The sequence below is a fragment of the Hylobates moloch genome, unplaced genomic scaffold (genome assembly GCF_009828535.3).
Source record: "Hylobates moloch isolate HMO894 unplaced genomic scaffold, HMol_V3 SCAFFOLD_20, whole genome shotgun sequence".
NCBI lineage: Eukaryota > Metazoa > Chordata > Mammalia > Primates > Hylobatidae > Hylobates > Hylobates moloch.
The window spans coordinates 17,371,675-17,645,348 of record NW_026652295.1 but is presented as its reverse complement, the minus strand read 5'-3'; the positions used below and the strand labels follow the sequence as shown (position 1 = coordinate 17,645,348).

The 273,674-nt window shown below is 41.7% G+C and overlaps 4 protein-coding genes and 1 non-coding gene across 10 annotated transcripts; 4 read left to right on the top strand and 1 right to left on the bottom strand.

Moving 5' to 3' along the window:
- The first annotated feature begins 53,398 nt into the window (after positions 1-53,398).
- LOC116460570 (U6 spliceosomal RNA) lies at positions 53,399-53,501 on the top strand. Its single transcript, XR_004245859.1, has one exon. It is a non-coding gene; the product is annotated as a U6 spliceosomal RNA (small nuclear RNA).
- Positions 53,502-96,027: 42,526 nt separating this feature from the next.
- Positions 96,028-135,131, top strand: DEK (DEK proto-oncogene). Its single transcript, XM_032141725.2, has 11 exons — positions 96,028-96,188; positions 96,579-96,729; positions 102,258-102,359; positions 102,605-102,714; positions 104,063-104,157; positions 104,666-104,786; positions 110,340-110,528; positions 122,701-122,836; positions 123,626-123,774; positions 133,087-133,155; positions 133,586-135,131. Exons 2-11 carry the CDS (start codon positions 96,588-96,590, stop codon positions 133,595-133,597), a joined length of 1,125 nt encoding a protein of 374 aa, XP_031997616.1. The 5' UTR covers positions 96,028-96,188; positions 96,579-96,587; the 3' UTR covers positions 133,598-135,131.
- Positions 135,132-135,459: 328 nt separating this feature from the next.
- KDM1B (lysine demethylase 1B) lies at positions 135,460-202,848 on the bottom strand. 5 transcript variants are annotated; one of them, XM_032141719.2, is made up of 22 exons: positions 202,695-202,848; positions 202,339-202,382; positions 197,756-197,855; positions 196,271-196,398; positions 194,807-194,896; positions 191,316-191,427; positions 186,195-186,311; positions 172,667-172,705; positions 170,479-170,689; positions 167,242-167,426; positions 161,402-161,578; positions 160,975-161,049; positions 157,716-157,853; positions 156,639-156,810; positions 152,358-152,485; positions 150,471-150,602; positions 149,796-149,870; positions 145,375-145,491; positions 144,172-144,297; positions 142,835-142,957; positions 141,383-141,535; positions 135,460-137,368 (listed from the first exon to the last, which is right to left on the bottom strand). In XM_032141719.2, the coding sequence occupies exons 3-22, from the start codon at positions 197,840-197,842 to the stop codon at positions 137,285-137,287; spliced, it is 2,469 nt and encodes an 822-aa protein (XP_031997610.1). In that variant the 5' UTR covers positions 197,843-197,855; positions 202,339-202,382; positions 202,695-202,848; the 3' UTR covers positions 135,460-137,284. The 5 variants fall into 5 exon arrangements, with proteins under 5 accessions (XP_031997610.1, XP_031997613.1, XP_031997612.1 ...); XM_032141722.2 differs by lacking the exon at positions 160,975-161,049; XM_032141721.2 differs by lacking the exons at positions 202,339-202,382; positions 202,695-202,848 and adding an exon at positions 201,889-202,209.
- Positions 202,849-202,990: 142 nt separating this feature from the next.
- On the top strand, positions 202,991-227,674 carry TPMT (thiopurine S-methyltransferase). Of its 2 annotated transcripts, none has more exons than XM_058432122.1 (9): positions 202,991-203,178; positions 208,993-209,176; positions 210,274-210,366; positions 214,509-214,641; positions 215,604-215,656; positions 216,291-216,365; positions 221,434-221,519; positions 223,147-223,191; positions 224,193-224,481. In XM_058432122.1, the coding sequence occupies exons 2-9, from the start codon at positions 209,037-209,039 to the stop codon at positions 224,351-224,353; spliced, it is 786 nt and encodes a 261-aa protein (XP_058288105.1). In that variant the 5' UTR covers positions 202,991-203,178; positions 208,993-209,036; the 3' UTR covers positions 224,354-224,481. The 2 variants fall into 2 exon arrangements, with proteins under 2 accessions (XP_058288105.1, XP_031996709.1); XM_032140818.2 differs by lacking the exon at positions 224,193-224,481 and adding an exon at positions 224,550-227,674 and having other exon boundaries at positions 202,993-203,178.
- Positions 227,675-232,726: 5,052 nt separating this feature from the next.
- Positions 232,727-234,920, top strand: NHLRC1 (NHL repeat containing E3 ubiquitin protein ligase 1). Its single transcript, XM_032140695.2, has one exon. The coding sequence runs from the start codon at positions 232,798-232,800 to the stop codon at positions 233,983-233,985; it is 1,188 nt and encodes a 395-aa protein (XP_031996586.1). The 5' UTR covers positions 232,727-232,797; the 3' UTR covers positions 233,986-234,920.
- Positions 234,921-273,674: the final 38,754 nt, after the last annotated feature.

Below are 273,674 nucleotides of genomic sequence, written 5' to 3'. Positions count from 1 at the left end.
GAAGGAAGGAAGGAAGGAAGGAAGGAAGGAAGGAAGGAAGGAAGGAAAAAAGAAAAAGAAAAGAGAAAAGAAAAGAATTAGCTGGGCTAAATTAGCTGGTGGCATGTTCCTGTAGTCCCAGCTATAATACTTAGGAGGCTGAGACAGGAGGATCACTTGAACCCAGGAGGTCAACACTATAGTGAGCCATGATGGTGCCACTGCACTCCAGCCTGGGTGACAAAGCAAGGCCCTGCCTTAAAAGTAAATAAAAATACAAATGAAGCAGAGTCAATCAGATTTTCTCTGCTAGGAATATGGATTTAGGGACAGCTCATCTCTGTGCCTGGTCAAAGCTGTGCAGCAGCCATATTCTGTCATCTACACACGTGGCAGAGAAAGCCACAGACAGAACATAAAGCAGATGTGCAAGACAGGAGGGAAGAGTCAGAGGAACAGAACTCTAGCTAAACAGCTCTCAGTTCCAGTTCCTCCTAGAAGCCAGCTGGAGTCCTATCTTTAGGTTCCTCAAGACACTCCTTGTCTTTAAAACAACTTTTCCTTTTTTAAAAAAGCTAGCTCAAATTTATTTCAGTTATTTGAAACTAGAAACACCTGGAGTAAAACCACATTACCAAAAATTAAAAGACGATTCTGCAATGAAAAGAGCATAGACTTTTGAATCTACCAATGCTGGGTTCAAATCATGGCCCCCCTGAATATCAGCTGTCTAGTCAAGAGTAAGGACATAAAACTCACTACTAGTTTCCTAGCCTGTCTGAGCCTTGGTTTCCTTATTAGAAAATGCAGATAATGAAACATCCCTGTCTGACAGCTTTGAAGAGAGTTGTACTTTTCCCAGCATGCAGTTTGAGATCTGAGAACAAACAGACTGCCTCCTCAAGTGGGTCCCTGACCCCGAGTAGCCTAAATGGGAGACACCTCCTAGTAGGGGCCAGCTGACACCACATACAGCTGGGTGCCCCTCTGAGACAAAGCTTCCAGAGGAAGAATCAGGCAGCAACATCTGCTGTTCTATATTTGCTGTTCTGCAGCCTCCGCAGGTGATACCCAGGCAAACAGGGTCTGGAGTCGACCTCCAGCAAAATCCAACAGACCTGACTGTTAGAAGGAAAACAAACAAACAGAAAGGACATCCACACCAAAACCCCATCTGTACGTCACGTCATCAAAGACCAAAGGTAGATAAAAGCACAAAGATGGGGAGAAACCAGAGAAGAAAAGCTGAAAATTCTAAAAATCAGAGCACCTCTTCTCCTCCAAAGGAACACAGCTCCTCACCAGCAATGGAACAATGCTGCACGGACAATGACTTTGATGAGTTGAGAGAAGAAGGCTTCAGACAATCAGTAATAACAAACTTCTCCGAGCTAAAGGAGGATGTTGAAACCCATCACAAAGAAGTAAAAACCTTGAAAAAAGATTACGCAAATGGCTAACTACAATAAACACTGTAGAGAAGTCCTTAAATTACCTGATGGCACTGAAAACCACGGCATGAGAACTACATGACGCATGTAAAAGCTTCTGTAGCTCATTTGATCAAGTGGAAGAAAGGGTATCAGTGATTGAAGAGCAAATAAATGAAATGAAGCAAGAAGAGAAGTTTAGAGAAAAAAGAGTAAAAAAAAATGAACAAAGTCTCCAGGAAATATGGGACTATGTGAAAAGACCAAATCTACATCTGATTGGTGTACCTGAAAGTGACAGGGAGAATGGAAACAAGTTGGAAAACACTCTTCAGGATATTATCCAGGAGAACTTCCCCAACCTAGCAAGGAAGGCCAATATTCAAATTCAGGAAATACAGAGAACACCAAAAAAATACTCCTCGAGAAGAGCAACTCCAAGACACATAATTGTCAGATTCACCAAAGTTAAAATGAAGGAAAAAATGTTAAGGGCAGCCAGAGTGAAAGGTTGGGCTACCCACAAAGGGAAGCCCATCACACTAACAGTGGATTTCTTGGCAGAAACCCTACAAGCCAGAAGAGAGTGAGGGCCAATATTCAACATTCTTAAAGAAAAGAATTTTCAACCCAGAGTTTCATATCCAGCCAAACTAAGCTTCATAAGTGAAGGAGAAATAGAGAAATAAAATCCTTTACAGACAAACAAATGCTGAAAGATTTTGTCACCACCAGGCCTGCCTTACAAGAGCTCCTGAAGGAAGCACTAAACATGGAAAGGAACAACCGGTACTAGCCACTGCAGACACATGCCAAATTGTAAAGACCATCAAGGCTAGGAAGAAACTGCATCAACTAACGAGCAAAATAACCAGCTAACATCATAATGACAGGATCAAATTCATACATAGCAATATTAACCTTAAATGTAAATGGGCTAAATGCTCCAATTAAAAGACACAGACTGGCAAATTGGATAAAGACTGGCAAATTGGATAAAGAGTCAAGACCCATCAGTGTGCTGTATTCAGGAGACCCATCTCACGTGCAGAGACACACATAGACTCAAAATAAAGGGATGGAGGAAGATCTACCAAGCAAATGGAAAACAAAAAAAAGCAGGGGTTGCAATCCTAGTCTCTGATAAAACAGACTTTAAACCAACAAAGATCAAAAGAGACAAAGAAGGCCATTACATAATGGTAAAGGGATCAATTCAACAAGAAGAGCTAACTATCCTAAATATATAAGCACCCAATACAGGAGCATGCACATTCATAAAGCAAGTCCTTAGAGACCAACAGAGAGACTTAGTCTCCCACACAATAATAATAGGAGACTTTAACACCCCACTGTCAACATTAGACAGATCTACGAGACAGAAAGTTAACAAAGATATCCAGGAATTGAACTCAGCTCTGCACCAAGAGGACCTAATAGACATCTACAGAACTCTCCACCCTAAATCAACAGAATATACATTCTTCTCAGCACCACATCACACCTATTCCAAAATTGACCACATAGTTGGAAGTAAAGCACTACTCAGCAAATGTAAAAGAATAGAAATTATAACAAACTCTCTCTCAGACCACAGTGCAATAAAACTAGAACTCAGGATTAAGAAACTCACTCAAAACCACTCAACTACGTGGAAACTGAACAACCTGCTCCTGAATGACTACTGGGTACATAATGAAATGAAGGCAGAAATAAAGATGTTCTTTGAAACCAATGAGAACAAACACACAACATACCAGTATCTCTGGGACACATTTAAAGCTGTGTGTAGAGGGAAATTTATAGCACTAAATGCCCACAAGAGAAAGCAGGAAAGATCTAAAATTGACACCCTAACATCACAATTAAAAGAACTAGAGAAGCAAGAGCAAACACATTCAAAAGCTAGCAGAAGGCAAGAATAACTAAGATCAGAGCAGAACTGAAGGAGATAGAGACACAAAAAACCCTTCAAAAAATCAATGAATCCCGGAGCTGGTTTTTTGAAAAGATCAATAAAATTGATAGACCGCTAGTAAGACTAATAAGGAAGAAAAGAGAGAAGAATCAAATAGACACAACAAAAAATGATAAAGGGGATATCACCACCGATCCCACAGAAATACAAACTACCATCAGAGAATACTATAAACACCTCTATGCAAATAAACTAGAAAACCTAGATGAAATGGATAAATTCCTGGACACATACACCCTCCCAAGACTAAACCAGGAAGAAGCTGAATCTCTGAATAGACCAATAACAGATTCTTAAATTGAGGCAATAATTAATAGCCTACCAACCAAAAAAAGTCCAGGACCAGACGGATTCACAGCTGAATTCTACCAGAGGTACAAAGAGGAGCTGGTACCATTCCTTCTGAAACTATTCCAATCAATAGAAAAAGAAGGACTCCTCCCTAATTCATTTTATGAGGCCAGCATCATCCCGATACCAAACCCTGACAGAGACACAACAAGAAAAGAGAATTTTAGACCAATATCCCTGATGAACATCAGTGCAAAAATCCTCAATAAAATACAGACAAACCAAATCCAGCAGCACATCAAAAAGCTTATCCACCACGATCAAGTTGGCTTCATTCCTGGGATGCAAAGCTGGTCCAACATACACAAATCAATAAATGTAATCCATCATATAAACAGAACCAAAGACAAAAACCACGTGATTATCTCAATAGATGCAGAAAAGGCCTTCAACAGAATTCAACAACACTTCATGCTAAAAACTCTCAATAAATTAGGTATTGATGGGACGTATCTCAAAATAATAAGAGCTATTTATGACAAAACCCACAGCCAATATACTGAATGGGCAAAAACTGGAAGCATTCCCTTTGAAAACTGGCACAAGAGAGTTTTCTCACCACTCCTATTCAACATAGTATTGGAAGTTCTGGCCAGGGCAATCAGCCAAGAGAAAGAAATAAAGGGTATTCAATTAGGAAAAGAGGAAGTCAAATTGTCCCTGTTTGCAGATGACATGATTGTATATTTAGAAAACCCCATCGTCTCCACCCAAAATCTCCTTCAGCTGATAAGCAATTTCAGCAAAGTCTCGAGATAAAAAAATCAATGTGCAAAAATCACAAGCATTCCTATATACCAATAACAGACAGAGAGCCAAATCATGAGTGAACTCCCATTCACAATTGCTTCAAAGAGAATAAAATACCTAGGAATCCAACTTACAAGGGATGTGAAGGACCTCTGCAAGAAGAACTACAAACCACCGCTCAACGAAATAAAAGAAGACACAAACAAATGGAAGAACATTCCATGCTCATGGATATGAAGAATCAATATTGTGAAAATGGCCATACTGCCCAAGGTAATTTATAGATTCAATGCCATCCCCATCAAGCTACCAATGACTTTCTTCACAGAATTGGAAAAAACTACTTTAAAGTTCATATGGAACCAAAAAAGAGCCCGCATTGCCAAGACAATCCTAAGCCAAAAGAACAAAGCTGGAGTCATCATGCTACCTGACTTCAAACTACACTACAAGGCTACAGTAACCAAAACAGCATGGTACTGGTACCACAACAGAGATATAGACCAATGGAACAGAACAGAGGCCTAAAAAATAATGCCACACATCTACAACCATCTGATCTTTGACAAACCTGACAAAAACAAGCAATGGGGAAAGGATTCCCTATTTAATAAATGGTGCTGGGAAAACTGGCTAGCCATACGTAGAAAGCTGAAACTGGATCCCTTCCTTACACCTTATACAAAAATTAATTCAAGATACATTAAAGACTTAAATGTTAGACCTAAAACCATAAAAACCCTAGAAGAAAACGTAGGCAATACCATTCAGGCCATAGGCATGGGCAAGGACTTCATGACTAAAACACCAAAAGCAACGGCAACAAAAGCCAAAATAGACAAACAGGATCTAATTAAACTAAAGAGCTTCTGCACAGCAAAAGAAACTACCATCAGAGTGAACAGGCAACCTACAGAATGGGAGAAAATTTTTACAATCTACCCCTGTGACAAAGGGCTAATATCCAGAATCTACAAAGAACTTAAACAAATTTACAAGAAAAAATCAAACAACCCCATCAAAAAGTGGGCAAAGGATATGAACAGACACTTCTCAAAGGAAGACATTTATGCAGCCAACAGACACATGAAAAAATGCTCATCATCACTGGCCATCAGAGAAATGCAAATCAAAACCACAATGAGATACCATCTCATGCCAGTTAGAATGTCGATCATTAAAAAGTCAGGAAACAACAGGTGCCAGAGAGGATGTGGAGAAACAGGAACACTTTTACACTGTTGGTGGGACTGTAAACTATTACAACCATTGTGGAAGACAGTGTGGCGATTCCTCAAGGATCTAGAACCAGAAATACCATTTGACCCAGCCATCCCATTACTGGGCATATACCCAAAAGATTATAAATCATGCTGCTATAAAGACACATGCACACGTATGTTTATTGAGGCACTATTCACAATAGCAAAGACTTGGAACCAACCCAAATGTCCATCAATGATAGACTGGATTAAGAAAATGTGGGACATATGCACCATGGAATACTATGCAGCCATGAAAAATGATGAGTTCATGTCCTTTGTAGGGACGTGAATGAAGCTAGAAACCATCATTCTGAGCAAACTATCGCAAGGACAGAAAACCAAACACCACATGTTCTCACTCATAGGTGGGAATTGAACAATGAGAATACTTGGAGACAGGGTGGGGAACATCACACGCTGGGGCCTGTCGTGGGGTCGGGGGAGGCGGGAGGGATAGCATTAGGAGATATACCTAATGTAAATGACGAGTTAACGGGTGCAGCACACCAACATGGCACATGTGCACATATGTAACAAACCTGCACGTTGTGCACATGTACCCTAGAACTTAAAGTATAATTTTTAAAAAAAGAAAGAAAATGCAGATAACAACTGTCATATACAGTTGCTGTGAAAATCATAAAAACATATGTACAGCATCTGGCACATAATAAACATGAAGTATAGCTTCTAGAACAATTCACTGGAGTAGTAATCATGGTGGCAGCAGTGGTATTGCTATGGCCATCTTGATAGGAGGGCTACATAAAAAAAAAAACAGAACTTATGAATACACAAAGATGTTTTTCTTAAATTTCTTACTTCACAAAATAACTCAACCCAAGTTTCCTTAGTGAGTTAACCTAGCACATTCAAAGTATGGTTTGACTTACAAATTTTTTTAATGTATCATCTGCAACAGATGACTTCTGCATTTTGGGGGAAAGTCCTAGGGAAATCTTGGTACAGGATCACTTCATCAGTTCATCTCCCTCCTCCATCAATGTATACATTAGAACAATGGTTCTAATTCTTGTGGCAATCATAACCCCCTTTGAGACCATGATCAAACCATGAGCTTTCATTTCAAAAGATTCACGTACATACATATGAAGTTTTGCACATTTTCTGGTGTGCATGGTCCTGCCGAACCACATCTCTGAATCCCCAAGAACTGAACAGTCTGATCTATTTCTTTTTTTGGTATTTCTTCACATTCTCCAAATCTCAGAATGTGCCCCTGGGTGTGGCCCACAGACAAGAAATAACCTGTCTTAACACCCCCACTGCCACTCAGACTAACATCCTGTGTTGCTAAAACACAGCATGGCAGGTCCCTGCTTGTCTGGGAGTAGGAACTGTGTATTCCCAAGGTAGTCTTTACGTATTTACTCTGCTTAACTCCAGCACTTACACTGCTGTATTTTAATCATTGGCTTACTCACACGTCTCTCATACAAAACTGAAGGAGGGCAGAAAATGTGTGTCTTTTCTAAGATTATGCTTCATATAGAAAGCATTCAATAAATATAATTATAAATAAGCATATAACATTTTGTAAATACAAACTATGATTTATAATTGTCTTTTACTCAATAAATAATACATTCGAGATAGCATGCAGGCAATAAAAGGGTTTTGGTCTACTTTAGAACATCCCTCAAAAATGTAACTCAGCTGGTCTTGGTCACTTATAATCCTAGCACTTTGAGAGCCTGAGGTGGGAGAATTGCTTGAGGGCAGGAGTTCAAGACTAGCCTGGGCAACATAATGAGACCTCCATATTTACAAAACATAAAAGGTTAGCCAGGCATGGTTGCGAGCAACTGTGATCCCAGCTACTAAAGAGGCTGAGGCAGGATCACTTGAGCCCAGGAGATTGAGGCTGCAATGAGCTATTTTCACACCACTCCACCCCATCCTGGGTAACACAGCAAGACCCTGTCTCAAAAATAAAAAAATAAAAATTAAAAAAAGCAATTCAACCTACAACAACCCAATCCAGGCTGAAGGAAGTTTCTGGATGGTCAATTCTAAAGAATTAAATTGTCTAGAAATGGAGTACTATACAATTACAACTTCTGTTCTTCTGTGATTCTGCTTAAGACATTTCTAAAATATACACAACCATACACACAAACATGTAACCACACACATATACACACCACAAATAAGTTCCAGATGTTCATGGGGTTGTCTTGCATCACAATCAACCAAAATATATTTGCTTACTGCCTTTTGTGTATGTGGAGCATAGTGGTGGAGACAAAAGCGAGAATTAGGGTGTAGAGGCATCTCAAGACACATGTACTGCCCTCAATCAGATTTTGAATGAACAAACCAAAATCATACAAACTTGAAACTAGTTACAAATAGATACCAAACCCTAGTCTCACCTCTATTTAATTACTGTCTTATTCTCTAGCAAGCAGACTCAGGGGAAAAAAAAATACTGCCTTAACTGATTGATGGATAATCTAGACACCACTTTCTTACCCAGACTTAGCCTTTTATTCATTCATTCAACAAATATTAAGTAAATTCTTATTATGTGCCAGTCATAGTGCTAGACCCTAAGGGATACCAAGGTAAACAAGAAAGCCAGGGTGCCTGGCTAAACAAAGGAAGAATTGCCCTTCTTTTCAGCAGGAAAGACAAATTTTTTAAAACCAATAATAATAAAGTATGATAGGTGGTGTGCTAAAGGCTGCACATGTGCTGTGAAAGCACTTTGCTAGAGCTCAAACTTAGTCTAATCTAGAGCACTGGTTTCAGAGCGTGGTTCCCAGATAGCAGCATCATTATTACCTGGTGACAGGGATTAACAAGCCCTCTAGGTGACTCTGATTCATACCGCATCAGAGAGCAGTTAAATTGGATCACTGATTTAAAAAAAAAAAAAAAAAAAAAACTTTCCCAGCTAATTCTAATTTGGAGCCAAGAGTTGACAACCACTGGCCCGCAAACTGACATTTAAGCTGACAGCTGGATGAGTAAGAATCAAAAAATAAAGAATTTCAACACAGAGATAACTGCATATTTAAAGGGCATTGGGCAGGTGAGTTTGAAGAGTTTAAAAAAATTCAATAGGGCTAGATTGTAGAAAGGTTGAGGAAGAGTGTTTTGAGACGCGGGTGAAGGGATTGGCCAGATAATGAAGAAGGAATTTGTAAATTTGAGAGTTGAACTAAGGGACCATGAGCAGCTTTTTTAGGCAACCTGACATTACCAGATCTGTATTTTTTTTAAATCATCATCCTGGCTGCAGTGAAGAAATCGGTTGAAGGGAAGCAAAATTTAATGCAAGTGCTTCCAGGTGAGAGCCTGTTACAGTACAGGTGACAGATGAGCAGATGGTAGCAATGAGTTTGGAGAGAAGTGAACAGCTTCGCACATTACTTATGAGAAAACTGCTCTCTTAAGCAATACGCAGGATGCTTCCCTTTTCAATGATTCGTGGGGAATCTGTAGAATGTTGAAGACGTGGGGGAACTCAACAGTTACTTCCTTGTTTCTGATCAAAGCAATTGGGTGGTTTTGGAGGAAAAAACCAAAATCCAGACTTAAGCATGTTGAATTTTAGATAAAATATATAGTGTAAATGTCTAGTAGGCTTTTTGACACCGAGTCTGTAAAAATACTGATTTAGAAATAGTCTGCTTATTTATGGTTATGGAAGCCATAAATGTGATTTAACCTATAAAGTAATGCAAGTTTGAGGTGAAGAAAGCTTAGAACCTATCCTCTTAGGAGCAATAATGAATAAAGGAGAAAGAAATAGGAAAGAATGTCTGTTTTTTTGAGATGGGGTTTTGCTCTGTTGCCCAGGTTAGAATGCAATGGCATGAAAATGGCTCACTGCCAGCCTCCACTTCCCAGGCTTAACAATCCTCCCACCTCAGCCCTCAGAGTAGGTGGGACTACAGGCGCATGCCACCACACCTGGCTAATTTATTTTGTAGAGACAGGGTCTCCCTATGCTGGCCAGGCTGGTCTCAAGCAATCCACCTGCCTTGGCCTCCCAAAGTGCTGGGATTACAGGCATGAGCCACCGTGCCCAGCCCCAAAAAAGCATTTTTTAAAGGAATGGCCAGAGCAGTAAGAGGAAAAGCAAGGGACCAAGTGAGTGTCATACGTGAAAGCCAAGTGAGGAGAAAGCTCTAAGAGGAAAAAAGAGGACCACAGAGTGGAACAGTGGTGAAAGTTCAAGCAAGAACAGACCAAAAGGGTCCGCTGGATTAGGGATGTTAGAGGTCAACACTGACAAGAGAAGTTTCAGAAAGTGGAAGAGATGAACACCAGCTAGGAAAGTGCTGAAAAGTGACCTGGAGATAAGAAAATGAAGATGACTAGTAGGCAACATGGTCAAGAAATTTGATTGTAAAGATTAGGAAATCAATGGGAACCTAAAGAAGGATGTGGAAATAAATGAATACTCTTTTTAATGAATATTTAAGAGCAAAATGAAAAGGCAGAGGGAGAGAAGATACTTGAGAGAGCTGGGAAAAATTACAGGACGAGGCCATTGAAAAAGAGGGAACGGATTGGACCATGAGTCCAAGAGTACAATTCTCACGACTTAACCTAAGGAACAATATTCCTTAGGTAAAAAACTCACAGGTGAGACTGGGAGTGGGGCACACACTCCTGTGTTCACTTTCTCTAAGTGTTTTCATAGGAGAGTGATGAAAAACTCTGGGATAATTGTAAACACTGTTGTCATACTTATCATGGGAGCTGCTGAGAATGAGTCTAATCTGGAGCTGTGGTGTAATGAGGAATATATTTGGTCTATGTCCCTGGGTCCTGGCACAGAACTCCAAACACTTTTGGAATTTCTTGAGTGATAATAGTTACAGGAGCATGCAAGCTCCTAGGTAGCTTCAGGATGGGGGCTGGTGGCCAGAAAGATCAAGTCTTATGTCTCAGAAAACCACCCCCCACCCCCAATCCCAGGCAAACTGGAACAACTGGTCACACTAAATCTGGCTCAAAATATAGCTTCTTTGAAATCAAGAGAGGCTGTGTCCACCTTAAGTTCTAAGTCTTAGAGTTTTCCCCTTACTCAGTAAAGCAGTAGTCCTTTTTATTCCTTTCATGGAACCAGTAAGAGGCAGTGCTAATGACACAATTCATTTGTTCTATTTCCAATCTCATTTTCTAAGAACCTGGAATGTCATGCAGTACATGTCCAGCTTATTGATGTGTTGAAATTTTTTGCCTTTTTAGGAAACTTAAGTTGTTATCCAATGCAAAGTACAAAACATAATTGAATTTGCAATGGAAAGAAAATATCGTATTCAGCCCTTAATCATTCAAAATTTTGTCTGTTTTGCAAACTGGATAGACTCCAAAGGAATAAATTATATGAGATGCATGAATACTCAAACATGAAAACAATTGTGTATTTTAGAGTAGACAACATAATCTAGATATATATCTATGGTTAGGCTACTAATAATAATGATTGTTGAAGGACAGGGAGGAACCAGAGCAATTTAAATAAAAGAACAGAATTAAATTGACATAGTGCAAAACAAGATGCTTTTATAGCAAACTGCACCACAAATTAGCAATCTCAAAAGGAGAAAATGTTATGTATGAAAGTTGGTGCTCTTCACAAGTTACATTTAAAACCTTTCAGAAGTAGTTGTTCATGTAAAATATTAATGAAGTGAGATCCCCGCGCCCCGTTCTTTCTCCATAGCCATAGACACACACAGTTCTGCAAACTCTCACACACATCAACAGTCATTTGAAATGATTTGGGTCTTCTTAATAGGAAATCATGCCAACATATCAAAGACACTGAAGCAAAGGCTGAATATCCATACTGCTGGAGCACACGGCAAGACTTCAGCGCCTGGGCCGCTTCCCAAGTTCTGCCCCTCACAGTGTGCCCCCACCACAGCCTACCCTCCGGCTCGCTGCCATTTCATCTGCCTTTCCCCATTAATACCATGTGCTAGTGCTATTCATGCATATCAGACATTGATCCATAAATCACAATCTTTATAGTATGCATTCTAAAATAAAATTAAAGGTTAGTATTCTAAGACTTTGAAAAAAAGGTTGGAACTAACAGAACACTATAAAACCTATAGGAAAGGGAGAAATCACTGTCAAGTAGACATAATTGATAGCCTGGGAAATCAGGTTGGGTTTTTATCCCCTCACTGATTCTCCCCAGCTACCCATGCATTAAATGTGCTCAGAGAAAATAAAAATCTAAAAGCCACCCTTGTTCTGCCTCAATCCAGCTCACCTACAGGTCAAATTTAAAGGCACATTTATTTAGCCCCCAGCTCTCTGCTGCTAAACTCATTGTAATCTCCGCTGATTACTTTGAGAAGTACCGTTCAATTTGGTGGAGGGAGGGAAGTGTGGAAGGCTGGAGTTCCACTTATTTCCTCAGAAGTAAAGCCAGAGAGTGCAGCCTTCAGGGAAAGTGTCATTATCTGGATGCTTTCTGAGTCTCAGAATCTGCTGATATCCACATTATCATTCCAATCTCAAAAATTACTTCAGGCCAGGCGCTGTGGCTCACACCTGTAATCCCAGCACTTTGGGAGGCCGAAGTGGGCAGATAACAAGGTCAAGAGATCGAGACCATCCTGGTCAACATGGTGAAACCCTGTCTCTACTAAAAATACAAAAATTAGCTGGGCGTGGTGGTGTGTGCCTGTAGTCCCAGCTAGTTGGGATGATGAGGCCAGAGAATCGCTTGAACCTGGGAGGCAGAGGTTGCAGGGAGCCAAGATCACACTACTGCACTCCAGCCTGGGTGACAGAGCAAGACTCCATCTCAAAAAAAAAAAAAAAAAAAAAAAAAATTACTTAAATACCTAAAACACAGATTGTTTGCAATAGTTCTCTTTTGGGTTATCCTGAGGACTGTTGCCTTTTCTAACAGAGCTACAGAAGTAGAACAAGTGTCATAGTGGTATCAGAAACCACAGTTCTTCAGAGTAGTTACTTGGAGGAGACAGTATCAGTTAGAAGAGGTGTTCTCAAACTCGGTCACACATTAGAATCACTTAGGGTGCTTTTTAGTAAGGACACTTGCCTAGTTACTAAGCCAAACCAAGGAAATCAGAATCTCTGGAAATGAGAGTCCAAGCAGTAGAATTTTAAAATATATTCCACAGATGATTTTAATGTAAACTCAAGGTTTATTAAGAATTAGGTTTGGCTGGGCTCCGTTGCCTATAATCTCAGCACTTTGGGAGGTCAAGGCAGGAGGATTGCTTGAGCTCAAGAGTTCAAGACCAGCCTGAGCAACATAGTGAGACCTCATTTCTACTAAAACTAAAATTTAAAAAAAAATTAGCCAGGCATGGTGGCACACACCTGTAGTCTCAGCTACTTAGGAGGCTGAGGTGGGAGGATCGCTTGAGCCAAGGAGATAGAGGTTGCAGTGAGCTTGATCATGCCACTGTACTTCAGCATGGGTGACAAAGCGAGACCCTGCCTCATTTGTTGATATAAAAAAAAAAAAAAAGGGCCGGGTGGTGGTCAGCCTGTAATCCGCGGGCGGATCACGAGGTCAGGAGATCCAGACCATCCTGGCTAACATGGTGAAACCCTATCTCTACTAAAAATACAAAAAATTAGCCGCGCATGGTGGCGGCCACCTGTAGTCCCAGCTATTCGGGAGGCTGAGGCAGGAGAATGGCGTGAACCCGGCAGGTGGAGCTTGCAGTGAGCCAAGATCGTGCCACTGCACTCCAACCTGAGCGACAGAGAGAGACTCTGTCTCAAAAAAAAAAAAAAAAAAAGAACAATGTCTTAAGATAGGAGGGATTTCTCTTTCATATTAAAAAAATTTTAGCGAGGCCCAGTGACTCATGCTTGTAACTCCAACCCTTTAACAAGCCAAGGCAGGAGAGTCACTTGAGCTCAGGAATTTGAGACCATCCTGAGCCACACAGCAACACCCCATCTCTACACACACACAAAAATACAAAAATTAGCTGGGCATGGTGGTGTGTGCCTGTAGTACTAGCTACTAGGGAGGCTGAGGTAGGAGGATCGCTTGAGCCCAGGAGTTCAAGGCTGCAGTGAGGTATCATTGCACCACTACACTTCAGCAGCCCAGGCAATAGAGTAGACCTTGTATCAAAAAATAAATAAATACAGCTTTTAAATAAATAAACTTTTCAAGTCCACACACAATCATGCATGCATTGCAGTTCCTTGAGTCACTCAGAATTTGAGCTTATTCTTTCTTCCTGCTCTGTGATCTCACGTCAGGCTTCTATTTTCAATATCACTTCACTGTCCAAGATGCCTGCTAGAATCCCAGCCATTACGTCTGAGACCAGCAGAAAGAAGAAAGGAGAAAGAAACAAAATGTCTACCCTTTCTTAAAGGGCCAAGTTCAATAGCCTTTCTGGAGCTTCCCACAACACTTTGACTTACATCAGCTTGACTGCAAAGGAGGCTGAGTATAGCCTTTAACTAAGCTAACGTTCTGTTGCTAAAGGAAAAGTTGAAAATGGAATTTGGAAAGGCAACTAGTAGTTCTTGCCACAGATTAAGAAATCAGCAGCTGGGCACAGTGGCTTACCCCCGTAATCCCAGCACTTTGAGAGGCTGAGGTGGGCAGATCACCCGAGATCAGGAGTTCGAGACCAGCCTGGCCAACACAGCAAAACACCGTCTCTACTAAAAATACAAAAATTAGCTGGGTATGGTGGCAGGCACCTGTAATCCCAGCTACTCAGGAGGCTGAGGTAGGAGAATCGCTTGAACCCAGGAGGTGGAGCTTGCAGTGAGCCAAGATCGTGCCACTGCACTCCAGCCTGGGAGACAGAGCGAGACTCCATCAGAAAGAAAGAAAAGAAAAGAAATCAGGAACATAGTTCAGGCTCTCTCCATTCAAACTTTCTCTCTGTGACTTGAATCAACCTCATTTTTTTATGTTGTCCCAAGCTGTTACCGGTCTTAGATGACGAGTGTATGACATCAAACCCAAAAAACTCGACACCATTACCTTCTGCCATGGCTGAATAAGCTAAAGACATTTAACCACATTTACTGGTGGAATCTGTTGTCCAAGAGGTCATAACAAACTTAGCTTCAGAAACTGGACTTATGATCCAGGGATATGCATTCAGTGCACAATAGTCATTCATTCCCTTTCTGGCGAGGTATGCATCAAGCCAGGAGGTCCCTTAAATAATCCTAAGCTAAAAACAGGGACGGAGATTCTTCTACCTCATACTGAGGGGCAGGTACGCAAAGAAGTAGTCACTGTTGCAATATAAATCACCCAATTTTCTTACATATATTTGACCCTGAGGTCATTCTTATAGATTCTCAGTGGTCAAGCAGCTAAAGTAAGATGCTTTTCAATAACAGGCAGAGCCATGTTGCATAGAACGTAGGTTACTACAAACTTCCTATTTAATGTCATATAACCTCTTTTATACAGCTTGCCCTGAAACTCTTCTCACTTCCCTCATACCCACTGGGTACCCAGTGGTCTTATGCTGCCCATAGCCAAGAGTCCTCAGTCATAGCATTCCCATTGCAAAGCGGCTGCTTTCCAAGTCCCCATCCCCAGATGCCTGTGTCTTAGACTGTCCTAGAGGGGTCAGACTTCTGCCTCACGGCAATAATGGTAGTGTCAGTAAGGCAAACCGAAGAACATAACCCAGGCCAGGCACAGTGGCTCACACCTGTAGTCCTAGTGCTTTAGGAGGCTGAGGCAGAAGGATCACTTGGGCCCAAGGGTTCAATACCAGCCTGGGCAATATAGTGAGATCTCGTCTCCACACAAAAACAAAAATCAAAATTAGCCAGGCATGGTAATGTACTCCTGTAGTACTAGCTACTTGGGAGGCTAGCAGGGGAAGGATCACTTGAGCCCAGAAGTTTGAGGCTGCATCCCAGCCTCAGTGACAAAGCAAGACCCTGTCTCAAAAAAAAAAAAAAAAATAACTAATGATTGCCCTTTCTTGTTAATGTTTTGCAAAAATGTGTATCTATCCGAGACTCCCTTGAGGAGTGTTATGGGCCTAATGGTGTTCCCCCAAAATTCACATGTTAAAGTCCTAACCCCCAGCACCTCAAAATATGACTGTATTTGAAGATATGGTCTTTAAAGAGGTAGTCTGTACCCCTGATATGATGAGAGGAGAAAGGCACTCTACTGCAGTATTCCTTCTAAAATCCTAGCACCCCGATCTAATCATGAGAAAAACATCCAACAAATTCCAAATCCCAATGGAAGGGCAGTCTAAAAATACTCTGAAAGTACTCCTCAAAATTAAAACGTCATCAAAGACAAGGAAAGTCTGAAAAACTTAGCCAAGATCAGCCTAAGGAAGGATGATGACTAAATAGAGTATGGTATCCTGGATGGGATCCTAGAACAGAAAATGATATTAGGTAAAAACTAACGAAGTGTGAATAAATCATGTACTTCAATTAAAAACCATTAAGTGTAGCAGAGGTGGTGGGTAATACTGAGAACAGGGGAGGCCATGAATGTGTGGGGACAAGGAGGATATGGAATATCCCATATGCTTTCCTCTCAATTTTGCTGTGAACCTAAAACTGCTCTGAATAAGTAGTCTTTAAAATTAAAAAAAAAAAATCCTTGTTGTTGTTTTTTGTTTGTTTGTTTGTTTTTAGCTCTGTCACCCAGGCTGGAGTGCGGTGGTGCAGTCAAAGTTCACTGCAGCCTCGACCTCCTGGGTTCAAGTGATCCTCCTGCCTCAGCCTCTCAAGTAACTGGGACCACAGCTGTGCACCGCCATGCCTGGCTTTTTTTTTTATATTATTATTTTTTATTTTAGAGATGGGGTTTTGCATGTTGCTCAGGCCAGTCTCAAACTTCTCAACTGAAGCGATCCTCCAACTTCAGCCTCCCATAGTCCTGGGATTATGGGTGTGAGCCACAGTACCCAGCCTGAAAAAAAGTTATAATAATTCATAGACAGATGTACCATATAGGATTTCAACAAGACTCTTTCTTCATCTGCAAAGACTCACAAACTGCTGAAGTCCAGGCTGGCTGAAAAGCAGCTTGAGGAAGCATGCTCATGCATCTGGGAACAAGGGGAGTTCACTGTAGTGCACGTACCAGAATGGAAATGAGCCCCCTGCTGTTATCTGAGGCAACTTGTAGTGGGTCTCAATGCTAAAATTAAAGTACACCCCACAAGAAGGGAGGTCACCTGAAGGCAGCCAACGGGCCACCCCTTTAGGGATATTCTCTTGATAAATTCACCTCTGCCCAGGGTCAGCTCTCAGCCTCACAAGCTCAGCAATGACTTCATCAGTGTCCTGACGTTAATCAAACTCATGGATGCTGACTCATACTAATAGAAATGAGTATGATATAGAAAAACAGGATGCCACATCATCAGGCAAACCCAACACGCTAGGCTTGCTGGAGTGGGATCTGAGAGTCTCCATTTCTAACAAGTTCCCAGGTGATGCCAGTGCTGCTGGCCCATGGACCACACTTTAAACAGCAAGGGTCTAGACAAGCTATATAGGAAGTCCAAGTATCAGAGTTTATTGGTGAGCGGAATACGAATTAGGTCTCAAGACAGGTTGATTATGTAACTATTTCATGCCATCAGGTTTTGGCTGCTTTATATATCCATTTCCATAATAGATATCAACCCACTACTAGCACTCAGTGGTGTCAGACCCTTGCTTTAACAGCCTTGAGAACACAGCTACTCTGTGCCGAACTACGCAACCTGTTCAGCCAGTCGTGTTCTGTGGTATGTTGATCAGGTTTCATCATCTGAACTGATACCTTCACATGGCCAGGAATATAAATAAAAAACCCCCATGTATTTCTGCCAGGGTGAATCAGAATATATTAAAAATGAAGCAACTACTAGAAACTCTATACCAATCAAAAGAGAGCAAGTAATGAAAGTAATGAATTTACCTACAGTACCTGAATGAAGACTTTTTTTTGAAACAAGAGTCTTGCTCTGTTGCTCAGGCTGGAGTGCAATGGCTGATCTCGGCTCACTGCAACCTCCACCTCCTGGTTTCAAGTGATTCTCCTGCCACAGCCTTCTGAGTAGCTGAGATTACAGCCACCTGCCACCACACCTGACTAATTTTTGTATTTTTAGTAGAGACAGGGTTTCACCATGTTGGCCAGGCTGGTCTCGAATTCCTGACTTCAAGTGATCTGCCTGCCTCGGCCTCCAAAAGTGCTGAGATTACAGGCATGAGCCACCGCACCTGACTTGAATAAAGAAATTTCTAACAGATTGGTTGAGAAGAAAAGGAAATACTGCAATGATTAGGTATCATTCATTCAGCTATTTTCACACATGCCTACTAAGGGAAACCACTATTCAGCAGGTAGCTCTCAAAGTCCTGCATGCAGAAGAATCATATGGAAAGTGTTTTGAATGCAAATTCCAGGGCCTTACTCCCTCTATTCCCACCCTCATTCTACCCCAACTACCAGGAGTCCAATTCAGCAGGCTGGGGCTTATAAATCTACATTTTTAACATGCACCCCCAACAGATTCTGAGAAATACTGACTTATATATGATTTTAGTGGTTTTCAACCCTGGCTCACATTAGATATAGCTGAGAAGCTCTTAAAAAAAAAAAAGTTCCCATGCCTATATGCCAAAACCCCAAAACAATAAAATCAGAACATCCAGCGCATGAGACCCAGGCAACAAGCATTTTCTTACGCTTCCCAGGCAACTTAGTGTTTCCAGGTGGTACTATTTGTGTGGGTTGTTAGACATCAGATTCCAAGGCCCCTCCCTGAAGTCTCTGATTCAGTAGGTCTGGGGCAAGGCCCTAGTCGGACTGTCTGACAAGTGCCCCAGGTGATGCTTATGATGGGGTTTGAGAAATGTATCTTACTCAACTGAGTCCGAAACACTGATCCCAGCAAAGCTGCTTCAAGGGATTTTTTTTTTTTTTTTTTTTTGAGACAACTCAAGGGATTTTTGACTCCAGTTTTGAAGCCCCTATTGCATGAATTTAGCTCCGATCTGACCTGGGTCTTCCCAAAGAGAGGGAACTCACCTCCCTTAATGCTGCATAGGAATGAAAGCCCACTGCTTTATACAGCATGGCCTCTGTGGTCCCACTTTTATTACTAATACAACAGGACATTTTTCCCAGATTTAACACTTAGTGCTACATACCAGGGATATGGTATTATAAGCACTTCATCTATTAACAATTTAATGTTCATAACAGTGCTATGATTAGGAACTATTCTTAGTGCTAACTCTACAGACTTTTTTAAAAACGGAGGCATAGGCTGGGCGCGGTGGCTCACGCTTGTAATCCCAGCACTTTGGGAGGCCGAGGCGGGCGGATCACGAGGTCAGGAGATCGAGACCACGGTGAAACCCCGTCTCTACGAAAAATACAAAAAAATTAGCTGGGCGTGGTGGCGGGCACCTGTAGTCCCAGCTACTCGGAGAGGCTGAGGCAGAATGGCGTGAACCCGGGAGGCGGAGCTTGCAGTGAGCCGAGATTGCGCCCCTGCACTCCAGCCTGGGCGACACAGCGAGACTCCGTCTCAAAAAAAAAAAAACGGAGGCATAGAGGCTAAGTAAATTGACTAAGTTTGCTTAGTCAAAGCCAAAGTTACCTAGAGAATGAATCTGAACTCAAACAGTGGAGGACCAAGGTCTGGTCTCTTAATTGTAACACTATCATGCTGCTCACTAAGCAAAAGTTGAAGAGCCTGTCCACACATCACTTGCTGCCAGAAACACACACACACACACACACACAGAGAGAGAGAGAGAGAGAGAGAGAAAGAGAGAATCAAGCAAGTTAGTGTTTATTACATCCCTACCATGTATACCAAGTGCTGGGCTTGGGGCTTTACATATATTATTTCACTTAATCTGCAAGTCAGATATAATCCCTATTGTCATCAACACACTATACTGCCTCACTCAGTGATGGAGAGAACCAAACTGTTTTGCATGGTGTAGAGCACCATGCAAAAAAGAAAAACAAAGCAGCCGAAGAAACCTTCCAAGTTGATTTGGAGACTGAAGAAACAGCTAGTTGTGGGGGTGCATGCTGGGGTAAGAGGAGGCCAGGCAGAGGGTGACTGCAGCTGGCTGTAAAAGGATTCTTGGAGGTGGTAGAGCTGTGGAGATCTTTGGCTCAAAGAAAAGACAGGGCTTCCTGAGGTGTCAGTGGAGGACAGGAGTTTCATTCAGACATACTGCTTCTCAGGGCAAATCTCAACAAGTCAGGACAAATGGCTGAGGTCCACCCACTTTAAGGAATGATAAGACATGATGCTGCCTTTAAAAAGAATCTGATGTCTCTAACTCATGCAGGGAAACACAACACAATTTCCTTGTCCTGCCTTAGGTTTCTTCCTGAGTAGTGGCACAGGGGGAGAAAGGAGCTGCAAACCCAATGCCTTACTCCAAGGACTTTAAGCATTTGGCCAGTGGCCTGAAGAGACTGTCTTTGGGAAAACAATGGTAAGTGGCTGTTAAACATCAGCTTTTTCCTATCTGCCTGCTTAGGGACATCACGTGATGCCAATCCCAAACAACCTATCTGTCTAAGAAGAGCCACAGTCTTCAGCCTCAAGGAAATTTGCCTGAGCTCCAGAGTTCTGGAGGTCCAGTGCTATTTGCCAGGCCCTGGGGCACACACTGAGGCCTTAGCAATACTGGACTCTATGCCCAATAGCTAAATAGAAAGAGTCTAAAAAAAAACAGGACTAGATGCACAAAGACAAATCCCAGAGAAGTGGAGAAGGAGTGAATCTTAGTCCATTCAGGCTGCTGTTACAGAATACCATAGACCGGGTAGCTTATAAACAACAAGTTTATTTCTTACAGTTCTGGAGGCTGGGAAGTCCAAGGTCAAGGCAGACTCAGTGTCTGGTGAGGGCCCAATTTCTGGCTCATAGGTACTGACTTCTTATGGTGTTTGCACAAGGCAGAAGACAGAAGCAGCAAGTTCTCTGGCGTCTCTTTTATAGAGATACAAATCCCATTCATGAGGACTCTGCTCCCATACTGTAATCAACTCCCAAAGGTCCCACCCTCAAATACCATTACCTTAGGGGTTAGGGTTTCAATAATAAGATTTTGAGTGTTCTGTTGTTGTTGTTGTTGTTGTTTTTTAGACAGCCTGTCACCCAGGCTGCAGTGCAGTGACATGATCTCAGCTCACTGCAACCTCCACCTCCCAGGTTCAAGAGATTCTCATTCCTCAGCCTCCTGAGTAACTGGGATTACAGGCATGCACCATCATGCCTGGCTAATTTTTGTATTTTTAGTAGATATGGGGTTTTGCCATGTTGACCAGGCTGGTCTCCAACTCCTGGCCTCAAGTGATCCACCAGCCTCGGCCTCTCAAAATGCTCAGATTACAGGCATGAGCCACTGCACCCGGCCAACAATAAGATTTTTGGAAGAACACAAAACTTCAGACGGTAGCAGGGATGTCTAGATGGGCTGGCAAAGAACCTGCAGCATCATGAGCCTTCTGGATTTTATAGCTCTGATCCTAGAATATAAGCCACTGGGTGTTGTTGTGTGGGTTATGGACAGCTTTGGGCCCAAGAGAATTAAGTGAAACTGGAAGGTATACAATTCTGGAGATGAATTCCACCCTTAACCAAAGCAGAGATAAAGATGCTAGGATTTCTACCAGACATGCGTTCCCTTACAAGGCCAAGAGCTAGTACGTTGGGTCAAGTGTGAATGACAGCATCACAGGAGTGAGGAGAGCAGATAAGGAGGTGATATGCAGTCATGCCTAAAAGAGGGTCCAGTGAACAAAAGGAAACACAGGCAGTGACCTTCACTGATGGCAATAAATAATAATATTTAAAATTGTCCTACGCTTCATTCTTTTGTATTGATTTCCTACCATGATTTATCTGCAAATTTGTAAAGCAAGCATTACCAAAAAAAGCCTGATTGGAGCTGATGGATGAGTTTATTGTTTTTCAAACCTTCCACTGTATGTTTTATTTTCCCTGGACATGTAGGGCCAAGTAGACCATGTATACTGGAAAAATCAGAACTAATGTTTCAAGTTTTTCTTTTTTTTTTTCACTTTCTTCATCCAAGAAATAATAGTAGACAGCATTTATAATTTAATACTGCTTCAAAGGGAATTGTACTTACATTTCCCACCTTTAGTGTAATCTACTTAAAATCCATACCTATTATTTCCCCTTCATATATTATAAAGTCATAATCTCCTTTATGTGCTAGGCTGAGGATGACTTCTCTGTTGGCAAACAACACAATACCTGCTTGCAACTCACTGAATGTTCAAAGCAAGAAACACCACCAAATGTTTAGTACATTCCCAGGCATATCTAATGAAAAACACATCTATTGTTTCTAAGAACTATTTGATGTACATCCATGAGCAACAAATCTGGCGAATTCTCAAAAAAAAAAAAAATGCTGTGGAAAACACCTATTGGCTTAAGGAAGTTAACCTTTCTCCCAAATTGGACAAATCCTCATGAGAGCAAATAGTACATGGTATTTAAAGACCTATTTGTCTATGTCTCTAGACAAATATGTCACAGGAGGGGAGACTGTGTCTACAGTTGGTTCACTACTGTGCCTAATATGCTGCATGGAACATAAATATTCAGTAAACATTTGTGAAAAGAATGGAAGTTGCCTAAGGTGAAAACCAAACTTACGTGCATTTGTGAAATATCCTTATCTAAAGCCATAAAAATAAAGGGAATTTAATGAGACACTCAAGCAAACACCCAGGTGTCTTTTCACATTCACATTCACCTGGCACTTACATACCTTGCTTAGTTGAAAGGACATAAGAGAGGCATCTCACTTAAAGACACTCATCTAAGAAACCCAGGAGTCGGCCGGGTGTGGTGGCTCATGCCTGTAACCCTAGCACTTTGGGGGGCCAAGGCAGGTGGATCACCTGAGGTCAGGAGTTCAAGACCAGCCTGGCCAACATGGTGAAACCCTATCTCCACTAAAAATACAAAAATTAGCCAGGCATGGTGGCAGATACCTGTAATCCCAGCTACTCAGGAGGCTGAGACAGGAGAATCGCTGGAACCTGGGAGATGGAGGTTGTAGTGGGCTGAGATCGTGCCACTGCACTCCAGCCTGGGTGACAGAGCAAGACCCCGTCTCAAAAAAAAAAAAAAAAAGAAAGAAAGAAACCCAGGAGAGTGGTGTCGGAGTTCCTACTGAGCATCACTGTGCCATCACATACTAGCCATGGTTTCCTAGGAAACGTCTTGGCCTTTCTAAGACTCATTTTCTCATCTGTATACTTTTATAATGAATGACTGAATCTCAGCCAACCACAACAGCCACGCTTTAGTCAATCGCAGGGAGCCAATTGACCAGACCATCTTCAACTAAGGCAAACGCTGAGCTGCAACCAATCCAGCAGTCTCAGTACCTCACTCCTGTTTTCTGTTCATAAATGCCACCTGACCATATTGTAGGCCAGAGTGCTCTGACCCTGTTCGGGTTTTGGGGGCTGCCCTATTCTCGAATCATCCATTGCTCAATTAAGCTCTGCTAAATTTAATTTGTCTAAAGTTTCCCTTTTAACATAACCTTCCTACATCTCCATTTCCTAATCCATAAAAAGTTGATCAATATAACAATGTTTAACCTTATAAATGTGTTGTGAGACTTCAAATCGATTTAAGTGAAGGTTAAATGAGTTTAAGTATGAGTAAAGCATTTCATTAACTGTTAAAATGTGATATATGTATTCTTTGTAAACTCTTGGGAGAGGTAATATGTTTTTCTCAAAGTGTTCCTCTCAAAGTTACCACCAAAATATATAGTAAAAACTAGCGAAATTTTAAAAATAGAAGAGGAAGTCAAATTTGATAGAAAGTCTGAACTTATATGTCACTTACAAATTAATTCTAGACTACTTGATCTTTGCATTTTTAAGCTTTATGAAGCAAATTTGTAACAAAACATACAGAAAATAGTGTAGTAGGCTGCCAGTGTGCAGAGTTTTAAGAATCTCCATAGAACAGTCTGGGCAACAAAGCGAGATCCTGTTTCTACAGAAAATTTTAAAAATCAGTCAGTCACGGTGGCATGAACCTGTAGTTCCAGCTGCTCAGAAGGCTAAGGCAGGAGGATCCCTTCGGCCCAGGAGTTCAAAGTTGCAGTGAGCTATGATTGCGCCACTGTACCCCGGCCTGGGTGACAGAGACCCCATCTCAAAAACAAAAAACTCCATAGAAAGGAAAAAAAGTTCTTAACATGGTACATTCTCTCTCGCTCACTTATTTTTTCCCCCTTTTTTTTTGAGATGGCATCTCAAAACCTCCATCTCCTGGGTTCAAGCAATTCTCCTGCCTCAGTCTCCTGAGTAGCTGGGATTACAGGCGTGCACCACCACGCCCAGCTAATTTTTGTATTTTTAGTAGAGATGGTGCTTCACCATGTTGGCCAGGCTGGTCTCGAACTCCTGACTTCAAGTGATCCGCCCGCCTCGGACTCCCAAAGTCCGAGGATTAAAACCTGCTAGATTACAGGTGTGAGCTACCGCGCCCAGCTAACATAGCACATTCTCTACTAGAGAAAAGCACAACATTCCTGAGAAGGCACCCAGAACAACTCAACAGAAACATTTTCTAAACTTTATGAAGAAGCAATAACTTGCTGGTGGAGAAGAAAAAAAAAAAACTGAAAAATCAAAACTCTCTTACTGCTTTTTCACTCCATGTCTGACAGTTTAAACAACTTCTTCCCTTTGAATATTAGAAGTTTACAATCTTCTAGAGACCAGACGTCTGAAGCGTGTGGAGTGACTGACAGTTGTTGCATAGTCATTCAATCCTTCCGATTTGCATTACAATTCGGAGAATGGCGGCGCAGAAGACTGCCTGGTCCAGCTCCCTCATTTTATAAAGAAACTGACAGGCAAATTAAATGGCTTTTGCACCTCTCACATTCATTCATGAAAAATAGATACCAGAGTCTAAGTGTTTCATTTAGTGTGGAAATTAAGGGGAAAAAACATTTCCCCCTTAGCCAAAAGGAATTAAGTACATAGATTAATGGGTTAATAAGCAGCCCAGATCATCTTCTCAGAGCCTTTAGCAGGGGCTTCTAAAGCTCCTTAATATTTTAATCGGGGTTTTTCATGTAAGGAGAAATAATAGTTCCCCCTTCCACCCCCAAGCCCTGCAAGTAGAAAAACCTAAGGCTTATCATCTTAACATATATTCAAGTTATAATCATGTGCCTCTTTTAGGGTAGTTTCTAGACCCTGTACATGTAAATGTAAGAGACTCATCCAAAATAATACTTTCTTGCCTTTATTATGAACACATGTAAAACCACCCCTTTATTTAAGGGTAAACATTGACCTCCTTTCAGGGAAAAGCTATTGCCTCCAAGTGAATGCCTCATCCCTTTAACCATCAAATTACTCTGTGGTCAGCATGACATAAACTGGAGGAGACGCCAATAAATCCAAAGGAGATAATTTAGGAATAATAAAACAACCTACATGAAGCAAATAATAAAACCAACATCCAGACTAGTGATCCTTAAGTGTCTGGATACCAATTCCAACTGAAAGAGTTTTCCTATTAACTCCAAGGGAACCCAGTTCTTGGCATCAACTATCCAGGCAGAAACTCACATACAGAATATAACTTCAGAGAAGTTTAAAATGGCTCTATACACCACAATTATACCTGCCAATTAATACAGCCTATAATACGCTAGTCATGCTAACATCTGTTATTCCACCTAAACTAAACAACCTTGCCTGGCTGTGCACAGTGGCTCACTCCTGTAATCCCAGCACTTTAGGAGGCCAAGGCAGGTGGATCACCTGATATCAGGAGTTTGAGACCAGCCTGGTCAACATGGTGAAACCCCATCTCTACTAAAAAATACAAAAATTAGCCAGGGGTGGTGGTGCATGCCTGTAATCCCAGCTACTCAGCAGGCTGAGGCAGGAGAATCGCTTGAACCCAGGAGGCAGAGGTTGCAGTGAGCCGAGATTGTGCCACCGCACTCCAGCCTGGGTTACAGAGAGACAGAGACTCTGTCTCAAAAAAATAAAAATAATAAAAAAATAAACAACCAATCCTGCCAATTAGAATCATCATTCCCATTTCTAAGGTGAGGAAACTGACTCTCATAGGGCTTGGTCAAGATCAGCCAGCAAATAAATTTCAGGAGCCAGATTTATATCCTGATCTAATGCTGAAGCCCGAATTTCCTCTGGAAATGCCATGGAACTTTTCCCCCATTAGCCTGAAATTCACACAATTAATTGCTTTCCTTAAACATCTTCAGGAAACATCTTCATTTTACATGAGACAGTGGCACACACTTTGGCTGATGCTTGTGCTCAGATTAACTCTTACCGCCATCCAGCAGAAAATTGGCTCCGTGGGAAGAGGCCAAGGGCAGGAATGCTTCACCTGCACTAAGAAAAGCAAGGAAAATTAAAGGATTTGGGGGGCAGGCTGGCTTATAACAGTATGGCAGTGATATCCAGATAGCAAGTCATCCCATCACAGGTATTACTTTCATACTGTGAACAAATAGAATGAATTATAGAGAAGTTCTATCTAAGCCACTATTAAAAGAGCTCTTGTGAAAATACATTTGGGAAAATTTACAAGTGAATGCAGTGACTATATCTAAGCATGTGGATATGAAGGGAGTCTAAGAATTTGATGATACTACTCCTTAAGAACAGTCTAAGGGACATTCAGAAATTCCTGGTTGATTTTACTAGTAACAGTGAGGCACTCATTCATTTAGCCGACACATATTATTCAAGCACATATTACATGCCTGTTTCTAATTTATTATTTATTTTTTTAGAGATAGAGTCTTGCTCTGTCTCCCAGACTGGAGTGCAGCAGCATGATTATAGCTCACTGTAACCTTGAACCCCTAGGCTCAACTGATCCTCTTGCCTCAACTTCTTGAGTAGCTAGCACTACAGGCATTACCACCACACCCAGCTTTTTATTTATTTAGTTTTGTAAAGATGGGGTCTTGCTATATTGCCCAGGCTGGTCTTGAGCTCCTAGCCTCAAGTGATCCTCCACCTTGACCTCCCAAAGTGCTAGGATTACAGATGTGAGTCACCGTGCCCAAAGCCTGTTTCTAGATATGATTTGCATCTACCCTGTCCTCAGGTTGCATCAGAGAAACCATGTCTTTATCTTTGGCCTAAGTGGTTCCTGGATGGCCTTTGGCAGGTAACCTTTTGCTATTTTGGTTCCAGCTGCGTAGAAGCTGGCCTGTGACTTCAAAGTTATGGGAAGCAGAGGTCTTACATGTGGTGTTATCTGACATCGTCTTAAGCTGTCTTTAGAACCAAGGAGGACCCATGAGGTTGGAACAAAGTTATTCTGGGGATGAAAGGAGCTAAGCTATGCCTCGCTTAATCAAAACAAGGCATCTGACGGGTGGGAGAAGCATCTGACATCCTTTGCCCAGAACACCAAATATCCCTTTATGGGAGCTTCTTGCTTCTGTTTTAAGAAAAAAAGAGAAGGTAACTGGGGTGTAAGCCTGTTGAAAAGAAAACGGATAGCTCACATGTTCAAAAATATGTATTTTAGATGTTTTCCAAAGATTCTGATTACATACGGGTTTTCCAGAAACACGTCATTATATAAAAGCAGGATTTGCTTACTTGAGTATAGGAGTACAAGGGAAGTTATTAGAGATGGCAAAGTTTATGTGGAAAATTATCCCAGAAGCAGTAGCCTACCTAGAAAATTTGACCTCATGTAAATTAATTTATAACACCATCCTTCTCTATATGACAAAATTATTTTTGTTATAATTGTAAAAGGAAATAATAGCAATGGGCACCATAAGTGGAATAACTTATTGCCATTTTCTTAAAAAGGATACTGAAGGATACAAAAGTAATCCTGTACGTCGATAGAGGCTGTGAATAAAGAAATACCCCATTGGCAGTTAAAGATTTGTTTTTTTTTTTCTTTTTGAGACAGGGTCTCACTCTTTCCCAGACTGGAGCACAGTGGTGTGATCATAGCTCATTGCAGCCTCAAAATCCTAAGCTCAATTGATCCTCCCCCTTCAGCCTCCCAACTAGCTAGGACTACAGGTACGAACCACCACGCCCAGCGAATTTTTTTATTTTTTATTTTTTGTAGATACAGGTTCTCACTTTGTTGCCCAAGCTGGTCTTGAACTCCTGGGCTCAAGCAAACCTCCCACCTCAGCCTCCCAAAGTGCTGGGATTACAAGGATGAGCTACTGCAGCTGGTCAAGATAAAGTATTAAATCCATTTGAACATTCTCGCCAGGCAATCCATGACATCTGAGCATGATTCCTGACTTATACCTGAGCTCTTCTTACTCCCTATTGTTACATTGGCTCTCTTAATTCCAGAAGCCTGAACCACACAGCTGATTATATCCCTGAGAACAGCAAATCCAACTATAAAGCCTCAAGAAACCTCACATCTGCTGGCAGCTGAATGCCACCATGTTGTTTGTCTGCAATGACAATTAAGAGTCTTGAATGATATCAAATGTGATGTATAATCTAGTGCTTAGCTAAGATTGGGGCCTGGAATCAAAAACAAGGCGGTAAAATGAGGCATCTCACAGACTTTGCCAACAGCCTTGTGAGCTCCAAATATTTGATATGACCCTGTTTTCTATATAGGATTTGATTCCATTAAATTTAATCCATTTCAATCCAACTAATGGATATGCCAGGCCCTGTGCTCTAGGGAGAATATGAATAAAATAATCCCTGTCTCAAATGCTCACAGTCCAGGAGGAAAAACATAGGAACTCCATGATAAAGGTAACAACAGACTAGTGGCCTGGGTACAAAGGCAACACAGAGAGAAAAGAGCTATCTGGAGGGTCAGGGATATTGACAAAGAGTGGGGTTTAAAGGAAAACCAGGAGTTCATCAGGCAGGAGGTGGGAGAACTGCCTCCAGCCTATCAACACCACTGAATATCACATCAATTTACCTTATCCATGGGTACATGTAATGCTGAAGACAATATCCATCATTCTTAGTTCAACTAGACAGCCACAAAGGAAGTTGTAATGTCTATTTCTCACTTTGCACACACATGACAAAATATTGATGAAAAATAACCCATTAGTGAGAACTTACTTTGTGTTAGACATCACAATAGGTATGTTATTCCCACAATAACCCCCTTAAACATTATATATTATCTTTATAGATGAAAAACTCTTAAATAGATCAAGGTCACCTGGCTAGTCATTGGCTCAGCCAGATTTTGTGGGCTGTCGTTTTGTCTTTCTTTTTATGTTTCTCATTTTATTTTTTTTATTTCAGTAGCTTTTGGGGTACAAGTGGTTTTGGCTACATGGATGAATTGTACAGTGGTGAAGTCTGAGATTTTAGTGTACCTGTCACCCGAGTAGTGTACATTGTACTCAATATCTAGTTTTTTATCCCTCACCCCACACCCGTTCTCCCCATTCTGGGTCTCCACTCTGTATGCCTTTGTGTGAACATGCCTTACTTCCCACATATAAACGAGAACATACAGTATTTGGTTTTCCATTCCTGAGTTACTTCACTTAGAATAATGGCCTCCAGCTCCATTCAAGTTGCTGCAAAAGACATTATTTCATTCTTTTTAAAGGCTGAGTAGTATCCCATGGTGTGTGTATATATATATATATATATATATATATATCTCATTTTCTTTATCCACTCATTGGTCATTGGGCACTTAGGTTGGTTCCACATCTTTGCAATTGTGAATCATGCTGCTGTAAATACATGCATACATGTGTCTTTTTCATATAATGACTTATTTTTCATTAGGTAGATACCCAGTAGTGGGATTGCTGGATCAGATGATACATCTACTTTTAGTTCTTTAAAAAATCTGAGGCCAGGCATGGTGGCTCACTCCTGTAATCCCAGCACTTTGGGAGGCTGAGGCAGGTGGATCACGAGGTCAGGTGATCGAGACCATCCTGGCTAACATGGTAAAACCCCGTCTCTACTAAAAATACAAAAAATTAGTCGAGCGTGGTGGTGGGCACCTGTAGTCCCAGCTACTTGGGAGGCTGAGGCAGGAGAATGGCATGAACCTAGGAGGTGGAGTTTGCAGTGAGCCGAGATCAGGCCACTGCACTACAGCCTGGGCGACAGAATAAGACTCCGTCTCAAAAAAAAAAAATCTGCATACTGTTTTCCATAGAGATTATACTAATTTACATTCCCACCAGCACTGTGTGTAAGTGTTCCCTTTTCACCACATCCACACCAACATCTACTGTTTTTCTGACTTGTTAATAATGCTCATCCAGATTTTGAATCAGATTTATCAAAAGCCAATGGTCTGGCTTTAATCACCACCCCAAACTTCCTCTTTATAAGTCAACTATATATCTAAACCAATCCCTTGTTTCTCTATTTAATATAAATCTTCAAGTTGACATAGCTCTCTCTCTGCTATGCTGTGGAGCTAGTGCTAAGTTTCCTTCTTACAACTGCTGATGCGAAAGCTCCTCCTTTCAGCATTTACCGAATCATAAACCAAATGTCAGACTTACATGGGGAAGTGGAAAGTCATTTGGTTTGCAGGACTTGGAGCTATGGTGGAGCTTTCTGTGGCTTGGGGACTCTTTGATTCCAAAGCCTACTTTTCTTTTTTTTGAGACAGAGTTTCACTCTTGTCGCCCAGGCTAGAGTGCAATGGCACAATCTCAGCTCACTGCAACCTCCGCCTCCCAGGTTCTAGTGATTCTCCAGCCAAAGGCCCCAATTTTCTAAGTAGCAAAAGGAAGAGAAACTCCACAGCTGAAGTGACTCAAGAAGGAACTTGAGATAATTTAATACTTCACATGCTTTATTACACTTAGAGTTTTTCTGATGTAAATACAGCAGAACTAAATGTACCCAACAGACTGAAACAACAACAACAACAACAAAAATGCCTTTCCAAAGCCCCACTGAAATGCTAAAAGGTCAGAGATGCAGAATCCCAACTCTGCCAACTCTTCCTGCTGAGCTGTTTAAGACTAACCCCTCATCTCCCACCCCTGGCTCTCTGCACTACTCATACAAGAAAACATTACATGGTGGTCCACTTAATTTCTCCCGATCATCAGAAACAGCCCCTAGACAACTAAATCTAGAATCTTTAAATGTGGCACAATTTCCTTGCTTTTTAAGGAAATTATATCAAATTACGGTTGGAGAAAAAAACTGGCTGAGCATTCTTTTAAAAGTTCAGAACAGTCTAAATTATGGGGTTGCACACACAAGGAGAAGGACGTTTTGTTTTAATCTGATTTTAAAGTGAATCAGTTGAGGCTGCTGCAAAGATGAACTATGTAATTAGAGGTAACTACTCAGTTAATACAACTACAGCAAAGAAATACAGTCAGAGTGAAGGGCAGAGACCAAAAAGACCTTTCTTCTGCTTTCTTCACTAGAGTTATTTTTCTCTCTAGTAACGGGAAAGGGAAATACAAATGCTATATTTGCATATTAGATGTGCCCAAAAATCACACTAAATAATTTTAATATTATACTTCTTACAAAATATTCACTTTATCACTTCTTGTAAAATAAATTTATCCTGGGAAAAGGAACTAATTGTTCCTTAAAGAGTTACTAAATGTACTTATTTACATTTAGCATGGTTTTCTCACACACAAACCAATCACACCCATAAGGCCTGCAACAAGAAGGGCTTAATACTTTCATAGGAACCATTATTTTTGGAATGTCCTGATTTTTAGAAATAATTTTCAAACAATGATGTCCTGTGCATTATTATTATTATTTTTTTTTCAGATGAAGTCTCACTCTGTCTCCCAAGCTGGAGTACCATGGCACAATCTCAGCTCACTGCAACCTCTGCCTCCCAGGTTCAAGCAATTCTCCTGTCTCAGCCTCAAGAAAGACTTTTTGTATTTTTCGTAGAGAGGGGGTTTCACCATGTTGGCCAGGCTGATCTTGAACTCCTGACCTCAGGTGATCCACCTGCCTCCTGCTCATTATTTTTAAAAGCTAGCTGAGCATGGTGGTTCACACCCATAATCCCAGCACTTTGGGAGGCAGAGGTGGGAGAATCTCTTGAGGCCAGGAGTTCAAGACCAGCCTGGGCAACACAGTAGGACCTCATCTCTACAAAAAAAAAAAAAAAATTAGGTGGGCTGGTGCTTTGCACCTGTAGTCTCAGCTACTCAGGAGGCTGAGGCAGGGGGATCACTTGAGCCTGGGTGGTCAAGGCTACGGTCTCTCTAAAAAAAAAAAAAAAAAAAAAAAAAAAAGGCCATGGTTAATCTAGTTACTATTCCCACTTAGTTTTAGGAATTGAAAAGAATTTCAAAGTTTACTAAAAAGCAGAGAAGTGATACAAACATCCAATTTGCACAAAAGAGTTATTATGTCTTACCAGTGGAAATCAGGCATAATTGGACAAGTTTTAGAAACAAAGAAACCAAAATGCCTGAGAGATTGAATTTAGAATGTTCCTCAAATGCTAGTGCTAATCACAAGCTAACATGAGTATCAGTTTCAAAATATAAAGAGAACATTTTTCAAGAAATTTTTTCACTGAAACTGAAACCCAAAAACAATGCTAGTCATCACAGTATGTGGTAAATGTAACTTTCAGGAACAAGTAACTGACGTGTTTAACAAGGAACCTGTTTTCAGCGTTGGTGAAAGCAAACCAGGTCTGCTGATGCATATCTAATCACCCAAGGAAGGCAACAAAACTAAAAAGATTCCATTGGTTCATTAACTATTAAAATGCAACACCAAAGACACAGCCCCTTTAAAGCCTTGACAACAAACATTAACTTAATACACATACAAATTATGCTCAAGACCAGCGAGTTTATAATACCAGCAGCAATGCTGCTATTCAAATCATAAACAGGCAATATTATTCCTACTGGGTTGAAAGAATGAAAAATAGCTTAAGGAGTGAATTTTCAAGTGCAAGTAAAATGTGGCAAGTTGGAACATGGAAAAACTGAAAGTAGTAAAGGTAATTCCGTTACCAGAAAGGGATATAAAAATAATCAGCTCATTCAATGAAAACATAACGCAGAATTAGGTCAGCAAAGCTGAAAACATAATACAGAATTAGGTCAGCAACACAGACCTAGAAGCCTCCTTCCTCTCTCCCGACTCCGCACATAATTCAGTCAATGCTGGCTGCTTTTTCAACAACCGATCCAAGGATAAAAAGCTAGGAAAGAACAACATTCAGGTGAAAGGAGGCCTCTCCTTCTATGAGTGTCAAATTATATAAACCTATGAGACAGCCTCTCAGAGTCAGGGCCATCATAACTTACAGCTGAATGGAACATAAACTGTCTCCACAAATAAATTCTGTTTTGCATTGCTTGACCCAGGGCCAGCCTTGGAAACTTCTTCCATGTCTATCACCAGAGACTCTGCCAAGGACAGAGGAAGGCTGCAAAATCTAGCTCTTGCCCATTCCCTTCAAAACTCCAGGTGAGCTAGAGCCCTTAAATGCGTTCAAGAACAGCGGCTGGGTGTGTTAAGGGCGCGTGTCCCATCTGGTCCTGGTTAAGACCAGGAAGAGCAGAGCTGGCTCCTCTGTCCTTCTTCCTTTTTTCTCTTTTCTACATCACACCCAGATGGCTGGAGCTGGTGGCCAGAGATGAGAACTTAGAGACATTTCTACCGCTAATTTCCCCACTTTCCCATTGCTTCCTTTAAAGGGACCATTCATGCATTTACCCTCGAATTGAAAATGGCCCACACTGTATTATGCAAAATATACTGCTAGTTGCCATGTCTCTCTCTCTCTCTCTGTCTCCACCTGATCCTTCATTCCTGCCTCACATGACCTAGGGACCAAAGACTCATGGTGTTCTCCCTGCCCAGGAACTGTTTAAGTGAAAATCTTTGGACTTGTTTCCTATTAGGGTGCTGTACTGAATTTGCACCTCCCATCTGAAGAACTAGGGGCTGCCCCAGGCCTGATTTTCTCCAGGACACCAAGGAGAGCACAAAGTCAGGCTCCCAGCACCAGAGTAACAGTCAGACAGGTATAAACTGGACCCGATCAGACAAGAGCCACATGGGTATCTGCAGTATAAACAAGGTTCCCGTGAGAGAGCCTTCCTGGTCACAGGTTGGAGAACTAGGCTTTAGGCCACCCTCCAGTATCCTGCGAAAGGCACACAGTGAACACCCATGCCCAGCTCCCCTTCACTTCCCATCAGGGCAGCATTGTTAGCTGCTCTGGTACTAGAACCAGAGCTGGGAGCTCTTAAAACACCAGCTTCTCCTTCTCTGTCCCATTCTCCCCGGATTCCTGGGGCTCACATTGTGTGGTATGAGCCTGTCATATACGTGCCCAAAATGGCATCCCTTCTTTACTCTCCACTCCAACTCTATAATTCCTGCTTCATTAGTTCAGCTGGGGTGGACAGAGCTGGAAAATGATCTGATATGCTAATTCACATTACAGTAATACTTAATAAAGTAAATAATTGACAGCATCTTCTCCCCACCTCAATTCCCCATGCACTCTCATTGTTAAATCAAACCAGTCTCCAAGTCTGTGTATTTTAGGCAGTATGAAGAAGGAATGGGGGATAGGTTTCGGGAATGGGAGGCTGGTTTTCTGTTGCCTGATCAATCACACCACTTGATGGCCTTGGAAGGAAGCACGATATTTCCTGAAGGGCAGGAGAAAGATATCCCATACCTACTGTCTCTCTCCCACTGCCACCCAAGGAGTGCAAGCCCGAACATGTCCTTCTATCTCCTCTCCGGTCTTCTAACATTAACCAAAAAATTAAGTTCTGACACATGCTTCAACATGGATGAACCTGGAGGACATTAGGCTACATGAAATAAGCCAGTCACAAAAGGACAAATACTGTATGATTCCCTTAACAAGGTACCTAGGGTAGTCAAATTCATTAGAGACAGAAAGTAGAATGGTGATTTCCAGAGGTTGGGGAGAGGAGGAAATGGAGAGTTGCTATTTATGATTATGAAAAAGTAATTCACAGGCTGGGCACGGAGGCTCTTGCCCGTAATCCCAGCACCTCTGGGAGGCTGAGGCAGGAGAGTTGCTTGAGCCCAGGAGTTCAAGACCAGCCTGGGCAACATAGTGGTACTCTGTCTCTACAAAAAATACAAAAATTAGCCAGGGACAGTGGCACACACCTGTCATCCCAGCTACTCAGGAGGCTGCAGTGACAGGATCGCTTGAGCCTAGGAGGCTGCAGTGAGCCAAGATAGTGCCACTGCACTCCAGCCTAGGAAACAGAGCGAGACCTTGTCTAAAAAAAAAAAGAAAGAAAGAAAAAGTAATTCACATTGTGAATTAATGTGAATTACTTATTGCCACTGAATTGCACACGTGAAACTGGTGAAATGGTCAATTTTATATTATGTATATTTTACCATAATAAAAAAATACAACAGAAGAAATGTTTAAATAAGGGGACAATCTCACCCGTTCCTCCCCAACCCCTACCTCTCCCATTCCTCACTGAAACCAGTTTTAGTCCTAGGACTTCAGCATCTATTCATATTCTCTGGTTCTACTAGGGATGGACACATTTTTCACCCCAGAGGAGCCTGGCTCCTGGAGCAGCCGCTGGAGGGACACAGAGAGAGCCTCCACCGTCTCCTGAGTTGGTCTTAGAGAACGAGTCTCCCAGGGAGCTGAAGCAATTTTTCCTCCTTGCATTTTTCTTGTTTTCTCCAAAAGTGGACCCCATTCCTCCCACTCTTGTTCCTCATGCTCCTCTATTCCATCCCCAGGCCAGACTCTCAAGAGTTGGATGACCGAGTGACCGTGAACTCCCAGTCACTATTTTCAGGTAAGCCATAGTGTAACATAGACAAATCCATTTCCAACCCTGAGTGGACTCCACTGGACTCTTGAGAGCTGGAATGGGATTCATTAAATAATTGGACCAGCCACTAGGAAAAGAATGCGAAGTGCAATTTTCCCTACTCCTTTCTCATATGCTTAGTATCTATGTAACATAATATGTATTCATTCATTCATAGAGATATTATTCACTAATTATTATCCATGCAACTGTGTTGCACAGTTGCACAGTACAACGGTTAACAGCACATTACCTACGCACAAGACGTGTGACCCTGGGCAGTCTTTTCAACACCGAGTGCCTCGGTTTCCTCATCTACAAAGTGTAAATAACAGTCGTGCCTATCTCATAGAATTGTATTAAAAAATTAAATGTGTCCTGCATAAAAGGTTTAGGAAAACGTACCTAGCACATCAACAGCATTCAAAGCAAGTTGTTATCTGAATCAGTTTCTCATACTAAATTTTCATTGCTAACAGTGTGTGACCTTTTTATCCCCAGTGTTTGACACTTTTGACAACTAAAGGGCACTTCTGAAGATTTTAATCTGAAGTAAAACACAAACAGTATTATCATAACCACTCCAGCATGGGAAGGGGGGAACACAAAAACATTTGTATTGCATTTTTGCATGTTCTAGGTATACCAATGTATAAACCGTCCACTGCTGAAATTTATAACGTCAATCTGATACAGTGTTTCCTTCTGTACATCAAAGCAGGATTTTTAACTATAAAGCGCCCTCTAGTGTTCCTATGCAAAAACTCCCGAGGTAATGTGCCATCCTTATAACTAGGGTCTTTTTCTGTCCTGGACAGCCCTGGTTCAGGGGTATTTTCCTGCTATTTTGTCTGGTTTAACATTTCCCTGGATTGTTTCACTTTAATGGAGAGTCACTATTAGTATTTGCACTAAAATAAGCTAGGATTGGTTTAGTAGCCCTTTATGTTTTCAGCTTCCACCATGGTCTTGTCTAGTATTGTATAAGACACAAGCCAAGATGTCACGTGCGGTTAAATCTGTGAGGCGGCTAGTGTTGACCCATTTCTATTTTCCCCAATCCTTTCCACATGCAGTGGAACTAACTTGTTTCCCTTTCAAAAACAGCAAGGCACTTGCTTACAAAAAAAATAAAAAATAAAAGACCCTCAGACAAGAGCCTCCAAGTTCTACTCTGTGTCCAAGGATAGAACTTATGGTGGCAAGAGAGCTCTCCAACAGCTGCTACTCTGAACCCTTGGGATTCACCGACTAGGTCTGCCATGGCCCATGCTCAGGTCTATAAAATGCACAGAACTGCCAAGGCACAGCTGGTGGGGTCCCTGAGATATGTGAGAAATCATAGGTTAGGGGTGTGAGGAATATGTACAGTGAAACGAGGCTGCAAGTACTGCCTTAGGACATAGAGAAGCCAATGTGACCAAAATGATTTGGTTATTTCTTCTGTGAGATGCATCTAAAAGTATTATGTTATTGTTTGGTGGTGCTTTTTTATTTTGCAAGAAATCTTTCAACAACAGTAAGCTCAAAAGGGAAAGTTTAGGCCAGGTGCAATCACTCACACCTGTGATGCCAGCACTTGCGAGGCCAAGGCAGGAGGACTATTTGACCCAAGGGGTTTGAGACCAGCCTCGGCAACATAGCAGAACCCCATCTCTATTTTTTAAGTAAATAAATAAAAGTGAAAGTTTACACTTCATAAAATATTAAGTGAGGAATTTTCTATCCTCAAGTAAGTTGATGAATGTAAAATTGCATAAAATGTCATCATTTGCCACTCTCCACACCCATGGAGGACAAAGTGATATTCAGAACCAAATGAAAACCCTAAAACACAAATCTGAAGGAGTTTTTTGTTTTTCTTTTCTTGGGTTGTTGTTGTTGTTTGAGACAGAGTCTTGCTCTGTCACTCAGGCTGGAGTGCAGTGGCGTGATCTCAGCTTGGTTCACTGCAACCTCCGCCTCCCAGGTTCAACTAATTCTCCTGCCTCAGCCTCCCAAGTAGCTGGGATTACAGGCACACACCACCATGCCCGGCTAATTTTTGTATTTTTAGTAGAGATGGGGTTTCACCATATTGGCCAGGCTGGTCTTGAACTCCTGACCTCAAGTGACCTGCCTGCCTTGGCCTCCCAAAGTGCTGGGATTACAGGTGTGGGCCTGAAGTGTTATAATCTACATCAAAAATTAGCAGTGGCCAGGTGCAGTGGGTCACACCTGCAATCCCAGCATTTTAAGAGTCTGAGGTGGGAGGATCACTTGAGGCCAGGAGTTCAGGACCAGCCTGGGCAACACAGCAAGACCTTATCTCTACAGAAAAAAAAAAAAAAAAATGCTAGCCAGGTGTAGTGATACACACCTGTAGTCCTAGCTACCTAGGAGGCTGACGTGGGAGGATCTCTTGAGCCCAGGAGTTTGAGGCTGCAGTGAGCTATGATTGTGCCATAGTACTCCAGCCTGGGCAACAAAGCAAGACTGTTTCTATTTTTAAAAGAAAAATAAAATTAGTAGCTATTTTGGGAACCCTGTACTTAAAGTTTACAAATTATTACATGCAGCTGTGTAAGGTGCTCACATGACATTTAGATCCAGTAATTATTCTCCTACACTGACTTTGCCAATTTTTATTTCATGCTTTTGTGTTCATGCACCAAAAGTGAAGCAAAAGCTATAATGTGTTAAGATTGATAGAAGAATTTTATAAAAATTTCACTGTTGCTAATTTTATATCAGCGTTACTAAGGCTTCACCTAGAAAGGTCAATTAAATTAATTCCAATAATGGTTTAATTTTTTTATCTAATTCATGGAATCAATGTAAAGCTTTTGGAATTGTAGTCTATTTAAGATGAAACATATCTGACATAATTATGAATCTTGCTATAAATTTAGTTTAAATTTTCAATATTTAAGGTAAAAGTATTTGTTTTTGCAGTAATAATCTATATAAACATTTTGGTGGAACATGATGTCATGGTAAAAACAATATCTTGGCTGGGTGCAGTGGCACACGCCTGTAATCCCAGCACTTTGGGAGGCCAAGGCAGGCGGATCATGAGGTCAGGAGTTCGAGACTGGCCTGGTAAACATGGCAAAACCCCACCTCTATTAAAAGTACAGAAAAAAATATTAGCTGGGTGCGGTGGTGCATGCCTGTAATCCCGGCTACTAGGGAGGCTGAGGCAGGAGAATTGCTTGAACCCAGGAGGCAGAAGTTGCAGTGAGCCGAGACCATGACATTGCACTCCAGCCTGGGCAACACAGCAAGACCCCTGTCTTGGGGGAAAAAAAAATCTTCTTAAATTAAGGCATCTAGGCCAGGCGCGGTGGCTCACGCCTGTAATCCCAGCACTTTGGGAGGCTGAGACGGGCGGATCACGAGGTCAGGATACTGAGACCATCCTGGCTAACACGGTGAAACCCCATCTCTACTAAAAATACAAAAAATTAGTTGGGCGTGTTGGCAGGCGCCTGTAGTCCCAGCTACTCAGGATGCTGAGGCAGGTGAATGGTGTGAACCCAAGAGGCGGAGCTTGCAGTGAGCCCGAGATCGTGCCAATGCACTCCAGCCTAGGAGAGAGCGAGACTTCGTCTCAAAAAAAAAAAAAAAAAAAAAAAATTAAGGCATCTAATTTTAAAGATGCAGAACTACAATTGGAGTTGGTTACAGTGTAAACAGTCATAATTTCTCCAAAGAAGTTGCACTATTGTATCAATTGCAATGAAACCATATTCGTAAAAATTTACAAATTTTGAAGATGCCAACTAATTAAACTACAAAATTTTTTAATAAAGTTGATAAGTTGATGCTGATTGCAAAACAAAAAAACAAAACACCTCAGCATGGCAGTACTGAACTTTATTTCCTTTCTGCTACCCATCATCCATTGGAACTATTTAGTAAATCAGCCTGTGTCTGACCAATGATATTGAACTTTTTCATAATTAGTCCTCTAGATTTAGGGTGTATTTTGTTCAATATCAGATAGAAACTTTAATCAAAGAATTCAAGGAGCATCCAAAAAACAAACTTCAGTTTTTCGGTAATTACAACTATTAAAAACCAAACTTACAAAGAGGAAGACACTGAAACATCCGATCTACAGCAACAGAGTTATAGGAAATAAATGAATTGCCCTCAGATCCTGTCCAAGATTTAGTTTTGAGATTCCATAATCGTTATTTGGAATATTTCCACATGTAGAGAGAAACTTTTACGTTGTCCATTGGAATGGAACAGAATTAAGAAGGCCTATGAATTTATGGCATCTCAGTTTAGGGAAACATCAGAATAATCATAAATGGAGATAATTTACGTGATGACCTCGGTCTTCCAAAAATATTTGTCAAAGCAAAGACAAGTACTCTGAATGGAAGCAAAAAGAACAGTAATCAGAAGGTATATTTCAGCCAATTATTTATACATTTTAACACAAAAAAATTAGAATTAAGAATACTTCCCATTGAGCAGAATTCACTCCATTTTTACCAGATAACTTAGCTCTTCCAGAGAGATTACATTTCTCAAGTAAAAGTGTTATGATTTACAGAGAAGTCAACCTCAATTTTATTCACATGCAGTATAACTTCAAAAAAGATCCAGATATTATGACAAGTTAAAAATAAGTCTATTTTAGAAAAAAAGCCACCAGGCATGGTGGCTCACACCTGTAATCCCAGCACTTTTGGAGGCCAAGGCGGGTGAATTACTTGGGGCCAGGAGTTCGAGACCAGTCTGACCAATATGGCAAAACCCTGTCTCTACTAAAAATACAAAAATTAGCTGGGTGTGGTGGCACATGCCTGTAATCCCAGCTACTCGGGAGGCTGAGGCATGAGAATCCTTTGGATCTTGCAGTGAGCCAAGATTGCGCCACTGTACTCCAGACTGAGTAACACAGCAAGAGTCTGTCTTGGGAAAAAAAAAAAGAAAAAAATGCATTCTTCCAAAAAATGCCAGTGTCAGAAAAATGATATGATATTTGAGACAGATAAGAGGAAAGGCCAGGTGCGGTGGCTCACGCCTGTAATCCCAGCACTTTGGGAGGCTGAGGCGGGTGGATCACCTGAGGTCAGGAGTTCCAGACCGGCTGGAGCAACATCAAGAAACCCCATCTCTACCAAAAATACAAAATTAGCCAGGCATGGTGGCACATGCCTGTAATCCCAGCTACTCGGGAGACTGAGGCGGGAGAATCACTTGAACCCGGGAGGCAGAGGTTGCTGTGGGCCAAGATTGTACCATTGCACTCCAGCCTGGGCAATAAGAGTGAAACTCTGTCTCCAAAAAAAAGACTAAGAAACTGATTAAGCATGTACTATGTAACAAAAATAATCATACCACTTATGTTATTTTCATCATTCTGATAAGACCAAAGATTTTTTTAATTTTGCTTTAATATACATAGATAGTTGTTACTTTTTAGAAAGAATTTCATTTTCGGCCCGGTGCAGTGGCTCACGCCTGTAATCCCAGCACTTTGGGAGGCTGAGGCGGGCGGATCACCTGAGGTGGGGAGTTCAAGACCAGCCCTACCAACAAGGAGCAACCCCGTCTCTACTAAAAATACAAAAAAATTAGCCGGGCATGGTGGCCCATGCTTGTAATCCCAGCTACTCGGGAGGCTGAGGCAGGAGAATCACTGGAATCACTGGAACCCGGGAGGTGGAGGTTGCGGTGAGCCAAGATTGAGCCATTGCACTCCAGCCTGGGCAACAAAAGCAAAACTGCATTTCAAAAAAAAAAAAATTAAAAAAAAATTGAAAGAATTTCATTTTCAAAAGTTTTTAAATAGAACTACTTTATTGGCCTATGCATATAATAAAACTAATTTATCAGCCAATATATAAATAATTTAGAAATTATATTCAAACATATGTAAATTATATTGTATGTATTATTTTAGTACCCTTTTTCATTTTCTAAGTGTACTGGTTTGGAAAATAAATTACCCTAATAAGAGCTACCAGGCAGGGCATGGTGGCTCACACCTGTAATCTCAGCATTTTGGGAGGCCAAGACGGGCGGATCACTTGAGATACGGAGTTCAAGACCAGCCTGGCCAACATGGTGAAACCCCGTCTTTACTAAAAATACCAAAGTTAACCAGGCATGGTGGCATGCGCCTATAGTCCCAGCTACTCAGGAGGCTGAGGCAGGAAAATCACTTGAACCAGGGAGGTGGAGGTTGCGGGGAGCCAAGATCGCACCACTGCGCTCCAGCCTGTGCAACAGAGCAAAACTCTGTCTCAAAAAAAAAAAAAAAAAAAAGAGCTACCATTTCTTAAGAGCTTACTATTTATGAGGCACTGTGCTTGAATCAATTTACTCTCTACAACCACTCTGAAAGGTCATTATTAGCATCTTCATTTCACAGAAAACTCCGCCTGATGATAGTAAGTGCAGAACAAGAATGTGTCTCCAGTCTCAGCCCATACTCCCCCACTCACCATCTTCTACTGCATCTTTCCCTACATCAACAGGACACACTACTGGCCCACCAAAGGTGAAATGCACTTCCAGTTAAGAACCACAAATTTGGCCCAGCGCGGTGGCTCACGCCTGTAATCCCAGCACTTTGGGAGGCCAGAGGCGGACGGATCACGAGGTCAGGAGATAGAGACCATCCTGGCTAACACAGTGAAACCCCGTCTCTACTAAAAATACAAAAAATTAGCCAGGCGTGGTGGCAGGCGACTGTAGTCCCAGCTACTCAGGAGGCTGAGGCAGGAGAATGGCACGAACCCGGGAAGCGGAGCTTGCAGTGAGCCGAGATCGCGCCACTGCACTCCAGCCTGGGCGACAGAGTGAGACTCCATCTCAAAAAAAAATAATAAATAAATAAATAAATAAAATTAAAAAAAAGAACTATGAATTCAAGTCCATCATGACCTCTGACCCCATCGCCCATGTGGCCAATGCTGTACATTTTCAGGACAGCTAGCACATTTTGGAGGGCAGACTATAGCTATGTGAAAATAAATAAAATTTAAAAGCTGCCAGAACCCAGAAAACACCTTGAGAGAGATGTGACTGTGATCTGAGTCGCATAGCATGTAGTTGTAACTTCTGCTTCTTAAATTAAATCAAGTCTCTTCCTCATTGTTCTTGTTCTGTAAATGACCAGGAAGGACCAGAGACAAGACTTCTTCCTCTTCCAATCACTGATCTTTGTTCCAGAATAACTGCCTCTTTTATTGTCCTTCACCTAATTCAACCCAGATGACGCAAAATCTTCAGCATGGAATGTTAAATATACCTTTCTTGAAAGAAAAAGACAACCTCAATTCATCAGATCATCGCAACTATGCATTAATCCTTATATAGAAAGATCATGAAATTCTGTTAAGCTTCCTTAAACTATGTCTGTATAAAGGGTCCCAAGATTCTACACTTCAGAACGCTGGCTTCCATTCTTTGGAATATGTGCATCCTGGGTGGTTGAGTGGTCATCTCAAAGTTTGCACTTGAATAAACTCTCTTTAAACTCTAACCCTTTTGGTCATTTTAGGTTGACAGCTCTAAACCCAAGCAATGAATGACCCTCATACCTAAGAGAGTCACCCCATGTCTTTCAAACTACATGTGTCTTTTGTATGTGTAATCTCCAGTTCTGGAAAATCTTCTTTTGTTGTTGTTTTAAATGGTATCTTAGACACTCAAGGGGCAGACCATAATGTATAGCTGTTGTATTAATGTGAATTAAATGGTATTTGACCTCAGACCTTAGCATCACTAAAATTACAAATTATTTGTCTCTGGCTATCCTATAATATAGACTAAGCTATGAAATGTAACAATAAAAGTATAAGTTTTGTGCTATATTTAGCACTTGGTACATATTCCTCTCTGTCTTTAAGTGTCACTATTGAGACTATGAACTCCTTTTTTTTTTTTTTTTTTTTTTTTTTGAGATGGAGTGTCGCTCTTTTGCCCAGGCTGGAGTGCAGTGGCATGATCTTGGCTCACTGCAAGCTCCGCCTCCCCGGTTCAAGCAACTCTTCTGCCTCCCAAGTAGCTGGGACTACAGGTGTGTGCCACCATGCCAGGCTAATTTTTGTATTTTTGGTAGAGACAGGGTTTCACCATGTTAACCAGGATGGTCTCAATCTCCTGACCCTGTGATCCACCCACCTCAGCCTCCCAAAGTGCTGGGATTACAGGCATGATCCACCACACCTGGCCTTTTTTTTTTTTTTTTTTTTTTTTTGACAGGGTCTCACTCTGTCACCCAGGCTGGAGTGCGGTGGCATGATCATGATCATAGCTCACTGCAGCCTCGAACTCCTGGGCTCAAGGGATCCTCCCACCTCAGCCTCCTAAGTAGCTGGGACTACAGTTACGCACTACCATGCCCAGCTAATTTTTGTATTTTTTGTGGAATGGGGTTTCACCATGTTGCCCAGGCTGGTCTCAGACTTCTGGGCTCAAGAAATCCACCTGCCTCGGCCTTCCACATGCTGGGATTACAGGTGTGAACCACTGTACAGGTAAACTCTTAAAACACCATTGTGTTTAACCTAGGTACTTATTTTTCCAATACTTTCATCGTATTTTAATTGTTTCAGTTACGTCTTATATGTACAAAATGTTTCCCTTCAAAAAGAAAGACATTATTTGGTAGACAATTAGCAATATATGCTAGCAGATAGTGAAAATATATAAAGTACCTGTTAAGTAGATTACTCCCAAGGATGTATCTACCTAGGATAATAGATAAAAATGTTACCTAGGCTGGGTGAGGTGGCTCACGCCTGTAATCCCAGCACTTTGGGAGACCGAGGCAGGTGGATCACCTGAGGTCGGGAGTTCAAGAGCAGCCTGACCAAAGTGGCGAAACCCCGCCTCTACTGAAAATATAAAAATTAGCTTGGCGTGGTGGTGCGTGCCTGCAGTCCCAGCTACTTGGGAGGCTGAGGCAGGAGAATTGCTTGAACCTCGGAGGCGGAGGTTGCAGTGAGCCGAGATCGCGCCATTGCACTACTGCCTGGGCAACAAAGTGAGATTCTGTCTCGAAAATAAATAAATAAATAAAATGTCACCTAATAAAACTGATACAATAAATGTTGGGGACTCAGGAGTGGGGAGGAAGAGACAGAGGGAGGTGAGAGATAAAAGACTACACATTGGGTACAGTGTACGCTGTTCAGATGATGGGTGCACCAAAATCTCAGAAATTACCACTAAAAAACGTAACCATGTAACCAAAAACCATCTGTTCCCCAAAAACTATTGAAATTAAAAATAAATAAATAAAATGTTGCCTAAAAGTAAGAGGTTTGTATTGGATCTAGATATCCCCCAAATCCTAATATGGTTTGACTTAAGACAAAGATATGATTGCAAATAGTTCATTAGGGAGGTAAGGGATGGCTGGTAGGGGAGCAGGAAAGGGATTGCTAATTAAGGATGTGTTGTTAAGCCAAAGCTAGAATTTAACTTCAGCAGAAAACGCTGAAGGCAAACATAGCCCTTACGATCATTCCATCCAGGGATGGGGGATCTGGAGTAATTATACCCCGACTCCCATCAGCTCCTGATTAAGGACTTCTGGGGGTCAGTGTGAACTCCCCAGCATTTCCAGATACTACCAGTTGGAACTCTAAAGCACAATGAAATGATAAGGTCTTAAAGGAAGTGGGCAGGACACTGATAGCATCTGCTACATCCTTCCAAGCCTAAAGTACCTTCTCATATCCAGTAATTAAGAAAATACCACCATGCTGCCTGCCCATCCCACACCTCACAACAAAACAAACAATGGTCAAAGTCTAGCAGTGATGGGCTTTAAAGTATTTATAGCCAAGGAAGAGAATTTTAATTTAAACACTCTTTCCCAAACAAAAAAATTTTAGAACATAAAATAATTTAATATTATTAAATGAAAAGGACAGAAATAGAGATTTTATATTCCAGCTGAGAGCAGTGGCTCACGCCTATAATCTCAGCACTTTGGGAGGCTGAGGCGGGTGGAACACGTGAGATCAGGAGTTCAAAGTCAGCCTGGCCAAAATGGTAAAACCCTGTCTCTACTAAAAATACAAAAATTAGCCAGGTGTGGTGGCCCACGCCTGTAATCCCAGCTACTCAGGAGGCTGAGGCATGAGAATCACTTGAACCCAGGAGGCAGAGGTTGCAGTGAGCAGAGATGACGCCACTACACTCCAGCCTGGAGGCTGTCTCAAAAAAAAAAAAAAGAAAGAAAAGAATACAGAAATATCTGATATTTTATATTCTGTTAGACTTTGGGCTGCAAGTTATTTGAGAAAAAGCCATGAAACTGGCCATGAGAAAAAGCCATGAAATTGGCCCTATTAAAATATAACAAGGATTTCTCAGCCTAATCCAAACAAAGTGTCGATGAATCATTTCTGATTGAGCTTGAGGTGCATATAAACAACTAGAAACAATTCAGCTGTGTATTTCAATGCTTCAATGAAGGGAAGGCTTTGCCCATTGCTCCCTAGTTGATCCAATTTTTTTTTCTTTTTAAAGAGAAAAATCGAGGTTTTTCTTTTGTTTTTGTGTGTTTGTTTGGTTGATTAGTAATTTACAGACTACGCAACTGTGATGTTCCCCAATATATGCATAAGGCAGGAGAGAGTGGGATTTGTTTGCTTGTTTGTTTTGGAAACATACTGATGTTACTTACTGAGCCTCCAAAGCACTCCCTATCTGTGGCTGCCCCCAAGTTCAGGCAGATGAGCATTCTGAGAGCTGCTCAAAGGAATACAGATTTTTCTAGATATCAGCTGGCAAGCCTACAATCTGTTGAAGAATTTCTCACCTAATTTTCACCTCTGTATATTACTCACCAATTTTACATCGATTCTCCCCTCCAAAAACATGATAAGCATTCCCATGGTCACATCCTGGGTGGATCTTAAAGAGTATTGGAAATAGCACATGCAGCTGTTAGCTTCTCCAAACACACAATCCAAAGCATTTAAATGCCCAGTCTGCAATGCTGGCAGTGAAAGACAAGAATAACAGTTACTTTTTATACCAAAGATAAATACCGGATGATGCCTGAAAAAGGCAGGGTCAGCCTAACTCACAGGCAGAGAAGAATACCACCAATGTCAACGGCAGGAAAAGCTCCCTGGGAAGGATGCACAGGCTTGACTAATTAAAGGTCTTTTAAAGGAAAGAGCATCATGGTTTTGTTAAATTTTGAAAATACTGCTCTCAACTGCTTTTTAAAATTATGAACACACCGGGCACGTTGGCTCACCTCCTGCAATCCCAGCATTTTGGGAGGCCAAGGCAGGCAGATCACCGGAGGTCAGGAGTTTGAGACCAACTTGGCCAACATGGTGAAACCCCGTCTCTACTAAAAATACAAAAAATTAGCCAGGCGTGGTGGCGGGCCTTGTAATCCCAGCTACTTGGGAAGCTGAGGAAGAAGAATTGCTTGAACCCGGGAGGCAGAGGCTTCAGTGAGTCCAGATCACACCACTGCAGTCGCTCCAGCCTGGGCAATAAGAGCGAAACTCCATCTCAAAAAGAAAAGTAAAGCCCAGCACGGTGGCTCACACCTGTAATCCCAGCACTTTGGGAGGCCAAGGCAGGTGGATCATGAGGTCAGGCGTTCGAGACTAGCCTGGCCAACATGGTGAAACCCTGTCTGTACTAAAAATACAAAAATTAGCCAGGCATGGTGGCGCACGCCTGTAATCCTAGCTACGTGGGAGGCTGAGGCAGAAGAATTGCTTGAACCCAGGAGGCAGAGATTGCAGTGAGCTGAGATTGCACCACTGCACTCCAGCCTGGGTGACAGAGTGAGACTCTGTCTGAAAAGAAAAAGGAAAAAAGGAAAGAAAAAGAAAAAATAAAATAAAATGATGAACAGGATTTAAAACTCTTCAATAAATACAGTGAATAATAAAACACACGTTAGTTTCAAATTTGAGCTGTATGGAAGGGCAATGAGTGTGACAAAGAGGGGAAAAAACAATGATACATATGTGTTAACTGAAGCAAAAGCTATCGTCCTGGCGCAGTGGCTCACGCCTGTAATCCCAGCACTTTGGGAGGCCGAGACAGGTGGATCATGAGGTCAGGAGTTCAAGACCAGCCTGATCAATATGGTGAAACTCTGTCTCCACTAAAAATGCAAAAATCAGCCAGGTGTGGTGGTGCATGTCTGTAATCCCAGCTACTCAGGAGGCTCAGGCAGGAGAATCGCTTGAACCCAGGAGGCAGAGGTTGCAGTGAGTTGATGTCCCGCCACTTCACTCCAGCCTGGGCAACAGAGCAAGACTCTGTCTCAAAAAAAAAAACAGTACAATAATTATAGACTGTGGTGGTGGCTGTTTAAGAAACAAAGAGCTTAGACAAGGGGAAGAGAGTACTACATGTAGCATGGTCAGAGAAAGCCTGTCTAAAGAAATAGTTAAGCTAAACTCCCCAAGAATCACAGTGAATCCTACGAAGAACCATGGAGAAACAGCCCTACTGCAGGTATACCTTAGTGACTTCAAGCTGCTCAGTGTTGCTGGAATTCAGGAAGAGGTGGAACGGAAACAGAGGGTTGGAGGTGGTTGGAGAGATAAGCAAGTGCCAAATCCCTTGGGGACCTGAAAGCCAATGATAAGGAATTTGCATAATCTCAATACAAGGAAAGCCATGAAAAGATTTTAAGCAGGGGAGAGAAGTCATGGGATTTACACTTCAACTTGATCACTCTCACTGCCCAGTGGATTCAAGAAAGAGAAAAGGTTAGAAAGTAGTCTTTGTCTTCACTGTCATTGTCATTCACTCCCTCCTCCTGCCACTTTCGCCCCTGCATTGCTGACCACCAAAATCCCTGCAGCATTATATGCTACCCACAGGACAACATTGCACCTCCACAAATGCCTAATAATCCCTGTTCATTCAGCTCCCAAATTCCTGCAACCTTTTACCCCAAAGCCACGAACCCAGCCTGACCTTCTTACTAGGCATCCTGCCACACAGATTCTTGTTCTATAGCTTGCATCAGCCTCCTCTGGGAGGATAACTCCAGTTCCTCCACTATGACCATCTCTTTTATCCCTCTACTGACCTCGTAGTTCAAACTCATGCCACCTTCTGTGTTTCTGGAACTAGATGTCATAGTGTTTTCTTTGCAAACAATTTGAATTCATGACACTATAAAATGCCTCACATTGAAAGGAACTTTAGAGATATTCTGGTTTAACCTGCAGGTTTTTATGACAAAGAAACAGGCCTGGTATGGTTAGAAGATTTTTCTGAGGTCTCTGAGGTTAGGGAGTAGTAAAGCAGGACTAAACCCTGGGCCTCTGACTTCCTAGTTGGAGTTCCTTGCATGATTTTAAAGCAATTTTTAAAAACACTGCAGAGTGAGGGTGCTTCATGTTTTATAAAACACTTCAACACATGCCATCTCGTAGAATCATGGCAGCCCCCAAGTAATAGATATAAATTGAAGCTGAGAAAGATGAAGTGCTGAGAGAGCTGCTAAACCAGGACTTAGACTCAGGTCTTGTGGCTCCAAGTCCTGCAGAAACTACAAGAACTTTCCTATTGTCAGAATAAGTTAGTCCTGGGCATCAAAATTAGAGGTTTCCTATTTCTGCTCATTATTATTGGTTAATGACGCCTTTGTGTGTATTAGTTTTACATTCCTCTGAAGATCAGATTTTTTTACAGCCCTATCAAGCTCTATTTGCTCATGTAATTATTGCTATTTTTCCTTTTTATTTATTTTTTAATTGACACATAATTGTACATATTTGTGGGGCATACAGTGATATTTTGATATATGTATATAATTTATAATGATCAATTCAGGGTAATTAGTATACTCATCACCTCAAACATTTATCATTTCTTTGTGTTGGAAATATTCAAAATCCTCTCTTCTAGCTGTTTAATTTTTATTTTATTTAATTATTTATTTTCTACCTTTTTTGAGACAGTCTCACTCTGTCACCCAGGCTGGAATTCAGTAGTGCGACCTTGGCTCACTGCAACCTCCGCCTCCTGGGTTCAAGCAATTCTTGTGCCTCAGCCTCCCGAGTAGCTGGAATTACAAGCGCCCACCACCATACCCGGCTAATTTTTTTGTATTTTTAGTAGAGACGGGTTTTACCATGTTGACCAGGCTGGTCTCGAACTCCTGACCTCAGGTGATCCGCTCGCCTCAGCCTCCCAAAGTGTTGAGATTACAGGCGTGAGCCACCGCACACAGCCCCTTCTAGCCATTTTAAAATATACAATAAGTAACTGTTAACTGTAGTCATCCTACAGTGCTGATAGAACACTAGAACTCATTCCTTCTATCAGTTGCTTTGTTTTTATTTTTACTTACTTGTTGGGAACAGGCCCCCAAATCTGGCCATAAACTGGCCCCAAAACTGGCCATAAACGAAATCTCTGCAACACTGTGACATGCTCGTGATGGCCATGACACCCACGCTGGAAGGTTGTTGGTTTACCGGAATGAGGGCAAGAAACACCTGGCCCACCCAGGGTGGAAAACCGCTTAAAGCCATTCTTAAACCACAAACAATAGCATGAGGGATCTGTGCCTTAAGGACATGTTCCTGTTGCAGATAACTAGCCAGACCCATCCCTTTATTTCCGCCCATCCCTTTGTTTCCCATAAGGAATACTTTTAGTAAATCTACAATCTATAGAAATAATGCTTATCACTGGCTTACTGTCAATAAATATGTGGGTAAATCTCTGTTCTAGGCTCTCAGCTCTGAAGGCTGTGAGACCCCTGATTTCCCACTCCATACTCTATATTTCTGTGTGTGTGTCTTTAATTCCTCTAGTGCCACTGGGTTAGGGTCTCCACAACTGAACTTGTCTTGGCATTTACTTATTTATTTATTTTTTTAATAGACAGGGTTTTGCCATCTTGCCCAAGCTGATCTCAAACTCCTGGGCTTCAGTGATCCTCCTGCCTCAGCCTCCCAAAGTGCTGGGATTACAGGCCTGTGCCACTGCATCTGGCCTTATGATTTTATAACTCTTAACCAACCACTCTCCCTCTCCCCCTCTTCCCCACTCCCCTTCCTAGCCTCTATTAATGACTATTCTACCCTCTACTTCTATGAGATCAACTTTTTAACCTTCCACATGTAAGTGAAAATATGGGGTTTGTCTTACTGTGCCTGGTTTATTTCACTTATAATGTCCTCCAGGCTTATCCATGTTGCCATGAATTATAGGATTTTGTTCTTTTTTATGGCTGAATAGTATTCCATTATGTGTATATACACCACATTTTATTTATCCATTCATCTGGTGATGGACACTTAGGGTGATTCCATATCTTGGCTACTGTGAATAGTGCTGCCATAAACATGGGGGTACAGGTATCTCGAGATCAGATTTTTTAATGTGGTTAAGGAAGAACTTTGTCCAATACTGGAAATTGATTGGAATGAGGGTAAGGGTTTCTGAGCAGGAACTTAAAGAACAAATATAATGAAGAAAACCTATGCCCCAGGGGCAGTGGTTCACACCTGTAATCCCAGAACTTTGGGAGGCTAAGTTGGAAGGATTGCAAAAGTCCAGGAATTTAAGACCAGTCTGGACAACATAGTGAGACACCATCTCTACAAAAACAAATTAGCCAAGCGTGGTGGCATGCAATTGTAGTCTCAACTACTTGAGAGGCTGAGGCAGGAGGATTGCTTGAGCCCAAGGGGTCAAGGCTGCAGTGAGCCGTGATTGCAACACCACTGCATTGCAGCCTGGGTGACAGAGCAAGACTATATCAGAAAGAAAGAGAAAGAAAAGAGGGGAGGGGAGGGAAGGGAAGGGAAGAAGGAAGGGAACAAGGAAGCAAGGAAGGGAGGAAGGAAGGGAGAGAGGGAGGGAGGGAGGGAAAGACAGAGAGGAAGGAAGGGAGGGAGGGAGGGAAAGATAGGAAGGAAGGAAGGAAGGAAGGAAGGAAGGAAGGAAGGAAGGGAGGGAGGGAGGGAGGGAGGGAAGAAAGAGAGAAGGAGAGAGAGAGGAAGGAAGGAAGGAAGGAAGGAAGGAAGGAAGGAAGGAAGGAGGGAGGGAGGGAAGGAAGGAGGGAAGGAAGGAAGGAAGGAAGGAAGGAAGGAAGGAAGGAAGGAAGGAAGGAAGGAAGGGAGAGAAAGAAAGAGAAAGAAAAGAAAAGAAAAGAGAAGCAAAGTTCACCAAGTTTGTGATTTGGGCTAGGGTCAGATGTGGATGCAGATCCAACACCATTATGGCAACTACCATTATGAGGAAATATGCTCTAAAACTGGTTTTCTTATTTTAAGTGCAGGTTACCACAGCACAACTTCACCACAGCAAAAGAACGTAGATGGTCTCATGGATTCATTATTAACATATTTGAAGTATATACAAACTGGATTCTTTGAATTATTTTTTCCAGCTCATTTGAGGTTTAGAATTTCAAATCCAATGTCAAAAATATTCTCAGTGACAAAAAAAAAAAAAAAAAAAAAAATGTCCTTCTCAGTTGCTTTGCAGGATGTGGAAGAGATTACTGCTTCAGAGGAAATATATTTTGGAATGCATTGCATCCTGATGCTACAATTAGTTCTATTCTTGTTCTGAAAATGGAAAGGGGTCAGGGGCTCTGCATAACTGACACTTAGCAGCAGCGGCAGATGCAAGCTAGCAGCCAGTACTCAGCCAGGAGAAGTGGCTTGCTTTTGCCATCCGAGCCCAACATAGACAAGTTAACAGAACATTTACGCAAGAGTTAGTGTTTCCTTGTTCTTTTATTTGCTTTTATTTTGATGAGCTCAAACATTTTTCCCCAAACATCAGACCTATTATTGTCAACATTCTCTTAGGGTGTGCTAGGTACAGTTATTTAAACGTGATGTAAAACCTCCCAGGCTAGGCGTGGTGGCTCACGCCTGTAATCCCAATACTTTGGGAGGCCAAGGCGGGCAGATCATGAGGTCAGGAGATTGAGACCATCCTGGCCAACGTAGTGAAACCCCATCTCTACTAAAATACAAAAAATTAGCCAGGCATGGTGGTGCATGCCTGTAGTCCCAGATACTCAGGAGGCTGAAGCAGAGGAATCGCTTGAACCCAGGAGGCAGAGGTTGCAGTGAGCCGTGATCGCACCACTGCACTCCAGTCTGGCAACAGAGCAAGACTCCATCTCAAAAAACAAAACAAAACAAAACAAAACTCCCAAATGTGAATGAAAAATATCTGCACTTACCTCAAATGTTAAGTACTATAAGAATATAGTTGAGTCCCTTTGTGAGTAGTTGCTGAGCTAAGAGAAATCTTATGGGTCTATTAACTAAAAGCCCAGAATAATATATAATTATTAGGATTTTCTTAATATTATTCACTGAACCTGAATAATAGTCTGAGAAATGAATATGATAACAAATCAAGCAAACCACAATTACTTGCTTTTAGAAGGCTAAAAATAAATGTCTAAAGTAGCGAGTGTTCTGCTGAAAATAATCACGCAAAATGCACATATCTCGCATACCATCAAATCGGACCATTTTTCAGGGCATCCTCCATTATTGCAGTCCACCCCATTCACACTCCTTGGCAATTAAGACACCCAAGTTGTGACATGCAGATTCTGGTTTAGCTTAGTTGAGTGCTGTGTGAGTGTGTTGGCATAGATGAATCAGCCAAATACCTCACCCCACATACCTCTCATACCTATCCAGAGACCCCAAGATCGTGGTTAGCAAATACACAGAAAGCTTCCAGCACATTACCTTGGCCTTGGGGGTTTGTGCATTCTTCAAAGTCAACTGAAATCTGGAGACTCTGAATCATCTTCTCCAACACTGCACTGTACTACACTAGCATGCTTGCTTCAGCAGCACACATACTAAAATTGGAACAATACAGAGGAGATTAGCATGGCCCCTGCGCAAGGATGACACGCAAATTCGTGAAGGATTCCATATTTTCAAAGATCGAGTGTTCTCACGCATAAGTAGGAGCTGAGCTATGAAAATGCAAAGGCATGAGACTGATACAATGGACTCTGGGGACTCAGGGGAAAGGGTGGGAGTGGAGTGAGGGATAAAAGACTACAAATGGGGTTCACTGTATACTGCTCAGGTGATGGGTGCACCAATATCTCTCACAGATCATGACTAAAGAACTTACTCATGTAACCAAATACCACCTGTTCTCCAAAAACCTATGGAAATAAATAATTTAAATATATTAGCCAATATTTAAGAGCAGGGAGGATTACTAGTCTAAGATGATAAGATTTTATCTCTAAGATAACCATTCCAGCTTTTTAAGGCACTGAATGGTGCTTTTGTACATAGGATTTTTAATAAGAATTCCTATGACTGAGTAATGTTTGTATTCATGTTAGATTATTTTTATTTCTTTGGGTAAGAACACTAAAACTGCCTTTGCATTTTAGATTCTGATTGGCTATGGTAGCTCACATCTGTTATCTCAGAGCTTTGGGAGGCCAGGGCGGGAGGCTCGCTTGAGGCCAGGAGTTTGATAGCAGCCTAAGCAGCATAGCAAAACCTCATCTCTACAAAAAATATTTAAAAAAAAAAAAATGGCCAGGTGTGGCGGCATGCACCTGCAGTCCCAACTACCCGGAAGGCTGAGGCAGGAGTATCCCTTGAGCCCAGGAGTTCAAGGCTACAGTGAGCTATGATGGCACCACTAGACACCAGCCTGGGTGACACAGCAAGAATCTGCCTCTTAAAAAAAGGCGGGGGGTGGGGGGTGGGTGGGTGAAGATTCAGATGAAGCAGAAAATGAAAATAATGTTTTAGGAATGCAAAATAGGCCAGACACAGTGGCTCACGCCTGTAATCCCAGCGTTTTGGGAGGCCGAGGTGGGTGGATCACCTGAAGTCAGGAGTTCAAGAACAGCCTGGCCAACATGGTGAAACCCTGTGTCTACTAAAATTATGAAGAATTAGCTGGGAATGGTGGCAGGCACCTGTAATCCCAGCTGAGGGAGAGGAATCGGTTGAACCCTGGAGGCAGAGGTTGCAGTGAGCTGAGATTGCGCCATTGCACTCCAGCCTGGGTAACAAGAACGAGACTCCATCCATCTCAAAAAAAAAAAAAAAGCAAGAATTAAAAAAAAAGGAATGCAAAATAAGTAACACCAGTCAAAATGTCACACCTCTGATTTCTTAAAAATTGAATTTTATAGGCCGGGCACGGTGGCTCACGCCTGTAATCCCAGCACTTTGGGAGGCCGAGGTGGGTGGATCACGAGGTCAGGAGATCGAGACCATCCTGGCTAACACGGTGAAACCCCGTCTCTACTAAAAATACAAAAAATTAGCCAGGCGTCGTGGTGGGCGCCTGTAGTCCCAGCTACTAAGGAAGCTGAGGCAGGAGAATGGCATGAACCTGGGAGGCGGAGCTTGCAGTGAGCCGAGATCGCGCCACTGCACTCCAGCCTGGGCGACAGAGCGAGACTCCGTCTCAAAAAAAAAGAAAAAAAAAAATTGAATTTTATATAAAGAGCATTTTATTTGCCATTGATTTAAAACAAGGCTCAGTATAATTGAATAGGTTTATATTTTCAGGCAGTTTCTGATTCTGTGAAAAGTATACTTTACAACCAAGAGTAATGACAATCATTATGAGCAACTTTCCTCATCATCTAATATCTCTGATAAAAGAGTATGATGCTACAACACTAACTCTAGTAGTGAAGTGCAGTATAAAAAATTAGTAAGTAAAAAATGAACAATCCAGAAGAGTGTTTACAAAAAATCAAACAAATAGACTGGCTTTCATAGATCATCTAGTCCCTTTACCAATTTGTTAACAATGAAATTAAAATAATTAAGATGGGCACTTTTCGGCCAGGGGCTGTGGTTTTGTGGCTCTGTGGCCAGCTTACTTTTGGTTCTAAGAAGACAGAAGTCAAAAAGCCAGAGCAAGAAACCAGTGATACCACTTTTACCATTAGGACACGTGACAATTGATCCTAATGGTTTTGTCACTTGAGCCTTCTAGCCAAAATTGACTTGCAAACAAAACATTCTGAAATATTTGATAGCTGAACCTTTAATGAAGCCATTTTTGCACTTCCATCAAAAAAAGAGGCTGGCCAGGCACAGTGGCTTACGCCTGTAATCCCAGTACTTTGGGAGGCAGAGGCCGGTGGATTGCTTGAATCCAGGAGTTTGAGACCAGCCTGGGCAACATGGCAAAAACTCATCTCTACAAAAAATACAAAAAATTAGCTGGGTGTCACAGCACGCACCTGTAGTTCCAGCTACTCCGGAGGCTGAGGTGGAAGGATTACTTGAGCTTGGAAGGTCAAGCCTTCAGTGAGCCATGATGGTGCCACGTACTCCAGCCTGGGTGACAGACAAAAGAAAAAAAAGAGACAGCGAGAGAGGGGCTAATGTTGAGCCTGTAAATATTTTTCCAAAGTCTTAGAACTCAAGAAGAGTAAGGTAAGTTTAGATAAAGTTGAAAAATCTCATCCACATCTCTACAAGAAATGTTGGTGAGACTGAAAAAGCAAGTTAAACAAAACAGGCACAGTTCCATGACATCCTTGGGAAACATTTTCTGAATACTAAAAAGAAACAATTCATTCTTAAATACAAGAAAAATACATTTAAATATCAGAAAAACCTGGAAAGTACTTTTTTTTTTTTTTTTTTTTTTTTGGAGACGGAGTCTCACTGTCGTCCAGGCTGGAGTGCAGTGACGCGATCTCGGCTCACTGCAACCTCCGCCTCTGGGTTCAAGCAATTCTCCTGCCTCAGCCTCCTGAGTAGCTGGGACTACAGGCACATGCCACCACGCCTGGGGAATTTTTGTATTTTTAGTAGAGACAGGGTTTCACCGTGTTAGCCAGGATGGTCCTGATCTCCTGATCTCATGATCTGCCCGCCTCGGCCTCCCAAAATGCTGGGATTACAGGTGTGAGCCACCGTGCCCAGTGAAAGTACATTTTTTAAAATCATGGCTAGTACTCACTGAAGAAATAGGACCCTGAAAGTACAAAATATCATGTTTCAGGGCAGTTCCAGTTTCAGATGAATCCAAGTATTCATTACTCTTTAATTGTTACACCAAAATACCTTTAGACCTAGTTCTTATATTTTAAAATTATGTTTAAGATCCCTAACCCAAAATGGCTAGCAGCACGTTACTTTGATTTCCTGGAATTACAGATTAACAGAGTTAGAAAGATATTCAAGATGATTTGTTTCAACACCTATTTATAGATAAGTGAGTGTCCTGAGACCCAGATAGATTGAAGGTCATGCAGTGGCAAGATGAAAACCAGGACCCAGACTCCTTGACTCTTAGTTTAATTTACTGAATCCTGGTTGTAATTTTAATTTTGAGATTGATTTTGACAGTAATTCCATGCATAGTTTACTACCACAGGAGATTTAAAAAAAAACGAGAATAAAGATAATAGTACAGAAACATTCCCTCCTCAAAAAAAAAAAAAAATAACCTCAATAAGCAAAAAATTTTCGTTATCACTTTTTTTGCCCTAAATTGCCAAATATGTTGCCTAAATTCATTTCCCTTTAATGCCACAGCCTAAATTAGAAGCATTATCTTCCTTTTAAGAAAACACTCTTTACAGGTTTGTAATCTGAGGTTACAAATAACCCCAACATCCCAGTGGCTTAAAACAAAAAGGGCTTTCTCACTCATGCCAAATGTCCGTCCTGGCTCCACAGGGATGCTGCTGCAAGTAAACACTCAGAGACAGATCCCCAGAAAGCTTCTTGGATTAAGAACCCCTACTCAGTATGCATTAATTACCTTGATTTAGCCATCCCACAATATATACATATATCAAAATGCCATGTTGCACACCATAACTACATAAAATTTTTACATGTCAATTTAAAAAATAAATAAATAAATTAGATGTGACATACAATTCTGCTTGCAAATCATTGGTCAAACTGATCACAACATCCCATCCAACCACATGGGGTCAGTAAATGCAATACTAGAAAGCAGTGGCTGGGCGTAGGGGCTCACGCCTGTAATCACAGCGCTTTGGGAGGCCGTGGCGGGAAGATTGCTTGAGGCCAGGACTTTGAGATTAGCCCAGACAACACAGCAAGACCCTTGTCTCTACAAAAATTTAAAAATTAGCCAGGCACGGCTTGAGCCCGAGTTCAAGGCTGCAGTGAGCTATGATTGCTCCACCGCACTCCAGCCTGGGCAACAGAGTGAGACCTCAACCCTCAAAAAACCAAAAACAAAAAACAAGAAGACAGAAAGCCAGAACATATTCGGAGAACAGCATAACTACCATACCCTATATTTCTGAAACATAAAAAAACTGAATATTGACCCCCTCTGATTGAATACACAACAGTTTATGAACTACTTAATTTTTAAATCATAAGCCAAAAGAAGTTAAAGAGAATGTCACTAAGAATCAAGAACCTCCTGCAATACCCTTTGTTCCACCACCAGCTAACTGATGACCCTGGCAGGTCACATCAGTTTCCTCATTTGTAAAATATGGAATGGGTGAGACTAGATTTTTGAGGTCCTATCTGGCCTTATAAGACCTACAATCCTAATTTACATGAATTTATGAGAGCGTTCAGGACTCTTTACTGCATCAGCAATACTAAAGTCAAAATATTTTCTCTTAAAAATGCAACAACTAGACTGGGCGCAGTGGCTCACCTGTAATCCCAGCACTTTGAGAGGCCGAGGTGGGCGGATCACCTGAGGTCAGGAGTTCGAGACCAGCCTGGCCAACATGTCCCTGTCTCTACTAAAAATACAAAAAATTAGCTGGGCGTGGTGGCAGGTGCCTGTAATCCCAGCTATTCAGGAGGCTGAGGCAGGAGAATCTCTTGAACCTGGGAGGCAGAGGTTGCAGTGAGCTGAGAACTTGCCATTGCACTCCAGCCTGGACAACAGAGTGAGACTGCATTTCAAAAAAAAAAAAAAAAAGGCCAGGCATGACGGCTCACGCCTGTAATCCAAGGCAGGTGGATCACAAGGTCAGGAGTTCAAGACCAGCCTGGCCAACATAGTGAAACCCCACCTCTACTAAAAATACAAACATTAGCCAGGCATGGTGGCACGCGCCTGTACTCCCAGCTACTCAGGAGGCTGACACAGGAGAATCACTTGAACCCGGGAGGCGGAAGTTGCTGTGAGCCACGATTGCACCACTGCACTCCAGCCTGGGCAACAGAGCGAGACTCTGTCTCCAAAAAAAAAAAGTCTTAATTTCAAAAAACCATACAAAAATAATTATCTCTTGGTTGGCATTTGTTTTGTTTTGTTGCTTTTTTTTATTGTGCTTTCTTAATAGTCACAGAAGCAGAAAATCTCACTTTGTTCAAGGAATTATAGTATGTTGCTTGGCTTGCGCCAAAGAATCTTACACCAACATCTAGGAGCAGCTTTTCTTGCCAAAGCAAAAGTTTTCTGTTCATTCTAGACCTGACTGTGCTTTACTATGTTCTGATACACAATCTTTTTGTTCTTTATTTCTCTATACTTGTATTTGTCCCTTTTCTTATAGGATTGAGGGAATTCTAAATTCTACAAAGCAATAATGTAGCATTATACTTTTTCCTTATAGGAATCAGCTCATACTCTTAATGTGAACTAAAGTCATTCTGTCCAACCAGTTGATGAGATATGGGCACTCTTATTTATTCCTGATCATTAGGCCAATCTTGAAAGAAAAAGAAAACACTTGGTTTTATATGATATGGAAAGATAATAGTATAAGCTCCTGTCTGATAAAGGAAAATATGAAATTAGATATATGACTCCCTAATTCATTCTAACAAAAGGTAGATTGTGAAGCAAGTCACTTGAAGCCAAGACACTCTATTTAGATCCTATGTTAGTAAACATGTTGATCCGGGCTGGGCATGGTGGGTCATTCCTGTAATTCTAGCAGTTTGGGAGGCTGATGTGGGAGGATCACTTAAGGCCAGGAGTTTGAGACTAGCTGGCCAATATAGCAAGACCCAATCTCTACAAAAAATAAAAAAATAGCTAGGCATGGGTGGTGCGTACCTGTAGTGACAGCTACTCAGCAGGCTGAGGCGAGATCACTTAACCCCAGGAGTTCAAAGTTGCAATGAGCTATGAGTGAACCATTGCACTTCAGCCTGGGTGGCCCTCTCTCAATCAGTGTAGTTAATGAAGCTGAATGTGGGGCCCAATGTGAAAAAGAGCCTGGTTAGCTACTAATAAACTAAGGTGAATGGTCCAAACTAAGATTAAAGTTAACTCTACTCTTTTCTTTTCCACGAATGCTAAGATTCTCTGTGGGGTTTCTTCCTAATATTCAATGTGAGGAAAGGACAGACATTCTTGCTTTCCAATTGTCTACAGAAGCCTGCTTTATCTATCTGAAAAAGTAAACTTATATTTGCAGAAACCCCAAGTCTGGTTAACCATATTTCCAAAATCTGACTTGAAAAGTCATTAAAGGTGTCCAGGGTGGGAGATGATGCCAGGTCATAAATTGTACATGCCATTCACTACTTCAGATATACATTAATGTAAAATAAACTTCGTCGACCTAGAAAAATTATTTCCTGGCCAGGTGCGGTGGCTCACGCCTGTAATCCCAGCACTTTGGGAGGCTGAGATGGGCAGATCACCTGTGATCGGAAGTTCGAGACCAGCCTGACAAACATGGAGAAACCCCGTCTCTACTAAAAATACAAAATTAGCCGGGCATGGTGGCACATGACTGTAATCCCAGCTACTCGGGAGGCTGAGGCAGGAGAGTCACTTGAATCCGGGAGGCAGAGGTTGCGGTGAGCCAAGATCGTGCCATTGCACTCCAGCTTGGGCAACAAGAGCGAAACTCTGTCAAAAAATATATCTATATATATTTTTTTCCAGCTAGAGCTAAGTCTTTGCTCCATAGACACTGAAAAACTTCAAAATGGTTTCCAGCATTGGGCCCAGTAGGTCTGTCTGCTGTCTCCCTGTTGCACCTGTTTACAACTAACTTGAATTATTATAATTAAAGAGCTTCTCACAATTCCTAAACCCAAAACTGTAGAGCATCGTTCGTTCATCACATTATAGAAATAAAGAGATTTGTTTTGAAAATAGAGGTCTACCTAAACCCCAAGTCCTTAAGTCAGAAACAAAATTACAGCTTGATGGTGGTGAAATAGTAGCTCAGAAAGAACCGGAGAAATTGAATCATTAAGTCCTAAATTTTCTAACTACCTATGTTAACGAAGGCAATCTTTAATTAGAAGCATTTTTCTTCCAAGTAAAGTCTCTCCTCTACACAATTAAGGGGTTAGAATTTTTTTACAAAAAAAATTCCCCAGGCGTGGTGGCGGGCACCTGTAATCCCAGCTACTCGGGAGGCTGAGGCAGGAGAATGGCTTGAACCTGGGAGGCGGAGGTTGCAGTGAGCCGAGATCATGCCACTGCACTCCAGCCTGGATGACAGAGCGAGATTCTGTTTCAAAAAAAAAAAAGAAAAGAAAATGTTCCACAAAAAGATTCTGATACACATCTTTAGTTTGTAAATTCTAAACCTCTGAAGTTCCCTCCAGCTCTAAGTGTCTATATTAATAAATGGAGCCAATGAGAAAAGAGCACTATAGAGTTAACTCAATAAGGCTCTGTAAGCAATAATAATGTATTGATTACATAGTGGCATTGTAGTGAAAGAAGAACCACAGTGGTTGCCATCTTCTGCTACAACTGTTGAGAAGGCTTTAATGTTGGATCTGTATGGTATTTCACAGATTTCATGTTTAGAAAAGGGGATGGGCTTTGGCAGAGAGTTTTCACTGACACCTCTACAAGGCCTCTTTGGAAACTTAATGTTTTTGTTTTGTCTTTGACTCTTAACCACACCCTAACAATGAAGATCACCCAGCTCACTTAATGACTGTTGCCTAAAACTGAACACCCCTGTCTACCAACAGTCCTAAGTCTGCTCAAAGTTCCACCACAATTTCCTTCTTTTTTTTTTTTTTTTTTTTTTTTTTGTGACGGAGTCTCACTCTGTCACCCAGGCTGGAGTACAGTGGTGCGATCTCAGCTCATTGCAACCTCCACCTCCCAAGTTCAAGCGATTCTCCTACCTCAGCCTCCCAAGTAGCTAGGATTACAGGCACCCACCACCATGCCCAGCTAATTGTTGTATTTTTAGTAGAGACAGGGTTTCGTCATGTTGGCCAGGCTGGTCTCGAACTCCTGACCTCAGGTGATCCGCCCACCTCAGCCTCCCAAAGTGCTGGGATTACAGGTGTGAGCCACAATACCCGGCCAATTTCCTTCCTTCAATCAGTGATTTTACAAATTCTGATTCTGGCATGCATCGAGTACAAAATCATATTTGTTAATTTAGTTTACTCCTCTCTTTGCAGTTTCTATTTTTACTTATGTTTCAAAAAGTTTTATTTATGTGCATCTTGAGTAATTTTGATAAATGTATATTTTGCCTTTCTGAACTACAATATCTTGACATTAAACTTACAAATGAAAATGTTAAACAACTTAATTATCCAGTAAGTTCATTGCTTTGTACTTACTAAACACTTGAGTTGAATAATAGTAATTAACAGTTCAACCAAATTAAGACTATAATGATTAGATAATTTGCTAATGGTTATTCAGCAAGCCAGAAATTATACAATAATAAGCCAGGAATAAAATATAAAACCTAGATCTAAATTTAATAATAAGTACACAGTATCTATCTTTTGAATGCATGATTTCAGTAGGACAGTAAAAAGAAATCTTAAATAAATGGTGAGATATACACCACATTCATAGATGAAAGAATTCAATATTTTATTTATTTATTTATTTGCTTGTTTACTTTTTGAGATAGGGTCTTGCTCTGTCACCCAGGCTGGAGTGCAGCGGCACAATCATGGCTCACTGCATGCAGCCTCAACCTCCCAGGCCCAAGTGATCCTCCCACCTCAGCCTCCCAAGTAGCTGGGACCACAGGCATGCTCTCCCATGCCTAGCTAATTTTTTAATTTTTAATTTTTTAATTAGCCAGGAGTCTTGAACTCCTGGGTTCAAGTGATCCTCCCACATTGACCTCCCAAAATGCTGGGATTACAGGCCTAAACCTGGCCTTACTATTTTAAAGACGTAAATTCTCTCCAAATAACTGTATAGATTCAGGGTAATTCCAATAAAAATTCAAATAGGATTTTGTGGGGAAAGGTCACAAAATGAATTTAAGGACTTCTAGGCAATAAGGCATGCTGAGCCTATTTGGGAAGCCCACCCCATTCCACACCCTTCTATGCTAACACATATAAGCTCTGAATAAAATGTAACAATTTTTTTGAGACAGTTTTGTGCCGTCCAGGCTGAAGTGCAGTGGTGCAATCTCGGCTCACTGCAACCTCCACCTCCTGGGTTCAAGTGATTCTTGTGCCTCAGCCTCCCAAGTAGCTGGAATTATAGGTGTGTGCCACCACACCTGGATAATTTTTTTGTATTTTTAGTAAAGATGGGATTTTGCCATGTTGGCCAGGCCTCTCGAACTCCTGGCCTCAAGTGATCTGCCTGCCTCAGACTCCCAAAACCCAAAGTGCTGGGATTACAGGCATGAGCCACTGCCTGGCCAAATGTAACAAATTTTTTTTTTTTTTTTTGAGACAGAGTCTTGCTCTGTCGTCCAGGCTGGATTACAATGGCGCGATCTTGGCTCACCACAACCTCCGCCTCCCAGGTTCAAGCAATTCTTCTGGCACAGCCTCCCGAGTAGCTGGGATTACAGGCACATGACACCATGCCCAGCTAATTTTTGTATTTTTAGTAGAGGCGGGGTTTCACCATCTTGGCCAGGCTGGTCTCGAACTCCTGACCTGAGGTGATCCACCCGCCTCGGCCTCCCAAAGTGCTGGGATTACAGGCATGAGCCACCGCGCCTGGCCAACAAAATATTTTTAAATGCATAGCTGGGCAGAAAGCTAGAAAGGTCAATCCCTCAGAAACAGAAAAGAAACTCAAAACCCACAATGTTGAGTAGGAATTGAAGACCTAGTAGTAATATGACAATAGGATACTCACTTTCCAGTGTGGCATTTATCTACCACATGGAGCTGAAATTAAACACCTTATGTAAATAATAGACTGGGCATGGTGGATCGCACCTGTAATCTCAGCACTTTGGGAGGATGAGACAGGAGGATCTCTTGAGGCCAAGAATTTGAGACCAGCCTGGGCAACACAGCAAGACCCCCATGTCTAAAAAAATGTAAATTATAAAGAAAAAAATATATATATGTGTGTGTGTGTGTGTCTATGTATATATGTGTGTGTGTGTGTGTGTATATATATATATATATACATATTTTATTTTTTCCTTATTTTAATATATAAAGTCAGAAAGGAGGAATGAATAAAAAAAGAAAACCACCTTCCTCTCAAGAGGGAAGCAGTAAAAAAGCTTGTCACTTGCTCTGGACTATGCATGGAAAAAGAATCACTCACGAGAAATTAGAGATTTAAGCCTATTCGTGGTAGATGAAAGGATTTCAAGTGCACCTTAACTACACAGGATTGGAAACCAGATCCAAAACTAAGAAAACACGCAGGCCTTGACAAATGAAATATAAAACTGCCTCACAGGAACACCACTCCACCCCAGAACATGTGGAACCTGTTGATGAACTTACAGTCAAAAATGATAAGGCTCAAGAGTCAATAAACCACCCTGAGAAAGAGGGAATTAGCGATAAGACAGAAGTTGGGTGCAGTGGCTCACGCCTGTAATTCCAGTACTTTGGGGGGCTGAGGCAAAAGGATCGCTTACGGCCAGGAGTTCAAGACAAGCATGGGCAATATAATGGGACTTCATCTCTACAAAAAAAAAAAAAATTAAAAATCAGCCCAGCATGGTGGCACACACCTGTAGTCCTAGCTACACTGAGAGCTGGGTGAGAGGATTGAGGTGGGAGGATTGCTTGAGACTGGGAGGTTGAGGCTGCAGTGAGCCATGATCACGTCACTACACTCCAGCCTGGGTGACAGAGGAAGAGTTTGTCTCAAAAAAAAAAAAAAAGAAAAGAAAAAAACAGGAGAGATGAAACAAAAAAGATAGTTGACTCCATTGAAAGTACAAATGATAAAGCACTAAGAATGTTAATGTTAATGGTTTTAAAATGTTTGAAAAGATAATGGATGGAATAGAACATGTAAGTCAAGAAAAGGACATTATGAAATAAAAGGAGATTTAAAAAGAACCAATAGAGATCTATTAAAAATATCATTAATGGAAAAAAAAACTAAAGTAGGCCATTATAACAGATGTATTGTTATTCAAAAATACTCCTTTCTTCTTCCCCTGGGGAGGAATCTAGTCCTGTATCTCATTGATGTTGGGCTGGACCACTGACTTGTTTTGACCAATGGCCTAAATGACAATGCACTCAGTCGTAAGCAGAGGATTTAGGAAGCATTTCAAGCCTCAGTCAGCCCTACTGCCCACCATGAGAACCTCACATCCCAGAGAGGAGCTGCTCTCTTCCTTCAGCCTGGGTCTCAGAGTGAGAAGGTACACAAGGTCAACTTAACACGACCTTGGAGCAGAGACACTGCTCTCCACCTGCAGCCACTGACGTGCAATGTGAGCAAGAAATTGGGATCAGCTGTAAGTCACTGCGGGGGTGGGGAGGCGGGGGTTTGTTACACTGAATTATCAAAGCAGAGACTGATCAGTACAGCCAGCTGAAGAGAGAATTCGTGAAATTAAAGATAAAGCTGAAGAAAGCCCAGGGCACAATATAGAGGGAGAAAAATTTAATGGGAAATATATGAAGTTAAGGAGCACAAAAACAGAATTAGAATTTCTGGAAACGCTTATAATAAATCTGAGAGTGTAGACTAGAGAAAATAGGGGATACATTCATTTTCTGTAACCATGAAACAACTTAGGACAAGTTGTTTCATGGCTACAGAATTCTAGAGCAGGACTTAGTGGCTGCTTTAGAGTCCTGGTCTCATGGCTCTCACAAAATGGCTTGCTTCTGCAAAGCCAGTGGGAGAACTTCTTTCCAGTGAGCTTTGACAGAGTCTTATTCGATCTTATGTAATCATGGGAGTCACACCATCCCATGTCTTCACACCCATCATCTTCACAAGTCACACTCACACTCAAGGGGACCCTTCCTTTACAGGGTGTATATACAAGCAGGTAGGAATCCTGGGCCACACCTTGGCATTTTACCTACCACAGAGAAAAAGCAATAACAGAAAATGGACTATGCCTGGCCATGTGCAGTGGCTCACGCCTGTAATCCCACCACTTTGAGAGGCCAAGGCGGGCGTATCATGAGGTCAGGAGATCGAGACCATCCTGGCTAACACCGTAAAACCCGTGTCTACTAAAAATACAAAAAAAAATTAGCCAGGCGTGGTGGCAGGCACCTGTAGTCCCAGCTACCGGGAGGCTGTGGTAGGAGAATGGCATGAACCCGGGAGGCGGAGCTGGCAGTGAGCCGAGATCGAGCCACTGCACTCCAGCCTGGGCGACAGAGCGAGACTCCGTCTCAAAAAAAAAAAAAAAAAAGAAAGAAAGAAAGAAAATGGACTATGCCTAAGGCATATTCTAGCACTCACACTCTTATGACTATCCTAAAGGATAGCAGGCATTCAGCAGTGCACCAGGGCAACATGGCATTGCCCTTAGAATTCTACAGGCACAGGAAGGTTTTACACTAGAACCACAGAAGGCTGAGTCATGTCTTCGTGCCCAGTCATCACCTTTCTTCCATCCTTCTAGGCCAGTCTGATAGCCTACCTCTGGGTCCAAAGTTCCACTTCCATGAAATAAATTGCATGTGTTCCCCACCATTGTAAATATTTTATGTGCAACTCACACGTGTTTTTCAAGTTGTCTTTTCAACTTTTAGGAACACATTAATAGAAACGTTATTTAGATTGTCCCCTTGTCACTCCTTTGCCATTAAAAGACTTCAATTGAGTAATAATGTTGCAAATTCTGGGAAGATAATCTAAAAGCTAATTTAAAGCCCTTTTAAAATTCCTAAAAGCTGAAAAGAGAAATCCATTAGCATTCTTGTTTATTCTACATTTTATTGGCTAATGGGCATCATCTCTATTGTTTTACAGGAACACACACATTTGTTTTGTTTTGTTTTAATTGATCAGTGGCAGAATACAAATGGTGAACAATAAATCTTAGCTGTTTATTGCTTCTGTGATTCTCTGGAACAGAAGGAGAAGAATGTCTTATGTGCTTATTACACCCAGGCAATATCTCAGATCATTTCCCCAGCTGTGGAACAGATTGTAAACCTCATTTTAAAATTACCTAATGTAGGCCAGGCACAGTGGCCCACACCTGTAATCCCAGCACACTGGGAGGCCCAGGCAGGCAGATCCTTTCAGCCCGGGAGCTCAAGACCAGCCTGGGCAACATAGGGAGACCTCATCTCTACTAAAAAATTAAAAATTAGCTGGGCATGGTTGTGTGCATCTGTAGTCCCAGCTACTTGGGAGGCTGAAGTGGGAGGATTGTTTGATCCCAGAAGACAGAGGTTGCAGTGAGCCAAGATCATGCCACTGCACTCCAGCCTGGGTGACAGAGTGAGACCCGGTCTCACAAATAAATAATTTATTTATTAAGTAATTTTTTAAAATAAAATTACCTAATGTAGGCCAGGCATGGTGACTCATGCTTACAATCCCAGCATTAAAGGCAAGAGGATTGCTTAACCCTAGGAGTTCAAGACCAGTCTAGGTAACACAGGGAGACCCCTATCTCTACAAAAAATTAAAAAATTAGCCAGGCATGGTGGCACATGCCTGTAGTCCCAGCTACACAGCAGGCTGAGACAGGAAGATTGCTTGAGCCCAGGAATTCAAGGCTGCAGTGAACCATGATAGCACCACTTCAGTCCATCCTGCGCTATAGAGCCCCGTCTCAAAAAAAAATAAATAAATAAGTAAATAGGCCAGGCACGGTGGATCACACCTGTAATCCCAGCACTTTGGGAGGGGCCGAGGCTGGCGGATCACAAGGTCAGGTGTTCCAGACCAGCCTGGCCAATATGGTGAAACTCCATCTCGACTAAAAATACAAAAATTAGCCAGGCGTGGTGGCATGCGCCTGTAGTCCCAACTACTTGGGAGGCTGAGGCAGACGAATTGCTTAAACCCACCAGGTGGAGGTTGCAGTGAGCCGAGATCGTGCCATTGCACTCCAGCCTGGGCAACAGGAGTGAAACTCCATCTCAAAAAAAAAAAAAAAAAGTAAATAAATAAAATTACCTAATGTATATGTAAATTGACTTAAATGCTCCTAGCATCATTTTAAGAAATAAAAAGTTATTGTGACATTTCTGTGAATACATTTAATTCACAAAATAGCCACCTCTGCCCTTCTCTTCTATCCTTTTGCTAATCATATATCACTGAAAATCATAGATGGTTTTACATAAATGACTATCATACTGAAGGGGTCTGTTTTCTCCACTGTCTCTTTGTGATGATTAATATTATGTGTCAACTTGACCATGGGATACCCAGATAGTTGGTCAAACATCATTTCTGGGTATATCTATGAGGACGTTTGTGGAAGAGATTATCATCTGAGGCTGGGTGCGATGGCTCACGCCTGTAATCCCAGCACTTTGGGAGGCCACGGTGGGCGGATCATTTGAGGTCAGGAGTTTGAAAGCAGCCTGGCCAACATGGTGAAACTCCATCTTTACTAAAAGTACAAAAATTAGCTAGGTGTGGTGACAGGTGCCTAATCCCAGCTACTTGGGAGGCTAAGGCAGAAAAATCGCTTGAACCCAGGAGGCAGAGGTTGCAGTGAGCGGAGATCATGCCACTGCACTCCAGCCTGGGTGACGGAGCAAGACTCTGTCAAAAAAAAAAAAAAAGAGAGAGAGAGAGATTAACATCTGAAGTTTGAGTAAATCTGAGTAAAGATCTGGGCAGGGTGCAGTAGCTCACGCCTGTAATCCCAACCCTTTGGGAGGCTGAGGTGGGCAGATTCCCTGAGCCCAGGAGTTAAAGGCTGAAGCAGTCCACCCACCTTGGCCTCCTGAAGTGCTGGGATTACAGGCATGAGCCACTGCAGCCAGCTTGCCATGACTCTTCTAATTATTCTTAAATGATGAAAACACTTCAAGTTGCCCCGAGTCCAGAAAATCAATCACAGTTTTGTAATCGATGTGTCCAGTCTAATACAGCACTCCAACTCTTCCAACTTGATGTGAAGTTAAACCTCTCTCCTCCTTCAGCTGTGGCCTGTTGAATGAACGCTAGCCACTTGTACTGGGGAAGGTAGACATGGAAAGATTGTATTCTCCTTAGCTAGACTGCTAATTTAGGCAACCCCAGTTTCTGATACTAATCCCTCATTCTGGGGAAGTGGTGGGGGGAGGAAGAGGCAGAAGGAAAGTTCTTCCTTGATTAAGACAATTGCAGTGACCTAAGGCTGGTGATCTACAGGCTTGGTGGGCATTTAAAGCTTACTTCTCTTGAGCCTAGGTGGGATGGTAGTGGTGCGGATGGGAAGTTGGGAAGTAGAGACGCTCCAAGCCCACCCTCATCACTGGAGATATTTCATGTGCAGATTGCTTTCTGCAGGTGGTTACTTATGGCTCTTTCTTCCTGGGGTCCAAAAGGTGCACTTACACATGATTTGAGATGACCCCAGGCCCCCTCTGTGACCTGTGTGGTCTACCTTTGGTCTCTGGGAGACAATCTCTGCACTCTGTGCTCTATCAAACTATGAGACAACGTGCTACATCTCTTTTGCTCCACCATCAGAGGAGCTAGCCAGCAGGTCTCTTGTTCTTTAGATTTCTCGGGCATGTACAATGGTCCACTATGCCTTTCAATCTGTGGGGGGGATGCACATTAAATACTCCAAATGGTCTGCATAAAACCCCTATCTCTAGATGTAGGTTGAAGGGGCAAGGACCTTACACCCCTCTCCTATGATGGCCAGGAGGGAGGGACTCAAACCCATCATCAACTCTCTAAAAATCATCTTCTAATCTTTATCTTCTTGGCCTCTCCTACCTGTTTCATTGGCCGGATGTGGTGAGTGAGCTAACCTGGTTGGAGGACAATGCTGACCTGTTCTCCCGTGCTTCCTTTTCCTCCCGCTTTGTGTTCTTACCTGACTTTGGAATGCCGCTTCTATTGTCTTAGGCCACAGCTAACACGGAAACTAAAACAGTTCCATTTTAACATCCTGTATTTACATGTGTACTCATATTTCTATCAACTAATTCATTTTTATTTGTTTTCAGAAAAAAACAAACAAAAAAAACGCATTCTGTTGGCTCACAAACTCTAGGAAGCAGGATTTGAACTCTCAATAGTTAAATAACCCCAGAAATGAAGGTTTAAGGGCCACCTATGAAAAGGAGTCATGACAATAGGTGTTGAGGTAGAATGGGAGCTTAGGAGCATACAGGAGCAGGATTCAAAGGCAGAGGCAGAGTTCCTGACCTACACACCCTACAGCACATTGGACTGAAGTTACAGGTTTTCATTTTCCCAGCCCTGCTTCTCCTTTTCTATGACTGCACCGTGTACCATAAACCCAAACCAGGTCTCTAGGATTTATTTTAGATTACTCCCTCTGTCTCTCACCTGCTGTATTCAATCAGTCACCAAGTCCCATTAACACTATTTATATACCATCTGTCCCATCTAGCCCCTCCTCCCATCCCCTCTGCCACTACTTTCATTTAGGTTCTCACTAACTTTGACCTGTGCTTTTTTTTTTTCTTTTGAGACGGAGTCTCACTTTGTCACCCAGGCTGGCATGCAGTGGTGCGATCTCAGCTCACTGCAACCTCCGCCTCCCGGGTTCAGGCCATTCTCCTGTCTCAGCCTCCCGAGTAACTGGGACTACAGGTGCACACCACCACGCCCAGCTAATTTTTGTATTTTCAGTAGAGATGGGGTTTCATCATATTGGTCAGGCTGGTCTCGAACTCCTGACCTCAGATGATCCACTCTCCTCAGCCTCCCAAAGTGCTGGGATTACAGGCAGGAGCCACCGCGCCCAGTTGACCTGTGCTTTTTTTAAGATAGGTGAGTAGACTATGCTTATTTGCTAATGGAAAAGAGTCAATAGAGAAGAAGAGGTTGAAAGTATTTGAGGGAAGACAACTGATGAAGCCAAATCCCTAAAAAAGCAGAGACGGAACCTTCAACCAGGGGGAAAAAGACACTCTTAAGCAGGAAAAGAAAATCTTCACTGAGATACCAACTTTCTCACAAAGTCAGGTTATTCAATTTTTAAATGTTAGTATTTTCTGCCTTTTCTGAAATAATATTAGGTAGTAATTTTACTTATTTATTTATTTATTCATTTATTTTGAGACAGGGTCTCACTCTGTTGCCCAGGCAGCAGTGTAGTGGCACGATCATGGCTCATTGCAGCCTCGACCTCCTGGGCTCAAGTGATCCTCCTACCTCAGCCTCCCAAGCAGCTGGGACTACAGGTGCATGCCACCACACCTGGTTAATTTTTGTATCTTTTGTAGAGACAGGTTTTCACTATGTTGCCCAGCCTGGTCTCAAACTCCTGGGCTCAAGCTATTAGCCTGCCTCAGCCTCCGAAAGTGCTAGGATTACAGGCGTCAGCCACTGTGCCCAGCCTAGATAGTAATATTTTTAATATCCTTACTTGAAAAAATTTAAATATGGCAAACTTTTAGTCCTTACGTTTTTTTAAAATTTTGCTATTCCTTCACATCTAAATCCAGTTTCCCAATCTTAAGTATCTGTCTAGCTACTGACCCATCTCTCTCCTTTCTCTATCTTTTCCCTTTCTCCTAAGGGAGAAACATTTTTTTTATTGGCTGTTTACACTTTCCTTGCTTCCTTAACCTCATTAATCAATCCTACTACAGTTTTCCTTCTACCGGCATATCTCTACTGAAACTGCCTGTGGCTGAGCTCACACTAAGCTACTAATTGCCAAAGCTACCGGAAATTTCTTTGTCATAATACATGAAACTAATGACTATTCTCTTCATCTTAAATGTCTATATTCCATTTAATTCCCCGACTTCACTCTCTTCTGGTCTTCCTCCTACCCTCTGGCTACTCCTTCTCAGCCTCCTGTTGACTTCTCCTCTATGTCCTCAGGGTTCCATTGTTGAAGGTCTCTCCGCTTCGCACTCCGCACTCCTGGGCTATCTTCGCACTCCTGGGCTATCTCGGGCATGGCTATTATCATCAGTCTGGGTTCTGACAATTCCTATATAATTATCTCCCACAATATTTACAGCTCTATGAGGTAAATTTTACCTTTTCCCAGAGTTCAAATGCTGCTTTCCAGGTGAAGGAAACGAGGCTAAGAAAACTTAAGTAATCTGCAAGAAGTTCCATCATTAGGGAAGTATTCAGTCCACAACCTTCTGAATCCAGAGGTTATGATTATTTGACTCTAAAGCAATTGTTTTAAGGACAAAATAAGATAATGTATAAACATTTGCAGACTGAAACAAAAGGCTTATATTTTAATGAAATTCAGACATTTTATAGTAAAGAAAATTTTGTAAAGTCCAAATTCCCTTCTCTAATATCGTCTGTGTCTTGCTCTCTCCCTTCTCCCTGAAGTGGTATAGCAAATCAGAATGCATTTCTTTTTTTTCTTCTTTTTTTTGGAACAGAGTCTTACTCTGTCACCCAGGTTGGAGTGCACTGGCGCAATCTGGGCTCACCAGAACAAAATTACAGCTAGGAAAGAGGACTAAGTTCCAGTGTTGTATACCACTGTAGGATGACTCTAGTTAATAATAATACATAGTTTCAAATAGCTAGAAGGAAGATATTGAACGTATATAGTTTCATATAGCTAGAAGGAAGATGGTGAATGTTCCCGACACGAAGAAATGATAAATGTTTGAGATGATGGATATGCTAATTACTGTGATCTGATCACTATACATTATATGTATCACAACGTCACTATGTACTGCATGAATATGTACAATTATTTGTCGATTTTACAAAGTTTTTAAATAATAATAAAGCCAGAAGCAAGAAATAACCTAATACAAAAAGAAAATACATGACTTCAGCATTTATTAATAATGATAATAATTGACTTAAATAATCCTAGATTGTATCAACAAAAAACTAGGAAACATGGGAGCTGGATGTGCCAACTTTCCCATCTTGCAGAAATAAAGTTAATAAATACTATTTTCTCCTGGCATTGATTAGGGAAAACATGCATATACATGTGCATATATATATATATATATATATATATATATATATATATATATACACACACACACGCACACAAACAAAAACATTAGTATATATAAATACACACACAAAAACAAAAACCCAAAAGGCAGTAGTAGCGGATATTTAAAATATTAGAACTACCTTCCAAACTATCACAGGGAAAGTGAGCAAATATAATAGTATTATCCAGATAACAAAAGAAACACTCTCAATAGCATAGGCAATTCTTATGATATATTGTTAAATTCTTTTAAAGTAGGTCAAAAAGCAGAATGCATAGAAAAAAGTGTCAATTCTGTAACAACGAAATTAGTACACATATATACTCACACACATTATTGTAGTAAATAAGTATGAAAGTCATGCCAAATTGTTAAATGTGGTTATCTCTGGATGGTAGGTTTGGAGGTAGTTTTGATATTCATCTTTAAAGTCCTCTGTATTTTCCCAACCAAAAATGTAAAATAAGGCAATTGCCTGAAATGCTCCTTAACCTTTTTCATAAGCCTATTTATTTATTTAGGGACAGGGTCTTCCTCTAATGCCCAGGCTGGAGTGCAGTGGCATGATCATAGCTCACTGCAGCCTCAACTTCCCTGGCTCAAGCAATCTTCCTGCCTCAGCCTCCCAAGTAGCTGGGACTACAGGTGTGCACCACCACACCTAATTATTTATTTATTATTTATTTATTTACTTATTTCTGAGACATGTTGCCCAGGTGAGTCGGTTGCCCAAGGTGGAGTGCAGTGGCACGATCTCAGCTCACTGCAACTTCCGCCTCCCAGGGTCAAGCGATTCTCGTGCCTCAGACTCCTAAGTAGCTGGGATTATAGGCATGCACCATCACACCCAGCTTTTTTTTTTTTTTTTTTTTTGTATTTTTAGTAGAGATAGAATCTCACTATATTGGCCAGGCTGTTCTCAAAAACTCCTGGCCTCAAGTGACCTGCCCACCTCTGCCTCCCAAAGTGCTGGAATTACAGGCATAAATCACCACACCCACATCAATTTTTTAAGAATTTTGTAGATACAAGGTCTCACTATGTTGCCCAAGTCAGTCTCGAACTCCTGAGCTCAAGTGATCCTCCCACCTCAGCCTCTCATAGTACTGAGATTACAGCTGTGAGACACCATGCCTGGCCCATAGGCCTATTTATAAATTTAAATTTATATAAAAACAATTTTAAATGTAATACTCTCCAAATACTCTTACCTCCTTCTGCCCACATGGTTTCCCAGAAAATATTTAAATGATGATAAAGTATGCTAATGGAGAGTATGACTTTTTTTTTTTTTTCTGAGACAGAGTCTTGCACCCTTGCCCAGGCTGGAGGGCAGTGGTGTGATCTCAGCTCACTGCAACCTCCACCTCCCAGGTTGAAGTGATTCTCTTGCCTCAGCCTCCCAAGTAGCTGAGATTACAGGTGTGTGCCACCATGCCTGGCTAATTTTTGTATTTTTAGTAGAGGCAGGGTTTCACTATGTTGGCCAGCCTGGTCTTGAACTCCTGACCTCATGGTCCACCCACCTTGGCCTCCCAAAGTGCTGGGATTACAGGTATGAGCCACCACGCCTGGCTGAGAGTATGACTTTTAAAAGAAAAAAATATCATGACTAATTAAATATTATGGGGGAAAGTATTGTTACAAGCAGTTGCTTGACTGTGTGTGTGTGTGTGTGTGTGTGTGAAAAGTAAAGTCTTGCTATGTTGCCTAGGCTGGTCTCAAACTCCTTGGCTCAAGCGATCCTCCCGCCTCTGTCTCCCTAAGTGGCGGGATTACAGGCGTGAGCCACCATACCTGGCTAGCTTGAAAATTTAAAGCAAGATTTCATGAGGCATTAATCACACACTCTCCAAAAAAGGGGGCAAAGGTGGGAATGGGCAAACATTCTGTCAACATTCCCAAGTTGCAGACCAGGAAGGTGACCCCTGCCAAGAGAATGGCTGAGGGCCAGTTGCTTTCTGTACTGGGCCCAAAGTAGAGCCTTTCAAAGTGTTTACAAAGGTTTTCTATGAACCTCCTAATTCAGAGAATAGCCTTTGCCTTTGGGGATATGGAAACAAATGCATTGGAAGAATGGTAGTGAAAGAGAAAGAGAGCCTTCTCCAGGTGCAAGACTTTCTCCTAGGGTAGAAGTGGTAAGATTCCATTGTAATGAGGCAACTGTTCACCCCTTCATGTAAGAAAGTTTAATATTAACCAAGCATAATAAATAACAAAGGCAAAAAGAAGCAGATTAAAATGTATAAATTCTGGCCGAGCCTGTAATCCCAGCACTCTGGGAGGCCGAAGCGGGCTGATCACCTGAGGTCAGGAGTTCAAGACCACCCTGGACAACGTGGTAAAACCCTGACTCCACTAAAAACACAAAAAAATTAGCCAGGCATGGCACCTGTAACCCCGGCAACTTGGGAGTCTGAGGCAGGAGAATCGCTTGAACTCGGGAGGCAGAGGTTGTAGTGAGCCGACACTGCACCACTGCACTCCAGCCTGGGCAACAAGAACGAAACTCCATCTCAAAAAAATATATATATATCTATATCTACATAGATAGACAGATAGATAGATAGATAGATAGATAGATAGATAGATAGATAGATAGATAGATAATAGATAGATAGATAGATAGATAGATAGATAGATAGATAGATAGATATAAAAATTCATGGAGCTGAAGGTAAAATTTGTACTACTGCTAAATTGTTAGATTTGTCCTAGATTAAGAAATATTTTGTATAGAACAATGACTCTTGAACCTGCCAGACTAATGTTCATTTTTAAAACAAATATTTTGTGAGCTACCCCTTTTATATTTTGAAGTGAAATTAATAGAAAATATAGCCAAATACATACATACTTTAAAAACAAAACAATGCAACTTCCTAATTATAACATAAAGGAGACATAAAGTTAATTCTAATAAAGTAGTATACATTTTAATTTACATAAAGTAAATTCTAATAAAGTAGTACACATTTTAATTTATAGCTGCTCTGGCAGGATGATGACACTAAAAGACAGAACTCCTAAAAAGCCTCGAATAAAAAGTTATCGTGCAGCAAAGAATCACTTGCAAAGTGCAGTGGCTCATGTCTATAATTCCAGCACTTTGGGAGGCCAAGGCAGGTGGATCACTTGAGGTCAGGAGTTCGAGACCAGCCTGGCCAATATGGCGAAACCCCATCTCTACTAAAAATACAAAAATTAGCCGGGTGTGGTGGTATGCGCCTGTAGTCCCAACTACTCCAGAGGCTGAGGCAGGAGAATGGCTTGAACCTAGAGGTTGTGGTGAGCTGAGATCACGCCACTGCACTACAGCTGGGTGATAGAGCAAGACTCTGTCTCAAAAAAAAAATAAAAATGCAATGGAGAGTGTGCAAATTTGTCATATTATAGATGTCTTGTAAATCACCAAAAGTTTATGAAATTTTTTTTAAAGGTATGTTTAGGGACATCTTGATTATTAAGGATTCATTCTGCTTTGGAACACAATTTTTATTTTTTAACCATTCAACATTTATTATGTCCTACTATGAGCTATCCCTGGGGATACAGAGATGAAAAAAAAACCATGCTTCCTACTCTCAAGTAGCTCACAGTCTAGTGAGGGAGACTGACAAGTAATTAGACAATGACAATACAATGCACTAAGTGCTGTGATTGAGGGAAATTTTGAGAACAGGTTGGTAGGAGGTAACACCTGAATTGTCTTGAAGTTCATGTATGAGATATAAAAACACACCCTTTTGCTGTTATTTTCTAGGATTGTGTATATGCATGTAAACTCATAGAAAAACATCTGGAAGGATCACACCAAACTAAACATTTCTATTCCACAAGTATTTCCTAAATGTGTCAAGTGCTTTTCTAGACATTTGGGATATATCACCAAACATAATAGACCAAGATCTCTGCCCTAGTTGGGACTTGTATTTTAGCAGTGGGAGTCACACAATAAAAAATAAATAAGTAGAAAATATGTTGTATGTCAGCTGGGCATGGTGGCTCATGCCTATAATCCCAGCACTTTGGGAGGCTGAGCTGGGCAGATCACTTACAGCAAGGAGTTCAAGACCAGCCTGGCCAACATGGCAAAACCCCATCTCTACCAAAAATGCAAAAATCAGCTGGGCATGGTGGTGCATCCCTGTAATCCCAGCTACTTGGGAGGCTGAGCTAGGAGAATCACCTGAACCTAACTCACTGCAGAGTTGCAGTGAGCCAAGACTGCACCACTGTACTCCATTGTACACCACTGTACTCCAGCCTGAGCAACAGAGTGAGAGACTGTATCTCAAAAAATATATTTTTATATATACATATATTATTCCATAGCACCTATCTCACCTTACAACATACAACATATATATAACATATATATCATATATAATATATATCATATATAACATATATATCATATATAACATATGTTGTATGTTGTGAGATGAGTTATAATCACCTTACAACATACAACATATATATAACATATATATACACAACATAAATATGTTGTATACTGTAAGGTGATATATATATAACATATATGTGTACATATATGTTGTATATATGTATGTTGTAAGGTGATAGGTGCTATGGAAGAAAAAATAAAGAGTCTAGTAGAGACGAGGAGTGCTGGAACGGTAGTGTGGTTGGTTTGCAGTATGAAATAGGGTGATGATGTTGACCTCTCTGAGAAGGTGCAAAGTGAGTAAAGACAAGTAGGTGAGGAAACTTGTCAAGTGCATATCTGGGGAAACGATGTTCCAGGCAGGGGGGAGAATTACAGAAAGGCCCTAAAGCGGACATATGGTTGGCACATCGAAGAGGTCATTCCTGCTGGAGCTGAGTGAATGAGGGATAGAACAGGAGGAGATGAGGCTAGACAGCTAAGAAGAAAAAGATCTGATTAGGTGGTATCTTCTACAATATTATAATAATTATGGAACATATATTTTAAATGTAGTAGTTGTCTTCAATCATTGAATCAATGTAAGACTATTGAGTTCCACATATTAAATACACCTAAACTGAAATTTTAAAACATATGAAGACTTTGCAAAGTCTTTTCAGAATTAGGAAATAGCTCAGATATCTTTTTTTTTTTTTAGAAGGAGTCTTGCTCTGTTGCCCAGGCTGGAGTGCAGTGATGCGATCTTGGCTCACCGCAACCTCAGCCTCACGGGTTCAAGCAATTCTCCTGCCTAAGCCTCCCGAGTAGCTGGGACTACAGGCAAGTGCCACCACACCCGACTAATTTTTGTATTTTTAGTAGAGACGGGGTTTCACCATGTTAGCCAGGATGGTCTTGATCTCCTGACCTCATGATCCACCCACCTCGGCCTCCCAAAGTGCTGAGATTACAGGTGTGAGCCACCGTGCCCGGCCAGATATCTTAAAATGAGTATATAATCATCTATAGACTCACTCCGCAGCTTGTACCTTTTAGGGAAACAATGTGGAATGTTAGAAGGTATACATCCTTGATCAAGATGCTCCCTCTCTGAATCACAGATCTGTATAAAGGGAATAATAATGGCTACTTCTTAGGTCTGTAAAGATATTTTCTTAATGTAGGTAAAGTACCTCAATAAATGGTAGCAAATTGTGGTACTAGCAAGAATACCTCTCTAAATGGTCTCTCAAGATTGAATTCAATCCTTTCAGTGCCTATATATGAGGACAAATTATTTTATAACTAGTGAGAGTAGATCTTCAAGACAGATGATCTTAAAAGACAAAAGCATCAAGAAGTAGGACTTCCAGGCCAGGTGTGGTGGGTTGTGCCTGTAATCCCAGCATTTCAGGAGGCCAAGGCAGGAAAACTGCCTGAGCCCAGAAGTTCGAGGCTGCAGTGAACTATGATTGTGCCACTGCACTCCAGTCTGGGTAACAGAGCAAGACCCTGTCTCTTAAATAAAAAGAAGAAAGAGGAAGAAAGGAGGAAGGAGGAAGAGGAAGAGGAAGAGGAAGAAGAGGAAGAGGAAAAGGAGGGAGAGGAGGAAGACAAGGAAGACGAAGAAAAATAGGAAGAAGAATGAAGAAGGAGAAGAAGGAGAATGAAGAAAAGAAAAAGAAAAGAAGAAGAAGAACAGCAACAACAGCAACAAAACTACTACTACTACTGCCAGGGCAAGCCTTAATTAATAAGATTTTGAGGCCAGGCACAGTGGCTCACAGCTATAATCCCAGCACTTTGGGAGGCCAAGGCAGGTGAATTGCTCAAGCTCAGGGGTTTGAGACCAGCCTGGGAGCCTGGACCAGCCTGGACTTGGTTGGCTGAATCATGTTTGCTCCCAGCCAAAATGGCAAAACCCAGTCTCTACAAAAAAAAAAAAAAAAAAAAATTTAGCTAGGCATGGTGGTGCACGCTTATGGTACCAGCTACTCAGGAGACTGAAATAGGAGGATTGCTTGAGCCCAGGAGGTCAAGTCTGCAGTGAACTTAGATTGCGTCACTGCACTCCAGCCTGGGTGAAAAAAAAAAGAAAAAAGAAAAGAAAAAGAAAAGGAAATAGAATTTTGAGAGCTAGAACCTCCAGTGATAGTTTCCATCAGTTCAGATGAAAATCTCTGGGATAGGGTGTGAAGGCTAACCATTCCTGAATGATTTGCTGATTTATTAAGTCATGCTCTTCACACGTCCATGACTTCACTCTTTCCTCTCTCTACACTCAGCTCTCTTAGTGTACTACTCTTTTCTTGTGTCAGTCAGTTGAAGTAGTTCCATTCAATATAATGAAAAACCTAGGATGCTGGTATAGAGCAGTTTGCTGCCTTTGTAAATGACCTGCATTGCCTTTAATGCCACTTTTTTTTAAATTTCTATTTTTTAAAAAATTAATTGTAGATACAGGTCTTGCCATCTTTCTCAAGCTGTCTCCAACTCCCAGGCTCAAGTGAGTCTCCTGCCTCACCTCCCAAAGTGCTGGGATTACAATTGTGGGCCACTGCTCCCAGCCTAATGCCACACTCTGAGTTTTGTTGAAAATCTAGCTGAGATTTGCAACCACTTTGCTGTCACTGCTACATTATTAAACTCATATATAAATTCATTTCAAATGAACAAAATTCTCATTACTACAAGAATTTGGAAAGAATATAAAATTTAATGTCTATTCTCAGTTTGGATCATACTTATGAGCACTTCGGTATTCATCTATAGAAAGAAGTGATTAAAATCTAGGTGACTTTTAAAGTGCCTTCTAATTTTAATACTCTATAATGCTATTATTTCTACATAGCTGAATCATTGGTAAGTTATCATAGCTCAATGAAATAAGGCAATTTGTAGTGTAGGCTGCACTAAAGCTATGCTCTTCGTGGCCAAAGTTATTTCTTAGAATACTGAGCTAAAAATGTAACTGCATTCTGCAACCTATGCAAACATGTTCTAATTGATGGGAGGGGAAAAAATTCAATTCAGAGTGCCAACAATTCCTCTGTGAGTTAGCGTGGCAGGGATAGAGTAGGGTCAGTGAAGCATCAAGTTACAGACCAAATTAAAGGTCTGGAGAAGAGTGGCAGAGTCTAATCATCCATCGTCTGAGGTTGCCAGAACTGGATCTACCACCCTTACTCACTCACAAAGGACCGTTCTATGGAGGCTAAGCACACAGACTTCGGGCTTCAAACATCTTTTTTTTAAAAAAGGTCTTCTCGTTCCAAATAGATCTTCATGAAATTATTTCCTTGAAGCTCTTAGTTCTGTCATTTTTAAATTTCCATCAAAAAGTAATCAAAACCTAATGCTTACAGTGTTCTGCCACAAATAAAAAATATTGTGGGTTTTTGTTCCTGTTAAAAACATATGCAACATATATATATTTATGGAAGTCCCAAAACCAGTGTACACACAAACACAAAAACCTTAGGAAAATAATGTTAATAGTTTTGCCTAAACCAATAAATTTTATATTGTGCTCTGTCCTTGACTACCCTTATTAAGCTAACACTTTGCAAAGGTCAGCAAGCAATGAATATTTCTGCATATTTTGTGGCATAGGTTGCAAACATTAGATCTATAGGGATGAATTAAGGTCACTTTTAAAATTCAGACGGTATTTTCTGGACTTGGTTGACTGAATCATGTGCATCTGCACTATTTTTCCTGGGGGAAAGTTAATTTTAGAAAGGAGAAAAAGTTTGCCAGGAAAACAATCACATTGGCTCAATCTCTAGACAGTGATTCTTTTCTTAAAAGTTCAAAATGCTTTACAGACAGCCTCCTGATTGTCCTTAATATCCTTGAAAGCGGGTATGGAATATCATCCCTATTTCATAACAGGCATCTGGTTTCATAAAAAGAAATGTAAGCTTTAATGTTATAACTACTTAAAGGTACTTTAAAAAATTGGTCCTTCACGTCAATTTTTCAAAAGACAGAAAATAAAAATCTTTATTTTCTCTGGTAGTTACCTTCTGATAGTTGGATAAGTACTTATAATGGTTCAGGTATATATATGAATATATGAAAAGTAGCAGACATGCATCTATGACAAAGTTTAAGATGGAGAAACATTTGGTATTTCTGTAAATATAATTTACAGACTCTCTTAATCAATTCAGGATAGAAGAACTTGCTTCAAATAATTAGGAGTGAAAACAGGATCTAAATTAATTAATATGATCACTGTTCCTTCTAGTTCCTAGAGATAATAGTCCACTTGGGTCTTTAGCCTTAAAGTAAGAAAAATGTAAAAACGTCAACGGGTTACATTCCATCATTGACAAAAAGTCAAGGGGGCAGTGAAGGAAGATTTTCTGATTCTCTGGAGAATGGGCCTCAGCCCTTTCTAATTGTCAGGGTACTGTGAAGGAATTCTTATATTTTAAAAATTGATATTTAAAAGCTGTTTAACCAGGTCTCCTAGAAGTATGCATTTCCCCCAATGTTATATCAGAGTTTCAAATGAATGTTAACTCTCCCTTTCCAAAATTGCTGTCTCGGACAAGGCTCTGTGGCTCACTCCTGTAATCCCAGAACTTTGGGAGGCCGAGGCAAGCGGATCACTTGAGGTCAGGGGTTTGAGACCAGCCTGGCCAACATGGTGAAACCCTGTCTCTACTGAAAATACAAAAATTAGCCAGGCATGGTGACGTATACCTGTAATCCCAGCTACTCGGGAGGCTGAGGCAGGAGAATCACTTGAACCCTGGAGGCGGAGGTCGCAGTGAGCCGAGATGGGGCCACAGCACTCCAGCCTGAGCGACACAGCGAAACTCCGTCTGAAAAAATAAAAACAAAATTTTAAAAAATTACCTTCTCAGATCCAACGATACCGCACCAATCACATTAATCAACTTGAGGGGAACTGGCTTTCACCCCTTTCACTCTGTTTTTATTTTCAATTCACACTAATAGTTTCAAGTGATGCTTAGCCACAGTGGGTGGCCCCTCTCTCTTCTTTGCGGAGCTTACAGATACTTGGGGGTATGTTGCGGGGGCGGGCATCACAATCACCTGAGATGCTTTTTAAATATACTCAAGCCTGAACACACACACGCATGCAGGCACGCACACGCACACGCACACGCACACACACCAAATTTCTGAATCGGAATTTCAGAGTGGGGTCCAGCTTTCTTCCCCAGCGCCTAAGAGCTTTTGCTTTAAGTTGTTATAAAGTTCTAGCACCGCAGTCACCCTGAAAACCTTGTACACTTATCGTAATAGTTAAGGGGGGAAAAAACCACCTCAGCCTGTGCCAATACGAAAGGTAAGACAGTGCATTTACTTTGATCAAGAATCAATATTCCTCCCAAAGTTAGGATAGTAAAGGAAGCAGGGGCGGGGGGAAGGTATGTTATGGAAGGAGAAGGAGTTATGACCTTTCAGCCTGGAAATTGTCACGGACCCTAGGGGAGATCTTTGCGTCCGTGTTTGCGCCACACACCTGGAGAGGGTGGATTACTCCTGCCAGCCCTGACCTCAGAGCCGGGGGTGCGGGTTTCGGGAGCTTCCCGGGGGCGGGGAAGAAAGTCGGGAGTGGAGCGTGGAGAAGAGGCGGGGGTCCGGCGGACGGCGGAGAGGAACGCGGATGGCCGAGGGTCTGATCCCCCGTGGGCCGCCCGCCGGGGCTTCGGCTCTGCGCGGAGGGGACCTGGGGACGGGGAAAGGGAAGAAGAAGGGGAGGCGGTGACAGCCTTGGGAGGCCGAACTAGCCCCTCGCAGAGGCTCCAGGCAGCTAGAGGACGAGCGCTGCACCCCGCGCCCCTCCTTACCTTGCGCCCGAGGTCCGAGTAAGGAGCAGGGAGACCCCGGGAGGCGCAGGGCTCCCGCCAGGGCGTGCGCGCGCTCGGGGTCCGCTATTGGCTTCTTCAGGCTGCGGCTTCAGGTATCAAAGGCATTCAGGTCGCCTAGCTACCAGCCCCTTGGCGCGTCCTGGACCCCTCCTCCGGCCCTCGCCCCGGCGGCCCTCCGCCCCGCTCCCCTCCGCCCCGCGGGCGCCCGCAGAGCCTCTCTCTGGCTTCTGATTCCGGAGAGCCTTGGCCCCTCTCCGCGGCCGGCCCTCCCCCGGCGCGCGCGCACTCACCTCCCCCACAAACGCACCCTCTTTAGGAAGGAGGCAGCGAATGCAGTCCTTGAAATTCTAGGCGCTGGGCAACTTCAGAAAACCCTTTAAAAATCTTTGATCTGCCCAATGAGGTTCAAAGTAGGGCACCATTTATATTCATCCCCTGGCTCCGTCCTCTTTTTTGTCTTAACCACAGCATTATTTAACACCTGATATTCGTGTATAGGTTGAACTCTGAGAATCTCCTGCCAGGCATTTTAATTTTTCCAAAATAACTCCTTCCGTTTTATTGTTTTGAAAATGCAGACATCCCCACTTTATAAACTTGGGTTGCCAGGACGTTAGATTGACCTCAGAAAGCAGATGTTCAACTGCACAAGACAGAGCAAGTCTCTTCCCAGCAGCGCTGCTACTTGCCACCTGTAAGGGCCCTGCGTCAGAGCAAGAGCAGTTAATTACACCCTGGCTTTGGTTACCGAGCATGCCTGGAGCCTCTGTTCTCACTTAAGACTCAGTTCTGAGGCTCCGGTTCTGGAAAGAAGCAGGTGGATGTGTTCAAAGAAGAGAGTTCTAATGGCGAAAACCAGCAAAGGGCAGAGTTTACTGAATAATACAGAGAAAAAGAACGATAGGAAGGGATCCTGGGAACATGACGGTATCTTGGATAGGAGGATGTTTGAGGGCATAATATAGATAAATTATAAAAGAATAGAAAAAAATTTTAAAGTTAATAAAAAAATTTGAAATAAAATAAAAAAATAAAAAGTAATTTAAAAATAACAAAGAAACATGACGGTATCACTAACTCCCAGGAGCCTGAGAGTGACATAACCCCTACTGAGAATGTGGAAGTTGAATTGTTAAATGGCACTCCACTCACTCATTCATTCACCTATCAATATATTAATAGTATATATTTATGGAATATGTTAAAGGCAGTAAAGCATTATTCATAGTCATATTATAAACACTGCTAGGAATCAACTTCTCAACCAGTTTGTAACAGGGCTCTGGAAAATACAAATATCTATTAAAGAGATCCCATATTAATCCACTGTCTTTTTCTAAATTTATCAAATAAGTTTCTCATCTGAAAGCTGAAAAATGAGCACTTACTAAAAACTGTCAGGTTTGTCTATTAGATAGAAGGCAGACATCAGAAGATAAACTCACCAATCAAGTTACTACAACTGAAAGAACCAGCTTAGCTAATGTAAGAAGAGGTGAAGGCGCAGGAGGAGGGAGGTCAGCCAAAGACTACACAGGCATTCTTTTTTTTCTTTGAGACAAGGTCTTGCTCTGACACCCAGGCTGGAGTACAGTGGTGCTATCATGGCTCACTGCAGCCTCGACCTTGGGTTCAAGCAATCCTCCTGCCTCAGCCCCAGAGTAGCTGGGACTATAGGTACGCACCACCATGTCCAGCTAATTTTTGCATTTTTTATAAAAAGGGGGTTTCGCCATGTCGGCCACACTGATCTTAAACTCCTGGGCTCAAATGATCCTCCCACCTTGCCCTCCTGAAGTGCTGGGATTATAGGCATGACTTACTGCACCTGGCCTGGCATTCTGTTTTCTCCTGTCAGAATAAATACTTGCCAGTCTCACACTAGCAAGCATTCAATAAACACTGAGTGCTGACGATGGAAGAGCTATCAGAAAGACAACATTCCTGCTCTCATCAAGCTGATTGGGAAGGAGGGTGTAGACAAGAAAACAGGCTGTTAAAAGTAGATGCTCTGATGGAGGATGACACATTGGGGCAGTATAGGTGAGACCTGAAGAGTGAGGGTAATTTGGCCCAGAACAGGAAAACTGGAGAAGAAAGAGTTTCCCAGTAGGAGCACCAACATGGAGAGAAAGCCAAAGGTAAGAAGGAACATGGCCATTCACTATGGCTGGAGGATCTTTTCTTTGGGGTGGAACTCAGGGAGACTGGGAGGAACAATGTAGAGACAAGGCTAGAGAGATGAACAGAAGTCAGATCATGTAGAGTCGTCTAGGTCATGTTTTAAAAATTGCACTTCGGGATAAAGAAAATGTGGTACATATACACCCAGGACTACTACTCAGTCATTAAAAACAGAAGGAAATAATGTATTTTGCAGGAACTTGGATGGAGCTGGAGGCCATTATTGTAAGTTAAGTAACTCAGAAATGGAAAATCAAATACCAAGTGTTCTCACTTATAAGTGGGAGCTAAGCTATGGATATACAAAGGCATATAGAGGGGTAATCATGGATATTGGAAACCCAGAACAGGGCAGGGTAGGAGGAGGGTCAGGAATAAAAAATTGCATATTGGTAACAATGTACATTACTCAGGTGACAGGTGCACTGCAATCTCAGACTTCACCACAATTCATCCACGCAACAATAATCCCTTGTAGCCCAAAAGCTACTGAAATTTTTTAAGTATTTTTTTTAAATAAAAAATTAAAAAAAAAGTGTACATTAGGCCAGGCACAGTGTTTCACACCATGAGCTTTGGAGGCTGCTTTAGGAGGCTGAGGTGGGAGGACTGCTTGAGGCCAGGAGTTCAAAACAGCCTGGACAACATAGAGAGACACTATCTCTACAAAAAAAATTGAAAAATTAGCGGGGTATGGTGCCATCAGCCTGTAGTCCTAGCTACTCAGGAGGCTGAGACAGGAGGATCTCTTGAGCTTGGGAGGTTGAGGCTGCAGTGACTTATGATCACATCCTACACTCCAGCCTGGGTGACAGAGCAAGACCCTGTCTCTAAAAAAAATAAAAAATTACACTTGATCCTACACACGATGGGGAGGCATTTAAGTGTTATAGGCAACATAATAATGAGATCAATTAAAAAAAAAAAGACCCTGGCTGCAGGCAGAGAACTAATGATAATGGGAGGTAGGGATGAGAGGAAAGAGGGTAAATCAGGAAGAAGATCTCTGTAAAAGACACTTAATCAATGAGTACCAGGCCAGGTACAGTGACTCCTGCCTACAATCCCAGCACTTTGAGAGGGTGAGGTGGGAGGATCACTTGAGCCCAGGAATTCAAAACCAGCCTGGGCAAATAGGGAGACTTCATCTCTACAAAAGATAAAAAAATTAGCTGGGCACGGTGGCATGTGTTTGTGGTCCCAGGTGCTCAGGAGGCTGAGGCAGGAGGATCCCTTGAGCCAGAAAGGTCAAAGCTGCAGTGAGCCATTATCATGCCACTGTACTCCAGCCTGAGTGACAGATTGAGACCCAGTCTCAAAAATCAATCAATACCAATGTACAGATCCTCATACCTTTGTGGAATCTAAATTCAGTCCCATAACAAGTTCCTAAGAGACAAGCTTTCCCGGAAGGGAAGGGAAGTGTGGAGGGAGGAGGGTCACTGGTGGTAAAAAACTGAGAAACATATTGGTAAATAGAATTTAGAGAGAAAATGGCTTTTTAAAACTACATATGTATGCAGTGACTCTATCTCACACAGTTCAAAGATAAAAGAATGTTGATTTGTAACTGAGTAGTGGAATAAATTAAAGGGAAATTGACACACAAGAGGTACATTGATATACATCCCCAATTTCCTACCATGTAAAAGCAAACCAGCATGCTCCTGCCTCTTCTCCTTCTCCTTTTGAGAAAGTTATTTTATTTGTCTTTTTGTTTGTTTATTTGGGATGGAGTCTCGCTCTGCTGCCCAGTCTGGAGTGCAGTGGTGCTATCTCAGCTCACCACAACCTCCGCCTCCCGGGTTCAAGTGATTCTCCTGCCTCGGCCTCCCGAGTAGCTGGAATTACAGGCACCCACCACCATGCCCAGCTAATTTTTGTATTTTTAGTAGAGACGAGATTTCACCATGTTGGCCAGGCTGGTCTCGAACTCCTGACCTCCGGTGATCCACTCGCTTCAGCCTTCCAAAGTAAGTGTGTGAGCCACCGCACCCGGCTATTTTTATTATCCCTCACTCTAATTATATAAAATAATTAGTCTTCCTCAATTTGCATCTATTTGTCTGAAGTCAAAGTCCGTGCTAGGCTGGTCCGAGTGCACTGTTGTTTATAACTAATTAATCACAACCAGTTACAGATCTCTTTGTTCCTTCTCCATTCCCATTGCTCCACTTGACTAGCTTTTAAAGAAATAATTTAAACATTTTTACAAACCACGGTTCATGCTACTTCCTTCCACTAGGCCATGCTCTCTAGATTCGCTAAGGTGTAGGCAGCTATGGCTGTCCCTGGTAGCTGAGCCACCTCGCTGTAACCATGGTGGGCTGTACTCAGAAGACTTAATGGAAGGCTAGAGTGCTAGGGCTAGGGTGCTAGGAGGTAGCAGGGCTCCCCTGATGGATCCTCCCACCTGAGTCAGAGCAAATAGGCCAAGAAGAAAGGAAGAGGGAAAGGCTGGTTGGCTTTAGGAGGGCAGAGCCACAGCAAGACAGCCAAACATTTCACCCCTAGGTCACTCGATTCATAGTATTTCTTTCAGATGATTTGTTACCTTCTGCCTGTCATTTCAATTTAGTTTTTCTCAGTTTTCCTTTGTTGTTGTTTTTTTTTTCATTTCTATTTATTCTCTCCTCTTTTTATTTTAGCTGAAGACCCAGGAAAGCTGGGTGTAGTTCAAAGGACTGAGAGCCAGAGAGTCGATGGTATAGATTCCAGCCTTGGTCTGAAGGCCTGAGAACCAGGAGCACCAAGGGCAGGAGAGGACTGATGTTCCAGCTCAAGCAGCCACCCAGCGTTAATTCAATTTTTCTTCACCGTTTTGTTCTATTTGGGCCCTCAACGGATTAGATGATGCCCATCCACACTGGGGAGTGCCATCTGCTTTATTCAGTCCACCAACTCAAATACTAATTTTTTCCTGAAAGACCCTCACAGACACACCCAAAATAACGTTTAACCAGATATCTGGGCATCCAATGACCCAATCAAGTTGACACATAAAATTAGCCATCACATTGCCTTATCTGACCCTCTTTCATCTTCACTCTTCTCTCTCTCTGTAGACTAGGCCTTCTCCAATTCACACAGCAGAACACATGTCCCTACAATTCCTAACTTTATTTGTTACAGATCCAATTACCAAGTGGAATCCATCTTTCTAATAATTCTAAATTCCCATGTAGGGAATTAACTGGCTTTACTCAGGTCAGAGTCATGATGTAAAACATCCCTAAAAAGAGTTCTTCATCTAATTCTAGGGATGGTGGCCACAGGATTGGAAATGAGGATGGAAGGATCTTTGAGAAGGTTGAGGGTAAATGTTTACTATGAAGGCAGACATGTAAATAAGTAATAACACTATAATTTCATAAATACCCTAATAAAGATACCAACAAAGTATTAAGGAAGCACAAAATAGCAGGGAGGGGAGGGAGTCTCAGCTTCAGAAATATGAGCATGAGGAATGTGCAAGAAGATAATGTTCAGCTGCGCATGGTGGCTCACACCTATAATCCTAGCACTTTGGGAGGCTGAGACGGGCAGATTGCTTGAGCCCAGGAGTTCGAGACCAGCCTGGGCAACATGGTGAGACCCTGTCTCAAAAAAAAAAAAAAAAGTTGTGGGGCTGTCCTGTGTTTTGTAGGATGTTTAGCAGCATCTCTGGTCGCTAATCACAAGATGCCACTAGCACCCCCTCTAAGTTTTGACAACCAAAGATGTCTCCAGACACTATCAAATGTCCTGGCTTCACTTGAGAACCATTGTGTTATATTGAGATGTGAATGGGAGAGAGACACATATATTTTTCAAAATATATCTTATTAGGAGGTAGCATCACCTTCTAATATTCTTTTCCTAATTTGAAAACATCTGTTTATTCTAAATTTAATTTTTTAAATCCAAGCTGCATGTCAGTCAGGTACCCTCCCAAACCTTCTCTAATTTCCTGAAATGAAGAATGAGTTATAACAAGAAATGTTTAATTATTAAAGTCTAGATTAAAAATAAGATTTGGCCGGGCACGGTGGCTCACGCCTGTAATCCCAGCACTTTGGGAGGCCGAGGTGGGTGGATCACTTGAAGTCAGGAGATCGAGACTAGCCTGACTTACACGGTGAAACCCCGTCTCTAAGTAAAAATACACAAATTAGCCGGGCGTGTTGGCACACATCTGTCATCTCAGCTACCTGGGAGGCCGAAGCAGGTAAATCACTTGAACCCAGGAGGCGGAGGTTGCAGTGAGCCAAGATCGCGCCACTGCACTCCAGCCTGGGCGACAGAGTGAGACTCCATCTAAAAACAAAATGAAACAAACCAAAAAAAAATGAAGAAAGAAAGAAAACAAAAAAAAAATGGAAAAAATAAGATTTATAGAAATATTTTAGAGTTACACATAGCTATTTTCGAAAATAACACCACATTTTGGCAGTCTTGTGACAATGTTGATATCTAGCCAACTTGCAGTAGAAATCATTTTTCTGACTCTGATGTTATGATTTGGCCAAGGGCATTAATATAACCTGAGTATTGAATCTTAGCAGAAAAGCCCCCTCCTATAGAGATGACCTGCCTGTTTTGTTTTGTTTTCTAACAGCAAATAAGGGCAATAATACCAAGGCTCTATGCTTCTCTATTCCTTTAGTCTCATTCCATGGAACAGTTGATAAGATATATTAAAGAAAGGTGTTACAAATAATACTCTTAAAGTTAGAGCAAAATTAGTTACTAGGAGCAAAAGTTTGTTAGCCATTCATCCTTCGTTCTCCAAGTTTTCTAAGCCTCACCATTTCCCTTACCTCCTCCAACTGCTTACCTTGAGGGTCCTCCCTGACCATTGTCAAGCCAGAACATCCACTTTATTATCAACCAACTGGATATTGCTGCATTCAGATATTTTCCAAACCCAATCTTAAATAGGTACACCGTACACTTTGGCTAACTCACTCCACCAAAATAGAGTATGATATCTTGTTTTTAGAAGAACCAAATGTGTCACTATATTTATATTTATAACTGGGTTTAAAAAAGAATCTGGTCATTAGCTTATTCAAGCCACGTTAGTTTACTGACTTGATATTACTGGACTTTTTTTTTTTTTTTTTTGAGATGGAGTTTCACTCTTGTTGCCCAGGTTAGAGTGCAATGGTGCAATCTCAGCTCACTGCAACCTCTGGCTCCCGGGTTCAAGCGATTCTCCTGCCTCAGCCTCCCGAGCAGCTGGAATTACAGGCATGCATCACCACGCCCGGCTAATTTTGGTATTTTTAGCAGAGATGAGGTTTCTCCATGTTGGTCAGCCTGGTCTCGAACTCCCGACCTTAGGTGATCCGCCCACCTCAGCCTCCCAGAGTGTTGGGATTACAGGTATGAGTCAATGAGCCAGCCTGGATGGTCTTTAAATAGCATCTAGACAACAAACTCATGCCAGACTAAGAACCAAAAGGGGGTGCACTTTAATTAAACAAATATTTTTAAAGTATTTACTACGTGTCAGGCACCATGCCAAGCACCAGGAGGGAATAATAAAAGGAAGCACAGGGCCTCTGCCCCTGAAACTTACATTCTGGGAAAAATTGATCTGTGTATGCAAGAGTTAGATTATGTGCATGAGAAAGATTGGTATGTGTGTGCAGTTTATATAAAAACTTCTCAGAGGCAAAAGGAGGGAAGTGTTTAAGAACCAGGGTTTCAATAATTGCCAAAATAAAACCAACATATGCTCAGGCACATCCGCTGTTCATCCCAATTGTCCCAGATATGGTTGCAATTAGCCCTTCTGTGTCAGAGACAGCAATACTCATCAGCTACTTCCTGTGTGCCCCTATATTGTCTAAATTCTTTGTGGTTAGGTGGGATCATATGACTGAGCTGACCAATGAGCAGAACCACAGAACAGCAGGTATGGGTTCTCCTCTTGCTCTCTTCCCCTACCACCATGAACATGATGGACTTGTGTTAAGATAGTAGATCTACAAGATCAAAGTAGCCTAGAGCAATGAGTAAACCACACAAACAGAAGCCCTGGAGAATTGCCTGAACTGACAGGGAGATTTATAGAGCAAGAAACAAACTTTGCCATTAGGCCATTGAAATAGACCGTTTTATCCTAATATACTTTCTCATCACATTAACCAAAAAATATTCTGGATCTTCATAATAAGGGTTTATTTTGGCTGGCATTCATTCATTCAGCAAAATACTTACTATGTGTTAGGCACTGCTTTGGGTGCTGAGAATACAGTGATGAACAAGACAAAGTCCCTGCAGCCTCAGGGAGTTTACATTTTTGTGGGGAAGACAGACAATAAATAAACAAAATTTTCTGGTAGTGATAAATGTAATAAACAGAAATAAAGTTATTACTGATCGGTCCTGTACCCTTCTCACTAAGCCTCGCCCTTCTCATGTCTTTACTTCCCTCCTTACTCAGCTCAGACTCTATGGTCCATCACTATCTTCCTTGTCCTGTGTATCCTCAACTCACTCACCCTTTTCTCCTTCTTTCTTACTTGCCTAGCAAAATACCAACCTGGTTAAATGCACTTTTTGGATGTTGTTTTTGCCATCTTCGTACTTACTCCCAGGTAGCTGAATATGGCTGGAGAAAAACAACAATGCTGACTGATCTCACTCTCACTTTACAGCCACTGATCCCAGTGAGTTCTTGCAGCTACATGGCAAGCCTATGACATTCCCTAATCCATCCATCTCCCATTTTTCTACATGATCACTTCACATTTCCTCTGTCCAAAAATCTTCAACAGTCTCTCTCACACTCACTCACTGTCAATAATGTTGCTCCGGATTTTACTGAGAAACTTAAAGAAATAAAAACGTCAAAAACTCCCACTTACATCTGCCAACCCCTGCCCTGCATGGGTACTGATGTCCTCTGTCTTTCCTGCTGTTACAATGGAACAACTTTCCATTGTCCTTTTTAAGGACAACTCTTCTACTTGTGTACTAGATCCCATGTCCTCTCATCTCCTGTGGCAGACATGGAGATGTGTCACCCAGATGCCTCTTGAAGGAAGGATCTGCTGCCCATCTGCAGACCCGAGTTAGCAGGCAGCCTCCATCTGTCAGCTCCTTCAGGATCTACCAAAGCCACTAAAGTGGAATCACTTCAGTCGAGGTCACACTCTTCCTGGGGCTGCCTGCATGCAGTGACTGAGCAGTATGGGGATATAAAAGCTCAGCCACTCAGGATACCCTGAAGAGCAGCACTCACTCCAGAGCTCCCCTCGTAGCTGTCTGAAGCTGTCAAGCCAGCTTTGCAGTTTGACCTCTTCCTCTGCCCAATCTTGCTTCTTCCCCCTTCCCTTCACAGTTCTTCACCTCTAATAATCACCTGGTGTCCCAAATTCTGTTTCAGCTTCTGCTTACAGAGAACCCAACCTGACCTACCTACTATAGATTGGCTTCAGCTACTATCTCCTCCTTCTCTTGTATCCTCAGTGTTTCCCTCTCCACTGATTCATTCCCATCATCATATAAATATGTGTCTCCTTTCTTCAAAACCAAACTCCCTTTGAACTACTGCTTCTTCTTTGTTCTCCTGTACAGCAACATTCCTGGAAAGAGTGTCTTAATCCATTCCTTCCCTACCTGTCTCTGTATTCCCACTCCTGGCACCTTTAGACTCACCACCCCACAGAATAGTCCATGTCACTGATAACACATTGGTATATCCAATGGTCAATTATCAGTTCTCATCTTACCTGACCTTTCATCAGCATGCGACTCAGTGGATCACTCTGCTTCAAAAACACTCCTTTGTCACTTGGCTTCCGGGACACAATTTTCATGTAAGTCTCTTCCCACTTCACTGGCTACAGTTGCTCTTCTCTTCTCCTTTGCTGGTTCCCCTCTCACTCTTGAACCTCTAAACACTGGAGAGCTCCAAGGTACAATTTTGAACATCTCCTTATCTCTACCTATGTTCACTGTTAGTGATTTCATTCAGTTTCAGGGCTTTAAATACCATCTACATGTTGACAATTGCTATATTTATTTCTTGAGCTAGAGTTTCTTCTGCTGAATGCCAGACTCTCAGATCCAACTGCCACTCCTGAATCTCCATTTTGAATTCTCAAAACTAACATGTCTAAAACAAAACAACTCATTCCCACCTCCTGTACTTTCCCCTCTAAAACCATCCTGCCCACCCCCAACCCGGAGTCTTTCTCATCTCAGCGAATAGCTACTTTTGTTCTCACAGTTGTCGAACCAAAAACCCCAAGGTCATCACTGATTTCTAACTGACTCTCGTGCCCCACATCCAAAACTTTAGAGAATTCTTTGGAATAATCTAGTCGGTCTTCAGAGCTCTCATTTTCTTAGGATCTTTTCAAATGTCATCTTAGTAATAAGACATTGCTTAATTGTTGAATATAAAAAACAAAATCCCATCCATCTTACTGGTACTTCCTATCTTCTTTAACTTGCTTTACTGCTATCACTAATTGTCATAGAATATATATTCACTTGCTCATTGTCTTGATGGCAGTGGCAGCCTGTCTGGAGCAGCCACTGAGGGGATGCCAGCTGCAGTATGGAAGGCGTAGCCAGAGCTGCACACTCCTCAGAGCCAGTGGGGGCCAGGAACACGCAAGAGCCCCATCCCCTACCAAGTTGGCAAGGCGAGAGACCCATGTTCCTGGGCACAGCTGCAGCCATCCAGCTGCAGCTCTGGACCCAGGCATCCCTGCACTCTTGGGGGCCCAGGAAGCCCCCTGCCCCTGCAGGCTTGAAAGTGCCTGCTCCTGAGGTTGCAGTGAGCCAAGAGCACATCACTGCACTCCAACCTGGGTGACAGAGTGAGACCCTGTCTCAAAAAAAAAAAAAGAAAGAAAGAACATGTCTGCTCCCAGGCCTCTACCCTCTACCCACTCCCAGGGCCCACTCCAAGGCAGAGCAAAGTTGTGGCCAAGCATGGGGGCTGCTGCAACCCAGCTGGGTGTATATGTGTTCAGGGCAGCACTGACACACCAGCCCCCTGCCACCTCAGCCCCCTCTGGACTTTGGGCACCAACAAGTGTGAGAAAGAGGCTGGTGGGGCTGAGGGTGGCTCGGTGTGGGCCTGTAGGCACCCCTTGGCACAAACAGCCTGGGTGCCATGGATGACATGTTGTTGGTGGGAGGCAGAGACGTTCCTGGGAGGAAAGGGGTAGGTCCCTGTCCACCTTCAAGCCAGGGATGGCCTGAAGCCTGGGGGGTCCAGTGGCCAGTTCCAGGCAGAGTCTGCAGCCCAGAGTGAGAACTAATGGTGCTTTTTCTGGGCCCACTCGTGGACCAATCAGCACATACTTCCTCCCTTCTGAGCCCATAAAAACCCCAGACTCAGCCAGCAGTTAGGCCTACCAGCTGCAGGAAGGAGCTACCAACTTCGGTCTCCTCAACTCGTCAGGACCAACTGCCTGCAGAAAGGAGCTGCCCACTATGGGTCTCCTCTCCACTGAGGGTGGGATGCTAGTCGGGACAACCCCCCTGCAGAAAGGAGCAACCCACTTCAGGTCTCCTGAGAGCTCTTCTGTCACTAGGTGAAGCTCCTGTCCACCTTGCTTACCCTCCAGTTGTTTGCATGCCTCATTCTTCCTGGACACAGGACCAGAACTCAGGACCTGCCAAATGGTATGACTGAAAGAGCTGTAACACAAATAGGGCTGAAACACAACCCCCTACGCCCAACCACGTTGCAGGCAGCAAGAAGGAGAGATGAGCTGTGGAGTGTGGATAGGATTTGAGTGGGATCAATAGTGTGGAAAATGGTATACAATTTGAGGGTAGAAATGACACTATTAGTGTATGTTTTGGAGGGGGAACAAAAGGAAAAGGGAATATTCAAAGAAAATGTCTAATTTTTGTCCTGCAACCCATAGTCCAAGCGAATTTCACTGATCACATTTCCATTAAGTCCACTGAGTACAAGGAACCTTCGGGTGAGCTAGTGGTTGAAGAGTTGGGAAAAAATAAAGGAAATCACATACAAAAGAAGGCAGCATTGAGCAGGGAAGTACTTCTTTGAGTGTCTGCAGTGTTGAATGTGTAAAAAGCTTCTGCATAGATGGCCTAGAACTCTGGGAGAACGGTCTGGACCCGGCCAAATAACGTATTTCCTCTATTATAAAACAGAGAGTGTGTGTGAGAGAGGAGAGGGGAAGGAACGGGGTGGGAGGGAGCCTTTCCCCTTCTATTTACAGGGGTGTAAATCTATGTGGCTGGCTATGTGAACCTTTTACGTGGCAGGTAGGGATCTTTTTTCTTACGGTGCACCTCACAAGCGATGGGGTCCTCAGAAACACAGCAGATTTGGGAGTTTATCTATCACCCAGCATGATTTCTGGGGCATTGATGAGACCGCTGATTAATTCTCCTCCGCCTCAGAGAAACAATGTCGATAGCGACTTCGGGGATCTCTAAACTTCTTTACTGCCGTCTGCCGCGCCCCTCCGCGGCCCGGGACTACTCATCATCTTTTCCAGGAAGCGACGGTGGAGACAATAAACAACGCAGGCCCCCTAGCGTCCTTCCGTTCCGCGCTGCCAGGCCGCCTCGCCTCCCGCTCCCGCCCGCCCCGCGGGACACAGCCCGCCCGCACTCCGAGGCCCGAGCGCCGACCGCACGCCAGGCGCAGCCGGGGAGAGCCCCGAGCGCGCATCCCTCCGCCTGCAGCCGAGGCGACCCCCCGCGGTCCCGCCCGCCCGCCCGCGCTTCCCGCGGAGGCACCGGGCCGCCCCGCCTCCCCCACCCCGCGCCCGCCAACTCCCAGCTCGCGGCCCTGATTGGTCGCCGCATTCCCGCTCTCCTTCCCGAACCGCCATTTTGAAAATCTTGTTGATTCTGGGGAGCCGAGCGCGCGGCGCGAGCGTCACGCCAGACAGCGGCCCGCGCGCCTTCTCCTCGGCGTCGGCTGCCGCCGCCTCCCAGAACCTCCTCGTGCCCTCGCGTGCCAGGCCCGCGGCGGCCAGAGTCCGCGGTGAGGGCTGCGTCTGGACGCCGGAGGCCCGGTCGCCCCTGCCGCGGCCGACGGGGGAGGGACGCGGCCATTTGGACGGCGGCCTGGGGCGGGGGAGGGGACGTGGAGGGCCGGCAGCTCGGGCCGGGCCTGGCCGGGAACAGCGCAGGCCGGGCGGGCGCGCGCGCGGGGGCAGCGGGTGCGATTTCCCGCCTCGGGAATCCCTGGACGGCGGCGGCGGAGCGGGAGGGAAGCCGCCCCTGGGGACTGAGCGCTGCCGTCCCGGCTATGGGAGGAGGCAACTTTCAGGGCAGGTGTCCCGCAGGAAGGGTCGCATCATTCAGGGTGGCCGCCCGGTCCTGCCCGCGGGAGTAGGAGGACCGAGACGTCCGGCTTTCTCCCCGCACGCAGGTTCACAGCATGTCCGCCTCGGCCCCTGCTGCGGAGGGAGAGGGAACCCCCACCCAGCCCGCGTCCGAGAAAGAACCTGAAATGCCCGGTCCCAGAGAGGAGAGCGAGGAGGAAGAGGACGAGGACGACGAGGAGGAGGAGGAGGAAAAAGGTGGGGGGAGTCGCATCCCAACTGATGGATTTTTCAGATCGAAGTTTTTTTTGTTTTTTTCACCCAGGAAATAGTTTTCTTGCTCTTTTGGTGTTTAGAGGCGTAAAGTCGAAGTGATTTTCAGCGAGAATGTGTGCACAATTTATCTGCTTTTGTGTTGAGCGATGGCGTAGAATTGACTTTGTGTATTCCAGTTTTTAGAGTATTTGTTAGCGTGGTAGAGACGTATTGGAGTGCAGCTGACTTCTCGCCCGCTTTAAATGTTCGTTAACATTTCATCATTTGACTGGAAGTTTGTAGGTCTTGAATTTGATATTTTTTAACTCCGTGTGTGCACCTTTGAAGTTGCTAAGTGGTTGTTGTAATTTTGTCCGTTTCATTACACATCTTTTGCCTTTTGAAGTTATGGTAAGGTCTTAGTGCAGCCCGTTAAGACCGAAGTTATTAAGGCTAGACCTGGAAGTATTTGAATACTTTCAAATATTTTTACATTTGCCAAAAAATTTCCCCTCTGGCAAACAGCGGTGAAAGCTGTTGCTATTTGAGAAAGTAGTTAAAAATGAAAAAAGTGAACTCTGAAAGAAAGTTAAATGTGAGCCCAGCACTGTCTCGGTTTCGAACCTGAGTCTGTTTTAAGGGAGGGAGGTATGAGCCCTGATTTGACTGGAGGTGTGAAATGGAAACTTGACAGAATGGAGGAGTGTGCTGCGTCAGTTTATCCAGGATCAGTGTCTGTTTCAGGTGTACCCGCTTCTTGACATGTTTCCAAACATTTAAAAATCCGAGTCGCATCTCTTAGCATTCTTTGATATTAGCCTAGTCTGGGTTTATTTCGTATATGTTTACGACTCAGCCACACTTGGGAAGAGGTTGAAGCTCTCTTCCTAAACCCGGATTTTTTTTTTAAGCCTCAACCAGCCTGTGGTCACAATCTGGGTTAAGATTACAAGGTGTGCCTTTTGTTTGTTTAAAGTGGTATGTGCCCTGAGAAGGGCATATTTAAGTAAAGAAAGCATGGCTTTTTAAATACAAGTTTTTATATAAACTATTGCTTAACAATATGTTATTTTAAAGTTACTTTTAATACAACAACAAAATTAGCTGCACTACCTCACTACTAGCCAAAGAGGCTCTGCACTTTTTCTCCAATTTTTTGTTTGTGCTTTAGTCTTCTTGTGGGGGCATTGTTGAGATGCCAGAGAAATGGTGAATTTTCTTCATGTCGGGAAAAAATTAGAGAAGTCATGTAAATATACTGTAAATGGCCAACACAGTAATGCTTGGGGAACAGTTGGTAGTTGAAAGAATCCCATGTTTTGTTCTAGACAAATTATTTTTTAAAACATGATGTTGTAGAAAGTTTATCCCCTAACAGTTTTATTGTAACTCTGATTTATTATTCTTTTTACTAATTTGAGGTGTTTGTGGGACCAGTAGAATTTTGAAAGTTTTTATTTTACTTAACTCTGAAAATTTAACTTTAGAATTGAGGCATCATGGAAGCCAGGCAGTGAAATACTTTCTGTATTAGGCTTTTTTTTTTTTTTTTTTTTTGGCGTCGCTATAAAGAAATACTTGAGGCAGGGTAATTTATAAAGAGAATAGGTTTAATTGGTTCGTGGTTCTGCAGACAGTACATAAGCATGGCGCCAGCATTTGCTTCTGGTGAAGGCCTCAGGAAACTTCCAATCATGGCAGAAGACAAAGGGGGAGCAGGCATTTCATTTGGGAGTGGGAGCAAGTGGTAGGGGGAGGTGCCATGCTCTTTTAAACAAACAAATCTTGAGAGAACTCACTCACCACCAAGGATTACCATGCTAAGCCATTCATGAGGGATCTGCCCCCATGATTTAATCACCTTACCAGGCCTCACCTCCAACATTGCAAATCACTTTTCAACATGAAATTTGGAGGGGGCAAACATCCAAAGCATATCATTGCACCCCCGGTCCCCCAACTCTCATGTCTTTCTCACATTTCAAGATTCAGTTGTGCCTTCGCAGTAGTCCCCCAAAGTCCGGTCTTGTTTCAGCATTAACACAAAAGTCCCAAGTCTGTAAGTCCAAAGTTTCATCTGAAGATGAGTTTCTTCCACCTATGAGCCTGTGAGATCAAAAACAAGTTATTTACTCCCAAGATACAATGATGGTACAGGCATTGGTTAAAATTCCCATTGCAAAAGGGAGAAAGGCTAAAAGAAAGGTGCGATAGGCCCCACACAGTCTGGTTTGGTTTTTGTTTGGTTTTTGGTTTTCTGTGTTTGTTTGTTTGTTTTTTTGAAAAGGAGTTTCGCTTTCCTTGCCCAGGCTGGAGTGCAATGGCCTGATCTCGGCTAACCGCAACCTGTGCCTCCCAGGTTCAAGGGATTCTACTGCCTCAGTCTCTCGAGTACCTGGGATTACAGGCATATGCCACCACAGCTGGCTGATTTTGTATTTTTAATAGAGACAGGGTTTCTTCATGTTGGTCAGGCTAGTCTCAAACTCCCGACCTCAGGTGATCCGCCCGTCTCAGCCTCCCAAAATTTTAGGATTACAGACGTGAGCCACCGTGCCCGGTCTACAAGTCTGAATCCTAGCAGGGCAGTCTTTAAATCTTAAAGCTCCAAAAGTATCTCCTTTTACTCCATGTCTGGCATCCAGGGCACGCTGGTGCAAGGGGTGAGGGGTCCCAAGGCTTTGGGCAGCTCAGGATGCAAGCTGCTTGTGGCTCTACCATTCTGGAGTTTGGAGGTGGCAGCCCCCATCCCACAGCTCCGCTAGCCAATAGAGCCTTGGTGGTGAATCTAGGGGTCCACCCCCCATTTCCCTTCCACACTGCCCTAGTAGAGGTTTTCTTATTGGGGGTTTTTTTTTTTTTGGAGACAAGGTCTCACTTGTCACCCAGGCTGGAGTGCAGTGACACGATCTCAGCTCACTGCAAACTCTGCCTCCCAGGCTCAAGCAATCCTCTCACCTCAGGAACCACAGGCATGTGCCACCATGTCCGGGTACTTTCTGTATTTTCTGTATGTTTTACCGTGTTGCCCAGGCTGGTCTCAAACTCCTTAGCTCAAGTGACCTGCCCGTCTCTGCCTCCAAAAGGGCCTGGATTACAGGAATGAGCCACCACACCTGGCCCTGAGTAGCAGTTTTCTGTGAGAGTTCCACCCCTGCAGCAGGCTTCTGCCTGGGCACCCAGGCTTTCTCATATATGCCCCGAAGTCTGTCCTAAAAAAGGGGTCAGATTAGCCAAAATTGGCAGTGATTTTGGGGAAAAGGGAAGTAAGAGAAGTGACTAGTAAAAGATGACTCTTAGGTTTCTGTCTTTGGCAGGTGGGTGGATGGTATTAATGTTTTTTGAAAAAAATTCACAAAGTGAGCAAGTTTGGAGATGATTATGATTTTTCTTTTGAATGTTTTGAGTTTAGGTGCATGTAGGACTTGAATTGGAGCTGTCCAGATGACAGACAGGCATATACTGTTGGCTCTCCATATCTGTGGGTTCCTCATCTGTGGATTCAATCAACCACAAATTGGTAAAAATGGATGGTTGCATCTGTACTGAACATGTACAGATTTTTTTATTATTCCTAAACAATACAGTATAACAACTATTAACATATCAGTTAAGTTGTATTAGTCATTATGAGTAATCTACAGATGATACAAAGTATATGGGAAGATGTTCATAGGTTATAGTAAATACTACACCATTTTTTTAAAAAATAAGGGACTTGAGCATCCATGGATTTTTGGCATCTGAGGGGCATCCTGGAACCAATCCAATATTAGTTAATATGAATCTCAGATGAAAGTTGTGGCTTGGAGATTGACTGGGAAGTCATTAGCTTGCAGTTGGTAATCAGAGACAAGCAAATGGTTTAAATCACTAAGTTGATGAAGTTGAGTGATAGTAGGGTTGTTTTACTGTGTTTGGTCTTTGTTCTGTACCACATGGCCAGAATATACCTGTTGATAGCCTTTTCTCCTGAAGTTTTCTTTCTGTGCAAATCCTTACATTACTAAATCTAAGCTGTCTTTAAAAGCCGGCACACGTGCTTTGTTCCTTTTTCTCTAGTCCCAAAATAATCAATTCCTCCTCAGTGCACAGCAATTTATTTGTATTATATCTTTCTTAACATGTTTTATTATCTTTTATGTTGGTGTATATTTATGTCTCATTTCTTTAGTAGCATCTCTTTCAAAAGATACGCAGTCTTTATCATCCATTTATCCCCTCTTAGTATTGAGTGCAGCTGCACAACACAGGCATTAGATAAATGGCAGAACCTCGAGCAATATATAGTGTTCTTTTATCTGACTTTATTTCATTCAAAAAATCATTTTATTTTAGATAAATGGAGCTTAATGTTTTGAATTTTGAAGTATATGCTACCTGTTTTCTAGATTTCTATTTTTTTTTTTTTTTTTAAGACGGAGTCTTGCTGTGTCGCCCAGGCTGAAGTGCAGTGGCACAATCTCGGCTCACTGCAAGCTCCGCCTCCTGGGTTCACGCCTTTCTCCCACCTCAGCCTCCCGCGTAGCTGGGACTACAGGCACCTGCTACCACGCCCGGCTAATTTTTTGCATTTTTTAGCAGAGATGGGGTTTCATCACCTTAGCCAGGATGGTCTTGATCTCCTGACCGAGCTAGCAGGATGGTCTTGATCTCCTGACCTCGTGATCCACTCACCTCAGCCTCCCAGAGTGCTGGGATTACAGGCGTGAGCCAGCGCGCCCGGTCTTACTTTCTTTTTTTTTTTTTTTTTTTTTTTTAAATGGAGATAGGGTCTCAATATATTGCCCAGGCTGGTCTCAAACTCGTGGGCTCAAGCGATCCTCCTGCCTTGGCTTCCCAAAGTGTCAGCATTATTGGCGTGAGCCACTGCACCTCGCCATAGATTTTTGTGACTAAACAGTTTAACTTTTTTCAGAGTGATTTATGGTCATCATTATGAATGTTATTCATAAACTACAAAGTAATGCTCTCCCAGTTGATTGCATTAAATGTAAACTTGGAGAGTTTTATCCTATCCAGGTACTTCAGGCTGTTCTGCCTGGAGGTCTTTATTTGTGTCTCTTTTGCCAGTTTACTAAATTATTATTGTTTTCTATATATCTTTTGAAGTTCTTAATCTCCCAGTCTAAATTTGATTATTTCTGACATACAGCAAACTGAATCTCAATTATTAAATAGAATTATGTCCAGAGATTAAACAGAGCTAGATTTTTTTCACAAACGAAGTGACTGGACTGTAATGGCAATAATTTTAGTTGGATAAAAATTAGTTTGCTTTCTAATTATTTTTTTTTTAACTGAGTCCCTCTGAGTTTGCCAGGTGAGTAAAATGTTACTCTAAAAATTTTTTTCGTGGTGCTCTATTAACTAATCAAGTGTTTTCATCTTTTATGTCATTTGCTTTCCAAAACCATGCTCAGAAGAATAAAGTATTAGGTTTTGCGGACTTTGTTCTACATGTTTATCTAATAAAGTTAATACAGTGTTTAAGCTTTTTGTTAATTAAGAAATACTAAATTAATTTCCAGAAAAGAGTCTCATCGTGGAAGGCAAGAGGGAAAAGAAAAAAGTAGAGAGGTTGACAATGCAAGTCTCTTCCTTACAGAGAGAGCCATTTACAATTGCACAAGGTAAGTTTATTCTAGCTTTCTTTCATTTTGTGGTGAAAGTTCCTAAATTTGTGAAAATGATGGTTTGTAGCTTAGTATCAGCAAGGTAGTGTTTTATACTTTTGGTATAATTTTATTTAATTTGCTCTGTAAGAGCAGAGTTACATGTAAATTATGCTGTGAAAATAATTCCCATTAAATTAACTTTGTAAATGTATTAGTAAGCCATGGGTATTTAATTGTGGTTTTTGTTTTTTTTTTTCTAGGAAAGGGGCAGAAACTTTGTGAAATTGAGAGGATACATTTTTTTCTAAGTAAGAAGAAAACCGATGAACTTAGAAATCTACACAAACTGCTTTACAACAGGCCAGGCACTGTAAGACCTTTTTACACTTTAAACCTACTTGTGTATTACTTCACAATGGAATCAATTTCTGTAAATGTTAATGATCCACTAGTTCAATTTCCACACTTTATGACTGAGCAGACTGAGGTATTTACTTATTAAATGATTTATCACAGGAAACATAGCTGGATATTAGCAATTGGATTGTAATATCCAGGGCTCTGTCTTCTTTTTTCTATTTTTTTAAAGACGGTCTCACTTTGTCACCCAGGCTGGAGTGCAGTGTGCAATACATGGCTCACTGCAGCCTCAACCTCCTGGGCTCAAGTGTTCCTCCCACTTAAGCGTCCGAAGTAACTGGGACCACAGGTGCATGCCCCCATACCATGTCTGGCTAATTGTTTTACTTTTTGTAGAGGCAGGGTTTTGCCATGTTGCCCAGCCTGGTCTTGAACTCCTGAGCTCAAGCAGTCCTCCCAAAGTGTTGGGATTACAGGTGTGAGCCAGTATGCCCAGCTCTGGGGCTCTTTCTCCTGTAGTAGTTTTTATTCCAAACTGAAATTTCAAATTATGAAATATAAATTGTGATGGTTTTAGTGACCTTTAAATGTATTGAAAGAAATTCATGTTTTTGGATTTTCTCGACATTCAGAATAAGTGATTTGGTATAATTGTATCTCATTTTTAGCAAATACCTGATAAATTGGATGATAGTTCTTTGCTAAAGGATTGTTGTTATACTGTACATATAACTTAGTATATAATTGAGGGAACTGCTTTAGGTTGTACGTGGGCAAAGTAAAGTTCGGTGTTAGAATGTCTGAAGTAGAATAGAATGTCTGACACATGACATAATTTATTTTCAGTGAGTCTGTTCATCTTATTTAATCCTTAACCCAATTTAATTTACACAAGTCCCATAACTAGTGAATGGTATTAACTTTTTGTGGTACTCGCTATTCTTTACTTTGAAAGAATAAAGTCCTTCTTGACTTGGAAAAGAAGAATTACTAGTAACTTTATTACTTATGAAAAGGATATATTTTTAAGTAGTAACTTTCCACATCCCCTGGTACTGTCAGATAACTTTTGATTGTGGTAAAAATTCCCCAGTGAAAATGTGTTCAAATTGTTCTTTTCAGAGACTTAAGTTTGTAGGATTTTTATAATGTTAATATGTTAATGACAAATACATTTTTCAGTTTTGAGTAAGAAATGTTGAGTATTGAACCCATACTGAATTGGTTGACTGTTCAGCCAGTATTGTAACTTACAGACAGATACGAAAATAAAGACATTGGCTTTGAATTGGCTTTGAATTTATTCTTGTGCACATTACTGGGTAATAAATAGCATTAATAATAAGGAACATTTTCAGGTGTCCTCATTAAAGAAGAATGTGGGTCAGTTCAGTGGCTTTCCGTTTGAAAAAGGAAGTGTCCAATATAAAAAGAAGGAAGAAATGTTGAAAAAGTAAGTTATTTTTATAAATACTGTATTTTGATCAATATGCTTTAAGTTTATTTTTTAATGTTAAATCACATTCGGGCCAGGCATAGTGGCTCACACCTGTAATCCTAGCATTTTGGGAGGCTGAGGCGGGTGTATCACCTGAGGTCGGGAGTTCGAGACCAGCCTGACCAACATGGAGAAACCCCGTCTCCACTAAAGATACAAAATTAGCTGGCCGTGGTGGCGCATGCCTGTAATCCCAGCTACTTGGGAGGCTGAGGCAGGAGAACCGCTTGAACCTGGGAGGCAGAGGTTGCAGTGAGCCGAGATCAGGCCATTGCACTCCAGCCTGGGCAACAAGAGCGAAACTGTCTCAAAAAAAAAAAAAAAGCAAGATTCAGAGCAGCATTGGCCACTTTTTAAAATGTATGTAACTGAGCCAGTTTGGTTGGCTTTCCCTTTATATTGTGGAGAACATTTGTAAGCTTTCCTTTATTAACACCTTGGTTTCTTCCATTTTCTGTTTCAGATTTAGAAATGCCATGTTAAAGAGCATCTGTGAGGTTCTTGATTTGGAGAGATCAGGTGTAAATAGTGAACTAGTGAAGAGGATCTTGAATTTCTTAATGCATCCAAAGCCTTCTGGCAAAGTGAGGATCAATTTTTACTTTTTTCATAAGAAATCAGTTATTCATAGCCTCTTTATATGAAACAAAAATTGATTAATAACAGCATTGCTGTCAGTATTCATTCGTATCTACATTCAAAGAATATATCTTCGGTTGACATATCTGCAGTAATTTCCTGATAGAAATAATATAGATGCCATAGGGATATGTTGTTTCAGAAAATCAGATACAAGGGATATAAGGTTAAGAATAGTGAATTAATGTCAGAAGGAACAGAAAGTACTGGTAGTCAGGGTTAGATATCTAGAAGACACTGGAAGAAAAAGATTGGGCTGAGGATGAGGCGCAAGGCTGGAGGGAAGGGGTGCAATCTGTAATCATGTGAAGACAAAATCGGGAGTATGTTAGAACTGGATGTGTTCCTAGATCCTGGAATAAATTATTAAAAAGTGACATTTAAAAGCTAACTCTTACAAGTATCCTATATTGGGTTTCCAGAATCTGCAGCAGAGCCCAGAAGCTGGACAGGGAAGTAAAATGGCCTTATAGTTTTCTTACTCTTCCTAAAAGCTAGTAGATTTGCCCTAATTATTTAATGGTAACAAATGACATAGGTGACTTAAAATGTCTGTTGAAGTGTTATATGACCTTGCATTTTTAGTGTGATTTAGGTCTGTCAGCAGATGTTTTTATATTCTTCCCCATCTTGACAGGAAAGGAAGTGTGAGAGATCTAGCAGGCCCAGGAGTTCAGGGGAATGCCATCTCTGATGGGAGATGGCATTAAAGGAACAAAACCAGAAAATAGCTCTGGGACTTTGTTTTGGTCTGCCCTTGGTCCTTATTACCATTAGCTGCACGAGGACGGATAAACAGCACTTAAGGTGTAAACTTTTGTTATACAACTACAAACGCAAGGGGTATGATGATTTTTGGTGTTTTAAATTGGCTTATTTAAAGACAAAATACTTCTTATTTTCTAACTTTTACTATAGCTATACTTGTACTTTTTAAGGATTTAGTGTGAGGCAAGGTGATCACTATTTCCTCAGAAGCAATTTACTAGGTTGTTATGACAGATATTTTTATATTTATCTTTTTCTCAGTGGTTTTCCAATTTATTGGTTTCAGGATACTATTGCCCTCTTAAAAAATTAATGAGGACCCCAAGAGCTTTTTTTAATATGAGTTATTTTGATCTTCACTGTATTTGACACTAGAACTGAAAAATTTTTATTTTAAAGTGTTAAAAAATATTTTCTATGAAAAATAACTTTTCAAAAGAATTAAAGACTGGCATTTTATGTTTTTGTACATCTGTTTAATGTCTGACTTAAGAGAAAACAGCTTGATTACCATTTGCTGCTGCATTCAGTCTTTTTGTGGTGGTGTTGTTTTGAGACAGATTCTCACTCTGTTGCCCAGGCTAGAGTGCAGTGGCACAATCTCTGCTCACTGCAATCACTGTCTCCCAGGTTCAGGCGATTATTCTGCCTCAGTCTCTACAGTAGCTGGGATTATAGGCATGTGCCACCATACCTGGCTAATTTTTGTGTTTTTAATAGAGATAGGGTTTTGCCATGTTGGCCAGGCTGGTCTTGAACCCCTGACCTCAGGTGATCCGCCCGCCTCGGCCTCCCAGAGTGCTGGGGTTACAGGTGTGAGCTACTGTGCCTGGCCACATTCAGTCTTTTGCAATGTATTGTTTTGTTTAAAATTTATGAAGGGCCTGATGCAGTAGCTTATGCCTATAATCCCTGCCCTTTGGGAGGCCGAGGCAGGTGGATCACTTCAGCTCAGGAGTTTAAGACCAGCCTGGGTGACAGAGTGAGACTGTCTCAAGAAGAAATTAGCCAGGCGCTGAGGCACACTTCTGTAATCCCAGCCACTTGGGAGGCTGAGGTAGAAGCCTAAACTCAGGAGGTCAGTGATGCAGTGAGCTATATTCATGCCACTGCATTCCATCCTAGGTGACAGAACGAGTCCTGTCTCAAAATAATAAGTATATGAAGAAAACCGAGCCTCACATAAAAAGAATATTTTTAAAGTCTTTTTAGATAATTGTGTATATTCTCTTTTTGATACCACACAATACCAAAACTCTACATAAGTTGTAGTTTCCTAAAGATTAGTTGTAATGTTTAATGTCGGTCTGAAACCATGTTAATTAACTTGGATCTTGTATGTATAGTTTTGTAACATGCATTTACCATTTGTAAATATTGGTTCCCTGAATTGTATCTTCCAAATGTTGACTTTTATTGAACACTGTCATTAAATCATGCTCATTAATATAAACACCATCTCATCAGAAAAATTACTTAGGCCTTGGAAAACTATGAAGTTCACAGTAGTAGATGTGAATTTTCCAGAGTTCTAATTTCCACTTGAAATCATAACATTTATCATTGGCGATAAATGCTCTCAGTTTTCCTTGAAGTGACAAGCTCACCTTGTTCATTTTTGAGAACTTCGCTATCGTATACCTAAGTCTGAGTTAGCCATATTTGTTCTTTTAACAAGTGGTGTTCTCTGGAAGGTGGAGCTTGCAGTAAGCCGAGATCGTGCTGCTGCGCTCCAGCCTGGGCGACAGAGCGAGACTGTCTCAAAAAAAAAAAAAAAAATGTGGTGTTCTATGAAAAAGGAGCTTGGAGCCTGTTTAGCTCACAACTCAGATACACAAATGCTTTTCCTTCAGAAAACCATTGAACTTCAGTTGTAGCCATATTTATGTGTATCTTTCATTTTGTCACAGGTATTAGACATGTACTTGAGAGTTAACACAGTATTTATTGCTTTATCAAGGACATTATTAAGTGAAACCATTTGCCTTTTTTGTTTGTTTCTGCTGGTGTGTGGTTGTGAGGAGTACAATGACTAATATATGTTGCTCCCTTGATTAGTACTAAGGTGCCATCAGTTTCACCCACCTTTGCTTTTGCAATTAGTGCAAATGTCAACACAGTGAAAAGAGCAAATAAATAGTGTTGCTATTATTATGAAAATAGTTTCTACCTTGGAGACTGTGGAAAAGGTCTCAGGAAACCCCAAAGTCCTTGAACCACGCTGTGAGAATCTGTTTTTTCTTGTCATGTAGAATCTAACTCTTACGTCAGTTTTTCATATGTGATTCTGTGATAATTACTTCTTAATCTGATAGTATCGAGCTCAGGCTGTTTTCTTTTCTTTTTTTCTTTTTTTTTTTTTTTTGGGAGACAGTGTTTTACTCTGTTGCCTAGACTGGAGTGTTGTGGTACGATCATGGCTCAATGCAACCTTGACCTCCTGGGCTCAGGTGATCCTCTCACCTCAGCCACCCAAGTAACTGGGATTATAGGTGTATGCCACCATGTGTGGCTAAACTTTACGTTTTCTTAGAGACAGGTTCTCACTATATTGTCCAAGATGGTCACAAACTCCTGAGCTCAAGTGATCCTCTTACCTTGGCCTCCCAGGGTGTTGGGATTACAGGCATGAGCCACCATGTCTGGCCTAGAGCTATTTTCTATGCTACCAGAAGTTTCCTTTTTCTCCTCTTTAACAATTTTTCAATTGTTAAGTGAACACAACATTAATCATTGATTGTTTTCCTATCCTTCTATTGTATTTTACCTTATTTTATTTGTTAATCGGATTTTGTTTCCAAAAAGAGATAATGCTATTGACACTGGATTTTGATTAATAGATTTAACTATTTTTAGAGTCAGTATAGGAAAACTCTAAGGCATTTGTATATTACTACTTTTTGGATTTTGGTTTTAAAACTCCTTGTTTACTTTTGGGAATTGCATTTTTTTTTTTTATTGGCTGCTTGAATAACTTAACATCTTTTCACTTTCCTGGATAGATTTATCCAGAACCTGTTTCAGTTCTCATGTTAATAATTCGATATACAGATTACATCCTTGCTACCTGTGTCTGGTTTCTGAGCTGAGATTGTGGGGATATTATGTTTTTCTAATACATCTGTGACCTGGAGATCATGTAACAAGTAGTAAGAGCTTGGACAGTGAGTTACCTTTTCTCCAAACAGTGCTATCAAAGAATTTATCCACATGGATTAAGGTTCTGATAATAGTTGTTAATGGTAGTATCTCACATAGCAAGGATATGTGTATGCATTCACGATTTCTTATAGAGAATCTTCTCTGAGAAATGTCTTTGATCCAACAACTTCAAGTTCCTGAAATGACCTAATTTGGCTGTTTCCTAGTGTGCCTTTAGAAGGGTAGGTTGTTGGAGCAATCTAGAGGTTATCCTGTGGTTTCTTTGCAGAGAGCTCGAGAGTACCATATTATACAAAGCAGCCACTTTTTCTTAATTTTTGTATAGGTGACAGTGACCCCTAGACTGGAGGTTCCTGGGAGGTAAAGGACCTGTCATTCTACTCTCTGCATGAAAAATATTGCCTAAAGTTATCACAAACATTTACACAATTGGATACCTTAAGGTTATGTTATGGAATTTTGCCTTAATGTTTCCGCTTATTGCAGAAAATAAAGTAACAAAGGTAGAAATAAAAGAATATAAAAGATGCTCAGTCCCAGAAATAAATATTAATTCTGTAATGCACATTTTAACATTCTTGATGTTAGGTAATTTTATGGTTTTCAATTTTAGAATTTAGCAAAACTTCCTTGAGAAAGCACTTAAAAATTAAATTTGTTGTTTAATATAATCAACTCATTTTCATCAGGTGATCTCTGCTTTTAATATAAATGGTTTGATTATCAGAATAATAGCAACATATTCTTAGTTTCATAATTAACACACTCATCATTTATTGTATACTTAGGCATCAATGAGAATATGATCCTGACATCGTTGAAAGTAGAGGCCAGAAGTAATGAATATAAACCGTATAGTTCATTCATAAATCAGGATGTATAATTGGTAATAAAGTTACACATTTTTTTATGGGCCAGGCGTGGTGGCTCACGCCTGTATCCCAGCACTTTGGGAGGCCAGGGTGGGTGGATCACTTGAGGTCAGGAGTTTGAGGCCAGCCTGGCCAACATGGTGAAACACTGTCTCTACTAAAAATACAAAAATCAGCTGGGCATGATGGTGCACACTTGTAATCCCAGCTACTGCACAACAGAATGAGACTCTGTCTCAAAAAAAAAAAAAAAAAAAAGGTTTTTCTCCCACTCCTTTGATAGGAGTGTTGGGCCTTTTAAAGCAAGGAGCTTCTTTGGCACTGACAGTTTTAATGCTTGTAGGGATGAAATAAATTACAAATCTAACTTAAAATATTATCATGACAAAGTATTAACAGCTGTTGGAGCTTAACATAATGTGTCTTGAGCTTCTAGTCCCATGTCAAAGCCTGGAATACATATTTCTCAACAGTTGAGAGGGGTCTTACTAGGTGTTTAGAGCACAAATGGTATTAGTAACACAGTTTTAGGTTAACCTGACACGGTTAAAGATTATTCTCTGTAAAGCTGCTGCTGGGCTTGTAAATACAATTTCTTGAGAGAGGAATAAGAAATTCAGTTGGTAAGTTATCAAGAACAGAATTGATCGAAATATTATACCTCATTGGTGTTATCTTTATAAATTTTTTATGCAGCCATTGCCGAAATCTAAAAAAACTTCTAGCAAAGGCAGTAAAAAGGAACGGAACAGTTCTGGAATGGCAAGGAAGGCTAAGCGAACCAAATGTCCTGAAATTCTGTCAGATGAATCTAGTAGTGATGAAGATGAAAAGAAAAACAAGGAAGAGTCTTCAGATGACGAAGATAAAGAAAGTGAAGAGGAGGTAAAATATTTTTCTATATTTTTAAATCATTTCTTTCCATGGAGAGAGTTAAATATTTCTCCTATAAGGTACAGCCAGAAAACACTTCCTTATTGGTTGTTTTTAATTCTGAAGATGCAGAAATAATTAGGTATGAACCCATTTCTTTTCTTTAAAGAGCTTTTAGTTTCATTACCATGTCAGAGTATGAGTCAGAAAAGAGCGAGGTTGGTGTGGCCTGGATTTGAAGTAGGCCTTGAGCTGGACGTTGAAGACTAGAGTAGATAAATGGGAAGGGAAGCAGAAGTGGTGCATATCCTGAATAGGGCCACATAGGAGCAGATTATTTGAGGATTTTTTTTTCATAATATATTGATATTTTATAATTGACTTGAATCATTTTATTTAACTGAAAAAGCAAGGGACTTAAGGGCCTTTTTTTTCCCCCTTCAACCTTTTAGGGACTATGTAATGAGAATAAACAGCATTTGAAGTTTATATAATGAGTGGATAAGTTTTGTATTACCTTTCATTTCTTTTATTTGGAGTATTTGTAAAAGTTGAGACTGCTTAGTTTCCATAGTGAAACTTCATGAAGAAGAGAACTGCTGAAGCAATTAAATAAGAGGGTTAACCTCTTCAGTCAAGTAGATCATGGAGATGGGTACAGGAGATGGGTTTCTGTTATTATTAATGATGTTTTGGTAGATTGTATTTTAACTTTGATGTTTTCCTTCAAAGTCAGAACTTGCTCTATAGATTGGGTAATCAACCTTGCCTTATTTAGGGACTTGGATAATGTCAACTTGACATTTTGGATCAGATGATTCTTAGTTGTGGGTGATACTCCCAAGCTTCCCTTGTGACAACCAAAAATGTTCTTCAGACATTGTCAAATGTCCCTGGGGCGAGACAAGGAGGGAATGGTCTCCACTGAATTAGAAGGAATAAAGATTTAGTGAACTCTGGTATTATATGATATGTGTGTGTGTTTAGTATGGATGTTTGTCTTGAGTTACTTACAATTCATGCTTATTTTAACGTCAAATTTTATAAAGAATTCTATAAAGCTAAGTATGAAATGCTTCATCGTTTAAGAAAGAGGATTATGAATCTAGCAGGTGCTTCATAAATATCTTAATACTTATTTGGCATGAAGGAAAATAAGTAATCAGCATTAAGGTCTTTATGGATTGGATATCAGGGAGGAAAACATGTTTGTTTATATGTATATATATAACAGTGGAAATTTTTAAACTAATAGTATCTTCATTCAGGAAATATTTGGTGTCTACTATGTGCCATTCAGTTTCCTAAACTCTCTTTATGGGCAGAGTTAAAGCACAAAACGTCATAGAATATAAGTGTCTAATTTTTTCATAGAGACATTAGCATGGGCTCTGGAAACTGAATTCAAATCTGACCTCGATATTGGATTATTACTGTATTAGTATAAGCAAGTTATTTAAACTATACCTCAGTTTCCCATCTGTAAAATGGGGAGTGATAATAGTATTAGCCTCATAGGTTCATATTAAAGGATTTTATTTAAAATACTTAGAGCGGTGCCTGGTGCACATAGTATGTAAGTATTAGTTGCTATTATTATTAGAATTAAAATGATGTTTTATGACAAGTAAAACTTATAAATCGAATCTTCTTGTCATTACTAGGTGCAGGTTAAAAAGTGAGGGCAGGCTGGGCGTGGTGGCCCACGCCTGTAATCCCAGCACTTTGGGAGGCCGAGGTGGGCGAATCACCTGAGGTCGGGAGTTCGAAACCAGCCTGACCAACATGGAGAAACCCTGTCTCTACTAAAAATACAGAATTAGCTGGGCGTGGTGGTGCATGCTGATAATCCCAGCTACTCGGGAAGGCTGAGGCAGGAGAATCACACTTGAACCCAGGAGGCAGAGGTTGCGGTGAGCTGAGATTGCACCATTGTACTCCAGCCTGGGCGACAAGAACGAAACTCCATCTCAAAAAAAAAAAAAATGAGAGCATTTTATATTCATTTTTAAAATTTGCTTTCTAAACTGTTGTCCCATAGTTCTGTAAAGGTAGTTGAACTTGGTGTATGCAGATGATGTCTGATTTATACCCATATTGGTTCCAGGATAATAATCACAAGTGGAACCATCTCACTATAAATCAAACCTTTACTTTCTGTAGTGCCCTAATCTAGGGTCTGTGACTAGAAACCCAGGTCAATTGATGAAAATCCATGGGAGAAGAAAATGTAAAAATGCTTTTACAAACATTAGGTATATGAAATCACACAATATAAAAGCTATATCATATTTTACTAGAGGAATTTTTTTACTACCTTTGCTAGTACTTGACAGATTTTATAAAATGTAAAATAAAATTTGGACTGAGAAATTGTCCCCCCGTCCCCTTTTTTTTCCCTGGTAAATGTCTCTCCAACAAGCGTAGGTATTACTGCTCTAATGGCCCTTTAAATTTAGCACTGTCTTCAACTTTTTATTGCTGATTCAGTTTCTGTGAAACACCTTTGAAAGGTAAGTTCTGGCAGGAGGAACAGTGTATCTGTGGCAACTTTGTTTTTCCTTTTTCCATTTTATGAAGATTCAGTTCTAAATGTCAGCCATGTTAGGAACTTCATAAATGGAGCTATTTTTGGTCATTACTATGAAGGGACCTCTTTTCTAAGAAGGCATAAAGAAAAGTTGCAAGTTAGTTACAAAAGTTTTGGATTGCCTGTAGATTTCTTGATGATAGGAAATTACTGAGTTAATAATTCTGTTTATTTCCTGACACAGATTTTTCTTTGATAAATAAGAGACTCTTATTCATTAAGATTAGCTTCTTATTCTGTTTTTCTTGGAGTGAATAACTGTGAATTTGGGTAGATTGATTTTACTTTTTTCAGTTTCCTCTGTAAAATGAGGATTTTGAACTGTATAGTCAAATATACTCTATTCATTGTTGAAGTAAGAAACCTTATGCAAGCAGAGTAAGTTTATAGTTGTCATTTGGCTAATTATGTGAGGTTAAATTGTATTTATTTTCCTGCTAGTTTCGTATTTAACTTTAGATGTGTAGAAGACTAAGGTGTTTATAAGTAAATTCAATGTTAAGATGAAATAACTGAAATCCATATAGTTAATTGAAATGACAGTTTTACAAAAGTAATTTAAAAGAAAATGTCAGATTTAGCATATTAGCTGATAATTGCTGAAGCACCTGTTTGAGGTTTTCTATACCTGTACCTCTATCTCTGTTTTTGTGATATGCAGCGAGTGAGTCACAATAGTTTTGCACTTCTTTTCCTTGTAATTAAATAAAAGAGTATTTTTTGTGAGTAACTTCAGAAAGAAATTCCTTTATAAAAGAGCCATTTTGAATTTCCTTATTAGCTTGTCTCTTGGACATTGGCTTTTTAGGACAGTAAAAGGAGAGCAATTGGGAAGGAAGTGGTGGATGATTTTTTTTTTTTCTTTTGATGAGAGAATAGGAAAATAAACAGGTTATTTTCTCTAAACTGATCATGAAAATCAGCTGGTTCCTATGTTGGATTAGCTTCTTCAGGGCAGGATTGCGAAAATGAGTGTATTAGTTCGTTCTCAAGCTGTTAATAAAGACATACCCAAGACTGAGTCATTTATAAAGGATTTTAGTTGACTCATAGCTCCCCATGGCTGGGACAGCCTCACAATCATGGTGGAAGGCAAATGAGGAGCAAAGACACATCTTATGGAGGAGCAAAGACACATCTTATGCAGCAGCAAGCGAGAGGGTATGTATAGGACAACTCCCTTTTATAAAACCATCAGATCTCGTGAGACTTTTTCACTATCATGAGAACAGCATGAGAAAAACCCACCCCCATGATTCAGTTACCTCCCACTGGGTCCCTCCCACGACATGGGGATTATTACAATTCAAGGTGAGATTTGGGTGGGGACACAGAGCCAAGCCGTATCAGTGAGCCGTTGAGGTTAAACCACATTTGGTCATAAACCACATTTGGTCATGCTATTCACAGGTGTTAACCTTGAGGCATAGAAAAATTACTGCAGAGTACAGAAAAAAGGGGGAAATAGTACCTATTGGAGAAAACAATTCTAACAGTCTTTTAGACCCTTTAAAAGCATATTTTATTTTTCATCTTATCCTAATACCTCTTTCTTCAATTTTTATTTTCTAGTGTTTTTATAGCACATACATGTCTCTAGAAAGTATGAAACAAACTGTGGAGTTTTACTTTATGAGTAATTAGAATTTATCTGAATGTTGCCATATGTTATCAGGAATGTTTTCTGCTGAAATAATTCTCAGCCTATAATGTTCGAAACAGGAGTTTATTTTTCTTTCATGACAAGAAGCCCACAGACAGGGAATTCTAGGGCCAGTACAGCAGCTCAAGAAAGGAATTGAGGATGTGGGTACCGTCCTTTCCTGATCTCTCGTCTTTAGTATATGGCAATTAACTTCATGATCACAAGGTGGTGGTTTTACGTTTAGACATTGTATTCATGTTCCAGATAAGGAAGAGCAAAAGGTTGTCTTCTAGTGATATTTTGGCTTTTTTCTCTGAATGCGATGCCTTTTACCAGAGATCTCCATATACATGGCATCAGCCAGCACTTTGTCATCTGCCCACCTAACTGCGAGAGAAGCTCTGAGATCTAGGTGTCAGCGTTCCTACCTTTATAAGAGAAAGGCAAATCAAAAGTGGGTTGTTGAGTGAGCCATCCTACAATGTTTGCCAAGTCAGAGAAACTCCATTATAATTTTTGGTAAACTGTCTATTTGGACCATTCAAGGGATTATCTGGTAGTGGTAAGGTGAATGTGAAAGTTTCGTTAGTCCTTTCACATTGTGTTTTAGAAAACTAAACTGTGTCTTCCTCTCACACGTTGATCAGAGGAATTACAAAATCTGTATAAACCATTTAAACCTTTTGTTGGAAGGCAGAATTGAATAATCACCATACTAAAACCCATTTAAACTTGCTTTCATAATCTTCTGTGAAATATAACTAGACTTGCACATTCTTTCCTCTTGGCATTCTGAGTTTTTTCAGCCAAGTTGTTGAAAGAATAGTGTATTTTAAGCTAATTTTTATTTTGTTCGTCTGTTCACCCAGTACAACCTTTCTGCTGTGAGGACAGAATTCTGGCTCTGTGACAGGCGTCTTTTTTGGAGACCCTCCTTCAAGAGCCCTGCTGCCTATAAATGATAGGTAAGCCTTGCTTTCCCAAGATTTTTTTTGCCTTCCTTCAAAAAGTGCTTGTGTCATTCCTCTGATTCTGTACCTTCATGGTTATCAGAGACAGGGAGAATCCCCTTCAAATTTTTGAAACTTCTGTATTACTGATCCTTTAAAAATTTGGGTTATAGTACATTGTACTATTTGAAATTAATGGCAGCTGTTCCTTTTTTATTTGTTCCCCTTTAGAACATCAGAAATATTTGGTGGTCCTGATTGAACCACTCAGCATATAGAGAAGTAGCAAACTCGAATCTTTAAATCTCATGACAATTTGGAAATCAGCTTTTTCTTTATTCTTTTTTTAAAAAACTTACCTAATTTTCCCCCCATTTTGTTAAAAGACTCAGTCTTGTCTCCGGTTAGGTTAAATAACAAGATGTTAACCATTGTCAGTATTTTCAACATTATTTCCTCATAAGGCCATATAATGTTTTTTATTATAATCACTAAAGTTTTCAAGATATTTTGAAAGATACTTAAAATGGGGGTCAGTACTTTACTTATTTTTGAGACAGAGTGGTACGTCTTACTCTGTTGCCCAGGCTGGAGTACAGTGGTGAGATCATGGCTCACTGCAGCCTTGAACTCCAGGGCTCAAGTGATCCTGCCACCAGGTGGCTAGCAATTTTTAAATTTTTTGTAGCGACAGGTTCTTGCTCTGTTGCCGACTGGCTTTTGATTTGTGAGGTAACCACTTTTTGATTGCTCAAGTCAGTGAATTGGGAGTATGCTAAGTGCTGTTAGGGTTACAGAAGGTATTTTCCAAGCAAATGCCATTTGATACTTAGCATTATAGGATTTCTAGAGAAGGAATATCTTCATGCCTCTCGAGGAAAGGCTTTGGGTAGAAGTGGAAGTACTACCAATTCAAGTTGACCTTGGGAATGGAGAGGAAAGTGTACGTGTGAACAAAAATAAGGAGCAGGGAAGGCAGGGTGCCTTTGACTAACTTGTGGTTAGAGTTGTGTGCCTAGAAGTAGAGCAATGAGAGATGAAACTAGAGTAATGTAGGTTGAACCCATACTATAGAGAACCCATGAGGCTGGGCATTGTTGTGTGACTGTTTGGTGGTAAATTCATTATTCTCACTCATTCAAAATGATTGTCTTATTCTATACCTGAGCAGTTTTACTAAGTGGGAGAAAAAAAAAATGAGACACGTCCTCTGTCTTCCAGGAAGTACCACTCAGTAAGCATTTATTACCACCTACAAGGAAGAAACTATTCAAAGTGTATATGCCATGTGCTTTCACATCTTGCATCTCATTTAGTCTTGACTCCATGAGAGGTGAGGTATATATCCTCAAATACAAAAATGAGGATATAATAAATATATAAGGAACCTTTTTTAGTGCTTTCTCTTTACAGTAGTCACCGCTTACCTGAAAGGAGTACGTTTCAAGACCCCCAGTGTATGCCTGAAACTGCAGATCATGCCAAGCCCGATTGCTGTCATTTTGGACATGTTTCTGTTCATGTTTCCCACCCTCAAATTATGCCTTTTTCATCGTAACTAAGCACTTATCCTGCACTGTGGCCATAACTTTCGCAGTTTGAAGTTTAACAGCAGAGCCAGCACAAAGTTCTTTTCCCTTCACAATTTCACATATAGAAGATTTGTTCTTACTACAGATCTTAGCAACCTCAACATATGATTTTTTTCTTTCCTTAAGTAAAGAGCTTTCACTTTTTCACTTTAAAGAACCCACTTTATGGCTTCTCTTTGGCATGTTTGAATTGCCAACATTACTACTACTGGGCTTTGGGGCCATTATTAAGTCACATAAGGGTACTTGGGCACAAGCACAATGATACTGCAACAGTTGATAGGATAACCAAGATGGCTGCTAGTGACTAATGGGGCTAGGTGCTGGGAGCATCTACAGTGTGGATATGCTGGACAAAAGGATGATTCACATCCCGGGCAGGAGTGAGCAGGATGACATGAGAGTTCATCACACTACTCAGAACAGTTTGCAATTTTAAATTTATGAGTTGTTTACTTCTGGAATTTTCCATTTAATATTTTCAGACTGTGGTTGACAACAGGTAGTTGAAACCACGTGCGGAAAGAGAAACCATAGATAAAGGGAGATTGCCGTATTATTCTTTCTTCTTTTTTGAGACAGAGTCTTGCTTTGTTGCCCAGGCTGGAGTACAGTGGCACGACTGATACTCACTGCCACCTCCACCTCCCAGGTTCAGCAATTCTCGTGGCACAGCCACCCTAGTAGCTGGGTCCACAGGTGCATGCCACCACACCTGACTAATTTTTTGTAGAGATGGGGTTTCACGATGTTGCCAGGCTGGTCTCGAACTCCTGGCCTCAAGTGATCTACCCACCTTGGCCTCCCAAAGTGCTGGGATTACAGGGTTGAGCCACTGTGCATGGCTTCGTATTCTTTCTAAAGCTTCTTGTTTATATACTTCTATCTTCAGAGTTCTCTCTAGAATTACTGATTTAGATCAGAATTTGATTTTAAGCAATAGCTTTAAGAAAGTTAATGAGTATAAATCCACTTGTGCTTATCAGAACTTAAAACTAAAAGCTATTAAAAACTTAATAATTGGAGGAATTGTCCTGTTGATTGCTTTATCTGGTTCCTGCCTTTACTGTATATAGCTCCAATAATTCATAATCCAGGAATCAGCAGGCAGTGTAGCCTGTATGCCAAGTCCAGCCTACGGCCTGTTTTTATACAGCCCTCAAGCTCAGAATGGTTTTTCCATTTTTAAATAATTGTTTAAAAAAATGAAGAATATGCAACAAAGATTATATGTAGCCAGGAAAGCTGAAAATATTTACTATCTGGCACTTAAAAGTCTTGGTGACAAATCTAGTCCGTAAATGTGCTTTTCATTTTATGTGGTATAGCTAGATGAGTCAGCTCTGGAGCTTCAAAAATATATACAGGTGCTCAGGAATCAGGAAGTTTGGCTGTAACACCCTTGTTCTTACAGCTTCACAATACCTTCCATAAAGTAGAGATAATGAATTGCAGGCCAAGTACTTTGAGAGTATGGATTAATCAAATTGATGGTATTGTGAAAGATTTAGAGGAGGTAATTGCTAAGCTAGGTTTAGAATCGTGAGTGGGATTTTCCTAAGTACAGGGGAGGAAAGAAAGTAATGAAGATTTGAAAGTTCATGTAAAATTAAAGTGGACATGGTTTAACTTGCCTTCTCAGCTCTCCCTGTGTTTTTTTCTGTTACCTCCAAATTCTGGTTACCCATATTTACCTTGACAGCCAAAAAATTGTCCATTGTGTCCTAATACCAAGGTATGTCCTTTGAGATGCCCCCATTTTCCAGAGACCTATTCCTCCTATACCTAATAACCTTCGGGGCAGCCGAAGTGATGAAAACCTGTAGGACTAAAGCACAAGATACAAATTCATTAGTAGTTTTACTGTTCAGCTTTCATGATTTCTTAACTTAGCATTAATCTAAAAAAGAGACTTTACCAAATTCCTACCTTAACTTTGTCACAGAAGAATTTACAGCTGGTGGCTAAAGATAAATGAAATTCTGTATAAATGACATGACATATTACTATAGATGTTTGTGGGCCATGTCGTATCTACCATAATGTAGTGAAGTGAGTGTGATATATCATGGCTAGATATACAGTTGTTATTGAGTTTGTCTCACTGTGTTTATAATTTCCAGCCTGTGTATCTGCCCTGCTTTTAAAAAAAAGAAAATTATTTTTTTAGAGATAGGTTCTTCTGATTTTGCCCAGGCTGGTCTCGAACCTCTGGCCTTAAGTGCTCCTCCCATCTCAGCCTCCTAAAGTGTTGGGATTACAGGATTGAGCCACTGCACCCTGCTTTTTGAAAACACTTAGAAAGTTTAAGTTATTGGAGGAAATTATATTTGCATAATGAAATAATTTCTCATTCTGCAAAAGGAAGCACTCAGTGATAATATTTAGTGTTTACTATTTGCCAGGTACTACCAAAAATACTTTGATGTGTTAATGTATCTACTCCCCATAAAACCATAGGAACTATTGTTTCTTTTGTTTTCTAAATGAGACAAGGGCCCAGAGATGTACTGGGGCTGGAATTTGAAACCAGGCAGCTTGCCGCTAGAGCCTGTACTCTTTGAACGATTATGTTGTATATTTTTCTTGAGTGCTTGTGCAGTATATTTGCAGTCTTTTAGAAATTTTAATAGATGACAGGCTAGTTGTCCGTTTAGAAAACCTGTAGAACATTATCCTTTACAGCAGATATGAAATGTAGAAAGATGTGGTTTTGTTATACAGAAGCAAAATTTTATGGAGATGGCTTGTTATTTATTATTGTAAATGTTTATGCTTTGACAAACTCACTACTCACAATTTGCAGGTTTTAAAATGATGCCATGTTGTGTATCACATCTAAAATTTTAATGGCAGGCTTTGGAAGTATTTTAAGGCTTTGGAGGTACTTTAATTATCTAATTCTGATTTTCTAATTTGAATGGAGATTGAGTAATTATTGATAATATTGTTGTTTCTTTTGCCCAACCTTCAACCCTTTCAGTAATAACTTAGTTTCTTGTACCTACAAGTCCAGATTTTATTACCCTTTAACTAAAAAATGATAATATAATCATGATTATTTTATTCTGTGTATTAAGTGTGCTAAAGAACTTAAGAATTTTTAGGATTCCCTTTCAGAGCATAATATATAGTTCACATGAACTGGGTGGACACTTAATGAACCTTAAAACTTAGTTTAAGTTCGTCGTAAAAAACAACAAATCATTGATACTTGTCCCATAGCCCTACACCATCTAGAACATCTCTTAGAATTAGGAAGTAAGTTAAAAAGGCCTGTAAATCGCAAAAGTCCATGGGAAATTCATGTACTTAATTTTAGAAGCATGTCAACCCCTTGACACCTTAAAAATGTATTTTTTAGTAGCAGTTAGACTGCATGCTTCCCAGCCAGTGGTATATTATTGAGGTAGTGCAGGGTGATGATAGGCTTGTATAAATAGGTACAGTGATGGTATATTAGCAAAAAGAAAGACAAACACTAAAATCCAGCCAGGTGAGGTGGTGTGTGCCTGTATTCCCAACTACTCAGGAGCCTGAGGTGGGAGGACTGTTTGAGTCTAGCATGGGTAACATAGGGAGACCATCTCTTTAAAAAAAAAAAAAAAAAAGACACTAAAATCCAATGAATAGCTTGAGGCCACTCTTGGAACAGATTGATCTGTGTACTTTAATCTAAAGGATAGGTTCAACACAGTGCTTATGTCTTTAAAAACAAGTTGATTTGGCCGGGCACAGTGGCTCACGGCTGTAATCCCAGCACTTTGAGAGACCAAAGTGAGTGGATCACCTGAGGTCGGGAGTTCCTGACCAGCCTGGCCAACATGGAGAAACCCCGTCTCTACTAAAAATACAAAAGTAGCCAGGTGTGGTGGTGCACGCCTGTAATCCCAGCTACTCAAGAGGCTGAGGCAGGAGAATCACTTGAACCCGGGAGGCATAGGTTGCGGTGGGCTGAGATCGCACCATTGCACTCCCTCCTGGGCAACAAGAGCGAGACTCCATCTCAAAAACAAACAAACAAACAAAAAAACAGGTTGATTTAGGATAACACTCAGGAATCAAGAGTGGTAAACATTTGGAGAAACATTCTGTCAAGTGATTGCAGTAGTTTTGGTGTGTAAAAGAATTTAAATTATCTTGGAATGTTTAATAGGATGCTTTTCCTTTGGGAATATTAATTAAACTAAGAATGCTTTCTAATTTCACAGGCTCCACATGAGACAAAGTATGAATTCTGATTATGTCTTTTTTTTGAGACAGTCTCTCTCCTAGAGTGCAGTGTCGCGATCTCCACTCACTGCAACCTCCGTCTCCAGGGTTCAAGCGATTCTCTTGCCTCAGCCTCCTGAGTAGCTGAGACTACAGGTGCCCACCACCACACCCAGCTAATTTTTGTATTTTTAGTAGAGACAGGGTTTCACCATGTTGGCCAGGATGGTCTCAATCTCTTGATCTCATGATCCACCCGCCTTGACCTCCCAAAGTGCTGGGATTACAGGCGTGAGCCACCACACCTGGCCTGTCATTTTCATCTATCCATATTTATGTGTTTTGTTTGTGTCTAATCACCTATAGGTTAGTGTTTAAGAACACAAGTTCTGGAGTCACATCTATATTTGAATCTTGCCTGTTTATTAATGTGACTGTGGACAAGGTAACCACACTGAGCCTTAGTTTCCTCATAGTCATAAGTATTTATTCAGCAACTACTGTATACCAGAGACTATTTTAGGAGTTAGGGAAACATCAGTGAACACAAGATTCTAGGCCAGGTGTGGTGGCTCATGCCTGTAATCCCAGCACTTTGGGAGGCCAAGGCAGGCGGATCATCTGAGGTCAGGAGTTCAAGACCAGCCTGGCCAACATGGCGAAACCTCATCTCTACTAAAAATACAAAAATTAGCCGGGTGTGGTGGCAAGCACCTGTAATCCCAGCTACTAGGGAGGCAGAGACAGGGGAATTCGCTTGAACCTGGGAGGGCAGAGGTTGCAGTGAACCAAGATCGTGCCACTGCACTCCAGCCAGGGTGATGGAGCGAGACTCTGTCTCAAAAAAAAAAAAAAAAAAAGATTCCAGTTGAGAGAGAGGGAACATAAATAAGAGAAGATAATATTATCTATATTTAGGGGTTCCCCCCCAAGATTAAGTAATGCATATATAGTTTATCTATAGTGTTGAATAAATAGGGGCAACTCTTTGTGTGATTGTGATTTGTCATGCTTAGACTTGTGTTGGGGTAAAATTGTTGTATATTAGTCATCTCCCAAAAGTAATTTTTAATTGGTGATACCAAATACATTAATTTTCTCTAATATTATTAAGGGGTATAGGGGAAGTAGAGGGATGGGATGGGATAGCATTGAATCTTATCAATATGTGTACCTTTGCTTTCCTTTGTAACAGCCACCAAAAAAGACAGCCAAAAGAGAAAAACCTAAACAGAAAGCTACTTCTAAAAGTAAAAAATCTGTGAAAAGTGCCAATGTTAAGAAAGCAGATAGCAGCACCACCAAGAAGAATCAGAACAGTTCCAAAAAAGGTATGTTAGAAATAACATTAATCAGCAACTTTAAAGATATAGCATATATTAATATGTTGTACATAGTATTTAAGTGTGGGGGGGAAACAGGTAAACTGCAGAGAACATTGTGGGGAGAATACAGGTTGAATATCCCTTATCTGAAATGCTTGGGACAGGAAGTGATTTGATTTTGCAACATATATATATATATATATATAGAGAGAGAGAGAGAGAGAGAGAGAGAGATCTTGGGGATGAGACCCAGTCTAAACATGAAATTCATTGATGTTTCATATTCATTCTTACATAGCCTGAAGGTAGTTTAATATTTTAACTAAATAAATTATTTATTGCAGTGGTGCCATTACAGCTCACTGTAGCCGTGAACTGCTGGACTCAAGCGAGTCTCCTACCTTGGCCCCCCAGAGCACTGGGTTTAGAGGCTTGGACCACTGCCCTTGGCCTGAAACCAAGTTTTGACTGTGACCCATCACATGAGGTCGGGTATGGAATTATCTCCTGGTGGTGTCATGTTGGTGCTCTGAAAAGCTGGATTTTGGAACATTTCACATTTTGGATTTTTGGATTAGGGATGCCCAACCTGTATACCAGTTTTTCATAGTTTTTGATTTTTCAAATTGACATAAAATTTGTATGCATGTTTTATGGGTAACCTATAGAGTAGTGGTTTATAATTTTTTTGATCCAATACCCCCTTTGAGAATCTGTTGAAAGCTTAAAATTCATCTCAGCCTTTGTTAAATATTTACTATATAAGAAAAATTATTATTATTATGTTACTTTTAGAAAGTGAGTCTGAGGATAGTTCAGATGATGAACCTTTAATTAAAAAGTTGAAGAAACCCCCTACAGATGAAGAGTTAAAGGAAACAATAAAGAAATTACTGGCCAGTGCTAACTTGGAAGAAGTGACAATGAAACAGATTTGCAAAAAGGTAATTAGACAAATGTTTAGATTATTTTGCTTTTAGTAGAAAAATTCTTTAACTTATCTCTTAATTTGAGCTAAATACTTATATTCATTCACTTATTGAAGAAAGATTTATTGAACTACTATATGCCAGATCTTACAGGTGCTGGGATACCACTTTAAATAAAATAGTCAAAGTCTCTGTCCTAATGGAGTTATTTTATAAATAACGTTAGAGTGAGTAAAGTTAGAGTGAATAAAATTAAAGTGACACATTCCAAACCACATAGGAAACTTTCTGATCTGTAGGTTGTTTCTATTGATGCATCCTTAGTTTATGTTAGTTTAAAGAAGCAAAATCTCATGAACCGCCTTATTCTCTTGTTAGTGTGATAAATGAGCTGTTATAGATTAGGTTCTTAACTCAGACTTCTGTAGCGTTTTTCTAATATTTCTAATACTTCTCAGGAAATAAAGTGGCCTAGTCTTGAATATGATTCCATAGGGATTCTATGGAAATTTTAGAAACTTGTCTGTTGTGGTAAAATAATATTACAATTTGGAATGTACCAAAAGTGAAATAGTCTGCTTTTTTAAAGGACATTGATTATTTTGTTTATTCATTCACCATTCATTGATTCTCTACTACATTTCAGGCACTGGGCTAAATGTTACAGGTAGAAGATAGATGTGGTGGCTCACGCCTGTAATCCCAGCACTTTGATAGGCCGCGGCGGGAGGACTGCTTGAGCCCAGGAGTTCAAGACCAACCTGGGCAGCATAGTGAGATACCGTTTCTACCAAAAAAAAAATTTTTTTAACGTTACAGGGTGGAACCAGAGAAGCCATTACTTAGCTTTCAAGAGGAGCTTACAGTCTAGTGGCGTAGAAAGAGATAAATATTTTAGTAATTAAAATATTGTAAGCGAGGGCTGTGTTACGAGAATATGGAAGGTGCTGCAGCACCACGGAACAAGCACCCTACTGGAGGCTGGGGGAATCTGGAAAAGCATCTTGGAAGAGCTCTTAACTGAATTTCCTAGTGGAGCATCACCCATTCCATACAGTTGAGGAACAATAACACATTAACCAAAATGATAATTGCAAGTAATAGTATTAGTTCAACATGTCTCAAGACTAGGATTGGAAAGAAGTCCTCACAGAAGGATATTATTAGAGTTTTGCAGATCTTAAATATGCCATGTTAGAGTTTGAGTGTCTTCCTGAAATAAATGAGGAATTCAGAGGCTGTGTAGATTATTGAGAGAGATTTAGCCAGGGGCACAACACATCATATTTTTTAAAAGTTATCCTAGAAACATTAAGAACAATGGAATAGCAAAGGATGAGATGAGAGAGGCAGGACACCCAGTTATGTCATCATTAAAATGACAGTGTGGAGTGGAGAGGAAGTCAAAGAGAAATTAGTTCTGTCCATTAGAAGGATTTTTGTGAATATCTTCATGTAATTTTTTAAAGGGATTTATAACGGAGAGGTCAGGTGAGAAGGACCTGACCTTTTTTGGAGTCTGCAATTAGGAGACGATGACATAGGGTGGTAGAAGCAAGAGTTATTAACGAATAGTGAAGAAAATGAACAAAGTAAATCTTCTGTTTCAAGCAGCTGTCTTTGGAAGGAAAATAGTAGGTAAATGGGGGTAGGTGAGAAAGTTTTTAGTGGATAGTAGGGGTGGAGGGGAAAAAGCAATTTGGTGGGAAAGGAGAAGTTACAGGAGAGGTGAAGGGTGGTCCTGTGGAGGCACAGAAAATTAAGAATCATTGATGAATCCAGATACTACTGGAGGGGAAAGATCTGTTAGAAAATTGAAGGAATTCATAATAATGGCATTTTGGCTGACAGTAGCAGTGTGAGACACTTGAATAAGGAGATGAAACTACCATTGGTGGAAATGAAAGGAGAGCCTGACTGGGAGCTTCAAGGGGAGGAGCCTTTGGAGACAAATGCTGTGAACTGAAAATGAGACCAGTCTCTTCAAAGCTACATTCCCACATCAATCTGTAGCCTGGGCTTAACCATAGAAAAATGAGTAGTTAGAACAATTCGGTTTGAGGTTTTGCAGGGAAAGAACAAGGGGCAAACAATTTTTTTTTTTTAATACTTTAAGTTCTAGGGTACATGTGCATAATGTGCAGGTTTGTTACATATGTATCCATGTGCCATGTTGGTGTGCTGTACCCATTAACTGGTCATTTAGCATTAGGTATATCTCCTAATGCTATCCATCCCCCATCCCCCCCACCCCACAACAGGCCCCAGTGTGTGATGTTCCCCTTCCTGTGTCCAAGTGTTCTCATTGTTCAATTCTCACCTATGAGTGAGAACATGCAGTGTTTGGTTTTCTTGTGATAGTTTTGTGATAGTTTGCTGAGAATGATGGTTTCCAGTTTCATCCATGTCCTTAAAAAGGACATGAACTCATCCTTTTTTATGGCTGCATAGTATTCCGTGGTGTATATGTGCCACATTTTCTTAATCCAGTCTGTTGTTGATGGACGTTTGGGTTGGTTCCAAGTCTTTGCTGTTGTGAATAGTGCCTCAATAAACATACATGTGCATGTGTCTTTATAGTAGCATGATTTATAAGACTTTGGGTATATACCCAGTAATGGGATGGCTGGGTCAAATGATATTTCTGGTTCTAGATCCTTGAGGAATCGCCACACTGTCTTCCACAATGGGTGAACTAGTTTACAGTCCCACCAACAGTGTAAAAGCATTCCTATTTCTCCACATCCTCTCCAGCACCTGTTGTTTCCTGACTTTTTAATGATCTCCATTCTAACTGGTGTGAGATGGTATCTCATTGTGGTTTTGATTTGCATTTCTCTGATGGCCAGTGATGATGAGCATTTTTTCACATGTCTGTTGGCTGCATAAATGTCTTCTTTTGAGAAGTGTCTGTTCATATCCTTTGCCGATTTTTTGATGGGGTTGTTTGATTTTTTCTTGTAAATGTAAGTTCTTTGTAGATTCTGAATATTAGCCCTTTGTCAGATAAGTAGGTTGCAAAAATTTTCTCCCATTCTGTAGGTTGCTTGTTCACTCTGATGGTAGTTTCTTTTGCTGTGCAGAAGCTCTTTAGTTTAATTATATCCCATTTGTCAATTTTGGCTTTTGTTGCCTTTGCTTTTGGTGTTTTAGACATGAAGTCCTTGCCCATGCCTATGTCCTGAATGGTATTGCCTAGGTTTTCTTCTAGGGTTTTTATGGTTTTAGGTCTAACATGTAAGTCTTTAATCCATCTTGAATTAATTTTTGTATAAGGTGTAAGGAAGGGATCCAGTTTCAGCTTTCTACATATGGCTAGCCAGTTTTCCCAGCACCATTTTTATTAAATAGGGAATCCTTTCCCCATTGCTTGTCTTTGTCAGGTTTGTCAAGGATCCTATGGTTGAAGATTTGTGGTGTTATTTCTGAGGGCTCTGTTCTGTTCCATTAGTCTATATCTCTGTTTTGGTACCAGTAACATGCTGTTTTGGTTACTGTAGGCTTATAGTATAGTTTGAAGTCATGTAGTGTGATGCCTCCAGCTTTGTTCTTTTGGCTTAGGATTGTCTTGGCAATGCGGGCTCTTTTTTTATTCCATAGGAACTTTAAAGCTGTTTTTTCTAATTATATGAAGAAAGTCATTGGCAGCTTGATGGGGATGGCATTAAATCTATCAATTATCTTGGGCAGTATGGCCATTTTCAAGATACTGATTCTTCCAATCCTTGAGCATGGAATGTTCTTCCATTTGTTTGTGTCCCCTTTTATTTTGTTGAGCAGTGGCTTGTAGTTCTCCTTGAAGAGATCCTTCACATCCCTTGTAAGTTGGATTCCTAGGTATTTTATTCTCTTGGAAGCAATTGTGAATGGGAATTCACTCATTATTTGGCTCTCTGTTATTGGTGTATAGGAATGCTTGTGATTTTTGCACATTGATTTTGTATCCTGAGGCTTTGCTGAAGTTGCTTATCAGCTTAAGGAGATTTTGGGCTGAGACGATGGGGTTTTCTAAATACACAATCATGTCATCTGCAAACAGGGATAATTTGACTTCCTCTTTTCCTAATTGAATACCCTTTATTTTCTTTCTCCTACCTGATTGCCCTGGCCAGAACTTCTAGCACTGTGTTGGATAGGAGTGGTGAGAGAGGGCATCCCTGTCTTGTGCCAGTCTTCAAAGGGAATGATTCCAGTTTTTGCCCATTCAGTATGATATTGGCTGTGGGTTTGTCATAAATAGCTCTTACTAATTTGAGATATGATGCATCACTACCTGATTTATTGAGAGTTTTTAGCATGAAGGGCTGTTGAATTTTGTCAAAGGCCTTTTCTGCATCTGTTGAGATAATCATGTGGTTTTTGTCTTTGGTTCTGTTTATATGATGGATTACGTTTGTTGACTTGAGTGTGTTGAGCCAGCCTTGCATCCCAGGGATGAAGCCCACTTGATCATGGTGGATAAACTTTTTGATGTGCTGCTGGATTCAGTTTGCCAGTATTTTATTGAGGATTTTTGCGTCGATGTTCCTCAAGGATATTGGTCTAAAATTCTCTTTTTTTGTTGTGTGTCTGCCAGGCTTTGGTATCAGGATGATGGTGGCCTCATAAAATGAGTTAGGGAGCATTTCCTCTTTTTCTGTTGATTGAAATAGTTTCAGAAGGAATGGTATCAGCTCCTCCTTGTACCTCTGGTAGAATTCAGCTTTGAATCCATCTGGTCCTGAACTTTTTTTGGTTGGTAGGCTGTTAATTATTGCCTCTATTTCAGAGCCTGTTATTGGTCTAATCAGGGATTCAACTTCTTCCTGGTTTAGTTTTGGGAGGGTGTATGTGTTGAGGAATTTATCCATTTCTTCTAGATTTTCTAGTTTATTTGCATAGAGGTGTTTGTAGTATTCTCTGATGGTAGTTTGTATTTCTGTGGGCTCGGTGGTGATATCCCCTTTATCATTTTTTATTGCATCTGTTTGATTCTTCTCTCTTTTCTTCTTTGTTAGTCTTGCTAGCGGTCTATCCATTTTGTTGATCTTTTCAAAAAATCAACTCCTGGATTCATTGATTTTTTTGAAGGGTTTTTTGTTTCTCTGTCTCCTTCAGTTCTGCTCTGATCTTAGTTATTTCTTGCCTTCTGCTAGCTTTTGAATTGTGTTTGCTCTTGCTTCTCTAGTTGTTTTAATTGTGATGTTAGGGTGTCAATTTTAGATCTTTCCTGCTTTCTCTTGTGGGCATTTAGTGCTATAAATTTCCCTCCACACGCTGCTTTAAATGTGTCCCAGAGATTGTGGTATGTTGTGTCTTTTTTTCTCATTGGTTTCAAAGAACATCTTTATTTCTGCCTTCCATTTTGTTATGTACCCAGTAGTCATTCAGGAGTAGGTTGTTCAGTTTCCATGTAGTTGAGTGGTTTTGAGTGAGTTTCTTAATCCTGAGTTCTAGTTTGATTGCACTGTATCTGAGAGAGAGTTTCTTATAATTTCTTTTCTTTTACATTTGCTGAGGAGTCCTTTACTTCCAACTATGTGGTCAGTTTTGGAATAAGTGTGATGTGCTGAGAAGAATGTATATTCTGTTGATTTGGGGTGGAGAGTTCTGTTGATGTCTATTAGGTCCTCTTGGTGCAGAGCTGAGTTCAATTCCTTGGATTGGATATCCTTGTTAACTTTTTGTCTTGATCTTTCTAATGTTGACAGTGGGGTGTTAAAGTCTCCCATTATTATTGTGTGGGAGTCTAAGTCTCTTTGTAGGTCAGTCAGGACTTGCTTTATGAATCTGGGTGCTCCTGTATTGGGTGCATATATATTTAGGATAGTTAGCTCTTCTTGTTGAATTGATCCCTTTACCATTATGTAATGGCCTTCTTTGTCTCTTTTGATCTTTGTTGGTTTAAAGTCTGTTTTATCAGAGACTAGGATTGCAACCCCTGCTTTTTTTTGTCTTCCATTTGCTTGGTAGATATTCCTCCATCTCTTTATTTTGAGCCTATGTGTGTCTCTGCACGTGAAATGGGTCTCCTGAATACAGCACACTGATGGGTCTTGACTCTTTATCCAGTTTGCCAGTCTTTATCCAATTTGCCAGTCTGTGTCTTTTGATTGGAGCATTTAGCCCATTTACATTTAAAGTTAATATTGTTATGTGTGAATTTGATTCTGTCATTATGAAGTTAGCTGGTTATTTTGCTCGTTAGTTCATGCAGTTTCTTCTAGCCTTGATGGTGTTTACAATTTGGCATGTGTCTGCAGTGGCTGGTACCAGTTGTTCCTTTCCATGTTTAGTGCTTCCTTCAGGAGCTCTTCTAAGGCAGTCCTGGTGGTGACAAAATCTCTCAGCATTTGCTGGTGTGTAAAGGATTTTATTTCTCCTTCACTTATAAAGCTTACTTTGGCTGGATATGAAATTCTGGGTTGAAAATTCTTTTCTTTAAGAATGTTGAATATTGGCCCTTACTCTCTTCTGGCTTGTAGAGTTTCTGCCAAGAGATCCGCTGTTATTCTGATGGGCTTCCCTTTGTGGGTAACCTGACCTTTCACTCTGGCTGCCCTTAAACATTTTTTCCTTCATTTCAACTTTGGTGAATCTGGCAATTATGTGTCTTGGAGTTGCTCTTCTCGAGGAGTATTTTTGTGGCATTCTCTGTATTTCCTGAATTTGAATGTTGGCCTGCCTTGTTAGATTGGGGAAGTTCTCCTGGATATTATCCTGAAGAGTGTTTTCCAGTTTGGTTCCATTCTCCTCGTCACTTTCAGGTACATCAATCAGATATAGATTTGGTCTTTTCACATAGTCCCATATTTCTTGGAGGCTTTGTTTGTTTCTTTTTACTCTTTTTTCTCCAAACTTAACTTCTCGCTTCATTTCATTCATTTGCTCTTCAGTCACTGATACTTTTTCTTCCAGTTGATCGAATCAGCTACTGAAGCTTGTGCATGTGTCACGTAGTTCTCGTGCCATGGTTTTCAGCTCCATCAGGTCATTTAAGGACTTCTCTACACCGGTTATTCTAGTTAGCCATTTGTCTCATCTTTTTTCAAGATTTTTAGCTTCTTTGCTATGGGTTTGAACATCTTCCTTTAGCTTGGAGAAATTTGATCGTCTGAAGCCTTCTTCTCTCAACTCATCAAAGTCATTCTCCGTCCAGCTTTGTTCCGTTGCTGGCGAGGAGCTGTGTTCCTTTGGAGGAGAAGAGGCGCTCTTATTTTTAGAATTTTCAGTTTTTCTGCTCTGGTTTCTTCCCATCTTTGTGGTTTCATCTACCTTTGGTCTTTGATGATGGTGACATACAGACGGGGTTTTGGTGTGGATGTCCTTTCTGTTTGTTAGTGTTCCTTCTAATAGTCAGGACCCTCAGCTGCAGGTCTGTTGGATTTTGCTGGAGGTCCACTCCAGACCCTGTTTGCCTGGCTATCACCAGCGGAGGCTGCAGAACAGCAAATACTGCAGAACAGCAAATGTTGCTGCCTGATCCTTCCTCTGGAAGCTTCGTCTCAGAGGGGCACCCAGCTGTGTGAGGTGTCAGTCGGCCCCTACTGGGAGGTGTCTCCCAGTTAGGCTACTCAGGGGACAGGGACTCACTTGAGGCAGTCTGTCGGAGGTGGAGTCTGCAGAGGCAGGCGGGCCTACTTGAGCTATGGTGGGCTCCACCCACTTTGAGCTTCCTGGCTGCTTTGTTTACTACTCAAGCCTCAGCAATGGCAGGCGCACCTCCCCGAGCCTCGCTGCCACCTTGCAGTTAAATCTTAGACTGCTGTGCTAGCAATGAGTGAGGCTCTGTGGGCGTGGGACTGTCCAAGCCAGGCATGGGATATAATCTCCTGGTGTGCCATTTGCTAAGACCATTGGAAAAGTGCAGTATTAGGGTGGGAGTGACCCGATTTTCCAGGTGCCGTCTGTCACAGCTTCCTTTGGCTAGGAAAGGGAATTCCCTGACCCCTTGCACTTCCCAGGTGAGGTGATGCCTTGCCCTGCTTCAGCTCACGCTTGGTTGGCTGCACCCACTGTCCTGTACCCACTGCCCAACAAGCCCCAGTGAGATGAACCTGGTATCTCAGTTGGAAATGCAGAAATCACCCATCTTCTGCGTCACTCCCAGTGGGAGCTGCAGACTGGAGCTGTTCCTATTCGGCCATCTTGGAACCTCCCGGGACAAACAATTAGAGTAATTTAAATGATTGACCATATTTTAGGGGGTTGGCGTACTACAGCCTGTGGGCCAAATCCATTCTATCTTTGTCACCTGGTTTTGTAAGCAAAATTTTATTGTAATACAGCCACATCTGTTAATTTAACTATTGTCTATGGCAGCATTGCCACTACAACGCATAGTTGAGTAGAAACTGAGTGGCAAAGTTGAAACTATTTGTACCATCTAGCCCTTTACAGAAAAAGTTGCTGACCCTGAACTATACAGTGGAAGTAAAGCCTGCAGGGTGCTTACAGACTGTGAGCTTATAGAGTCAGGACCTGAATCAAGCAGCAAGTATAATAGGACTGAGAAAATTGACAAAAGGGAGAAATTTAGAGTCAAATTTTAGGAGTAGAGGACTCTTGAGACCACTTGGGTCTTAGGATTTAACTTCAGGGAGGGACTGAGCAGTGGAGTAGAGGAAGCAGTTCATTGCGTTTCAGGTTGTGGAATAGGTAGGTAGGGTGTTGGATAATAACAAGGGTTGGAGAAGAAAGAAGCTTTCTCCAAAAGACACTTGGCAGATGACTTGCCAACGTAAAGAACTTAGTTCCGTTATCTAAGATCTATCTAGATGTTTTCTTTACCCTTGTTGGGGGTTTTTTTGTTTTTGAGACAGGGTCTTGCTCTGTGGTCCAGGCTGGAATACAGTGCCACCAACACAGCTCACTGCAACGTCAACCTCCTGGGCCCAAGCCATCCTCCTGCCTCAGCCTCCTCAGTAGCTGGGACTACAGGCATGCATCACCATGCCTGGCTACTTTTTAAATTTTTTGTAGACACAAGGTCTCGCCAGGTTGCCTGAGGCTGGTTTCAAATTCCTGGGCTCAAGTGATCTTCCCACCTAGGTTTCCCAGAGTGTTGGAATTACAGGCATGAGCCACCACATCTGGCTTGTTTATTGTTAATTCATTCCAAACTCTCAGCCTGAAAACACTGAGAATGTTTGCACGCTAGTTTTCCACATCATATACAGTATTATTAAAATACTCATTTGGAATAGAATTCCATATGGGTGAACCAGAGTACTGTTGGGATGGTTGTGGCTATTTGCACGTAGGTGATTTCCTGATTTTATTCAAAGACAGTATTACTGGATTTTAAAATCTGCTTTTAACATTATTTTTCCTTTACACTGTACATAGGTCTATGAAAATTATCCTACTTATGATTTAACTGAAAGAAAAGATTTCATAAAAACAACTGTAAAAGAGGTAAATATTTCAGTCTTTCAAGTTTGACTTTAGAAATATAAAAGTAATTACATAAAATACTCTATATTTTTCAAAATATTCATGTCACTAAATATCACATTTAATCCTCACATTTGTTCATAATAGGGAAATATATTTCTTCTCATTCCCACTTTAAAGCTTAAAATTAAAGTTTGAACAATAAGTGATAAGACCTGAACTCAGATTATGATGTGGCCTCATGGTGTACCTGGGCATCTCAAAGTTGCCCTCACAAATACTTGAGGAAGTTCCTGTATACCAGGCAAAGGTGAGGGGAAGATAAGCAGGTAGCTATAATTCTGTATTGATCTCAACTGATTTTTGAAGGACAAAATAGTAAAATAGATGTGGGAAAAATGGGATAAAGGTTTATGATTTATGGCAAAATAATGTTTCACTTTCATTACAGCTAATTTCTTGAGATAGAGGACAGAGAAGATGACTCGTTCCCATAGATCTGAAGATCTGATTTATACCATTATACCAGCAAAGAGAATGTATTTCCTTTTCTAAATCCTTGTTAAGCAATGTTAGTAGAACTTACTGCTGACCTTTTTATCTTGAGTGTTATGTGAATTTGAGTTTGCTGTTTTAAATTGCATTTCTATGCCATTTTTAGTTTAAAATCTTGCATGGCATTAATTGTTCCTTGCTTTTATAGTTGTATTTTGTACATTTTGGATTTCTTTATATAAGGTCATAGATTCTTGAACTGTTGTGGTTTTTAGTGCACTTAATATTAGCTTGCTTAAGGCATACTTTTAATCAAGTAGAACAAAAACTATTATGACCGGGATTTATACACACAGAGATTGCAGTATTTAGTATATGAAATATTTTGAATACACATCTCTGTCAGTGTGAAAATTCAGCGGCAGTGTGTCCATCATATTAAAAATATACAAGCTACAGTTGTCCAGATGACTGAATTGGAACTTTTCTCCTGCATGTGTATATATGTCAAATTGTCAGCATGACAAAAGTGACAGATGTTATTTTTGTATTTTTAAAAAACAATTCGTTGTATATAAAGTTTTTTTATTTCTTTGTGCAGATCACTTTTTAAACTCACATAGGTAGGTATCTTTATAGTTGTAGACTATGGAATGTCAGTGTTCAGCCAGACAGTATGATGGAGCAGTGAAAGTCAATTCAGTGATGGGAACACTGAAGGAACAGTTATCCTGCTTTGCCTCGAAAGTGTCATCAATTTGTAATTTTAGTATTAACTCTGTAAAAGTGTCTGTAGGTACATTTTATATTAAAGACAGACCAAAAATCAACCTATCAAAGCTTCAAAAACTTTGGGAAAGGGTGGGATTAAGTACAAGCACATTTGGTTTATAGTAAATGAACTGATTTTTATTAACTGCTTTTGCCCATATAAAATGCTGATATTTACCGGAAACCTAGCCACCTTCATGATTATGACTAAAGTACCAGATTATAATGCCAGAATATAATGTACAGGTAATCGTGGATATCTCTGACAAAGTGTGTCCCAAAAATAATATACTTTTACATTAAAGAAATTTACCGTTTCTCTGGAGTTGGGGCTCTTGGCTTTTAGAGTTTGGTTAATCAGTGTTGATTCTAGATGATCAACATAATGGACCACTCCTGAATGAGACTAATTTTGTCTTTCAAATTTACTGTCTTAAATCAGTTTATTAAATCTGAATTTTTAAAACATGCTGTTTATGACAGAATGACACATTTGATGTACCAATTAAGTGTTGAAAAATATCTTTGCATCATAGAACAGAAATATATAAAAATATATGTTGAATGTTAACAGGTATTTTCACAGGTTTGTTTCTTGATAGTTACTCCGACACTAGGGAAAGGTAAAATACAAGTGAACAAAATAAGCAACTAAATGAGACCTAATAATTGGCCTTCGATTTTAAATATTTGTTCTTATAAACCTTGTCAATAAAAATAAGTCTAAATCACTGGTGTTTTAAGTCTCTTGCATTTGGTATCTTACAGGTGTATATAGCATTTCCTTCCCTATGGTGAATAATTCTGAAAAGGGATTTTTAAATTGATTCAGCCCTATAACCTATACAATTTGGAACACTCTTTTGTGGTAATGGACCATTTTCTTGGAGTGACTTCACAAAACTTACCAATAATTAAGGTTAATTTTATGACCATTTAAAGAAGGTAAGTAGTGATGCATGGAGTATTTGGAAGTGAGGAAATGGAGTTGTTCTGTATGAAAGTTCTTGGTGAGTGCACACACTTATTAAATGGATGTATCACCACTACAGTACAGAGTACATTTGAAAATCTAGTTTTTTATTAAGTAGTTTTACACAACCAGCTATTCATGAACTGTAGTTAAAACATTGTAAATCTGTATATTTACTGCTACTCAATTACAAAATCTTCAGATGGCATTGAAAAAACATATCCAAAGTAACTCAAGAAAAAAGTACCATGGCTTCTTAAACAATCAAATGAAGTATGTCACTTGATAGGAAGTTTAATACACACATTTACCATACTTTAAAGTAGGTTTTCCCCTACTTGTAGCACAGTTCAAGTGCCTGGAAACTAACATAATAATTTACTGTTAACCATTTCAAACTTAACATTTTGCATTTATCACTTTAAAACACATGCTGTCTAAACATTTTAATACATGATACTTTAAAGCAGAATACTTGCCAGTCAGTACCAATGAGTCTCAACAAATAACCTAAATATCAGAGTTGTCTTGGGTTAACTTTGAGATATACAGCTGTTGGCTTGTTTTGGGACCACACTTTGGGGGGCAGGCGGTGGGGGAAGTGTCTTAAATGCCTGAGGTTCACTGCACATTGTGTGTTAGGTATTTACTCGTTTAAACTGACCTACTTTAAAATTTTTTAAATACTCAATATTTTGAAGTCTCTTTAAAGTCATATTTAGTCCCTTTTTTAAAGCAAACCAATACTGTTCAAAAACAAAAGCATATTTCTAACCTGTATACTGAAGTTTCTTGGCAAAATAGGCATCCTGAAGACCCTGAAACCAGTGTTTATTTTAGAATGAGATGATATATTAAACTGTTTTCTGCCATGAGTGTTTTTAAAAAAAGATAAAATACTTGCCATGTTCTTAGGCCTTTAAAATATAGCCTATAAAATGTGTACTAGTTAGGAGAGCTCACATTTTTCTGCAGTTTTCCAGTGGACCTGCCTGTGGAATACTGTAAAGAAAAGTCTGCAAAAAATATTCCTAGCAATTGAATCAGTTCTTTTAAATAAGAAGTGGAGAGGGGCTTTGATTAAATTATTCTGACAAGTTTTTTTTGCTAGTGGTTGCCAAAATTAAGGATATTTAGAGTGTCCTATCACCCAAATTTGGCTTTAAGAAAAAGCTATATTCTGTGTCTATAGTGTGAAGCCCACACTATCTGTGTGTCATTCTCAATGATGCAATACCTATCTGGAAACTTTCCTGTTTTGCCAATGGGTGCACAAATCAAACATTTTATCACAAAAGATACTTGAATTTAAATTTCTTTTGAACACCCAATGGGAGGAGATATGTACAATACAAAATACCTAGAAGCTTCATTTTACTGTCAACTGGAGTTTGTGCTGTATCCAAAAAAAAGTTCTATCTAAATTTTAAGTAAAAGCTCAATATTGGACCTACATAAAAATTAAGGCTCATTGGTAAAGATATTGATAAATTGTCACAGAAGAAAAACATGGCTTTATCTGGTTTTTAAATGATTCCTGCTTGATTGACTTGGTTTCTCAACGTATGAAAATTGATCAGCCATATAAAATGTGAAATCCAAAGGGAACTTCCAACCATGGAACAATCAAATCCATGGCCTCAATTGAAACTTACATTCTGCTTTATTCTGAAATCCAGACTTTCAGCAGTAGTTGAACCTATGGAAAATGCAATTAAATCTAAGTGCTTGTAGATTTTCGAGGTCAGTGCTTTCAGTGATGAAATAGGTTTACATTACCATATCGCCTTAGAAACATTTCAGTTTTGCTATGTAGAGAGGGTTTTTTCCCCCTCTTATAAAACTGAGGTTTAACATGTGATTCAAATTTTCCCATCTGGGGTACAGAAGAAAGCTGGGTCCACCGAATTCTTAAAATGCCGCAATCTTGCTTGCTTCTCGAACGCCACTCAAATATGCCCCTGTAACAGTTTGTGGGAAATGCCTGTTTGTTGCCTGTGAAACATAATTACATAATTTGAGATCATGCATAAAGAATTGGTTGATACCAAAAGACAAAACAAGGTTAGACTTTATCTGGTCTAACAAAGATTTATGCCACTCCTATGCACTCATATTCACACTCACCCATCGTAACACTGGAACTTTTCTGGTTATCTGGCCATGCATTGTCAAATTCACTCATTGTATGCTATCTTGAAGTACTATGCAGCACTCTTTAAAATACTAAGTATATATGTGACAGGTACTAGAGTTAAGAACAATTAAGACACAGTCCCTCCCATCAGACAAGTAATGTAGCTGGTACAATCACAGGCGAAACAAGTACAAAAGATGAATGGCAGTTCAGCCAAGCCACAGATGGCGTTTTGCTAGACGGGTAGAAAAAATAGGTAGAGAGTTAAGTTACTCAAAGGCTATACCAGGGACCGTAAATTCAATAAGAAAAAGGCAAAATGTGAGTGAGGGCTGTTGGATTGGGAGGAAGTAAAACGACTCAATGATAGGAGAACCTCACTCAAGGAATGGCTGTGGTGGGAATAGAATAAGCAAACCAGGAGGATAGGGGAGGACAGGATAGGAGGAGGCCTGATTAGTGATTAAGTAATTATGACAAGGTCTGAGATGTGGCTGTGGAAAGGGGTAGCTGAAGAGGAGCTGAACAGACCACAGAAAATGGAGGATAAGAAATGGAGAGGTGAAGTGAAGTGTAGTTACGTAAACTGATGCCTGGGTAGAAGGGAAAACCTCCAGGGGCCAAAGGCTTCAATGAATGGGGGAGTGATTACATCAGCAGAAATATAGTGACTAGTTGGGGGATAAAGTGGCAGTAAGGGAAGGAAGCCTCAGAAATAGGTTTTTAGAAGAAGGCGTGGTGGCTCACGCATGTAATCCCAACGCTTTGGGAGGCGGGTGGATCACTTGAGGTCAGGAGTTCGAGACCAGCCTGACCAACATGATGAAACCTCATCTCTACTAAAAAAAAAATAAAAAATTAGCCGGGCACAGTGGCACACACCACCTGAGGCAGAATTGCTTGAACCCAGGTGGCGGAGGTTGCAGTGAGCCAAGATCGTGCCACTGCACTCCAGCCTGTGCGACACAGCGAGACTTCATCTCAAACAAAAAAAGAAAAAGGCGAAGTAGTAATTGCAGCAAAGGAAAGCAAGAAGCCATCTAAGCCATGTTCATGACCCTAAGGCACAGTAGCCTGAAACAGCCATCTCTCAGAAGCTGCTGACATTTGTTGTCTGGCATGCAGCCTTTATCCCCTTACAGAGTAAGGTCTTCATAGGCCAAGGAGTAATCAAAGTCATCTGGTTTTTAGATGTCATTCTTTTGTTTTGGTTTGAAAAAGAGTCTCACGCTGTCTCCCAGGCTGGAGTGCAGTGGTGTGATCTTGGCAGTGGTGTGATCTTGGCTCACTGCAACCTCCGCCTCCCAGGTTCAAGCGATTCTACCCCAGCCTCCTGAGTAGCTGGGACTACAGGCTCCCGCCACCACGCCCAGCTGATTTTTGTATTTTTAGTAGCGACGGGGTTTCACCATGTTGGCCAGGCTGGTCTCAAACTCCTGGCCTCAGGTGATACACCTGTCTCAGCCTCCCAATGTCCTGGGATTACAGGCATAAGCCATCGCACCCAGCCAATATATTCTTTTGTAAACAAAAACATTAACTATATTTTAGATGAAACAATGAGACGTGTACTTCTAAACCATATTAAACAAAGTAGGAACACAGGTGAAAGAGTGGTAACAATTCATTTTAAGTCTGGGGTTGGGGGCAGGGGTTTTAACAAAAAGCAAACCAATTCATCCCAAAGAATCCTTAGAAAATCTCAGCCATTGGAAGTATGAGGAACCATGGAGGCAGCAGTTAGCAAGGGGTGAAAACAGGATTGGCTTAAAGACTATAAAGAACAATTATTAATAGATCCCTCACCAGATTCCCCACTTGACCGGCTGCAACTCATTAGAGGTGTGACTTAGAGATCAGGGCGAAGCACCAAATGAAATGGGGATGAAGTGAAATGAAGCCTTTATAACTAACAACGAAGCTTCCAGTGCCCACAGTGCCAGGGGCTGAGCTTCCACCACACAGGAAACTAACTGTTCCCAGATAGTGATGTTTGGGAATCCGGCCACTGGTTGATAAGCTTGCTGGAGCTTTCACAAAGCTTTTAAAAAAATGCCTTGCTCAAATCTAAGTCAACAGTGATGGATCACGGATTTGGACATGTAGCAGGCAAAGACTGCAGCACACAAAATAGGAATTCTGAGACTCTGAGGAAACCAGGGAGGGAAGGAGCAGGAAAGCAAAAACATGCAAAGCTTTAAAACCTTAGAAACAAGTTATAACAAGAGGATGCTACCAAAAGGGAACATTCTGCAAACAAGAAAGTGCTCATAAAGTAAAAGCCAAAATTTTAAAAGTCAATTAGTTGGATTTTAAAATCTCCCCCAAAAGTAGCATAAGAGATGAATAATAATAAAGAGGAAAAATCAGATGGTCAATTCAAAATTTCCAAGATATGGAACAGAATCTCTAGAAAGAGAAAAAACTCATCTTTATTTGAGCAGATAAGAAAATGAAGTAAAAGGATCAGAAATCAGAATAACAAAACATTTTTCAACAGAAGTAAATCAAGAAAGAGAGGGATCTTGGAAATAAAGGCCCAATGCTGGAGAGTGATTTTAAAAAATAGAGACCCAGGCCAGGCACAGTGGCTCACGCCTGTAATCCCAGCACTTTGGGAGGCTGAGGCAGGTGGATCATGAGGTCAGGAGATCTCAAGACCATCCTGGCTAACACGGTGAAACTCCGTCTCTACTAAAAATACAAAAAATTAGCCGGGCGTGGTGGCGGGTGCCTGTAGTCCCAGCTATTTGGGAGGCTGAGGCAGGAGAATGGCATGAACCCAGGAGGCGAAGCTTGCAGTGAGCTGAGATCGTGCCACTGCACTCCAGCCTGAGCGACAGAGAGAGACTCCATCTCAAAAAAATAAAATAAAATTTAAAATAAAATAATTAAATTAAATTAAATTAAATAGACCCAGGAGGACACTCTGCAGTAATCTCAGAGGTCAACCAGTGTGGACCAGAGCAGAGGGAAGAGGACTCGGGAAGGGGACATTTCAAGGATTGGAGCTAGCAGGCCAGCTCAGACAGTGTCAACTGTAAATGAGAGACAAACGCAGGGTATGGGAGACATGGGGAGAGGTACCAAAGGAATTAAGCTAATGACCAAAGGAGCCATTGTAACTGCCAAGAAAACAAAACTGTAGGAAGGTATCAATGGACACCTTGGCTCAGCAGTAAACAACATTTACACAGCCATGTAAATACCAATTAAATTAAAAGTGTGAAATAACCATGTTGAGCAAATGGTGCAGAGACTAAACAGGCTAAGTCTTTAACCCAACAGGGAGGCAGTCAATAATGTCTGTCTAATGCTAAATCAGAAGATGACATCATAGGCCAGGCATGGTGGCTCACACCTGTAATCCTAATACTCTGGGAGGCTGAGGTGGGAAGACTACTTAAGGCCACGGGTTTGAGACCAGCCTGGGCAACACCGCAGACCTCGTCTCTACAAAAAATAAAAAAAAAAATTAGCCAGGCTTGGTGGCACATGCCTGCAGTCCCAGCTACTTGGGTAGCTGAGGTGGAAGGGTCACCTGAGCCTGGGAGTTTGAGGCTGCAGTGAGCTAGGACTGCACCACTGCACTCCAGTCTGGGCCACAGAGCAAGACCCTGTCTCAAAAAAAAACAGAAAGAGAGATGGCAATATAAACACTTTTGAAATATGAAGTCCAGAAGGAATAGTTAGAAGGTTAAAAACGGCTGCCTCTGGGAGCAAGAAGAGGACACTGAGAAGGCTTCTGATGTCTATGGTCATAAGACTTTCGACAGTATTTGAATTGGTTTTTAAACTCTGGGCAGATATCATTTTAGATGAAAGAAAGGAATCAAAATACAAATAATTGGGTTTGGAATCAAGATCCATACCTCACCGGCGAAAAAGATGGTTCCTTGAATGTCTTCAGCAATGATATCGTAGGCCTCCCCACTTCCACCTGTCTTCACAAAACTGTATGCCATCTGGATCCACGGGTCTGTGCTCCACCGAGTGACAAAATACTTTGTGGGATCTGGGACCTCCTATGTCCAATAGAAAGGAATTATGAAGTAGGATCAAGAAGGGACATAGATGGCCGGGCACAGTGGCTCACACCTGTGATCCCAGCACTTTGGGAGGCTAAGGCGGGCGGATCAGAAGGTCAGGAGATCAAGACCATCCTGGTTAACACGGTGAAACCCTGTCTCTACTAAAACTAGAAAAATTAGCCAGGCGTGATGGCGGGTGCCTGTAGTCCCACCTACTCAGGAGGTTGAGTCAGGAGAATGGCGTGAACCCGGGAGGCGGAGCTTGCAGTGAGCCGAGATGGCGCCACTGCACTCCAGCCTGGGCCAAAGAGTGAGACTCCGTCTCAAAAATAAATAAATTAAAATGAAATAAAATAAGCAGCATATCTGAATGCCCCTTTCTCTTTAATTTATGTAACTTTTTAGTCATTTCACTTCTATTTCTACTCCTTTATTTCAAAAAGATATAAGCCATGGCCATTTACAAATCTCCAGAGATGGTGAGATTTAGTACACTGGCAAACAAAGTATCCTGAGCTCCTTGGAGAAAAGAGACTATCTGCATGTGTGGGATATTTTAAAAAAAGCTGGACAAGCCTCTTCTTAAAAGGAAAGCTGTAGTCAAAGCTTCTAGGGCTTCAGTAAATATAGAATCCATGTAGAAAACACTGAGCCTTTTACATCCTTACCAAAAAAAAAAAAAAAGGGAAGTGTGTATGATGTGAGAAGAAAAAAAGGGAAGGAAGACAATTGTGTAAAAAAAGGTACAGGGCACTTTTACAGGCAGAACCATGTCCCCCTCAAATTCCTATGTGGACACCCTAACCCTCAGTGACTCAGAATGTGACTGTATTTCGTGATATGGTCTCCAACGGGTAATTAAAGTGAGGTCACCGGGGTGAGCCTTAATCTAACCTGATTTGTGTCCTCGTAAGAAGAGGAGATGAGGACACAGACACACACAGAGGGAAACCCATTGAGGACACAGGAAGAAGACGGCATCTACCAGCGAAGCAGAGAGGACCCAGGAGAAACCAACCCTGCCGACACCTCAATCTCAAGCTTCCAGCCTCCAAAACTGTAAGGAATAAGTTTCTGTTGTCTAAGGCAGCCCCAGTCTGCGGTACTCTGTGATGACAGCCCTCAAAGACTAATCTCAGTGCTGAGGTGGGCAGTGGGACTGTAAAAGAAAGAAGACTGTGGCCCCTGCCTTTCTTCCCGTGATTCTCAGTGACGCTGGCTGCTTGGGCTTCACACCTGCTCTGGATAGCAAGCATGGCTTTCCCCTTTCAGGGAGGGCTTCCTCTCTCTCACCTGCTCCTTGAATAGCTCCCGGAGCGTGGCCATGCACTGCTGCAGCACCTGTTTGTCGTCCAGGGTCCTCACGGATGCAACTGCCTCCCCAGCAATCACAGACATCAGCACGCTGTGCTTCTTCTGGAGACATGAAAGGGAAAAAGCAGGTCTCTGAGTGCTCAGCTCCCACAGATAAGGGCCTCTTTTTTTTTTTTTTTTTAAATGAGACAGAGTTTTGCTCTGTCGCCCAGGCTGGAGTGCAATGGCACAATCTCGGCTCACTGCAACCTCCACCTCCCAGGTTCAAGTGATTCTCCTGCCTCAGCCTCCAGAGTAGCTGGGATTACAGGCATCTGCCACCATGCCCAGCTAATTTTTGTATGTTTAGTAGAGACGGGGTTTCACCATGTTGGCCAGGCTGGTCTCAAACTCCTGACCTCAGGTGATCCGCCCACCTCGGCCTCCCAAAGTGCTGGGATTATAGGCATGAGCCACTGCACCCAGCCAAGAGCCTCACTCACACAAGTTAAATTTCACTATTTCTGGCTGCCCCTTATCCTCACGTCACTCGCCAGTCCATTTTCCTCGCAAACACGCATTACTCATCCATCCACTCTATTGCTTCCTGCTGGGGAAAAAAAAACACTCAGAAATGTAAATAGCAACTTTAGGGTTCCCTTGGCTGTTCACTAATTAAAGCTTGCTTCGGAAGAAGTAGAAAGAGATAGAGAAGGAAAATCTGCAGATAAAACAATGGAAAAAAAAAAAAAACCTCAAATGGTAAAGAAAATCTGCCCTCAGCTCCTATGTGAAACCTTTTAAGACAAAGTTTCTTGAAACTGAAAGTCAGAAATAGCTGTGATTCTTTCGTGTGGCAGCAATATGACGGCAGGGAAAGTGACCACCACCGTCCAGCTCTGGGTATGCCATTCTCCTCTCTCCTTCCTTCCCTCAGCTCTCACATCTGCTGACACTCACGCCCTCCCTCACCAATCATACACCCCTTCCCAGCTCCCTAGAGGACCCTCACAGAGGAAGTTTCAAGCACCACTCATTGACTCTGCCATCTCCAACTTCACCTATGAGGAATTCCCCTACAGCCTGAAATGACAGTTTCCACAAGCATCCAATTCATGTCCCAGGGAGCAACATGAGGACTTCAAGAAGACATAGCAAATACTGGGGCTCCTTTCCTATAGGAAAATGTTCAGTCCAAGTGTCCTCCCAGAATATAAACATAGACCCAGGGTCTCCATGATGTTCGTTAGTTCCTGAGCTTGATAGGTGAGTAATTATCACATCAAATTCTAAACTTTAAGATGGAAATTCAAACCACAGTTCTCGAATGATTTTACCTGGGGATCCATGTCATAGAACACGGCAAAAAGCCCTCGCTTGCTGGCACTGGGAGGAACGTGACCAAAAAAGTCAGCCCCTTGAACTTTACTGTCCCAAAATCTATATGGAAATTGCAAGGCAATCTGCAAAGTGAGCAGAAGAAAGACGGTTAGGTGTTTGTCGTCACAAAACCACAGGCAATCTCTAAGCAGCAACCTGTAGCTCTACTCTAAAACAAACACACTGCCTGAAAGAACAACCCCAAATACCGCTCTTTCCATTCTCCTCACCTCCTTTTTTCCCTTGTGAACTCCTTGGTTGTTTTTTGTTTTATTTTGTTTTGTGTTTTTTGGGTTTTTTTTTTTTTTTGAGACGGAGTTTCGCTCTTGTTGCCCAGCTGGGTGTGCAATGGAGAGATCTTGGCTCACTGCAGCCTCCATTTTCTGGTTTCAAGTGATTCTCCTGCTTCAGCATCCCAAGTAGCTGGGATTACAGGTGCACACCACCACGCCCAGCTAATTTTGTATTTTTAGTAGAGATGAGGTTTCACCATGTTGGTCAGGCTGGTCTCCAACTCCTGACCTCAGGTGATCCGTCCTCCTCAGCTTCCCAAAGTGCTGGGATTACAGGCATGAGCCACTGTGCCCAGGCCAGCTCCTTGCTTTTGATGCCACTCAGTTCCATTCCCATGGATAATGGAACCCACTGGCAACCTACAAGCTAGTCTGAAGATGCCCAGCATTCCTAAGACTCACTCCTGGGCGTATGTCCCTAAGTTAAACTCTCACTACTCATAAGTCTGTCAGAATCTGCTGCAGCACTGGCCCATTCTGCTACAGGAGATATTAAAGGCAGGAGAAATAAACCACTGTCCTCACTGGGGCCAATGAGTGGAAAGCAGACAAGCAAGCAAGCAGAAGGGGTAAAAAAAAAAAAAAAAAAAAAAGAAAAAAGGATAAAAGAATTGCTTAAACCAAATTCAAATTCTGAATAACAAGATTCTTTCTCCTAACGTCAAAACTCACAGACCTCAGCCAGGTCTCCCCCTTTCGTTTTGATAATATTCTTCTGTGTTCTTCATGAACACTTACTCAAATGAAAAGGAAATCTTTGAGTTTTATTTGTATTCATTTAGTACCCACTACTTCTCCATATCAGAAGTTAACATCTATCATCTGACATTAATCTCTTTCTTCTGAGGATGAAGTCATTTAAGTCACCTTTTCAATGATGCCTGCGCCTAAGCTGTTGATAGCCTTCATCTTCTTCTCTGACAACGGTGGATTAAACTGAATGGCACCTTTCTGTAGTAAGGCCAGTGGTACAGTGACTAATACCTGTGGAAAATAATTAACAGTTAACACACAAACAGCAACAGAACCTCACACTACAACTACACTGGTATCAACAACCCATGTTGTTATACTGGCAAGAACAAGGGCTGCCATGTGCAGCTCTGCAGGTTGTTCACTGCACAAGGGTGCCAATGCCTGGCTAAGCAGAAGTGGCAACCACAGGGAAGAATTTGCAAAAAAGTTCCTGATGGCTAATAATAATCATAGATAAGAGTCAGCAGAGGCCAGGTGCGGTGGCTCACGCCTGTAATCCCAGCACTTTGAGAGGCCGAGGCGGGCAGGTCACCTGAGGTCAGGAGTTCAAGACCAGCCTGGCCAACATGGTGAAACCCCGTCTCTACAAAAATACAAAAATTAGCTGGGCGTGGTGGCGGGTGCCTGTAGTGCCAGATACTTGGGAAGCTGAGGTGGGAGAATCTCTTGAACCTGGGAGGCGGAGGTTGCAGTGAGCCGAGATCACGCCACTACACTCCAGCCTGGGCGACAGAGCAAGACTGTCTCAAAAAAAAAAAAAAAAAAAAAGAGTCAGCAGAACCCAACCCTGAAAAGCAGTACTTGAGGAGGAAAGAGCCCTAACTATGGAGTCAGAACTTTGTGCATCATTCCTGATACATTCTACTGTGTGGCCAAGCCTGCCACTCATCTCTGCCATACATCTATAAAATGAAGGTACTATCTGCCCCACTAACCTCTGAGAATCAGGGTGATGCTTTAAAACTAAAATTTACAAGATACATCAATATGCTTCAGAAGTGGTGAAGCACATCACAAACATTAGGAATTGGACATTTCTGGCTCCAGACCCCATTATCGTTGCTACAATCAGGACGCCATTACTACTACTGCCAGCTCCAGAATCCTGCCACATACAGAACCACGTGCACCAGCAACATGCATGCCTTACGGTCTCCTTCTTGACTTGTGGTTACTGACTAAACCCTGAAACTTTCATGAACCCTGCTGCAGAAGAACCAAACACCTCCACCATTGTGTGCTCTCAACAGAGGCAGCAGAAGGGAAGCAAAAGTCAACCTACACCTTCTAAATCTCATGCCAGTGCATCAGATTGGCTGGGCTGGATGGATGTTTAGAAACCTGCTGTAGGGAGTTGGGGAAGAGTGTGTGTATTTACTTTCTAATATCTGCAGTACAGAATATTAGAAATCCACCCTAGGATCAGAGTGGAATGGAGTTGAAGACCAAGCACTCAATCTACCTGAGGCTTCAAAGATTTTCTATATTTGGCTTAACTCTCAATTCTAGGATCACAGGAAGCTCAGAGTTCTGTGATTTTGTCACTATTTTCTGCCACATGAAAATTTTATAAAGTATAAAATATGTTCTCTATCATCAAGAAGTTTATAATCTATTTACAGATAATTACCATGCAACCAAAAAAATGAGGCAAACCACAACAAAAAACCAATTACTATCCAATTAAATTACATATAAGAACTGCAAGAAAATAAATAAAATCTAGATTTTTTTTCCCTTTTTTTTTTTTTTAAAAGAGACAGGGTCTTGCTCTGTTGCCCCAGCTGGAGTGCATTCTCCAACTCCTGGGCTCAAACTCCAGCCTCAAACTCCTGGGCTCAAGTGATCCTCTTGCCTCAGCTTCTTGGAGTAGCTGGGACCATGGGTGTGCAGCACCATGCCCAGCTAATTTTTTTATGTTTGGTAGAGATGGGGTCTCACCATGTTGCCCAGGCTGGTCTCAAACTCCTGGCCTCAAGCCATCTTCTCGCTTCAGCCTCTCAAAGTGCTGTGATTACAGGCGTGAGCCACCCATGCCCACAAATCTAGATGTTTTCTTAATGACAAAATAGCACTAAAAAGCATAAGAACTTGAGTAGCCCAGGTGCAGTGGCTCACACCATAATCCCAGCACTTTGGGAGGCCGAGGTACGAGGATTGCTTAAGACCACGAGTTCAAGACCAGCCTGGACAACACAGGGAAACACTGTCTCTACAAAAAAAAAATTTTTAATTAGCTGAGTGTGGTGGCATGTGCCTGTGGTCCCAGTTACACAGGAGGCTGAGGTGGGAGCACTGCTCAAGCCCAGGAGTTCGAGGCTGCTGTGAGCTACAAGCTGCACCACTGCACTCCAGCTTGGGCAACAGAATTAAGACCCTGTAAAAAAAAACAAAAAAAACAAAAAACAAAACAAAAAACCTTGGGTAAACAAAAAGGCAAATGATATAAACACATCCTAGTAAGGAACGAAAGCGAGATGTCAATGGAGGCAGCCTAAACCTAGTTAGTTTGCCAGAGGTTCATCGATCTATCACGTTGGGTTGAAAATTTTTCTCTTACAAGTTTGGGGAAACTTCCAATGCAAACTGTGATGCGTGCTAGCTACAATAAAAATATTTGTTTTAAACATTTCAAAGTGCAGCCTGAAGCTGTGCCCTAATTTCTCCAGAAGGCTGGAATACAAACACAGAAACGCACCAGTACTGGCCAGGGTCAGGCAGAGAGTAACAAAGCAGGGGAGTTAGAACCAGCTTGCTGTCCTGGACACCAAGAAGTGGAGCCACAGAACAGCAGAGGCTGAACTGTCGGGTGACTTGCAATTTTAAAAGGTAGTATTTTTAAACACAGTTTATCACCAGGCAGAACCTATTAAGAGCTTACAGAAAAGGTCACTGCAGACAAGGTTCTCAACCACGGCTGCACACTGGAATCACTTGAGAAGCTTTAAAAACATGACTAGCCGGGCATGGTGGTGCATGCCTGTAGTCCCAGCTACTCGAGGGAGGCTCAGGTGAGAGGATCCCTTGAACCCAGGTGCTCGAGGCTACAGTGAGCTATGACTGTGCCACTGCACTCCAGCCTGGGCGACAGACTGAGACCCTGTCTCTGAAAAAAACAAACAAAAAATCGAGGCCAATTCAACAAGAATGTATCAGGGTGGGGCGTTGCAACCTTTCTTTGTAAGCACCTCCCAGGTGATTCTGACGTGCAGCCCAGGGATTGCTGCCCAAAATCTCCTAGTTGGGTAATGGCAGGAATAATGTTAGGACCCCCTACCCCAACTAACTCATTCCCTAGACCTGTCTTTCCCGTGTGACAGGCAGTCCTTTATTTCTGTATGAAAATCAAGGACTATGAAATAAGTTTTCGATACCTGAAGTGTAGGAAGCACAGCTAGTCTAGGAACTAGTGATAGTTCATCATTTATATTTTTTCACAGTCACTTAAGATATAACTAAACTTAAATTTTCAAGGTTTACTAAATCCCCTCTACCCCATGGAGGCACCTTTATTCTCCAATACTATAAATCTCAGTGTGATTTCAGGCATTCCATTCAACAGTACCTTGTACTGTTCACCTACTAAAGCTGTTTACAAAAAATTGAAGCCATATGAAAGTACTTCTGATAGTTTCAAGATTTCAAGATGAAAACAGAACTTTCTTGATCTGAAAAAGGATTCTGTGGTTAAAAAAAATGTGGAGAGCACAGAATAAAAGTAAAATAGATTTCTTTAATGAAGTAAAATAGACTTCTTTAATGCAGGACTTCTCAGAGCCTTTAATATACTTCTATTTGGGCAGGGCGCAGTGACTCACGCCTGTAATCCCAGCACTTTGGGAGGCCAAGGCGGGCGGATCATGAGGTCAGAAGATTGAGACCATCCTGGCTAACACGGTGAAACCCCATCTCTACTAAAAAATACAAAAAAAAAAAAATTAGTCGGGCATGATGGTGGGTGTCTGTAGTCCCAGCTACTTGGGAGGCTGAGGCAGGAGAATGGCGTGAACCCAGGAGGCGGAGCTTGCAGTGAGCCAAGTTTGCGCCACTGCACTCCAGCCTGGGCGACAGAGCGAGACTCCATCTCAAAAAAAAAACCAAACAAAAAAACAAACAAACAAACAAAAAATATATATATACACATACTTCTATTTAACCCTATACAACTCCTATTTAATCCTAAAAGTAGAGTATCGTACACAATACTTCCCAAACTTACTTGGTCTTGCCAAACTTATTTGGCCAAGGAAATTTTTTTCTTGTTCAACTCTCAGGACTAATGTGCCCTAGAACTCACCTCAAGGAACACAATTCAGAATTCCATCTGCCATGAGTCTATACAGTGTTAGAGCAATGAAATCGGCTTTGCATATCTACATACAATTAAGTGGAGATACATAACTTACCAGAAATCCAACAAGGGTCCAGGCAGATTCCCAAAGAAAAACTCCGTGACAGGAAAGATTTCTCCTTCCCTCCAAGCCCCCGGCAGCAAAGGTTTCTACCCACCCTTGTACTGCCCTAGCTCTTACCTTTTGTGCAGAATACCCTGTGCCATCTGTAGTGGTAACCTGCACTTCATCTCCAGAATAATCAATACTCTGCACCTGCTCAAAAAGCAATTATGAAATAAAGTGAGGGATGGAGCCATGTGATCCAGGATCCTTTCCGATTCTCATATTACATGAATTTACATCTCTCCAAGGCTAAGGGGAATCTTTTCCTGGCATTCAGAGATCTAAACCATTGTTACAGCTAAACTCAGGGAGTTAGAATTTATACTGTGTCAGAATATACAAAATAAACACTGTGTCGGAATATAGAAAATAGTTATAATATGATGTGAAGGGAAATACAGTTAAGTAATCACCCCCATGATTACAATAACACACAATACAAATGCACTGAGAAAGATTTGAAGGGAAAATTTTAAAGTGAAAATAACCACTGGGTTAGGAAGGTTGCGAAGCAATTTGAATACCTTCTTCTTAATAGAAATGCACTGGGGCCACTACGGTTTCCAAGCAGCAGCAGCTGCCTCACTGACATGGATAATGCTACACAGGCTACGAATGAGCCACAAAAGTACTTCTAGACTCTGGCTCAACACCAAAGCCAGCCCCGTTCTCCTGCGTGAGCCACATGCCCAGAACTTCACATCCTCCCCAAACAAGGCGAGCCAGAGCCTCCCAGCAGTTGATACTCACTGGAGATTTGAGTCGAATGTCGAGCCCTTCTGCCAGTTTTTCAATTATCACCGAGTACCCGGGAGTTAGCAGAGTGTGGTCACCAGCAAACTGGGCAAAGAATTCATTGTGGTCCCAGGAGCGAGCAGATACCTGGGAAACAAGAGAGGTGGGGGACACAGCAGTGTAAATCCTTGCACCTGTGCCTGAGAGCCAATACGAGGAGCTTCAGGTGGGAACAGCCACCACGGCAGGAGGGCAGGGGACAGGCAGACCAGCCCAGGCAGAGCCCACCATTGGGGGGAGGAAATCTCGATAATTTTATTTGAGGAAAGTTTATTTGAGAACAAAAGGTCTATATGACTTGGGCATGGGTACCACTCCTTGATAAAAATAGAAGCTGATTTTCTATATTGACAACTCTGGCAAAGTAGAATTCTATAAGGGTAAAACTGTATCTGATCAACATATATAAATATGCTATCTGTCCTCAACATGGAAGCTCTACAGAGTAGAAACCCTGCACGATTTTGGAAAACAGCATGATTCCAATCACAATGCAGAACCAAGTGGAAATGGAGAGGTCCCAAAGGGGCCTCTGAAATCATCCGTGGAGTTCTATTCAAAATACAGAGTACTGGAGTATTAAGTTCACAGTTGGTTAAATGAGTTAGGCAAGCTTAAATTTACTTTAACAAGGTAAACAGACCAGACTTGCAAGGATATTCTATTTTGGCTTCTTGAGAGCAGTGTTTTAGACTCCATGGTTCCACTGAAATGACCCAAGACCCTCTGCAGAGGGCAGGGAAAGGAGGGTAAAGAGACAAGTCCTGGTGCAGTGGCTCATGCCTCTAATCCCAGCATTTTGGAAGGCCAAGGCAGGAGGATCATGTGAGGCCAGGAGTTCAAGACCAGACCTGGCAACATGGCAAGACCCCATCTCTACAAAAAATAAGAAAAATATAGGAGACCCTGCTCTGATTCAGCCCAATAGCCCTCCTTCCTTTGGAGTGATTGATTTCTTTTTTTTCCCCCTAGACAGGGTCTCACTGTATCGCCCAGGCAGCAGTGTGGTAGCACCATCACAGCTAACTGCAGCTTTGACCTCCCAGGATCAAGCAGTCCTCCCACCTCAGCCTCCCATATAGCTGGGACTACAGGCACATGCCACTAAGCCCAGCTAATTTTTTGTATGTTTTGTAGAGACAGGGTTTTGCCATGTTGCCCAGGATGGTCTTGAACTCCTGGGCTCAAACAATCCGCCTGTCTTGGCCTCTCAAAGTGCTGGGATTACAGAGGGGAGCCACTGCACCCAGCCTCTTCCTTTGTTTTTATGTATTGAGCTTCTTTCACAAGCATTATCTGAAGAAGAGTTTCTCTTGCTTCAAAAAAAAAAGTTTAAAAAACAACCAAAACCACTGTGGAGTTAATATGCTTAGAAGTCATGGTTTTCAAAAACTTTTAAGCAGAATCATTCTTTCCTGTTTATCCAAACCAGCTCAAATTCAATATGTAGACACACAAAACACACACACACACACACACACACACACACACACACACACAAATACAAGTATTTTCTCTTTTTCTTTTTTTTTGAGACCCCAGGCTGGAGCGCAGTGGCGCGATCTTAGCTCACTGCGACCTCCGCCTCCCGGGTTCAAGCGATTCCCCTGCCTCAGCCTCCCGAGTAGCTGGGACTACAGGTGTGCGCCACCACGCCTGGCTAATTTTTTGTATTTTAGTAGAGACGGGGTTTTACCATGTTGGCCAGGATGGTCTCAATCTTCTAACCTCATGATCCTCCCACCTCAGCCTCCCAAAGTGCTGGGATTACAGGCGTGAGCCACCGCGCCCAGCCTAAACCAAGTATTTTCAAAGCACACCTTTCACAAAACCCAAGCGCACCTGGTGAAGGTTGCTGCCACAGGCGTACTCCAGGTTACTGAGATGGAACTGAAGCACCTGTCCCTCCAGCTCACTGAATTGGATACCAGATTCCTTAATAAATGCCTTGTAGATCTCTTCTATCTTTTCTGTAATGGGAATGGATCAAAGCAGAAAAAAAACAGCTTTAACAAGATTCTCCAATTCCTTCTCCTTTGCTTTCAACCTGTCACCCAGCAACACCCAAAACTTCCAAAGTCTTTTCCCAAGTAAAGTGAGAGGGGAAAAGATCTCTTGATAAGGTCCATTTCTCTCAGGAAGAGAAAGTTTACCTTAACCGGAAACAAAGCTATGTAAGTTCTATATCTTCAGAAACGTCTCAATTTTGCTTAGTTGAAAAATGGTTTCCTCTTTTGCTCAAGATACAGAAAAACTGTCCCCACACATAGATGTACATGCACACACACAGAAGTTACCATTCTCTTTCTGGTCCTGCTACCATCACCTTAAAGTCAATGCTTACAACATCTCACCTCAACTAAGAGACCTGTAACCTATTGGCTACAGTCTGTCCCAAACAAGAATATTCCATCATGGGCTCGTATCCTGTCAGCACTCTGCCTCCATATCTACAATTACTGGTTGCCTATATAATAAATTCCCCAACCACAGCCAGGCAAAGCTAGCACATGTTAACCTCTCCAAAGGCAGCAGCTACGATCTGCCCACTCACAGGCTCCGCTGTGCTGCTTTGAATCTTTTTCCTGGTAAATTCCTACCCTGCAGGATCTGCGACCTCCCACTCTCCCTCGCAGGAATGCCTTCTCCCACCCAATCCCATCCATTCTTTATGGTGGGGCGTCACCGGGCCATGGCAAGCCTCCAGCATTTCTCCCTGTCATCAACTCCAGCCCTTACTTATCTGTCCCACTCAACTGGACCTTGTAACTATATGGACACAGCCCCGCGATCTCATTATTGTCTTACATTCCTTTGTAGCAGGGCTGGAAGAGGGTTCTGGCTTCATATCTGACTAATTCTAAGCATCTCAGTATAGGTGACTTCTTTACAACTGTTCCAGTGACGACAACCATCCAAAGCACGTATCACAGACTCCGAGTTTCTTTTTCTGGTGTTTTTTCTTTTTTTTTTTCCTGAGACAGGGTCTCACTGTGTCACCCAGGCTGGAGCGCAGTGGCACCATTCCGACTCACTGCAGCCTCAACTTCCTGGGCTCCAGCAATCGGCCTCCCAAGTAGCTGGGACTATAGGCGCCCGCCACTATGCCCAGTTAATTTTTGAATTTTTAGTAGAGACGGGCTTCACCATGTTGCCCAGGTTGGTCTCAAACTCCTGAGCTCAAGAAATCTACCCACCTCAGCCTCCCGAAGTGCTAGGATTACAGGTGTGAGCCACCACGCCTGGTCCCCAAGTTTATAGAATGTCACACACTTCTCTGACTAGAAGCAGAACTGAGTATCAGTTACTTCAAAATTTTTTTTTTTTAGAACAGCTCAAGGCTTTCATCAAAATGTTCAGTTCTTGCACTAGATTGTAACATGCGGATGCCCAAGAGGCCTCCAGATTTGTGCCTGGCTTTGTTGCTCCTAGACCCCTGGGCTTTGTGCCACTTTCTGTGACTTTTGTAGAAGTCCCATCCCCGCTTCCTGCTGTGCAGTTTCTACATTCCTGTTGGTTTTGTGGAGGGGGGGGAAACCAAGATTGCTAAGATAGTATATAAAATTAAATATAAACAGACTGAGAGAGGCCTGTGATTTTTTTTTTTTTTTTGGAGACAGAGTTTCGCTCGTCATCAAGACTGAAGTGCAATGGCCCGATCTTGTCTCACTGCAACCCCTGCCTCCCAGGTTCAAGTGATTCTCCTGCCTCAGCCTCCCAAGTACCTGGGATTACAGGCATGCGCCACCATGCCCGACTAATTTTTGTATTATTAGTACAGATGGGGTTTCACCATGTTAGCCAGGCTGGTCTCGAACTCCTGAACTCAGGTGATCCACCCACCTTGGCCTCCCAAAGTGCTGAGATTACAGGCATGAGCCACCGCGCCCAGCCGAGTGTGATTTTTATGTAAATAATATTTAAAATAGCTTTAGTGCACGTGCTTTCTGAAATGAAATCTAGTCCCTTAGTATTTAGATTCTAGTTTCCCCAGCTTTGTGCTGGTAAGATGAGATCTCAGACAGCTAAGATACCAACAGGCAGGATATAACTATAGCCTTACACAGAGATGTGTACACTATTATCAAAACTTTTAAACAAGCTATTGATAAGATGAAATACCCACTTACACAGTAAGAATTGCTGAGCCTACCTTAACAACTTGGGTTTTTTATTTGTTTTGTTTGTGAGACAGTGTCTCACTCTGTCACCCAAGCTGAGGTGCAGTGGTGAGATCATAGCTCACCGCAGTCTCTAACTCCTGGACTCAAGCTATCCTCTCACCTCCTGAGTAGCTGGGACTACAGGTGCGTACCATCATGCCTGGCCTACAGCTTGTTCTAGGTAAGGGTAAGGCAAAGCATTATCATTAAACATTTTTATCTGGTGACTCTGAAAGAAATGTAATGAAAACTCCAGCCAGTGACTGCAACACAGGTACAAAACACGAACCAAGTCCTCAGAATATCCTGCACGTCAGCCTAATAACTGTTCCCAACTCCAGGAAATTTAACAACCTACGAGTTAGTCTGGACACTACAACATTTGTTTAAATGATCCCTGTTGACGGGAGTATATTTCTGAAAATGTTCTCTTATAGTATATCAGTCAAAACTTACTAAGGATGATTACAGCGTAGGTCTCTTAGAGGTGGTGGGTTGCCACAGTAGAGGGGGAGGGAATAGAGAAAAAGAAGAGATACACAGTCTCTGCTATTAAGAAGTTTACTCCAAACAGAGATGAACTGTATATCAGCCTGAGGAATTGAGAGCTCTTGCAAAGAAACATAGTTGAAGCAAATTAACACCTTGCAAACTGAGTTCCAATGTTCACACTACAAGAAACTCCAACATGCCTCCAAGAACTACAGGTGAATACATTCAGGTCACAAAATTGTAGGCCAAATAAATATCAATTTAAGAAGCAATACAGTAAAATTTCAGCTGGCACCCTCGTGAAAATGAGCCACTATGGATGGTCAAGTTTTCTAAATAGTTGTGGCTAATATTTCCCATTTAAGTACAAAAGCCAAAAGATTTTGAATTAAAATTCCTTTTTTTTTTTTTGAAATAGGGTCTTGCTTTGTTGCCCAGGCTGGAGTGCAGTGGTGGGATCATAGCTCACTGGAACCTCAACCTCCTCAGCTCAAAGCTATCCTTCTACCTCAGCCTCCCGAGTAGCTGGGACTACAGACACACACCACCATCACCACTATGCTTGCCCCCCCCTCCCCCTTTTTTTTTTTTATAGACACAAGGCTCACTATGTTGCCCAGGCTGGTCTTGAACTCCTGGGCTCAAGTGATCTTCCCCGCTTGGCCTCCCAAATGCTCGGATTACAGGTGGGAGCCACTGTGCCTAATGGGTTAAAATTCTTAAACTGTAATACTCTTTTTTTTTTTTTGAAATGGAGTCTCGCTCTGTCACCCAGGCGGGAGTGCAGTGGCGCAATCTCGGCTCACTGCAAGCTCTGCCTCCCAGGTTCACGCCATTCTCCTGCCTCAGCCTCTCCGAGTAGCTGGGACTACAGGCGCCCGCCACCACGCCCGGCTAATTTTTTTGTATTTTTAGTAGAGACGGGGTTTCACTGTGGTCTCGATCTCCTGACCTCGTGATCCGCCCGCCTTGGCCTCCCAAAGTGCTGGGATTACAAGCGTGAGCCACCGCGCCCGGCAACTGTAATACTCTTGCATTCTTAAAATACACTGGAAAAAACCTTAACTCACTGCTCGACAAAAAGAAATCCTGGCACACAGAAACCCTTATCTAGAAAAGACATTACAGGGTGATGATTTATCACACAGGGCTTACCACATGTTTCCATAAAAGTAAGCTACTCTGGGAAAATTAAAATTAAACATGTAGGTAATTTTGTAAAACACCAGCTATTGTGTAAAGTAAGGTCTGTGTGTGTGTGTGTACACACCGCAAGCATCTAAGGCTCCCTAAAAAAAGTTCTCCTCCCCTGAGAACTTGGAGGATCCATCAGTCCAAAAGAAATGCTCAGGAGAGCTACCCTCCTGTTGCCGACATCCGACCTCGCAAATGAACGATGCCACTGCTGATGAAGCTTAGGTAACAACGAAACTGAGATGGAACAATCAGAACACCGTTCTCCCCATACCTCCTAAAGGGACATCTTGGAGCTGAGTCTTATCCTTTCTCCACTCAGAGACAACATCCAAGAGAGCATTAAAATGAAAATCCATGCGCTTGTCAATAGTGGGGTCAGTTATTCTTCCACCTTCCTGAATTAAGTCACATCTTTCTCCAAATTTATGCATGCTGATGCCAAGCTTCAAAATAATAAGAATAAGAAGGTGAAAATTTTCCCTGGAAAAAAATATTTACAGGTTCTAAGCTGAAAATCAGACAGAGCTCTCATGGAGAAAATGGTCTCATACCTCTCAAAAATAAAGCTAAATATGCTTCACAGGGAATGGCAGCAAAGTCAGGCAGTGAAAAAAGCATGAAATCTACAAGATCTTATTTGATGAGAATGTGAGAGGGGCACCAACAGCTCCTACGCCATGCCCACTGTAACTTTTTGGCTAATGTTTCAGATGCTAGACACTGCCTGTCCTTGCTCGAACATTCTATCTCCTCTGTGGACCCTCATGTAAATGAACACACAAACACACAAACACTCACAGCAGAAATTGAAATTGAACTGACCATCAGTAAACATTTCAGAAAAAGCCTTGGGCCCACCAACTCTTCAAATAAACTCTGTAAGACTGCCAGATTAAAGACAGGCTGCCTCATTAAATATGACGTTCAGATTAGTAATATATAATTTTTTAAAGTATATGTATGTCCCAAATATTGCATGTAAAATATCCCATGTAATACTGGGAAATACTTGGGCAAAAAATTACTTGTTTATCTGAAAGTGAAATTTAATTGAGAATTCTGGATTTTTATATGCTAAATCTGGAAACTCTAAAATTATGAGCTAACCAAGTGGCCTGCAAATAACAAGGAAATAAAATTAAACAGCTTAGAAAAAGGAAAAAATGTCTTTTACATCCTCTAGTTCTACCTTCTCAGAAAGGGAGAAGTGTAATTCTTACTACTTTGCAGAGGAGATGAGGGGGCTGTTATATGTAATTTACTTTAGAAGCATATTAATACTGCACACAAGCAAATTGAAACTGTTTTTCTTTCCTTTATCTACAACGCAAAGCTAAAAGAAACTCACTTGCTCACACATTAATGCTACTGGGTTGTTAATACACCCATTGACAATCTGAGCTCCTCTTCCCACTGTGACGCCTTTAAAAGATTTATCATCCCAGACTCGGCCTCCAATTCTGTCTTTGGCTTCCAGAACAGTCACCTAAAAAGACAGACAGTCAGGGAAGCTAAATGGGACACAAGAGTTATATCAGACACGGTATTATAAAAATGTAGAAGGACACTGTTAAATAGCCTCTATATTTGGTTAATTCCAAATATTTCTACAAAAACAACTTTAAAAAGCAGGCAGTGTGAACAACAGAAGCCAAAATAGATGTTCAAAACAATCCATCTAGACTCTAGCAAGGAAAAACTGAGTGGTCTGTTGAAAGAATCACTCAAACCAGATAATAAGATTTGATGAACTAGGCCAGACACGATGGCTCATGCCTGTAATACCGGCACTTCGGGAGGCCGAGGCAGGAGGATCACATGAGGCCAAGAGTTTGTGACCAGTTTGGCCAACATGGTGAAACCCTGTCTCTACCAGAAATACATAAATTAGTCGAGGCGTGGTGGCACACACCTGTAATCCCAGCTATTCAGGTGACTGAGGCACGAGAATCGCTTGAACCCGGCAGGTGGAGGCTGTAGGGAGCAGAGATTGCGCCACTGCACTCCAGCCTGGGCAACAGAGTGAGACCTTGTCTCAAAAAACAAAAAGATTTAATGAACTAGTATATGAAATGTACTTTGAAAGTTTTTTATAAAATAGTGTTCCATAAGAAGCAGTTAAAAACTTCTTTAGGTGATTTGTCCTAAGAAATATCTACGTAGCAAAATTCCTTTAGCACTGCGAATAAGCCTTAACTTCCCTAAGATATATTATTTAAAAAAAAAAAAAAGTATGCCACTCCATATAAATATGACTTCATGGGCTTGGCCTAATGAGGTTTGTCTCATACCCAGGCTATTTTATTGCCACCAAATTTCTAATGCTGGTGGCATGAGAAGCTGCTCTTGGGTGCACCGGCAGCGCTTCACCTGCAGCCCTGGGATTCCAAGTGCCACATTCCCTGAGTTGCATTACCTGCAAATGTGAGTCCTATTCATTGCAGGGCCAGTCTTTCACTTCTGGATCTCTAGAAACTACTTGAAATTCTCAAGGAGAGGTTCCCCAAGTTAACCATCTTTCAGGCTACTCAGAGGAATCTATTTCCCACCCATGGGGGGAATGGAGGGTCTCCTGGGTATCTCCCTCATCACTTGGGGATGGGGCAGAAAGTAATATTGATTCTCCAAACTGCTTTCTCAAACTTACATTCTTCACTTTCTCTAACTAGGAAGGCTGCACCTTGTAGTTCTACCCTCTTTCTCTGACTTCAATTTTACACAGAACCATCCATTTCTAGTTTTTGATTTTTTTGAGTTGGGGTCTCACTCTGTCACCCAGACTGGAGTGCAGTGGCTAGATCTCGGCTCACTGCAACCTCCACCTCCTTCACTCAAGAGATCCTCCCACCTCAGCCTCTTGAGTACCTGGGGCCACAAGTGCATACCACCATGCCCAGCTAATTTTCTTTTTGTTTTTGTTTTTGTTTTTTTTTTTTTTTGTAGAGACAGGGTTTTGCCATGTTGCCCAGGCTGATCTCAAACTCCTGAGCTCAAGCGATCTGCTCACCTCGGCCTCCCAAAGTGCTGGGATTGCAGGCACTGAGCCACTGTGCCCAGCCCATTTCTACTTTCTTTTTAGTATAAGAGGAAGGCTGAACATTAAAGACCAGCCTGCCTAGATTTTGGATTTTAATAACCTTCCTTGTAATATAATCTGTAGAGGCCAGGCGTGGTGGCTCATGCTTGTAATCCCAGCACTTTGGGAGGCCGAGGCGGGCGGATCACGAGGTCAGGAGATCGAGACCACGGTGAAACCCCGTCTCTACTAAAAATACAAAAAAATTAGCCGGGCGTGGTGGCAGGCGCCTGTAGTCCCAGCTACTCGGAGAGGCTGAGGCAGGAGAATGGCGTGAACCCGGGAGGCAGAGCTTGCAGTGAGCCGAGATTGCGCCACTGCACTCCAGCCTGGGCGACAGAGCGAGACTCTGTCTCAAAAAAAAAAAAAAAAAAGTAATATAATCTGTAGGTTTCCCAAGTAAAACTCAAATAACCTTGGCCCAAATATCTAACACTGAAATAAACAATCAACTGAAACACGTGCTAGGCCCGGAGCAGTGGGTCATGTCTGAAATGAGATTCAAAGGGCGTTTTTTTGTTTGTTTGTTTGTTTGTTTTGTTTTGTTTTTTTGAGATGGAGCCTCACACTCTGTCGCCCAGGCTGGAGTGCAGTGGCGCAATCTCGGCTCACTGCAAGCTCTGCAAAGGGCATTTTTGACAGGCATAAAAAAATTTAACTGGAGGCTGGGCACAGTGGCTCATGCCTGTAATCCCAGCACTTTGGGAGGCCAAAGCAGGCAGATCGCTTTAACTGAGGAGTTTGAGACCAGCCTTGCCAACATGGTGAAATCCCGTCTCTACCAAAAATACAAAAATTAGCCAGTCTCATAACACTGTCTCGAAATAAATAAATAGAAAAAAAAACAGAACTGAGTATTTTAGAAACTTTTACACAAGGAACAGTGAATATCCATGCTACTATTTGCTGTCTCAAACTACTGCGGAAACGGGCTTTTTCCCATCATGTCTATTGTGCGAATAATAATCTGTCAAGAATTTCTACTTTGGCCAGGTGCAGTGGCTCACATCTGTAATCCCAGCACTTTGGGAGGCCAAGGCAGGAAGATCACTTGAGGTCAGGAGTTCAAGACTGGCCTGGCCAACATGGTGAAACCCCACTCTACTAAAAATACAAAAATTCGCTGGGCAGGATGGCACACACCTGTAATCCCAGCTTGAACCCAGAAGGCAGAGGTTGCAGTGAGCTGAGATCACACCGCTGCACTCTAGCTAGCCTGGGCGACAGAGCGAGACACTGTCTCAAAAAAAAAAAAAAAAAAAAAAAAGAATTTCTACTTTAATGCCAAGTTAGAGTTTCTTCTGACTTGCTCATTAGAGTCTAAAATTATCTCCAAAGCTGTGAGAATTTCTATTTACCTTTTTCTTATGAAATCAATGTCAAGTTTTATAACTTTTCTAGGACCTAATATAAACATACAATGTATTTAGTATTCTTCACTAAAAATAGGAACTGGTTTCTAAATCTTAGAAATTTGGACCAAAAGGAGCAGCCAACCATCTGTTCTAACTCCATGTCCCCAAAATCCTACCTTAATTCCAAAGTTATGCAGTTGCCTAGCAGCTGCTAATCCTGCTGGACCAGCCCCGATAATGATGACTGATTTCTTAAAAAGAAAAGAAACAAAACTCCAATTAGAGCAGATGATAATGACGACCTGTTTTAGCTGTTCTGGAACTGCAGAGCAAATTTGTTCACTGGCATTTCTTTGATGTCCTTAGAAAGTTATTTTCCTAAAGAATGTGGTGGCACTTGTCTTATTACTCCCTTCCCTTTTTCCCTACAATCTGGGGAAACAGTGCTTGATGTTCTCCTTTCAGGAGAAACACATTCTGTGAAAGCCTTGCTTCTGTAAGTTTTATGGTGATAATGTGGATTTTACTATATTTATTAACAGCAACAGACTAGTGTTTGTCCTGATCAACGGCAAGGCTATTGCTAAAGCTACAATCACCTACATTGTGGTAGTCCTTAGGGAGAAGATACTGGTCGGCTCCCACGCTGAGAACTCCAGTGTTGATGAGACCTTTTCTGGTCATAAAATACAGTATTCTCTCCACTTCCTGAATGCATCGAATACGCACGAGACCCCGGACGATGATGTGAGGAATACATTTCTGAGGAGTAAGAGCTTCCTGTGTTTGGAAATAAAACCAAACTGCTTTTTTAAAAAAGTCCCAAGAAATTCAAACAATAGCAGGAAAACAATCCATTTAAAAGACAAGTAAAATATCTGAATCAACATTTCTCAAAAGCAGATGCTCAAATGGCCAACAGGTACAGTCCTCCCTGGTTTCCAGGAGGAGATTGGTTCTAGAATCCTCCTGAGAAGACCAAAATCCATAGATTCTCAAGTCCCTTATGTAAAATGACATAATATTTACATATAATCTACGCATCCAGCATGCTTTACCCTACCTCTAGATTACTTGTAATACCTAATACAATGTAAATGCTATGTAAACAGTTGTTACATAATATTGTGTAGAAAATAATGACAAGGAAAGTCTGTATAGTGTTTAGTAGAGATGCCACCATCCATTTTTTTTCCCAAATATTTTCAAGATGTGGAACCCAAAGGTACAAAAGCCAAGTATATATGAAAAACTGCTCACCATCACTAATCATCAAGGAAATGCAAATTAAAGCCACAATGAAAATCACCTGACACCTGTTAAAATGGCTATTATCAAAAAAGACAAAAGGTAACAAATGATGAAGAGAAAAAAGAACTCTTCTTCACTGTTGGTGGAATGTACATTAGTATAGTCATTACGGAAGACAGTATGGAGGTGTCTCAAAAAACTAAAAAACAAAACTACCACATATATGATCCAGCAACCCCCACTGCAGGGTAGTCAAATAAAATGAATCAGCACGTCAAAGAGAGATGTGTTCTCCCATGTTCATTGCAGCATTATTACAACTGCCATGATACGGAATCAACCTGGAGTCCATTGATGGATGAATAAAGAAAATGTGCTATATCCACACAATGGAATACCATTCAGCCTTAAAAGAAAAAAAGGAAATCCTGTCATTTGCAACAACATGGTTGACCCAGAAGGACATTATGTTAAGTGAAATAAACCAGACACAGAAAAATACTGCATGATCTCACGTACACATGTGGAATCTAAAAACATCCAACTCACAGAAGCAGAAAGTAGAATGGGCATTACCAGGGGCTGAGGGTGGGGGAATAGTGGGGAGATGTTCATCAAAGGACACAAAATTTCAGCTTAGACAAAAGGAATAATTTCAGGAGATCCATTTTACAACATGGTAACTACAATACATAGTTAACAACAATGTATTATATACTTGAATATCATGGAGAGAGTTTGCAGTTATCAGAGACAAAAAAGGTAACTATATGATGTAAGGCATATGTTAATTAGGTCAATTTAGCTATTCCACAACGTATATATATTTTCTTTTTCTTTGCTTTTTTTTTTTTTTTTTGAGATGGAGTTTCACTCTGTGGCCAGGCTGGAGTGCAGTGGCGCGATCTTGGCTCACTGCAACCTCTGCCTCCCTGGTTCAAATGATTTTCCTGCCTCAGCCTCCCAAGTAGCTGGGACTACAGGCGCCTACCACCAAGCCTAGCTAATTTTTTGTATTTTTAGTAGAAACAGGGTTTCACCGTATTGGCCAGGCTGGTCTCAAACTTCTGACCTCAGGTAATCCACCCGCCTCGACCTCCCAAAGTGCTGGGATTACAGGCATGAGCCACCGTGCCTGGCCACAACATATATATATGTATTTCAAAACATCAGATTGTACACGATAAATATATACAATGTTTAAATTTCTCGATTTAAAAGGCAAACCAATTAATGTTTAAAACTTTTTTTGGTTCCTCAAAAGGTTAAACCTAAAATACCATATGACCCAGTAATTCCAATCCTTAGTATATACCAAAAAGAACTGAAAACAGATGTTCAAACAAAATGTTCACAGCAGCAGTATTCAAATAGGGAAAAGGTGGAAACAATTCAAAGCCAATTAATGGATGAATGGACAAACAAAATGTAGTATGTACAATGAAATATTATTCAGCTATAAAAGTTAGTGAAGTTCTGACATGTGCTACAACATGGATAAACCTTGAAAACATTATGCCAAGCGAAAGCAGCCAGTCATAAAAGGCCACATATTATATGCTTCCATTTACTGGAAATATCTACTACAGGCAAATCTATACAGATAGAGAGTAGATTCGTGGTTGCCAGGGGCTGAGAGCAGGAGAAAATGAGAAGAGATTGTTTAATTGGTATAGGGTTCCCTCTTGGGATAATGAAAAAGTTCTGGAACTAGATAATGGTGAGGGTTATACATTATATATGTATTTAATGCCACTGAGCTGTAAATTATACAATGGTTAAGATGGAATGGGGCTGGGCACGGTGGCTCATGCCTGTAATCCCACCACTTTGGGAGGCTGAGGCAGGAGAAGCAATCACTTGAGCCCAAAACTTGGAGACCAGCCTGTGCAACATAGCAAGACCTTGTCTCCATTTAAAAAAAATAAGAAGGAAAAAAATATGGTAAATTTTATGTTATGTGTATTTAACCACAGTAATTAAAAAAAAAAAAATTCTCCAGGTTATTCAAATCCATCACTTATCACTAAGACAGTAAGAACAAAGGGAGGTTTGCCCAGTGGGGAAAAAGAAGAAGGAGACAACAGGAAGATATAGCGATTTACACTTTATCATGTCGGTTTTCCCTGAGCAAGAACGACTGCAGCTGGTGCATGGCGGCAGAGCACATCACACTCCTGACTCAACAAAGGCCACTATAGAAATCCAGGAGGCTGATCCTACTGACCACAGAAAAAGCTGGATTCTTGTGACTGACAAGATGGGTGGGGGGGTGGGGCGACCGGCACGGTGGCTCATGCCTTTATAGCACATAATCCCAGCACTTTGGGAAGCCAAGGCGGATGTATCACCTGAGGTCAGGAGTTCAAGACCAGCCTGGCCAACATGGTGAAACCCCATCTCTACTAAAAACACAAAAAATTTAGCCAGGTGTGGTAGTGCACACCTGTAATACCAGCACTTTGGGAGGCCAAGGCAGGTGCATCACTTGAGGTCAGGAGTTAGAGACCAGCCTGGCCAACATCGTGAAACCCTATCTCTACTAAAAACACACAAAAAATTAGCTGGGTGTGGTGGTGCACACCTGTAATCCCAGCTACTCAGGAGGCTGAGGCAGGAGAATCACTTGAACCCAGGATGCAGAGATTGCAGTGAGCGGAGATCGCACCATTGCACACCAGCCTGGGCAACAAGAGTGAAACTCTGTCTAAAAAAAAAAAGATACTGTCTTTCTCTGCTCACCCAGCCTTGGCATGACCTTGATCTGTTTCAAAGACTCAAGAGTAATGATGCCACCACCTCCACCCAGTGTCAGGAAGCAAGAACAGGCACCAAGCAGCTCCCACCCCAGGCCTCTCCTCTGCTCCTTGTCACCAACCCCCAGCTCCACCAGAACCAAATATTCAAGAAATAACACATACAACACTGGCTTGGATTGCTGCAGAAGATAACACATTTGTTTGTATTCATGAAGTTTAAAAAAAATCATTTCAAGGCCAGGTGTGGTGGCTCATGCCTGTAATTCCAGCACTTTGGGAGGCCAAGCCAGAAGGATTGCTTAAGCCCAGAAGTTTGAGAACAGCCTGGGCAACATAGCAAGACCTCATCTCTACAAAAAAATTAGCTGGGCATGGTGGCACATGCCTGTGGTCCCAACTACTCAGAAGACTAAGATGGGAGAATCACCTGAGACTGGGAAGGCGAGGCTGCTGTAGTGAGCTGTGATGGTGCCACTGCACTCCAGCCTGGGCAACAGAACAAGTCCGTGTCTCAAAAAAAAAAAAAAAAAGAAAACACACATTTCAAAGTCTTTGAATTCTTTTAAAGCCAATATATTTATGTTTTCCCACTATAATATTAAGTATATAAATTCTTTTTTTTTTTTTTTTTAAGATGGAGTTTCGTTCTTGTTGCCCAGGCTGGAGTGCAATGGTGCGATCTCAGCTCACTGCAGCCTCCGCCTCCTGGGTTCAAGCGATTCTCCTGCCTCAGCCTCCCAAGTAGCTGGGATTAAAGGCCACCCCGGCACCACCTCCAGCTAATTATTTGTATTTTTAGTAGAGATGGGGTTTCACCATGTTGGCCAGGCTGGTCTCGAACTCCTGACCTCATGTAATTCACCCAACTCGGCCTCCCAAAGTGCTGGGATTACAAGCGTGAGCCACCACGTCCGGCCAGTATACACAATAAATTGTATCTTATGAAAAACTAAAATAGATCCAGGTAAGTTTAGGATTTCTATACGATTCTTCCCCTGTATAAGTCAAATTTCAAAGTCAAACAAAAAGAAGTGTGACCAAAAAGAAAAAAATGAATCCAAGGTGTTTCTTTGTTGTGTTTTTTTTTGTTTTTTGTGTTTTTTGTTTTTTTGAGACGAGATCTCACTATCTTGCCCAGGCTGGTCTTGAACTCCTAGGCACAAGCAATCCTCCTGCCTCAGTGTCCCAAGTAGCTGGGACTACAGGGCCATACCACCACTCTTTATAATTTATTTATAGGAAATTCTGACCACAATTTTGTTCAGTTTGGTTCACTGAGCACCTATCTCAAGGCTACTGGGCGGAAAATAAGTTGCACAGCCTACTCACCTGGCTATGATTCACATGGTTGCATTAACAGCCATAACTTAATCAGGTTATGTCATTTCATTCTGGATTCTAATCCAGTGAAATGCCAAGGTGAAACTGGCATATCTTTCTTTAGTCAAGATCACTTTGGCAGTCTTGTACAATGTTCTGAATTCAGCAATGACGTAAACTGCTGAATAATAAATCAGAAAAATGCTAGGGTCAAGAGAATCTCTGTTGGTTTTTTTTTGGAAACAGGGTCTCATTCTGTCACCCAAGCTAGAGTGCAGTGGCACAATCACGGCTTACTGCAGCCTTGACCTCCCAAGCTCAGGCCATCCTCCTGCCTCAGCCTCCTATGTAGCTAGGACTACAGGCATGTGCCACCACACATGGCTAATTTTTTAAATTTTTGTAGAGATGGGGATCTCACTATGTTGCCCAGGCTGGTCTTGAACTCCTAGGCTCAAGCGATCCTCCTGCCTCAGCCTCCCAAAGTGCTGGAATTACAGACATGAGCCACTTCACCCAGCCCCTTTGTTTTTTGTTTTTAGCTAGTATTCCCATTCTGCCCCATAAATTATCTTCACCTTTTTCAAGGTGGGTACAATGTGACAGCCCTAACACGTATTTAGTCCCAACAGAAGAAAAGTACTGGTCTTGGTTGATTTAGGACGCCGAGGTGAATAAAAATTCCTGTCCTCAAGGATTTGTAATTCAATCTTTGATGTTTTTCCCTCCTGCCATTGCCATTGGAATTCTTTGGACCAAACCTTGCACCTTATACTCACCACTAGGGAGTCAGCATTCTGACTATGTGTGGTCTAAAGTGGTGGTTTTCAACAAGGGGTGATTCTGTCCCCATTTGGAAATGTCTATAGACATATTTGGTTTTCACAGGTGGGAAGCATTACTGGAATCTAGTGGGTAGAAGCCAGGGATCTTGCTAAATATCCTACAGTGCAAAGACAGTCCCCACTACAAAGAATTATCTGCCCAAATTGTCAACAGAGGCAAGGCTGAGAAACCCTGGCGTAAAAGCTTCCAGCCCCAGATAAAGTATCCCCTCCTTTTCAACATGGTTCTCCTCTGTCCAGTGCTATTGGCTAACATGCCCTTACTTACTTTGCAGTTAGTATACCACAGTGCGAGGATGAGGTTTCTCAAAGCCAGGTACATGGTGGGGTCTCGGGAATACTCTGGAAACTCATAGAGCTCATCCAGTTCCATCACATCCGGCCTCACACAGAGGGCTTTGCCACACTCATTGGGCTGGTAGAAAGGCTGGAAGTATCGGTTCATGCCTGGAACTGATAGGTAACACAAATGGGCAACTCCTGCAAGCTGCAACTTCCAAATCCAGAAGAATTAAAGGGCAAAAGCAAACCAAAAAGTAAGCCTAGACAAGCTCCACTGTCTACCCTACATAAATACCTCTGCTTCCTCCACCCAGTTAGACAAAACGTACATAAATTAAGTATTTTTCTCATTCTTTCTTCATGCTATTCTCAACTTTAATTTCCATAGCATGGAAAAATTATTTTATTTTTAATTGTGGTAAAAAAATGCATACCATAAAATTTATCATCTTAATTTTTTTTTTTTTTTTTGAGACAAAGTCTTGCTCTGTTGCCCAGGCTGGAGTGCAGTGGTCCGATCTTGGCTCACTGCAACCTCCATCTCCTGGGTCCAAGCGATTCTCATGCCTCAGCTTCTTGAATAGCTGGGATTACAGGTGCTCGCCACCACATCCAGCTAATTTTTCTATTTTTAGTAGCTATTGGTTTCACTATGTTGGCCAAGCTGGCTTCAAGGTACTGGCCTCAAGTGATCTGCCCACCTCAGCCTCTCAAAGTGCTGGGATTACAGGCATGAGCTACCATGCCCAGCTATCTTTTTTTTTTTTTTTTTTTTTTTTTGAGATGGAGTCTCACTCTGTCACCCTGACTGGAGTTCAGTGGCGCGATCTCGGCTCGCTGCAAGCTCCACCTCCCGGGTTCACACCATTCTCCCGCCTCAGCCTCCCGAGTAGCTGGGACTACAGGCACCCGCCACCATACCCAGCTAATTTTTTGTTGTTGTTGTATTTTTAGTAGAGACGGGGTTTTACTGTGTTAGCCAGGATGGTCTCGATCTCATGACCTCGTGATCCACCTGCCTCAGCCTCCCAAAGTGCTGGGATTACAGGCGTGAGCCACCGCGCCCGGCCTTCTTATCTGCTTTTAAGTGTACAGTTCAGTAGTGTTAAGTACGTTCATGCTGCTGTGCACAGATCTCTAGAACTTTCTCATCTTGTAAGACAAATTCTGTATCCATTGAATGCCCACTCTTCATGGAGATACGTTTTTAAAATAACTTTTTTTCTTCTCTCGAGACAGAGTCTTGCTCTGTCACCCAGGCTGGAGTGTAATGGCACAATCTCAGCTCACTGCAACCTCCGCCTCCCAGGTTCAAGCGATTCTCCTCCCTCACCCTCCCCAGTAGCTGGGATTACAGGCACACACCATCACACCTGGCTAATTTTTTGTATCTTTTTTATTTTTTAGTAGAGACGGGGTTTCACCATTTTGGCCAGGCTGATCTCAAACTCTTGACCTCATGATCTGCCCGTCTCAGCCTCCCAAAGTGCTGGGATTACAGGCGTGAGCCACTGTGCCTGGCCTAAAATAACTCTTATGGCATTTTTCTGACTATAAAATGAATAGGTTCATAGAAGTAAATAACAATCACTAACCCCTGATTGTGTCAGTAGTGGAGTTACATTTAGGGGTACACTTTATCCTTATTTCTGTGTCTATTAACAGAGAATATTCATATAATAGATATTTGCCTTCACGAAACTGGAAAAAAATGTTATGAAAGTGCCGTTTTCTAACCTGCTTTTTAATGTGTACAATATCATGAATACTTTCCTGTGTCACTAAATATGCATTCAATGGCTGTATAATATTTTCTTATTATTTAATCATTTCCCTATTGCTAGGCATTACATTTCATCCAATTACTTCACTATTACAAGCAATGTGAAAAGAAATTTCTTTGTACGTATCTTTGGATTTATGTTTGATTAGTTGTTTAAGATAAATTCCTAGAAATAGCACTGCTGGGTCAAAGAGTCTCTGTTTAAAAGTTTTTGATGCACACTGCCAAATCTTCCTTCGTAAACGTACACTCTCCCTAACAGTAGTCAAATGCCTCTTCATCACATCTTTGTTAACCCTGGGAATTACCACTTTAGCTTTGATTTCCACCACATCTATATTTCAGTGTTATTAGTAAACAACAACAACAACAACAACAACAAAACCTTAAGATACGACCACAGTGCAAAAATCTATTTGCATAATCAAAAATGCCATCTGTTCCTGCCCAGGCGTAGGAAATCCAGAATTCTTGCTTCTTACGCCAAGAATTCTAATGTAGAATTTTAAAGATACCTTTAAAGTAAATAATCAGGCCGGGTGCACTGGCTCATGTCTGTAATCCCAGCACTTTGGGAGGCCGAAGGGGGCGGATCACTTGAGGTCAGGAGTTTGAGACCAGCCTGGCCAACATGATGAAACCCTGTCTCTACTAAAAATATAAAAACTAGCCAGGCGTGGTGGCGTGCGCTTGTAATCCCAGCTACTCGGGAGACTGAGGCAGGAGAATCGCTTGAACCTGGGAGAAGGAGGTTGCAGGGAGCCAAGATCACACCACTGCACTCCAGCCTGGGTGACAGAGTGAGACTCCGTCTCAAAAAAATAAAATAAAATAAAAAATAAATAATCAAAAGCATGCCTGCTCTGTAGTTTTTTTGAGAGTAGGTAATTTTGCTGGGATCACCAGTGGCAATAATTAGAGGCAGAAAGACTCAGAAGAAAAAGGACTGCTCATATAGTGGAAAACTTTTTCCCGGTAAGTCAGAGTTCATGTTATCATTAAACGAGACAGCAATCCAGCTTCCAAATAAATACTCATTAAGTCCTGTAGGTAATTCATGAGTGTTGCAGGTTTTCCAAATTACTGAGGAAAAATTAACCACACACTATACACAAATGATATGACTGATCCGCAGTACAACCATTTCCATGAAATAATGAGGGGCTTTATATCACAGGTCACATACATTTTTAAAAATAATTTTTATCTATTTATTTATTTTTAGAGACGAGATCTCGCTATGTTGCCCAAACCAGTCTCAAACTCCTGGCCTCAAGGGATCCTCCTGCCTCGGCCACTCAAAGTGCTGGGATTACAGGCATGAGTCACTGTGCCCAGCCTGCACATTTAAAAAAAATCCTTTGCATTTTGCTCACTCATACATTCCCCAGGGAGGGGAGCGGGGAATGGAAAGCAGGGAGTCCCAGGAACGGCTCTCACCATGCACGGAGGGGGCAGCCTTGGAGTGCTCCAGCTTCCCAGGGCTGGCATTGCCAGTGGCAGCGGCGCGGTTTGTGCTGGTGCAGGAGGGGCTCATGCCAACACAGTCAGGGTAGTAGGCAGACAGCAGGGGCGCTGCCACGCTGTCTTTCAGCAAAGGAGGTAGGATGAGCATAGAGTACCACCAATGGTTGGAAACTTCCAATACTCTCTGCAATGGGCCAGACAGGAAGAAGAGAGACAAGGACAGACAAGAAGTGTACATGCAGATTCTGCCAGGGACACACGGTTCCCTTCGTTTCACTTGTCCTTAACCCACTATGCTTTTTCTCGCTCAGACTTAACAATTCTATTCCAGAGCTCTACACACACAGATGTAGAAACAAAAATGGGCTGATAACACCTGGCGAGAATGTCTGCCAGACAGAATCCTTTCTGACATATGGCAACAGCCTCCCTTATCCCTCCCCCAAAATAAGCCCCCCAATGCCAGGTGAGTCTGAAAGCTGTGCCCATTTACTAGATCACAAGGCTAGGTTTAAGTCTGATGTGAAAAATGTGTCTCTGCTCAGTAATCATCTATCATTCAAGCCCCCCGCCTTTAACTTAGGACCTCAAGATAGTTAAAGTTGGGAAACTGGGCATAAAAAATAATGCTCCCAAGTAGTAAGTATTACCGCTTTTTGCCAAAGGCTACTAAAAAACTTTCAGAGGGAAAAGTACACTGCAACCATCAAAATAAGATGCCAAATGTAGAACTGAACAAAAGCAGTTATTTTCAGTCTTCAAATATGTGATCCTGTTCCAGAGTTGACTTAACATGGAGTCATCAAATCAGAGCCTTCTCATGATGACTACTGAAATAAAAAGAAAGTCTATGTGGCTTCTAAAGCAACACTGCCACAATCCATGGCAGACAGGCTTTTCTAAATGCAATCTGACACTTATGCTCCAGGAATTCGGGGAAAAAAAAGGTCTATTCTGGAGCCTGGGAAAAAAAAAAATGTGTGTGTATGTGTGTGTGTGTGTGTGTGTGTGTGTGTGTACACACACATATATACATACTGATATGGTTTGGCTGGGTCCCCACTCAAATCTCATCTTGAATTGTAGTTCCCATAATCCCCATGTGTCATGGCAGGGAACTGGTAGGAGGTAATTAAACCACAGGGGCGGTTACCCTCATGCTGTTGTGATAATGAGTTCTCATGAGATCTGATGGTTTTACAAGGGGCTTTTCCCCCTTTGCTCGACACTTCTCCTTCCAGCCATCATGAAGGACACATTTGCTTCCTCTTCTGCCATGATTGTAAGTTTCCTGAGGCCTCCCCAGCCATGCAGAACTGTGAGTCAGTTAAACCTCTTTTCTTCATAAATTATCTAGTCTCAGGCAGTTCTTTATAGCAGCGTGAGAATGGACTAATACACATACACACACCCTTTTATATAACAGAATGGATTTAAAGTAGATTTGCTAAAAGTCAATGCTGTCTTTGCCTGAAAAGCTATTGTAGTTCCTGAGTTTCAGACATCTAGAACAATCCAATCCTAAATCATTGAAAATCAGAATGACTCAGGATTCTAGAAACTCAAGAAACCCAAAATTTAAAAACCTCTTTTCTGAAACAGTCACCAAATCTGGTTACTGTCAGTTTGTCAACTCAGGTAGCAAAGTCTTATGAAGACAGAGGAAATGTGACCAGCTTTGCCAGCTGGAAGTACTGTTCCCCCTCCCATATCTGCACGAGGACAGGACAAAGCCAACATGCTGAGATCAGAATGCATAAGAACACTCCTGCAGCTGAATCCAGGCCAAGACAATCAAACTGTGGCCCTCTTGTGCTTTTCTTAGGAGGACTCAAGTGGAGAAAAGGTCACAAAGTCATCCTTGAAAAACAAGTACAGCAAGCCTGAGCCCTAGAGCCAGGCAGGAAAGCTGTGTCTTCCTCTTCGTTTCCTTTTAATGAAAAGCAACATAACTTTATTTTTATTTTTTAAGTTGGGGACAGGACTACCCATAATATCATTATTGCTAACATTTTCATAATATAGTTATCATGTTAGATTAAATAGTCACGATCAGCAACCAAAGAGAAAGAAATTCATGAAGCTGTTACTATCATTTCCTTATAACACTTATCATCAAAAGCACAATTAACCCCAATCCACAGCATCCGGAAATACTCACTAGATCCTCTGGGAGGGAACAATGATCTGAGGTCTCGGGCTACAAAAGAAAACCAAGTGTTAAATTTGGGTTGCTTATAAAATAGTCTCAGGTATCCATTTATCTTCAGTAAGACATCTCTTTTCACCTATCGGGCTGGCAAAGAAAAACATTTTGATGAAACAATGTATAAATGAGAGTGTCTGGAGGCCTGGCTCTGTGGCTCACGCCTATAATCCCAGCACTTTGGGAGGTCGAGCAACAGTTTGGGAGGTCAAGGGCGGGGGGATCACTTAAGGTCAGGAGTTTGAAACCAGCCTGGCCAAGATAGTGAAAAACTGTCTCTACTAAAAATATAAAAATTAGCCAGGCATGGTGGCGGGTGCCTATAATCTCAGCTAGTGGAGAGTCTGAGGCAGGAGAATTACTGGGACCCAGGAAGTGGAGGTTGCAGTGAGCCGAGACTGCGCTACTGTGCTCCAGCCAGGGTAACAGAGCGAGACTCCATCTCAAAAAAAAAAAAAAAAAGTGAGGGTGTGAGGAGACAGGCACTCTCATAAGGATGTTCCTGGTGGAAAATAAAGGCATATAACAACCACGAAGGGCAGTGACAAAATACGAACATTTAAAATGCACAATCATTTGACATCATCTTTTATTAACTGAAAATACGTATGACACATCCAGCAATTCTAACTGGGTTATATTTTCCAGAGAGAGACTCTTGTATATCTGCACCAACAAAAGTATTACAAAATGTTCAAAGGAGCATTATTTGTATTCAAAAAAAGCTAGAAACTGGCCAGGCTCAGTGGCTTATGCCTGTAATCCCAGCATTTTGGGAGGTCAAGGCAGGTGGATCGCTTGAGCCTAGGAGTTCAACACCAACCTGGGTAACACAGACAGACCCCCCCCCCATCTCTACAAAAATTGCAAAGATCAGCCAGGCTTGGTGGTGCACGCATGTACTTCCAACTACTCGGGAGGCTGAAGTGGTAGGACTGATTGAGCCCAGGAGGTTGAGGCTGCAGTGAGCTGTGATAGCACCACTGCACTCCACCTGGGCAACAGAGACCTTGTCTAAAAAAAAAAAAAAAAAAAAAAAAGAAAAAAGCTAGAAACAACCCAAAGGTCATCAACAGTACAATGGACACTCAATTGTATTATAGTCAAACAATGACATGCTGCACAGCAATGAAAACAAACTACGACCACACATTACAACACGGACGCATCTCACAATGTTGGGCAAAAGAAGCTAGAACAGGCCACATGCAGTGGCTCATGCCTGTAATCCCAGCACTTTGGGACGCTGAGGTGGGTGGATCACCTAAGGTCAGGAGTTCGAGACCAGCCTGGCCAACATGGTGAAACCTTGTCTCTATTAAAAATACAAAAATTAGCCGGGCGTGGTGGTGCGCACCTGTAATCCCAGCTACTTGGGAGGCTGAGGCAGGAGAATCACTTGAACCTGGAAGGCGGAAGTTGCGGTGAGCCAAGATCGCAACACTGCACTCCAGCCTGGGCAACAGAGCGAGACTCCGTCTCAAAAAAAAGAAGCTAGAACAATCATAATGTAGGATACCATTCATGTAAAACTTAAAAACAAGCAAAAAAACAAAACTAAACAAAACTGTATGATTGTAAGTCAGAAAAGTAGGTAGTTACTATAGGGGAGCAAGGGTTACAGACTGTAATTAAAAGTGACACGGGGCTTCTAAGGGGCTGGTGTGTGTTCAGTTTCCTTCCCAGGAGCCAGCTAAATGAGTACTTGGTGAAAATTCATTGAGCTATGCATTTTGATTTGTGCATTTTCTGTTTGTATATTTCACTAAGAAAAGTTGCCTAAATAAACAAGATTGTTATACCATATGGCCTAGCAGTTCTAGTCCTTGGGCTATATTTCAAAGACACTCTTGTCCTTGTGCCAAGCAAGAATGCTCACAGTAGCATTTGTATGTAACACCCAAAAACTAGAAGCAGCCCTTATATTCATGAACACAAGAATAGATACACCAAGGTAGGTTCACACAATGTAATACTACTCTTTGGTATTAACACACCAAAGTTTTAGATGCATCAACATGGATGTATCTCCAAAACCTTAATGTTGAGTGAAAAGAGCAAGTTAAAGAGGAATATAAACAATATAATTTGTAACCAGTATAAAAATATGCAAAACTTATGTTACTTAGGGTTTCAGAAATATGTATTAACTCTATAACAAAAAGCAAAGGAATAAGAAAGACAAAATTCAGGGCCGGGCGCGGTGGCTCACATCTGTAATCCCTGCACTTTGGGAGGCCGAGGTGGGTGGATCACCTGAGGTCAGGAGTTCGAGACAAGCCTGGCCAACGTGATGAAACCCCGTCTCTACTAAAAATACAAAAATAAGTCGGGTGTGGTGGTGGGCACCTGTAATCCCAGCTACTAAGGAGGCTGAGGCAGGAGAATCGCTTGAACCTGGGAGGTGGAGGATGCAGTGAGCCGAGACTGCGACACTGCACTCCAGCCTGGGTCACAACAGTGAAACTCTGTCTCAGAAAAAAAAAAAAAAACCCCACAAAATTCAGGACACTGTTTATCCCTGCAAGGGAAGGAGAGGAAGCATAATAACTACTAAGGAGCACACTGGAGGGAAGGACAAAGCCACTGGGAGTGCTCTGTTTCTTCAACTGAGTAGTAGGGAGGTACACCAGTGTTTGCTTTCATTCTTTCCTCCTTACATACAAATTATAATTCTTTGTGTCTATAACTTATTTCATATTAAAACAACAGCATCTACCCTTTGATACAGAAATTTCATTTGTAGGAACTGATCTTACAAATATACTCAAAAATAGCACAGATAGAAAGCTTTTCACTAAAGCACAGTCAGGAATGGTAAACGTTTAAAAGTAACCTAAATGCCCTTCAATAGCACTAAATTAAGCACAGGACGTCTGTTCAGTGGACTACTTATTAGACAGCCATTGAAGAGAAAGAAAGGCTGAGCACAGTGGCTCACACCTGTAATCCCAGCACTTTGGGAGACCAAGGTGGGAGGATCACTTGAGGCCAGGAGTTTGAGATCAGCTTGGGCAACATAGCAAGACCCTGTCACTACAAAAAAATTAAAAATAAAAAAAAATTAGCTGTGCATGGTGGTGTGCCTGTGGCGAGAGGCTGAGTTGGGTGAGAATCACTTGAACTCAGGAGTTTGAGGCTGCACTGGGCTAAGAGGATGCCACTGTACTCCAGCCTGAATGACAGAGCGAGACACCATCACTTAAAAAAGAATGAAATAAAAATAAAGAGAAAGAAGAGATCTTTATATACTTATATGGACACATCTTCTAAGACATATTAAATGAGAAAGAGAAAAATCAAAAACAGTGTACACAGTTGTCAACTGTTCTTTTTCATGTTATTCTACAAATAAACCTTCACTGACTTTCTCCTTAACAGCACACCACGCTGAAAACCAAAATTACTCAGGGTCAATAAATATAATTTAAATTTCAAAAGTTCGGGTTATGGAGAGTGATCGATTCATACTGGAACAATAAGATGAAGGGGTCTCAAAGGAGGGTGACTGGGGTTGGGGGAAGAGATTTGATATTATCTATAGAAGTCGGAATTTAAAAAGACTATAAAGGCTTTAACTAAGGTGAGGTGAAAAGAAAAGTAATTAAGTTTTCAAAAATGTAAGGAATCTGACACCTCTAAGGCCCTCCTGGAAAAAAATGCTTGATGTTAAAATACAGCCAGCCAGGTTTCAAATCAAAATAAAAAAAAATAGAGGGAACTATGGTAAAAGAAATTACAGAGAGCAGTAAATCTACATAAACATATAAGTGAGAGTAAACAATGGAGGGTAAACAGTTATAGAAAATAATTAATAAAATCACCAAGAAAACTAAACAAAAAACAAAACCATAACAAAAATTGGGAGAGAAGAAAAGGAAGTGTTATATAATTTATTTTTTTCTGATTTCATAGCAGGGTGTTGACCAATATCATCTAAAATTGAAACACAAAGTTTGTTTTTTATTCAAGTTAGAGTGATTTCAACTTTTTTACTTTTCTTCTTGAAACAGGGTCTCACTGTGTCACTTAGGGTGGAGTGCAGTGGTGCGATCTTGGCTCACTGCAGCCTTGACCTCATGGGCTCAAGAAAGTAGCCGGGAGTACAAGTGCACGTCACCAGGCCCAGGTAATTTTTGTATTCTTTGTAGAGACAGGGTCTCGTCATGTTGCCCAGGCTGGTCTCAAACTCCTGCCTCAGCCTCCCAAAGGGCTGAAATTACAGGCATGAGCCACTGCACGCAGCTGATTCCCACTTCTTATTCTCATATTTTCTTAACCTTTTAGAGAGTTGATAAAGAAATATTTTATGTTCAACAATTTCTTATTTCATTTTGCCTTCCTTTTCTTATTTTAAATTGATGTTATATTAAACACAACCAACTTAGAAAAAAAGTGTGTATAGTACTATTCCTTAATGGGAAGCTATTTGTCAATCAGGCCTTTTCCCTGTATACACACAGAGGTACACTATATAGATAACTCTTGAATGAATCTCACTCAGTGATGGTTATTTCACAATGATGACTGCATGAATGTTTTTCTGCTATCTTAGTTCTTTTCTATATTGCTGGAATTTTTCAATAATGAACATATATCATTTGTCTAAAAATATTCTACGGAAAACCTTCGAGTTTTCAAAAACTACTTAGAGAAATTGAAAGTGACAACCGCCACCCAAGAAAAAATTTAAAAAACAACAAGGCCAGGCACCGTGGCTCACGCCTGTAATCCCAGCACTTTGGAAGGCCGAGGTGGGCGGATCACAAGGTCAGGAGGTCGAGACCATCCTGGCTAACACAGTGAAACCCCGTCTCTACTAAAAATACAAAAAATTAGCCGGGCGTGGTGGTGGGCGCCTGTAGTCCCAGCTACTCAGGAGGCTGAGGCAGGAGAATGGCGTGAACCCAGAAGGCAGAGCTTGCAGTGAGCCGAGATCGCGCCACGGCACTCCAGCCTGGGCGACAGAGAGAAACTCCGTCTCAAAAAAAAAAAAAAAAAAAAAAAAAGAAAAAAAAAAAAAAAAAAAAAAAAAAGCAAGGCATAGTTTGACCAATTAGTAGAGATAAAGTCAAAGTTGTCCATTCAATTGTCAGCAAGTAAAAGAGAGGTGAGATTATGGATCACTCCAATTACAGTTTAGTCAAAGCACAGAACAAAATGTAAAAATCACAGCTAGAGTGGCCGGGAGCAGTGGCTCACGCCTGTAATCCCAGCACTTTGAGAGGCCAAGGGAGGTGGATCACCTGAGATCAGGAGTTCGAGACCACCCTGGCCAACATGGTGAAACCCTGTCTCTACTGAACATACACAAATTAGCTGGGAGTGGTGGTGAGCACCTGCAGCCCCAGCTACTCGGGAGGCTGACGTGGGAGAATTGCTTGAACCTGGAGGTGGAGGTTGGAGTAGGCCTAGATGGCATCACTGTACTGTAGCCTGGGCAACAGAACGAGACTCCTTCTCAAACAAAACAAAACCACAACAAAATCACAGCTAGTATTGATTACTGTCATATTACACAAATCATCCAAAATCTTAAAAAATTGTCTGAAACAACTTTTAGAATCATCGCATACCCAGGCTGAGTGAAAATGGCTCAAAAAATAGAATCTATTAAAATATTCTGCTATTTTTTATTGTTGCTTGGCTGAACTCTCCTTTAAATATTATAATGAAATGCCACTGAGTCAACTTTTCATTGTCAAGTAATCTGGGACACAGGTAGTTAATTAAGTTTACTGCAACCAAGACACTGTTCCTGCAAGCTGGACACACTCCCCTCTGCCTGTTCATGGTATTTTCATTGCTCAGTTCCCAGCTCTCATCAGTGCAGCCACGCAGCCTGGAAATGAACTGCCCATACCCTCATGTCAGCTCCCTCCCATTTTCTTTTTTCTCTTCCTCTTCTCAGAGAGGCCTTCAACTCTCAAAGTTGAGTTCCAGAATCAATCAAGGGCCTCACCCTGGGCAAGACAGCAAAACCCCGTCTCTATTTAAAAAAAAAAAAAAATTAGTGAAGCACAGTGGCATACACCTTAGTCCCAGCTACTCAGGAGACTACGGTGGCAGAATCACCTGAGCCCAGGAAGTCAAGGCTGCAGTGAACCAGGATTATGCCACTGTACTCTGGCCTAGGAGACAGAGTGAGACCCTGCCTTACAAAAAAAAAAAGAAAGAAAGAAAGAAAGAAAAATATCTAGTGCTAAATTGAAAGATTTTGGAATAGCTCTTACCAATTCCAGGAATCTAATCCCAGGCTCAGATCAATGCTTTCCTTCCCTCACTCTCAAATCACCAACATCAAGAATAAAAGAAGGGATACCGAGACAGAGCCCACCAACATTAAAAGGAGAACAAGGGAACAGTACAAACAACTTTAAGTTAAAAATGTGACAACATAGATGAAAAAGACAAACTGCTTGAAAAACACAACCTTCCAAAATGGAAAGAAGTCATAAACCACCTAGATGGCCATATATCTGTTAAAGAAACTGAATTTGTAATTCCTAACTTTTTACAAAGAAAACTACTGGCCCAAATTGTTTCATTAGTGAATTCAACCAAACACACAAAAAAAGAAGTAATATCAAACCTATACAACAAAATAGAAAAGAGGATATACTGCTCGTTTCACAAAGCCAGCATAATTCTGAAAGCAGAACCCGACAAGGTTATTACAAGAAAGGAAAGTAACGAAGTATCCAAGACAAACACAGATGCAAAAATCTTTAACAAAATTTAATCAAATCTGAGAATATATAAAAAGAACAATATATTAAAAACAAATGGATTTTTTTTCCCCAGGAATGCAACATCGATTCAACATTCCCAAATGTTGTATAATTCATTACATTTGCTGTAATGAATGTATAATTCATTACATTTGCTGATTAAAGAAGAAAATGCAATGGTCATCATAAAAGATGCAGGAAAACTACTAGCCAACATCTATTCATCATAAAAAGTTATCAGCAAATTAGGAAAAGAAAAGGAGACTGCTCCATCTCATAAAGAATGTCTACAAAGAGCTATAGCTAACACTGTATATGATGATACTGAACACATTCCTCCAGAAGTCAGGAACAAGGCAAGGTTGTCTGCTCTCATCACTTCTATAGAACACTGTCACTGGTGGTCCTGACCAATATAGTAAGGCAAGAAAAAGGGCAAAAAGACTGAGAAGAGGCTTGTAGACAATCATGATTGTTTGTATGACTGATTTGCAGACAACCCAAAGGAATCTACAAAAAGATCTATGAAACTTAGTAAGTGAAGTTAACAAAGTCTCTGGATACGAGGCCAATATACAAAAGTCAATTGTATTTCTACATAGTTGCAACAGCGCACAACTTGAAAATGGAGTTAAAAATAAATTTTACTGGCCGGGTGCAGTGGCTCACACCTATAATCCCAGCACTCTGGGAGGCCAAGGCAGCTAGATCACGAGGTCAGGAGTTCAAGACCAGCCTGGCCAACATGGGGAAGCCCTGTCTCTACTAAAATACAAAAAATTAGCCAGGCGTGGTGGTGCATGCCTGTAGTCCCTGCTACTCGGGAGGCTGAGGCAGAAGAATTGCTTGAACCTGGGAGGCGGAGGTTGCAGTGAGCCGAGATCGCGCCATTGCACTCCAGCCTGGCAACAAAGTGAGACTCCATTTCAAAAAATAAATAAATAATAAAAAATAAGCTAGGCGCGGTGGCTCATGCCTGTAATCCCAGCACTTTGGAAGGCCAAGGCAGGCAGATCACCTGAGTTCAGGAGTTCGAGACCAGCCTGGCCAACATGCTGAAACCCCATCTCTATTAAAAATATAAAAAAACTAGCTGGGTGTGGTGGTGGGTGCCTATAATCCCAGCTACTCGGGAGGCTGAGGCAGGAGAATTGCTTGAACCCAGGAGACGGTGGTTGCGGTGAGCCAATACAGTGCCACTGCACTCCAGCCTGGATGACAGAGTCAGACTCCATTCAAAACAAAAAAATCAATCAATCAATCAATTTTATTTATAATTACAGGAAAAAAATTAAGTATCTAGAAATAAACTGAACAAAGGCACAAAAGATATCCTCAGCGAATATTAGAAAACACTGTTGGGAGACATTAACCTTAAAAAGATGGAGACAGGTACCATGCCCATGGGTCAGAAAAGGGGTCAGGAAACATTTTCTGTAAAGGATCACATAATAAATATTCTAGGCTCTGTCGCAAATACTGTCATTGTAGCATGAAAGCAGCCAATACATAACAATGAGCATGGCTATGTCCCAATTAAAACTTTATTTACAAAACAGGTGTGGTGCCAGGTGCGGTGGCTAACGCCTGTAATCCCAGCACTTTGGGAGGCTAGGAAAGGAGGATCACTTGAGGCCAAGAGTTCAAGACCACCCTGGGCAATATAGCAAGTCCCTGTCACTACAGAAAATTTTAAAAATTAAAAATAAAATAAAATAAATAAATAAATAGGTGTGGCCTCAAGGAACTAGAGAAACAGGAACAAACTAAACCCAAGCCCAGCAGAAGAAAGGAAATAACCGAGATCAGAGAAGAACTAAATGAAATTGAAACAAAAAAAAATACAAAAGATAAATGAAACAAAAAGCTGGTTCTTTGAAAAGATAAAGTTGATAGACAATTAGCAAGATTAAGCAAGAAAAGAAGAGAAAAAATCCAAATAACTCAATTAAGAAAAAAAGAGATATTACAACTGACACCACTGAAATACAAAAGATCATTCGAGGCTACTATGAACACCTTTACACACATTATCTAGAAAACCTAGAAGACATGGATAAATTCCTGGAAAAATACAACCCTCCTAGCTTAAATCAGCAAGAGTTAGATACCCTGAGCAGACCAATAACAAACAGCAAGATTCAAATGGTAATTAAAAGATTACCAACAAAAAAAAAGCCCAGAACCAGATGGATTCATGGCAGAATTCTACCAGACATTCGAAGAAGAATTGGTACCAATCCTTTTGACACTATTCCACAAGATAGAGAAAGAGGGAACCCTCCCTAATTCATTTTATGAAGCCAGCATCACCCGAATACCAAAACCAGGAAACGACATAACCAAAAACGAAAACTACAGACCAATATTCCTGATGAACATAGACACTAACAAAATACTAGCTAATGTAGATGCTTAACAAAATACTAGCTAGCCAACAACATATCAAAAAGATAATCCACCATGATCAAGTGGGTTTCATACCAGGGATGCAGGGATGGTTTAACATATGCAAGTCAATAAATGTGATATACCACATAAACAGAATTAAAAACAAAAATCACATGATCATCTCAATTGATGCAGAAAAAGCACTGGACAAAATCCAGCATCCCTTTATGATTAAAACTCTGAGCAAAATCGGCATACAAGGGACATACCTCAATGTAATAAAAGCCATCTATGACAAACCCACAGCCAACATAATACTGAATGGGGAAGAGTTGAAAGCATTCCCTCTGAGAACTGGAACAAAACAAGGATGCCCACTCTCACCACTCCTCTTCAACATAGTACTATAGAAGTCCTAGCCAGAGCAATCAGACAAGAGAAAGAGATGAAGGGCATCCAAATTGGTAAAGAGGAAGTCAAACTGTCAACTGTTTGCTGACGATATGATCGTTTACCCCAAAAATCCTAAGGACTCTACCAGAAGGCTCCTAGAACTGATAAAAGAAGTCAGCAAAGTTTCCAGATACAAGATTAATGTACACAAATCAGTAGCTCTTCTACACACCAACAGCGACCAAGCAGAGAGTCAAATCAAGAACTCAACCTCTTTACCAATAGCTGCAAAATAAAATAAAATACTTAGGAATAAACCTAACCAAGGAGTCAAAAGACCTCTACGAGGAAAACTACAAAACACTGCTGGAAGAAATCATAGGCGACACAAACAAATGGAAACACATCCCATGCTCATGGATAGGTAGAATCAATGTTGTGAAAATTACCATATTGCCAAAAGCAATCTACAAATTAAAAGCAATCCCCATCAAACTACTACTATCATTCATCACAGAATTAGAAAAAATTCTAAAAGTCATATGGAACCAAAAAAGAGCCCTCATAGCCAAAGCAAGACAAAGCAAAAGAACAAATCCACAGGCATCACACTACCTGATTTCAAACTATACTATAAGGCCATAGTCACCAAAACAGAAAACTACTGGTATAAAAACAGGCACATAGACCAATGAAGCAGAATAGAGAACCCAGAAATAAACCCAAATACTTAGAGCCAAAAACACAAAGTGGGGAAAGGACACTGTTTTCAACAAATGGTGCTGGGATAATTGGCTAGCCACATTTAGGAGAAGAAAACTGGATCCTCATATCTCACACAAAAATCAACTCAAGATGGATTAAGGACTTAAATCTAGGACCTGAAACTACAAAAATACTAGAAGACAATAGTGGAAAAACCTTTCTAGACACTTGCTTAGGCAAGGATTTCATGACCAAGAACCCAAATGGAAATACAATAAAAACAAAGATAAATAACTGGGACTTTAAAGAGCTTTTGCAAGGCAAAAGGAACAGTCACTTCTCCTCCAAATGACCCATAGATTCAATGCATTCCAATAAAAAACCCAGAGGCTTTTTATTGGACACTAAGAAGTTGATAATAAAATTTACATGGAAATACAAGGGTCATAGAATAGCCAAAACAATCTTGAAAATGAAAAAAAAGTTAGAAGAATGTATACTACCTGATTTTAAGACTTACTATAAAGATACAATAATCATGACAGCAGAGCACTGGGTAAAAAACAGATTAATGCAATAGGGTTCAGAAACAGACCTACACACATATGGCCAATTGCTTTTTTTATAACGGTGCTAAGATAGGGCTGGGTGCAGTGGCTCACATCTGTAATCCCAGCACTTTGGGAGGCCAAGGCGGGTGGATCACAAGGTCAGGAGTTCAAGACCAGCCTGGCCAACATGGTGAAACCCTGTCTCTACTAATAATACAAAAATTAGCCGGGCGTGGGGGCGGGCGCCTGTAGTCCCAGCTACTTGGGAGGCTGAGGCAGGAGAATTACTTGAACCCGGGAGGTGGAGGTTGCAGTGAGCCGAGATCGAGCCACTGCACTCCAGCCTGGGCAACAGAGCAAGACTCCATTTAAAATAAAATAAAATAAAATATAAAATAAAATAATGGTGCTAAGATACTACAAAGTGAAAAATACAGTCTTTTTAGCAAATAGTAATGAACAACTAAATATCTGTATGGAAAAAAATTGAATGTTGGCCTACCTCTCACATCAAAAACAAAAATAAACTTGAGCGAGTGACCTAACAGTAAAGATGAAAACTGTAAGGCACCTCAAAGAAAACACAGAGTATGTTTACAAGGTGAAAGGTAACCAATGATTTCTTAGAAAAGACACAAAAAGTTCTAAGCATAAATGAAAAAGTGAATAAACTACACTTCAAAATGGAAAACTCCTCATAAAAGACCTATTCAGAAAATGAAAAGGCTTAACACTAACTGGGGGAGAAAACATTCGAAATACACGGTTATATCCATATTACACAAAGAACTACAAATCAATAAAACCCAATTAACAAAAAAACTTGATCAGACATTTTCCAAAGAGGAATGCATGGTCAATAAGCATATGAAAATATACTCAAGATCACCAGTTATTAGGGAAATGCAAACTAACACTATAATGATACTAGTACATACCCATTAGAATGGCTATAATTAAATTTTTTCAAAAAGAATAACACTACAAAATGTTGTAGTATGGTACAACCATGGAAAGACATCTGGTAGTTCTGCAAACATTAAACACAAATTTATGATATTAATCACTGGTTACATTCTTTTTTTTTTTTTTTTTTTGAGATGGAGTTTCACTCTTGTTGCACAAGCTGGAGTGCAATGGCATGATCTCAGCTCACTGCAACCTCTGCCTCCCGGGTTCAAGTGATTCTGCTACCTTAGCCTCCCGAGTAGAGATTACAGGTGCACGCCATCACATCCGGCTAATTTTTGTATTTTTACTAGAGACAGGGTTTCAACATGTTGGCCAGGCTGGTCTCGAACTCCTGACCTCGGGTGATCCACCCATCTCATCCTCCCAAAGTGCTGGGATTACAGGCGTGAGCCACTGCACCCAGCCACTCCTAATATATTTTTATTCATAAGAAACGAATAGGCCAGGCACAGAAAATAAACTATATAGTTTATTATAAATATAATAAAATAGAATATTATGTTTATATTTTGAATCCCAGGCTTTTATTAAATCCCAGGCATTATAAAAATATGATGTTTATATTTTGAATCCCAGGTTGAATTTCTCTTATTTGAAATGCTTGGGAACAGAAGTGTTTTGGATTTTGGATTTTGGAATGTTTGCAACATACTTACTGGTTGGGCATCCCTAATCTGAAAATCTGAAATGCTCCAATGAACATTTCCTTTGAGCAGAACCTCTGAGCATCATCTCAGAGCTCAAAAAGTTTCAGATTTTGGAGCATTTCAAATTTTCAGACCAGGGTGCTTAACCTGTACCACAGCCACTCAATTGTATGCTTTAAAAGGGTGAATTTTATAATATGTGAATTTTATCTCAATTTCTAGAAACAAAGTATTTTACTTCTGAGATTAAAAGGATTCCTGATATTCTTTAATGTACTGCAGGTACCAGTGGCATTTGTGTAGACTAACACCCTTAACGCACTAAAGCAATAATAATATGTTTTTAAAAAGTAAGTAATTGCCAAATTTCAAAAAAGGCACATTATAACAATGATGGCCGATTCCTAATTGCCAAGCATATCAAATAATCTTTTCTTCCTCACTAATAGGATCCGGTTTTGTTTAGTGTTGCAACATCCTCAGTTGTAAAATATTTTCTTCCTCTGTCCTCACTGTAGTTAGGGAAGCTGCATTTATGGTGTCAACATCATTATATAAAAAATGAAACAAATCAAAACTAGCAAAAAAATTAAAACCAGAGTAGCTGCATGATCCTGTTGGGGCCAATGAGATATAATTAGAAATCTACTGATGGAACTTCCAGGAAAGCTCCTGTTTCCCCCAGGAAAAGAGGGACAGGCTCAGCTGATACTCCCCTCTTGCCCTTTGACCTTTCCCCCTTTTCTGCTTAGGATTTGGACATATGACTGGTGGTGTAGCAACTACCTTGTGGCCTTGAGGATGGAAGTTAGACTACAGGTGGCTGGAGTGGAAACTACAAAGAGATTTCCTTGGGCAACAAAACCAACCCTGGACAGCCTATGTCTTAACTGCTTACCTATGTCTTAACTGCTTATAATGACGGAAAAGTAAAATCCTTAATTGGTTAAGCCATTATAGTTGAGGTTCTATTACATGCATGCAAATACAATCTTGACAGAATGATCAACACAATACATGAAAAACATACACCATTACTATTTACTGACTACATTAATATACCAATTAGCTCAAAAGCAAAAAGAGAACGTACCTTAATAGCAGTATTTGGTTTCATACCACATCGATAAGTCTTGGCTATCTGTGGAGTAAGCTGGATTTCCTTGGTAAGCTGCCTCCATTTTCTACACTCAGGTTTTGTACACTGAACCTAGATGGGAAGTATCAAATCAAGATGAACAAGTGAGCTAATCTTCAGTTACCATTTCTATCCTCCACCACTTGGTCATCTTCTCCAACCTGTTAGCAATCGTAAGTATTTTTTCTCCTCCTTGCATCACCATCATCCATATAATTCACTTTCACCCCATTAGGATAATTTCTGATTTAATACTTCCTCAGGGTGAGGAAAGTGCCAAGGGGATCTGAGTCTTGTTGTCAGAAAGGTTTTCTAGGCCAGGCGCAGTGGCTCACGCCTGTAATCCCAGCACTTTGGGAGGCTGAGGCAGGCGGATCACAAGGTCAGGAAATCCAGACCATCCTGGCTAACACGGTGAAACCCCATCTCTACTAAAAATACAAAAAGTTAGCCAGGTGTGGTGGCGAGTGCCTGTAGTCCCAGCTACTCAGGAGGCTGAGGCAGGAGAACAGCGTGAACCCGGGAGGCGGAGCTTGCAGTGAGCCGAGATCGCACCACTACACTCCAGCCTGGGCGACAGAGCAAGACTCCGTCTCTAAAAAAAAAAAAGAACTTTTCTAGCTCTAACCTAAAGAAACAATCAGGGCCAGCCATGGTGGCTCATACCTGTAATCTCAGCACTTTAGGAGGCTGAGGCAGGCAGACTGCTTGAGCCCAGGAGTTCCAGACTAGCCTGGGCAACATAGTGATGCCCCAACTCTACAAAAAATACAAAAGCAGACAGGTGCGGTGATGCATGCCTGTAGTCCCAGCTACTCAGGAGGCTAAGGTGAGAGGATGGCTTGAGCCTGGGGAGGTCAAGGCTGCAGTCAGCTGAGATTACACCAGTGCACTCCAGCCCAGGCAACAGACTGAGACCCTGTCTCAAAAAAAAAAAATCAGCATAAAATAAACTGAAATTTACTTTCAGCTAGTCAAAAAGCATGCATACTAAATGCAATGTGGTATGCTGCGTTGGATCCTAGAACAGTGAAAGAACATTAGTGAAGAAACTGATGAAATCCAAATAAAGTCTACAGTTACTAGTACTACACCAAAGTTAATTTCTTACTTTGACAAATAATCATGGTATGTAAGCTGACAATATTAAAGGAAGCTGTGTGAAGGATATATGGAAACTCTCTGTACTATCTTAGCAACTCTGTAAATTTAAAATGATTCCAGGCTTGGTGCAGTGTCTCATGCCTGCACTTTGGGAGGCCGAGGCGGGTGAATCATCTGAGGTCAGGAGATCAAGACCAGCCTGGCCAACATGGTGAAACCCCATCTCTACTAAAAATATTTTAAAAATTAGCTGGGCGTGGGGGTGCATGCCTGTAATCCCAGGTACTCAGGAGACTGAGGCAGGAGAATCGCTTGAACCTGGGAGGTGGAGGTTGCAGTGAGCTGAGATCGTACCAATGCACCCCAGCCTGGGCAACAGAGCAAGACTCCATCTCAAAAAAATAAATAAATAATTTTAAAAAGATGATTCCAAATTAAAGTTTATTTTTTAAAAGCATGCAGATATCCATATGCAACAGAATGAAGTTAGACACCCTACTTTACACATATACAAATATTAATTCAAAATAGATAAAATAATACCTAAACGTAAGCACTCAAACAACAGAACTCTTAGAAAACAAAGCAAACCTTTATGACCTCGAATTTGGCAATGAATTACAAGCGATAACACCAAAAGCAACACAAGAAAAAAACGGATAAATTGAACTTCCTCAAAATTAAAAACCTTTGGGCATCAATGGGCCCAAAGGAAGACAACAACTTACAGGAAAAAATACTTGCGAATCATAGATCTAGTAAGGGTTTAGTACCCAAAATATATAAGAAGGCCAGGCACGGTGGCTCACGCCTGTAATCCCAGAACTTTGGGAAGCTGAGGCAGGCAGATCACCTGAGGTCAGGAGTTTGAGACCTGCCTGGCCAACATGGTGAAACCCCATCTCTACTAAAATTAGCTGGGTGTGGTGGTGGGTGCCTGTAATCCCAGCTGCTTGGGAGGCTGAGGCAGAAGAATCACCTGAACCCAGAAGGCAAAGGTTGCAGTGAGCCAGAGATGGCACCATTGCACTGCAGCCTGGGTGACAAGAGCGAAACTCCGTCTCGAAAAAAAAAAAAAAAAAATTTTTTTTTATATATATAATTTTTACACCTCAACTACAAAAAGACAACTTAAAAAAAGGCAAAGGAAGACTGGGCGAGGTGGCTCACATCTGTAATCCCAGCACTTTCGGAGGCCGACGCCGTCAGATCACCTGACATCAGGAGTTTGAGACCAGCCTGGCCAACATGATGAAACTCCATCTCTATTAAAAATACAAAAAATAGCCCAGGGTGGTCGCACACACCTATAATCCCAGCTACTCAGGTGGCAGAGGCAGGAGAATGGCTTGAACCCAGAAGGCAGAGGTTGCAGTGAGCCAAGATCGCACCACTGCACTCCAGCCTGGGCGACAGAGCGAGACTCCATCTCAAAGACAACAAAACAAAACAAAAATGGGCAAAGGATGTTAACAGATATTTCTCCAAAGATATACAAATGGACAACAAGCATTCGAAAGGTTGCAGTAGTCATTAGGGAAATGCAAATTAAAACCACCACGAGATAACACTTCAAACCCGTGGAAAAATCAGAACCCTCATACACTACAGACAGGAATGAAAAATGGTACAGCAACTATGGAAAAGAGTTTGAGGTCCCTCAAGAAGTTAAACATATAATTACCAAATATGATCTAGCAATTATATTTCTAGGTACATACCCAAGAATTGCAAACAGGTATTCAAACAAATAATTCTACAAGAATGTTCACTGCAGCACTATTCACAATTGCTAAACGCTTGAAATGATCTAGATGTCCATCAATAGATGAATGCTTAAAAAAACTGTGGCATATCCATTCAATGGAGTATTATTCACCCATAAAAAAGAAGGAAGTACTGACACATCCTACAATGGATATGAACCTCAGAAACATTAGGTTAGGTGAAAAAGGTCAGATACAAAAGGTTACACGTTGCACGATTCCATTCATATGAAACATCCAAAATAGAGAAATCCATCAACACAGAAAGCAGATTAGTGGTTACCAGGAACTGGAGGTAGCAAGAATTAGGGCTTCCCTTGTGGGTGATGAAAATACTTTGGAATTAGATAGGGGTGGTAATTGCATAACACTGTGAATATACTAAGTGCCACTGAAGTGCACAATTTAAAATGGTTAATTTTATGTTATACGAATTTTATTTCAATGAAAAAATAAGCATGCACAAAGCTCAGCATTACTTATAATATTTTTTAAATTAGCAAATTGGCCAGGTACAGTGGCTCACACCTGTAATCCTAACACTTTGAGAGGCTGAAGTGGGAGGATTGCTTGAGTCCAGTATTTGAGACCAGCCTGGGCAAGATATAGAGCCCCGTCTCTATAAAGAATTAACAAATTAGCTGGGCGTGGTGGTGCACTCTGTAGTCCCAGCTGCTCTGCAGGCTGAGGTGGGAGGACCACTTGAGCCTGGGAGACTGAGGCTGCAATGAGTCATAATCCCACAACTGCACTCCAGCCTGAGTGACAGAGCAAGACCCTATCTTAAAAAAAAAAATTGGGCGTGGTGGCTCAGGTCTGTAATCCCAGCACTGTGGGAGGCTGAGGCAGGTGGATCACTTGAGCCTAGGAATTCAAGACCAGCCTGGGCAACATGGTGAAACCCCATCTCTACAAAAAATACAAAAGTCAGCTGGGCGTGGTAGCATGTGCAGAGAGTCCCAGCTACTAGGGAGGCTGAGGTGAGAGAACTGCTTGAGCCTGGGAGGTGGAGGTTGTAGAGAGCTAAGATTGTGCCACTGCACTCCAGCCTGGGCAACAGAGTGAGACCTTGTCTCAGAAAAAAAAAAAAAAAAAATAGCAAATCATTTATTAAATGGTGGTATATTTCAACAATATATGCAATAATGAAAATATATTTTCAAAGAATGACTAAATGAAAAAAGAATATGAGGTCAATTTTTTTTTTCTTTTTTTGAGACAGAGTCCCACTCTGTCACCAGGCTGGAGTGCAGTGGTGCAATCTCAGCTCACTGCAACCTCCACCTCCTGGGTTCAAGTGATTCTCCTGCCCCAGCCTCCCGAATAGCTGGGACCACAGGTGTGCGCCACCACGCCTGGCTAATTTTTTGTATTTTTTTAGTAGAGACAGGGTTTCCCCATGTTGGCCAGGATGGTCTTGATCTCTAGACCTTGTGATCTGCCCACCTCAGCCTCCCAAAGTGCTGGGATTACAGGTGTGAGCCACAGCCCTGGCCCAAATTAATTTTTAAAAAGCTAAACATTACAAAAATCGTATCTGAAGCCTGATTTTAAACCTAATCAGTGTATGTGTATAAAGCATGAAATTGTGTTTAAACAGACAAAAATATGAAAAGAAAAAAAAGATTAAAAAGCTATGTACCAAGCTCAGCAATGACTATCACCAGCTGGTGGTGAGCCTTTAGTTTTTTTCTTTTTTAAAACGATTTTTTTTTTTTCTTTTTTTGAGACAGCCTCTCACTCTGTCACCCAGGCTGGAGTGTAGTGGTGTAATCACAGCTCACCACAGCCTTGAACTCCTAAGCTCAAGCAATTCCCCCACCTCAACCTGATACCTGATGAGTAGATGGGACTACAGACACCTGCCACCACTCCTAGCTACTTGAAAAAAAAATTTTTTTGTAAAGATGGGGTCTCACCATGAGATAGGGTCTCACTTTGCCCAGGCTGGGCACAAAGCAGTCTTCCCACCTCAGCCTACCAAAGGGCTAGGATTACAAGTATGAGCCACCACACCCAGCCCAGTTTCCCCTTTTATACTATGTTGAAATATCTGAGCTTTCTATAAAAATAAAAAATATTTGCTTTAATAGTCATAGAAAGAACAATAAATATAATAAGAGATTTCCTAAACAGCATTTTCATCCATTCCTCTTGCATTTGGCTCTACAAATACTTCACAGATGGAGAGCATCATTCTCCTTACCCAGTAGGGGAGTTGCTGGTCTGCCATGAAAGCTTTGGGACTAGGTTCGGTTTTGCCATTGCTAGTCCATATTTTTTTCCATGTAGTATATTTGTCATATCCATCCTTATGGCTGAAAAACAAGAAAAATTAATATATCTTGCTATAAGCAATCAGGTCTTCAAAACAGGAGGCAAGTTAGTAAATCTTATGTAACAAACTTAACTAGCCTTGTTATAAAAGTAGAGAAAGTTATTATGGCACCCATAAAACAGGCTGTCAGGAGTATATTCTTGTCAGTTTTAGTATCTAAAACTAAGAAAGGCATAGTGTTATTTGAAAGAGAAATCAAATTTTTTTCTTTTTTTTCCCCTTGATACAGGGTGTTGCTATGTTGCTTAGGCTGGAGTACAGTGACTGTTCACAGCTGCAATCATGAATCATGGTGTGCTGCAACCGCGAACTCCTAAGCTCAAACGATCCTTCTGCCTCAGGCTCCCAAGTAGCTGGAACCGGTTCAGAATATTTTTATTTTTTTACTTTTTTTAAAATTTTCTTTTGAGATGGAGTCTCACTCTGTCACCCAGGCTGCAGTGCAATGGCACAATCTTGACTCACTGCAACCTCCACCTCCTGGGTTCAAGGGATTCTTATGCCTCAACCTCCCAAATAGCTGGGATTACAGGCACCCACCACCATGCCTGGCTAACTTTTGTATTTTTAGTAGAGACGGGGTTTCGTCATGTTGGCCAGGCTGGTTCCGAACTCCTAACCTCAAGTGATCTGCCCACCTCAACCTTCCAAAGTGCTGGGATTATAGGCATGAGCCACTGCGCCTGGCCTAGAATATTTTTTAATGTATGTAGTAAATCCTAGGGCAGCCATTAAAAATTACATCAGTAGATGAAATACAATACAATCATAAAAATGCTCAATTAAAATCAGAGAAGGTGGCGGGGCACGGTGGCTCACACCTGTAATCCCAGCACTTTGGGAGGCCAAGGCGGGCAGATCACAAGGTCAGGAGATCAAGACAATCCTGGCTAACACAGTGAAACCCCGTCTCTACTAAAAACACAAAAAATTAACAAGGCGTGGTAGCGGGCGCCTGTAGTCCCAGCTACTTAGGAGGCTGAGGCAGAATGGCGTGAACTTGGGAGGCAGAGCTTGCAGTGAGCCGAGACTGCGCCACTGCACTCCAGCCTGGGGGACAGAGTAAGATTCTGTCTCAAAAAAAAAAAAAACACAAAACACAGAAGGCAGAGGAAGGGGAAAAACGAATAAAATGCACCACATGGAAAACAGCTAGCAAGATATTTTAATCCAGTTATATCAATAATCACTTAAAACACGAATAGCATAAACATGCAGATTAAAAGATTGTCAGTGGGATTATAAAAAAACTACATGTGTAAACGAGAAATCTCCTCTAGGCCGGGCATGGCGGCTCACACCTGTAATCCCAGCACTTTGGGAGGACAAGGTGGGAGGATCACGTGAACCCAGGAGTTTGAGACCAGCCTGGCCAACATGGGGAAACCCAGCCTCTACTAAAAATACAAAAATTAGCTGGGCATGGTGGCGCACACCTGTAATCCCAGCTACTCAGGAGGCTGAGGCACGAGAATCACTTGAACCCAGGAGGCAGAGGTTGCAGTCAACCAGGATCACACCACTGCACTCCAGTCTGGGCAACAGAGTGAGACCCTGTCTCAAAAGAAAAGAAAAGAAACCTACTCTAAATACAAAGACTCAGAAAGGTAAAAAGTAAAGAAACAAAGGTGTATCATGCTAACATTAAAAAAACTGAGGCAGCCACATTTATGTGAATAATGAATATTATCAGGGATAAGAAGACAAGGCATATTACATAAAGGGGTCAATTTGAGAGAATGCACAACAATGTTAGATACACAATGTTAACAACAGAGTTTAAAAATACATGATGGCCAGGCGTGGTGGCTCGAGCCACCACCAAAGTGCTATAATCCCAGCACTTTGGGAGGCTGAGGCAGGCAGATCACCCAAGGTCAGGAATTCAAGGCCAGCCATGCCAAAGTGATGAAATCCCGTCTCTACTAACAGTACAAAAATCAGCCAGGTGCGGTGGCGCACGCCTGTAATCCCAGCTACTTGGGAGGCTAAGGCAGAAGAATGGCTTGAACTCAGCAGGTGGAAGTTACAGTGAGTCGAGATCGCACGACTGCACTCCAGCCTGGGCAACAGAGCAAGACTCCATCTCAAGAAAAAAAATACATGAGGTAAAAATGTATAGAACTGAAAGGAAAAACAGACATATCTGCATTATAGTTGGAAATGTTAAGAGACAATTATAATTGCAGACTTTAAGACACTTTTCTTAGTAATTGAAAGATCAGGTAGGAGTAAATCAGAAAGATGTATGTGTGTGTGTGTATATATCTATATCTATAACTATATCTATATCTATATATGACCTGAACCGCACCATCAATCAACTTGGTCTAGTTGACATTGATAGACCCACCTGACAATGGCAAAATACACATTTTTCTCCACTGCATGCAGGACATTTACCAAGATACACTGCATTATGGGCCATAAAGCAAACTTTGACAAATTTAAAATGCAGAAATCATACAAAGTATATTCTCAGACCATTACTGAACTAAACTAGAAATCAATAACAGAAAAATTGCTGGAGGTGTCCCAAATATTTGGAAATTAAACAATTTACTTCTAAATAACCTATGGATCAAAAAGGAAAACTCAATGGAAATTTAAAAAATATTTTGAACTAAATTAAAATAAAAGTTGTCAAAATTTGTGAAATATCACAATCTACTTGGACGGAAATTTATAGCATTTAAAAACGCATTTATTGGAAAAGAAGAAAGATGTAAAAATAAGTAATTGAAGCTACTAATTTATGAAACTAGAGAAATAAGAAAAAACTAAACCTAAAGCGAACACAAGTAAATAATAAAAATTAGAGCACAAATGAATGAAATTGAAAACAATAAAACAGAATCAACATCTCCTAGATGTTCCAGAACTTTCAGACTGAAGAAATAACTGTTTCGCTGGGTGCAGTGGCTCACGCCTGTAATCCCAGCACTTTGGGAGGCAAAGGCAGGCGGATCGTTTGAGCCCAAGAGTTCGAGACCAGCCTAGACAACATGGTGAAACCCTATCTCTACTAAAGAACCCAGGAGTTGGAGGTTGCAGTGAGCTGAAATTATGTCTCTACACTCCAGCCTAGGCAAGACTCTTGCCTCAACAAAAAAAAAAAAGAAAAGAAAACTGTTTCATCGCAGATATTTTTTGATCCCTGAGTGTGCACACACACAAACATGCACACACACAAACTACAACATCAAAGTTCTTGTCCAAGTTACAGTCATCACAGGCACAGCTGAAAGAGCTGAATAATTCATTAAGCCTAGAGACTAAGCTTTAATCAGCTGACCACACGCACTGCCCCTGCCATGGTCTCCTTCTCCAGGGAAACCTCACACAATTAGTGAACATACCTTCTGTAGTAATGGTCAAAGCACTCATTACAGAAATGTTCCCCGCAGGAGAGATGATACCATCGGGAGGTGTAGCCATTTTTGGCACATCTGAAAATAGTGAAAAACATATAGCTTTGGTAATGAATAAACATTTCTCCTCCCATTTTTTAAAAAACGTCTTGCAAGCACCATCTATGAACCCATTTTGTGTTATCTCCACTTAGCCCCCTAATGACAGGGGAAACAGGAATGGATTACTAGTAGATAATAACACACAGGAAGGATGCAGGGACTCAGACCATGGGACCTAACCTAGCTGGCTGCCTGGGGCTTAGCAGTCTTAAGAAGACTCCTTGGGGCAATGATAGGGTTTTATGACACAAAAGGACAGATGCCACTGTGCTTGCTGCAGGCTGCATATGTGGACATGAGAGAATAACATGGGGCCCAGTACTGAACAGCGAGGGAATCTGGTCAGCTGAAATCTGAACATCAAGCAGGCAATTTGGCAAAGATAACTTGTCAAACAGTTGATAATATAGCAAGAGAATGAAAAATCATGCCACTATGAACACGATCACCACCACGTCTTTGTGTTTATTATTTTTTTATTTATTTGAGATGGAGTCTCCCTCTGTCACTCAGGCTGGAGTACAGTGGCATGATCTCAGGCTCACTGCAACCTCTGCCTCCTGGGTTCAAGCGATTCTCATGCCTCGGCCTCCTGAGTGGCTGGGATTACAGGCTTCTGCCACCGCGCCCAGCTAAGTTGTGTATTTTTAGTAGAGACAGGGTTTCACCATGTTGGCCAGGCTGGTCTGGAACTCCTGACCTCAAGTGATCCGCCCACCTCGGTCTCCCAAAGTGCTGGGATTACAGGCGTGCGCCACCGTGCCCGGCCCTCTTTGTGTTTAAAAACAAATAGGATTTGTTTTCTCAATTTTATTAAACCTTAACCCTTAATTGAATATTTTCCTCTGGAAGTAAAAAAGTAAAAAAAAAAAGGTCATACTTGTGTCACCCCACAATAAAAATGGCAAGGCTGTACTTAGCTATAGTTTCTATGGACCTGTATGTGCGTATGGGAAGAGGCGGCATGTTATATGAGAGAGAAAAACACAACGAAAAGTAAACAGATGCTGGTGTCTACAGAGAGCTCACGAGTTCTCTCTACTGTCTCACCACGACGTACACCATTCCACCCTCAACCCTTGGAGAGGCAGATATGGTTGGTTGGATTTGAGGACACTGTGTTGCAAAGTTGACATGGGTGTGGCCTCTCCCAGTAGGCTAGGGATAAGTACTGAGGGCCTTGAGGAGGGTGTGGTGTGTACAGAATGTCTGGGCAGTGTCTCTATTATTAGATCAGATGACTTACAGTATCTGCATCTATCTTTAGGAAAACTATCTTCAAGGATGATGTTTCCACAAAGAACTTCTCACAAGCAGAAATGGGAGGCCAAGACACACATCTAAACAGACCTTTCAGAAGCACTTGCAAAGCACACAGGACACGTTGCCGTACAGCCTGCCTTTTCACATTTCCTGTACTTCTTCTCTGACCCACCATCTTCATCCTCATCTGTTGTCTCTGTTGCTTTCTTCTTTGCCTAAGGGAGTCACAGCTGATGTTAAAATTTCACTGATGATGGCAAAATGACTAAGGATGAAGGTTCACTACTGAAATCACATCTGATCTAAACATGAAGGTCAAAAACATCGTGGCAGTAGGTCAGGGATGACAATACAGCAATTTCCTGGTGACTGCATGGTGCAAGTAATTTACTAACTTGCTAGAGATATAGAAATAACATTTTAACAACAGATGTCTAAGCAAAGAACTAAATTCATGTAAGTCTTTCTTAGAAAAAAGTGACATCAGCTGGGTGTGGTGGCTCATGCCTGTAATCCCCAGCACTTTGGGTGGCTGAGGTGGAAGGATCACTTAAGCTCAGGAGTCCAAGACCAGCCTGCGCAACACACCAAGACCTTGTCTCTATTAAAAATAAAAAAAAATCAACCACGCATTGTGGCAAACACGATTGTGTCACTGTACTCCAGCCTGGGGGACGGAGGAGATTGTCTGGAAAAAAAAAAAAAAAGTGACATGAGTCAAAAAAAAAAAAAAAAAAAGTCATTCCCCAAATTGAGATTTTTTTTTTCTTTCTTTATTTAGAGCAGTTATACCATCTCAGTATTTTTTCTTTTTTTTGAGACGGAGTCTCACTCTGTCGCCCAGGCTGGAGTGCAGTGGCGCCATCTCTGTTCACCGCAAGCTCCACCTCCCAGGTTCACGCCATTCTCCTGCCTCAGCCTCCCGAGTACTGAGACTACAGGCGCCTGCCACCACACCCGGCTAATTTTTTGCATATTTAGTAGAGACGGGGTTTCACCGTGTTAGCCAGAATGGTCTCGATCTCCTGACCTCGTGATCCACCGGCCTCGGACTCCCAAAGTGCTGGGATTACAGGTGTGAGCCACCGTGCCCGGCCCCCTCTCAGTATTTTAAATAAAAAGCTAGAAAAATTATAGAGAAAGAATTACATTGTTCAATTTTTTCTTTTAAAAGAATAAAAGCCCTACTCAAAAAGCCCTATACATAACCCTCCAATAGCACTCAACCAATTACAAGCTGAAGTCCGAATTCCTATGAATGACATCCAAGCCAGGCATGACCTGGCCCCAGCCTCACACTCTGGAAGCAACCACACAGCCATGATTCTCTGAACATCCTATGCTGATTCACACTCTACGCCTTTATACTTACAGTTCCCTCTGCCAGATAATGCTTCTATTTTCTATATTCTATCATGTTATCACACTGTGTTATGACCGTACTGAGAATTTCTCCCCTAGAATACAAGCAACTTGAGGGCTGGAGTAATCTTTTCAACTCTAATTCTCCAGTCCCAATCAGTAATTCTGCGTGCTCAAAAAAGGCTTGTTGAATGAATAAATGAACACTACCTGCCTACCGGAGCTCCTCAAAGGAAGGCTATCCGGAGAATGATCAAAAGATGCTTTTTTCTTTGTCCTCCCCCGTGGGGTTGCCATTACATTAAATAATCTGCAGAAGAAAAATCAGACCATTAAATATTAGCATCTGCAAATATTTTTAACAGTCTGGAGCAAGTTATTATACACTTTAGTAGGTAAGAATGTATGTCACATTGCCTGAATACAAAGCTACAATTTTCTTTCTTTTCTTTTGAGACATTCTCGCCATGTTGCCCAGGCTAGCCTGGAACTCCTGGGCTCAAGCGATTCTCCCACCTCAGCTCCAAGTAGTTGGGAATACAGGTGCACATCACCACACCACCTGGCTCAAGCCACCATTTTCAAGTTCTTAACCTCTCTAAGCCTCAGTGTTCTCATACATAAAATGGGCACCGTAAGCATTTACTATAGCACTGGCATGAAGTTTAAACAAGATAACCTATTTTAAGCACCAAAACTGGCCTATCGTAAGTACTCAATAAATATTACCTATTAGTAGTTATGCACATTAAAAGATATAAAATGAGAAACATGCCACATGAATGATCAATAAACAAACCACGCTATGTTTACAAAATTCAATGAGGAAAACCACCTGGTTTTGCCTATGTTCCTCTCCATTTTACTGTGTCTTCTTAGCAGTTCCTGCACTTTGATCTATTATACTTTAAAAAGAAAACTCATGGCCGGGCACAGTGGTTCATGCTTGTAATCCCAGCACTTTGGGAGGCACAGGCGGGTGGATCATGAGGTCAGGAGTTCGAGGCCAGTCTGACCAACATTGTGAAACCCCGTCTGTACTGAAAATACAAAAATTAGCCAGGCGTGGAGGCGCGTGCCTGTAATTCCAGCTACTCAGGAGGCTGGAGCAGGAGAATCGCCTGAACCAGGGAGGCGGAGGTTGCAGTGAGCCGAGATTGTGCCACTGCACTCCAGCCTGGGCAACACAGCAAGACTCCATCTCAAAAAAAATAAAACTCATTCATTCCTTTTTAGTACAACTCAACAAATAAATATCAAGAAAACCATCTAGTCACTACTGAATATACAGATCTAAATTAGATAGAAGCACTGGTATCTTCTACTGGAAAAAAAATTTCCCAAACTAGTCCAATAACAGCATAGTTAAACAAATATTAAGAACCGAAGTCTACAAGAGAAATAATGTGTAGCAGCTATGAAAGATTAAGAGCTAACAGAATTTTTTCAATTAAATAAGGAATGAAAAATGCTTAGCATAAGTATTCAGTAATATATAAAATCTATAACTATCATTCATCTCCTTCCTCGATCCATTGGATTTAACTACACATACACACACAAAATGATAAATGAAAAATAAATAGAACATACCTATGGATAAAGAATTTGAAAGTGGAAAAGTGGAACCATAAAACACAAATTCCAGATATATAATCTTAGTCTTGGAGAAAAGCTTTAAGGAGCTTGTAATCCTATTGTTTCATATTTGTGAGCTGTATTAACATTCATAAGAGTATTTTTCATGGATTATTAACATCCTATGGAAAAACTCATTTTGCCATCTACATTGACTTTGAGACATCTTGGTATCAATGTTACGGATGATTTTCCTTTGACTTTTTTTTTTTTTTTTTTTTTTTTTTGAGACGGAGTCTCGCTCTGTCACCCAGGCTGGAGTGCAGTGGCGCGATCTCTGCTCACTGCAAGCTCCGCCTCCCGGGTTCACGCCATTCTCCTGCCTCAGCCTACTGAGTAGCTGGGACTACAGGCGCCCACCACCACGCCCGGCTAATTTTTTTGTATTTTTTAGTAGGGACAGGGGTTTCACCGTGTTAGCCAGGATGGTCTCGATCTCCTGACCTTGTGATCCGCCCGCCTTGGCCTCCCAAAGTGCTGGGATTACGGGCATGAGCCACCGCACCTGGCCTCCTTTGACTTAATCTTCACTTTCTCAGACACAATAAATGTTAGCTGTGAACACATATTCCCTACATATTCTGAAGTGCACTATAGTTCTTTTAACCATTAAATAAACTGCCATTTAGTTCTACAGCATCTATGATACTGTTGGAGAAAATGCTAATAATGTTAAAAGTACTATCTACCGGCCGGGCGCAGTGGCTCACGCCTGTAATCCCAGCACTTTGGGAGGCCCAGGTGGGCGGATCACGAGGTCAGGAGATCGAGACCATTCTGGCTAACACGGTGAAACCCCGTCTCTACTAAAAATACAAAAAAATTAGCCGGGCGTGATGGTGGGCGCCTGTAGTCCCAGCTACTCGGGAGGCTGAGGCAGGAGAATGGCGTGAACCTGGGACGTGGAGCTTGCAGTGAACAGAGATGGCGCCACTGCACCCCAGCCTGGGAGACAGAGTGAGACTCCGTCTCAAAAAAAAAAAAAAAAAAAAAGTACTATCTACCTATAATTGTTATACCCAAAGAAGGCTCTTTGGACTCTATTTTTAAAAGGCTGTTCACTCTAACAAACCTCTTCAGACACATATAAATATGAATTATTATATATGTAAATATACAAATCTCTTCATTTATATATAAAATATACCTGACATTATTCATAACATGAACCACAAATATAGTATATATAAATATACAGTATTTGTAAATGTATAGTATATGTAAGCATTATAGTAAAAATATCTGAAGTCAAATGTGGGGTTTAGGAACATAAATGCATCAGCCTAGGTTCATGCAACATTTGACCCTGTCACCTGGGAAGGTATGCATTTTCAAAAGAAAGTACAGTTTCCTGAAATTTCATCAAACATTTTAATCTAACTGAATACTAGAAAATATGTACTTAATGCAACAAAGAATTCAAGAAATAGTTAACAAGGAAATGAAAACATGAGCTATAAAAGCCATTATTAAATCTGATTGAAGATTTTTATGGTAGCATATTTTCAACTTTATACAATTGAGGGTTATATGAATCCATTCTAAGAACTTTTGGCACTTGATGTAATTTATATATTTCCACTTGCTGGCTCCTTAGGTCTTAAAATGAAAAAAAAAATTGTAGTATACTAAAATGTTTTCCTTCTTGATTTTTCAAATTAATAAACACACCTAAACATAATCAATTGGTTTCATGCTCAACATGATACATATATTTCTAATTTTTAATTCAAGCATTTAAAATTTGGCTTTGGTTTTCTTTTAATGTGATAAAAGAAAAAAGCAGGATTTTTTGGTAAATATATAAGTGGATATATCAATATGTAGATTTCATTATAATAATTCCTAGGTTTTTCTGAAGCAGCTTATTCAAAAAGATTTTTTTTTTTTTTTTTTTTTTTGAGACGGAGTCTTCCTCCGTGGCTCAGGCTGGAGTGCAGTGGTGCGATCTCGGCTCACTACAGTCTCCACCTCCCGGGTTCAAGCAATTCTTCTGCCTCAGCCTCCCGAGTAGCTGGGATTACAGGTGTGTGCCACCACGTCCAGCTAATTTTTGTACTTTTAGTAGAGACTAGGTTTCACCACCTTGGCCAGACTGGTCTTGAAGTACTCCTGACCTCAAGTGATCGCCCACCTCGGCCTCCCAAAGTGCTGGGATTACAGGCGTAAGCCACCGTGCCCAGCCTCAAAAAGATGTTTAAGAAACACACAGAATTCATACAAATATGAATCAAAAGGACCAGTCTAAAATAAAAATTTATAGTGGAGTCAGTACAACTTCTAAAAATCGGACAAACTACTAGCAACTTCTTCAGAGACAACAAAAACAGTAATTTCCCCTTGGGACACCTAAAATAAGCGGGACTAGCACCTTATTACTCCCACACTAATCAAATCTTCAGAAATAGGGATCCAGTACAATAATTCAATATTGAATTATTCAATATTCAACATGCAGTTCAACGATTCAATATTAAATCCCCAATTGCCTAGATATCTTCTGTTGATTCTCCCTGCAAGGCAATTAATTATTGATGGTAATTTTCTCATGTACCTGCTGAAGAAGCCTTCCCTCCCACTCGCCTTTCTGCCACTAAAATAGATTTAAAAACACAAAACAAAACTGGTCAAAGCCTTGATATGTGTGTATACGTGGTGTGGGGGATTCCCCAAATGGAGTGGACTGGGGAGTCCTGCAGGCTTACCAAGGGAAGACTGGACTTCTATGTGGCTGGTTTCCACATCACTGAACCCCAACTTTCTACAGCTGGGTCGGCCTCTTCCTTCCTCTTTCACCTGTGAGCTGCCCGGCCGTTGACTAACAGCTACTCTAATCGGGCCACCCCTCCTCCAGGTCTCCAATCTCAGAAGAGTTACCCCAGCAACCTGGCAATGCTCATCAAGTCTCAACGCATGGTGGCTGTGCCAGAGGATTACTACAACACCTGCAAGACTGTGCGGGCTCCTGGCCGCACCCTATCGGCCGGGAAGAACAAGCGAGGGAGTTCCAACTCCAGGACCGTGGGGTTCTCCCGCGGCTCTGACAGTCCCCAGGAGGGAGCCCCCAACTCCCGGTGCCAGCTGCAGCCGCCTCGCTTTCCAAGAAGCTTTCGGATGCTTTTCGAAGTCGGAGAAGCAACTGCCCCGGGGCTCACCTTTGCGCTGAAGAGGTGCCGGGAGTCTCGGGGAAAAGGCACCGCTGTACAGAAAGGAAACATTGTAGGGGGGTTAGGAGACCGGCAACATCGCGACGAATCCGGCGACCCCACTGCCCCAACACCCTAGCCCGGGAATTCCCCCTTCTTCAGACAGATACCCACCCCGCACCCTCTTTTAATCCGGGGCAGGAGGTATGCGTTCCTGGGGCACCCGCCCACCTCCCACCACGGCGAGGGGCGCTGCACAGGAGGAAAGGGAGGGCTTGCACCCCAACCAAGCTGCTTTGTGCAACGCTGTCACCCGAAATCCGCCACGGCCCCCACGCACGCCCCCGGAGTGGGGAGCCTCCCACCTCTGAGCGCCAGCGAGGCGGTGCGCGCCGCCCTGGACTGCGGGCGCCTCTCCGGAGCCGCGCGCCGCGCGCACAGGACGGCTGGAGCCGCGCCGCGAGCCCCAGCCTCTTCTCGGCCGCCGCCGCCGCCGCTTCCGCCCCTGTCACGGCGTGACCCGGGGTGGGAGGAGCCGACAGGACTAGGGATGGGTAGGGTCCCCGCCTTCGCTTCAGCCGCAGCGCTCGCTCCGCCCTGGCCATTTCCGCCGCTGCGCAAACCCCGGCGCTTGGGGAAGGGGGTGGAGTCTGTGCAACGAGGTACGGGGCGGGAGTGGAGACGGGGCCTCGGGAGAGGGGGCGGGAACTGAGGCGGGGCGCAGGAAAGTGGCAGGGCGCGGGCGGAGGCGGGGCGCGGAGAAGTGGCTGAGGTGGAAGCGGAGGCGTACCCGCCCCTGGGGACATCACTGGTGGCGGAGGCAATGGCCGGCAACCAGCTGTAAGCGAGGTAGGCTCACTAGGGCGCGGAGGGTGCGGGTGAGAAACGGAACGATTTGCTAGGAGTGTATGCGCCAGTGCTAGGGCTTCCAGGAATTCTTACAAGCGTAGACAGCCTGGCAATGAGCCCTGTGAAATGGGGTTCATGGCAGAAGTGGAAACTGGGAATAACGAGGTCGGACAGTAAATGACCTGAATCCAATGTCCAAGATTTAAAGTGCGTCCAAAGCACTGGTGTGTTTGAATTTTTTTTTTCTTTTTTCTTTTAGAGACAGGTTCTCCCTCTGTCGCCCATGCTAGTGTGCAGTGGCACAATTATAGCTCACTGTAACCTGGAACTCCTGGGCTCAAGTGATCTTCCCGCCCCAGCCTCCTCAGTAACTGGGACTACAGGCTCCCTGCACCACGCTTGGCTAATTTTTCAAATTTTTTTTTATAGAAACGGACTCTCGGTTTTTTCCCCAGCCTGGTGTATTAATGACTTTTAGGAAAAAATAAGTACTGCCAAATAGTGAGTGATCCCTGGTGATGTGGGAAACTGGGGTGCTGTAAATATTCTGTCCTGCTCTGCGGTGGTTACACAGGTGTATGTATATGTAAAAAATTCACCGAGTCATACTCTTTTAAGATTTATGCACCTTAGGAAAGTTTCTCTTCAATTTTATGAAATTTAAAAACAAAACTATAGCAGAAGCTTTTGAAAAGGTGAGAATGGAGACTAGAACAACTTGAGGACTTGTATGACCAAAGGAGCACATCTACACTTTTCTGTTTGTGGGAAGGAATTATTGTGAAATTTCCCTTCCTTAATTCTTGTAATGTGCACTTTTTTTGTATTCTAGAAATAAACTTTATTTCTCTAAAAATGATGTGTACATGGAGTCCATGCTGAGAAATTGTTAGAACAGCTAAGACGTTGAGCCCAGGAGTTTGAGACCAGCCTGGGTAACACAGCAAGACCCTGTCTCTACAAAATATTTAAAAATTAGCCAGGCATGGTGGTGCACCCTTGTAGTCCCAGGTACTCAGGAGGTTGAAGTGGGAGGATCGCTTGAGCCCCAGTGTTGGAGATGGAAGTTGTCATTGCACCACTGCACTCCAGCCTGGGGGATAGAGGGAGACCCTGTCTCAAAAACAAACAACTAAGACGTGATTAAGTTATGTGCATGATTTTGTTAGACAGTTCAAGTTTGTGTGAAAGGAATAGAGCTGTGCTACTCCAGGCTGCTGTGGCACTCTGTTAAAGATTATGCTACTCTTTTAAGTAGAGAACTGCTTTATGAAGCCTTGAATTTAGGTTCCAGAGTTTCTGAATGAAAATAAGAAAACTGCAACATTCTTTTGCTTTTCTGTACCCAATATAAATCAGATACTTTCTACTGACCTCTCAGAAAACTCAGAGTCACCTCCCGATACCATCAGGGTCTTGCAGAAGCCATTTGTCAACAAATATTTGCTAAGAAGTGAATTCATGTTCCCAAGTAATGAGAGAAATGCCTCCTCCCTATATCCTAAGCATACTGAGGCCAAATTTGGCAACAAATGGGGAAATTTTCCTGAAATACATGCTTTTATGCAATGTTTGCTATTTCACAGATTAATCATTAAATTAGACCCACCAATAATAGCATGCTAGTATAATCCAAACTAGTTTCACTAATGATTTAAAGGGAATGTTAGAATAATGGTGTTATATTGTCCTTAATATTGCAAAGTTGACATTGAAAGGAAAGGCATTTTCCTCATACATTCAAATGGATCTGCAGTTATGGTCTGTCAGCTGAAGAATGAGAAGTTCATAATTTAGAAAGGAGAACTTTTTCTCATAAATGGTTTCAGACCGTAGAGCAGCCATTCTGACTGGCTTGAGAAGTGTAGCCGCAGGCCAGAAGCCAGAAACTGACACTTCCAGGGAGGAGCAAAGGGAACAGGAATTTATGCTGAGGAAGGTGGCCAAATATACATATTCAGTAAGCTGTAGGATGACTCATGAATATTTATGAAAGGAGGAATTGAGCTTCATGGGTACCATGCACAAAAAATGGCGGTGTTACCACCATCACAGGATGGAGTTTTTGGCCCTCGTACATCAAAAGGTGAAGCAGAGGACAGAAAAACCCTTACTGTGCATTCTCAGTAGACTGGCCAGAACCATTCTGTGGTCTATGATCTCTTATCAGGCACAAAAGGAGGGGCAGCATCAGGGAGTTGGTTGATATCAGTGATAGAATCTTTTGAAAGGGCTTGTTTCCCTTAAGCCCTTAGGGAACAAAACCTAATTGTGGTTAGCAAGAGAGGAGGTATAGAGTTGTATCTGACGCTGTATCTACTGTTGGCCCAGAACTCAGTTTTCAAGATTACTCTGGGTTCCCGTTAGCCAAGTGTGTAGTGAGCCAAGATCGCACCACTGCACTCCAGCCTGGGCAACAAGAGCGAAACTCCATCTCAAAAAAAAAAAAAAAAAAAGAAAAGGAAAGAAAGTGTGCCTTCAGTCAGTTGAGAGGCTTTGAATTTTGTTAGTTTACATTGTACCTGTCTTTTTTCAGTTTCCTTAGTGTGCATTTCCCATGCGAAAAAAGAAGCTGTAGAAAATTATTTGAAAATACAAATGTGTGGATCAGAGATAGGATATTGAACTATGGTTCAGTATCTACTTTAATCTGTTTTTGCTCCCTCCTGAAAATAACAGGATTTTTTTTTTTAAGGCATAAAGTACTAGGATAGCCAGGACAGGAAAGACAAAATTAATAAAATTTTGGAAAGGCAAATGGACAAGTGGGAAAGGATTTTGCAAACTTCAAGGAAACTGAATTCTAAACCAGCAATGAGGAAAGCCATTGAACAGCCCAGTTTGCATTACAGAATCCCCAAATGCTCAGGATTAGCAGCACCAGGTACCTCCATGAAGTGTGAGAGTATGGTTGAAACAAGGAGGATTGCTTGAAATGCTGGTTCAGAACAGGCCAAATCCCCAGACCCTTTTCTCAACTTCCTGCAACCAAGCATATACATCTCACCACACCAGCAGGCTTTGGGGGTTTATTCTCTGGAAAGGGTAAAACAAAGAGTGTCTGTCTAGACTGAGAAGATACGATACACAGTTGAGCATGGGAATATACAGAAAACATGAGGATTAACTGAATACAGCAAACTGGATGCTGGGACCCTTGCCCACTTCTCTTCTTCTTTTCTTATATGAGTATATGACACTGGCTCCAACGACAGAATCCTTAAGACAGGAATTGGGAGATCCATCTATGAAAAATCTGACTAGCACAAGGAAATTAAAGACATTAGCCAGGCATGAGGGTGTGCACCTGCAGTCCCAGCTACTTTGAAGGCTGAGGTGGGAGGATCACTTGAGCCCACAAGTTTGAGGCTGTATTGTGCCACTGCACTACAGCCTGGGTGACAGAGCGAGACCCTGCCTCTAATAAATAAATAAATACATCTAGATTTCCAAATGAAATCCACTCACATCACCCTACATTATAAGCCCCACCCACATTCTTTGCCTTTATTCATTTTAGTACCTATTCTTTTTTTTTTTCTTAAGATCTTGATCTGTAGCCCAGGCTGGAGTGCAGTGGCACCATCATAGCTCACTGCAGCCTCGAACTCCTAGGCTCAAGCCATCCTCCTGCCTCAGCCTCCTGAGTAGCTAAGATTACAGGCATGCACCACCACACCTGGACAATTTTAAAACTGTTTTTGTAGAGATGGAGTCTCACTATGTTGCGCAAGCTAGTCTCAAACTCCAGGCCTCAAGCCATCCTCTCGCCTTGGTCGCCCAAAGCACTGGGTGATTGATAGCAAAAAAAAAAAAAAAAGAAGTTAAAAAAAAATGAGAATTAAGGTAAATCTTTCAGAAAATAGTACAAAAACATGAAGATATAGAAAATAGAAAAAAATGAGAAATTTACCATACCAGGTCAGAAGATTCTAGAGACAAATAATAGGGGTCCCAGAAGGAGAAATAAAAAAAGCACAGGGATGGCCAGGCTCAGTGGCCCACGCCTGGAATCCCAGCACTTTGGGAAGCCGAGGCTGGTGAATCACATGAGGCCAGGAGTTCAAGACCAGCCTGGCCAACATGGTCAAATCTCATCTCTGTTAAAAACACAAAAATTAGCTGGACCTGGTAGTGTACGCCTGTAATCCCAGCTACTCAGGAGGCTGAGCTGGGCGTGATTTTTCACTAAACCTTTAGGGTGCCAACCCCCTATGGCCCCCATACTTCTAACCAAGAATTTGATACCCAGCAGAGCTATACATCAAGGATGAGAAATAGTCTAACCGTGTTTTATACGTGCAAAATGGAAAAACAATATTTTTCTTGTGCTCTTTCAGGAAGCTCTGGAGGTTAGGCTTCACCAGTATAAGGGTGGTCACTAAAAAGTAACAACAAAAAAAAGAGGAAGACATGAAATAAAGCTGGAGATTCAGACAAGAAGGAAATCTCCAGAATGATGATGAAGAGAGATCCCAGAAAGCTAGCTGTCTACCAGGAATAAAGAATAGTCAGGGCAGATTCCAGCAGAGAATTCTCCAAGATGATATTGATAGTATAGCTGATGACTGGAGAGATTGAGAGTGTATTGATAGGAAATTGGGACAATTGGCAGAATTTAGAGTTAAATTAGGAGTAAGTACAATCAGGCCTGTGTGATGAAGCCTACATAAAAACCCAAGAGGATGGGGTTTGGAGAGCCTCCTAATAGCTCAACAGGTGAAGGTCCTGTAGCTAACACATCTCTTCAAGTATATTCTTCGCAGTATCCTTTATAATAAACGTGCAAAGATAACTAAGTATTTCTCTGAGTTTTGTGAGTTGCTCTAGCAAATTAAGCAAACCCAAAGTGGAGGGTGTGGGAACCCCAACTTGAAGCCAGAGGAGGCCTGGACTTGCAACTGGTGTCTAAGTGAGGAGGGAAGCCTTAGGGACTGAGCCCCCAACATACAGAATCTGACACTATCTCCAGATAGGTAATGTCAGAATTAAATCAGAAGATACCCAACTGGTGCCCAGTATTTGGTGTGCTGGGGGAAGAACCCCAACATTTGTTGCAGAAATCTTGTGTGTTGATGATTGGGGTGTGAGAGCAGAGGAAACACTAATATTAAGATAGAATTCAGTTTATTTAACAATCTCTTATAATGTGTATTAAGGGGTATTACTCTACCACCAGACACACTGAAAGTAATTTTTTATATCACTTTTTACTGGATGTTGAAATGGCTAGGTGCAGTGACTCACACTTGTAATCCCAGCGCTTTGTGAGGCCAAGACAGAAGGATCCCTTGAGCCCAGGAGTTCTTCGTTGTCTGGACAACAAAATGAGAACCATCTCTATAAAAAAAAAAAAAAAAAAAATTAGCCAGGTGTGGTAGTGTGTACCTGAAGTCCCAGCTACTTGGGAGGCTGAAGTTGGAGGATCGCTTGAGCCCAGGAGGTTGAGGCTTGCAGTAAGCCAAGGTCTCCAGCCTGGGGTGGAGAGCAAGACCCTGTCTCTGAAAAAAAAAAAAAGGAAAGAAAGATTAGCTGAGCATGATGGTGCACACCTACAGTCCCAGCTACTTGGGAGGCTGAGGCAGCAGAATTGCTTGAACCTGGGAGGCAGAGGTTGCAGTGAGCCAAGATCACACTACTGTACCCCAGGCTGGGAGACAGAGCGAGACTCCATCTCAAAAATAAAAACAAAAATAAAAAAAGAAAGAAATATTTTTAAAAATTCATACTGCTAAGAATGATAGGTTTTCATTTAGCTCATCAATAGAATTCCAATGACCTTAAATGACAACATTGCAAATATTCTCCATGTAGGCACGGAAGACATATGCTTGTGAGACAAAGGTGTCTCTGAAACTATGGATGGTACAAGAACTTCACTTGACATTGAAGAGTACTCCGATACTGAGGTACAGAAAAACCACGTAATAACTCTGGAAGAATGGCAAGACAAGTGGGTGAACGGCAACACTGCTTTTCATCAGCAACAAGGACATCAGTAAGAAATACTTGGTATACAGTAGAGAAATGTTCTATCAGAAACTGACTTTGAGATAGAAATAATAAAAGTGCACATTATTTGACTAATTTTTAGGATGCACATTTAATTCTTCACATTTTTGTGTCTCCCGAGTCACAGTGCATCTATGGCATGATGTAGTTTAATTGGCGGCAGAGTCTTTTCTTCCCACAGTGTGTAAATAATGGTGGGGCTTACAATTGATGACATCTTAGATTTATAAAATACGTTCTTTGATCCCTGCAGCACCTATGTGTTGGCCATGAATATTTATACCTACAACAGGTGCTCAAGGGGTATTACTCTATGTAATGAGTATTTATGCTTACAATTCTTTATACTGAAAACCAGTGGTGTCTGACTTTGCTTTCCAATAGGACGTGTTCAGATGCTAAAGAATTATCTCTATGGTGGGAGAAGAGAAGTTACGAGAAATTAAAAAGTGAGCTAGGATGTTGTGCAATGTAGTAGTGGTCTTCATAGCAGCAATAAAGCATGGGACCAGTGCTGAGTAAAGTGGTCATTATAGACATTCCTTGTTGTGGGCAGCCATGCCCATCTCCCCAGGAGATGACATCATCATCATCATCATCATCATCATCCCAGAAACATTGGGTTATTTCTGTCATGTGGATGGCCTTAGAAGAGCCACATCTCCACAGAGGGAATTACAAGAAACTACAAGAGTTACACTTCTCGGGTTTACTTTTGAGGCTTGAGTACACGTTTAGAGAATGTAACATGAAATTAATGTTGAAAAATCTATGGCTCCAGAGGCTCCATCACCCCCAAAATAGTATATATTTAGAGAATTAATAAAGAATTTTTAAAACATACCCAAGAAAAAAAATTATTTTTAATTACGAATCAGGAAAGCCCTGGGTGTTAAGTCAGATTTACCACTGACTGGGTGTGTGTTTGAGCAAGTTACCTGTTTCCTCATATGTAAGCTGGAGATTATACCATTAATAATATCTGCTTATTAAGGTTGTTGGGAATATTAAGTAAGATAATGAATGAAAGGTATTCACCTACCATACAATTGTCCTAAAACCTTTTTTTTTTTCCCTCCTCAGGCTATTAAAGAAGCATTTAGATACTTTTCTTAAAGGCAAGAGTGGACTGAGGGTATTTTTTCCTCTTTGCGGAAAAGCGGTTGAGATGAAATGGTATGAGCAGATAAACATTAACAGAATTGTCTTGTCTTAATAATGAATTCTTTGGGTGATTTAACAGGATGTGAGTTTTAAAACTCCATTTTCAGGAACTACACAGGGATTCCTTATTTTTCTGTTAGTGATGGGCATATAATTGGAAATAATATTCTCAAACAGTAAGAAACAACAGAAACAGGTATGAAGTCTTTCTGGAGTGAGTTTCAAAATTAAAAAATCAGTTTGGAGCCAATGGGGGCAGAAAAAACAGCCTTCGCTTTTACATTTCCTGGATCCTTGTATGTGGTTCGGTTTTTGTAGGTGGTTTAGGAATTTAGCTAAGTTAATTTTTAGATATTTGAAATGGTGGTGGACAGAGAAATTCAAAATGAATTACAGCTTTTTGGCAGGACAATGTGCATAGTTCACAGTTCAGCTCAACCTTCCCCTCCCACCGGGGAACACAGGAGTTTCTGTTATCATGAATCATTGTTATAAAACCAGTGATTAAGAAAGTATCTCTTGTGAGTAATTCTCTACAAAGAGAATTCACTTTAACAAGCCAGTTTTACTGTGAGTTACCCTAAAGTCACCTCGACATCATTCTCTACACTGAACTCTGTTGTAATGATAATAGACAAATACAATCATACCTGCCAAGATATGCATTTATTTATAAGCTTGAATGTTGAGAACTTTGATCACTGAGCAGGAAAGAAAAAAGAATGTATGAAAAGGTTAGTAAATGCGCCAGGTGTGGTGGCTTCCGCCTGTAATCCCAGCACTTTGGGAGGCCAAGGCAGAAGGATCTCTTGAGCCCAGGAATTTGAGACCAGTCTGGGCAACATAGTGAGACCCTGCCTCAAAAAATAAATTTAAAATAAAAGATTAATAAATGTAAAATATAATAACCTAAAAATGGTCTATTCTGAATATAAGTATCAGTGACTAAAGCAGAGTATGCATGCATTTTTTGGGAGTTGATTTTCAAGTAGAGATGATAGAATTTTTGCAGCCAGCACACACTCAACTGTAGCTGAGAACCTTTGTTAGAGGGCTGCTATGACTTTAAGATTCAAGTGTGGTCATGAAATTGAGAATATTTAAACTATATTATGACACGTATATTTTAACCAATTCATTGAGCCAGAAGAGATAGTTACTTTCAAAACTACCCTCAAAAAAATTAACTTTATAAACAGATTGTCATGTGATGTCATCATAAATGGTAACAATGTAGTACAAACACGTTCTGAGGCAACATTAGGAAAATGGTATGAAATAGCCAATTAAATGTGATTATTGAATATTTGGGGTCTAAAGCCATTTGTAATAAAGACATTACAAAAAATATCAGAACGGACCAGGTGTGGTGGCTCACACTTTTAATTAGGTGAGCAGATCACTTGAGGTCAGGAGTTCGAGACCAGCCTGGCCAACATGGTGAAAACCCGTCTCTACTAAAAATACAAAAATTAGCCAGGCATGGCAGCGTACACTTGTAATCCCAACTACCTGAGAAACTGGGGCAGGAGAATTGCTTGAATCCCGGAGGCAGAGGTTGCAGTGAGCCCATGCACTCCAGCCTAGGTGACAGAGTGAGACTCCGTCTCCAAAAAAAAAAAATATATATATATATATATATGTATATATACATAAATACAGTTATATATATATATATTAGAACTGAGCTACTGTAATTACATGTAAGAAGTTAAGAAGTTATGGTAGTAGATGATTTTTCATTTATGTAACTGATCTACATATTGAGGTCTGTACAGATATCAGATGTGAATACAAAAACCGACCATGAGCTAAGGCCAAAAAGCATTAAAACAAAATGTTTAAGATATTTAGGTTTAGGTTTTTGGTTTTTTGAGACAGTCCCACTCTGTCACCCAGGGTGGAGTGCAGTGGCATGATCATAGCTCACTGCAACCTTGAACTCCTGGGCCCAAGAGATCCTCCCTCCCAACATGCTGGGGTAACAGGCATAAGTCACCGTGCTTGGTCTTATTTTGTTTTTATTACAGGTTGTAGTTGGCTATGCTTCATTTTTCCATCTGTTGACTCTGAAATAAAAACACATACAACCAATTTGAATAACGTTTTTGTTTACATTTTATAACTTAAAAAATGTATGGAGAATTTTAAAACTCCCTGTATGTTTACAAATATCCTAAGAAATATGAAAGATAAGTTAATATGTTTCATTTTACAACTAAACAGTTCATGCTCTGCCCATATTGAAAGTACATACTCTTTTGTAGATAAAAGGTACAGTCAGTCCTGCTATACTTGTTTCAAAACTAAATTCTAACTCAATTGATATATTAGGGAACAATTTGAGCATGAAATAAATTTCACATTTGCTTGTATGTGATTTCATCTATAAGAAACCTTAGGTAAAAGCAGAAAACTGCACCCAGTTGAACTAAGCCAGGTATGAATAGACGGAATGCACCAACATCCCCCAGCTACCTCAGTGAGCATTAGGTCTTTTTCACCATAAAGTGCCATATTGTAGTATTTATCTATTTCTCAACCATTTAACATGTATAAAACTGTTATTATTAGGTTCCTGTTTTCGTTTTTTAATGTGGCACTGACCAAGTTTTTAAATGCTGTGCCCTCACTTTCCCCACCAGCCTGGTGATTTTTATTGCGTGATTTAGCATAGTGCAGAGATTTTAGGAAGGCACATGTTACATTATAGCACAACTATGTTTTTATTTCACTTGACATAAAATCGTAACTGTGCCTAGATATTTGTACCACTGGTACTGTTTTCTCTTGAGACCAAGATCCTGAGACTGAATTCTGTTCATTATAAAACTTACCAGGACTATAATCCCAGCATTTTGGGAGGCTGAGGCAGGCAGATCATTTGAGGTCAGGAATTCGAGACCAGCCTGGCCAACATGGTGAAACCCCGTCTCTACTAAAAATACAAAAATTAGCCGGGTATGGTGGGGCACACCTGTAATCCCAGCTACTCTGGAGGCTGAGGCAGGAGAATTGGTTGAACTCGGGAGGTGGAGGTTGCAGTGAGCTGAGATTGTGCCACTATACTCCAGCCTGGCTGGCAGAGTGAGATTCTGTCTCAAAAAAAAAATTTTTTTTGAGGAAAAAATTTACCCCTTTTCCTCAAAATTACCAGGAAAAGCCCGGTAAAAAAAGCTCACGCCTGTAATCCCAGCACTTTGGGAGGCTGAGGCAGGTGGATCACCTGAGGTCAGGAGCTTGAGACCAGCCTGGCCAACATGGTGAAACCCCGTCTCTACTAAAAATACAAAAATTAGCCAGGCATGGTGGCAGGCACCTGTAATCCCAGCTACTCAGGAAGCTGAGACAGGAGAATCGCTTGAACCCGGGAGGTGGAGGTTACAGTGAGCCAAGATTGCGCCATTGCACTCCATCCAGCCTGGGCAACAGAGTGAGACTCTGTCTCATAAATAAATAAATAAATAAATAAATAAATGAATAAATAAATAAGACTCCGTCTCATAAATAAATAAATAAATAAAATAAATAAAATTACCAGGACAGTGCTATTTGAATATGATAAAATATACAAATTTTTGGATAGTGGTTATTTTAAACAAATGGAAACTACAAGATTAGTATACAAATGAGTGCTGATGTTCTAGACCTGTTCACTTTAGTACGGTAGCTACTAGCCACATGTGGCTATTTAAATGTAAACTAAATAAAATTTAAAATTCAGTTCCTCAATCACGAAGAACCGATGTGGTTAATGCCTATTTTTTTGGACAGCACAGATACAGACATTTTCATCATTGCAGAAAATTTTAATGGACAGTGCTGATTTAGAGAAATTGAAAAGCATTTCCTCTAGTTAAATCAATTTGTATTAAATATCTATAATTACATTCCAACTGTTCCATACATAAAAAAGATATATATAATTTTCCAAATTTTTATTGTTTCCTGAATTCATGTAAGTCAGTTTTTCAGAATTTTTATAAAGTTTGAAAATAATATAGATCTGCTTTCCTGCATGTTCTTCGAAACCCTATGAACCTGAATTCATATAAATTCCTTTAAATTAAAGAAAATATATGCTTACTCTAATATAACCCTCTATTTAGTCATTTGAAAACATAATTTAAGTGTAAATGTATGATTTTATGCAGGTTTGCAGACCGAGGACACAGTGTAATTGGCGTGGAAATCAGTGAACTTGGGATACGAGAATTTTTTACAGAGCAGAATCTTTCTTACTCAGAAGAACCAATCACTGAAATTCCTGGAACCAAAGTATTTAAGGTTTGTTTTGATCTGGGTAAATAATTGTATCCATATCCCTACAAAAGTTTTTCTCAGCATAAGTATTATGCGGATACCATACATGTGTCCGATGGTTCCTATTTAGCATGCAGATTCACCATAGACATTATATAGTATAAGAAGCAAGGGCTTAAAAATATAGGTGATAGCTACCTAAACAGATATAGACATATGTATATAAAAGCTGAGGTCAAAGCCTCTCTGTACTCAAGTTTTTAGGCTTGTTTTATTTTTATTAACATGCATTTTCTGAGAACCCATCATGTGCCAGACCCTGCCTAAGACACTGAAGAGATAAAGATAACATAGTACACCCCCCCGCTCCCACCCCCCAAAAATCTCTTAGTTTAGGAGAGAAGAGAAACAGGGACAAAGCTATTTGTAATGCATGGAGCTAAGTGTAAAGACACAGGTTTTAAGGGAAGAGATGGGAGTTACCTGCCCAGCCTGGCGGTGCTTCCTGAAGCATGGTGACAGATAGAGCTGGAATCAGGCAGGGCCTGGGTCCATGGTCTTGGACACCTGGGGAAGATACTACTTAAATCACCCATGAGGCCTCATAGGAAGTGATTTGAAGGGAAGTAGCCTCCTGGCAGAGGGACCAAACAGGAGGCTGTGGCAGTGGTCCAGGAAGGACATCATCAATCCCTGAGCGAGGAGAGTGATGGGGCATAGAGAGCAGATAGGATGGATTAAACAGCCAACTGATCTTCAAGGTTGTCCTCTATGATATTCTTCTGAGTTGGTCCAAAAGAACCTCACACAGATTTTAAAAGAAAAAAATAAGGTGCCAATAAAGTGCAGTAAAATTATTTACTTTAATTATGTTTAATTAACACATTCCTTCCCTAGAACTTTTACTTTGCTTGGCCCTCTTTCCTTGACTATTCAAGTACATACTAAGTAAAAAAAAAAATTGTTTTTTCATTATTTCATTACAGAGTTCTTTGGGGAACATTTCATTGTACTGTTGCAGTATTTTTGATCTTCCCAGGTAGGTTGAATACTACATCTGCACTTTAAAAAATTGGAATGCTTGCCAGGCAGTGCAGGCATGGGAGTGGAGGTATCTTCCTCACTCCCCTCCACTTGTGTAACATCCACAAAGCATTTTTTTGAATGTCTATTCTGCAGATATTTTTATTACACACTTGTCTGCACACTTTAATGTGTTTTGTCTTTGTTTATCTCCCAAACTATGGGAAACTGAGGCAGCTAGGGAAAAAGAAAGGTGAGTAAGACAGTGCCTTCTACCTTGCACCTGGGCCTGTAATAGAAATGAATTTCAAGTGACCAAGGGAGATAAGAGCTCATCTCCTGAAAGTCCCTGATACCTGTGCCAGAGGCTGGGAGCAGAGTTGTTGCACACTGTCCTTTGTTCCTTCTTCATGCCCCCAAATCATAACAGAGTGGGGAGGCTGCTGCCACAGGCTCCTAAAACCATGAGGGGATGGACAGCTCTCCACACCCAGGTCCACACATCCTTATGGACTCTAGGAGGAAACGCAGACGTGAGATCCTAATACCTTGACGATTGTTGAAGTATCAGCATGCACCATGGGGGACGCTGCTCATCTTCTTAAAGCTTTGATTTTTCTCCCATAAAATGTTTTTTCTCTTTCTGGTAGGACAAACATTAGCAAATTTGACATGATTTGGGATAGAGGAGCATTAGTTGCCATTAATCCAGGTGATCGCAAATGGTAAGTAATTTTTCTTTTTTTGTTTAGCCTTCTTAATTTTTTAGTATACTATACTTTTTCTGGGTTCTAGAAAATCAGCTAGACTTTTATGAGTTTGAAATAGGTTATTATGTTTGGAATTTATAAAAACCTAAATCCAATACTAGCTTTGTCTAAAAAGCATAGGATTTGACAATAGATACCTGGGTATAAAGCTATAAGGCTTGTGGCCCAGTCACTTTCAAGCTGTGTGGCCTTGGTCCAAGTATTCAACTTCTCTAAGCTTTGGTTTACTCCTGCAAAATGGGAATATTTTTGTAATACTAACACAATCATCACCACCTCCACTAACATTACCAGGTAATACTTATTGGTCACTTGTCTATGCCAAGGATTGTTCAAAATACTTTATGTGGGCTGGGTGTGGTGGATCATACATGTAATCCCAGCACTGTGGAAGGCCAAAGCAGGAGGATTACTTGAGCCCAGGAGTTTGAGACCAGTCTGGGCAACAAAGCAAGATGCCACCTCTACAAAATATTTTTAAAATTATCTGACCATGGTGGTATGTGCTTGTAGTCCCAGCTACTTGGGAGGCTGAGGCAGGAGGGTGAGCCCAGACGTTCAAAGCTGCGGTGAGCTATGATCGTACCACTGTACCCCAACCTGAATGACAGAGCAAGACCTTGTCTCTAAAATATTAAAAAAAAAAAAAAATCAAAATATTTCATGTGGTTTAACATTTAATTCTGTGAGGTATAAGCTACTATTCCATTATACAGATGAGGAAACTGAGGTCAAAGAGATTAAGTTACTTGTCCAAAGTTAAGCAGCTGGTATGTGACAGAGTTGAGATTCAAAACCAGAGTGTTTGGCTTTAAAGTTCATACTCGTGGCTGGGCGTGGTGGCTCATGCCTGTAATCCTAGCACTTTGGGAGGCCAAGGCGGGTGGATCACCTGAGGTCAGGAGTTCAAGACCAGTCTGGCCAACATGGTAAAACCCCATCTCTACTAAAAATACAAAAATTAGCCCAATGTGGTGGCCTGTAATCCCAGCTACTCAAGAGGCTGAGGCAGGAGAATCACTTGAACCCAGGAGGCAGAGGTTGCAGTGAGCCACGATCACGCCATTGCACTCCAGCCTGAACGACAAGAGCGACCCTCCACCTCAAAAAAATGAAATAAAATAAAGTCCACACCCATGATCCCTTTGTTAGACTACCTCAAAGGGTTTTTGTGGGAATTGAAAGAAATGAAATATGTGGGAAATACCTTGTCATCTCTAAAGAACTGTATAAATAAGAGCTGTTATTATTGAAACATTTGTTATTGATGTTTTTGGTGACCATTCTTATTATAGCCAGTCTTGTTAGAAAATAAAATTAAAATATGAGTGAGAAAGCATACTGAGTAAAATGTGTCCACATCTGTACACTCTTTCAATTCAAATAATGTCATTTATATACTTACTTGGATACAGCATGTAAATACTGAATTACTTAGTTGTATGGAGCAGACTCGTCACTTGGCCAAAAAGGAGGCTGGGCGCAGTGGCTCACGCCTGTAATCCCAGCACTTTGGGAGGCTGAAGTGGGCGGATCATGAGATCAGGAGTTTGAGACCAACCTGGCCAACACAGTGAAACCCCATCTCTATAAAAATACAAAAATTAGCTGGGCTTGGTGGCGCACACCTGTAGCCCCAGCTACTTGGGAGGCTGAGGCAGGTGAATTGCTTGAACCCAGGAGGTGGAGGTTGCAGTGAGACGAGATTGTGCCACTGCACTCCAGCCTGGGCAACGGAGCGAAACTTCATCTCAAAAAAAAAAAAAAAAAAAAAACAGGTTAGGCTCCGTATCAGTGAAATAAGATTTTTATTTTTTAAAATTGTTTCATCAATAAGGCTTACTGCCAAACCTAATCTTTTTAAATTAGACCATGCCACATTTTAATTTTCATGCTCCTGTTTCCCTCTCTTTGTCACCGCTCCTCCTTTATCTCTTTTCCAGAACTCCCATCCTCCTTGCATGCCTAAAAGTCGTGATTCCCCAAGGGACCACCATCCTCAGCCTTTTGCTCTCACCCAAAAATTGCCAATATTTGTCCTACCAGAAAGGAAAAAAACATTTTATGAGAGAAAAATAAAATCTTATTTTTTTCGAGATGGAGTTTCACTCTTGTTGCCCAGGCTGGAATACAATGGAACTATCTCGGCTCACCGCAACCTCTGCCTCCCGGGTTCAAGCGAATCTTCTGCCTCGGCATGCCAAGTAGCTGGGATTATAGGCATGCTCCATCACACCCGGCTAATTTTTTTGTATTTTTAGCAGGGACGGGGTTTCTCCATGTTGGTCAGGCCGGTCTCGAACTCCTAACCCCAGGTGATCCACCTGCCTCGGCCACCCGGTGCTGGGATTACAGGCGTGAGCCACCACTCCTGGCTGAAAAATCAAATCTTTAAAGATCAATTCTGTTACTTTCATTCAGCTATTCAACAAATATTTACTAAGTTCCTGTGATGCTCTAAATATATACTATGCCAGAGGCGGGGGAAATAACTGAACAAATGATACATGGTATTTGCTCTGACAATCTTTACATTTTCAGCTCTTTTCTTTCTCCGAAACATCCACATCACATGTCCAGGGTCTGCTTTGCATTTTCCATGTGACATCAGTGTCCTTTAACAACTCAAAATATCACTGAGACCTCTGTCTCCATGAGACACATTTGTATATGAAACCCCATCTGCTAATGTCTAAATTTGTAGGTGTTTCCCACTCCCTAAAGATGTTCATCCATTCCTTAGAGGTTAGTCCTTCTACAGGCTCTGATTGGCATGGTAAAATCCACCAAGCAGTGGGAAGCAAACTGAAAGTCACCAAGTGCAGACCAAGAGCGGATCCAGCACTTTGGGAGGCTGAGGTGGGCAGATCACCTGCAGTCAGTTATTTCCCCAGTGTCTGATAGAATATATATTTAGCACCTAGTAAGAGCTTAATAAATGTTGTTTAAATAAATGAATGGAAGAAGCGAACTGCACTCTGAGTAAGGGCAATATTACTTTACTACGTACTGGTAGTATCCTATGTTTTTTTTTTTTGAGACGGAGTTCCACTCTTGTTGCCCAGACTGGAGTGCAATGGCGTGCTCTCGGCTCACTGCAACCCCCCCGCCTTCTGGGTTCAAGTGATTCTCCTGCCTCAGCCTCCTGAGTAGCTGGGATTACAGGCATGCGCCACCACACCCAGCTAATTTTGTATTTTTAGTAGAGACGGGGTTTCTCCATGTTGGTCAGGCTGGTCTTGAGCTCCCGACCTCAGGTGATCCACCCATCTCGGCCTCCCAAAGTGCTGGGATTACAGATGTAAGTCACCATGCCCGGCCTTATCTTAATATTTTATATATGTGCTGGTACTTAGTACCTTAGTTCTTTATCTACATGCTGGTACTCAGTACTTACCACGTTAGCACATTACATTTGTGCTCTCGTTAGGACTGGGTGTCTTCTCCTTAAATTGTACATTGTCACGTACTGATGTATTTTCTGCCGTGACTCTCGAGTTCTTGCCTAACGTAAACCTGTAGGGCAGACCTCATTTTTCTGGATTTTTTGAGACTGGTTGAGAGAGAAAAAGTTCACATTCTAAGAGGAATGAAGTCTTTCAGTCCTAAGAAACCCTACCAAACCAGTCTGACATCACCTTCATGGGGACAGCAAGTTTCTTCTGAAAAACAAGAATCAGAAAGTAACAGTTTCTGTTCAAAAGTTTGCTTTGATCTGGTTCTTTAACCTACAAGGAAGAGTGATCCACTGTTGAATTCTCACAGTTTGTGAGGTGGTTATTAGTCTTATCCTCATGTTACAGGTGAGGAAACTGAGGCACAGAAAGGTTAAGAATTTGTGAAGCTTACATAGCCAGTCAGCAGAGGAACTGGGGGTTGAGCTTGGGCATCTCACAGAGTCTGCACTCGCCTCCCCAACTTCTAGCAGACCTCTGGACGTAGATCACAGTCTACCCAGGCTCCACAGAAACTGGAGTGCCAAGAGCCCAGGCTCCTTCCTCAGTGTGGGGTAGAGTGTCCATCTTTGTCCTTGGCCTGTCTCTCATGGCCTCTCTACCACCCTGCATGCATCTCCTGTCCTTTCCTTATCCCTCAGCTTCCTCCATTTTTATTCCCACATAGCTGACTTGCCTTCAACCCTCAGCCTCCTTGCTCCAATCACCATACAACACAAAAGCTCCAACTTTCAGTAGGACCACAGCTAATTGGCAGTTCCTCTTTGGTCTCCTAATTCAGTTTCCAAGTCAGTCATCTGATTGGTCAACTCATCGTCTGTACCTGGTCCAGCGCTGGCTTCTGCTCAGTCTATTGATGGGTCCCATTAGCATCAGCTTCCCACTCTGAGCCAATCAGACCTGGCTCCCTGAGGCACCTACTCGAAGGACAGTTCCATTGCACTCATGGTTTATGCCACACTTGCAGAGCTTTAATTTCATGCCACCTTTTTTTGGCCTGCTTGTTACTCTCATTTCTCTCTAACTAAATAGAGGAAAAGAATTGTTTCCTCTTACATAAGGCCCCTGGAGGGGTCCTAGTCACCCAGGATATTTGTTAAATTGCAGCATCCCAGGCCCCATGGCAAACTGACTGCATCGGTCTGTGGGGATGGAGCTCAGGCATCTTTTCTTTCAACAAGCACCCCGGTGATTTTGACACCCAGCCTGGTCTAGAAACCACTGCCTTCAAGTACACAGGCATCCAAGGTCAGCAGGCCCTCGAGTACCTCATCAGGCCAGAAAGAGTCTCTACCCATCCTTATGTAATGTCTTCTGCTCTGATCAGCTCTGGAAGCAGGCCTCGACTTGATTCCCATCTGGACCAATTCCCAGCTTAGGCAGGGGCCATAATTTGCTAAACCCATTTCTCACTTTTAAAATGAGAATCAACCTCTTGTGATTATTAGGAGAATTTAAACTCAGTAATATCAGTGAAAGTAATTTCTGGCTTCCTTCCCTGCCTTTTGTCTCTCCAGCCTTTGCCTGTGTAGAGAAATGTAACAAATACCTTCTTGTGTTCTTTGTAGCTATGCAGATATAATGTTATCCCTCCTTGGAAAGAAGTTTCAATATCTCCTGTGTGTTCTTTCTTATGATCCAACTAAACATCCAGGTAAAGTTGTTGGGTTTTTTTTTTTTCTTTTACCAGTTGCCTAGTTTCTTGATATAAATTCTATGACATGGATAAGAAATATTTTCTCCTAATTTATCTCATAGGAAGCATACTGCATATATACATGGAGATAATTCAAGTTTTGACTAATGGGAACTACAAGCATTTTTTTCTCTTCCTATATTGTACATGATTTTCTTGTATTCCTTTCCCATTTTGTTTACCATTCACAACTCAGACTGGAGAAGAGGGGGGAAATGGATGATCCTGATATAGAAGAGAAATCTCATGAGCCCTGTTGGGAGGAAGGAGGAATGTGGTTGGATACTGCAAATCCGTATCACCCAAGTGATAGCGATGTGTTAGACAGATGCTTTCACATACACAAGCACGGGGTGAGAAGTGAATACGGGGATGCAGAAGTTGTGCAGGAAAAACTCTAAATTATTGTCCTTTTTTAATTTCTGAAGTTTTATAATCTATCTATTGCATTCTTTTATTTGTTTTGAATCTGTTGGGGGTGTGTTTTCTCCTGGACTCATTTTAATGCATTCAAACGTTGAAACTTAACCTTTGTCATGGCTGGAGAAATACATAGACTTTTAATTTGTAAGAATCACCTTTTTGATTTTCAACTGAGCTTTTTGATATGCTTGTTTTGTAAATATTTACATATGTTAGTATTTTGGTTTTTTTGTTTTGTTTTGTTTTTGAGACACAGTCTCACTCTGTGGCCCAGGCTGGAGCGCAGTGGTTTGATCTCGGCTCACTGCAACGTCTGCCTTCCGGGTTCAAGCGATTCTCCTGCCTCAGCCTCCCAAGTAGCTGGGATTACAGTGTGTGCCATCATGCCCAGCTAATTTTTGTATTTTTAGTAGAGACAGGATTTCACCATGTTGGCCAAGCTGGTCTGGACCTCCTGACCTCAGGTGATCCACCCTCCTCGGCCTCCCAAAGTGCTGGGATTACAGGCATGAGGCACTGTGCCCAGCTAGTATTTTGTTTCTGCTTGAATAAATTGGGGTCTTAAAAACTCATTAAAAGATGAGACCTAGTGTCCCTAATTAAATCAGAGACAATCAAGTGGAAATAGAAATTAATAGAGGCAGAAGTTAGCTCTGCTAATCTGATTTAAATTCCATTAATGAATAGAAGCCCTAACAAAGAACCTTTGGGAAGAAAATACAGCAGGCCCTGTCTGGAGGTGGAGTCTGAGGATACTGCTCTTAGAACGGGGCGGAAGCTCAGCTTCCCTATAGTCTATATCCTGCAGCAGAGCGGGAGGGGTATATAAAATGTGGGTGAGTGCAGGAGTTGGTAGAAAATCAATATGCTAGAAGATGGTTGAAACTCCAAAGGAATCTGCTGATGGAATCCACTCTGATTTCAATGAGCCTAAGTCCTTTGACTGGCTTAGCTGTCTGATCTAAGCTAAAGATGGATATGATGGGGATGTAACATTGCCATCCTCTCAGTAAGCCAATTTATTTCTTTAGTATGAGATTTGCAAAAGAAGAATGAGAAGAACATGCCACATCATTACCTATTTGGATAATGAAGTTGTATATAGAACAAGTACACCTAGGTCATTGGAAATAAACTCAGAATTTATTTCTCTTTTACCTAGGTCCACCATTTTATGTTCCACATGCTGAAATTGAAAGGTTGTTTGGTAAGTTTGTGGACTTATGCTGTAACTTTTTAAATAAAGTCAAGTTAACTCTTTTGGGCTGGGCGTGCTGGCTCATGCCTGTATTTCCAGCACTTTGGGAGGCCAAGGTGGGCAGATCACCTGAGGCCAGGAGTTCGAGACCAGCCTGGCCAACATGGCGAAACCCCGTCTCTACAAAAATACAAAATTTAGGCCAGTGTGGTGGCATGTGCCTGTAGTCCCACCTATTTGAGAGGCTGAGGCATGAGAATTGCTTGAACCTGGGAGGCAGAGATTGTAGTAAGCCAAGATTGTGCCACTGCACTCCAGTCTGGGTAACAGAGTGAGACTCCATCTAAAAAAAAAAAAAAAAACCTATTGTGAACTATTAGTATATTAGTATCTAGAGTATGTCTATAAAATTTAAAAGATAAAGACCATTTTATTGAAAGTTGTTTTATCTTAGAATAGGAACTAATCTCTGTAAATATGCCCTGTATATATGCTATATGCTCTATGTTAAAAGTATTTGAACTTTTCTAGAGAGATGGTGTATTTTTATTTATTTATTTATTTTTGAGATAGGATCTTGCTCTGTCACCCAGGATGGAGTACAGAAGTGCAATCACAGCTCACTGCAGCCTCGACCTCCCTGGGCACAAGTGATCCTCCCACCTCAGCCTCCCAAGTTTCTGGGACCAGAGGCATGCACCACAATGCTTAGCTAATTTTTGTATTTTTTTGTAGAGATGAGGTTTAACCACGTTGCCCAGGCTGGTCTCGAACTCCTGGGCTCAAGTGATCCTCTTGTCTTGGCCTCCCAAAGTACTGGGATTAGAGGCATGAACCGCCATGCCCAGTGGTGTATTTATTTTTACTCTTGGGAGTTAAAAGTGATAATAACAATTCAGAGTTCAGGAAATTTGCCCTTAGCATTCCTTTGTTTTGATTAAAAAGAAGAGAAAAATGTTTAGTGTACGCTGTTTTAAAATAATTTCAAGGTTTTGTTTGTTTGTTTTTAGATGGAGTTTTGCTCTTGTTGCCTAGGCTAGAGTGCAGTGGTGCAATCTCAGCTCACTGCAACCTCCATCTCCCGAGTTCAAGCGATTCTCCTGCCTCAGCCTCCCAAGTAGCTGGGATTACAGGCATGTGCCACCATACCCGGCTCATTTTGTATTTTTAGTAGAGACAGAGTTTCACCATCTTGGCCAGGCTGGTCATGAACTCCTGACCTCAAGTGATCCACCTGCCTCAGCCTCCCAAAGTGTTGGGATTACAGGTGGGAGCCGCCGCACCCAGCCAATTTTGAGTGTATTTTTAAAAGAATCCCTGAAGTCATTCTTCATAGTATTTTAACGTGTTACTCTTTCTTGTTTCAGGTAAAATATGCAATATATGTTGTCTTGAGAAGGTTAATGCTTTTGAAGAACGACATAAAAGTTGGGGAATTGACTATCTTTTTGAAAAGTTGTATCTACTTACAGAAAAGTAAATGAGACAGATAAAATAAAATCACATTGACATGTTTTTGAGGAATTGAAAATTATGCTAAAGCCTGAAAATGTAATGGATGAATTTTTTTAATTGTTTATAAATCATATGATAGATCTTTACTAAAAATGGCTTTTTAGTAAAGCCGTTTACTTTTTCTAAAAAGGTTTTAGAAGAAAAAGATGTAACTAAACTTTTAAAGTAGCTCCTTTGGAGAGGAAATTATGATGTGAAAGATTATGCCTGTGTGTCTTGCAGATTGCAAGATATTTTACCAATCAATCAGTGTGTGTTACCTGTACAATTAAAAAAAATTTTTAAATGCAATGCATATTAAATATAATACACACAGAAAAACTGGCATTTATTTTATTTTTTTGAGATGGAGTTTCGTTCTTGCTGCCCAACCTGTAGTGCAATGGCACAATCTCAGCTCACTGCAACCTCTGCCTCCCAGGTTCAAGTGATTCTCCTGCCTCAGCCTCCTGAGTAGCTGGGATTACAGGTGTGCGCCACCACGCCCAGCTAATTTTTTGTATTTTTAGTAGAGACAGGGTTTCACCATGTTGGTCAGGCTGATCTTGAACTCCTGACCTCAGGTGATCTACCCACCTCGGCCTCCCAAAGTGCTGGGATTACAGGCGTGAGCCACTGCGCCTGGCCTGACATTCTTTATGAAATTTAGAATTGTTGAAGAAATATAACACTTCAGTAGGGTTCAAGGTGGTCCCAAAAGTTATATAAAAGATTAGTTTTTACTATAAACCCTTGTCTTTTACTCAGATCCTGGCATCCCTTCTCACATGGTTTCTCCATATATATAACAGAATCAAGAAACAAATGTTAATTAAACAATCTGTAACAGAATCAAGAAACAAATAAATTTTAATTAAACAATCTATATGGAACAAACATTCCCAAATTCTAAGAATAAATTTTTCTTTAAGTTTTCTCTGAGGAGTTTGGCAATTGTTGTTTTTTATAATTTAATCTGTTTAAATCATCAGGTCTTATAAAATATAATGTACTTAGAGCTGGATTCATGGCTGTTTATTATGAAAGGTTAGATTTCTCAGTTTTTCTTTAACCACATTTTGTTATATCAGACAGTCCTCTGTAACTCTGTACTACCCAACAACTAAATGGTTTAGATTGTTTAGCTCATGTTAATAGGATGGTTGTGTCTTATAAAAAATGAGTTACGTGTGTGTGTGCGCACGCATGCGCATGTGCTGGCTTAAAGGTTGTTAATGGGAGGTTTGGGGTCCCCTTTAACATTGGTGAAAGCTATGATACTCTCCCCAGAGATATGTCTTGTCAGCCTCTCTAGTTCCCCTTGGCCTGCATGTACAAACTTCTACCCTAGAAGCTCTCTGCCATTGATGTATTCTAATAGATTTGTAAGGCTATTAGTTTGAAGCAACTCCTTGCTCACAGTGATTCTTGCTTCTCTGAGACCTGCTCCCAGTCTATAGTGTGGGCTTCAGAAGCCATGACTCCCCAACTCTGCCTGTATCACCAGTTGAATGGACAACTAACCCGAGTTGGACCAACACAATTCTCTCCAGAGACTTTTGATTTTACTTTTGTGTAGAGACAGGGTCTCACTTTGTTGCCCAGGCTGATGTCGAACTTGACGTGAGGCCTCAAGCAGTCCTCCTGTCTCGGCCACCCAAAGTGCTAGGATTACAGGTATGAGCCGTTGCACTGGCCCTCTTTATAGGCTTTTGGACTTGGGAATAGAAAAGCAACCCCGTCTCTACTAAAAATACAAAAAATTAGCCAGGCATGGTGGCACGCACCTGTAGTCCCAGCTACTCGAGAGGTTGAGGCAGGAGAATCACTTCAACCTAGGAGGGGGAGGCAGGAGAATCACTTGAACCTAGGAGGTGGAGGCAGGAGAATCACTTGAACCTAAGAGGCGGAGGTTGCAGTGATCACGCCACTGCACTCCAGCCTGGGCAACAGAGCAAGACTCTGTCTCAAAAAAAAAAAAAAAAAAAAAAAGAAGAAGAAAGAAAAAAAGAAAAGAAAGAAAGGCAAGCTGACTGCTGAATGGGGAATCTGTGTACGCCTGGGAGCTGTGGGGCAGCCACATTCCAGCACATGGATCTGAGAAACAGAATGCTGATCTGCAGAAAGAGATGAGAACCAAAGAGAGGCCACCTGTGTTCTGGCTCTATTTTCATCTTCCCTGAAGCCCAGCTGCCCAGGGTGGGGAAGAACACCCTGTGTCCATGGGATAGAGTCCTTTCCTCTTGCACTTGTGCCCAAAGAATCTTAAATAATACAAATGAGATATCCTTAGGTAGTTGATCTTTTATGTAATATGTGTCTTCATTGGGGAATACTGACTTCTTAAAATCTCAAGATGGAAGATATACCACATGTAAATTATTTTAGAGCAATTAAATTGTTTTCAGGATTTCCCAAAAATGCTTCTTATTTCATTTTGTTATTTAAGTAACAGATTATCTGAGCCTCTGTGCCCTGCACAGAGGTTTATAAATGCCTTGCCCTGCCTATGAAGCAGGCATGAATGCTCCAGTATAGACAATGTTATCAGTAGCAGACAGGACAAAGTAAGAAAGGTACGTAATAATCAGTCTATTTGGGTGAATGTGGAAAGAAAAATACAAAGAAATATAACCAAAGCTTAAACAGCTATCACTGGGAAGTCAGAGATTTGGCTCCATAAAGAATGGTTTAGGGACCACAGAAGGTGGCCCAAAAGATGTACCTACGAGAGAGCTCCCAGCTGACGGGATTCATTGGCAGAATGAAGTGACAAATACAAACCTAAGCCATGGAGATATTAGTTCAAGCAATTTACCAAGTCACAACTGTAGTACATACCTGTCATTGTTTTGTTTTATTTTAATACAAGGGAGCAATTTCAATGTGTATGTATACATGTATATGTTTATGTCGCACCTACTCCTTATTTTTATTTTTTATTTTGAGACAGGGTCTCACTCTGTCACCCAGGCTGGAGTACGGTGGTGTGATTATAGCTCACTGCTGCCTCAATTTCCCAGGCTTAAGCAATCCTTCTGCCTCAGCCTCCTGAGTAGACAGGACTGCAGGTGTGTGCCATCACACCCAGCTAATTTTTTTTTATTTTTAGAAGAGACGAGGTCTCACTATGTTGCCCAGCATGATCTCGAACTCCTGGCCTCAAGTGATCCTCCCACCTCAGCCTCCCAAAGTGCTGCTCAGCCTACACTTACTCTTTCTGAAAGGTGTTTCAGAGAAAGATTTCTACTGAGTGCTTTTAAAAAATCAGTTATCGGCCGGGCACAGTGGCTCATGCCTGTAATCCCAGCACTCTGGGAGGCCGAGGCGGGCGGATCACCTGAGGACGGGCGCTCGAGACCAGCCTGGCCAACATGGTGAAACCCCGTCTTTACTAAAAATACGAAAAATTAGCCGGGCATGGTGGCACATGCCTGTAATCCCAGCTACTCGGGAGGCTGAGTCAGGAGAATTGCTTGAACCCAGGAGGTGGAGGTTGTGGTGAGCCGAGATCAAGCCATTGCACTCCAGCCCGGGCAACAAGAGCAAAAACTCTGTCTCAAAAAAAAAAAAAAAATTAAAAATTATCTTTAATCCCTACAGCTCTGACTTTCCAATCACTTCTTATGTGATGTGCTTTTTGCCTTATAAAACATTATATGACAAATTCACCAGTGGCTGAGTTAATGGGAATTGGATAGAATTCTATTTATGTGCCTTAAGCATAGTCATTCTGATTTGCAGAAAATAGTCATGTCCCAGATTTATTACTTATGTGTAGCTGTAATTTGTGAGCTGAAAATATGTCTGAAAATCTGTGATTCCCGAACGGTGGGTATTAATAGAAATTTATTTCACTATTGGTGTTAACTTTCAACAATAGGATAATCAAGGCAGATATTTAGAAATGAAATATACCATAAAATATTAAGTTATTTACATTTAAATATGACAAATAGTCCTTTATGCATTGAAAATTTGGGAAGTCTAAAAAGAATAAAAAGCAATCAAGTCCTATCACTGGAGAGAATCACTGCTATGATGGTGATATATTTTCTTCTCATCTTTTTTGTCTGCTCATAACGTGAATGTTTTCACAAGGTTGTGATCATATTATGATACAGTATTGTATCTCCACTATCTTTCTTTCTGTTTCATTCACCCTTCCTGGTGTTGAGGCAGGAGAATAGGGTCTGGAGGCAGGGAACCTAAGGCTGATTCATGCTGACTTCCTAGAACTAAATTGAAAGGAAAACCTCAACTTTCCATGTCTAAGTAACAAAAGGACCAGAGGCTACTCCCTCTGTAACCTCCACCACCCCACCGCCCCCAGCCTTTTCTGCGTGGCAGAAACATCTGCAACCAATCAAACGTTTGCATGGGAGTGTAACTTTTGTAACTTCACTTCGGCCTCTGATTGGTTGCAGAAAGCAAAAGCAACCAATCAGACTGATTGCAGGCCACTACTTTATTTGCATGGGATGAATACCAAGTGGCCAGTGGGAAACCTCTAGGCAGTACTTGGACCCCAGAAGATTCTGTAACCAGGGCCCTTGAGCCACTGCTCAGCCAGGTCCCACCCTGTGGAGTGCACTTTCATTTTCAATAAATCTCTGCTTTTGTTGCTTCATTCTTTCTCTGCTTTGCTGTGCATTTTGTCCAATTCTTTGTTCAAAAAGCCAAGAACCTGGACAACTTGTAGTCAAGACCTTCTACTGGTAACAGTGTCACTAAATATTTTTCAAAAGCAAGATTTTTAAATAGCTGTATAGTGTTGTAATGTGGCAGTACAATTATTATTTAGTCTTTCTCCTGCTATTAGAGTCAGCATTCATTCAGCAATTTAAGTACTATTGGGTGTGCTAGCAGATAAAGGTTTATTGATTATTGAAGACAGTCCTGTTCTCAGGCATCATAGGTTGTAGGGGTAGGGACTGAACATTGAACTTTATATGGTATGGCTGTCTTAGGGGTACAGGCAGGGAGCTGTCAGCTTATAAGTGGTCATTTAAACCATGAGGAAGTGAAGATGGCGTTGCTCAGGGAAACAGGAAGCTAAGAGAAAAAGACCGAAGGTGGCACCCTGAGGAACACTCAATTGCATTGAACTTGAGATGCACTCAAATCTCTAGATCCCCATTTCCAAACATACATCTCCACTCATTTTTGTATGGACTTACTCAAAAAATTCAAAACAGCCATTCTTCCTCTTGCCACCACATCCCTCACCCCCGAGATGCCAAGAACATGGAGCTTAAAAATTAGAGTGGTGGTCAGAGATGCCCCTGGGAGGAGGGCAAGGCTGGAAGCAAAGCCCATTCTATGTGGCTTGTTAATCTTCCTTTCCCTCACATCACTGTCAGGTAGTCTGAGTTGTAATTGGATCATTAAACTTGTTCTGGGATTCCTTCTAAACCGCATGGGTCTGGCACATTTGCCCCACTTGCACAACCAGGAGCCCACCTGTCTAAGCACTGACTCCCCCTAACTCATGCTCCCCCTGTGCTCTCTTCTCTGCTGGAACCATCCTGAGCTGGGTCTCCACTCTCCTTCCACTATAGTATGGTACTTTTTCACGGGGCAGCCATTGACCACTTTGGAAACTAGACGTTCTGCTCTTCAAGCCCTTTGCCCTCACAATTCTCAGGGCTTGTTCTAGGTGGAAGCAGGAAAAGATGGGCATGCTAGTCCAGGACCCTCTATAGAAGGAATATCAGAGGGAAGCACAGAGGAAATCAATGGAGGCCCAGCCATGGAGGAGGAAATGACAGTCATAGGAAATGCCAAATGTCAGAGTGAGATTCAAAACATTTGTGTTATTAATCAATTATGCAATGGTGTGATTGCATAAATAATGTGATTTTAGTTGGTTGTTTATTTGGGATGGAAATGTAGTCAGAAATTAGAGTATTAAGTTGGTTATTGTGTCCCAGTACGCAATCTTTGAGTCAAATGACATTTGATTAGAAAATGTTCGTTCTTGTCTTACATTAGAGCTCTTTCCAGGGGCCTCAACAGGGGATAAAATGCTGTGTTTTCTCAGAAATCTAGCAAATCAGAAGATGAACGATCATGATTATGATCTCTAAAGGAAAAGAAATGCTCTAATATAAGGTTTTGTTAAGCACAATGTCCACCTAAGACATTTGGGGGAGAACTCCTTAAAAATAAGAGATTAGGGCTGGGCGCGGTGGCTCATGCCTGTAATCCTAGCAATTTGGGAGGCTGATGTGGGTGGATCACCTGAGGTCAGAAGTTCGAGACCAGCCTGGCCAACATGGTGAAACCTCATCTCTACTAAAAATACAAAACTTAGCCGGGCATGGTGGCAGGTGCCTGTAATCCCAGCTACTTGGGAGGCTGAGGCGGGAGAATCGCCTGAACCCAGGAGGTGGAGGTTGCAGTGAGCCGAGATCATGCCACTGCACTCCAGCCTGGTGACAGATCAAGACTCCATCTCAAAAAAAAAAAAAAAAAGAAAAGAAAAGAAAAATGAGAGATTATAATACCACAATGGATTATTCACACAGATTATGCTATCCCTTGTTTGAAGATTTTCCAACATGTGGCAAATTCTCTTTGCTTTTGGTCTTAACTGAGATCGGAAAAATTGAACTTAGTGCCATTTGAAGGAATTATTATGATGCAGCGGTTCTCAAACTTGGCTGTACATTATAATCACCTGGGGAGCTTTTATAAATCTCAGCTGTCCAGACCACACCACAGGCCAATTAAACTTTTCGGGTGTGACCCAGGTGTTTACCGTGTGCAAAGAAGTTTGAAAATGACTAAACTAGGTAACTCTGAAGTCAAACTGCCTGGCTTCGAATTCCAGGCCAACCACTTCCTAGCCATGTGACCCTGGGCAAGATATTTGATTTCTATGAACTCTATCAGAAAAAAAGACAATAAAAATAACATATTCTTGTAGGATTGCTATGAGATTTAAACAAGATCATGTATGTAAACTACTTATTAGGTTGCTGCAAAAGTGATCACGGTTTTTGCCATTGAAAGTGATGGCAAACACTGCGATTACTTTTGCACTAACCTAACAAAACAGAGTAGGCATATGTGAATTCTATAGGCTGGGCACAGTGGCTCACACCAGCACTTTGGGAGGCCAAGGGGTGGGGAGGATTGTGAACAATTTTCACAAGTTCAAGACCAGCCTAGGCAACATAGTGAGACCTCCTCTCTACAAAAAATAAAAATAAAAAAATTAGCCTAGTGTGGTGGTGCATGCCTGTAGTCCCAGCTACTGAAGTGGGAGGATTGCTTGAGCCTGGGAGATGGAGGCCGCAGTGAGCCATGATCGTGCCCCTGCACTCCAGCCTGGGTGACAGAGTGAGACTTTGTCTTAAAAAAAAAAAAAAAAAAAAAAGAAGTTCTATGGTAATTATTATTAACTAACAGCTTTCTTGTTTCATATTAATTACTCTGCAAGACACTTCCAGCATGGTTCCCCCATTTGACACTCATTCACCTAGTTGATTTTTTTGTTGTTGTTCTATAACATTCATTCATGCACAAATTCATTTTACAAGTATGTATTCATTTAACATTGACTTAACTACGAGTGTGATAGAAGACACAAAAGAAATATACATATCTGCCTCACCTCTCTTGGAGTTTATCTTCTCTCGTGTGTTCGTGTTTTCCGGTTCAGGTCATAAGCATCATGAGCTAAGGGACCATGTTTTATGCCTGGACAGCCCTAGCACCCGGCGCTGTGGATTGGAGACACTGCAAGGCACCCGGGCTGGAAGACTGGGTTCTAGTTCTTGTTTTGCCACTTACAGGCTGGGTAACAGGGAGCAATCCTGTTGTCCTCAATAGGTGTGTTTCCTCATCTGAAAGTGTACACAATCCATCCATGACTGCTGTGACGATTATAGGTCTACACAACGCGCATGTGGATTTGTCTTGCAAACGTCCACGACCAGGCCCTCAGGAAACAGTGCCGCGCGTGCCCACCATGGGGCAGCAGATCGCAGTGCAGAGGCCCGCGGCGCTCGACGTCAGGGCGGACGTCCCACCCCGTGACCATGACTGTGACCGTGACCGAGAGCGTCGCTGGGGCACGGCCGGGCGGCGCAGAGGGAGTGCACAGGACCCGCCATGGCGGCCGAAGCCTCGGAGAGCGGGCCGGGGCTGCAGGAGCTCATGCGCGAGGCGGAGATCAGCCTGCTCGAGTGCAAGGTGTGCTTTGAGAAGTTTGGTCACCGGCAGCAGCGGCGCCCGCGCAACCTGTCCTGCGGCCACGTGGTCTGCCTGGCCTGCGTAGCCGCCCTGGCGCACCCGCGCACGCTGGCCCTCGAGTGCCCATTCTGCAGGCGAGCTTGCCGGGGCTGCGACACCAGCGACTGCCTGCCGGTGCTGCACCTTATAGAGCTCCTGGGCTCAGCGCTTCGCCAGTCCCCGGCCGCCCACCGCGCCGCCCCCAGCGCCCCCGGAGCCCTCACCTGCCACCACACCTTCGGCGGCTGGGGAACCCTGGTCAACCCCACCGGACTGGCGCTTTGTCCCAAGACGGGGCGGGTCGTGGTGGTGCACGACGGCAGGAGGCGTGTCAAGATTTTTGACTCTGGGGGAGGATGCGCGCATCAGTTTGGAGAGAAAGGGGACGCTGCCCAAGACATTAGGTACCCTGTGGATGTCACCATCACCAACGACTGCCATGTGGTTGTCACTGACGCCGGTGATCGCTCCATCAAAGTGTTTGATTTTTTTGGCCAGATCAAGCTTGTCATTGGAGGCCAATTCTCCTTACCTTGGGGTGTGGAGACCACCCCTGAGAATGGGATTGTGGTAACTGATGCGGACGCAGGGTCCCTGCATCTCCTGGACGTCGACTTCGCGGAAGGAGTCCTTCGGAGAACTGAAAGGTTGCAAGCTCATCTATGCAATCCCCGAGGGGTGGCAGTGTCTTGGCTCACCGGGGCTATTGCAGTTCTGGAGCACCCCCTGGCCCTGGGGACTGGGGTTTGCAGCACCAGGGTGAAAGTGTTTAGCTCAAGTATGCAGCTTGTCGGCCAGGTGGATACCTTTGGGCTGAGCCTCTACTTTCCCTCCAAAATAACTGCCTCCGCTGTGACCTTTGATCACCAGGGAAATGTGATTGTTGCAGATACGTCTGGTCCAGCTATCCTTTGCTTAGGAAAACCTGAGGAGTTTCCAGTACTGAAGCCCATGGTCACTCATGGTCTTTCGCATCCTGTGGCTCTTACCTTCACCAAGGAGAATTCTCTTCTTGTGCTGGACACAGCATCTCATTCTATAAAAGTCTATAAAGTTGACTGGGGGTGATGGGCTGGGATGGGGCCCTGGAATCAGAAGCACTAGTGCTGCCATTAATGAATTGTTTAACCCTGGATAAGTCACTTAAACTCATCTCTCCAGGCAGGAATAATTAAAACTGTCTGGCAGACTTACAAAGCTTGGGACAATTATTAGAGATTAATCTACCATTTATTGAATGCATACTCTTTGTGCAAGGAAATTTGCAAATATTAGCTCATTTCATCCGTACTATTCAGTGAGGTAATTTTTTTCCCCCAAGATAGAGTCAAGCTCTGTCACCCAGGCTGGAGTGCAGAAGCATGATCATGGCTCACTACAGTTTCAACTTCCCCCGCTCAGGTGATCCTTCCACCTCAGCCTCCCAAGTAGCTGGGACACCAAGCATGCATTATCACACTCAGCTAATTTTTGTATTTCGGCAGAGATGAGTTTTCACCATGTTGCCCACGCTGGTCTCAAACTCCTGAACTCAAGCAATCCACCTTCCTCGGCCTCCCAAAGTACTAGGATTATAGGCATAGCCCCTTGCCCAGCCATAATTTTTAGTATTAATCTCGTTGTACAAGTGAGAAAACTGAGACCCAGAGAGCTTAAGTGACTTCCTCGAGGTCATAGTTACTTACTGCAATAGTCACAATTTGAATTCATTTCTGATTCCAAATAAGTTGCGCTTAAACAAGATAACAGATGTGGGGAAAAATATGTGAATGTATAGTGTTGCTATGTGTACTCTCCTTACAAGTAGCTAATTATTTTAGCACAAAGATGTGCAAAGAAAGGAGACTTTATGGAGAGTTCAGGAGAAAAAGGATTTTGTGGTGGCCATCACTTTCATTCAATTTGCGACTGCTCTGATGGCACATTAGATGAAGTTACTGTTCATCCTGAGTTAAGTGAATAAGAAAAACAATTGAACTGCTTATTAAAAAGGTAAACATGTCTTTTAATGCCTATATCTTCTCCACTATACAAACTCAGAAAATACCACTTGGTTGTTTGAGAAAGGCCTATATCTGTGTAAGTTCTAAACTATTGTAGAACACACTACATACTAGTGTCAGAGGGCTGGATGACGCTCCTGTTACATGTTTATGTTACATGCTTATGGGAGTTTTTTGCATTCGTTTGTTTGTTTTTAGACAGGGTCTTGCTCTGTTGCCCAGGCTGGAGTGCAGTGGAGTGATCACTGCTCACTGCAGCCTCGACTCCCTGGGCTCAAGCGATCCTCCTGCCTCAGCATCCTGAGTAGCTGGGACTACAGCTGTGTCACCATGCCCAGCTAATTTTTAAATTTTTCATAGGGATGGGATCTTGTTTTTGTTGCCCAAACTGGTTTCGAGCTCCTGGGCTCAAGAGAGCCTCCTGCCTTGGCCTCCCAAAGCACTGGGACTATAGGTATGAACCACTGTGCCTCGCCCACGTAAATTAAAAGTGAGAGCCTAACTCCCATGCCAGTCCACATAAACCCATTTTGTTGTCAATGCTCTCATTATATAGCACTAATAGTAAGATTTGGGGCACCCTAGACCACAATTTATAAATGCATTCTAAACAGAAGTTCTATGGACAAACCTCTTCTCCCCACATGCACACACTCCACCCTTAAAGTCACCCCTGGCTTGGTGACTTCACGGGTATTCTGAATACATAACAAGAAACGTTGTTCCAGGTGGAGATATGAATTCAGACTTATTTGGTCATTTGTGAGTACAGCAACTGAGGATAGATCTTAGACCATTTTCCTTAGGAACAATGACAATACAATGATTTTAGGATTAGTAGAGCCAATTCGAAAGATTTTTCTCTTTGGAATTATTAATGGCATCATCTCTGACTATAAAGCTGGACATGTGTCCTTTTCAGACCGCAGGCATGATAAAGGTGTGGAATATGTAACACAGGGAGGTATGTGAGCAAGGTAGTATTGCTGGTCATCATGTGGACTACCCAACATCAAGAATCAGGTGCGCATCTGTGAGATGATGTGGGAGTGTATCTGACCTGTGATAACAAGCCACCTTAGTAACTGCTATCTTTCCTTGGTAGATTATCAGGCTTGGGACTGGGGTGGGGCTGGATATGCAACATAAAAAGAACTATATAAAGCAGCTCTTCCCAGGAATGTCATAAGACAGGAGCAGAGTTTCCTTGAGGAAGACATGAAGCTTGCTGTTCTTGATTCTCAAGCACACATGCGCTGAGGGAATAGTTTCAGTGACCTGTAAGGCAGATGCAAAATTCACCTTCTGGACTGTGTTCTTTTTTGTTTGTTTGTTTGTTTTGGGACAGAGTCTGGCTCTGTTGCTCAGGTTGCAGTACAATGGTGTGATCTCAGCTCACTGCAACCTCCACCTCCTGGGTTCAAGCTATTCTCCTGCCTCAGCCTCCGCAGTAGCTGGGATTGCAGGCACCCACCACCACGCCCAGCTAATTTTTGTATATTTAGTAGAGATGAAGTTTCACCATGTTGGCCAGACTGGTCTCGAACTCCTGACCTCAAGTGATCCACCTGCCTCGGCCTCCCAAAGTATTGGGATTACAGGCATGAGCCACTGTGTCCAGACAGACTGTGTTCTTTAAAGCAAGCTGGTTAAAAGGCTTGAGATATGTCATGCTGAACTCCAGGTTATTAAAGAAATTGTAGAATTCTGAGACAGGCAGGAAAAAATAACCCCAGCAGAAAGTAAAATCTTCCAAGGTGATGAAGAAGGGTTGGAATGACTCTCAGAGGTTGAAACAAAAGAACCTGCCCAAGAGTAAAGGGAGGAGGAAAAGGAAATAGGCTCTTCCAGAATATTCCCCATGCCCTGCCTGCTGAGTCCAGAAAAGCAAACACAGACACTTTGGCTCCTGTGTCAGCAGTTCTCATGTCACCCTCCATCTGTTCCAATTTTGCCCAGTTCCCGATCCTTGGATTGTCTCTTGCTTTTGACCTTGTTCTGCCCTCTGGACTTGCCGCCTGGACTTGGCTTTCTCAATCTCTTTCCTTGGCATTTTGTGAAGAACTTGGTTCACACTCATAAATCTCCCCTCTAGCAAATCTAGCTCTGGACCCCAGGACCCAAACCATCACCATTTTGCTAGTGCCTTATGCAGACCTTCCCTGGCCCCCAACTAAGTGGGGTGCAGACCCCACCTAAAGTGAATTATGAACCTTCTGAGGAAGAAGCATTAACCTGTGCACCTCAGAAAAATGAGGAAGAAATTAGCCGGGCGTGGTGGTGGGCGCCTGTAGTCCCAGCTACTTGGGAGGCTGAGGCAGGAGAATGGCTTGAACCTGGCAGACAGAGCTTGCAGTGAGCCGAGATTGCGCCACTGCACTCCAGCCTAGGTGACAGAGCAAGACTCCGTCTCAAAAAAAAAAAAAGAAAAATGAGGAAGAACCACTGATGGTAGCAAATTTAATAATCCTTACACCTGCCATATTAAGAAGAAATATATACTGGCTTTAGTGTTTCACTATAGAGATATGCTATGGTGGTGCATCATGGCTAGTCAGATGAACTGTTTTCATGGAGAATGTGTAGCAAATATGATAGGGTGGCCAGAGACTCACCACAGCTACTGTACTGAATACCTATGGTGTCTTCTGTGCCCACAGTCACTTCTAAGAAAAACTGCCCCATCATGAGCCAGCCGTCAGCAGCCAGGTTATCTATTACATGATCCCCTCAGACCATATCTACTTGGATAGGGGTGCACACCTAACAGAAGGACAGTCGATCAACCAATGATGCTCCACCAGATGTATTAATGAGACCTGGAAACTGGCTATGAATTGGCTTGGGATAAACATATTTTCCTTGCAAGGAGCACAGAGATCCAATTACATTCTTGTCCTTGATTTTTTTTTTTTTTTTAGATGGAGTTTCACTCTTGTTGCCCAGGCTGGAGTACAATGGCGTGATCTCGGCTCACTGCAACCTCCACCTCCCAGGTTCAAGTGATTCTCCTGCCTTAGCCTCTCAGTAGCTGAGATTACAGGGCATGTACCACCATGCCTGGCTAATTTTGTATTTTTAGTAGAGACAGGTTTTCTCCATGTTGATCAGGCTGTTCTTGAACTCCTGATCTCAGGTGATCCGCCCGCGTTGGCCCCCCAAAATGCTGGGATTACAGCCATGAGCCACCGCGCCTGGCCATCCTTGATATTTTGAACTGAGAAATACGGAGCATGTTAAGCTGATGGCAGCCTGGGGAATGCCAGAAATATGCTCAGTTACAGGGTTGCAGAGAGTCCCTGTGGGCAAGCCACATCACGAATAAGAAGCTATGAGGCAAAGGGAAGACAAAACTCACAGGAATCCAGGTAAGAATGGGAGGAAGAAATGCATCCAGAGAAGCAGTGGCTTGGAGCCATGTTACCTCCAGGGCACCAGCATGATGATCCCTACTGCAAGACCCCTGGAGCTGCCCTGACTCCACTTGGCCGCTCTGCAAGGCCCAGCTGCCTATGGTTTCTGTTCTTGGAGTCCTACCAACTCTCTCCTATCCCATGCGAATTCTTATACTAAATGCTCCACTGCTTTAGCTAACCTGCACAAATCTCTGTTTTTTTGTTTTTTTTGTTGTTGTTTTTCTTTTGCAACAGAATGTTTGGCCAGGTGCAGTGGCTCACGCCTGTAATCCCAGCACTTTGGGAGGCTGAGGCGGGTGGATCACCTGAGGTCAGGAGTTCGAGACCAGCCTGACCTACATGGTGAAATCCCGTCTCTACTAAAAATAAAAAAAGAATTAGTGTAGCAGGCACCTGTAATCCCAGCTACTCAGGAGGCTGAGGCAGGAGAATCGCTTGAACCTGGGAGGTGAAGTTTGCAGTGAGCCGAGATGGTGCCACTGCACTCCAGCCTGGGCGACAGAGCAAGACTCCATCTCAAAAAAAAAAAAAAAAGAGTTGTAATATTTTGATGATTGGTTTGGAGAAAATTGGTCTTAAATGTACGGATTTTGATGCCATGAGTAGGCAACTAATTCTGTGGGGAGGAACACTCTCCCATTAACTCATCAATCCCTAATACTGGTAGGGTATGAGACCAAAGAACAAGTAGAGGCTTACATACCACAGGTCTAAATATTTAAGACTTATAAATCAAGCCAACAAACTTAAATAAAATACATTTGATCCTCCTACCTTGACAAAGGTAAATGTAAATATTAAAAATAGACTATTTTTTTTGGCCAAGATCGGTGGCACACACCTGTAATCCCAGGACTTTGGGAGGCCGAGACAGGAGGATTGCTTGAGCTCAGGAGTTCCAGACCAGCCTGGGCAACATGGTGAAATCCCATCTCTATTTAAATATTTATAAAAGATTATAGCTAGATAGATATTTTTTAAGAGGCAAGGTTTCACTCTGTCGCCCAGGCTGGAGTGCATGGTGTGATCATAACTCACTGCAGCCTCGACCCCTGGGCTCAAGCAATCCTCCCTCCTCAGCCTCCCAGTAGCTAGGGCTATAAGTACATACCACCACACTGGGCAAATTTTTAATTTTTTCTTAATAGAGTCTCACTATGTTTCCCAGGCTGGTCTCAAACTCCTGGGCTCAAGTGGTCCTCTGCCCTTGGCCTCCCAAAATAAGCCACCATGCTTACCCTAAAAATATACTTTCATTATGATCCGGAAGGCCAGGTTTCATTTTAGAATACTTGAATGGAGTTTTTGCTCAATTTCGGGATGTGACATTTTAAGAAAGATCATGACAACCTGGGGCATGTTTAAAAGATATGAAGAAGAATCAAAAGCAAAAGCATCGGTTTTTTTGTTTTTGTTTTGTTTTGTTTTGTTTGTTTTGTTTTGTTTTTGTCAGCTTCTAGCCATCTAGAATGTAAACTCCATGCATTCAAAAATTTTTGTTGAATTAACACGTTTTTCCCAAGGAATTTTTCCAGACTATGTATTCCTTTCATTGATAAAAGGGAAGCAGTATAGGTAGCTGGGTAGCTTGGAGAAGCTGGTCTAGAATTAAAGCGGTTTGTGGTGGGTTTGTGGAATGACTCAAAGAGTTACAAAGGATTATGGTGACTTTGTGGGTTGAAATTGCATGAAAAACTTCATGTTCTCAACCACTACGTTTTCTATTTTCACCTAAGTACACGGGACTTTGCGGTATTGAGGTTGCCTGGTCTTCATGAGTCACAGCCTTTGTCAAATGATGAAGAGTGGAGACAACACAGATCTGCAAGCTCTCCAATATCAGGTGATACCAGTGATGCCAACTCCATCTGGAGGGAAGAGAATGAACTAAAAGTGTTCCTGGATCACTCACCTGATGGTGTGCTTGGAGTGTTGTCAAACTCATCTTTGGGTTAAATCTGGTCAATAATGGGTGCATAAAGAAGCTTCTGCCTTTCCCAGGAGCCATCCATACAGCATGGACAGCCCAACCACAGACGTTTGTTGACTAATAGGCTGCAAATTATAATATACAGTATACCCATTATGGAAATTAAAAAGCAGTTCATATTTTTTCTGCAAAAATAATGATATTATTTATAGGAGCTTAATTTCCTGACAAAGGACTTTGGTCAAATCATTCACTGGCTTCACTAACAATGTCATAAAAGTACCTACACTGCAAATCTGAAATTACTTATAAAATGATCGGATAAAATTGTGTGTCAAGCCGTAGAGTTTTAGGACTGAAAAGAAACTTAGACATGTTTTTATTATGATGCCCTCAAATGACAACCGAGGCCTACATATGTAAAAAGACTAGTCTAGGTCACACAGGTAGTTAAGAGCAGAACCAGGACTAGAAAATGGACCTTTCCATATTCCACATTAACCTCTCTAGGGGGAAAAGATCTAAAAGTCAGAGGCTTGGAATAAACACACACACACACACACACACACACACACACACACACACGCTGGTGCTTGATATTTTACTTGATCTCCACATCCCAACTAGTCCCCCCTACTACCCTTCCCAGCCTCTTATAACCATCTTTCTATTCTCTATCTTCATGAGTTCAATTTTTAAAGTTTTTAGTTCCCACAGGTACATGAGAATATGCAATGTTTGACTTTTGTGCCTGGCTTATTTCACTTAACATAGTGATCTCCAGTTCCAGCCATGTTGTTGCAAATGACAGGATCTCGTTCTATTTTATGGCTGAATGGTACTCCATTATGAGTATGTACCACATTGTCTTTATCCATTCATCTGTAGACAGACACTTAGGTTCCTTCCAAATTTCAGCTATTATGTATAGTGCTGCAATAAACATGAGAGTGCAGATATCTCTTTGATATACTGCTTCCGTTTTGGGGTGTATATACCTAGGAGTGAGATTGCTGGATTGTATGGTAGCTCTATTTTTAGTTTTCTTATTTATTTTTACTTTTTGAGACAGAGTCTCGCTCTGTCGCCCAGGCCGGAATGCAGTGGTGCAATCTCAGCTTATTGCAACCTCTGCCTCCCGGGTTCAAGCAATTCTTCTGCCTCAGCCTCCCTAGTATCTGGGACTACAAGCATGCACCACCATGCCTGGCTAATTTTTGTATTTTTAGTAGAGACGGGGTTTCACCATATTGCTCAGGCTGGTCTCAAACTTCTGACCTCGTGATCCGCCTGCCTCAGACTCCCAAAGTGCTGGAATTACAGGCGTGAGCCACTGCACCCGGGCCCTATTTTTTTTTTCTAGGGAACCTCCAAACTGTTGTCCATAGCAGTTGCACTAATTTACCTTCCCACCAACACTGCATGAGGGTTCCTTTTACTCTACATCCTCTTCAGCATTTTAAGTGGGATGAGACGATCCTTATTGTAGTTTTGATTTGCATTTCTCTGATCACCAATGAAATTGAGCACCTTTTCATGTATCTGTTTGCCATTTATATATCTTCTTTTGAGAAATCAGATATTCTTCCCATTTTCAGATCTTTTGCCCATTTTTAGATCAGATTATTAGATTGTTTTTCCTATGCAGTTGTTTGAGCTCCTTATATATTCTGGTTGTTAATCCTTTGTCAGATGAGTAGTTTGCAAATATTTTCTTTCATTCTATGAGTTATCTCTTCACTTCGTTGATTGTTTCCTTTGCTGGGCAAAAGCTTTCTAACTTGATGTGATCCCATTTGTCCATTTTTGCTTTGGTTGCTGGTGCGTTTGGGGTATTACTCAGGAAGTCTTTGCCCAGTCCAACATCCTGGAGAGTTTTCTCAATGTTTTCTTATAGCAGCTTCCTCGCTTGAAGTCTTAGATTTAAGTTTTTAATCCATTTTGATTTGATTTTTGTATATGGTGAGAGATAGAGGTCTAGTTTCATTCTTCTGCATATGGATATCCAGTTTTCCTGGCATCATTTATTGAAGAGACTGTTCTTTCCCCAATGTATGTTCTTGGAACCTTTGTTGGAAATGAGTTCACTGTAGGTGTATGTATTTATTTCTGGGTTCTCTATTATGTTCCACTGGTCTATGGATCTGTTTTTATGCCAGTACCATGCTGTTTTGGTTACTATAGCTCTGTAGTATAAATTGAAGTCAGGTAATGTGATTCCTCCAGTTTTGTTCTTTTTGGCTGGGATACCTTTGGCTATTCTGAGTCTTTTGTGGTTCCATATATACATCTTAGTGTTCCTTTTCCAGATGGCATCCAGGTTTGTATGCAGGCGGGGCCAAGAGAACACTAGTATTTCCAAGTTAACCAATTAGACCATAATCATGAGGCCAGACTTTTTACTCATTGCATAAATAGGGCCTAATCAGTCCAATATCCTAAGGCTCAGTCCCAACAGGGGCCAGATAACTTCATTCATGGCCATCAAATGTATTCCAGCAGTGCCTGTCCTTGTTATAGAAAGAGGCCTTTCGTTACAAGGAGTGTGGTTACAGAACTTAAACTAATTAACATTTTCATAATACTCATACATTGTTTCACAAAGCTATTAATTTATTTGATCCTCATATTTCTTGGAGTAGACAGGGCAGGTTTTATTAAGCTGACTTTATAGGAGAAGAAGCTGAGATCCACAGGGATGGAGTGACTTGCCCAAGGTTACCCAACCAATGCCTGGTGCTTTAGGTTGGAAGAGAGCAGCTATTTTAAAAATCTCTCCCAAGTAAATCTGTTTTACAGCCAGGGTTGGGTAGCACTGCTCTAGAGAATAAACAAATATCCCAACTATCCCTTTGCGGGATTTATAGTTATCATTCATATCAAGCCCTAGGTAATGTTCTTTGAGAAGAAATATTGACATCCTTCTTATTTCAGAACTTCAGCTCATAAAGTAGGCTGGATCCTGTCAATATCTGAGTGTCACAGGATCCACACAATGGACCCTACTTAGAGGTACTGTGGAGAGACACTTATTTACATGACAAGAGCAAGGGTCTCAGGGGAAGACTTGGCGATGGGGGTCAGGTTCTGCTATTTCCCTTAAACCAAATGTCTTTGTTTATTTTTTTTTGTTTTTTTTTTTTAAATGAAATGTTCTTATTTTCAGAAATCTGTGAATGTAATTCTTTGGCTGTCTGGCACACAGTGCTCTGCAGCTCTCTGATCTGATGCCAGAGTGTTGTGTAGGGCTTAACCCATAAGGTGAGGAGGAACTTTAAGAGCCATGTGCCCACCGGGCATAGAGGCTCACGCCTGTAATCCCAGTACTTTGGGAGGCCAACGCAGGCAGATTGCTTGAGCTCAGGAGTTTGAGACCAACCTGGCCAACATGGTGAAACCTTGTCTCTACTAAAAACACAAAAATTAGAGGAGCGTGGTGGCAGACACCCGTAATCCCAGCTACTCTGGAGGCTGAGGCAGGAGAATCGCTTGAACCTGGGAGACAGAAGTTGCAGTGAGCTGAGATCGCGCCGCTGTACTCCAGCCTGGGCGAAAGAGTGAGACTCCGTCTCAAACAAACAAACAAACAAAAAAAGCCATGTGTCAAGTGGCAGAAGCCTAGCCTGTAAGAAGACACTCTTTCCAAACACTGAAACCCCGGAATTTTCTTCCATTTTTCTCTCTTACGTGCCTTTGACTTGGGAATCATTTCTTTGGAATTTTCCCCCGAATTATCTCCCTGAAGAGAAGTAACACCTGCTCTTTGTGGAACTGGAAAATGCAGATAAGCATGCAGACATTTAATCACTTTTAATTAGACAAAACTGTTACCATTTTTGAATTGACTCTCATCACTATGAAATTCGTATTCCTGAAAATCATTTCACATATACAAATTTTGTAAAACACAGCATGTATCACATAAACTGCAAACTTTTCTGCCAAAAAGTAAATTTTAGTGGCATTTAATTGAAGTTCAATTTTGGAAATTCCAAAACATGGGATATGGAACTCTCGAGAGAGAGAGATAGACAGAGATTGATCTACCACATATTCCATTTGCCTTCCACAGTTCCTAGCTCCTTGCAGTTTAACTGCAAGGGACGATGTGATCAGCTCTTGCTGTGAACCCAGTTTTTGTGAAGTGATGAGAACAAAGAAGAAAGTGATGAAGATACAAATAAAATTTGAGGTTAAGCAGAAGTCTCAAGTTTCATAATGAAAGTGTCATAATCTACAGAGAGAAAATTCTGTGTATAAGTTTTATACAAGTAAAATTTACATGAACTTTACTTAAGCTCCTAGTATTTTTTTTTCTTTTTTTTTTGAGATGGAGTTTTGCTCTTGTCACCCAGGCTGGGTGCAATGGCGCTATCTTGGCTCACTGCAACCTCTGCCTCCTGGGTTCAAGCAATTCTCCTGCCTCAGCCTCCAGAGTAGCTGGGATTACAGGCATGCGCCACCATGCCTGGCTAATTTTTGTATTTTTAGTAGAGACGGGGTTTCACCATGTTGGCGAGGCTGGTCTCGAACTCCTGACCTCAGGTGATCTGCCCACCTTGGCCTCCCAAAGTGCTGGGATTACAGGTATGGGCCACCACACCTGGCCAAGAAAAATTACTTTCTTTATCCCTTTTAATGCTTTTTGTCTTGAATTTAACTTTGATATTAATATAACAGCTTTCAGTCTTTTCAATCATATCAAAGTTTACATGATAACTGGGAAAATTCAATTTAGTGTATGTACTCAGGATATTTTTTTCACCATTCATGGGGGTCATTTGTTATTGCTGCTGCACAAAGGGTGGAGAGCTCTATAAATATGTGAACTCAAACATTAGCAGCAGAGCTGTGAGCTGCATGGGGCCCTGTGTGACTGCATGGTGACTTGTGCAGTAGGATCAAAGCAGCCTCCTGCTCCAATTTCTTCCCATCAGCCATTTATGCCCTCTACCCAGCTTGCTTTCTGATGAGCAAGGGGTTCCAAAATAAACTTCAGCAGAATGAATTTTCTTCCTAGATATACAACTGTGTGTAGTCTATTTCTGTTTTCAAGCCACTGAAGGATATGCCTGGAGTGACTGTGAAATTGATGATACAGGAGGCCAATTCCATCACATTTTGGAGTGAATTTCCTCAAGGCCATACCAGTTCTCCCTGGTGGACACTAAAATATAAATTGTAAAATTATTACTTCCTCTATTCTAATGAATAAATAAATGCTTTACATGTACTCGTTAAATTTGCTAGAACTATCTGCACAACTAAAACAGATGAGGATATCCAAATGCATTTCTTTAATTATCTATGTTTATCAATTTACATTTTTTGTAGGGGAGGGTAATATCTTCTTCAGGTTTTGGCATTAGGGTTATATGCTGGCTTTACAAAATGAGTTAGGAAGTGCTCCCTCCTTTATTTTCTGAAAGAATTTGTGTATCATTAATATAACTTCTTAAACATTTGATAGAATTCACTAGTGAAATGTTGTGGCCAAGACTTTTCTTGGTTAAAAGATTTCTAATTTTTATTTATTTTTTTTTTTTTGAGAAAGGGTCTCACTCTGTCATGCAACTGGAGTGCAGTGGTGTGATCTCAGCTCTCTGCAACCTCCACCTCCCAGACTCAAGCAATACTCCCACCTCAACCCCTCGAGTAGCTTGGACTCCAGGCATGTGCCACCATGCCTGGCAAATTTTTTTGTATTTTTTGTAGAGATGGGGTTTTGCCGTATTGCCCAGGCTGGTCTCAAACTCCTGGGCTCAAGTGCTCAAGTGATCCTCCTGCCTCAGCCACCCAAAGTGCTGGGATTTAGAGGTGTGCACCACTGCACCCAGCCACAGTTTTTTAATTATTAATTTAATTTTTTATATATATATGGCAATTCAGATTTTTTGCTTCATGTCGTGTCAGTTTTGTAGCTAGTATTTTTCAAGGAATTTGTCCATTTAATTTAAGTTGTTGACAATAACGTTAAAATATGCCCCACTTTATCCTTTAAATGTCTATAGGCTCTATAGTGGTAACTATTTGCTCATTCTTGATATTGGTAATACGTATTTTCTCTCTTTCTGGTTTTGTTTTGTTTTTAGATGGCGTCTTGCTCTGTCCCCCAGGCTGGAGTGCAGTGGCACAATCTTGGCTCACTGCAACCTCCACCTCCTGGGTTCAAGTGATTCTCCTGCCTCAGCCTCCCAAGTAGCTGGGATTACAGGCGCCTGCCACCATGCCCAGCTAATGTTTTGTTTTAGTAGAAAGGATTTTGCCATGTTGTCCAGGCTGGTTTTGAACTCTTGGCCTGAAGTAATCCACCCGCCAGGGCCTCCCAAAGTGCTGAGATGACAGGTGTGAGCCACCATGCCCAGCCATCCCTCTTTATTTTTCTTGATCTGTCTAGCTAGGGGTTTACTGATTTTCCTCACAATTTCAAAGAACCAGCTTTTGGCCTTACTGTGTTTCTCAATTATTTGTCTGCCTTTCTATTTCGTTGATTCCTGTTCTTCTTCTTATGTTTTTGGTTTTTGTTGGTTTTTTTTCTATTTACTTTGGATTAATTGTAGTTTTTCTAGCTTCTTAAGGTAGAAATGTAGGATATTGATTTTAGACCTTTATTCTTTTCTAATTTAAGCACTAAAAGCCAGGAATTTACCTCTCAGTGCAGATTTAGCGGCATCCCAGGTATTTTGATATGTGTATTTTTATTATCATTTGGTTCAAACATTTTTTAGTTTCTTTTTTCATTTCTTCATTGGCTCATGAATTATTTCAAAATATGGTATTTAATTTCTAAACATTTGGCATTTTTCTATGTATTTTAGTTTATTTTTTTGAGACAGAGTTTTGCTCTTGTTGCCCAGGCTGAAGTGCAATGTCACAACCTCAGCTCACTGCAACCTCCACCTCACAGGTTCAAATGATTCTCCTGCCTCAGCCTCCAGAGTAGCTGGGATTACAAGTGCCCGCCACCATGCCCAGGTAATTTTTTGTATTTTTAGTAGAGATGAGGTTTCACCATGTTGGCCAGGTTGGTCTCAAACTCCTGACCTCAGGTGATCCACCCACCTCGGCCTCCCAAAGTGCTGGGATTACAGATGTAAGCCTCTGCATCCGGCCACATTTGGTATTTTTCTAGATTTCATATTTGTTTTATGGTCTGGCAGATGGTCTATTTTGGTCAACATACTATGTGCACTTGAAAGAATGTATATTATGTAGGAAATGGTGTTCTATAAATAGTAATTTAGGCCAATGTGGTTAATAGTATTGTTCATTTCACCTGTGTCTTTACTAATTCTTTTGTCTAGTTGTTCTATCATTTGCTAAGAAGAGATGTTAAAATCTGTAGTAATGATTATGGAATGTCTGTTACTCCCATTAAATTCTGTCAATTTTTGCCCTATATATTTTGAAGCTCTATTTTTAGGCACATACACAATTATGTGCACAATTGCAATTATGATTGCAATGGCTTCCTGATAAATTGATATTTTTATATCATGTTTATGTTTATTTTTATTTAAAAGTTGAGACAGGGTCTTGCTCTGTCTCCCAGGCTAAAGTGCAGTGGTATGTTCATGGCTCACTGCAGCCATGACCTCCTGTGCTCAAGTGATCCTCCCACTTCGACCTCCTGAATAGCTGGGATTGCAGACATGCACCACCATACCTGGCTAATTTTTTTAATTTTTTTGTAGAAATGGGGACTTGCTGTGTTTCCCAGGCTTATCTCAAACTCCTAGATTCAAATGATCCATCTGCCTCTGCCTCCCAAAGTGGTGGGATTACAGGCCTGAGGCAGGAGGTCCAGCCAACTCTTTTATGAACTGTCCGCCTTTATCTCTGACAATATTCTTTGCCTTGAAGTTTATTATCTGATATTAATATGGCCACTCACCTTGCATGGTAGATGTATATTTTTCATCAACTTACTTTCAATCTGTCTATGTCTTTATTTTTAAATTGCATTTCTTATAGAAAGCATGCAATGGGGTTTTGCTTCTTAAAAGCCCATTCTGACAGTCTCTGTCTTTTAATTGTATTATTTCATCCATTAATATTTAATGTAATTCTTGATAGAGTTGGATTTCAAGCTACCATTTTATTATTTGTTTTCTGTTTATCCCCTCTACTTTTTTCCTCTGTTCTTTCTTCCCTGTCTTCTTGTGGATTAGTTGGATATATTTGAGAATTCTGTTTTAATTCATCTATAGCATTTTTAGTCATATGTTTCTGCATTATTTTCAGTGGTTGATCTAGAAAATTTAATATATATTCTTAAACAGTCTACTTGGAATATTACCACTTCATGTTTTTTGTTTTTGTTTTGTTTTGGTTTTTGGTTTTTTTTGAGACGGAATTTCACTCTTGTTGTCCAGGCTAGAGTGCAATGGTGTGATCTCAGCTCACCACAACTTCCACCTCCCGAGTTCAAATGATTCTCCTGCCTCAGCCTCCCAAGTAGCTGGGATTACAGACATGCACCACCACACCTGGCTAATTTTGCATTTTTAGTAGAGAAGGGGTTTCTCCGTGTTGGTCAGGTTGGTCTTGAACTCCTGACCTCAGGTGATCTGCTCACCTCAGCCTCCCAAAGTGCTGGGATTACAGGCATGAGCCACCGCGTCTGGCACCACTTCATGTTAAATGCAAAAAGCTTGTAATCATACAGGTCTTTTTATGCCCAATTTTTACACTTTGACACCTGTTTTACATATAAACCTTCCAAGACAATGTTACAATTTTTACTTTAAAGACTCATATGTGTGTAGTTCTTTTCAATTAGAGGAAAAGAGTTTTTTATATTTATTCAGACATTCATCATTTCTGGGGCTCTTCATTCATTCCTGAAGACCTGAGTTTCCAACTGGTATCATTTTCCTTCAGCCTGAAGAATTTTCTTAAACATTTTTTCTGGTGTAAATCTGTCAACAACAAATCCTTTTGATTTTCTTTTATTTGGAAATGTCCCTATTTTGCCGTCTTCCTTGAAAAAAAAATTTGTGATAGAGAATTCTGGCATTCCATTTTATCTTTGAGCACTTTGAAGATGTTCCACTACCTTCTAGCCTCCATTGTGTCTAATAAGCAGTTATTGCAATTTGAATAATTGTTTTCCTCTTTGTAATGTGTCTTCATCTTGCCTGTTTTCAGAATTTTTCTTAATGTTTAAATTTTAGCGGTTTTACTATGATGTGTTTGATGTGGTTTTCCTTATATTTATCCTGTTTGAGATTTCACTGATTTCCTCGAAACTGTAAATTTATGTCTTTCATAAAATATGGGAAATTTTGGGCCATTGTTTCTTCAAATATGTTTTCTGCCCCATTCTCTCTCACTTTTTCTTCTGGGTCTCTAACCATACATACATTAGATCTTTTGATATTATCCCACAGGTTCTTGATTCTGTTCTCTTTTTTCTTTTTTTTTTTTTATCTATTTTCTCTCTCTTGTTCCAAGTGGATAGTCTCATTTATCCATCCTCAAGTTCATCGACTTTTACTTTGTTGTCTCCTGTCTGCTGATAAGCCTGTGCAGTTAATTTCTATTTTTGATATTATAATTTTATTTCTGGAATTTTTATTTTGTTCTTGTTTCTATTTTGCTACTTAAATTTCCATCTGTGCATTCATTATAAGCAAATTTTCTTTTATGCCATACCATAGTTAAAATAACTGCTTTAAATTTCTTGTTTGATAATTCCAACATCTGGATTACTCAGGGTTGATCTCAGTTGATAATCTTGTCTCTTGAGAATGGATCACATTTTTCTGTTTTTTTTCATATTTTGATTGATTTTGAATTATATTCTGGATATTGCAAATGCTGTGTTGTAGAGAGTCTTAATTCTGATATATTACTTCTAAGATTGTCAAACTTTTTGTTTGTCAGTTTGTTGTAACAGATAATTAACCTGATTGGACTCAAACTACAAATTATGTTTTTTAATCATTGGCTTAAGTTTCCATTCAATTATTTTCTCCTTAGGTAGTTTGCTTAAATTTTGCCTGGTGAACACGTCGTTTAGGGATCAACCAGAGATTTGGGTAGAGTTCATGTATGCACGAAATTTGGGGCATACTCTCTGACTCTTTCCTCTTCAGAACTTCTCTTTCACTTTCTGGCAGTTCTCTGATTAACAGACCAAATGACTAACGGTTTTCTATTGAAGTTTTAGCCACACTGCATGACAGACTGGGACAAGTCCCAAAGGTAGAAGCCATGAAAATGGGAAAACTTATTTGATTTCACTTGGATGTTTGTCCCCACCAAATTTCATGTTGAAACGTAATCCCCAATGTTGGAGGTGGGGCTTAGTGGGGCGTGTTGGATCATAGGGGCAGATTCCCTCATGAATAGCTTAGCACTATTCTCACAGTAATGAGTGAGCTTTCACTCTGAGTTCATGCAAGATCTAGTTATTCAAAATTTAAAAGAGTGTGGCACCTCCTCCCTCTCATTCTTGCTCCTGCTCTTCTCGTGCAATGCACTTGCTCCTTCTTCACCTTCCACCATGGTTGGAAGCTTCCTGAGGCTCTCAGCAGAAGCTGAGCAGATGCCAGAGCCATGCTTCCATGCTTCCTGTAGAGCCTGCAGAACTGCGAACCTATTAAATCTCCTTTCTTTATAAATAACCAAGAAGTTCTGTTGTTGTTGTTGTTGTTGTTTAGACTCCAGCCCTGTTGCTCAGGCTGGAGTGCAGTGGTGTGATCTCAGCTCACTGCAACCTCCACCTCCCAGATTCAAGTGATTCTCATGCCTCAGCCTCCTGAGTAGTGGGGATTACGGGTGCCCACCACAATGCCCGGCTAATTTTTGTATTTTTAGTAGAGACGGGGTTTCACCATCTTGGCCAGGCTGGTCTTGAAGTCCTGCCCTCAAGTGATCCACCCACCTTCACCTCCCAAATTGGTGGGATTACAGGGATGAACCACACCACCTCATCACAGAGGTATTTCTTTTTTTCCTTTCTTTTTTTTTTTAGACAGAATCTCACTCTGTCACCCGAGCTGGAGTGCAGTGGCATGATCTTGGCTCACTGCAACCTCTGCCTCCCGGGTTCAAGTGAATTCTCCAGCCTCAGCCTCCCGAGTAGCTGGGATTACAGGTACCTGCCACCGCACCTGGCTAATTTTTTTGTAGTTTTTAGTAGAGACGGGGTTTCACCATCTTGGCCAGGCTGGTCTTGAACTCCTGACCTCGTGATCCACCCACCTCGGCCTCCCAAAGTTCTGGGATTACAGGTGTGAGCCACCGTGCCTGGCCAAAGTATTTCTTCATAGCAATGCGGAGACGAACTAACACATTCACCCAGCGCCATTTTTTATTTTTTTTCAAGGGTCAAATCCTCTCTAAAATCTGCTTGCCTTTGGTTGCTCTCCAATATCTGGTTACTCTCTAGGAAACTGTGTGTGTGTGTGTGTGTGTGTGTGTGTGTGTGTGTGTGTGTGTGTGTGTATGTAGTTGTTTTCTGTAGGCAGATCAGCCAGCTGGAGCTTCTTCAACCATACTGGAAAGGAAGTTTATCCATCAAATTTTTTTTTTATGTATTTATTTATTTTTTGGCAAGCATTTATTCAGTAAATCTGTCCTATGCGCTCACTATATGTTAAGCAGTGTCCTAGGCAGTGGGATATAAGGATGTCCTCAAGGGACTAATGGCCTGGCATGGGGATGAGCAAGATAACCAGAAGAAGATGGTACAGAATGGGGAGTGCTATGTAAAGACATGCTCAAGTCACTGTGAAGGGGGAGAGATAACCCCAAAATGGCTACTGCAGAAAAGGCATATATTGGAACAGGCGTATATGCAACTCTAGAATTTCAGACTGGTTAATGTCATAAATTCTAGATGATTCATCTAAAATTAAGTACAAATTCTGGAAGTAAAAAATTGTATTTAAGCATGCATAATTTCTTTGTGTTACCAATATCAGGATCTTTTTTTTCTGTAGCTGTAGCCAGTCAGGGTTCTGGGGTTATATAAAGAAGACAAGATGACAGCTGTGTTTCAGGGCATCTGAGGATAGGATATGTTGGCATTAAGCTAAACACCACAGTAGTAAATCTATTAATATCTACCTAGGTCAAGAGTGCCCATTTTGAACAAACTTATGTATGTTACGATAAAATATTTCCCATAGTGTTTTGTAACTGCCTCTCATGCTTAGTCCTTTCTCATTATGACAACTAAAGATTTTATGAGAGGAGGAGTCAAACTGACATTAAAAATATTTCCCTAGTTCAGAGATGTTTATCATTGAAGATTTCCTTCTGCCTTTTCCTTCTGTGCTCTTGGCATCTTGTGATGCTTGGCACCTGCCAACAAACACTGAGGGATCAGTACTAGACACTTTGGCGCTAAGAGTATCGCCTGAGTCCTCCCCTTGTCCACCTGCAGTAAATCAGGTGGCATAGCTCCTACACACTTACCGAGGGACCAAGTAGATGCAAAATATTCAAGCTAAAGATACCACAAGCTTTCACTTGGTGGCTCTGCTTAATAGATTGGGAACTGCATGTTAAAAGAGGTCAGAGCATTGAGTAATTTTGAAGAACAGTGTAGGAGAAATATGCAGCCTGAGAAAAGTTTTGAATCCAGGCTGGGTGCTGTGGCTCACACCTGTAATCCCAGCAGTTTGGGAGGCCGAGGTGGGTGGATCACCTGGGGTCAGGAGTTTGAGACCAGCCTGGCCAACATGGTGAAACCACATCTCTACTAAAAATACAAAAATTAGCCAGGCATGTTGGCGTGTGCCCATAGTCCCAGCTACTCGGGAGGCTGAGGCAGGAGAATTGCTTGAACTCAAAAGGCAGAGGTTGCAGGGAGCTGAGATCATGCCACTGCACTCCAGCCTGGGTGACAGAGCAAGAATTTGTCTCAAAAATAAACAAATGAACAACAAAAACAAACAAACAAACAAAAGAACAGAAAAGTTTTGACTCCAGGCATCTATCGCTTGGTCAAGAAATTCCAGAATAGCTGCTCCAGTTCTAATGGAAACCACACTCAGGTTGATTTGATGGGCTATTTCTCAATTGAATTAAGTATTTTTTGCTAGGGCACGTGTTAAATTTTCTGTAAGATCCTATCTTTGTTGTGAAACTTGCCAAATAATTTATGAATACTATTTAGCACCATCTCTTCATGCAATCACCGTCAATAAAAGGCTTCCCGTCAGCATATGACCTTCACTTGTGTTCCACACTCTCTCGTCCAGCCAAGTTAACACATTACCATCTTCCTCATGGGGAGAATGGGCTACCACCTGCAGCTTTCCTGCTGGCACACTCTGAAGGTGGCTTCTGCCCCAGCAGGAGAAGTATAAGAGGCCTCTTATATAGGTTTTCCTGCCTGATGTCTGGGGTTGGCCATCCAGTGCCCAGGTCTCCTTACTGCCTAACATCTAGGCTAGATTGACAGCCTTGAGCTTGTTCTTACTTTCAGCTCCTCTTCTAATGTACATACTACATCTTGGTCTTAGCTTTGCCCTAGCTTTGCTGCTTTGGGCTTCCTTCCCTGTATCCAGATACAGCTGTAATCCATTGTGTCCCTTTCTATCATATCTAATGCTACTAAAGACCATGGAATTTATTATTATTATTATTATTTTTGAGACAAGGTCTCCCTCTGTCACCCAGGCTGGAGTGCAGTGACGCCATCTCTGCTCACTGCAACCTCTGCCTCCTGGGCTCAAACTATCCTCCCACCTCAGCCTCCCAAATAGCTGTAGCTACAGGTGCATGCCACCACGCCCAGCTAATTTTTGTATTTTTTGTAGAGATGAGGTTTCCCATTTTGTCCAGGCTGCTTTAAACTCCTGGGCTCAAGCAATCCGCCTGCCTCATCCTCCCACAGTGCTGGGATTACAGGCACGAGTCACTGCACCCAACCAGACCATGGAATTTATAAAGTTGAATTTTCCTGAACCATTAAAGGGAAAGATGCAGGAAATAAGAGAATGGCAAGTGGAAATGGTACCAAGAATTATTGGCTTCTTGTTGCATGCAGTGATTCTATGTTGGATACCCTCCTTTGGTTCTTACACATACTTACTGAAATGGTTTGGCTCTGTGTCCCCACCCAAATCTCATCTTGTAGCTCCCATGATTCCCATGTGTTGTGGGAGGGACCCAGTGGGAGATGATTAAATCATGGGGGCAGATCTTTCCCATGCTGTTCTCCTGATAGTGAAAGGGTCTCACAAGATCTGATGGTTTTAAAACGGGAGTTTCTCTGCACAAGCTCTCTCTTTGTCTGCTGCCATCCACCTAAGATGTAACTTGCTCCTCCTTGCCTTCTGCCATGATTGTGAGGCCTCCCCAGCCACATGGAATTGTGAGTCCAATTGAACCTCTTTGTTTTTTTTTTTGTTTTTTGTGTTTTTTTTGTAAATTGCCCAGTCTTGGGTATGTCTTTATCAGTAGCGTGAAAACGGACTAATACACTTACCTAACTCTCAAAACAGCCTACTAAACAGTTGCTATTGGCAGTTTTCAGATGAGGAAACTGAGGCACAGGGAGGTTAATTTGCCCAAGATCACTTGTACAGAAAGTAAACACACTATTTAGACTCTCTGAGCCTTAGTTCTTTGTCTATAGCATGGAAATGTAATAGTACCTGCTTTCTAGAGTTGTGGTGAGGCCCTATGTAAGTTTATGCGTGTGCATTAGGACAGTGCCTGGCATGTTGTGAGTGCTCAGTAATTCTTAGCAATTAATATTTTGCTTCAAGTATTTGGAGTAAAGTGCTCTTTTTTTTTTAAGCATGGCAGTTAAGGACCATGAAGCCTAGAGCTGCAGAAAGCGCTCTTTGTTACCATGAACAGTGAGCCTGCCTGACAATGAGGCCCATTGAAAAGAGGGCAGAGCTGAGAGATTGAGGAAGACAACATCCATGTAACATTATTTGGGCCCTCAAATCTTTCTGTTCTCAAAGCTAGATGCAACCCCAAATGAGCCAATATAAATTCTCTGTTTTTAAACAAGCTTGATTTGGGTACCTATGAATTTTGTCTAGAAGAACCTTAAGAGAGTCCCAGGCAGACACTTCTAGAAAACAATATGCATTTCCAGAATTTGCCTTAGCCTTGTGTCAAAGCAGCTAATGAAGCTGGTTTTCAATTGTGCTCAGAGTCCCACAATAGAAGAAAGTAATTTGGTTCCCGTGAATGTTGAATGGGAAGTCAAGCTACTTATAAGTTGTTGGAACTTTTTTTTTTTCCTTGACTAGCGGGAGGAGGGCTGCGTGGTACCAACTGAAAAGATTTTTTGGATTATTAGAGCTCCTTTGACACACAGGTTTTACAGTTTGGCAGGCTCATAAGATCCCGAGGTCTAACTTTCCCACTTTACAAATGAGTAAATTGCAGCCTGGAAAGATTAAGTAACTTGGACAAGCTGATTAGTCTACTTAGGAGAATAACCAGGTTCTAAACCTTGCTGTCATTTGAATTCTCTCTGATTTTGGATTTTCAGCAATATAAGCTGCACATAGGTTTTTTTGGACATAGACATGCAGAATTAGAGTCAGCAAGCTTGTATCAGCTCACTCGACTCCTAACCTAGCTTGGTGTTTCTCTCATTGTATCATGCTTCTTCCTATCATTAAACACTTTTCCTGTGGCCACAATGTTTACTTAATACAGTAGTCTCCACCCACCTATCCAGTTTCACCTCCACAGTTTCAGTTACCTGTGGTCAACCACAGTCTGGAAATGGGTAAATAGAGTACAATAAGATATTTGAGAAACAGAGGGATCACATTTGCATAACTTTTATTGCAGCATGTTGTTATTTGTTCTATTTTATTATTGTTGTTCTTAGCCTCTTACTGTGCCTAATTTATAAATTAAACTTCATCATAGGTATGTATAGGAAAAAAATAGTGTATATATGGTTTGGTACTATCTGCAGTGTCAGGCATCCACAGGGGGTCTTGGCACTTACCGCCGTGGATAAGGAGAGACTACACAGTACACAGCAAGTAACAAATGTGTAATGTAGAACTCTAGCCCTACAGAATGTTTCTAGAATGCGGTAATGCAGAAAAAGAAGTTCTGTATTTAAATAAATTTATGAGTTAATTACTGGTGGTATGTGCCTGTATTCCCAGCTACTCGGGAGGCTGAGGTGGGAGGACTGCTTGAGCCCAGGAGTTCGAGGTTACTGTGAGCTATGATAGCACCACTGCACTCCAGCCTGGGTGACAGAGCAAACCCCAATCCCAAAATAAATAAATAAATACATAAATAAATAAAATGTATGAGTTGGTTGGGCATGGTGGCTCACGGCTGTAATCCCAGCACCTTGAGAGGCTGAGGTGGGCAGATCACTTGAGGCCTGGAGTTCGAGACCAGCCTGGCCAACATGGTGACACCCTATCTCTACCAAAAAAAATAAAAATTAGCCTGGCGTGGTGGCAGACGCCTGTATTCCCACCAACTCAGGAGGCTGAGGCAGGAGAATCACTTGAACCCGGGAGGCGGAGGTTGCAGTGAGCCAAGACTACACCACTACACTCCAGCCTGGGTGAAAGAGCAAGACTCCGTCTCGAAAAAAAAAGTATGGCTTAAATTGGTTTCTTTACTGCAGTACTTCTCAGAGCCTTTAATAGGCTGTTTTGCATTATAAATGGGGCAGGGTGGGGTTAGATATAGAATACAGTGTTTTCAAACTCATCTTACCACAGATCTAGTGTTCTGGGAAACACAGCATTAGAGGCATGAATCTTGACATTGTTTTCCAGGGTTAAGCAATCATCTTACCCCTTGATTCAGCTCTACCCTCTTCTTTGGTGTTCTTTCTGGATATCCTTTTAATTTTTATGTTATTTATTTATTTTAATTTTAATCTTTTAATTTTATTTTTTTTGAAACAGGGTCTGACTCTGTCACCCAGGCTGGAGTGCAGTGGCACAATCTCAGCTCACCGCAACTGCTTCCTCCTGGGCTCAAGCCATCCTCCCACCTCAGCCTCTGGAGTAGCCAGGACTACAGGCATGAGCCACCACGCCTGGCTAATTTTTGTATTTTTTGTAGAGATGGAGTTTCGCCATGTTGCCCAGGCTGGTCTCAAACTCCTGGGCTCAAGCGATCTGCCCACCTCGGCCTCCCAAAGTGCTGGGATTACAGGCATGAGCCATTGCACCTGGCCCAGCTCTCCGTTTTAAACTATCACCTTCAATTTTCATACTCCCTCCTATTTCTCCAAGTTTCTGTATTTGGTTGCTTCTCTGGCTGTAGTTCCTTTTCTCAGTCTCTTTGTGTGTGGCCTTTATTTTTGGGGTGAAGAGTTCTGGTGAGACAATGTCTCCGGCAAGTTCTGTTTAATGAAGAATGATCAGCTTGAACACTCTCCGAAGGGCAAGATCAGCCCTGACTTATAATAATTATATCTCAATACTCTCACACCCCAAGGTGGGCTTGTGGCAGGGAGACATACATACAGATGCTTTCAACAGATTGCCCAGAAGTGCCAAGAAAGCCACTGTCCCTCTTGTTGAGTCTCACTCATCTTCCCATGCCCAAGCCCAGTGGCAGAACATCTCCACGAAGTTCGCAAACATCCGAAGCCCCTCTCCTGACTTCCAGCATCTCACAAGAAAGTCAGCTCCAGCTTAGCACTTAGCCTCTTCTCCCGTGACAAGCTGACAAGCTGACCCTCTGTCTAGGATGACATTTGTGTTTTGAATGAAAGAATCAGCCTCCCTGATTAACATTTGCCGCAGTCGTCACCAAGTACGGTGCTGTCTTTTATTGTCCTAAAAAGTGTTCTGTGCCTTCTACATTACCCTTGTGTCCTTAAAATTCTAGCAGAAATTTTTAGTATAGTTTGCACACTGGGTAGAATTTATCTTCATGTATAGTTTCCACACTCAAAATTCCTTATTTATTTATTTGTTTTATTGATTTATTTATTTATTTTGAGACAGAGTCTTGCTCTGTCACCCAGGATGGAGTGCAGTGGCGTGGTCTCGGCTCACTGTAACCTCCACCTCCCAGGTTCAAGTGATTCTCCTGCCTCAGCCTCCCAAGTAGCTGGGATTACAGGAGTGCACCACCACGCCTGGCTAATATTTTCGTATTTTTAGTAGAGACGGGGTTTCACCATGTTGGCCGGGCTAGTCTCAAACTCCTGACCTCAAGTGATCCGCCTGCCTCAGCCTCCCAAAGTACTGGGATTACAGGTGTGAGCCACCGCGCCCAGCCCCTCAAAAGTCCTTTATTTTCAAGGGTCTTCACAGACCGAATGACAGCCTCGTGGGCATCACTGTGGTGCCTCCATGCAAACAACACTGCGTTGGAACCAACATTAGTGCTGATCCAATTAAATGAATGCCATAGGCTTTTTCTCTTGCTTACACTATTTTACCCCAACATTTTCACATTCATTCTAAAACTGAGATGCATTTTCTGTAAGTCTCTATTTTAAGGAGTTTCAGGAAGACAAATGCAGGCCTTTTGCTTCATGATAGAGACTACACAGCCAAACAAGCAATTTCAAAGGCCAGGTGTGAGTTATTGACAGGTGGAGATCTGAATAAACTTATAAATACTCATGAGCATTCACTTCAAATTTTAGTACTCTCTACAAGAATAGATTAGAAAATAGCTTCTGAAAGGTCGACAGAAAGTGTGCTTTTAGTATCTTCCGTTGCAATGGCTTTCCTAGACACATACATGTTCTTTTCACTATTTTATATTGAACCAAAACTTTATTGTCACACAGTGCGATTAGCTAAGCAGCTGATTGGTTGTTTTTTTGTTTTGTTTTTTAACATTTTGGTGTATCTTGGGATTTGTCAGTCCTGAATGTACGCTCTAATTAACACATCAACAGAGAACTGTGGCCAGCCAACAGAATATCTCATGTGCTTCCTCACTTGGCCTTACCTTTGGGACTCACTAAATGGTGAATTCACTACCTACTCAGAAGCCACCCTCACAGGTATAATTGAAGGAAACTGTAGTAGATGTGAGGCCTGATCTGATAACACCCAGGTCTCTTCCAGGGAAGAAGAGGCTAGAGAAGATTACTCTTGCTATAAACCTGAGAATCATGTAACATGATAAGTACTACGTGGCTGGCCATTAGTTTAAATAAGTTACTTGCTTGGGCTCAGGTATCACACCAAGGTGTTAAATTTAATCTCTAAAGACTTATGTGGTTTGGACTCAGAATGTTATCGTTGAACACACTTCTTTCCCTTGTCATGTTGCATCCAAGCCCTGTAACTGACCCAGATTTAAGGACTCAGCCGGCCTGGACCACCAGGTAAGCTGTAGAAGAGACAGCATTTAAGTTGAGAATGCTTCCAGCTCTACATTTAAGTTCGGGATGTCTCCAGTTCAGATCTGTCAGCTGATCATACAGCCCATCCAACTTCCTATCTCACCTGCTTCTAAGCAAAGCCTAAAAACCTTGGACGGTAGAGCTTCAGACTTTCAACATGAGGATTCAGGGGTTAAGTCTATTTAAGACAATGCCTTCGTTCCTTTTTTCTATCATAACAGATAAGGATAGTCCTGTACCTTCCTGAAATCCCTAGCACATAGTAAGTGTACCACTGAGATACTTTCAGCAGAAAACCCAACTCAAAACAGCTTAAATAGGCCATTTATTTTATTTTATTTTATTTTATTTTATTTTATTTTATTTTATTTTCTAAGAGACGGAGTCTCACTCTGTCACCCAGGCTGGAGTGCAGTTGCATGATCATGGCTCACTGCAGACTCAACCCCCTAAGCTCAGGTAATTATCACACCTCAGTCTCCTGAGTAGCTGGGACTGTGGGCATGCGTCACCATGCCCGGCTAATTAAAAAAAAAATTCTGTAGAGATGCAGTCTCCCTATGTTGCCCAGGCTGGTCTCTAACTCCTGAGCTCAAGCAATCCACCCACCTCAACCTCCTAAAGTGCTAGGATTGCAGGCATGAACCACTGTGCCTGGACTATGGCAGCATATTTGAATATCTGGGGCTCAGTTGGAAATTTCTAAAAACACCAATGCCAAGGACTACCTCTGGACATTCTAATTTCATTGGTCTGGGAAGGAGGCCTGAACCTGGGTTTTTTTGTTTCTTTTTTTTTTGTCCCCAAGACAGAGTCTCACTCTGTTGCCCAGGCTGAAGTACAGTGGTGTGATCTCAGCTCACTGAAACCTCTGCCTCCTGGGTTCAAGTGATTCTCCTGCCTCAGCCTCCCAAGTAGCTGGGATTACAGGTGCCTCCCACCACACCAGGCTAATTTTTTTTTTTTTTTTTTTTCTGTAGATGGGGTTTCACCATGTTGGCAAGGCTGGTCTCAAACCCCTGACCTCAAGTGATTCAGCTGCCTCGGCCTCCCAAAGAGCTGGGATTACATGCATGAACCGCTGCACCTGGCCCAAACCTGGGTATTTTTTTAAAGCTTCCCTTGGTGACTCTAACGTGCAGCCAGGACTGAGAACCACTGACTTAGAGTAATCAGGAATTACCCCTGAATCATGTCAGGGAGAGATAAAATTTGGCCCCAGTCAGGAAGATGAGCGGAAATGTCTATTGGATATACAACCCACAGATGATCAAAAAATATTTCTTTAATTTCTCCAAGGAAGATACACAAATGCCAAATAAGCGCATGAAAAGATGCTCAAAATCATTAGAGAAATGCAAATCAAAACCACAATGAAGTGCCACCTCATACTCGTTAGGATAGCTACTATCAAAACAGAAAATATCAAGTGTTGACAAGAACTTGGGATGATTGGAATGCTTGTGCTCTGCTGGTAGGAACGCATAATGGTGCCACCGCTATGGAAAACAGTATAATGGTTCCTCAAAAAAAATTTTTTTAATTACCATATGATTCAGCTATTCCACTTCTAGGAATACACTTCAAATAATTGAAAGCAGGGTCTCAAAGAGATATCTGTACACCCATGTTCATAGCAGCATTATTCACAATAGCCCAGAAAGCAACTTAAGTGTCCGTTGATGAATGAATGAATAAGTAAAACGTGTGGTACAATGGGGTATTTTTTAGCTTCAAGGGGAAGGAAATTCTGACACATGCTATACAGGGATGAATATTGAAAACATTATGCTAAGTGAAATAAGCCAGTCACAAAAAGACAAATAAATGCTGTATGATTCCACTTACAAGAGACACATAAAGCCATCAAATTCATAGAGAAAGTAGAATGGTGGTTCCAGAAGCTGAGGGAAGAGAGGACTGGGAAGTTATTGTATAATAGATAGGGAGTTTAAGTGTTGCAAGATGAAAGAGTTCTGTGGCTGGATTGTGATAATGATGATAATAGTGCAACAAAATGAATGTACTTCATGCCACTGAACTATACACTTAAAAATGGTTTAGGTGGGCCGGGCACAGTGTTTCATGCCTGTAATCTCAACACTTTGGAAGACCGAGGCGGGTGGATCACCAGGTCAGGAGTTGGACCAGCCTGTAAGACCAGGCTTTAAGACCAGCCTGGCCAAGATGGTGAAACCCTGTCTCTACTAAAAATACAAAAAAATTAGCCGAGTGAGGTGGCGGGTGCCTGTAATCCCAGCTACTCAGGAGGCTGAGGCAGAGAATTGCTTGAACCCAGGAGGCAGAGGTTGCAGTGAGCCGAGATTGCGCCACTGCACTCCAGCCTGGGAGACAGAGCAAGATTCCATCTCAAAAAAAAAAAAAAAAAAAAAAAAAACCAGGCGGGAGACAGAGCAAGATTCCATAAAAAAAAAAAAAAAAAAAAAAAAAAGATTAAGGTGGTACATTTTGCTATGTGGATTTTACCACGATTTTAAAGATAATGTTTGTTGAACAGATGCAGAGCTGAGAATTTGCTCCACTTGCCTTCTATGCTAGTGGCTAGCTGGCGTCAGGGTAAAAATGGGGAAGCTGCACGGGGCGGGAGCATTCTGAAAACAGCAGATTGTAGTCCTTAAAGAACAATAATTATGAATCCCAATGATAATTAAGAGGGACGAGGGTGGAAAATAAGAATTGGGAGGGAAGGCTGGGCGTGGTGGCTCATGCCTGTAATTCCAGCACTTTGGGAGGCCGAGGCAAGTGGATCACCTGAGGTCAAGTATTAGAGATCAGCCTGGCCAACATGGTGAAACCCCATCTCTACTAAAAATACAAAAATTAGCCAGGCGTGGTGGTGTGCACCTGTAATCCCATCTACTCGAGAGGCTGAGACAAGAGAATCGCTTGAACTCGGGAGGGGGAGATTACATCGTGCCACTGCACTCCAGCCTGGACGACAGAGCAAGACTCCATTTCTAAGAAAAAAAAAGAGAGAGTTAGGAGGGAAATTCCAGAAATAGCCCACACCTAGTTGGTTACCACCTTTTTGAGAGCCCCTCCCAGGTGTTCTTTAGCAAAATGCTCTGCTGAGAGCCGGGAAAGGTGAGACAGCCTGAGGTCGCATCCACTGCAGGCCTCAGTGCGGCTTTTGCAAGAGTCAGGTTGGCCAGATGTCTACTTGCCTCTCAATTTCCCATTATAATGAAAGCCACTGGGACTGGGCAATTTAAAACTACTGGTAATAGCAACATCTCTTATATTTGGCTTAGGGAAACGTATTAAGATTGATGCTAAATTTGAATGGTTCTGACATAGAGGATATCTACAGTTCTTAAAGTAAGATAATAAAGCTGTACTTCCAAGTGCTGACTTACTATAAGCTGGAAGCTTTCCAGCCCCATCAGTCCCCCATTCTGCAGCCCCACTTCCAATATAGGCCATCTCCTCCATTTCTCCATTTCTCCCTGTACTTCACTTCCCAGGGAGTATGGTGCTCTGAAGGCCAGTGAAAAAATGCCAACATTCCCCATCCTCCACCACCATTTCTACCACCATCTCTACCACCATCTCCACTACCATCTCCACCACCATCTCTACTTCCTCAGTTTACTGAGTTTTTTTCTCACCACTTCCCGGACACACTATATGATCAAATCTTCTGACTTAAAAAGGGCTTTTCCTTGGGCTATCACTAATGAAAGGAAAATGGTGTTCATACCAACCTGAAGAAAGACTTTGAAATTTTAAAATCATGTTTCCAGAAATGTAGACAACAGCTCACTTGACTCAGAATTACCTGGGACAGGGTTGAGGGCGGTGGCTGTCACCTATAATCCCAGTACTTTGGGAGGGTGAGGCAGGTGGATCACTTGAGGTCAGGAGTTCGAGATCAGCCTGGCCAACATGGTGAAACCCTGTCTGTACTAAAAATACAAAAATTAGCCAAGCGTGGTGGCACTCACCTGTAGTCCCAGCTACTCGAGAGGCTGAGGCAGGAGGATGGCTTGAGGCTGGGAGGCACAGGTTGCAGTGAGCCAAGATCGTGCCACTGCACTCCAGCCTGGGTGACACAGTGAGACTCCTATCTCAAATAAAAAAAGAATTACCTAGGACAGTTAAAAAGGAAACCCCCCGGGCTATACCCAGACCCACTGCACCAGAATCTCTGGGAACAGGGCCAGCAAGCTGCACTTTAACAAGGATCCTAGGTGATTCTTAAACTGATGAGGCTTGAGAACTAGTCTTTAGAGGAAAGTCGCCAGAAATGAACTGCAAGTGAATGCCCTTGAGCTAAACAAGTATGGAGGTAAAGGAGGGAATATTTATTGACAATCTCCATTAGGTTCCTGGTATATAAACGGTGTCATTTAAACTTGACAACAACACTACAAAATTAGGTATATTCTAATCTCTACTTCAAAGTTGATCAATGGGAGATTGAACAAGGTTAAGTGATTTGTCTAAAAACTGCAAAAAAAAGTGAGCCCTAATCCATTTCTTTTGTTTTTGCTTTAGACCCTATCCTGAGATAGGGTCTTGCTCTGTCGCCCAGGCTGGAGTGCAGTGATGTAATCATAGTTCACTGCAGCCTCGACTTCCCAGGCTCAAGCGATCCTTCCACTTCAACCTTCTGAGTAGCTGGACTACAGGCACCTGCTACTATGCCCAGTTAATTTTTTTTTTTAAGACAGTGTCTCCCTATGTTGCCCTGGCTGGTCTCAAACTCCTGGGCTCAAGGGATCCTCCTGCCTTGGCCTCCCAATGTGCTGGGATTAACAGGCATGAGCCACTTCGTCCTGCCCTGAATCTATTTGTCACTAAAATCCCATCGCCATGTCATCTCCGGAATCTGTGCACTTTTACTTTTGTCAGTAAAGCCTGGAGGATGTTGGGCTGATAAAAGCCAAGTGGCTGTCTCATACAGTATTTATCTTCAGGCCCTGTATTCATTTATGCCCATTGTAGCAGGTGATCTATAATGAAAACCATTTATTCCTAAGAGGCCCAGAGACCCTCAGGGCACCTACTTCTTGCATCATTCAAACTAGAAGCAAATAACAACACCTCCTTGAGGGGTATGACAACTGACGAAAGAGCAACACACCCTCAAATAAGGAAGAACTAGCATAGTCCAGGGGTGTGGTCTGATATTCAATGTTCCCTTTCGGATCACACTTGGGCTCTGACCAGCTGTTATTTTCATCCACCAGGAAGAGTTCTACTTTCTGAGCTCTTTGTGCAGCCAATTCTTCTTCCTTTACATCCTTCACCTAGATGAGGCTCAGGTGGTCAAATTTCTCGGAAAAGGAGATCCTTTATTCTACCAGGCAGTGAACCAGTCATTCTGCAAGGGTTTAGTAAGCTGTAACTATGTGCAAGGGTTCAAGATGGATAAGGCATCACAAGAAGCTTACAAACCAGTGAGGGAAGCAGATCACTAGACAGCCTGTTCCAATAGTGATAGATAACATGCACGGCACTTCTGGGGAGAACTATGGAGTAATACGTAACCATAGTAATCCAACCCAGGACTGGATAGTGGGAGAGGGCAGGGAAGGCTTCCTCAAGGATATTCTCAGAGGCTTAAAAGGGTGAATAGGAGTGAACAGATGAAGGAGCTGGCAGAGGAGACAGTGTGAGCAATGGTAAGGAGGGAGGAAATCACATAATGTTCAGACCAAAAGAAAAAAGCCGTGTCTACCGCAGAGAGCCGATTGACCATTTCCATTTGGCCAAATCAGCAGGCTATTTTTCAGTAGTTTTTTCTAAATAAATTATTTCCCCAAATGTCTTTTGGCTGTCATTGTTTGTACTTTTTCTGACTAGCGTATGAAATCTAAAATTAGTTAGAAGCTTAAGGAAGGCCCAATAGAAATTAGACTGGAGTCCTAAGAAATCAGGCTGTGGGAAGATGATTATAACAAGGCTTTTAAGTAACATCTCAGACATTGAAATGATCTCCTCTACAAGCAAGTAATACAACCTAGTGCTGAGAGAGGAGAAAGAAAGAGATCAGTCAGGCAGGCAGTTAGGGTGGGTCCTCGGTTGAATTCTTTCAAAGAAAAGAACAGCCTGAAAAATCAAGCTGCAGGCACAGATAAGGGAACTTGCATGGGGGCAGGGGGGTGAGGGTGGGGCTTGCCTAAGACATGCCCACAGTCTCTAAGATAAGAAAGTCTACACAGGTGACTTGCCTAGACATGCCCACCCTGGAAAATTCTGTCCCCTGACACATATGCAGTAAGGGGAACAAAACAATATGGAGTAACTCAAGCTAAGGGCCCATGTATACATAAGGAGGACTGGGTGGAGCTACCAGAAATTCACGCCTTATGCAAATGAGACACCCAGCCCTCATCAGTTTCTTATAAAAGCTTTTACATTCAACTGTAAAAACAGCAACCCTCTTTCAGGTCCCCTCTCCATGGCAGAGAGTTTTCTTCTTTTGCTCATGATACTCATGCTCCAACTTCACCCTTGGTGTCTGCATTCCTTAATTTTCTTTGTCGTGCTATGTCCAGAATTTATTCCTTGCAGTGGGTTCTTGGTCTCGCTGACTTCAAGAATAAAGCCACGGACCTTTGCAGAGAGTGTTACAGCTCTTAAAGATGGTGTGTCCAGAGTTTCTTTCTTCCAGTGGGTTCGTGGTCTTGCTCACTTGAAGAATGAAGCCGTGGACCTTCGCAGCAAGTGTTACAGCTCTTAAAGTTGGAGTGGACCCAAAGAGTGAGCAGCAGCAAGATTTATCATGACTTCAAGAATGAAGCCGTGGACCTTTGTGGTGAATGTGACAGCTCTTAAAGGTGGTGCAGACCCAAAGAGTGAGCAGCAGCAAGATTTATTGTGAAGAGTGAAAAAACAAAGCTTCCACAGCGTAGAAGTTGACCCAAGCAGGTTGCTGCAGCTGGCTGGGGTGGCCAGCTTTTATTACCTTATTTGGCCCCTTGCACGTCCTGCTTATCGGTCCATTTTACTGAGTGCTGATTGGTGCATTTACAATCCTTTAGCTAGACACAGAGCGCTGATTGGTGTGTTTTTACAGAGTGCTGATTGGTGCATTTACAATCCTTTAGCTAGACAGAAAAGTTCTCCAAGTCCCCACTGGCCCAGGAAATCCAGCTGGTTTCACCTCTCAGTGGGACGAAGAACTCTGGGTATACCTCAGACAATGAGAGTCTGATACATTGTGATGTACTGGTGAGACTGGAAGAGTGCATATGAGAATAGGCAGCTGGGTCTAGACATCCACTCAGTGTATGCCTTCTGGTGAGTTATTTAAGTCTCCTAAGCCTCACTTTCCTTGTCTGTAGCATGGAAGCATTAATACCTATTTTTAATTACTGAGAGAGCACTTGTGGCAGATGACTCGCACATATTAATTACTCAATAGTAATTATTATTTTTATAACTACCCATACTCATTTTCATTAAACATACATTACATAACAAAGGTCAAGTGTGAATAAAATGGGATTCACTTATCACAAAAATTGATTTACTACATAGAACAAACACTGGGATCCCAGAGTCAGAAGGGTGAACAGCCATGAGGACCACAGGGCAAGGCACCAAAATCACCTGCTACAGCCGCCACTGCAGGGTACACAGAGAGATCTAAAAACTGGTATTATCCACCCCCAGGTTACAAAAGAGTTATGGTAGAAGAGGCTGGGGGAAGTGAGATACCTTGGAGAAATTTTCAATGTATAGTAAATTTCCAATACCCTCTCCAGAGGAGAAGGCAAAGAGGGTTTTCTTCTTTATCTGCAACTGAGTAGAATTGGCATTCAAGAGGAGCACTCAAATTACTTGACAACCAGCCAGGCGCGGTGGCTCACGCCTGTAATCCCAGCACTTTGGGAGGCCGAGGCAGATGGATCACGAGGTCAGGAGATCGAGACCATCCTGGCTAACATGGTGAAACCCCGTCTCTACTAAAAATACAAAAAATTAGCCGGGCATGGTGGCGGGCACCTATAGTCCCAGCTACTGTGGAGGCTGAGGCAGGAGAATGGCGGGAACCCGGGAGGCAGAGCTTGCAGTGAGCCAAGATCGCACCATTGCACTCCAGCTTGGGCAACAGAGTGAGACTCCATCTCAAAAAAAAAAAAACTCGACAACCTTCGCTGGAGTTAAAGATCACAGGAAATGGTTTCAGAAATACACTTGAGAACACTAAAGGCTATAGTCGCTGATGCTGACAGAAGCAGGAGGAGGGCATTGCACAAGGAGTGAAGTGCACTTCCAACCACTCCAGAGCATTCCTAGGAACAAACTGAAGTGTTCTGTAGCAAAACAAGCTGCAGGAAATGAACAATGCTTATAGAAGCATGACCAACATACCTTAGCATACTGAGGCTCTGATAAGTCCTGCAGGAAAGACAACTATTTAGTTTTATTTAACAGCATTTTTCAAACTTAATTTTTTTTTTTTCTTTTAAAGAGACAAGGTCTAACTATGTTGCCCAGGCTGGTCTTGAACTCCTTAGCTCAACTGATCCTCCCATGTTGGCTTCCTAAAGTGCTAGGATTACAGGCATGAACCATCACTCCCAGCCCACATTGCTCAAACTTTTAAACCATGGAATGCTATTTTCCTTGGTAATGCCTATTCATAATCTGTGGATGTCATGCTTTGTGGAAACACTTTTGAAAACACTGATATGGGCTTTAGACTTAAAAGGCTCTGGACAACCTGGAAAGAGGCCCAGCTAACCTGAAAACTGGAATCCTTCTCATTACTCACGGAGATAAACTATTATTCCCACTGTCCTCTGGTGGGCCTGAACCTTGGGGTCAGTATCATTTCTAGTCAAGGGAAATATTTCCAAAGCTCTTCACTGGGAAAACCCTTATCTTTAGTGATCGTTATCCTCTGTGGCTAGAGGCGGGTTCCTGGCAGGAGGACCTCTCCCTTTCTTCTTTCCATAAATGCTTATAATCATTTCATTGAATGAGCTGGACTTAGCTGGGCTTATAAGCATAAAATAACTTTATTTTTTTTCTTCCATGGCCTCTTCAAATCACTCCATGGTCTAATTCTTCCTTGCCCCGGGATAGGATCATGAGCACATTCCATGGCTTTTCCAGTCATCCCTGGAAAATAAATGAAAAGCCCCTTGTTTGGGCATTAACAAATAAAGTCTGTTTCATAATCATATAATTCCAATCCAGTCCAGGATAAAAATCAGAACTCCAATTAACTCCAAATCTTTATCCAATTAAGATTTCTTCCCTTCTCCACTTTGGACCTGGCCACACTGGCAGGCAGAATTGAGAGTATCATCAGTTTCTTTTCTCTTTTCCCAATCCTCTTGTTTCCCACTTTATAGCTGCTGTTTGTAACCCCTGCAGGGTTGGGTCCTGGGAAGAGGGGATTCAGGAAAAGGGGCACAGCTCGACTTAGTTGGATGGCCGGGGTCCTGCTGCCTGTACCCTCTGGATGGCAGATGCCTGCTCTCTTGGTGAGCTTTCTCAGGCTTTCCAGAGAGCTGCCCCGCTTACTCTTTGATGGAGAAAATATGCCTTTCCTGATTGCTCTTGACCCCTGGGCTTCCCATGTCCACCCGTCTGCCTGGGCGGCACTGTCCCTCGAGGCAGGTGTCTTGGGAAAAGTCATGTTTAAGCAAATTCCAGGCCAGCTGCCTTCATATCCAGGTCCTAGTAAAATGCAGTGGAAATGCAACGGGCCTTTGAGGCATTCTGTCTTCACTGCGGGGCAGAAGCAGTCCCAGTCACCTCTCACTTGGCAAGAGTGGGACACCAGTCCCCACAAGTGGTTCTCTAGAAACTTCCTTTGAAGTGCATCCTTTTCCCACCTGTGGGGGTGGGACACCCAGCACACTGAAAATTCTGACAAAGATCCTCCCTCTACTACTGATTATCGAAATTCCGTCTTGAAAAAGTAGGTGTCTGTGATAAGCTAATGTAGGCATGACTGGTTTCTGATTCTCTCTCATTCTCTCTTTTTTTTTTTTTTCATTTTGAGACAGGGTCTCGCTCTGTCACTCAGGCTGGAGTGCAGTGGTGCAATCTTGGCTCACTGCAGCCTCAACCTCCCGGACTCAGGTAATCCTCCTGCCTCAGTCTCCCGTGTAGCTGGGACCACAGGTGCATGCCACCACACTCAGCTAATTTTTGTTTATTTTTTGTAGAGACAGGGTCTCACCATGTTTTCCAGGTTGGTCTCGAACTCCTGGGCTCAAGGGATCCACCCACTTTGGGCTCCCAAAGGGCTGGGATTACAAGTGTGAGCCACTGTGCCCAGCCAATTTTTTTTAATAAAAAAATTTTTTTGATGCTAGGTCTTGCTCTGTTGCTTTGTCTGCTGGAGTGCAGTGGTATGATCTTGGCTCACTGCAGCCTCAACCCCCTGACCCTCGCCTCCAACACTGGGCTCAAGTCATTCTCTCACCTCAGCCTCCCTAGTAGCTGGAACCACAACATGCACAATCATGCCTAGCTAATTGTTTTATTATTTGTAAAGACGGTGTTTCACTATGTTGCCCAGCCTGGACTTGAACTGCTGAGCTCATGCAATCCTCCCACCTCAGCCTCTTAAAGTGCTAGTATTACAGCCATGAGCCACCATACCGGTCTTTTTTTTTTTTTTCCTCTTAATGTGCCCTGCATGGCCAGACCAGCATCTGCCTGTATCATCTGAGAGATACTTGGTACTACTGCATTGTTCTCAGCTTTAGGGAGCTCGCTTGAAATCAAGCCATAGCGAACTTCATTTTAATATCCTGTCATTTACAGCTTTCTTTCTCTGAAAGTTTTTTTTTTTTTTTTTTTTTTTTTTTTTTGAGACAGGGTCTCGCTCTGTCGCCCAGGCTGGAGTGCAGTGGCTCAATCTCGGCTCACTGCAAGCTCCACCTCCTGGGTTCACACCATTCTCCTGCCTCAGCCTCTCCAAGTAGCTGGGACTACAGGCGCCGGCCACCACGCCCGGCTAATTTTTTGTATTTTTAGTAGAGACGGGGTTTCACTGTGGTCTCGATCTCCTGACCTCGTGATCCGCCCGCCTCGGCCTCCCAAAGTGCTGGGATTACAAGCGTGAGCCACCGCGCCCGGCCTCTCTGAAAGTTTTGATCAGAAGTTGGAAAGTTGGCAGTATTGCTGCAGTTGTATATAGGCATAACAATTTGGCAATATGCCAGATACGATATAGACAACAGCATCCCTAACTTTAATGGAGGTTCCTAAAGTTATAATCTCTAGAGATCTCGTATTTCTCAATTTAAAATGTCTTTAAGGCTGGCACAGTGGCTCACACCTATAATCCCAGCACTTTGGGAGGCCGAGGAGGGTGGATCACCTGAGGTCGGGAGTTCAAGACCAACTTGGGCAACATGGTGAAACCCTGTTTCTAATAAAAAAAAAAAAAAATTAGCCCGGCGTGGTGGTGTATACCTATGGTCCCAGCTACTCGGAAGGCTGAGGCAAGTGAATCACTTGAACCCAGGAGGCAGAGGTTGCAGTGAGCCAAGATCATGCGACTGCACTCCATCCTGGGTGGCAAGAGTAAAACTCTGTCTCCTAAAAAATAAAAAGTAAAATGTCTTTAATTTTCTCCCTTTTCATTAGATTGTCCTGAACTACTTGATATTAGTAAACCTTTGTTGTTGTTAGTGATGATAACATTTCTTTTTAAATATGTATCTTTACATATTGATGTATGAAACGTAAACAGGGCTTTAGTATGAGTTATCTATTGCTGTATAACATATTACCCCAAAACCTAGTGGCTTACAACAACAAACATGTATTACTTCATAGTTTCTGTGGATTAGGAATTCAGGAGCAGCTTAGTTGAGTGCCTCTGGCTTAAGAACTCTCATGAGGTTGCAGTTAAGCTATCAGAGGATTATAGGGTCTCATCCGAAGTCTCAACTGGAGTGGGGATGGAGTGGTGGTGGTGAGGATGGCTGCTTCCAGGCTCACTCATGTGTTTATTAGCTGACCAGAATCTCCCACCAGATGGGCCTCTCCATATAGAGACCTCACAACATGGCACCCAGCTTCCTTCAGGATGAGAAATCTGAGAGAGGGCAAGTGAGAGTGTGACAAAGAAGGAAGCCATAGTCTTTTTATAACGTAATCACACAGTGACATCCTATCACTTCTGCTGTATTTTATTCCTTAGAGGTGAGTCAATAAGCCCAGCCCACACACAAGAGGAGGGAATTATACCAGGATATGAACGAGGAGGTGGAGGGCATTGGGGGGGCATCTTAGAGGCTTCTTACCACAACTTCATAATGGTTAGTTAATAAGATTGGAAGATATGAACATTATTGTCTCAGAATCTTCCAGTCTTATCTACTTATCTACTACTGACTTTAGAGAAAATTCCAACTAGTCCAAGATTGCATATAATCTTCCAAGTTGAAAACTCACATAACACTACTGTATTAAAGAATAGGCCAGGTGTGGTGGCTCACGCCTGTAATCCCTGCACTTTGGGAGGCTGAGGCAGGTGGATCACCTGAGGTCAGGAGTTCGAGATCAGCCTGGCCAACATGGTAAAACCCCATCTCTACTAACAATACAAAAATTAGCCAGGTGTGGTGGCAGGCACCTGTAATCCCAGCTACTTAGGAGACTGAGGCATGAGAATTGCTTGAAACCAGGAGATAGAGGTTTCAGTGAGCCAAGATCATGCCACTGCACTCCAGCCTAGGGGACAGAGCGAGACCCTGACTCAAAAAAAAAAAACGAATAAAATATGGCAACTGTATTCTACCTAAACCCAGGTGAGCTGAGCAAACTATAATTACAATTATGAGCTCCTTCAAAAGCTTTAGTAATATAGGATACACAATTTGTCAAACTTCAATGAAAATATCTTTATGACTATGACCTATTGCCATCTGTCAAAAAAAAAAAAATCAGCAAAGCCAGGTGCAGTGGCTCACACCTGTAATCCTGGCACTTTGGGAGGCCAAGGCAGGCGGATCACCTGAGGTCAGGAGTTCTAGACTAGCCTGGCCAACATGGTGAAATCCCATCTCTACTAAAAATACAAAAATTAGCAGGGCGTGGTGGTACATGCCTGTAACGCAAGCTACTAGAGACAGGAGAATTGCTTGAACCCAGGCAGAAGTTGCAGTGAGCTGAGATCATGCCACTGCACTCCAGCCTGGGTGACAGAGCAAGACTCAATCTCAAAAAAAAAAAAAAAAAAAAATTAGCAAAATACTTGCCTATAAGATGAACTGAGAATTTTGGTACCTTAAATATCTTATTATTCCATATTTATTATAAACCAAAACTATACATTATCTCCTTTTGTTAAATAATTGTATACTATTCTTTCTTAAGCTATGTACAGGCAGTATTTCTATACTATTTGTATCCTACCTATTTTCAAACAGAATTTGTGGGCATTAAAATTTGGCAAATTTAGGCTTTATAGTACTTCTTCATATTTTATATCATTTCATTCTTCAAAATGATTCTAAATTTATTTTTCTCCCTTGATCTTTATAAGTCTATGATATACTTGGGATAGGTGGCTACTTTTTTTTTTTTTTTTTGGAGACAGGGTCTCACTCTGTCACTCAGGCTGGAGTGCGGTGGCACAATCTTGGTTCACTGGACTCTCCGCCTCCCAGGCTTAAGCAATCCTCCCACTTCAGCCTCTCGAGTAGCTGGGTCCACAGGTGCACATCACCCCCATCTGGCTAAATTTTTTTTGTATTTTTGGTGGAGATGGGGTTTCGCCACATTAACCAGGCTGGTCTTGAACTCCTGCATTCAAGTGATCCGCCCGCCTCAGCATTCCAAAGTGCTGCGATTATAGGTGTGAACCACTGCACCCAGCCTTATTTCTACTTTAGAAGACAACAGGTTTGGAGTTTCCCAAAATCATAAAACCTATAAAAAACAAAATCAAAACATAAACCCAACTCTTGTGTATTTCCCACTATGCCTGAGCTCCATTCATTCTAAGCATGGTGATTATTCTTTGAGCATGTTCATTACAGAGCCACTCACCAGCTAGAGACACACTATTTGTCTCTGTTTAAACCGTCCCCTACAACAAAATCAGTTTACCACATAAAACAAATGCTTATCAAAAACAATCCTCTATGAACCTGTTTAAACAAGCT

What these genes read in the sequence shown, in the direction of transcription:
- DEK (XM_032141725.2), top strand. Translation starts at nt 96,588, where the DNA reads ATGTCCGCCTCGGCCCCTGCTGCGGAGGGAGAGGGAACCCCCACCCAG. An exon ending in TTTACAACAGGCCAGGCACT is followed by an intron (nt 102,715 to 104,062) that starts GTAAGACCTTTT and finishes GAACATTTTCAG; the next exon opens with GTGTCCTCATTAAAGAAGAA. An exon ending in AAGGAAGAAATGTTGAAAAA is followed by an intron (nt 104,158 to 104,665) that starts GTAAGTTATTTT and finishes TTTCTGTTTCAG; the next exon opens with ATTTAGAAATGCCATGTTAA.
- KDM1B (XM_032141719.2), bottom strand. Translation starts at nt 197,842, where the DNA reads ATGGCAACCCCACGGGGGAGGACAAAGAAAAAAGCATCTTTTGATCAT. An exon ending in TTTGCAAGTGCTTCTGAAAG is followed by an intron (nt 194,897 to 196,270) that starts GTCTGTTTAGAT and finishes CACTATTTTCAG; the next exon opens with ATGTGCCAAAAATGGCTACA. An exon ending in GGGAGCTATTCAAGGAGCAG is followed by an intron (nt 141,536 to 142,834) that starts GTGAGAGAGAGG and finishes TATTGGACATAG; the next exon opens with GAGGTCCCAGATCCCACAAA.
- TPMT (XM_058432122.1), top strand. Translation starts at nt 209,037, where the DNA reads ATGGATGGTACAAGAACTTCACTTGACATTGAAGAGTACTCCGATACT. An exon ending in AGTATTTTTGATCTTCCCAG is followed by an intron (nt 215,657 to 216,290) that starts GTAGGTTGAATA and finishes TCTTTCTGGTAG; the next exon opens with GACAAACATTAGCAAATTTG. An exon ending in TGAAATTGAAAGGTTGTTTG is followed by an intron (nt 223,192 to 224,192) that starts GTAAGTTTGTGG and finishes GTTTGTTTTTAG; the next exon opens with ATGGAGTTTTGCTCTTGTTG.
- NHLRC1 (XM_032140695.2), top strand. Translation starts at nt 232,798, where the DNA reads ATGGCGGCCGAAGCCTCGGAGAGCGGGCCGGGGCTGCAGGAGCTCATG.